This window comes from Manis javanica, chromosome 7, assembly GCF_040802235.1.
Source record: "Manis javanica isolate MJ-LG chromosome 7, MJ_LKY, whole genome shotgun sequence".
NCBI classification, from domain to species: domain Eukaryota; kingdom Metazoa; phylum Chordata; class Mammalia; order Pholidota; family Manidae; genus Manis; species Manis javanica.
In genome coordinates, this window is record NC_133162.1 from 98,032,046 (window position 1) to 98,320,403 (window position 288,358).

General features: G+C 42.4%; 3 protein-coding genes across 4 annotated transcripts; 1 reads left to right on the forward strand and 2 right to left on the reverse strand.

The window, feature by feature from the left end:
* Positions 1–66,429: 66,429 nt before the first annotated feature.
* Positions 66,430–184,380, forward strand: CCDC93 (CCC complex scaffolding subunit CCDC93). The gene is made up of 24 exons (XM_037001067.2): positions 66,430–66,651; positions 70,663–70,776; positions 72,185–72,279; positions 79,754–79,865; positions 83,108–83,206; positions 83,716–83,772; positions 102,066–102,166; positions 124,680–124,716; positions 127,737–127,829; positions 128,102–128,149; positions 129,009–129,095; positions 146,481–146,597; positions 151,606–151,668; positions 154,491–154,564; positions 155,745–155,826; positions 156,723–156,794; positions 158,139–158,192; positions 159,161–159,223; positions 161,979–162,087; positions 165,206–165,288; positions 167,334–167,371; positions 168,805–168,889; positions 173,135–173,248; positions 184,029–184,380. The coding sequence occupies exons 1-24, from the start codon at positions 66,610–66,612 to the stop codon at positions 184,080–184,082; spliced, it is 1,893 nt and encodes a 630-aa protein (XP_036856962.2). The 5' UTR covers positions 66,430–66,609; the 3' UTR covers positions 184,083–184,380.
* Positions 184,381–197,377: 12,997 nt separating this feature from the next.
* On the reverse strand, positions 197,378–209,268 carry LOC108395158 (5-hydroxytryptamine receptor 5B-like). The gene is given in 4 exon segments (XM_017657206.3): positions 197,378–197,762; positions 199,795–199,800; positions 208,497–208,569; positions 208,571–209,268. Coding segments are annotated over 4 exon segments (1,104 nt in total). The 3' UTR covers positions 197,378–197,435.
* Positions 209,269–234,589: 25,321 nt separating this feature from the next.
* On the reverse strand, positions 234,590–250,030 carry DDX18 (DEAD-box helicase 18). 2 transcript variants are annotated; one of them, XM_017657205.3, is made up of 14 exons: positions 249,867–250,029; positions 248,073–248,360; positions 246,346–246,486; positions 244,781–244,916; positions 244,290–244,390; positions 243,978–244,177; positions 243,771–243,885; positions 241,268–241,407; positions 240,273–240,434; positions 239,814–239,966; positions 238,962–239,075; positions 237,602–237,658; positions 237,075–237,252; positions 234,590–236,098 (listed from the first exon to the last, which is right to left on the reverse strand). In XM_017657205.3, exons 1-14 carry the CDS (start codon positions 249,949–249,951, stop codon positions 235,956–235,958), a joined length of 2,013 nt encoding a protein of 670 aa, XP_017512694.1. In that variant the 5' UTR covers positions 249,952–250,029; the 3' UTR covers positions 234,590–235,955. The 2 variants fall into 2 exon arrangements, with proteins under 2 accessions (XP_017512694.1, XP_073097436.1); XM_073241335.1 differs by lacking the exon at positions 237,602–237,658 and having other exon boundaries at positions 249,867–250,030.
* Between the last annotated feature and the right edge of the window lie 38,328 nt (positions 250,031–288,358).

The following is a 288,358-nucleotide window of genomic DNA, read 5'->3' on the forward strand; positions in this document are numbered from 1 at the left end:
CATATTTATTGATCAAATGGTTGTTAACAACAATAAAATTCAGTATAGGGGGGTCAATGCTCAATGTACAATCATTAATCCATCTCAAGCCTAATTCTCGTCAGTCTCCAATCTTCTGAAGCATAACGAACAAGTTCTTACATGGTGAACGAATTCTTACATAGTGAATAAATTCTTACATGGTGAACAGTACAAGGGCATTCATCACAGAAACTTTCGGTTTTGATCACGCATTATGAACTATAAACAATCAGGTCAAATATGAATATTCATTTGATTTTTGTACTTGATTTATATGTTGATCCCACATTTCTCCCTCTATTATTATTATTATTTTTATTTTTAATAAAATGCTGAAGTGGTAGGTAGATGCAAGATAAAGGTAGAAAACATAGTTTAGTGCTGTAAGAGGGCAAATGTAGATGATCAGATGATCAGGTATGTGCCTATGGACTAAGTATTAATCCAAGCTAGACAAGGGCAGCAAGACATCCACGGATGCAGAAGATTTCTCTCAAAGCAGGGGGGGGGTTCTGAGCCTCACCTCTTTTGATGCCCAAATTCTCACCTGATGGCCCCGCTGCGACTGTGCCTACCTTAGGTTGTTCCTCCCTTGAGGAATCTTACCCGTCTCTGGCTAACCAGTTATCTTCCGGGGCCATACAGGGAAATGTAAAGTTGGTAAGTGAGAGAGAAGCCATATTGTTTGAAAAGGTTAGCCTTTTACTTCTTTGCAGATTTGTGCCCTGTGGCTTCTATGCCCAGCACTTGTCTCGAGGTATCTTTACCACCTGGAGGAATTATGATACTCGGTAATTTCGATATGAGGCACAAATTCTATTTAAGGGTTGTAATTAGGAAGGAAGAAGAAAAGCTATAGATGTAGAATATGAAGGAAAGATGGGAGGATTGATTATTTCTTTGACATATCTTCTTGTAGAGTACCTTAAGTATGTATAGGTTTTAAACTACTAACTAATTTGCGCACACATATTAACATAATAGGAATATGGTGACATAAACAAAGCAAATCTATAATTACCATCCATCTTCAGCGAAGCCAAGAAAACCATTTAGGCACCCTAGGCATTTGTGAAAATTTATCTATGATATGATGGATATTGTCCAACTTTACTTGAACCATCAGACAAATTAAAGCAGCCCACTTCTGGGATCTGTTCACATCCCATATGTTCTTTTAACCCTAGATAGTCTATAGTCATAAGATTTTGGAGTGTTACAACTTGCACCCCTCCCAACTCCTGGTTGAGTTCCAACAGTACAGATCCAGTCAAATTCGTTGTCTCACTGTATGCACATGCCAGCCTAGACATCTCCCTCCTCATTCCAATGGCAAGTCCAGGAAACAGTGGAGTGGACGCAGCCACAACCGCAGCATCGCCCGGATCCCTGTGGAGGCTTTTTGATGATCATCCCCCGGCACGAGTCCTCCAGAGAGTGCTGATGCCGGAAGCTCCTCCTCATATCGTATCTTAGTTCATTTTCTGCGTAGCCAAGCTTGCCTTGATCTTCTGCATAGAAACAAACAGACCCTTTGCCCACACTTTGACATGCCCTCTATACCACTGTGCAGAACTCATTGAAGGTCAGCACACAGGGACTGCCTTTTTTTTTTTTTAATTAAGAGAAAGGAATATTATCAGAAAACAGTACCTCCATAGCTGATCATCTGATACCCTTTAAGTGATCAATATTAAGGATATTTAAAGCATGCGTTGATCTTTGATTTACCAATAGTTTTATCCTATCAAGGAGTAATCTCCCTTTTCTTTCTTTCTTTCTTTTTTTTTTTTTTTAATTTTTAATCTACACTTACATGAAGAATACTATGTTTACTATGCTCTCCCCTATATCAGGTTCCCCCTAACAACCACATTACGGTTACTGTCCATCAGTTTAGCAAAATGTTGTAGAGTCACTACTTGTCCTCTCTGTGTTGTGCAGCCCACCCTCCCCTTTCTTCCTCCCCCCCATGCATGCTAATCTTAATACCCTCCTTCTTCTTCCCCCCCCTTACCCCTTCCTGCCCACCCATCCTCCCCAGTTCCTTTCCCTTTGGTACCTGTTAGTCCATTTTTGGGTTCTGTAATTCCGATGCTGTTTTGTTCCTTCAGTTTTTCCTTTGTTCCTATACTCCTCAGATGAGTGAAATCATTTGGTATTTCTCTTTCTCTGCTTGGCTTATTTCACTGAGCATAATATTCTCCAGCTCCATCCATGTTGCTGCAAATGGTTGGATTTTTTCACTTCTTATGGCTGAGTAGTATTCCATTGTGTATATGTACCACATCTTCTCATCTTCTTTATCCATTCATCTACCGATGGACATTTAGGTTGCTTCCAATTCTTGGCTATTGTAAATAGTGCTGCGATAAACATAGGGGTGCATCTGTCTTTCTCAAACTTGATTGCTGCGTTCTTAGGGTAAATTCCTAGGAGTGGAATTCCTGGGTCAAATTGTCTGTTTTGAGCATTTTGATGAACCTCCATACTGCTTTCCACAATGGTTGAACTAATTTACATTCCCACAAGCAGTGTAGGAGGGTTCCTCTTTCTTCACAGCCTCGCCAACATTTGTTGTAGTTTGTCTTTTGGATGGCAGCTATCCTTACTGGTGTGAGGTGATACCTCATTGTAGTTTTAATTTGCATTTCTCTGATAATTAGTGATGTGGAGCATCTTTTCATGTGTCTCTTGGCCATCTGTATTTCTTTTTTAGAGAACTGTCTGTTCAGTTCCTCTGCCCATTTTTTAATTGGGTTATTTGTTTTTTGTTTGTTGAGGCGTGTGAGCTCTTTATATATTCTGGATGTCAAGCCTTTATCGGATCTGTCATTTTCAAATATATTCTCCCATACTGCAGGGTTCCTTTTTGTTCTATTGATGGTGTCTTTTGCTGTACAGAAGCTTTTCAGCTTAATGTAGTCCCACTTGCTCATTTTTGCTGTTGTTTTCCTTGCCCGGGGAGATATGTTCAAGAAGAGGTCACTCATGTTTATGTCTAAGAGGTTTTTGCCTATGTTTTTTTCCAAGAGTTTAATGGTTTCATGACTTACATTCAGGTCTTTGATCCATTTTGAGTTTACCTTTGTATATGGGGTTAGACAATGGTCCAGTTTCATTCTCCTACACGTAGCTGTGCAGTTTTGCCAACACCATCTGTTGAAGAGACTGTCATTTCCGCATTGTATGTCCATGGCTCCTTTATCAAATATTAATTGACCATATTTGTTTGGGTTAATTTCTGGAGTCTCTAATCTGTTCCACTGGTCTGTGGTTCTGTTCTTGTGCCAGTACCAAATTGTCTTGATTACTATGGCTTTGTAGTAGAGCTTGAAGTTGGGGAGTGAGATCCCCCCTACTTTATTCTTCTTTTTCAGGATTGCTTTGGCTATTCGGGGTCTTTGGTGTTTCCATATGAATTTTTGAATTATTAGTTCCAATTCATTGAAGAATGTTGCTGGTAATTTGATAGGGATTGCATGAAATCTGTATATTGCTTTGGGCAGGGTGGCCATTTTGACGATATTAATTCTTCCTAGCCATGAGCATGGGATGAGTTTCCATTTATTAGTGTCCCCTTTAATTTCTCTTAAGAGTGACTTGTAGTTTTCAGAGTATAAGTCTTTCACTTCTTTGGTTAGGTTTATTCCTAGGTATTTTATTCTTTTTGATGCAATGGTGAATGGAATTGTTTTCCTGATTTCTCTTTTTATTGATTCATTGTTAGTGTATAGGAAAGCTACAGATTTCTGTGTGTTACTTTTGTATCCTGCAACTTTGCTGTATTCCAATTACAGTTCTAGTAGTTTTGGAGTGGGGTCTTTAGGGTTTTTGATGTACAGTATCATATCATCTGCAAATAGTGACAGTTTAACTTCTTCTTTACCAATCTGGATTCCTTGTATTTCTTTGTTTTGTCTGATTGCCGTGGCTAGGACCTCCAGTACTATGTTAAATAACAGTGGGGAGAGTGGGCATCCCTGTCTGGTTCCCTATCTCAGAGGAAATGCTTTCAGCTTCTCGCTGTTCAGTATAATGCTGGCTGTCGGTTTATCATATATGGCCTTTATTATGTTGAGGTACTTGCCCTCTATTACCATTTTGCTGAGAGATTTTATCATGAATGGATGTTGAATTTTGTCAAATGCTTTTTCAGCATCTATGGAGATGATCATGTGGTTTTTGTCTTTCTTTTTGTTGATGTGGTGGATGATGTTGATGGATTTTCGAATGTTGTACCATCCTTGCATCCCTGGGATGAACCCCACTTGGTCATGGTGTATGATCCTTTTGATATACTGTTGAATTCTGTTTGCTAATATTTTATTGAGTATTTTTGCATCTACATTCATCAGGGATATTGGTCTGTAATTTTCTTTTTTGGTGGGGTCTTTGCCTGGTTTTGGTAGTAGCGTGATGTTGGCTTCATAGAATGAGTTTGGGAGTATTCCCTCCTCTTCTATTTTTTGGAAAACTTTAAGTAGAATGGGTATAATGTCTTCTCTGTGCGTCTGATAAAATTCCGAGGTAAATCCAGCCAGCCCCGGGGTTTTGTTCTTGGGTAGTTTTTTAATTACCGTTTCAATTTCTTTGCTCGTAATTGGTTTGTTTAACTTTTGTGTTTCTTCCTTGGTCAGTCTTGGGAGGTTGTGTGTTTCTAGGAAGTTGTCCATTTCTTCTAGGTTTTCCAGCTTGTTGGCATATAGGTTTTCATAGTAGTCTTTAATAATTCTTTGTATCTTTGTATTTCTGTGGAGTCTGTCATGATTTTTCCATTCTCATTTCTGTTTCTGTTGATTTGTGTTGATTCTCTTTTTCTCTTAATAAGTTTGGCTAGAGGCTTATCTATTTTGTTTATTTTCTCAAAGAACCAGCTCTCGGTTTCGTTGATTTTTGCTATTGTTTTATTCTTCTCAATTTTGTTTATTTCTTCTCTGATCTTTATTATATCCATCCTTCTGCTAACTTTAGGCCTCATTTGTTCTTCTTTTTCCAGTATTGATAATTGTGATGTTAGACTATTCATTTGGGATTGTTCTTCCTTCTTCAAGTGTGCCTGGATTGCTATATACTTTCCTCTTAAGACTGCTTTTGCTGCGTCCCACAGAAATTGGGGCTTAGTGTTGTTGTTGTCATTTGTTTCTATATATTCCTTGATCTCTATTTTGATTTGTTCATTGATCCATTGATTATTTAGTAGCATGTTGTTACCCCTCCATGTGTTTGTGAGCCTTTTTGTTTTCTTTGTAGAATTTATTTCTACTTTTATACCTTTGTGGTCTGAAAAATTGTTTGGTATAATTTCAATATTTTGGAATTTACTAAGGCTCTTTTTGTGAGCTAGTATGTGGTCTATTCTGGAGAATGTTTCATGTGCCTTCGAGAAGAATGTATATCCTGTTGCTTTTGGATGTAGAGTTCTATAGATATCTATTAGGTCCGTCTGTTCTAGTGTGTTGTTCAGTGCCTGTGTGTCCTTACTTATTTTCTGCCCGGTGGATCTATCCTTTGGGGTGAGTGGTGTGTTGAAGTCTCCTACAATGAATGCATTGCAGTCTATTTCCCTCTTTAGTTCTGTTAGTATTTGCTTCACATATGCTGGTGCTCCTGTATTGGGTGCATATATATTTAGAATGGTTATATCCTCTTGTTGGACTGAGCCCTTTATCATTATGTAGTATCCTTCTTTATCTCTTCTTACTTTCTTTGTTTTGAAGTCTATTTTGTCTGATATTAGTACTGCAACCCCTGCTTTCTTCTCACTGTTGTTTGCCTGAAATATGTTTTTCCATCCCTTGACTTTTAGTCTATGCTTATCTTTGGGTTTAAGGTGAGTTTCTTGTAAGCAGCATATAGATGGGTCTTGCTTTTTTATCCATTCTATTACTCTATGTCTTTTGATTGGTGCATTAAGTCCATTTACATTTAGGGTGACTATTGAGAGATATGTACTTATTGCCATTGCAGGCTTTAGATTCGTGGTTACCAAAGGTTCAAGGTTAGCTTCTTTAGTATCTTACTGCCTAACTTAGCTCACTTATTGAGCTGTTATATACACTGTCTGGAGATTCTTTTCTTCTCTCCCTTCTTATTCCTCCTCCTCCATTCTTCATATGTTGTGTGTTTTGTTCTGTGCTCTTTTTAGGGGTGCTCCCATCTAGAACAGTCCCTGTAGAATGCCCTGTAGAGGTGGTTTGTGGGAAGCAAATTCCCTCAGCTTTTGCTTGTCTGGGAATTGTTTAATCCTGCCATCATATTTAAATGATAGTCGTGCTGGATACAGTATCCTTGGTTCAAGGCCCTTCTGTTTCATTGCATTAAGTATATCATGCCATTCTCTTCTGGCCTGTAGGGTTTCTGTTGAGAAGTCTGATGTTAGCCTGATGGGTTTTCCTTTATAGGTGACCTTTTTCTCTCTAGCTGCCTTTAAAACTCTTTCCTTGTCCTTGATCCTTGCCATTTTAATTACTATGTGTCTTGGTGTTGTCCTCCTTGGATCCTTTCTGTTGGGGGTTCTGTGTAATTCCATGGTCTGTTCGATTATTTCCTCCCTCAGTTTGGGGAAGTTTTCAGCAATTATTTCTTCAAAGAGACTTTCTATCCCTTTTCCTCTTTCTTCTTCTTCTGGTATCCCTATAATACGAATATCATTCCTTTTGGCTTGGTCACATAGTTCTCTCAGTGTTGTTTCATTCCTGGAGATCCTTTTATCTCTGTCTATGTCAGCTTCTATACATTCCTGTTCTCTGGCTTCTATTCCTTCAATGGCCTCTTGCATCTTATCCATTCTGCTTATAAATCCTTCCAGGGATTGTTTCACTTCTGTGATCACCTTCCTGACATCTGTGATCTCCTTCCGGACTTCATCCCCCTGCTCTTGCATTTTCCTCTGCATGTCATCCCATTGCTCTTGCATTTTTCTCTGCATCTCTGTCAGCATGCTCATGATTTTTATTTTGAATTCTTTTTCAGGAGGACTGGTTAGGTCTGTCTCCTTCTCAGGTGTTGTCTCTGTGATCTTTGTCTGCCTGTAGTTTTGCCTTTTCATGGTGATAGAGATAGTTTGATAGTTTGCAGAGCTGGTACAAGTGACCGCTGGAAGAGCTTCCCTTCTTGTTGGTTTGTGGCCTTTCTCTCCTGGGAGAATAGCGACTTCTAGTGGCTTGTGCTGGGCAGCTGTGTGCAGACAGGGCTTCAGCTTCCTGCCCGGTTGCTATGGGGTTTATCTTCGCTGTTGCTGTTGGCATGGCCTGGCTGGGGCTGCTCCTCCAAAATGGTGGAGCCCCGTTGCAGGGGGAGCGGCCGGGAGGCTATTTATCACCGTAAGGGGCCTCTGTGCTCCCTGCTGCCCAGGGCGTTAGAGTGCCCAGAGATCCCCAGATTCCCTGCCTCTGGTCTAAGTGACCTGTCCTGCCCCTTTAAGACTTCCAAAAAGCACTCTCCAAACCAAAACAACAACAGCGACAATGAGAGAGGGAACAGAAAAAAAAAAAAAAAAAAAAGGAAAAAACACGCGATTTTTTTTTTGTCCTCAGGCGCCGGTCCCAGGCACCTGCTCACTGGTCCTGCTGCCCTGTCTCCCTAGCACCAGTGTCCCTGTCCCTTCAAGGCTTCCAAGAAGCACCCGCCAACCGTTCCCGCAGGGAAAAACACGCAATATTCTTTGTCCTCAGGCGCCGGTCCCAGGCACCCACTCACCAGTCCCGCCGCCCTGCCTCCCTAGCACTGGGGTCCCTGTCCCTTTAAGGCTTCCAAAAAGCACTCGCCAAAAAGAGAAAAAAAAGGGGGGAAAATGCGCGATTTCCTCCATCCTCAGGCGCCGGTCCCAGGCACCCGCTCACCAGTCCCGCCGCCCTGCCTCCCTAGCACCAGGGTCCCTGTCCCTTTAAGGCTTCCAAAAAGCACTCGCCAAAAAGAGAAAAAAAAAAAAAAGGGGGGGAAACGCGCGATTTCCTCCGTCCTCAGGTGCCGGTCTCAGGCACCCGCCCACCGTTCCCTCAGGGAAAAACGCGGGATATTCTTTGTCCTCAGGCGCTGGTCCCAGGCACCCGCTCACCAGTCCCGCCGCCCTGCCTCCCTAGCAACGGGGTCCTGTCCCTTTAAGGGTTCCAAAAAGCACTCGCCAAAAAAAAAAACCGCTCTGGTGTCTTTCCACTTGCCGGGAGCCGGGGGGAGGGGCGCTCGGGTCCCGCCGGGCCGGGGCTTGTATCTTACCCCTTCGCAAGGCGCTGGGTTCTTGCAGGTGTGGATGTGGTCTGGATGTTGTCCTGTGTCCTGTGGTCTCTATTTTAGAAAGATTTTTCTTTGTTATATTTTCATAGCTCTATGTGTTTTTGGGAGGAGATTTCCACTGCTCTACCCACGCCGCCATCCTGGCTCTGCCTCCTTGGGTGGAGCTCTTTTTATAGAGTCAACAGCCATCTATTGCCCACAGGTGTGCAGTGAGCTAGTCAACCAAGGCCAGGTGAGAATCCTGGCCACAGGAACTCTCATTTTATCCACACTCCACCCCTCCAGGATTCTCTCCTCTCAATCTATGTGCCCTTAGTCCTCTGCGGTGATCCCTGTGCAAGAAAGCTCGAACATTGTTCTCCAGCCTCTCCAGCAAAAAGTCTTGCAGACACACAGGCCGGACTCATGGTGGCTCTGTCTCTGACCTCTGCCTCTTTGGTCTTAATGGCTAGAACTGTTGCTCTGATTTCAGTTGCTGCCATAGTAGGATCCTATTTGGCTTCCCGTATAATTTGCTTCCATCTACTCCTGCCCATATCAGATCAACCCACATCATAACCCTCACGAGGCCTCTCAAATTCCTCCTGTGAGTAACAGGTCTTATTTCTTTCCAGGTTCTTGTTGCTTCAGCTACTGTATGTGTCACCTCGCATTTTGTAAGCGCTGCCTCAAGGCAGGCTGCCCCATCAGGGAAGACATCTTTCCCATCTCTGAGCCCAACAGAACAATTCCATCCACCCCTAAGTCCCACAGCCACTGGCTCAGCCTGAGTATAGGGGTGGACCATAGAGTGATCCACGACATGGGAGGTGGGGGTGCTGCTCCTCTCCTTGGGGAACTTTCAGCTGCTGGGTCTTTATTTTCTTTACAACCACTGGGCATGCTTTCAGTACAGGAGGGGCCAGTGCCTCCGGCACCACCCATTCATCCTTCCCCAGCTCCTCCGTTTCTGGGGCTGATGGCACCTTTCTCTCCACTCCCCAAAGTGCCCCCTCTGCTACAGTGCCTCGCAACAATGCCTGCTCAGTCTTCAGAAGGTCTCTTACCTTCAGCTCAATGCTTTGCGCCTGATGTTCTCGGGCCACCTCCACTTGTGCTTCCCTCAGGAGTTCATCTTTTACCTTGATGACCTCTTCTTCCTTCAGAGCACCTGGCAGCACTGCCATCTCATCTCCAATGGCACCTTGCTGTTGGTGCTCTCATGCTGCCTCCTCCCACATCAAGGCCATCTTGTTCCTCGGGGAACCCACAGAGGTTTGCAGCTCACGTTCTCCTGCCACCTCCTCCCGCATCAATACCATTTCCCTCCTCAGGGCATTCACAGAAGTCTGCAGCTCGCATTCTTTTGCCACCTCTTGCAACAATGCCACTTCCCACCTCAGGGAATCTACTGAAGTCTGCAGCTCGCGTTCTCATGCCACCATTTCTTGGGTCTCCTCTGTAGACCTTTCTAAGACTGTGAGAAGCAGCCAACCCACAGTCCTGGCTGCCTCATGGGCACTCTGTTTCTCAAAGGCTCTGCTTACTATATCAAGAGCCACCCCTACTGCCTCAGGTGTCACCTCCACTTGCCTCCAGTCCTGGGGTGGGGCCCAGTCCTCTAGGAGGCAGGCCACCTCAGACCACATACCCATTGGGGGAAGATCCACTGTCTCCCCATTCACAGGGGCAGCCCACTGCAGTACCCCTCCCATAAGGGCAGCCTGTCTTTTACCTTGGTCAACAGTGAACCTTGCCAACTTTTGCCAATTATCTTGCCAATGGGTTTCAGCCCCGGGCAAATTTGCTATGGATTCAGTGTGACCAAAGAAAATGACAGTAAAATGTTCTTGGGGTGAAAGGGTTATACCCAACTTTATTTCCAGGTGGCATGTCAGTCACTAAAATCCCATTCACTCAGAGCAAGTCTGTATACAGCAAGCCAGTCTCTTCCTCTGGGCCTTTCTGCACAGTCATCCCGCACAGCCGTCCTTTGGGCCTCTATCCTCTGCTCTACTATCCTGCAGCCTCGTGGCCGTGCCACCATATTGTGCCCAGAGCACTGGGCAGAGCTCTTTTTATAGAGTCAACAGCCATGTATTGCCCACAGGTGTGCAGTGAGCTAGTCAACCGGGACCAGGTGAGAATCCTGGTCACAGGAACTCTCATTTTATCCACACATAATATTAACAAATATTGAGCATTTAAGACAAGATGCAGAGAAAAATACTTCCTAGCTTGCATATTATCTAAAAACTCAATTTACAAATCCCATTGATTTTTCTCCAGGAGAGAATTCCTGCACAGTTGCTAAAAAGCACCAGGTTTTAAGATAAAATTAATTGTACAGCATCCATTGTAACTAATTTAAAGGGAAAAATGTCACCAGAAATTTATTTAGTGTACTTTCTACTCTTTTATCTTCAGAAACATGAAACTATAAGGTGAGTGACAACCTTTGACCCTTAACCCCAATTTTCACATTGTCAAAAGTTGCTTATCTCCCCTGGGTTTTTTGAAAAGAGGACTGAGGATTGTCATTAGTGTGTGTGGAGGGCACTGGGCAGAGGCAGCCAGACTGGGAAGAGATGGGTTTTAACAGAAGGGTAGCCCATAGCCTGGTCCTCCATTGGGATGCTTCCAATGCCGTGGAAATAGGATGACTTTGTAGAAATAAATTGATTTGATGCCTTTTGGGTTAAAGTACTTAAAATGTGTCTGCTTTTCTGAGAACTATTCCTTGAGACCACAGGGCTCAGAGCCATGGACCAACTGCTTCATATTTGCAGCGGTTCTCCTGAGCATTAAAATGAATCTGCTCAGCCCCATTTAGACCTCCCTCCTGCCAGCCACGGCTTTTCTTGGCGGGGGTCCAGTGTGAGTGGGAAATGGAAGGAGGAGGAGCCAGATCTCATAGAGGGCCAAAAATATAGATTTTTTATACTTTCTCTAGATCGAATTATATAAACACTATACTTTTTGAGTGGTAAAATACTCATTTTTAAAATGTAACCATTTAGAATCTATCCCATATGTGTACCTTGTCCTGGCATCTGGTATATCTGGATGCTCAAAACTGGGAGTGGGCTGCATTTTCTTCATTTCTCAGAGGTCCTGCCTGGGGATCTTTGACTATAAAGTCCTTACCCTTTCATTACACCATGCTTTACCTACAGCTCTTTCCCCCAAATATTGAAACTTCTCAAATGCAGGGAGCTAGACACATGCTAAACTGAAAAATGGGGGTGATAAGTGAATTTGTGGTGGATAAATGCAGGTTGAGGAAGATGCTAAATTCTGTTCCATTCAGCCCCACTAGAAGGTATATCCCTCAAGAACTGGGGCTCAATCTTTCATCTCTATATCCCTAATTCATAGTACAGTGCTTAAAACACATTAGAAGTTCAATGCATGTGTGTCGAACAGGTGAATGAATAAATGAATGAACAACACTAACCTGGACAGATTATTCTTTATGCAATATATGATACTGTCAAATTCAACTGCCTGCAAGGGAATCATTTGTCTACAGAGTAGGCAAATTTTCAATCTGAAACTGACTTCAAGCCATTGCTCAGACCACGTGCCCAGCTAAAGGAACATAAATGATTCTTAATATCCTACCAAAGAAAGCATGAGTGGGAGAAGAAAATCTTCAGCTGGAATATCAGAGCATATTCTAAAACCAAAAAGAAATTCCTTTTAGAGTGTCAATTATTTGGGATTACCTGTGCCCGGGTCACAGCCCACTGATGTGGATAATCAAGAATTGACTGCACATGTGGATGTTAAGCCTGCTTAGAGGTAGGCATCCCCCAGTGGCCTGGTCATAGCCTCCAGTACTCCCCATCACACAGAGCTCAGGGTGGGAATGGAGGTGCAAATCCACAGCAAAGCCAGAGGAAGGGACCTTCTACTAATACCCCCAAAGATTAGGGTTTCCCCCAGAGGTTCAGGAATGAACTGAGGTTTGTTATCAACTCTCCAACCAGAGCAAAGGTTAGTGGGAGTGAGGACATCATGGAAGAATCAGGAATTATCTATGCCAGTTGCCTTGTCCTAGTTACTACAACTTCAGGATGCCTGCTTAATGCATACATGTATTAAAAGCAGGGCCAACACTGAGCAAAGATGAAGAGTGGGGAACTCTGCTTTGGGGACAGCTGTCCCTTGTCCTCACTGCTTTGTCTCTGGCACTTAGCTTCTACTTGGTTCCAATAGCTGCTCCAGGTGCCCTCCCAGCTTCCCCTGGGAATGATCTGCAGGCTCTCCCCCTCTCCCATAACCAATTTCCTCCTCCCCACTCTGTTTTACCAGGGGGCCTGCCCTCAGCTCACAAAGGTTAAAGCTAGGATAATTTGATAAATTAACCTAGGCTTTCAGATTAATGTGTTAATGGGCACTCTTTGAGTTTTCAGAAGACCTTTCCCTATTTGTGTTGACCCATATAAATGGAATGGTTCAGAAGGAAAGCAGCATCAGGTGGGGTTAGGTGAGGTCAGCCCGAGAAAGAAGATTTTGGAGTCTGTGAACTCTGGCTTTCCAGACACTTCTGGTTTCCCCTGGCTGGATCTGTCAGTAGAGATGGGTGACAATCAGGACCTTCTGTATTGAGGGGTGAGTCTGAGACATCACTTGCTATTTTTCTAGGCATTTTAGAGGTTTCCTACTTTATTATTCTAGTTTCCTAGGAGTGTTTAAGCAAAGACAAAGGAGAACAATTTGAAAATTATGCATAGCATCATAATCAATACAGAGGGAGGGACCTGCCATGAACCAAAGAGTCTGTGACCCTTTCTACTGAGGGAGGGAACATATAGAGAGTCTGCCCCCATGGCTGATATTTCTAAAGGAGTCCTCAGCCTCACCAGAAAGAGTGGGATAATTTATAGGTTAACATTTTCTTTTAATGTGGATAGCGTTTTCCTCATTTATAGTTAATTAGGTTAAGCATGCATGGGGAGCGAGGGAGAAAGGCTTTTAGCGATGCTCTAAATGATTAAAAATTTGAATAAAGATCCTCTGAAAGACAGAGCGCTGGCTCAGGTTGAACAGGCTCTCGTCCTAAGTGCTCCAACCAGCCCACTCTAGTTTGGAAGATATTGTGGAAGATAAAGCACTAAGGTAAAAAAGATACAGAATGGGCTAAATATTTTAAACAAGTTTTAAGCCTTATGGGAGTGTGATATAAGTGACATTGAGACAAATGGCTGAAGGCTGAACAAATTGGATATTTGCTATCCTGAGAGTCACCACATTGAGCTTTGGCCCTTGAGTCACTCCAACTTGCCAGGACCAGGATGAAGTGGCAACAATGAGTGTGGATAAAGTGAAGGTTCCTATGGCCAGGATTTACACTTGGCCCTGGTCGGCTAGCTCACTACACCTGTGTGGGTAATACGTTGCTATTGACTGTATATAAAGAGCTCTGCCCAGTATTCTGGGCGACATGGTGGCATGGCTGCAAGGCTGCAGGAGAGCAGAGGACAGAGACTGGGATGGCTACAGGGACGGAGAGGCCCAGAGGCAGAGTCTGGCTTGCTGCATGCAGACTCGCTCTGAGTGGACAGGATTCTAGTGACTGATCGTCTACTGTGGGAATAAAGTTGGATATAAGCCCTTTTGCCCCAAGAACGTTCCATTGTCATTTTTTGGTCTCATTGAATCCCTGATGAACTTGGCCCGGGGCTGAAACCCGCTGACAAGACAGCAAGAAGCATCCTGTTTTGAGTTCCAGTTCCTCATTTGTAAAATGGAGTAACAGGAGCGCCTCAGCCCAACCTTGGTGTTGTCACTATGATTAGAGAGAATGTTATGTATTTCACTTAGCAACTCGTGGGCACCAATCGGTTAATAACCAATATTGTTAGAAGACCAACACCATCCTTCCTTTGTTTAACTGAATCAAACATGTTGGGCATGTTTTTCTTGTCTTGTTCCTTCAAGCAATCCCGACTTTTAGGTTTGTGGCAACTTTCTCATGCAAACAAGGTGAAACACTTTATGTACACAGTTTTCCCTAACACTAATCCAACTGGAAGAGTTCCAAGCTCTGCTTCCTTAATAAAAATTTTCAACAAACAAAAATATAAGCAACAGAAAGTCTTTACCACAGTCTGCAGGACATCATTTGTTTCTATCACACTGCATCAGCTTCAGACATTCCTAGCATGTCAAGGAGCCATCTCTGCGCAGATAGGCCAGTTTGTGGTGTCATGCAGATGGAGCCCAGGAAATCTCGGTCTGACCCTGCTTGATCACCCCCTACCTGAGTGGCCCATGGCTGGTTTCCAGACTCTCTTGAGCTCTATATCGCTCTCCAGAAAATGAGGACTGTCTTCGTGAAGTAAATACAATAATTTACGTGAAAGGATTAGAAGTCTCACTCGCGATGCAAAGTTTTAATGGCCTAAAAGGACTGCTGGCCACCCACATTCCTGTGGCTGGCTTCTCACTCAGCTCACTCTCCTTTACCAGCCTTCTGATGAGGGGAACAATGGGATTTTCAGTGGAAAGAGTGGGCTTTGGAGCCAGGTAATGTAAGTTAAATAAGGATCAAGAGGGCCTAGCACGTAAAGAATATGGAACAAGTTTTAGTTCCTCTCCTTCCAACAATCAAATAGGAAGTGGTGGACTTTCAAGACCCCCTTGCTCCACTCCATGAATTCTCATGTAGGCCCTTGAAATAGGAAAAATATTTTTAACTCTCTCTTACAGACACACATGCACATACCCAAACACACACACACCATGCCTAGACTGCATCTCCCTTCTCCCATCTTCTCCACTTTCCCTAGAAATGAAGCCTACAAGACTGAGGCCCTGACAAGAGGAAGCCATTTAGAGGCAGTGCTCAGACCCAAGTGGGGAGAGGTCAATGCCTTCCAGGTTGTTACCCATCCCATTCCCATCAGGCAGCCAGCCTGCCGAGGAGGTGATTCATTTTTCCATTGTTTTAATTGAATTCTAATTGAATGTATGGCTGGAGATGCCTTAAATGGGCTCTTTTTTTCTGGTTAAATTTCCTCAGGGAGTGTACCCCAAGACCTCTCTCTTTGTGATAACTTATTCTGGACAGCAGAGCCAGTGTCTATTTATTACATCTCCCAACCAACCCACTCCAAAGCCCAAGCAGGAGGGGCCCCACCACAGTTGCTTATGACTTGAGAATTACTCAAGTGTGAACTGTTTCACTGTCTGTCACTCTGCTCATTAGGCAAGTGAGAAAATGTATCTACTCTCTCACGGTCCTCATTAGCTTTAGCTGCACATTTTTACTTCCCTTATTAGTTTTAAAGATGAATGCGTAAGAAACAGTTTTCAGTTGGTGTTCCTCAGTATAATTTTAAGAAGCAAAAGCCTGGATAATCTTATTATCTTCCCAATAATTGTGTTGTTCATATGATAGGAATAGGGTAATTGCCTCTACTGCATTTCCAGCCAGGGTATGGGGGTATAACTGTTGTAGTTGTAGCAAGGATTGAAGTCTTCAGCACTGGGATGAGACCACGGGGTTTTCAGAAAGATAGTAAACAGGTACACCAATAAGAACAGCTAAATAAACTAATGAGCCTGGACCCTGAGAATGTCATTTTATTTCCTTCCAATACTCTAGCCCCTGTAGGTGGAAAAGAGTATATTATTATCACTCCTTTATGTTAAATGTAATTCTATTTCCACCTGACATTTAGCAAAAGGTTCATTTTTCTGAGGGGGGCAGTGATATGGGAGGGATATGAAGGGTACATTTAAGATTTGATTTTTTACAGAGTATTCTTTACAGGTGTTTATGGTTGTTTATCATCTCTAGATTTATTTACTGAGATGATAAAACAGCTGAGATCACCCAATATCATTCAAGAGTTTGACATTCTGGTTGCTTTCCTGATAGAAATGTGTCAGCCGATTCCTTGTTTGCTGTGCTGGACTTGGGGTATTTAGGATCCATTTTTTGTTCAGCCACATAAATGTTGTTTCAAATTCATTAGAATCTGTGTGGAGTCCCAGCCACAGATACCCTGCGGCTGATGATTTAAGTGGGGGAATGTCTGCCCCACAGGGCCAAAGGACAAAAAAGTACTATGTTCTTTTCTTTACCTAAAGTTCTAACACACATCTAGTGTGTTAGAGTTGGCACTAGTTGTTAGCATCAGTTCACACAGAGGTCTGCATAACAGGACAAACAGATGATCAGGATTGGCAGACACACAGAGAATGTCTCTCTTTATTTGCATTTTCAGAACTATAGTCAAAACCTGAGAAGTGTGGAGAAAGAAAGAGCCTTCTCTTATTTTTTTAAAACTTGGTCCTTCTAGTAACAATGCCAGCTTAAATGCCTGATTTTCATCTCCCTCAACCATTTTCTTCATTCAGAGGAATGAGAGTGCAAGAAACCCATTCAAAGGAAGTATAATGCATTATTGTAATATGACTTGGCCTAAGTAGCTAATCACTTTTTATTAACACTTTTGGCCCAGGGAGTTGGGATTTCTCCAAGCTGACTGTCAGGGCAGGGATTCTGGGAGTCTATATTAGTAATTAGCATTACAAGCTCTTGACTCCTGGGGTGATTCAAATTAATACAAAATAAAAGTGCAAATTTCCAAATAGCTTTCAAAGCCTTATCTATTATTAAATTTAAGTTATTAAAGCCCTTTCCAGCCAGGAGTCCAAGGCAGAAGCTTTCCTTAAATATCTGCACAACTCGTCTTAGACTCTTTAAAATTAAATAAAAGAGCATACAGTGAAAGATCAAAAGAATTTTCTGTACAATTGAGGTTTGCCTTGGCAGTAAAGTTCTCCACCAAACCAAATCCCTACAAAGCAATATCAGTTCATGGTCACAGTTACTTTTGGACTTTCCTTGATACATTTGGCAGCTATCTTGAGAACATCCAAAGAACCCCTGGCAACATCACTCATTTCATAAGCAGGCACTAAGAGGTGACAGGAGGGTGCTTGGCACATTACCATCTCTCCACCAGGAGCCCCTCCCCGGCAGGAAATCAGCAACTGTGTGGCATAGAGATATTACGGGGCACTCGTCTTCGAATGAGGTTCCACTAATGTGTAAATAACCTGCTTTCTCTAACCATGTCTTTAGCAGACTAAGTGGTTAATTGTTATTGATCAGTTCTGCCCACTGTTCCAATATCAGTCATTATTGAAGATAATCTCAGTATCCTTCATTAAGCATGCATCTGTTTCCATGGGAATGCATTTTAAACACAGAGAGCTCCTTGAGCGTTATTAGTTTCACTGGTTATGCTGGTACTGAGGGCTGTGGTTGCCCAATCTGTCGTAGTTAATCAGCTCTCATCTCTTAACACTGGCTGCAGTTATCAATGAGGTAAGGATTAATATTCTGGGTGAAGCAGATGATAAATCATTTGTATATAATTAGTGTACAGCAAGGTTACAGCTGACATGAATTTTTATCTTAATTATGAGAGAAATTTGTTCCATTAATTTAATTTAGTTTGCATGAGTGGCTAGACACCTAACAAAGTTAATCTTACACCTGTCATTACAACATTAAGGCAGAGAGCCTCATGGTGAGGCACTAGGCCTGGGCCCTCCCTTGATGAGGATAATGTTGTTCATCCTGATGTGAAAATAGATGATCATAGACGAAGATGTGAAGTCCACTCTTTTAAAGTCATCCCCTGGGGATTTATGGGAGAATATTGAAGCGACTCAGCTGACACCGCTACACTTTGGATACCCTAGTCCCCTTTCAAAATCATCTCTCCTACTCTGTAAATCAGTTGGGAGACACCAGACACAAGAAGAGATGTGTTCTGTTTATAATGTATATATGTTAACTTCAGAGTTTTTGGCCAAAGAAAGCTTTGCCTCGTGACAAGCTATTGCATTTGTACCACATGCAATGCATTAAGAAATGTGTGTCTATTTTAGGATGCCTCATGTTTATGTTACAATTGAATAATTATATAACAATTCACATAACTATGTACTGTAAAGTGGTAATTATGCAGGCATCCTCAAGGCTTCAGAATACTGCACAAACCTAAACCCTATACTAATTATCCAAGTAATTACTAAATCTGATCAATCATATTTGGTTGATAGATTAGGTGGGGCTGTTTGTGCCACAGAATATGGTATTCTTTATTTTTCTAATGATTAGCTACACATTTAAGATTAAAAAAAAAAGACCTGCTAACATGGCTTATTTTAAATGGTTTGCTTAAAGACTTACCTCTATGATAATTATTTTGCACTGCATGTCTGACTGGGTACACAGGAAATCTTTCAGAGACACAGGGTGGGAAAGTCACAATGTAAAATTTGTCTACAATATGACTGAGGAAAGAATCCAGATATACTGAAACAACTAAAAATGGGATCATGGAAGAACCCATTTTTGAAACTACAAGTTTGTAATGTAAGTTCAAGCATTCTGAGGAGTGGACTTTGCATTTAGGAAACCCAAAATCAGCTTGCAATTGAAACGCTAATTGCACAGTAACTCAGATTAATGTATTGTAATATTAGTCCACAATTATTACTTGGAGATAGGGTCAAGAAGTGTACAGTTGGTTATTCACAAGAAATGACTGATTTAAAAACAAAGAGCTCTAATGGAATTCAATAGTGCTTTTCAGTCATTCTGCTTGGCATCTCTATTACCTGAGATGATTCACAGTCCATTATGGGAGCTTCCATGCTAATAGAATGTCTATCTTCTGTAATACAGACACATCAGAGCACTAACTGGGAATCTGTCACAATGAATTTCATCTAGATTTCACTTCATCTCTTCATGGACTGTAAAATTTGCTCTTGTACAATGCCTAAATTTACTGTGGGTAATTGAGAGAGATCTATAGATGCAGCAGCACTCCGTAAAAAGCAGTTTTCCAAAGATCTATTGTAAATTGTGCAGCTTTGCCTCAGCTGGAGAAAGATTATGGTGAGCTGAATCTTGCCTTTACTAATGAGATGCTTGGTGGGTTCAAAAAGGGCGGGGGTAGATGCTTTAGGGGATTCTGCCACATGGAAAAAAGAAAAACAAGGAAAGCACCTATCTTTCATTCCCAGGAAAGCTTTGCAAAAGGGACAAAAATAAGTTTGGACACAGGCTTCATTACCTTCCATGGGAAGTATAAATCAGGGCTGCAATAGACATAATATTTTCCAAATCTGCCTGCATTTACTTGGCAGAAAAAGAATGTCTCCTGCACAGCCCAGCCTTCCAGGAGTTACATTTGCCTCCTCTTGCAGCTGTAGGAAGAACAAATTCCATCTCTCATTTCCTAAACCTTCTGTTTCACAGATTGTTAATCCTAGCTAAAATATTTGGTATTAAGCTATCTGCATGAATTGTTGATAAAGCATTAAGATAACATTTGAGCTATTAAATATAATGTGTGCTCATATTTTTTCAATGGATACTTGGGTTACTGCTCATAAAGTATACATGGTAACCTTTTTTTCCCCTCCAAATCGTTTCCCTTTCTTTATTTTACTTATCCCCATCAAAAGCTAAACAGAATCACTGGGTGCCCTTATAACAATCGTAGGGTTTAATATTTGTTAGCCAATTAGAATTGTGATATATTCTATAGCTTTTTTCCTAAGCCAAGAACTGAATAATAGCATCATGCTTCACTGGCAGTGAAGTGAGCTGAGCCTTTACATTAGGAGAAAATCAGAATGGTATGACTGCAGTTCATTACTGAAATAGGTAACTGATGAACTGAAAAGACAAAGGGCATTGTTAAATGAAATGTCATTATTAGAGGTGCTCATGTTTAACAAATGTACTGTAAGTTAATTCAGTAGTGTTTTCTATAAAGTTCTTCACTGAATGTTCACTGCTCATTTTTACTGCCTCTGCATACCTAACATCTCCTTAAAAATGTTTTAAAGGAAACAATATCAACTCCCAATCATGGGGAGTAATTAAACCTAGGTCAGAACCATCTTCTGAGCTCAGGAACATCTATCACTTTCATTGGAGACCCTGATCAGATGCAACTATGTTTCTGTCTCTAGATTTATATGAAGTATGCTAGGATGTAAATAATGTCAAAAAAAAAAAAAGGAAATGAACAAGGAAGAAAGAAAAAGCACAATCATTTTGCAGAAGACCTGAGAAAAATGTTTTCAGCTTAAAGAGGAAAAGAAAGCAATGAAACCCCTTTGGCATCTGTGCAAAACTGTTTGCTTGGCTCTAGAGGTGATAAAAATAATTTATGAAGCTCTACATTTTTAGCAAGAGGAAATGACCTCAGCTTTTGGCAATCCAATGCAGTTAGTGAAGCCTCTTTCTACTACTTTTATGGATTTCCTTGAGCTGCATATTCTGTGACCTGTATTTCAGATTTATTGGCAGATACATAAGCCACATTAAGTAATATAAAATGCAGTGAATGCATCAAACAACTCAGCAGGGACCAACTGACAGCGGGTGAGAGGCTGCCTCGTCGAAGAAGTCACTCCGAATGGGATACCTGTTTATGCATTTGTCTAACCAGGCTCTGAATTTTTGTTTTAAATAAAGATGTTATTTCAAAACAAAAGAGTCTCCAGTCAGACACATAATATATTGGGTAGCAGGAAGAGGGTATACAGCAAACTTTAAAATCTAATCGACTCCTCAGGATTTTGAGTGTGAACACTCTTTGCTTCCAGTTTTGGAAGAAGCATGACTTCTCAGTAGGAGAAAGGGGGCCTCCAGCACATTGTGTTTTGTTCCAAGCAAGACAATAGAGTGGCATTTTGATGAAGGACATGCAGACTGACCAATAATATCTTTTGGTACATACTTGCTGCCCTGATTAAGAGAAGAAAAGTATCTGTATATTAAAGAGCCATACACTATGCATTCAAAACAAGTCTGGAAGAATTTTTGTAAAACCTGTATCCCTGTCCCTCATGCCATAATGGCAGGGGCCTGATGTGCCAAAGCAGAAAGAGGAGCAGAGCAGTAGTCAGGAGGCCTGATTTCTTGATAGACCAACTGTATCGCTGTATCATCTTGGGCAACTCGCACCTTCTCTCCAGAGCTCACAATGGGACTCTGGGCATCCCTTCCAGCACAGGAATCCCTTGATTCTTTAAACAATGAAGTCCAAATGATTGATATAAGAGAAATGAGATCACAAGATTCAGGGGACACCTTGACCAGCAGTGAATTACTTAGGAAGATTCAGGCCCTGGCTGGGGAATTTCTAATTCACTTTCTTGTTACTACATTTTACTGTTAAATATTACCTGAGAGACTCAGATAAAAGCACTCCCCTCCAAAAAGTCCTCTGGATGACTTCTACCCTATGATCGCCTCCCCATTCTCTAAAAGTGGACTGCCCTTTGTACTACTGCCCATATGAACAAGTAAGCAGAGTGGCTAAAGGCACAAGTTCTGGAGTCAATGGCCTGAGTTTAAGTCCTGGTACTACCTCTCTTAGCTGTGTGGCCTTGACCTCGGGCAAGTCTCATAACCCCTCTGAGTCCCATTTTCTCTTCTGTGAAATAGAGATGACAATAATAGTGTTTGTTTAATGGATTATTATGTTGATGAAGTGAGATCTGATTTGTAAAGCATTTAACACAAAGCATGACAGAGTAAAATTCTCAATCTATATTAGGTATTATTATTATGGTGGCTATTACTATGTTTTATGTCTTTTCTTAACAAGAGAGTAGTTCATTAAAGGCAGACTCACAAAACACATGTCATTTGTGTTCCCTACAGTGTTGGGCTTACATTAAGATTTTAGAAAATAAATACTAGTGGGTAAAGTCTGGTTAAGGTAGAGAAAGGAGAACGAAGCATAATAGTAATAGACAAAAGTATCTGTGCTCCTGTTGCATGAAGAGAAGTTCTAAAAATGTCTACCATTATTAAACACTCACCTCATGCCAGACAATATATATAAGTTATTTCTAATCACTACTCTGCAAGATCTATATTATTATCATCCCTGTTTCACAGGAAAAAAAACTGAAGTTCGGGAAAGGTAAGATATATTCACAGGGATACATCACTGAGTGAAAGAATGAGATTCAAACCCTGGTCCATCAGCTGCCAATGTTCATTTCTATCATATGGGCCTTCCACCCACCCACAAATTACTGTCCAATGAGACAGATGCTCAACCTCTGAATATGCACATAGTTCTGTCCTAATGGTGAATAGAGAGACTAAATTAGAGATTAGGTAGCCATAGGAGCCTGCAGTGCTGTTACAGAGCAAACATGTGGCAGGCAATGGTGAAAGCTAGAAATTGAGAGTCAGTCTTCAAGAATACAAGAATATACACCATAGCAATTAACATCACCAGGTTCTCAACACTGGCTTGAAGACAAAAGATGCTAAATTATTAAGACATTGAATATGAATGTTAAATAACATTAATATAATACCTTGTTACTTGGAAATAACAATCATGCCCTTATACTTACAAAATTCCTCTATCTCCCTAGAATACTCTTCAGTGCTAAGAAGTTAGGAATAATAAAAGAGGGAATTTACACTGGCAAAGTTGAGACATGGCCTGAGAAGATGGGATTAGTAGAGGCAGCCAAGACCAACCATAAAATCCCAAATGGAAGTGCTAGTACAGGCTGTGGCTTGAACTGGGGCCAGTGTGGAAACATGTGATCCATGGAGGACAATATTGGGGGCATATTGTCAGGAAGGACATGTTTTTGTCTGACTGAAAATATCTGGTCTCTCCAAGCAACCATTTCCCGATCTGAATGTCTGCACTCCAGAAATGGTTCATCCTAGACCTCAGCTATTTCCATTGTTTATCCGAATGCCAGGTAGACATGCTTGCAATGATAAAACAGAGAGCACAGGAGTACATCTGCCTTGGGTACAGGTTCTTAAAAGTACTTCACACCAAAGGAGTCCAAAGTTCGGCTGGCATATTTAATAAGAAAATTGAGGCAAGCACAACCTTTAATATTCAAAACTAGTATTAGATATTCACTTGAAAAAATCAGGTAACCAAAACAAAAATGAAGGAGACTTTGTTTATTTAAATTATGAGGATAATTGCCTCAATTCTCCAATTCCCCTCACTCGGGTAGACTTGGCTTGAGTGTACCAGTATCCATGGTGACTCCTCTAATAAGTAAACTGCATTAGCTCTGCGACCAGCATAGGAAAGGAAAAGGTCTTGAAATCTGTCTTTCGTGGCTTCCTTCCAGAGCAAGGGATTTCATATCCTGAAAACATGAGGCAGTTCAAAGAGATTTGAAATATGGAATGAGTAGGAGGAAGAAGAGAAGTTAGAGCTTATATACTTGCTTTTTAGTTCTGTTTTTATATATGAGAATCAGACACTGGGAACAGAGACTCTCGGGGGAGGCTTTATTTCTCTGGTCCAGGATTTTGGTTTGGTTTGTTCTATGGTTGATATCTTTCCAAAGATTTCCCCCACACGAGGAAGCTTTCAAATTTACCCTCATGTACATAATAATTTCAAGCAAGTATGACAGGGGCTCCCTTAAAAATATATACATGCATATATTATTTTATTTTCCAAGGCTGGAATGAAACTTGATGGAACAAATTAATGGCACCTGTTTAATAAATCCAGACAGTGTGGAATGATAACAGAAATTATCCCCAAAGAGGTACTGCAATATTCCTGCAACAGCAAAACAATGACTTGCTTTGTATCCATCTACTTGTGAAAACCATTTTATGATTACAAGCATGTAAGCTATTCTAATTATTACTGTAAATAATTAATCATTTCCTTTACAATCACTTATTAATTAGCTGTCATAACACTGTTGTGAGTTAGGTAGAAGACAAGGATTCAATATTCAGTTATTAACACCTAATTAAAATAGTCATTGTTTTCCATATGTTGTTTATGGCTTTGCTTCCTCTCATTGGGTCGCAGAATTTGCCTAGCAAGGAACAACCTCCTCCATTTGCTTAGCGACATCGCCATCTGTTGTTCGGAAGAAGAAAATGTCCCTTTCTATTTCTTTACATAAACAATAGCTTGCTTAACCCTTACTTCTCAGCTTTTACTTGGAATTGAAAAAGTTTGATCCACAATCTTTTCTTCCTGAAGTATTTTTCTCGACTTACTTGTCCTGCACTGATTACATGAAGTATTCTGCTAATTTCAGTGATATCTTCTAAGTGGTAAATTAAGTAAGCCCATTAACAAAGTCCAGTGAAATAGTCAAACTATGCCAACATAGGTAAAGTGATGAGAGGGAATTACCTAACTACTTTGTTTTACATAAAATTATAAATTAGGGAAATTAAAAGTGGTCACAAAATGACCTCCATATTTACTCTCTACTAACTCATTTGTATAATAAAAGCTCACATTTGTGACTGACTGCCACATGCTGTTTATTCTTAAGGCAATCCAATGAGGAGACACTGTTCTTGTGTTCATTTTACAAATAAGGAAACCACAGCACCAAGAATTAATTTGCTGATATAGCTACATAATTTGCAGAATCCAATGTAAAATGAAAATGTGGGGTATTTTGTTCCAAAAGTAGGAGAACAATGTTAAAGGTATTAAAATACAAAGTTTTTCCCTTTCTTCCCCAATCTTTCCCTCATCTGTTATGATTTTATAATTTGTTATTCAATGTTATCTTAAGCCAAAAATAGTTATTAGCATGAATTTTAACATTCATTTTTATATTGTGCAATTACCAGTTTTAAATGTAAATATAAGACCACTTAATTCATATTTGAAATAACATAAATCGCACAATTCATTACTCTGTAGCTTATACAAATATATGCATATACATTTTGCTTTTACTGGAGCAGTGGGAAATGCTATACAAAATTAACTCAACTGTTTTTACTTCACTTCATATGTACACTTCTACTAACACTCTCTGCTGTGGCTGAACGACTGGTAAGGAAAGACTGAAGTGAAAAGGAATTATAATTCTTTTTCCTTCTGTATCATCATTTGCAGCATAAATGATCAGCTAGTTCAGAGATATAATGTAAGAGAAGATGTAATAGGGTTCTGTGTCATTGCAGTTTCTTAGAATGCCACTGTCTTCTTTGTGTTCAAAACAAGTCCTGGTTCAAAGGGAAAGTCAATCGTAAACAAAACTCACTTTCCCTGTGTGCATTTTGACTCTCACTGCACCCCCATATATGGTGTCTCCAGCAGAACTCTGTGCTCAGGGGGTATTGTGAACTCTGTAAGGGAATGAGCTGGCAAGGAGAGCAGACACCCATCCCAGTGCTTATCCTCTCTACTCACGTGCATGCCCCAGTGTCTTGTCAGACTTCACTTAACAAAACGTAAATTCAAAGATAAAACTATCAAGAATTTCAAGATGGTGACAGAAGAGCATTACACCAAGTGTGAGGCTTTCTGCACATGGGGCCTGCAAGACTGCAAGGTCACACACCCACCAAGTGGTCCCTGAGATGATGGGCATACACAGAATTCAAGCCATCTGAATCCAGAATGCATGCTCTTAAGTGCCATGGTCTACTGCCTCAGACTGTGCCCAGATGCACCTTCAAAAGGCTCTATTTAAATGTCCATCATTCCTAGAATTAAAATAAAGATTATGTACCTGGAGGGCCTTTAAAGTGCAGCCTCCTCATTTTACAGACAAGGGACAAGAAGCCTGAAGAGCCAGTATGATAGCCTTGGTGTCCTGAATCCAGACCTCCTCAGCAAAGTTGTCAAATGAATGCAGTATCTCCTCCTCTCTACCCCTTCCCCAGCCCACACTTCCTTTGGTGACCCACTTCTCCTTTCCATAAGGCTATGCCATAGCTATCCCATTCAGTCCCTGTGGTTCAGGTGATATGGACCCCCACGCCCTCCAGCCACACCCAGAGAAGGGGACACAGGCAGACCTGGAGAAGCCACACACTCCTCAAGAACCTTGCTACAGCTCTGGGAAAAGAGACACCCTCTTCCTCTGGGACCTTGTGAATGACAACCATGAAATCATGGAGCATCTAGCAGCCAGCTTGTCACCATGTAGAGAAGGACTGTGTAGGCATGAGGACAACGTCGAGGAAACTAGAGCTGAGGAATGATGAGAGAAACAAATCTGAGTGCAGCTTTTGAGCATCTTTGTTGAATCCTCAGTTACAAAACTGAGTTAATAAATCCCTCTTTTATTGTTCAGCAAATTTGAATCAGGATCCTGCTTTTGCAACAAGGAGTCCTGACCTAACACAAGTGAAGGCAGAGATCTGAGAATAGTTCATATAAGTATAGCAATTGAAGCCATGGTGAGTGTAGTGTAAAGAGATCCAAAACACAGCTCTAAGGAATTTCATTTAAGGAGAGAGCAAAGGGAGCCAGGGAGGGAGACTGAGGGAACAACCAGGAAGTTTTCAGGACACCCAGCACAGGAAATAATATTCACCCAACAGGAGTTGGAAACAGGTGTAGGTAATGCTCAGTAATACAGAAAATTTTAGCAAGATGAGGACTGAAAAGAGTCTACTGACCTAGCTGAGGCCCTTGGGTGGTGGAAAACAAGGACAAAGGGCCTGGATATGAAAGAGAGAATGGAGAAATCCAGTGTGTAAATGGTAGATTAAGTACATATACTGATCAGTACTTCCTGAGACACAACCTTAATAGGAAGAAAAGAAAAAATTTCAACATACAAGGACAATGAAAACAAGATTGGCTCCCTTCCTTTGCTCTCTCCTTAAATGAAATTGGGAGAAAATTGGCAACTGCAAATGAAAAATGTCAACGAATTTTGGGGAGTGGAAAAACAAATGGAGGGCTAATATCTGGGAGGAAAAGGAAGGGAGAGAGACAGCTCAGAGCCCACTTGGGATAATGGTGGGGAGTGAAGAGCTCAGGGCTGAGGACACAGGTGCCTTGGGCAGCAGGACTAAGGCTCCAGGATGCCAACAGGGAGATTGTCTGCAGCCCCTGTTAAAGGAATTGGCTATGTCCCTAATCTCTTCCATCATTCACAGTTGAGTCATTAACCCCTGACTCCCACAGTAAACCAGAGAATTATTCCCCAGTGACTCTGAAAGGACCAGAATCCCCACCCTGGAACCTCTATCAGAGTGGAGTCATTTCTGTGCTGTAAACTGAGGTATTAGAGAATGGCTCGGGGCTCCTGGCTAGAGCCTCCTCTGGTCTCCTGCCTGTTACCAGGACACCAATAGTCAATTGTGTATGCCTCAAGCAAGACACTGAAAGAACTTCTCCACAGAAAAAGTGCAGAGCACTAACAATGGTGGTTTGTACATTGGCACTTAAGTGAAATGGGAACTACATTTAGCGGACCCCATCTCTGTGTGGTTCTGGGCTGGAATGACAAGAGTACTCTGTGTGAGGTTTGGAAAGGGAAAAAGAGAATCAACCTCCATTGTGTTCTGTATGTTGGCATAGGACACCATGCCACAGCAGCCCTGCACATTGTTACTGACCCACTGGCTCACCCTGGTGGTGTAAGGCTGTTCCTCTACACCCAAGGAGCTCCTCCATGCCCCCCAGAGCACTTCCAGACCCAGGGAGCTCCTCCATCCCTCAGGTAGCTCCACCATCCCTCAGGTAGCTCCTCCATCCCTCAGGTAGCTCCTCCTGACCCAGAGAGCTCCTCCATCCCCCAGAGAGCTCCCCCATCACCAAGTGAGACCCTCCATCCCCAGGGAGCTTCTTCACCCCCAGGGAGCTCCTCCAGACCCAGGGAACTCCTCCATCTCCCTGGGAGCACCTAAAGACCCAGGGGGCTCCTCCAGACCCAGGGAGCTCCTCCAACCCCCAGGGAGCTCCTCCATGACCCAAGGAGCTCCTCCATCTCCCTGGGAGCACCTAAAAACCCAGGGGGCTCCTCCAGACCCAGGGAGCTCCTCCAACCCCCAGGGAGCTCCTCCATGACCCAGGGAGCTCCTCCATCTCTCTGGGAGCACCTAAAGACCCAGGGGGCTCCTCCAGACCCAGGGAGCTCCTCCAACCCCCAGGGAGCTCCTCCAGACCCAGGGAGCTCCTCCATCTCCCTGGGAGCACCTAAAGACCCAGGGGGCTCCTCCAGACCCAGGGAGCTCCTCCAACCCCCAGGGAGCTCCTCCATGACCCAGGGAGCTCCTCCATCTCCCTGGGAGCACCTAAAAACCCAGGGGGCTCCTCCAGACCCAGGGAGCTCCTCCAACCCCCAGGGAGCTCCTCCGTGACCCAGGGAGCTCCTCCATCCCCCATGAAGTGCCTTCATCCCCCCAGGAAGCTCCTCCAAACTCCAGGGAGCTCCTCTGTACCTCAGAGAGCTCCTCCATCCTCCATCCCCCAGGAAGTGCCTCCATCCCCCCAGGAAGTTCCTCCAAACCCCAGGGAGCTCCTGCAGACCCAGGGAACTCCTCTATCCCCAGGGAGCTCCTCCATCGCCGTGGGAGCATTTCCATACCCAGGGAGCTCCTCCACCCCCAGAGAGCTCCTCCATCCCCCAGTGAGCTCCTCCAGACCCAGAGAACTCCTCCATCCCCCTGGGAGCACCTCCAGACCCAAGAAGCTCCTCCAGACCCAGGGAGATCCTCCATTCCCCAGGAAGCTCCTCCATCACCCAGAAAGCCCGTCTGTCCCCCACGGAGCTCCTCCAGACCCAAGAAGCTCCTCCATCTTCCAGGAATCTCTTCCATTCCTCAGTGAGCTCTTCCATCCCTAGGGAGCTCCTCCAGACCCAGAGAGCTCCTCCATTCCCCAGGGAGCTCCTCTGTGCCCTAGGGAGTTCCTCCATTCCCCAGGGAGATTCTCCATACCCCCAGGGAGCTTCTCCACCCCCCAGGGAACTCCTCTGTGCCCCGGGGAGCTTGTCCATCCCCCAGGAAGCTCCTCCAAGCCCCAGGGAGCTCCTCCATCCCCCAGGGAGCTCCTCTATGCCCCAGAGGCTCCTCCATCTCCCAGGGAGCTCATCCATCACCAGGGAACTCCTCCATCCCCCGGGAGCTAATCCAGACCCAAGAACCTACTCCATCCCCCAGGAGCTCCTCCAGACCCAGGGAGCTCCTCTATCCCCCAGGGAGCTCCTCCATGCCCCAGGGAGCTCCTCCATGCTCCAGGAACCTCCTCCATCCCCAGGGAGCTCCTCTATCCCCCAGAAAGCTCCTCCACCCCCCCAGGCAGCTCCTCCAGACCCAGAGAGGTCCTCCATCCCCCTAGGAGCTCCTCCAGCCTCTCTGCATTGTGGTCAACCATGCATGTGGCTCAATAGTGAAATGCCCCAGCTTTCTTGGTAGGTCACCTGAATCATTGAAGTTGTGGCTGTGAGAGCACCTGTGGTGGCCACACCACCACTTTCCCAGCTCATCCACTGCTTTCCCAGCTCCCTAATTGGAGCTGAAGGAAGAAGTCCTCACATCAAAGTTGCCCATAAGAGTCCGAAGTATCCCTCCTGTGCCCATCACTGGAACATGCGACTCATGGCCCTGATGCAAATGCAATGATGGATCAGAGCATAGCACTTGGGGCCTAAGGCCAATTGCACTCTCTGCAGTGGGAGATCTGAGAGACCTAGTCTCAAGGGCACCACAAAGGTGTCATCAGCTGATAGGATAGTCAGGAGAACTATACAGTTTTCCTTCTTCCTGCCTTCTGTGGTTCCCTAGGGCTGCTATAACAGTACAATAAGCTAGGTGGCTTTAAACAACATAAATGCATTGTCTCACAGTTCTAAGGAATAGAAGTCCAAGATCAAGGAGTCAGCAGGGTCATGGTCCCTTGGAGACCTGTAGGGGAATCCTCCCCTGCCTCTTTCTAGCTTCTGGTGATTTGCTAACAATCTAGGATTTCCTGGCATTACAGCCGCATAACCGTATATGGCTGAATTTATGGATTTGCTTTAACATTAGCTTCACTACTTTCTGTTTCAGGTCTTGAATCTTCATCCATAAAGTGAGAAGATTGTGTTAGCTTATAAAAAGGAAGAACACCAACACCAATAACATAAATTAAAAAGCTCCATTTATCAACAAAAAGTCTGGGTTCCTTCTCTTTGCCAGGCACTATAAAAGGCCCAAAGACAATTCAGTGAGCCTCATGAAGTTTACAGAGGGGGTGAGAGTCACATACATTCAGAATAAATAAATTGTGGTACATTCATAGTATGGAACTCTAGAGCAATAAAATAAAACACTGCTACATGCAGCAATCTGGGTCCATCTCACAGCCACAATGGTGAGCATCTGTAAAAAGTTAATGAGCAGGAAAATTAGCCTATGGTGATAAAATTTAGGAAAGAGAAACATTTATGAGGGAGGGATGTTGATCTGGGTGGTGGTTCCTTGGATTTATACACATGTAAACATTCAAGATTAGGCACTTTGCTGGATGTATGCTATGCATCACTACAATGGATATATATATACCTACATATAAGTAACCATTTGCAATAAATGCTACCAAAAAAACTACAGTGCCCCCCAAGAAGAACTGTTCTAATCTGGGAGGTCCAGGACAGCTGCCCCAGGGCAGTAAGAAGAAGTTGCAAAGAAAGGGTCACAGAGACAAGCCTGCAGGAGGCTAGCTTGACCTCTGGAAGATCTGCAAGGACACCAGGAAACATGGGGCCCAGGGAGCAAGAGAGTGCTGTGTGAGACAAGCACAAACAGGTGGGCTTGGGCCTGAACGGCCAGCCACTTAGAGCCCATGTGAAGGACATTGCACTCAGCTCTGGGTCCAGCATATGGAGAAGACACATCATGGTTTACTTACAAAAGAATGGGTGTTCACTTTAGGTACTTTTCTACTGGCTGAGTTGGCAACTGAGAATCTCTCTGTAACAGTACTTTGTTTTCCAATTTGCATTTAGGGGATCTACTTGTTTATTACAGAACATGACGTCTCTCCTGACTTTTCCAGCCTATTCTTCAAAAAACAGCAGTGCCACTGAGTCTTGCACAGGAGTGTCCATGTCCACTGCTCCTAGCATTAACTCCTGGGAATGGACTACATCTAAATGTACAGACCAAGACCCTTCTGCATAGCACAGTCCTCTTGTGCACCACTGCTCAGACGGGCTTCCATGGGAACACCAGTGCTATATGCTTGTGAAATATTTGGTCAACATTATACAGCTTTTCTATTGCAGGACTTCTAAAGGAATTTCCTGTATTACTATCCATTTTCGAACTTATTTGAACCGTGGAGTTCTATGGTGGGGTGAACAATATTAGCAAGGCAAGGTGTCAGTGATGCACACTGGTAAATGGTAATCTGAAGTCTGATGGCACAGTGCTTAGGGACTTTTTACCGTAGGGACACAGCATTTCAACAAGCAATAACCTCCTCTATCTTAATTCATTTTTACAATAAATGTAAATAGGTGACAGAAAGCTGAAGCTGTTATTTTATTTTTGTCTTCCACCAAGTTTTATTTCTGCCCTCTCAGTTATCTGCTCATCTTCTCATTTGTTCTTTGGAAATTCATTCATCTTCATTGGCTGTAGACTATACTTTTCCCAGTAACTTTAAATACCTAGAAAAACTTCCACTAACTCCTTAGGGAAATTGAAAGAAGCTTTGTTTCTTTTCATACCATTTCAGAAAAATCCTTCAAGCTAATTTGACTTAGATCCCCATCCTAATTATCATGTTGACATACAAAACAGTATTTTTCACATCTCAAGTCCAAAATCATGTTATCTGTTACAGATAATTTTAGTGGAACAGACTGCAAAGAACTCTAGAAATGTGAATTCTCTACATCTTGACATATGGAGAATTTTTGGTATTCAACCCAAGCTTTGCATTTTCATTGCAATTTTCAAAATGCACAGCCTCACATTCCCTTTCAAAGGCTCCAGTATTAATCCAGAAGCAATTACAAAGAAAAAGGAAATTACCTTTTGTTATTCTATCTATTCAGGGCCTTGGAAATGCAGACTGACAATGAGCTGACAATTATTTGCAATCCACTTTCAGTTAATTTCACTATAAATTGAGCCTGAGGGCTGCTGACAAATAAAATATATTATTCATCTGAAAACATTCTCTTTGGGGCTCCAGACTTCCAATCTATTTCATTAGTGATCACGATCAAACTAAGTTGAGAATTGATTTATGCACTAGTTATCCCTCTGCAATAATTAATTAGGAAAATAATAGTTTGGTAGAGCTTTGAAAAAGAGCAGTTTCTAAGGCTCTTTGATAAAATAGAAAACTTTTAAAATAATTACAAGGCAGGGTCCCCGAGGGAGGAGATATGATTGCCCTTGCCTACTTCCACCAGTGCCTGGGCTTAAATCACAGTCAGCGTTAGCACTTGAATATCAATTCAGTTATTCTAACATTGTTTTCGTATGTGTTCCATGCCAGGCACTGTGTACTAAGCCTGTGAGTATTGCAGAAATGGAGTAATCTCTCTAAGTGGACCTGGGCAGGTAACCATGTATGTATGTATGTATACTGTTAACTGGCCTCATAAATGCTGTAACAGACATAATAGCAAAGTTTGAAGTCATCAAAGCTCCAGGGATGAATTCTGCTTGATTCACTGAGGAACTTCCTGAGTGAAAATGGCATTGGAACTTCTTCTAGAACAATGGGTATATTTTCAGTTGGCTGAGATGAAGGACTGTGGGCTGGAAGGAATGCAAGTGCAATTTCAGGGAAAGAGAATAGTATAAACAATGCAAAGAACTAGACAAATTGCAGGTGGGTTTGAGAAGAGGTGAGAAATTTGGAGTGGCAGTGGGAGGTTAGGAGAGGAAGACGTATTAGAACTCGGTTGTATGAGGGAAATGAAGTCCACAGACAATTTTAAATAAGTTTGTTTTTAAATCAGGAGTCTGTGCTGTTCAGGTAATAAATCTGGTGGCAGTGTCATGGGATGAAGGAATACTGGAAATTATTGTAATTGTTCTGGTGAGAGGCAATAGAGAATTGTGGGTGAGGAAAATACAGATGCAAGAAGGAACAGAACTTAGGAATCATGTAGTTTAGCCCTTTAGAAGTCAAGGTACATTAAAGTCAGAGGTTGGAGGGATCTTGTGGGTGTTAAAGTCATGGAAGTTTTAAGCAAGAGATGGTGAGGAAAATAAAGCATAAATTAAGTGCTAAAGTCTTGCAGAGTATCTTGGATGGTGATAGAGAAGGAGGATGTTTCTTCATTCTTTGGCTCATTTATTTGAAACCTGTAATTGTAACCTACTCCACTGGGCACTGGGAATACAGACTCCAATAAGACACATTAAATCAGCAAATTTGGTTAAGGGAGAATTTATTGTCTTTGGGCAGGAAACGGTTTCAAGGTTAGTTAACAGGACTAGAAGTTGGGAAGTCATGGAATTCAGAATTATGAATACAGATCAACAAAACCTTGTAAAGGAATGGGAATAAAATTTTCCAACTCCAGCTTCATGTTAGTTTTTCAGGCAGGAAGATAAGAATGGAAAAGGGCAAATAATGTGTATGCTGTGTCTTATCCACTTTGAAGATATTTCCTAGAATGCATCCATTTACATTCTATTTCTCAGAAGTGGGTCATATGTGTAAGGTTGAAGGCACTGGGGGGAGGGGTGAGAATGTCAGACACTGATGATGTACCAAAGTCCCTGGCTGCTGCCCCCTCCCAACCTAAAAAATGTGCCTTAGGCTAGCCAATCCTTGCACCGCTGTAAATCTAAGCTCTCCCTCGCCCTACCTTCTTTAATAACTCGCTGCCTGCCCTGCTGAGTGTGACTTCCCCGGCCTGTGATAGCCAGACCATGGAACATCACCCGGGAATTTGCATTCAAATGAACTACCTGACCCTTTGTTGCCTCTCTTCACTTGATTATTTTGGCTAGAATTTATCTTACATTTGGTGCCAAAATCCTGGGAAGGAGCGTGAGCGCGGAGCCCCGACTGGCCACCAGTGGCCCCGCCCCATCCTTCCCTAACCCAGGACCTCAGCCTGCTCTCTGCTGCATGAACTATTTTCCGGTGAGTCCCTCAGTTTCCCCTGGTCTGTTTTCTTTCCTAACTCCATTTCACCTGGCCCATCCAAAATCGTATATACATCCAGGTCTGGGCATCCAGCCCATCCACTGCGGGCATCCGGCATACCCACCCCTGGCCCTGCGGTGTGGGAGACGTCCCTCACCCAGGCTCCTAGGCCATCTCCCCTGACTTGGCGCACTTGGGACGCTGGGCGCTCCTCTCAGCGGGATTAGTTGGGAAGTGGTGCAGACATGGGGAACCAGCCCTCAAAAGCAGAGGCTCAGACCCTGTCGCGTTGTCTCATTTCTAATTTGGCTACTCTATATTTGTCCCAGGAAGTTCACAAACAGAAGCTAGTCTTTCTTTGTTCTGAGGCTGGGCCTCAGTATCCCTTGAACAATCAATCTTGCTGGCCCCTTGAGGGAACTTTCCATTTTAGCCTCCTCACAACTTGATTAATTATTGCCACTGGAGCAGAGAGTAGAGTGAAATCCCATATGTGCAGGCTTTTTGGACTTTGCGCTCCTGCCCAGATCTTTATGTTAAGTGTTCAATGACCCAGGTTCTCCTAGCCCCATCTCCAGTTAAAGATTGTCAGCCTCTTACTCTGACCAGTCAGTCTTCCTTTTCAGATCTGTCAGAAGACCTCAGTTGCCTGCCTCCCTCAGCTCGCAATCCCCTCCCCCTCTCTCCACCACCATCTTTAAGCCCTTTCTCTTCACACGTGTTGCCGCCATCTCAAAGTCCTACATTCTCAACCATGCTGTCATCCTGCTCTCCTCTTCCGGTGGCTGCACCACCCCCTCCCCCTCTCCTTCCACCTTCACTGCCCTCTTCCCCCACCGGAACACGCTCCTCCCACCCTCTGGTTCCAGAAGCCACAGACAGGAAGCTGAAGAGAGGGAAAGCAATTGGATATCAGTGACTCAAGTCTTTATATCGGTTTGTCTGTCTGTGTATATGTTTTTGTGTGGAAGGTGTTACTGACTGTAGTCGTTGTGTCTCAGTTTGTATGTTTGTGTGTCTAGGTGTGTAAATGAATAATATTTTCCTACCTCCAGATGGTATTAATAAAAATTGATTTAAAAACAAGAGCTTGTGAAAATTTAGCATTCTAAAACTTCCAGAAAATCTGATAAAAAATGTTAAGCATTAATGCTAATTTAGGTTTGGCTGAGGCGGGCATGTCATTGTGGTTATCAGCTGCCTAAGTTTACCTAAGGTCATTTAAGTTGATGTTATCTGCTAAATATTTTAAGAATAAAATGCTTAAAGGCTTAGCTTTGTCTAATATTCTGTAAAGGTCTTGTAAGTAATCTAGCATAGTTGTTACAAATGGGTGAACTAAATAAGTGTGGCAATTGAACACATTTTTAATTGTGAGTTACAGTGTGTATACCTATCTACAGCCTAGAAATCTTTGTGGTAACCTAAAACCTTAAAATTTTGCTAAGTTAAAAAGATATACTTTGTGCTTAGTGAGAGATTGTGTTGTAAAGCTCATAGTTAACAGAAATTATAAAATGTTCATAAATTTGTCAATCCAAACAATGCTAGTGTAACAGTTTACAATAGCCTGCCTTTCAGTGTTCACTAAAAATTAAGGTATCTAATAGTTTTAAGTTCTAATTAAAACTACTTAAAGTAATAAGGAAAACATTTCTGCATACTGAAGAATGTGCCTTGATAAAGAAAGTAACTTTGTTCTAAAGTACAGCTGTTTATATAGAGAGAACCCTAAATATAGAAGGAAAGTTGTAGAAAGTTTGTAGAAGAATTTAATATGGTCATGCTATATAAAATTAAAGCAAATGAATCTCGGTATCAAGTACACAGCAAAATTAGAATTTTGTTTTCAGTTAAAAAGACAAAGTTTTCTTAACTCTTAGTCTGCTCTTAATATTGAAAAATTGCAAAAAGTTCTCTAACTGTTTTATCAAAGCAGTTTCTCTCGCTTAAAGTCTCAATGAGTTGTCAGAGTATTTAAGAAAATGAGATCTTAATATTAAAAGGACTAAAAGCTAAAGTTTGCTAACAACTGTGTAACCTTCTTTATTTGCCATTGAAGTATTTTGTTGTCATTCTGGTTAAATAGATAAGTATTGCTTCATAGCAACCTATAATCCCATTTAAGCAAGTGCCTTAAAACTTTTAACAGCTTCCCAAAATCAAATTCAAAAAAGTACTTTTACCTCTAACTCTGATATTTCCCAGAGGGCCCCTGGAACATGTCAGAAGAAGTTTTTCTCATTGGATAAAGTATCTAGCTGATATAGCTTATTTATTTGATATATAATTACCTGCTTTATTAGCTAGAAAGCACTGTCAAAGGGAATGATGCTAAACTTTGTTACTGAATGTTTTGTGTTACAGAAATATCAGAATTTCCTTATGTCAACTGTCTTACAGTAAGCTCTCCTGAGATCTTTAGCCATTGTCATTTAAGTCTTTTGTCATTTATAGCCACTGTTTTATTACTCTTAAGCTAGTAAAGAACTAGATTTCAGCAGAACAAGTATTAGTTACATAAGATTAAGTAAACTAAAGAAGATGATTTTGTGGCTTTTTGTTTCAAATATTGCTGATAAAGTGTTTAAAGCTTTTTCTCTTAAGCTGACAACAGTTTACTAAATGACTGCCTTTATAAGCAGAATTGAAACTGTATCTTTCTCTCTACCTGATCCCTCCAGAATTTAAAAACCCTCAGTGACTATTTTTATATTTCATGGCAGTATGTTTATTTGCATAAGTTCAATAAGAACCTGCTTTCCTTGTAAGAGGACCAGTTAAAAATACAGGTTATACTACCAAGGCTTTGACTGGAATGTCATACCTGAGAAACACATGCATAAACTCAGATGTGAACAGCTTTAAGGAACTAAGATTGACTTTATAAAGCCAACAAAGCCCCTTAGAAGAACCTACCTGGTACCTTGCTTACAGAGTTCCCAGCAGCCTTACCAGGTGAGTAAGGAAGGTCACTTCCTGGCAGGTACAGGAACTTCAGGAATGTCTTGAGAACCTCAAGAAGAGAGGAATTCACCCAAATCTCCAGGTTCTGCAGGCAAAGCCTGATGGCAAGTCTGGCTTGGCTGTCTGGCTTCAAGAGGCCTTTAAAAGTTCAATCTGAAATTCCTTATAAAAATTCCAGCAAAGCATATTTAAAAGAGCCTATGTAATCAATTGCTCTTCTTGCTGCACTTATGCAAATAATCAAGCCAACTGTTAATTATTTTCTTAATCTAGCTACTTCTAATAAAAATAAGGGTGATTTTAGAGAAAAGTACTATTTCAATAATGCAGTTTTATCTATACTAAATCCTAATACTAGTCATTAAGATGTAAACTCAATCCAGAATTTTAATTTCCCCATAATACCTGGCTATGATTCTCAATTAGACTCTTCATATTTCTAGTTCTCATATTCAGCCATGCATTCTTAATCTCATCAAGTTTGTCCTTCCAGAATAGAAGTGCCAACCTTCCGAGGCCCCCTCAACTGACCAGTGATAGAAACCTAGCTGCACACTTTACTGCACCCCCTCTCAGCATGAAGCAGCTGGAGCAGTCATCACCTCTTTTCCCTAGCAGCAGCTTGAGTCTCTATCTATAGAAGGGAAAATGAGACAGAGACCATAAGCTTAGACAGAATAAGGTGAAAATCTCTAGAGAAAGCAAGGCAAGCTTTTTGCAGTCAGAGCAATGTAACTACATGCTACAACCCCCTCCCACCCCCCGCCAATGCCCCTTGTCAGCCAGAAGTAGCCAGATCAAGTCCTTGCCCATTATGACCAAAAAGCTGGAACATAAGGTTGGAGGCACTAGGGGGAGGGGTGAGCATGTCAGACACTGATGACATGCCAAAGTCCCTGGCTGCTGCCCCCTACCAACCTAAAAAATGTGCCTTAGGCTAGCCAATCCTCGCACCGCTGTAAATCTAAGCTCTCCCTCGCCCTACCTTCTTTAATAACTCACTGCCTGCCCTGCTGAGTGTGACTTCCCTGGCCTGTGATAGCCAGACCATGGAACATCACCCGGGAATTTGCGTTCAAATAAACTACCTGGCCCTTTGTTGCCTCTCTTCGCCTGCTTATTTCATCTAGAATTTATCTTACAATATGTTGACTCTGCATGGAAGACTGAGGAATGTAGGATTTAACTAACACATCTTTATGCCCAACAGTTTCTCTTGAAAAGGGAACAAGGATGAATGGACATTGCATAGCTAGCTAGCAAGTACCTTTTGCATGTTTAAATATATTTTTATTCTATCCTCCTAGTTGATTAAAATATTACTAGAGTATGGAATTCTAGGTTAAAAACAGTTTTTCTTTAGGATTTTGAATGCATTGCTCCATTGTGTCCTAGCTTCCATAGTTATTGTTGAGAAATCATGCCATTATCATTCTCATTTCTTTGTTATGTGACCTGGTGTTTTCTCTCTGCAAAATCTTAGCATCTTCTCTTTATCACTGGTGTTTTGAATTATCATTATAATGTGCTTTGATGTGGATGAGTTTTCCCTTTGTTATGCAAAGAATTTGGAGGAGCTCCTCAGTCTAGAAACTCCTTTATTGGATCTTTGAAAATCCCCTCCCCTATCATATTCTATTAGGATGTCTGACCTTCTGGACATTTCCTTGGCTGTAAATTCCAACACTTATATTGCATTTTTAATTTTAGCTATCAATTTTTTTATTTCCAAGAGCTCCTTTTTTATATTCTAATTATTAATAATTATAATCAATAATTAACTGTAATTATATAATTGTAATATAAAAACTGTTAAGTGAAATATTTAAAAATATATTTGGAATTTTGGCTGAGTCTCAAAGCCCAGACTATAATGTAACCCCATATTCCAAAGGGAGATGCTAGACCATTCGATAACAATATGGTTTCACTATGATACAGTAAAACAAGTCTTGTGCCCTTAGCCCACCTTCAATCTCTAGGCCATATATGAAGATAAATGAGTGAATGAGTGTATGAAGAAATACATACATGCATACATATATAAACACAGCTAGAGAACCTTCAGAGCAAATAGGCTTTTTTTGTTTTTGGAGCGTTACATGTAGGAGTGTGAATATTTAAAATGGATGCTTTTCTCTACCCCTTGGGTCAAGCAAGGGGAGGCTTCATGACACACACTCAAGACCCTGGGATTATCTGGCATGGATGGAGACTAACATCTTAGTCCCCAGCCAGCTTCTGTTGAGTTGCAAAAGGTTAGGGGCCTCCTCTGAGCTATAACCTGGACAGTGTGGGGAGTGTTCTTAGAGGAACTAAATGCATGTTCTCTGGGTTTAGGGGGTCGAAGGGGTGGGGGCAGAAAGATTAGTGCCTTCCAGTCAGCTGAGGCTGCCTGGAGATGCTTGACCCAAAAAAGGGCCCAGAGTGGAATGGTCTGAACTTCTCGAGTTAGTGGGCTTGAGAGGACCCCAACCCAAGGATTCTGCCCCAGCAGAATGAATCTTGCATCAGGAGTGTGGGGAAGGAGAATTCAGGGAACACCGTGAGATCCAGCTGCATAGTGCTTCACCCAGTGAAGTGTGGGGAGAACAGTGCAAGGTCAGATAGCACACGAGGCAGTAGGCAAAAAGTCCTGCAAAAGCACCCATCAGAAAAAAGCCAGCTTTGGGGTACTTTGGGGCACACAGAGGCATCAATACCAGGTAAAATAGCCCAAATACAATTTTCCTCTTTGCTTCTAGTGGGGATGGGGCAGAAGCATCAGTTGGTGAATGGAGTAAGAAATGGGGTGAGAAAGAATAAAATGGGGTAAAAGAATGAAACACAAACTCCTACTCCCATTTTGTAGAATCCAGTCCGATCAAAGCTAGGAAGGGGGAAAGGTGTAAACTGGATGAAAGATTAGAGGTTAGATTAGACTGGACTTTGTAATATCTGAAAGGAGACTATTCTATTCTACAAGAGGGCCCAGAAAAGCCTTAGAATATGTACAAGATATCATCCAGGTGTTGAGAGAGGAAACCTAGCAAAGCAGCTTTAAAGAAGATGGATGGGAAGAAAGGTTGTTTCCTGCTTGCACCTTATCAAGTATAACCCATATGATAAACTGGTTAAATAGGATTTTTGTTTCCTTTTCCATTATCTTTGCCATTTAGAATCATGAATTTGCCCTCATTTTACACAGATTTCAGGGCAAGAAAAGATAGACATATGTTCAGTCCCTGTTCACCACAAATCAATGCAATGGTACTTTTTTTGCACAAAGAGCTCCTTTTCCAGGAAAGACTAGGTTGACCTACTGATATTCAAAACAAGAAATCGGCAGATGAAAGGATAGTCTAACGTTTCTACTTAAATATTGAGCATACTCCACCTACATATGCTTAAGAGAAAATATAACTTGTAGCTATCACGTGAACTCCTTTCTCTGAAGAGTAATCAGACTGTCCCATCTGGCATCTGGTGGCTACTCTGATTCACACATCATGCAAATATTACCACATTACACCTTCGCCCACCCATCACCTGTCATCCAGCCAGCACCCTCCACCCCACCCAGCCCCCACCAGCCCTCCGTGCTGCACTTGCTTGAGGCAGGCTCTGGGCAGTCAAACAGAGCACACACAGCCCTGCCATTCCATGAGAAGCTGACAAGCTATGGAGAGAAAAACATCTTTTTTTAAATTCATTTTATTATCATTAATCTACAATTATATGAAGAACATTATGGTTACTAGACTCCCCCTTCACCAAGTCCCTCCCCACAAACCCCATTCCAGTCACTGTCCATCAGTGTAGTAAGATGCTGTAGACTCACTACTTGTCTTCTCTGTGTCTCCCTATGTCCCCCCCACAATATACATGCTAATTGTAAGACCCCTTTCTTTTTCCCATCCCTTATCCCTCCCTTCCCACCTCTGCTGCCCAGTCCCATTCTCTTTGGTCCATTCTTGGGTTCTGTGATTTTCCTGCTGTTTTATTCCTTCAGTTTTTCTTTGTTCTTATACTCCACATATGAGTGAAATCATTTGGTACTTGTCTTTCTCCGCCTGGCTTATTTCACTGAGCATAACACCCTCTAGTTCCATCCATGTTGTTGCAAATGGTAGGATTTGTTTTCTTCTTATGGCTGAGTAATATACCATTGTGTATATGTACCACATCTTCTTTATCCATTCATCTATTGATGGACACTTAGGTTGCTTCCATTTCTTGGCTATTGTAAATCATGCTGCATCTGTCTTTTTCAAACTGGGCTGCTGCATTCTTAGGGTAAATTCCTAGAAGTGGAATTCCTGGGTCAAATGGTATTTCCATTTTGAGCTTTTTGAGGAACCTCCATACTGCTTTCCACAATGGTTGAACTAATTTGCATTCCCACCAGCAGTGAAGGAGGGTTCCCCTTTCTCCGCAACCTCGCCAACATTTGTTGTCTTTTGGATGGTGGCGATCCTTACTGGTGTGAGGTGATATCTTATTGTGGTTTTAATTTGCATTTCTCTGATAACAAGCAATGTGGAGCATCTCTTCATGTGTCTGTTGGCCAACTAAATTTCCTCTTTGGAGAACTGTCTGTTCAGCTCCTCTGACCAATTTTAATTGGATTCTTCACTTTTTGTTTGTTGAGGTGTGTGAGCTCTTCATATATTTTGGATCTCAACACTTTATTGGATCTGTCATTTATGAATATATTCTCCCATACTGTAGGGTGCCTTTTTGTTCTATTGATAGTATCCTTTGCTGTACAGAAGCTTTTCAGCTTGATATAGTCCCACTTGTTCATTTTTGCTTTTGTTTGCCTTGCCCAGAGAGATAAGTTCATGAAGAAGTCGCTCATGTTTATGTTCAAGTGATTTTTGCCTATGTTTTTTTCTAAGAGTTTTATGGTTTCATGACTTACATTCAAGTCTTTAATCTATTTTGAATTTACTTATATGTATGGGGTTAGACAGTGATCCAGTTTCATTCTCTTACATGTAGCTGTCCAGTTTTGCCAACACCATCTGTTGAAGAGACTGTCATTTCCCCATTGTATGTCCATGGCTCCTTTGTCATATATTAATTGACCATATATGTTTGGGTTAATATCTGGGGTCTCTATTCTGTTCCACTGGTCTGTGGCTCTGTTCTTGTGCCAGTACCAAACTGTCTTGATTACTGTGGCTTTGTAGTAGAGCTTGAAGTTGGGGAGCAAGATCCCCCCCCATTTTGTTCTTCCTTCTCAGGATTGCTTTGGCTATTCGTGGTCTTTGGTGTTTCCATATGAATTTTTTACCTATTTGCTCTAGTTTGTTGAAGAATATTGTTGGTAATTTAATAGGGATTGCATTGAATCTGTATATTGCTTTGGGCAGGATGGCCACTTTGATGATATTAATTCTTCCTAGCCAAGAGCATGGGATGAGTTTCCATTTATTAGTGTCCTCTTTAATTTTTCTTAACAGTGTCTTATAGTTTTCAGGGTATAGGTCTTTCACTTCCTTGGTAAGGTTTATTCCTAAGTATTTTATTCTTTTTGATGTAATTGTGAATGGAGTTGTTTTCCTGATTTCTCTTCTATTAGTTCATTGCTAGTGTATAGGAAAGCCACAGATTTCTGTGTGTTAATTTTGTATCCTGCAACTTTGCTGTATTCCCATATCTAGTAGTTCTAGTAGTTTTGGAGTGGAGTCTTTAGGGTTTTTGATGTACAATATCATGTCATCTGCAAATAGTGACAGTTTAACTTCTTCTTTACCAATCTGGATTCCTTGTATTTCTTTGTTTTGTCTGATTGCCATGGCTAGGACATCGAGTACTATGTTAAATAACAGTGGGGAGAGTGGGCATCCCTGTCTGGTTCCCGATCTCAGAGGAAATGCTTTCAGCTTTTCATTGTTCAGTATGATGTTGGCTGGGGGTTTATCATATATGGCCTTTATTATGTTGACGTACCTGCCCTCTATACCCATTTTGTTGAGAGTATTTATCATGAATGGATGTTGAATTTTGTCAAATGCTTTTCCAGCATCTATGGAGATGATCATGTGGTTTTTGTCCTTCTTTTTGTTGATGTGGTGGATGATGTTGATGGATTTTCGAATGCTGTACCATCCTTGCATCCCTGGGATGAATCCCACTTAGTCATGGTGTATGATCCTTTTGATGTATTTTTGAATTCGGTTTGCTAATATTTTGTTGAGTATTTTTGCATCTATGTTCATCAGGGATATTGGTCTGTAATTTTCTTTTTTGATGGGGTCTTTGCCTGGTTTTGGTAGTAGGGTGATGTTGGCTTCATAGAATGAGTTTGGGAGTATTCCCTCCTCTTCTATTTTTTGGAAAACTTTAAGGAGAATGGGTATTATATCTTCTCTGTATGTCTGATAAAATTCTGAGGTAAATCCATCTGGCCCAGGGGTTTTGTTCTTGCGTAGTTTTTTGATTACTGCTTCAATTTCTTTGCTGGTAATTGGTTTGTTTAGATTTTGTTTCTTCCATGGTCAGTCTTGGAAGGTTGTATTTTTTTAGAAAGTTGTCCATTTCCTCTAGGTTTTCCAGCTTTTTAGCATATAGGTTTTCATAGTATTCTCTAAGAATTATTTGTATTTCTGTTGGGTCCGTTGTGATGTTTCCTTCTCATTTCTGATTCTGTTGATGTGTGTTGATTCTCTTTTTCTCTTAATAAGTCTGGCTAGAGACTTACCTATTTTGTTTATTTTCTCAAAGAATCAGCCCTTGGTTTCATTGATTTTTTCTATTGTTTTATTCTTCTCAATTTTGTTTATTTCTTCTCTGATCTTTATTATGTCTGTCCATCTGCTGACTTTAGGCCTCATTTTTTCTTCTTGTTCCAATTTTGATAATTGTGATGTTAGACTATTCATTTGGGTTTATTCTTCCTTCTTTAAATATGTCTGGATTGCTATATACTTTCCTCTTAAGACTGCTTTTGCTGCGTCCCACAGAAGTTGGGGCTTGTGTTGTTGTTGTCATTTATTTCCGTATATTGCTGGATCTCCATTTTAATTTGGTCATTGATCCACTGACTATTTAGGAGTGTGTTGTTAAGTCTCCATCTGTTTGTGAGCCTTTTTGTTTTCTTTGTACACTTTACTTCTTGTTTTATACCTTTGTGGTCTGAAAAGTTGGTTGGTAGGATTTCAATATTTTTGAATTTACTGAGGCTCTTTTTGTGGCCTGGTACGTGGTTTATTCTGGAGAATGTTCCATGTGCACTTGAGAAGAATGTGTATCCTGTTGCTTTTGGGTGTAGAGTTCTAAGATGTCTATTAAGTCCATCTGTTCTAGTGTGTTGTTCAGTGCCTCTGTGTCCTTACTTATTTTCTGTCTGGTGGATCTGTCCTTTGGAGTAAATGGTGTGTTGATGTCTCCTAAAATGAATGCATTGCATTCTATTTCCTCCTTTAGTTATGTTAGTATTTGTTTCACATATGCTGGTGCTCTTGTGTTGGGTGCATATATATTTATAACGGTTATATCCTCTTGTTGGACTGATCCCTTTATCATTATGTAATGTCCTTCTTTATCTCTTGTTACTTTCTTTGTTTTGAAGTCTATTTTGCATGATGCTAGTACTGCAACACCTGCTTTTTTCTCCCTATTGTTTGCATGAAATATCTTTTTTCATCCCTTGACTTTTAGTCTGTGCATGTCTTTGGGTTTGAGGTGAGTCTCTTGTAAGCAGCATATAGATGGGTCTTGTTTTTTAATCCATTCATTGACTCTATGTCTTTTTATTGGTGCATTCAGTCCATTTACATTTAGGGTGATTATCGATATGTATGTTTTTATTGCCATTTCAGGCTTTAGATTCATGGTTACAAACGTTCCAGGTTACTTTCCTTACTATCTAAGAGTCTAACTTAACTCACTTAGTATGCTGTTACAAACAGAATCTAATGGTTCTTTTCTATTTCTCCTCCTTTTTCTTCCTCCTTCATTCTTTATATATTAGGTATCAAATTCTGTACTTTTTGTCTATCCCTTGATTGACTTTGGGGATAGTCCATTTAATTTTGCATTTGCCTCACAATCAGCTGCTCCACCCTCCCTACTGTGATTTCACTACCTTTGTTGATAGCTATCCAACCCTAGGAACACTTCCATCTATAGCAGTCCCTCCAAAATAGACTCCAGAGATGGTTTGTGTGAGGTAAACTCTCTCAGCTTTTGCTTATCTGGAAATTGTTTAATCCCTCCTTCATATTTAAATGATAATCTTGCCGGATAAAGTAATCTTGGTTCCAGGCCCTTCTGCTTCATGGCATTAAATACATCATGCCACTCCCTTTTGGCCTGTAAGGTTTCTGCTGAGAAGTCTGATGTTAGCCTGATGGGCTTTCCTTTGTATGTGATCTTATTTCTGTCTGTGGCTGCTTTTAACATTCTGTCCTTATCCCTTATCTTTTCCATTTTAATTACTATGTGTCTTGGTGTTGTCTTCCTTGGGTCCCTTGTGTTGTATCTGTGGATCTCCATGGCCTGAGAGACTATCTCCTTCCCCAGATTGGGGAAGTTTTCAGCAACTACCTCCTCAAAGACACTTTCTATCCCTTTCTCTCTCTCTTCTCCTTCTGGTATCCTTATAATATGAATATTGTTCCGCTTGGATTGGTCACACAGTTCTCTCAATATTCTTTCATTTTTAGATATCCTTTTTTCTCTCTGTATCTCAGCTTCTTTGTATTCCTCTTCTCTAGTTTCTATTTCATTTATTGTCTCCTCCACCATATACAACCTGCTTTTAATACCCTCCATCGTGCTCGTGCTCTTCAATGATTGGATCTCTGACCTGAATTCATTCCTGAGTTCTTGGATGTCTTTCTGTACCTCCATTAGAATGTTGATGATTTTTATTTTGAACTCCATTTCAGGAAGAATATTGAGTTCCATATCATTTAAATCTTTCTCAGGAGTTGTATTAATAATTTTACTCTGGACAAGGTTCCTTTGGCGTTTCATGTTTGTATATGGTGCCCTCTAGTGTCCAGAAGCTCTATTTTGGAGGTGCTCAGCCCCTGAAGCAATTTCAGGGGTCACAGGGGATCCATACAGGGGTGCCTGGGGGAAGGAAAGAGCTGTTCCCTGCCTCCCAGCTGCTGTGTGTGTCTCCACTGCCTGAGCCAGTGGGCTGGTCACAACAGGTATAAGCTTTTGTCCCAGAGCAGCCAGATATTTATCCCTGCTTTCCACAAGCGGCCAGAATCCCTGTCTCCCCAGGAACTCTGCCTGTATTAACTTTCCAACCCAGTAGTCATGCGAGTCTCATGAAAGCACAATTAAATGTGGGTTTGTGCTCCCAGCTCCGGAGCTAGGTATTCAGCAGTCCCAAGCCTTCCACTCCCTCCCTGCTCTGTTTCTCTTCCTCCTGCCAGTGAGCTCGGGTGGGGGAAGGGCTTGGGTCCCGCAGAGCCACAGCTCTGGTATGTTACCCAGTTCAGTGAGGTCTGCTCTTTTCTCCCGGCGTGTGCAGTCTGATGCCATCCTCTTTCCTGTTGCTCTCTCAGGATTAGTTGCGCCAATTAAATTTTCTAATTGTATCCACTTTTAGAAGGAAGCCTCTGTCTCTCCTCTCTCACCTCCATCTTTAATACTCGACATGTTTTGTTTTTTTTTAAGGGAAATTTGCAAGAGCCAAGGCTCTAAGGTTCAAGTGTGTGTTTTTAACCTTTTCTTTTCTTAACTGCTTCTTCTTTGTAATTAAATAAAAGATACTTACTATTTTGTTATCTTAAAAAAACAGGTCAAAGAAATAAACTCTTCTTCTTTCCCGAACCATATATTCTTATTTCTTCCCTTTGCTTCATAGTCAAGCTATTCCATAAACATTAATAACACTACTTTGAATGTTTGTAAGCTTAGCAAATCACATGAATATTGCTTTTCTTAAAAACCCAACTTTATGTTTTACATATTTATCCATATTCAAACCTGTAACTAGATGAATTTCACCACTGTATGTTAATCCACTATGTAAAGATGTCACAGATTGGATATCCATTCTCTTGATGACTATATCAGGCATATTTAGTATTTTTCTAATTCAAACAAGGCTTTTCCTGAAGAGTCACATGTGCAGTTCCTGAGAAGAGGACCCTCTGTCATTTCCCCCATTCTGGAGAGTGATGAAGAGTCTCCCCAGGAACCCTCTCCACTGAGGATCTATATTGGCCCATCACATCCTCCACTGCCAGAAAGAAATATTGCTACTTCAAGAACTGGATTCAGTCTTTTGTCCACATAATCTGAAAATGAAGAGATTCACCTTCCACAATGATCCCATCTTCTAACAAGTATACTTCTGAACACCCAGGACCACAACAAGATGAGTTTTTCTCTCTAGTAATGTAATTCTGATTTCATTTTGTCTTACTTTTATTGCTATGAAGTGGTAATACAGAGATTCAGAAAGAAGCTTGTTAGAACTGTGATTTTTTAGGATGATCTTCTATAATTTTAGATTATTTAAAAGCCAATCATAAATTAATGACTTCCATGTTCTTCTCTTTGTATGTAAGAGTAATTAGAATATTTTTGTTGTGGTTAACCAATTTCATTAAAATAATCCAGAGATGTGGCAGTAAATTTTTGTCTTTACCAAGAAATGTGAAGGTTCTTAGTTAATATTTTTAAAATCTATGATACATGTGTGAATCTTATTAGTAAGTTACTTCCCTCTTATTTGATTTCAATAAAATGAAAGTACAATGTGTCTTTATTACTATTTAAGAAGTCTTTCCCACTGTTTCAGAAAAGCAGCAGTTTTTCTTCTCTCTTCTAAAGTAATTTTGGATTTTCTCTCATGAATTTCACAGAGAACCTTGATGGAACTATAACTCCTAGGATTAGAAGTTAATTTCTGAGTCAATTCTTTCCTTTCCTTCCATTTCCAGACATTTTACGTGAATAGTCTTGCCCCTGGGGACACTTGAAACTCAAAGTACCTTTCTATACAGACAAAGGGTGAATTGACTCTAGTGACAGGACTAACATGTTTACCAAATCATTTTTCTTTATGCTGTCTGATTGCTCTCACTGTGCTTGGTGAAATCCAAACCCCTTTCAAATGGTTCACAAAGTCCTACCTGGTCTGGGCCACCACCATGCCAACCACCTGGTGTTCTCCGTGCTCCAGCCCCTTGTGCACACAGAGTTCCTCCTGTGCCACCACACCAGGCAGGTCCATCAGCCTGAAATGCTTGCCCTACTCTAATGTTAACTCAACCCCACGTCTTAAACATTATGTCCTCCAGAAACTTTTACTGACGTCCCATTCTCTCCTTCCATCTTTCAACTTGCCATTAATTGCATTTATTTCAATGTGCATCCTACAATTTTTGATGTGATTATTTGTTGACTATGTATGTTCATTCCAAGCTCCATGTTGTTCATTTTCTGTATCAACTGCTTTTCAGCTGGAAGGGCTTATGGTGTTTAGAAGGACAAGTCATCTTTGTACGGTGTGTCAGTCAGGTAATGCCATGATGACAATGCCTAGCAAGCAACCTCCAAATCTCTGGGCTCAACAACCCTTATACCCTGCTTGCAGGTCTGGCTGGGCTGGGCTCAGCTGGATGGGGTCTCAGGTCTTCTCCTTTCTTGCAGTCTTTTTTTCATTCAGGGACCAAGGTGGAGGGAGCAGTGGCTGCCTGGGTGAGTTCTCATGATGGGTGGAATGAGAATAACAGAGTGAAGGAAATACAGAAAGGTTTTTAACATCTTCACCCAGAGTTGACACTACCCTGTATCTTCCCACATTCCTCTGGCCAAAGTAATTCTTGTGACCAAAAGTCAATGCAGGGCACTTGACATCCTTACAGCTAAGTACTAAATGTCACTGTGAAAACTCGAAATGCCCCTTGGGTGCTAAATCACTCTCCCGGGTCTGTTGAGGACCTTTCAGCGTATCTGACAGGCATTCAATGGATATTCAGGCATTCAATAGATATTGGATATTTGCCAAACTGTCCTCCAGAAACCTTGTAAATACTGACTCAAGGGCCATGGTGGGCTATGACATTAATTTAATGTCCTTAAAACATCAATTATTTCTTCCGTGCAAAGGTGCCTCACTTTAACTTTTTTTTTTTTTTTTTTGAGAGGGCATCTCTCATATTTATTGATCAAATGGTTGTTAACAACAATAAAATTCAGTATAGGGGGGTCAACGCTCAATGTACAATCATTAATCCATCTCAAGCCTAATTCTCATCAGTCTCCAATCTTCTGAAGCATAACGAACAAGTTCTTACATGGTGAACGAATTCTTACATAGTGAATAAATTCTTACATGGTGAACAGTACAAGGGCATTCATCACAGAAACTTTCGGTTTTGATCATGCAATATGACCTATAAACAATCAGGTCAAATATGAATATTCGTTTGATTTTTGTACTTGATTTATATGTTGATCCCACATTTCTCCTATTGTTATTATTATTTTTATTTTTAATAAAATGCTGAAGTGGTAGGTAGATACAAGATAAAGGTAGAAAACATAGTTTAGTGCTGTAAGAAGGCAAATGTAGATGATCAGATGATCAGGTGTGTGCCTATGGACTAAGTATTAATCCAGGCTAGACAAGGGCAGCAAGACATCCACGGATGCAGAAGATTTCTCTCAAAGCAGGGGGGGTGAGGTTCTCAGCCTCACCTCCGTTGATCCCCAAATTCTCACCTGATGGCCCCCCTGCGACTGTGCCTGTCTTAGGTTGTTCCTCCCTTGAGGAATCTTACCCGTCTCTGGCTAACCAGTCATCTTCCGGGGCCATACAGGGAAATGTAAAGTTGGTAAGTGAGAGAGAAGCCATATTGTTTGCAAAGGTTAGCTTTTTACTTCCTTGCAGATTTATGCCTTGTGGCTTCTATGCCCAGCACTGGTCTCGAGGTATCTTTACCACCTGGAGGATTTATGATACTCGGTAAATTCGATATGAGGCACGAATTCTATTTAAGGGTTGTAATTAGGAAGGAAGAAGAAAAGCTATAGATGTAGCATATGAAGGAAACATGGGAGGATTGATTATTTCTTTGACATATCTTCTTGTATAGTACCTTAAGTATGTATAGGTTTTAAACTACTAACTAATTTGCACACACATATTAACATAATAGGAATACGGTGACATAAACAAAGCAAATCTATAATTACCATCCATCCCCAGTGAAGCCAAGAAAACCATTTAGGCACCCTAGGCATTTGTGAAAATTTATCTATGATATGATGGATATTGTCCAACTGTACTTAAACCATCAGACAAATTAAAGCAGCCCATTTCTGGGATCTGTTCACATCCCATATGTTCTTTTAACCATAGATAGTCTATAGTCATGAGATTTTGGAGTGCTACAACTTACACCCCTCCCAACTCCTGGTTGAGTTCCAACAGTACAGATCCGGTCAAATTCGTTGTCTCACTGTATGCACATGCCAGCCTAGACATCTCCCTCCTCATTCCTATGGCAAGTCCAGGAGACGGTGGGCTGGATGCAGCCACAACCGCAGCATCGTCCGGATCCCTGTAGAGGCTTTTTGATGATCATCCCCCGGCACAAGTCCTCCAGAGAGTGCTGATGCCGGAAGCTCCTCCTCATATCGTATCTTAGTTCATTTGCTGGGTATCCAAGCTAGGCCTTGATCTTCTGCGTAGAAACAAACAGACCCTTTGCCCACACTTTGACATGCCCTGTATACCACTGTGCAGAACTCATTGGAGGTCAGCACACAGTAACTGCTTTTTTTTTTTTTAATTAAGAGAAAGGAATATTATCAGAAAAGAGTACCTCCATAGCTGATCATCTGACACCCTTTAAGTGATCAACATTAAGGATATTTAAAGCATGCGTTGATCTTTGATTTACCAATAGTTTTATCCTGTTAAGGAGTAATCCCCTTTTTCTTTCTTTCTTTCTTTTTTTTTTTTTTGTAATTTTTAATCTACACTTAGATGAAGAATACTATGTTTACTATGCTCTCCCCTATATCAGGTCCCCCCTAACAACCACATAACCACATTACGGTTACTGTCCATCAGCTTAGCAAAATGTTGTAGAGTCACTACTTGTCCTCTCTGTGCTGTGCAGCCCACCCTCCCCTTTCTCCCTCCCCCCATGCATGCTAATCTTAATACCCCCCTTCTTCTTCCCCCCACCCCTTATCCCTCCCTGCCCACCCACCCTCCCCAGTTCCTTTCCCTTTGGTACCTGTTAGTCCATTTTTGGGTTCTGTAATTCTGTTGCTGTTTTGTTCCTTCAGTTTTTCCTTTGTTCCTATACTCCTCAGATGAGTGAAATCATTTGGTATTTCTCTTTCTCTGCTTGGCTTATTTCACTGAGCATAATACTCTCCAGCTCCATCCATGTTGCTGCAAATGGTTGGATTTTTCCACTTCTTATGGCTGAGTAGTATTCCATTGTGTATATGTACCCCATCTTCTTTATCCATTCATCTACCGATGGACATTTAGGTTGCTTCCAATTCTTGGCTATTGTAAATAGTGCTGCGATAAACATAGGAATCCATCTGTCTTTCTCAAACTTGATTGCTGCGTTCTAAGGGTAAATTCCTAGGAGTGGAATTCCTGGGTCAAATGGTAGGTCTGTTTGGAGCATTTTGATGCACCTCCATACTGCTTTCCACAATGGTTGAACTAATTTACATTCCCACCAGCAGTGTAGGAGGGTTCCCCTTTCTCCACAGCCTCGCCAACATTTGTTGTTGTTTGTCTTTTGGATGGCAGCTATCCTTACTGGTGTGAGGTGATACCTCATTGTAGTTTTAATTTGCATTTCTCTGATAATTAGCGATGTGGAGCATCTTTTCATGTGTCTCTTGGCCATCTGTATTTCTTTTTTGGAGAACTGTCTGTTCAGTTCCTCTGCCCATTTTTTAATTGGGTTATTTGATTTTTGTTTGTTGAGGCGTGTGAGCTCTTTATATATTCTGGACGTCAAGCCTTTATCGGATCTGTCATTTTCAAATATATTCTCCCATACTGTAGGGTTCCTTTTTGTTCTATTGATGGTGTCTTTCGCTGTACAGAAGCTTTTCAGCTTAATGTAGTCCCACTTGCTCATTTTTGCTGTTGTTTTCCTTGCCCGGGGAGATATGTTCAAGAAGAGATCACTCATGTTTATGTCTAAGAGGTTTTTGCCTATGTTTTTTTCCAAGAGTTTAATGGTTTCATGACTTACATTCAGGTCTTTGATCCATTTTGAGTTTACCTTTGTATATGGGGTTAGACAATGGTCCAGTTTCATTCTCCTACATGTAGCTGTCCAGTTTTGCCAGCACCATCTGTTGAAGAGACTGTCATTTTGCCATTGTATGTCCATGGCTCCTTTATCAAATATTAATTGACCATATATGTTTGGGTTAATTTCTGGGGTCTCTAATCTGTTCCACTGGTCTGTGGCTCTGTTCTTGTGCCAGTACCAAATTGTCTTGATTACTATGGCTTTGTAGTAGAGCTTGAAGTTGGGGAGTGAGATCCCCCCTACTTTATTCTTCTTTTTCAGGATTGCTTTGGCTATTCGGGGTCTTTGGTGTTTCCATATGAATTTTTGAATTATTTGTTCCAATTCATTGAAGAATGTTGCTAGGAATTTGAGAGGGATTGCATCAAATCTGTATATTGCTTTGGGCAGGGTGGCCATTTTGACGATATTAATTCTTCCTAGCCATGAGCATGGGATGAGTTTCCATTTATTAGTGTCCCCTTTAATTTCTCTTAAGAGTGACTTGTAGTTTTCAGAGTATAAGTCTTTCACTTCTTTGGTTAGGTTTATTCCTAGGTATTTTATTCTTTTTGATGCAATGGTGAATGGAATTGTTTTCCTGATTTCTCTTTCTATTGATTCATTGTTAGTGTATAGGAAAGCTACAGATTTCTGTGTGTTAATTTTGTATCCTGCAACTTTACTGTATTCCGATATCAGTTCTAGTAGTTTTGGAATGGAGTCTTTAGGGTTTTTTATGTACAGTATCATATCATCTGCAAATAGTGACAGTTTAACTTCTTCTTTACCAATCTGGATTCCTTGTATTTCTTTGTTTTGTCTGATTGCCGTGGCTAGGACCTCCAGTACTATGTTAAATAACAGCGGGGAGAGTGGGCATCCCTGTCTGGTTCCCGATCTCAGTGGAAATGCTTTCAGCTTCTCGCTGTTCAGTATAATGCTGGCTGTGGGTTTATCATATATGGCCTTTATTATGTTGAGGTACTTGCCCTCTATTCTCATTTTGCTGAGAGTTTTTATCATGAATGGATGTTGAATTTTGTCAAATGCTTTTTCAGCATCTATGGAGATGATCATGTGGTTTTTGTCTTTCTTTTTGTTGATGTGGTGGATGATGTTGATGGATTTTCGAATGTTGTACCATCCTTGCATCCCTGGGATGAACCCCACTTGGTCATGGTGTATGATCCTTTTGATATACTGTTGAATTCTGTTTGCTAATATTTTATTGAGTATTTTTGCATCTACATTCATCAGGGATATTGGTCTGTAATTTTCTCTTTTGGTGGGGTCTTTGCCTGGTTTTGGTATTAGGGTGATGTTGGCCTCATAGAATGAGTTTGGGAGTATTCCCTCTTCTTCTATTTTGTGGAACACTTTAAGGAGAATGGGTATTATGTCTTTTCTGTGTGTCTGATAAAATTCCGAGGTAAATCCGTCCGGCCCCGGGGTTTTGTTCTTGGGTAGTTTTTTGATTCCGTTTCAATTTCTTTGCTTGTAATTGGTTTGTTTAACTTTTGTGTTTCTTCCTTGGTCAGTCTTGGGAGGTTGTATTTTTCTAGGAAGTTGTCCATTTCTTCTAGGTTTTCCAGCTTGTTGGCATATAGGTTTTCATAGTAGTCTTTAATAATTCTTTGTATTTCTGTGGAGTCTGTCGTGATTTTTCCATTCTCATTTCTGATTATGTTGATTTGTGTTGACTCTCTTTTTCTCTTAATAAGTTGGGCTAGAGGCTTATCTATTTTGTTTATTTTCTCAAAGAACCAGCTCTTGGTTTCGTTGATTTTTGCTATTGTTATATTCTTCTCAATTTTGTTTATTTCTTCTCTGATCTTTATTATGTCCCTCCTTCTGCTGACTTTAGGCCTCCTTTGTTCTTCTTTTTCCAGTTTTAATAATTGTGATGTTAGACTATTCATTTGGGATTGTTCTTCCTTCTTCAACTGTGCCTGGATTGCTATATACTTTCCTCTTAAGACTGCTTTCGCTGCATCCCACAGAAGTTGGGGCTTAGTGTTGTTGTTGTCATTTGTTTCTATATATTCCTTGATCTCTATTTTGATTTGTTCATTGATCCATTGATTATTTAGTAGCATGTTGTTAAGCCTCCATGTGTTTGTGAGCCTTTTTGTTTTCTTTGTAGAATTTATTTCTACTTTCATACCTTTGTGGTCTGAAAAATTGGTTGGTAGAATTTCAATATTGTGGAATTTACTGAGGCTCTTTTTGTGAGCTAGTATGTGGTCTATTCTGGAGAATGTTCCATGTGCACTTGAGAAGAATGTATATCCTGTTGCTTTTGGATGTAGAGTTCTATAGATGTCTATTAGGTCCATCTGTTCTAGTGTGTTGTTCAGTGCCTGTGTGTCTTTACTTATTTTCTGCCCGGTGGATCTATCCTTTGGGGTGAGTGGTGTGTTGAAGTCTCCTACAATGAATGCATTGCAGTCTATTTCCCTCTTTAGTTCTGTTAGTATTTGCTTCACATATGCTGGTGCTCCTGTATTGGGTGCATATATATTTAAAATGGTTATATCCTCTTGTTGGACTGAGCCCTTTATCATTATGTAGTGGCCTTCTTTATCTCTTGTTACTTTCTTTGTTTTAACGTCTATTTTGTCTGATATTAGTACTGTAACCCCTGCTTTCTTCTCACTGTTGTTTGCCTGAAATATGTTTTTCCATCCCTTGACTTTTAGTCTATGCTTATCTTTGGGTTTAAGGTGAGTTTCTTGTAAGCAGCATATAGATGGGTCTTGCTTTTTTATCCATTCTATTACTCTGTGTCTTTTGATTGGTGCATTAAGTCCATTTACATTTAGGGTGACTATTGAGAGATATGTACTTATTGCCATTTCAGGCTTTAGATTCGTGGTTACCAAAGGTTCAAGGTTAGCTTGTTTAGTATCTTACTGCCTAACTTAGCTCGCTTATTGAGCTGTTATATACACTGTCTGGAGATTCTTTTCTTCTCTCCCTTCTTATTCCTCCTCCTCCCTTCTTCATATGTTGTGTGTTTTGTTCTGTGCTTTTTTTAGGAGTGCTCCCATCTAGAGCAGTCCCTGTAGGATGCCCTGTAGAGGTGGTTTGTGGGAAGCAAATTCCCTCAGCTTTTGCTTGTCTGGGAATTGTTTAATCCCACCATCATATTTAAATGATAGTCGTGCTGGATACAGTATCCTTGGTTCAAGGCCCTTCTGTTTCATTGCATTAAGTATATCATGCCATTCTCTTCTGGCCTGTAGGGTTTCTGTTGAGAAGTCTGATGTTAGCCTGATTGGTTTTCCTTTATAGGTGACCTTTTTCTCTCTAGCTGCCTTTAAAACTCTTTCCTTGTCCTTGATCCTTGCCATTTTAATTACTATGTGTCTTGGTGTTGTCCTCCTTGGATCCTTTCTGTTGGGGGTTCTGTGTAATTCCATGGTCTGTTCGATTATTTCCTCCCCCAGTTTGGGGAAGTTTTCAGCAATTATTTCTTCAAAGACACTTTCTATCCCTTTTCCTCTTTCTTCCTCTTCTGGTATCCCTATAATACGAATGTTATTCCTTTTGTATTGGTCACATATTTCTCTTAGTGTTGTTTCATTCCTGGAGATACTTTTATCTCTGTCTATGTCAGCTTCTATATGTTCCTGTTCTCTGGCTTCTATTCCTTCAATGGCCTCTTGCATCTTATCCATTCTGCTTATAAATCCTTCCAGGGATTGTTTCACTTCTGTGATCTCTTTCCTGACATCTGTGATCTCCTTCCGGACTTCATCCCACTGCTCTTGCATTTTTCTCTGCATCTCATCCCACTGCTCTTGCATTTTTCTCTGCATCTCATCCCATTGCTCTTGCATTTTTCTCTGCACCTCTGTCAGCATGTTCATGATTTTTATTTTGAATTCTTTTTCAGGAGGACTAGTTAGGTCTGTCTCCTTCTCAGGTGTTGTCTCTGTGATCTTTGTCTGCCTGTAGTTTTGCCTTTTCATGGTGATAGAGATAGTGTGCAGAGCTGGTACAAGTGACCGCTGGAAGAGCTTCCCTTCTTGTTGGTTTGTAGCCTTTTCCTGGGAGAATAGCGACCTCTAGTTGCTTGTGCTGGGCAGCTGTGCACAGCAGGGCTTCTGCTTCCTGCCCAGTTGCTTTGGGGTTTATCTCCGCTGTTGCTGTGGGGTTGGCCTGGCTGGGGCTGTTCCTCCAAAATGGTGGAGCCCCGTTGGAGGGGGAGCGGCCAGGAGGCTATTTATCTCCGTAAGGGGTCTCTGTGCTCCCTGCTTCCCAGGGGGTTAGAGTGCCCAGAGATCCCCAGATTCCCTGCCTCTGGTCTAAGTGACCTGTCCTGCCCCTTTAAGACTTCCAAAAAGCACTCTCCAAACCAAAACAACAACAGCAACAATGAGAGAGGGAAGAGAAAGAAAGAAAAAAAAAAAAGGAAAAAACAAGCGATTTTTTTTTCTTTTTTTGTCCTCAGGTGCCGGTCCCAGGCACCCGCTCACTGGTCCTGCTGCCCTGTCTCCCTAGCACCAGGGTCCCTGTCCTTTCAAGGCTTCCAAAAAGCACCCACCCACCAGTCCCGCAGGGAAGGAATGCTCGATATTCTTTGTCCTCAGGCACTGGTCCCAGGCACCCGCTCACCAGTCCCACTGCCCTGCCTCCCTAGCACCGGGGTCCCTGTCCCTTTTAGGCTTCCAAAAAGCACTCGCAGAAAAGAGAAAAAAAAAGGGGAAAAACGCGCGATTTCCTCTGTCCTCAGGCACCGGTCTCAGGCACCTGCCCGCCGGTCCCTCAGGGAGAAATGCGGGATATTCTTTGTCCTCAGGCGCCGGTCCCAGGCACTTGCTCACCGGTCCCGCCACCCTGCCTCCCTAGCAACGGGGGCCCGTCCCTTTAAGGCTTCCAAAAAGCGCTCGCCAAAAAAAAAAAAAACGCTCTGGTTTCTTTCCACCCGCTGGGAGCCGGGGGGAGGGGCGCTCAGGTCCCGCCGGGCCGGGGCTTGTATCTTACCCCCTTCGCAAGGCGCTGGGTTCTTGCAGGTGTGGATGTGGTCTGGATGTTGTCCTGTGTCCTGTGGTCTCTATTTTAGGAAGATTTTTCTTTGTTATATTTTCATAGCTCTATGTGTTTTTGGGAGGAGATTTCCACTGCTCTACTCACGCCGCCATCCTGGCTCCCCTCACTTTAACTTTTTAAAGTGAGGCTAAGAATACTGTTTTCATAGATTGACATTTTCTTTTAGGAATTCTCTATTCAAGTCTTTTGCTCATTTTTCTAATAAACTTTTCTTCCTAATTTGTAAGAACTCTCATCACAGGTAATGAATATTTTTCCAGTTTGCCTTTTAACTATTTTAGCAATTCTTTTGACAGGCAGGTTTTGCTAACATTACATAGCCTTCTCTTGCATGGCCCTCTCCATGGACATTTTTATTAGTGACCTGCTACACCAAATGGACATACTACATTGTATTTAACCATTCCATTTTATGGGCTATTCACACAGTTGTCAGGTTTTCCTCTCATAAATAGTATTGTGATTAAGATCTTTATATGTAAGTCCTGTAAGTGGAAATATCATGTCCAAGGGTATTTAAAAAAATTTTTCTTTTTTTTTCTTTCATGGCTGAAGGGAATCCCTTGCTTTTATTTATTTACTTTTTTGGTATAATTAATCTACAATTACATGAAGAACATTATGTTTACTAGACTTCCCCCTTCACCAAGTTCCCCCAACATACCCCTTCACAGTCACTGTCCATCAGCCTAGTAAGATGCTGTAAAATGACTACTTGTCTTATCTGTGTTGCATAGCCCTCCCCGTGCCCCCCCCACTATACATGCTAATTGTAATGCCCCCTCTCTTTTTCCTGCCCTTGTCCCTCCCTTCCCACCCATCCTCCCAGTCCCTTTCCCTTTGGTAACCATTAGTCCATTCTTGGGTTCTGTGATTCTGCTGCTGTTTTGTTCCACCAGTTTTCTGTTGTTACTATACTCCACATATGAGTGAAATCATTTGGTATTTGCCTTTCTCTCCCTGGCTTATTTCACTAAGCATAATACCCTCTAACTCCATCCATTTTGTTGCAAATGGTAGGATCTGTTTTTTTCTTATGGCTGAGTAATATTCCATTGTGTATATGTACCACATCTTCTTTATCCATTCATCTACTGATGGACATTTAGGTCGCTTCCATATCTTGGCTATTGTAAATAGTGCAGCGATGAACATAGGGGTGCATCTATCTTTTTCAAACTGGAGTGCTACATTCTTAGGGTAAATTCCTAGAAGTGGAATTCCTGGGTCAAATGGTATTTCTATTTTGAGCTTTTTGAGGAACCTCCATACTGCTTTCCACAATGGTTGAACTAGTTTACATTCCCACCAGCAGTGTAGGAGGGTTCCCCTTTCTCCACAACCTCACCAACATTAGTTGTTGTTTGTCTTTTTGTTGATGGTGATCCTTACTGGTGTGAGGTGATGTCTCATTGTGGTTTTAATTTGCATTTCTCTGATGACAAGCGATGTGGAGCATCTTTTCATGTGTCTGTTGGCCATCCGAATTTCTTCTTTAGAGAACTGTCCATTCAGCTCCTCTGCCCATTTTTTAATTGGATTATTTGCTTTTTGTTTGTTGAGGTCTGTGAGCTCTTTATATATTTTCGATGTCAACACTTTATCAGATCTGTTATTTATGAATATATTCTCCTATACTGTAGGGTACCTTTTTGTTCTATTGATGGTGTCCTTTGCTGTACAGAAGCTTTTTAGCTTGATATAGTCCCACCTTTTCATTTTTGCTTTTGTTTCCCTTGCCCAGGTAGATATGTTCATGAAGAAGTCACTCATGTTTATGTTCATGAGATTTTTGCCTGTTTTTTTCTAAGAGTTTTATGTTTTCATGACTTACATTCAGGTCTTTGACCCATTTCGAATTTACTTTTGTGTATGGGGTTAGACAGTGATCCAGTTTCATTCTCTTACATGTAGCTGTCCAGTTTTGCCAACACCATCTGTTAAAGAGACTGTCATTTCCCCATTGTATGTCCGTGGCTCCTTTATCGTATATTAATTGGCCATATATGTTTGGGTTAATGTTTGGAGTCTCTGTTCTGTTCCACTGGTATGTGGCTCTGTTCTTGTGCCAGTACCAAATTGTCTTGATTAATGTGGCTTTGTAGTAGAGCTTGAAGTTGGGGAGCGAGATCACCCCCTTTATTCTTCCTTGTCAGGATTGCTTTGGCTATTTGGGGTCTTTGGTGGTTCCAAATGAATTTTTGAACTATTTGTTCCAGTTAATTGAAGAATGCTGTTGGTAATTTGATAGGGATTGCATCAAATCTGTATATTGCTTTGGGCAGGATGGCCATTTTGACGATATTAATTCTTCCTAGCCAAGTGCATGGGATGAGTTTCCATTTGTTCGTGTCCTCTTTAATTTCTCTTTAGAGTGTCTTGTAGTTTTCAGGGTACAGGTCTTTCATTTCCTTGGTTAAGTTTATTCCTAGGTATTTTATTCTTTTTGATGCAATTGTGAATGGAATTGTTTTCCTGAGTTCTCTTTCTATTAGTTTATTGTTAGTGTATAGGAAAGCCACAGATTTCTGTGTGTTAATTTTGTATCCTGCCACTTTGCTGTATTCTAATATTAGTTCCAGTAGTTTTGCAGTGGAGTCTTAAGGGTTTTTTATGTACAATAACATGTCATCTGAAAATAGTGACAGTTTGACTTCTTTTTTACCAATCTGGATTCCTTCTATTTCTTTCTTTTGTCCAATAGCAGTGGCTAGGACCTCCAGTACTATGTTGAATAACAGTTGGGAGAGTGGGCATCCCTGTCTTGTTCCTGATCTCAGAGGAAAAGCTTTCAGCCTCTCGCTGTTCAGTATGATGTTAGCTGTGGGTTTATCATATATGGCCTTTATTATGTTGAGGTACTTCCCCTCTATTCCCATTTTGTTGAGAGTTTTTATCATGAACGGATATTGAATTTTGTCGAATGCTTTTTCAGCATCTATGGAGATGATCATGTGGTTTTTGTCCTTTTTGTTGATGTGGTGGATGATGTTGATGGATTTTCGAATGTTGTACCATCCTTGCATCCCTGGGATGAATTCCACTTGGTCATGATGTATGATCCTTTTGATGTATTTTTGAATTCGGTTTGCTAATATTTTGTTGAGTATTTTTGCATCTAAATTCATCAGGGATATTGGTCTGTAGTTTTCTTTTTTGGTGGGTCTTTGCCTGGTTTGGATATTAGGGTGATGTTGGCTTCATAGAATGAGTTTGGGAGTATTCCCTTCCTGTCTAATTTTTGGAAAACTTTAAGGAGAATGGGTATTATGTCTTCTCTGTAGGTCTGATAAAATTCCAAGGTAAATCCATCTTTCCCAAGGGTTTTGTTCTTGTGTAGTTTTTTTATTACTGCTTCAATTTCATTGCTGATAACTGTTCTCTTTAGATTTTCTGTTTCTTTCTGGGTCAGTCTTGGAAAGTTGTATTTTTCTAGGGAATTGTCCACTTCTCCTAGGTTTTCCAGCTTGTTAGTATATAGGTTTTCATAGTATTCTCAAATAATTCTTTGTATTTCTGTGGGGTCCATCATGATTTTTCCTTTCTCATTTCTGATTTTGTTGATGTGTGTTGACTCTCTTTTTCTCTTAGTAAGTCTGGCTAGGGATTTATCTATTTTGTTTATTTTCTTGAAGAACCAGCTCTTAGTTTCATTGATTTTTTTCTATTGTTTTATTCTTCTCAATTTTATTTATTTCTTCTCTGATCTTTATTATGTCCCTCCATCTGCTGACCTTAGGCCTCATTTGTTCTTCTTTTTCCAATTTCGATAATTGTGACATTAGACCATTCATTTGGGATTGTTCTTCCTTCTTTAAATATGCCTGGATTGCTATATACTTTCCTCTTAAGACTGCTTTTGCTGCGTCCCACAGAAGTTGGGGCTTTTTGTTATTGTTGTCATTTGTTTCCATATATTGATGGATCTCCATTTTAATTTGGTCATTGATCCATTGATTATTTAGGAGCATGTTGTTAAGCCTCCATGTGTTTGTGAGCCTTTTTTCTTTCTTTGTGCAATTTATTTCTAATTTCATACCTTTGTGGTCTGAAAAGTTGGTTGGTAGGGTTTCAATCTTTTGGAATTTACTGAGGCTCTTTTTGTGGCCTAGTATGTGGTCTCCTCTGAAGAATGTTTTATGTGCACTTGAGAAGAATGTGTATCGTGTTGCTTTTGGATGTAGAGTTCTATAGATATCTATTAGTTCCACCAGTTCTAGTGTGTTGTTCAGTGCCTCTGTGTCTTTACTTATTTTCTGTCTTGTGGATCTGTCCGTTGGGGTGAGTGGTGTGTTAAAGTCTACAAAATGAATGCATTGCATTCTATTTGCTCCTTTAATTCTGTTAGTATTTGTTTCACATGTATTGGTGCTCCTGTATTGGGTGCATATATGCTTATAATGATTATATCCTCTTGTTGGACTGAGCCCTTCATCATTATGTAATGTCCTTCTTTATCTCTTGTTACTTTCTTTATTTTGAGGTCTATTTTGTCTGATACTAGTATTGCAATACCTGCTTTTTTCTCTCTGTTGTTTGCATGAAATATCTTTCTCCAACCCTTGACTTTTAATCTGTGCATGTCTTTGGGTTTGAGGTGAGTCTCTTGTAAGCAGCATATAGATGGGTCTTGTTTTTTTATCCATTCTATTACTCTGTGTCTTTTGATTGGTGCATTCAGTCCATTTACATTTAGGGTGATTATTGAGAGATATGTACTTATTGCCATTGCAGGTTTTAGATTTGTGGTTACCAAAGGTTCAAGGTTAGCTTGTTTACTACCTTACTGTCTGACCTCACTCGCTTATTGAGCTGTTATAAACACAGTCTGATGATTATTTATTTCCGTTCTTTTTCCTCCTCCTCCATTCTTCATATGTTGGTTGTTTTGTGCTGTGCTCTTTTTAGGAATGCTCCCATCTAGAGCAGTGCCTCTAAGATACCCTGTAGAGGTGGTTTGTGGGAGGCAAATTCCCTCAACTTTTGCTTATCTGGGAATTGTTTAATCCCTCCTTCATATTTAAATGATAATCATGCTGGATACAGTATCCTTGGTTCAAGGCCCTTCTGTTTCATTGCATTAAATATATCATGCCATTCTCTTCTGGCCTGTCAGGTTTCTGTTGAGAAGTCTGATTATAGCCTGATGGGTTTTCCTTTGTAGGTGACCTTTTCACTCTCTCTGGCTGCCTATAATACTCTGTCCCTGTCCTTGATCTTTGCCATTTTAATTATTATGTGTCTTGGTGTTGACCTCTTTGGATCCCGTCTCTCGGGAGTACTGTGTGCCTCCATAGTCTGAGCAACTATTTCCTCCCCCAGTTTGGGGAAGTTCTCAGCAATTATTTCTTCAAAGACACTTTCTATCCCTTTTTCTCTGACTTCTTCTTCTGGTACCCCTATAATGTGGATATTGTTCCTTTTGGATTGGTCACACAGTTCTCTTAATATTGTTTCATTCCTGGACATCCTTTTATCTCTCTCTGTGTCAGCTTCTATGTGTTCCTGTTCTCTGGTTTCTGTTCCATCAATGGCCTCTTGCATCTTATCCATCCTGCTTATAAATCCTTCCAGAGAGTGTTTCATTTGTGTAATCTCCCTCCGGACATTATCCCTTAGCTCTTGTGTATTTCTCTGAAGCTCTGTCAGCATGGTTATGACCTTTATTTTGAATTCTTTTTCAGGAAGACTGGTTAGGTCTATCTCCTTTTCAGGGCTTGTGATTTTGGTCTGTATCAAATTCTTTTGCCTTTTCATGGTCGATAGAGATAGTTTGCGGAGCTGGCACAAGTGATGGCTGGGTAAACATCCCTTCTTGTTGGTTTGTGGCCTTCCTCTCCTGGGAGAACAGCGACCTCTAGCGGCTTGTGCTGGGCAGCTCTGCACAGACGGGGCTTCTGATTCTTGCCCCGCCACTTTGGAGTTTAGCTCCATGGTTGCTGAGGGTGCGGCCTGCCTCAGGCTGCTACTCCTATATGGCGGAGCCAGTTCTGAGGGGAAATGGCCGTGAGGCTGTTTATCTCAGTGAGGGGCCTCTGAGCTGCGCTGCTGCCCAGGGGGTTAGGGTGCCCAGAGTTCCCCGGGATTCCCAGCTGCTAGGCTAAGTGTCCTGGGATGCTTCCGTCCAGCTGTGGGGTTCTCAGATTGGCTGCTCAGTAGAAATCCCTGTGAAATTTTAAAAATCCACCTGCTCTCCCCACAAAAAATAAATGTTTAGCCTTTAAATCACTTTACCAAGAAAATGTTAAATATCACTGTCTACAGGAAATATAAAATGTAACAGACATTCTCAAGCATGTTTATTCATTGCCATGTAGCTGGATACTTGTCAAATCCTTCCTAAGGTAGCTAACAGATTATGGTTATGAAAATTATGGAGATGGTTGGGATTTTTTGAAATAAAAACTACCATTTGTTTGGGAAAATGCACTAGAAGAACTCACCCCCTGTGTGTGCATGTGTTGGGTTGTGTATAGAAACAGAGGGGGTTTAGGTTTGTTTGTAGCACCTATGTTCCCATTTTTTACTATAGAAATGTGCTAACTATAGGATGGTGTGTTATAAAATTTCACTGCTTGAGAATAGATCAGTGTACAGCTAAGAATTTTCAGGAAGAACCTGTTTAACTTAAAGACTTAGTTTATTTATGTATCTTAAATTTTGTATGCCACTGTTATCTATAGAGAAACATAATAATTATGAAGTCACTGTTCACTACTGTGTTGCATACAAAACAGTCTTTTTCAAGAAAAAAAAAAACCCAGTAGTCATATCTGTCCCCAGACCAGTTAAATAAGACTCTCCAGGCTAGGTGGACCCCAGGCATTGATAGCTTTTAGAACTCTTTAGGTGATCCCAGTATGCATCCAAGTTTTGCTAGAAGGAACTCAGTAAAATTCATTGGGAATGGATGGATGATGGCTGAATAAGGGACACTGTTAATCAGAACTTGGAGTCCTGGTGCCAGCACTGCTTGCTACTAGCATGCTGTGTGACCTAAACTGTGTCATTCTAACTTTCTAAACATTTTCAGTTGCACTAGATGCCTTCTAAGGTTCCTTCCTGCTTCAAGACTTCAGGGTCACAGCAAAAGCCCAGGGTGGAAGAGTGAAACATGAAGACAGAATGATTGAGGCTTTATAGAACACTTACCTAGGATAAAGTTGATCCTAACAAGAGGCTCTTCACTATGGCATTCTTATACACAGGAAAGGAAAGTATTTGCAAGGTTCCCAATAATCTTGCACTTAGACCATCGTGCAACTCTGTACTGAATGTGCAGAGGAGAGACATTATGATCTCTAGTCCCCAAATATACCACTGGGGAGACCAAACGTGTATATGGGCATCCTGAGCAAGGACTCTATCCAAAAGAGTCCTCACAAACCTCCTTCTCTGACATTGTCTGTTCAAGGTCTCTAAGGCTGTGCAGGGGCTCTTCTCTCAAACATGGTCTGCTTGAGCTTTCCTGACTGGGCCACGGCTGTTTTGCTGGACTTAAAAAAAAAAATCATGTTGTTAACCCAACTCTGCTACTGTCATCCTACACAAACAGGACAGTTTCTCACTAGAAAGTTAGCTGCTCATGTTTACTTAAAACACTGCAAAGGGGGCTTGTGTGTGGCCCACATGAGTCCTATTATTCTCCAGGCCCTATTCCCTGGGCTGCTTTTATATACAGTTATTTAGGTTTGCCTGCTATGTGAGAGTTTGCTACCTGTCCCTAGCCACCCAACAGTGGACACTATCACCTCATCCTATACCATCTCAGGGAAGGACAGTTTTAAAATTACAAAAATAACACATTTGGGAGATCATGAGAGTGTGCGCCTTAGAAATTGTTTCGCTGGCTTCACAGTGGGTGAAAGCAAGTTGTCACACAACTCAGGCGACAGAGTTCCCATCCCGAGGACACCTTAATTTGCATATTCAAATTTATCAAATTATTGGAGACTGTGGGGGAGGGATGGCAGTTTTGTTAGCCGTATTTTTAAAATACATTTAAGAAGGAAATGGCCACTCTTAGGGTACTTCCAAACACTTGCCTACTCTGGTTCCAGAGACATCTCTGTTCTATCAGGATGAACTCCAGGAGTACAAAAGGCGCAGAGAATTTCTTCAAGGACATTTCCTGAGTACCTTGTTTTTAAGATGCTAGGGATGCGGAGAGGAAACAAACACAAAACTACCTTACTCTCATATTGCTCACAGCCTCACGCTGCCCCTTCCCCACCCTCCCCAGGGAAAGATCGCCTCCATAGCAAAAGTTGTCACTTGCCACCTTTCTTCATCGTTAAAAACAAAACAAAATAAAAAACTAGCTGATTAAGCCATTACGGAGCGACGGAGGTAGGTGGGTGGTAGCCCGGGAGACAACTCTTTGTGTAGCTTTCGTTCTCAGGGACAGACAAAGGGGTGCATCATGTAAGTGATGTGGCAGCTCAGATGACGTCAACAGCAGAGTCGCTTTCTCTGAGATGACCTTTCCCCAAGGAAGAACTAAAAACGGGCAATGCCGGGGTTGGGGTGGGGGACATTATCAAAATTAAGTTTCCTGGGGAACAAGATGCACGGGCTCGAACCCTGGGGATACAGCGGGAGTGGAGACTCCTTTCTCCCGGGCTCTGATCCCTGGTCTGTCTATGAAGAAATTTGCCCAAGGGCGCGTTTATCAGGGTACACCGGATTCTGCTAGAACTGGGCCGGCGTCTGGAATCCCCAACTTATTCATGTTCAGACTTCCAACCCAGAGCGCAGGAGCTTTCAAAGTCCGGCTCACGGAGAAAACAGAACCCACTTGGGACATCTGATGCCCTTGAAAAGCAGAGAGGGGATCCAGATTGCAAAATTTTCCCGATTTGAGGGAAAATTCCCTTCTATTAAGCACCTCCGAGAACGCAGAATTCCGGGGCGCTGCTCCGGCATGACCTCCGCAGGCGCACCCCGAGGGACAGCTGCACCCGGGCCTCTGCTCCTCCAGAGGGCGCCAGTGGGGGTCCTTCGCGCAGGCGCACTGGTACCGCGCTCCCGCCCCAGTGCGCATGCTCAGTTAGGCCGCAGCGTTCCGGGCGGGAGGCGGCGGCGGCGGCGGCGGCAACCGAGGTGGAACTTTCCGCTTTGCCTCCACCCCGGTAGCAGCTTCGCGGTCGGGGACAGCTTCCTCCGGACGCTCCGTGGGTTTCGCTGCCATCGCACGTCAGTCCGGCAAGATCATGGGGTTGCCCAAGGGTCCGGAGGGCCAGAGTCTCCCGGAGGTAAGGACCCCTTTGTCCCTGACACGTCCGGGTTCCTGAAAGAGAGCCGATCCCGCGGGCGAGGGGCAGAGGGTCCCGGGCGGCGTTTGAGGAGTCCCGCCCGATTTCTCAGGTGTGTCCACTGCGCGGAGCACCGGCCCTGCTCGCTGGGGCCGCGCGGGTTCCCCTAGCTTCAGCGGCTCGGGGGGTCCTGGGACAGAGGTGTCCTTGCCAGCCCAGTACCTGCTCTGACGCGGGCCCCGGCGCGGCGGCCCCGGGGTCCCGCCTCTCCAGTTCCCCGGGGCCAGGGTTCCCCTGTAGGGCCGGGGCTGCTGTGCCCAGAAGTCACGAGACTCGCGCTGGGACTGTCCGGCTCAGGCTGTGCAAAGGGCGGTAACCTTGTAGCGCCTGCCGCGGCCTCGCGGGGCCCCTCGGGGTCCGGGCGGCCAGTGCCACCTGCGCGGGTTTCTGGAGGGAATGCCGCCCAACATTTGTGCCCACGCCGACTGAGGCGGTGGAGGAAGTTGGGGAGCCTTGCACGCGCAGGTTGTGTCCGGGGTGGGGACGCGCTGTCCAGTGGTGCTTTGTGGCTGGGACCGAGCGCGGGCGGAAACGTTCCAGCTTCTTCCGAAGATAGCGGGTGCCTTTCTTTCCATAGGTGTTGTTAAGTACTCACTGGGTCCTGAGGGACAGGATAAGCAGTGGTTTCCCGATTCCCAAATTGGTTGGGAATAAGGTAAAGTGCATTTCCTTTTGGCTGCAAATATCACTCAGCTAGGTGGTTTGCATCTATCTTCTCCAGTTGATTTACTCACAAACTTGTCTAGGTTATTGGATTCTTGACAAAAATAGTATCCACACTGCATCTTTATCCCTCTCCTAAGGCTCTGAAGTAGACATTTGGCAGGGGAACTGATTCCTTGACATGGTGAGTGGTCCCTTCACACTAAGCTGCCTATGGCCAATCTTATTTTGCTATGCTCCCCACCCCCAAGTCTCAATTCTTTCCACCCACAAGTATCCACTGAGGGGATCACTGTTCTGTGCATAAAAGCTGGGGATAGAGTGATGGAAGGACAAACTTTTTTGTCAGCATGTTAGAATGCAAGTCTGTTTTGTTATTTCAAGAAGACCTAAGAAGTGTAATATTGTGATAATCCTTGTATTAGGTAGCACCTTACATGAAAGCTGCTTTGGCTGGGACAAGGTTTTGTGAAGGCTGTGTTCTCTAATGATACTTGATTTGATATTTTTTGCCCTTTCTTTATTATAGTTGCTCATAAAGTTTTTGCTGGGCCTTTGCTGTAGATGCATCACTGGCCTCCCATATTCTACCTTAAATTCCCCCAGTTCAGTTTCCACAGAGTATCAATGGGGATCTTTCTAAAATGAAAAGCAACCTGCTCTTGTGTATTCCTGCTTAATCCTTCTCTGACCGCTAGGAAGATAGATCTGACTTGTCACTTTTCCCAAACTCTAAGATGATTCTTGGCAATTAGGAGGCAGTGTGACTATAATCAAGTTACTTTCATTTAGTTCCAAAACCAGTACATATGAATATGAATAGTCATTAAACTGTCACTAATTCAGTTAATTCCTTAAATTCAGTTTTTTAAACCCTTTACTCTATGTATGTGAAAGCTACAAAGATAGCTAGACCTGGCTGTGCCTTCCAGCTTGTATGAACTATAGGGCAGGGCAATTGAAAATTTAGTGTGCTGGTTTAAAAGCTCACAGCTATTTATCAGGATTTTAGTTTTTTAACAATTGGATGTATTACCCAGCCTGGAGACTTTTTATACCCTGAGAAGAGAACATTTCTTTCATCCCTTATATATTAACCAGTGGCCCTTTTGCATTTTGTGTCCATGTTAATCTTCAAGTGAATTTGGGGTCTACAGCCAATGTTTTGTGCTAAAAAGTTATTTCATAGATTAGAGTCCACTTCATCATTCTGACTGAGTGAACAAGAAGCATGGGCCATGCTTCTGCCATGGGGTGGCCAGCGAGTGCACTTTAGGTGCAAATTGAGGCAGGAGTGATCCTCCCATGATGTATTGCCCTATTCTTGGAAGTGTTTTCTTGATAAGTGACGAGTGAACAAATGAAGGTTTCCTGTTCTACATCCCAGTTTTAAAAATACTTGGATCATCCCATTTTTCTTTTCTGCTGTATCTTTGTGAACCATGCTGCTCTGTCTTCTCTTTCCTTTGAGTCTCTCCACTTGTAGATGTTTCTCAACCATTCCAGATCTTTTGTGAAGAAATAGAAGGTGTGAATAATTAATACCACTTTATTTTTCTATGTCCACTAAGAACTAGTAAATGCTAACCTTCAGAGTCTTCGATAGGCTGGACCAGAGTCATTTGAGAGAGAAGTGAAATGAGCAATGGTTGAAGGCTGTCACCTCTACTGTTGCCACTGCAAGAGATTGTCAGTCACTTCAGTAATTCCATGTTCAATTATATGTTAATGTGTACGCTCCCTCTCCTGGTGATTTGCTTCAGAGTAAACTTGAATTTCCATCATCTGTGTCATGACTATGAAAACAATCGATTTTGTTAATCCATTAGTTCATGCACTTTATGTAACAATTGAGTGTGTTATTCCATATTTAATTGTGTCCTTTGAGCCTACTGCTGTCCAGAACAGAGGAGTAAATATGAGTGAATAGTATATGGGTTCTCTCCTGAACTAGCTAATAGCCCATTTGGAAAGACAGGTATGTACATTAACACCAGACATGTCACTAAGAAGAGGTCTATACTATATGAATGACATGGACTATAAATAGAAGAGAAATGTAGAGGAATGACCATTTCAGGCTGTGTTTGTCAGTGTTGCATCAAATAGGCTCTAAATTTGAAGACAGTTCCTGGGTGGTTAGAGGATATCAGGAGAAGAGGATGGGGATGAACAGTGAAGAAATGGGAATGAGCAATGCTTGAGGTTGGCCTTAACCATGTCTGGATTGTTTCGGAGGGAGGTGAAGATATGAATACCAAACCAAGACATTTGAAGTTGATCTTCTAGACAGTGAATTATGATGAGCGTTGGCAGATGAACTAAAGAGGGATGGAGGTGAATGCTATGATTTAGGAGACAAATTACCAGAAGAAAGATTAAGACACAATTGCAGTCATCCTGGCATGAAGTGTAAATAAAAGGAGAGGATAAATGTGAGATGCATAGTAAAGGAAGATCTAACAGACAAGGCTAGGTGAGGGAGTAGTCAGAGGTGCTTACAGTTGGAACCAGCTGTGCCTTGGTGGTGATTTATACAGAGTAGTTTTTTAATATTCTGTAGTAATAGAAGAGAGGAAAGGTACAGTTCATAAAAGTAAATGAAGACAAAAGTAGTAGAATATTTTATACAAATTTAAGTTGTAGGTAAACACCTGGAAGTGAAAGTAGGCCTTAAATGAAAAATTTTCAATTAAATCCCTATTTAAAGGTATTAGGTGAGTTTATTATTTTTAAGCCAATCTTATTAAGTGGCAATAATAACCCTTTAATATATCCAGGTTGAAAACTTTCCTTACGTTTTCCTTAGAGAACAAAAGAGGAATGCAGAGAGGGATATGTATTTGAATTTGCTACTTAGTTCTTGGCCCCCTTGGCAGCCATGTCTGGGACCAAGATGAGTAAAATTTTAAAAAACAAACAAGCCACCTGTTCCTGTCTATAAATTGATTATAATCTAGTCCAGAAACTTGTTAAGGAAACCATGTGTTAGATAATGGGCTATAATCTTTCTTGCCTTGATAAACACCCTTTAGCACCTGATGAATGGTCTGTGCTACCTGTGTGTTTCTTCTCCTCCCACCTCTGATGGTTAACAGCTTGTTGAGGCCTGAGGGCCCTGTTCTTTGTGACTCTGGCAGCGCTGTGTCCCCATGCTCCTGCATGAACACAGTGATTTGGCTAATGTCACCTGCTCCTTGGCAATGAGATTGTGACTTTACGGGATATAACTGGTGTTTCTTTATTCAAGGTTGGTTTTACCAGCCTAACATTTACCTTTTGCCTCAGGTCGAAACAAGAGAAGATGAAGAACAAAACGTCAAGTTGGCTGAAATTCTGGAGCTCTTGGTTGCAGCTGGATATTTCAGGGCAAGAATTAAAGGCTTGTCACCTTTTGACAAGGTAAGAGGAAATCATTACACTATTTTTTGGCAGTATGAGATGATTAACTATGGCAGAGGAATTCTCCCTAATTCATTGTGAAAGTATTTAAATTTCCTATTTAAAGAAAATAGTAATGTATTTATAGTTACACCTTACATTCCTTTTCTGTGTATGAAGCTTTGGGAAATGCAAAGAAGCAAAAGAAATATTTCTTCCTTTTAAGGAACTTACAGTTTGGGTGAGGAGGTAAAGCTTATGGGAGATAAAATATAATCTGAGTTAATGAGGGACTCTCCCAGGTCTGTGTGCTCACAGGCAATTGCCAAATGCTGAGTTTGGAGGAGGGAGAAGTCACTATGGAATGAAGTCTCTTCCTTCAGCAGAACCTTTAACAATTATTATGCACAAGACATAGTAATAGGTGTTCAGAGCCCAGAGATGGGACCAAGGCCCTGTACTCAGAGAGCTTGACCTTTGTAGAATAAGAATGAAGAGAGACAAAGCAACACATAGAATAAATGGCATGATGTAGTAAGTGCTACAGTGAACTGTGCATGGACATGAAGCATCCAGATCATACAGAGCAGGCCAGGAAAGCTTTCTGGTGAAAGAAAGTGTTGAGTGCTCTAGTGGGCCACAGTCCTGGGTGTACATAACAGAGTCACTGTAGTTTGTTTTATAATACAGAGGTCCAGGCTTTAGCCATCGACGTTCTGGTTAGTTGGGTGTGGGCTGCGGCCGGAATTTGTATTTTCTTAGGCATCTCACATGAGTCCAAAACACAGCCAAAAATGGGGTTCTCTGTCTTCTCTAATATCAAACTGTGTCTGAAAGGGATTTTCTTTCAAAATCGAATTTTAGCCTTAGTCTTATTTGCATCTCAGAGAAATCCTGTGAGAAAAGCACAGCAGAAATTCCCATCTCTGTTAGGTAGATGAAAAAAAAATGTATGGAAATTAAGTAATAAGCCACAAAATGCCAGCCTTGCTGCTCACATGTCTGGCCTATAAAACTCTTAATTCCTCTGGAATCTCGCACATTCCTGAAACTGGATTAAGACTTCTCTTAACTGAGAATTGATGTGTGTCCTCTCCAGTATAAAGAGTACCTATAAATGATATGTTCATTTGGTAATAAAAGTCAGTTTCTCAGCCACACTTGCCATATTTCAAGCACAAACCACACGTGGCCAGTAGCTACTGTATTGGACATGCAGATACAGAACCGTTCTATCATTGCAGAAAGTTTTACTCAGTTGTGTTATTTTAGGTGAATTGTAGTTTATAAGAGTCAGAAGGACACATGTAACTCTCTAAAGATACATAATTTTTTAAGTTCACTGAGCCTGTAAAAATGACTTACATTTTTTTCTGTCTTTTTCCACTCTCCTCATACTAGAAAGATAAATATTGTCTTTGTTTTGCAGGTAGTGGGAGGAATGACTTGGTGCATTACCACTTGCAACTTTGACATAGATGTGGATTTGCTCTTTCAGGAAAACTCTACAATAGGCCAAAAAATGTAAGTTATCAGGGTTTTCCATGGAAGAGCCTATAGGTGGAGAAGAGGTAATTTGAGTTATGCTGTGTGCCAGAAATTGTGCTGAATACTTTACATGTTTTTAATTTTCACTGTAGTGGACTGAGGCTGACAGAAGCTGAGGCCACGCAGCTAGCATATGATTCATTTAACACTGACATGTTTTCCAATGTCTCTCTTTTTTTTATTTTAACTTTTACCTGTTTTATTGATACCTAATTTTCATATAACATTGTATCACTATAGGGTGTACAGCATAATGATTTGATACACCTATATATTGTGAAATGATGACCACAGTACGTTAACATCCATCACCTCAGAACTTTAAAGATCTACTCTTAGCAACTTTTAAATGAATAATACAGCATTGTTAACTATAGTCACAATACTGTATATTTCACCCCCAGAACTTATTTATTTTGTCACTGGCAGTTTTTTCCTTTGAACAACTTCACCCAATTCCTCTATCCTTAACAACCACCAATCTGTTTTCTGTTTCTATAAGTTCAGTTATTTTAGATCCCACATAAAAGTTATATCCTACAGTGTTTGTCTTAGTCTGACTTATTTCACTTAGCCAAATGTTCTCATGGTCCATAAATACTGTCACAAATGGCAGGATGTCCTTTTTTATGGTTGACTAATATTCCATTGTTGGGCACGTGTGTGGCACATGTTTGTGTTTGTGTATGTGTATGTGTGTGTACACATTTTCTTTATCCACTTATCCATCAGTGGATACTTGGTTGATTCCATATCTTGGCTATTGTGAATGGTAATGCAGTGAATATGAGGGTGGAGTTACCTCTTCAAGGTAGTGATTTTGCTTCCTTCTGATAAATCCCCAGAAGAGTAATTGTTATATCATATAATTCTATTTTTAATTTTCTGTGGAACTTTCATACTGTTCCATAGTAGCTGCACCAGTTTACATGTCCACCAACAGTGTACAAGAGTTCTCTTTTTTCCACATCTTGGCTGTATTTGTTATCCCTTGTCTTTTTGATAATAGTCATGCTGACAGGTGCAGTTGGGTTAGTGATATCTCATTGTGGTTTTGATTTGCATTTCCTTATTGATTAGTAATGTTGAACAGCTCTAACACTTTTTCTTATTCAAACTTTGTGTACCTCTTCCCAAAGGCAGCTCATTTGGAATTTGAATAGAGAAGAAAAGGAGAATCTTTCCTTCCTTGTTGCCTCTGTGAAAGGCAGAGCCTCACTTCGCCTGCCTCAAAGAGAAGGTGGCATGGACTCCTTGCTAGAGATTTCACTTGAGTATATCTTGCCCAGTCTTCACAGCTCAACAGGGGCTTAGTCATTTCATTAGACCATTTAGGATCTGCAGTTTTGCCCCGCTCTGCCAGTGGGCAGCTGTGTGACCTTGGGCAAGCCTCAGTTCTCTATTAAGAAGAGATCTGTGCTCTGTGTCTGTGACTTATTTATTAATTTTTCCAAAGCCTTCTCCTCCCCCAAGAAAAAAATGCTTCCAAATGGATTAAAAGTAGTTTACAATTACTCATATGGAGCAGAAATAGAAAGGTGAAGGCAAAGCAAAAGGAGAAAAATGGAGTTGGGGATTAGGCTACTGCTCTTTGTTGGTCCATGAAAGTGCCGTTTTTTTCCTAAGGGTGGGCCACAGATTTGGCTCTAAACTTTCTGGCTGCCAACAAAGAAAAAAACGTGATAAACTATCCATTCACAGTTTCCATACAGTAGAATAACAGTTAGTCTCACAGAATCACCAAAATTCTTAATACTAAGACTGAAGGACATCTCTCCTCATTAAAGAGGACATCCTGTTCTCTGTGATGCTGTGCTCAGCAGTGCCCAGCCATGGGTAACAGGTCTCTATGTGTCTAACACCTGCCGTCCTGGGACTGTGGTTTCACATATAGTGACCTGTAGTGCCTTCACTGGGAGGCAGTGTGGTGGAGTCCAGGCTCTGATCTCTGCTGGTCAGGCTAAATCCAAAGGTAGATTTTTATTCTTGGTTTGTTTGTTTGGTTTATTATGTAGGTGTTGCATCTGTGAAGTTTTAAAAAATATTTAAGTACTACCAAAGAGAACAAAATATACAGCTAATGTCTCTCCCCCTTCTCATTCTACACCCCAGTTTTTTCCTTGGAAAGAATCATCTTTGTTCAGGTTTTAGATTCTTTAGAGAGGTCATTTTTGTATCTCCAGCTGTGTATACACTCTGTTTTATTCATGTCTAATGAGGAGAGGAAATGAGCTCATTACTACTCACTATAGCCCCTTTGTCTTACATCTTCCAGTCTTTTAATTATTATGTTTTTCTATGATTACTTCTGTTTCTTGACATATGAACATAAGAGAGTTTCTCTTGGTTCCTAACTACATGGGGTAAATGTTTGAGGAGCTCTGTTTTTCCTTCTACCTTTCAGCCTCCATCTACCATCATAACATTACTTTTATAATGCTCAGGTTATAATTGCTTATAGTCTGATCTTTAATAGCAATTAAATTGTCCATGCTTTACCTATAAGTAGATTCTGATAGTAAATGTAGAAACAGAATCTACATATGTGATATATTCTAGATCATAATGGTTCCATTTAAAGGAGATTGTTTGAAGTCACATAGTCAAAAGGAATCTCTCTTTATTTATTCATTGACTCAAGGAAATATTTATTGAGACCCTACCTGGTGGTCAGGTGCTGTTCTGGGTACTTTGGATACATTAATGAAAAATGTCCTGACCCCAGAAAACTTATTGGAGGAGACAGTTAATTAATAATTAGCAATTAATAAACAATTAATTTATTAGGTAAGTAAATTATATATAGAAGTATAACATGTGCTATGGAAAAAACTAAAGCTGGGAAGGAGTATGAGGAGGGATGTGGAGGAGGAGGCAGTTGTAGTTTTAAGTCAATGTAGCCCTCATTGAGAAGGTGATATTCAGGCTAAGACTTGAGGCAAGAGGGTTTCAGGCAGAGGGAACTGCCAATATGAATGCCCCATGCAGAAGCCTGCCTGGAGTGGAGTGAGTAGGGGAGCAATAGGAGGTAAGTGGACAAAATCATGGGGGCCAGGTCAGGTAGGAACTTGTGGGTCAGAGCAAGGACTTTGGGTTTGCTCTGAGTGAGATGGGAAATTCTTAAGAGGGTTTTGAGCAGAGGAGGAGCATAATCTGTTCTATATTTTAGAAGGAATTCTCTGATGACTGAATTAAGGGGGTAAAGGTGGAGCAGGGGGACTCTTTAGCATATTGTAGTAAATCTCATATGGGACTGGGGGGGCCTGGACAGTGGGCTAGCAGTGGCAGGAGTCTGGATCTACAGTCAAGATAGAATCATCATGATTTCATGATAGATAGGAGTTGGGGTATGAGCACGAGGAGTCAAGGATAATTCTGAGCCTCTTTCTGTTCTAATTCAACCTGGTTGCTTCATACACAGTGGCATCCCTGATGTGCTGGGATTTCTTTCCGTTGAGTACTTTCTGGACTGTCTTACCATTTATTAGATTCTACATATCCTTCCTTCCTAAATTCCTGTAGAGTTTTACAGTGGTTCTAAGCCCCCTTTCACCTTGGTGTTCTTGAGGATTATGATACATTCCTATCAGTGATGGCACTCTTGATAGATAGTGGAACATAGTGTTTTTATATGGATTCTCAATCCCTTATCCATATTAATGAAATCTAAAAACACTGAAAACATTTTTTTTCTTTTTAAATATGGATACAAAACTGATTTGGAAGCAAAGTGTGAACTGAAAGTTATTTCTAGTCTTTATTGATCCCACTTATATGAATATTAATAAGTTTTGCTGTAGAAATATTAATTTTTTTATTATAGGGTATTGCTTTAGATATCATTGGGGTCCTACATAATGCATAGTATACATAGGTATAATAAGGTAAAAACATACAAAAATTTCTGAATTCTGAAAAACATCTGGCCCCAAAGGGTTTGGATAAAGGGTTGAGGATATATTATGTTCTCTGGTAAGTACTTGTTTGTAGCTTTTAAATGCAGAGCCGTGAGCTGTAACTGGCAAAGCTGGGAATGGGGGTTTGCATGGCTCAAGACTCCTAGCAGTGCATCAGGCAGTTGGTTCTCGTCAAGAGAAATGTCATAGCCACAGAGCACTGAATTATCCAGAGTCTTTCTGTTTGGTTTTGGAATGTGTTCTGTGTTTGGGGTTCCTCCCCATGAAGTTTCTTTTGAGGTGTGGTTTGGACTAATACTGCCTTATGTCTGCAGTGCCTCAGTGCATCTCAGCTGATGGTATCGGTCGCCAGGCAGCTGTCTGAGGAGCTCACTTGCCTGTCAATGGCCTGTCATCTATACATGTTCTTTATGTTCCCAGTGGGGGCCTTATGCATCTTCTTGATCCTTCTTCCTTGAGGGTTCCATCGGCTTCTACCCTCCATCCCCAGCTTGTCCTAAGCTCCATTACTGCAGGATCCTATGCTCAGAGGTCCATAAAGGAGATATTTAGGCTTATTACTCAGTTTATTTCAGCAACCTGGATTTATTGGGCACCTGTGTGCAGAAGACTTGTACATACATTTTATTATTTAACCTTCCCAACACTCTGTAAATAGTCAGGATAGGGATTATCCCTTGTTTTATGATGGGCGTATTGGACCAGAGGGACCAGGTGACCTGCCAAAAGCCCCAGAGTAGGTGATGGAGGTGGAATTTAGACCCTAGTTTAATTTACTCTTTTTCCAACTGCAGTGGAGGAGGAAACAGTGCCCTGAATACTCTTAAAGGAACCAAACTGATCTCCTGTAATGACAAGTGGGCGTATTAAAGTCTTAGGCTAGGAAACCTGCCTGGTGACTTCTGCAGTTGTCATTGTCCCTGCTTTTCAGAAAGATTGGCTCCACCCAGAGCTGCAGGGAGAAGTTGAATGGGAATTAGGAGGTTTCTGCAAGAAGTCTTCTTGAATTTTGCCCCCTACCCTCAGCCTGTTTGCGTTTCCCCCACATGCACACACTCTGGCAGTGTGCATGCCTTCAGCTGATTCCATACATTTGCCCAGACTTGTAGTAGTTCTGGGAGATGGTTTTAAGGGGGTTGTAGAGCCTGAGGTGACCCATAGCATCCTTCCTCAGGGCCTGTATGAACTAGGAGAGTAGTCTGTCTATAAGGAGTGGTGGGGAAAACCTTGTATGAAGGTAGAGGATTGAGCAGGATGATAATTGGGGGTCCCAGCCTCTTGTTTTTAAGCTTACTGAGTGGCTCTAGGAATCAGTAACCCTGTGCAGATCCATAGATCTGTAACCACTAGAGGGAGCTTTCCTCCTGCTGAACCAAAATGTACCAGAGGAAAGGGCCCTGAGTGTATAAATAGTTAAGACCTGCCCTCATCAAGGACCTAAAGCCAGGGGTTAGTAATCATCTTTATTTGCTAAGCTTGGGGTTTGGGGAACAGAGCCAATTAAGCACCCATCTCTTCCCTTCACAAGTTTCAAAGAAGTTAAGAAACAAGGCATAGAAGTCTGATGGAGATCAAAATAAAAAATAAAGCTTATTGGAGAGAGAGCCTTAGGTATGTTGCCAAATGGGTCTGTTAATTCTTCCCTACCAAACTGTCCCATTCAAGCTCTGAGGAGAGCTGGGCAAGGATAGGCTTTCCCCTTCTCATGGCAAAAGAGACCCATGTGTCCTGAAGACAGGTTGCTCAGAAAGGAGGGACTGCAGGGGAGGCACATGACAGCTTCCTCCCACATCTCAGACCTTTTGGATAAATCACAGCCCTGCTTCTGTTGTGGGTGAAAATGTTCTCCTGTACGCTTCCTTCCTGGGAGGTGGATTTTTACAGTCTTCTGCCTCTTTGTATCTTTCTGTCTTAACATATTGGACATGATATTGGAGCTAGGGATGTAGGTGTTTCCATCAGCAGTTTTAACTTTGGTCACACCTTGTAAAGCTACGTTACAGATATAAACATTGTTGTGTAGTGAGTTCTCCAGGGACCATTCCCTGGGAAGCTGTTGGGCTTTTGTCCTTAGATTACTTAGTTCCTGCCAAGATGGGGGAATGAAACCTATTTAGGGGGAATATAGTAAGACAATAATTGCTCTCACCCAGGCCTGGGTATGTTGGTCTTAAGGATGTCCGTCTCCTGGGAAGAATAATGAAGTAGCAGAAAGATAAAGGTGTAAAATATTTCTTTGGACAAGGAATACTTCTCTTAGACCCAAAGCTTGCTGAATTTGAAGCATCTAGTGAGACCTGGTGACCTTGCTCTCCAAGGCCTTTATGTATTAGAAAATAGTCCTCCACTTGTAAACAAGGCTGTAGAGCTACTGTAACTGGAAGGACTTTTTTTTTTTATAGGATCTTAGATGGGGATATAACCTAAACTGTCTTTGTAGACTGCAGCCAGAAACTCTCATTTATCCAAATGGCCCCATAAGGCCATGCCCTGTGACCATTTCTCAAGGTTCCAAATCTGTGTACCATGGCTTGGGGCTTAGCACACTCACTAAATAACCCTTCTTCTCTTCCCTTGACTCTGATTCATTTAAGATAGAAGAAATGGGAACCAGGCAAATGGAGATCAAGTATCAGCTGATTAGAGGAGGCAGCTTAAATTTGGGGTAAATGGCCTTGCACACAAATCTCTTTATATGCCATGAAATCCTCCTGCCATGAAAATGTCCCACCCAGGCTGAGAAGGGGGAGGATGATTTCCTCCAGGCTGGGGTGAAAGGACGCTCTGGGTCTCTGGGGGCCTGGGTCTCCCCTCCTGCTCCCAGCTCTTTCATAGAGGCGGATTGAAGCAGGGTGTTGGAGAGAGATCAGTGGCCCTCATGAGAAGTGAGAAGTTGTCCCTCTCTGGAAAAAAGAGTGACAACACATGGTTCCCCCAAATCTAGGATTAATTTTAGAGTATGAGACAAACTAAAGGATATTTTTTATCTTAAAAATACTTTGTCCTAGAAGAGCAAACTGCAAATTTTTTTCTAAGCATGTTGCTCATGTTTTGTCTTAACATTCTGTGCACCTGGCACAGGGTCTAGTAATTATTTCTTGCCTGAATGATACTTAGAACATTTTTTTAAAAATGTGTAACATAGTGGTTCCCAGACTTTTGGAAAAAGTAGGTCAGTAGAATGAAATGTAAAAGAATATGGGGCACTGGTAACTTTAATTTACCATCTAAGGATGTTAAAAAATAATAGCTACTACCTCAAACATCACAATAATTTCATAAACAAAATATTTTATAATAAAGAGGAAGAATGCAATCTTAAAGAATGAAGGCAGTTTTGTGGCCTTGCATGCATGAATACATATCTCCAAATTATACTTATTTTTCTCATTTTGCAGTCAGCCAGGAGAAACCTGGTCATGGTCTGGCATTGAGAAGCCTCAGATTCTTCTGGGAAGCTGCCTAGATTTGAGAGATATCTTAAGGGCCACTCAGTGAGTTCTTACTCTTTGCCTGTTGTCTTTTATGAACAGAGCTCTATCAGAAAAAATTGTCTCAGTCCTGCCAAGGATGAAATGTCCACACCAGCTGGAGCCCCACCAGATCCAGGGAATGGATTTTATTCACATATTTCCTGTCATTCAGGTGAGAGTCTCTGTGTGGTTTCTTGCCTTCTGAGCCCTCCTGGGCTGGCTGGCCCAGAGCCTGGATCTACCGGGTGTAGTGTGGGTTTGGTGGCAGCAGAACATGATGACACTTCTTGTCCTCAAAAGGTTGCCTGCCGGTACTCCATCTACCCTGGTTTCACACTGTCGCCTTTTGGGATCTTTGAGTGTTCCTATGAGCTGCTTTTCATTGCCCTTTTGGTAAAGTTGGAACTCCAGAGTCCCCTCACTCTGGTCCCTTCTGACCTCTCCAGCCTCATTTTATTCCATGCTTTTCTATGTTCTTTCTCTTCTGACCTCTTGAACGTTCTTTCAGATTTCCTCGTACATATTAGCTTCCTCCTGTCACAGGGTCTTTACCTCAGGCTAGAAAGTTCTTCCCTTCTTTCCTTACCTACTTAGTTTCATATTCATCCTTCAGAGCTCAGTTCCTCGAGGAAGCTTCCCATGACCCCTAATATAGAACAGATTCCTCTGCTGTGTCCACTCATGTGGCCTATTCCCTTCCTACACAGGAATCATCCTTACCACAGTTTGTAACCATGTACAAAGGTCTTTGTGCTTTGACATTTCAAGTGTCTGGTTATTTGTTCCTCCTGTCAGACTGTAAGCTTTGTAGGGTGGGCGTGCTGACTGTCTTACTTATTATAGTGTCTCCTGCCCCTTGCAGAATGTCAGGCACTTTGTAGGCATTCAGTCTTTATTTGATAACTGGATGTCTAATGGATTTATCTCCACTGTGGCTTTACCCTAAGGCTCTGTCATTAAGTGGTTTGTGCTATATATAGCTTCCATGCAGTTCTTGTGTCTCAGCCTCCCTCCAGGCATCTCAAAAAGAGGAGGAGCAAAGGGACTCACCTTTGTTGCCTTTTGTGTAAACATACTTTGCACATGATCCTAATAGAGTTCTTGACCATATCTTTTGTAATCCCAGTCTTACATCTGGGGAAAGTGAGACTCAAAGAGGGTAGCTGACTTGCTTAAGGGCAGAGAGCCTTGGCTGCTACACTTTGCTTTTGGTGGTTACCAGATTTCTCAATTTTATTGGACCTGTAAAATTTTAAAGCAAAGATGGAAAATGACCTATGGTTGCCACCTGTATTTTGCCAGGCAAGGTTATTTAAAAGTAGCAACATTTTGCTTTTTCTATCATTTCCTTAAAGAAAGGCTGTTTAACCCAATCTCAGAATAAAGGACAGTTCCTCAAATTGACTGCATTTAATATTATGAATTATTACCGAAAAAACTCACCACATGCCTGTAGATTTTTCCTGCTTTGCTGGGACCAACAAAAGAAGTGATGGACCATCAATTGGGAATCATTGAACTGTAATTCAGGAGGCCATTACCCATGCCCACACCATTTAACAAAGCTGTAGTAACACTGAATGCCAGCCAAGAGAAAAACAGATCTCACTTCCAGCCAGTGGTAGTTCTAGGTCACATCTTTCTCTCCCCTGCTGGGCATTTGAACCCTGTGCGGTGGGTATTTTCTCTAATGCTAGGGACCTCTGCAGGCCTTGGCTGACCAGCAGGTTTCGTCGGCAGCCCTTCATGCTGCGAACTCCTAAGGGATTCCTATCACTCAGCAGGCTTTGCCTTCCTTACCTGATCATACTTTGCAGGATTCAGCCAAGTAATACCTCGATGTAGATCTTGTTAGGAGATCTATTAGATCTTACAGATCCATTAGAAGGCAGATCTGAAAAGGAAACAACTGTGAAGGGCCAGAAGCTGAAACTTCCCATTTAAAGGAAAGCAGTGCAAAATTGGGTTGGACAGAGTTAGCCTCCCTAGTTTTCCTGGGCTGTGGTGCTGGGGAGAGGGTTGGGGTGAGGGGCTAGAGTAGTTTGGAAGCCAGTCTGATCTTCTGCCCTGCTTCAGAATTATAGTCGGTGCCTGAGGTCATTGTTTGAAGATGAGGTGGAGTGGACTGATGGAAATTAATGGAAGATAGTAGGAGCAAAAGGAAATTCTTCATGTCATTATTGGCAGCCACCTCATCCTGGGTAGCTACTTCCTCTACACACCCTTTACTTTGGCTGGCCTGGCTCCATGGCAGGCGGTCTCGCCATCCCTGTGGGAGGGAACTCTGTGCTGTGTGCCATGTGTCTAGTCTCCTGGGTAGCTAAGCCTTGCCAGGTGTGGCTGTGCTCTTGAGGAAACACTGCTATTGTCCAAAAACTGCTTTTGAGAAGTGGTAGCTCTCTGGGGAGGGCAAGGCAGTTCTGAGAGAACCTCCATAGGGTCTTCAGTGCTGAAGGAGCTGACAGCAGAGCTGGGAGGAGAGCAGAGCTCCTCTTGTACTTTACATTCTTACCCTTAGATCACCTGGCTCTCTTGCAGGTTATGGACTGCAGGTATGTGTATGTGTATGTTTTAGTTACCTGGAGTTTTTAAGTTGAGAGAAATGAAGAGTGGCTATTTCTGCATATCAGCCCATTAAAGCTGGGAAACACTTAATAAAACCCATATGTCCAGTGTCCTGGTGTGGAAGACCCTTGGAGTTGTGACTCATAGCTGTGTAGCTTGCTAGCCATGGATCAGTGGGCAGATTATCTAGTCTCTCCAAGCATCAGGTTCTGTAAAACACTGCCAGACCAATTACCTTATAATGTCATATGAATAAGAGAGTAGATATTGGAGCACCAATCTAACCTGAACCCTAGGACTGTGTGCCCAGTACATGCTGTTTTCAAATGGGAATATGTGGGGCATTTTTTTATCTATCAAACAAGGGGTATAGTAAACGTTCTCTAGTTCTCTTTCATTTCTCTGATGTGTGGCATGAGCAACACAGAAAAGAGAGTCATGTTAAGATTTGCCACTAACATCAGGTGGTCGTGGAGTTGGTTGTGCTTCGGACATTACAGAGCGCTCTGGTCCTTGCGATTTCATTTGCTTCCGCAGTAGCTCTGTGAGATGAAAAGAACTGATACTCTCATGTCCCCTGTATACAGAGAGGGAAATTGAGGCCTGAGGCTCTGAAGTGAGGCTCTAAAAGCTCCTGCACAGCTACTTGGCTCCAGGTCCCCCTGGATCTTAGCATCTCAGATGTACAGCCAGATGCTTTGCCTGTAGGACAGTCTGTGATAGGTTCTCATCACCTGCTCAGTTCAACTATAGGGATTTGGGTTCATGAGTTGTGCCATCTCTGCGTTGACCTTTATTGCAGTGGTATTTCATCCCTATCAACTCAAATTTCCTAACTTTCTTTCCTAGTGGTTGGTGAAGCGAGCTATAGAAACAAAAGAAGAGATGGGTGACTATATCCGCTCCTACTCTATATCCCAGTTCCAGAAAACCTACAGTCTCCCTGAGGTCAGTATTCTACTTCTCTTTCCCTGTCCAGCTGAGAACATGAGTGCATGCTTAGACTCCCTGGGAAGGAGCCGAGTAAGCTCAGGCTCCCCTACATTCCCACCCACTGGTGTGGCTTGTCTGCCGCTGCCTGCTCAGCATTGAAACCAGGTCCCCTGGTTCATTAGAACTACCTCCTTAAATGGGCACTGAATGTAAAGCCCTAAATTTTGTCCTTTTCTCTTAATTTTGGTACTTGATCCAGAACTTTTATTAGGTTACAAGAGCATGAGTATTTTTTATATAGTCCTATAAAAGATTTTTGAAGGACCACCTGCAAAGAACATTTGTATAGTAACAGTTTAATAATAATCACAATAATACTAATATCTGATAACTCTCACTACCTTCCAGTCCTAGCACATCACATGCCTTCCACTCTTTAATCCTCATGACTGCTCCCAGAGATCATCCAGCTGAGTTGCAGTCTTCACACAGGATTTATTTAATCCCTGTGTTTTGTCTTACAGGATGAAGACTTCATAAAGAGAAAAGAAAAAGCCATTAAGACAGTTGTCGACCTTTCAGTAAGTGCCCCTGCCTGTGTTCTTCTGTAGGAGAAGAATGTAGGTACATAGCCTCCAGATAGCTCTTTGAGGGTATCACAAAACACCCGCTCCTGGTTCCCATCTGCAGGGTTGCCCAGGAGCAGACTTCAGGTGGTGTGTGAGGGAAGCCCTGCCTGCCTCAATGCCCAGTTTCTGGACACCAGCATTTACTGGTGTAGAAGTTGCCATAGCCACTGCACTCTCTTTTTCTTAGTTCCACTTTTAAGGGAGAAATTTTACAAACCCAAAGTCTTCCTCATTTGTACTAGTGGCAGGTATAAATTCTGAAGAGCACCAGAGGGCAGATGATGACCGGAGATGGTAAGTTGAAGTTACCACCCCCATGAGGGCTTTGGAGTGGCAGAGTAGCCCCTGACCTTTGTGTGGGAAACCCTGAGATGGCCTTTGTCACCTCACACAGAATATCTTAACCAGGGGCTCTGCACCCATGTTGCCACTGCAGGCCTTTTCCAAACACTGCGGGCCAGAGCCCAGCAGGACCTGTCAGTGTCAGGTCCTTCCCATTCCAGCCTTTTTACCTGGGTGGATGAAGGTGAAACCACAATGCCTAGGTGTGAATTCCCTCTTTCAAAGATAATGTATAGGGGTTATTTTGCTTTTCTTTTTACTTTAAGAATAAGTGTGTGGTCTTCCAAGGTGATTATACCGAAAAACAAAAGTGATTTTGATGATGAAAGACATGAAGTGCTCATGTAGAACAATAAAAGCCTTGTCATTGTATAGTTGTAATTTGTAATTTTCCATAAATCCATTTTGGAAATAGGAGGAGTAGAAAACCTTTAAGATAAATGCACTCTGAAGCCAGGTACTGTTTTCAGATTGTGTGGCAGTATTAAATAATAGTACATGACATGGCAGTAGCATAATTTTTTCCTACTTATAAGATAGGTGTTCAGTTTAGGTTATCCTTAAAGTCTTTTTTAAAAAGGTTGATAAAGAAGGAAAAAAAGCAGCTTTATTCTCACAATACAGAGGCAACCACTATTGATACTTGAGCATATATCTTCCATGTTTTTAATATGTATTTTTATACTTAATTGGAATCGTACTTTAAATATAATAAGTGGGGTTTTTTTTTCACTTACCGGTACAGTCTTTTGTATACTGTTAAGGATTCTGCCTAACAGAATTTGTCATGACAAATAATAACCAGTTCATTGGATATGCTGTTGTTTTACCTTGTTTTAATGGTGCTTCATTTCTGGAAGATACAAGGGCCAGGTGACAACATAATCTCTGAGAGAGAAAACTGGGAAGCAAGGGGCAGGAAAGGAAGGGAAATTTTCCCTGTAAACCCTGTACTGTCTAGATTTTATACCAAGTCTGTACATTACCTATTCAAAGCAATAAATGAAAGTTAAATTTTTAAATGGTTAATTGAATATCTTCATGTGTAAATCTCATCTGAGCCCTGGGTAGAGAGTGAGAAACATTACAGTTTTGGGGAATATCATGAGAATAAAAGGCCAGCATAGCTGTGATTATCCTGTCAATGAAACTGGGCCTGGAATCTCTATACCCATGACACATTTCAGGCCTCTAGGGACACATTACTTTTTGTTTTCATTTACTATCTATTCTGTTTTGTTGTTGCTCATTTTGCTCAACAGTATAATTGAGAATATCTTTCCATGCCAATAAATATAGGCATACCTCATTTTATTGTACTTCACAGATAACTGTGTTTTTTGTTTTTTTTTTTTACAAATTGAGAATTTGTGACAACCTGTAGCAAACCAGTTTGCACCATTTTTCCAGTGTTTGCTCAATTTGTTTCTTTATCATATTTTCGTAATTCTTAGAATATTTCAGACTTTTCATTATTATTTTATTTGTTATGCTCTGTGATCATTGATCTTCAATGTTACTACTGTAATTGTTTTGGGGCACCACAAACTGTGCCCATATACTAGACAGTGAATGTAACTGATAAAGAGTTATATGTTCTGGCTGCTCCACCAACCACTGCTCTCCCCCTCCCCCCCACCAATCTCTCTCCCTCTGATTGGGCCTTCCTGTTCCCTAAGACACAGCAGTGTTGAAGTCAGGCCAATTAATCCTACAGTGGCCTGTAAGTATTCAAGTGAAAGAAAGTGTCACGCATCACTCACTTTAAATCAAAAGCTAGAAGTGATTAAGCTTAGTAAGGAGGGTATGTGAAAAGCTGAGATAGGCCAAAAGCTAGGCTTCTTGCACCATGCAATTAGCCAGGTTGTGAATGTAAAGAACACATTCTTGAAAGAAAAGAGCTACCTCAGTGAACACACAGATGATGAGTGAAGCAGACTAACTGCTTATGCAGAAAGGGCATTAGAGGTCTGCTTGGAAGATTGGACCAGCTACAGCATTCCCGTAAGCCAAAGCCTAATCCAGAGCATGGCCCTGACTTTCCTCACTTTTGTGAAGGCTAAGAGAGGTGATGAAGAGAAGAAAAATTGGAAGCTAGCAGACATTTGTTCATAAATCTTCAGGAAAGAAGCCATCTTCATAACAGACAAGTGCAAGGTGAAGCCACAGCAAGTGATGTGGAAGCTGCAGCCAGGTTATCCAGATCTGTTAAGCTCACTGATGAAGATGGCTACACTGAACAGCAGACTTCCACTGTAGATGTAAAAATATTGGAAGACAATGCCATCCAGGACTTTCATAACTAGAGAGGAATAGTTAATGTCCGGTTTCAAAGCTTTAGAGGACAGGCTGACTCTCTTATTAGGTGTTAATGCAGCTAGTGCTTTGTAAGTTGAAGCCAATGCTCAATGACCATTCTGAAAATCCTAGGGCCCTTCAGAATTATGCTAAATCTACTCTGCCTGTGCTCTGTAAATGAAACAGCAAATCCTGGATGACAGCACATATGTTTACAGCATGGTTTACTGAGTATTTTAAGTCCACTGTTGAAACCTACTGCTCAGAAAAAAAATATTCTTTTCAAAATATTATTGCTCACTCACAGTGTACCTGGTCACCCAAGAGCTCTGATGGCTCAATTAATGTTGATTCCATGCCTGCTGACAACATCCAGTCTGCAGTCCATAGATCAATAATTTTGACTTTCAGTTCTTATTGAAATATTTTCATAAGGCTGTAGCTGCTATAGATAGTGATTCATCTGATGGATCTAGGCCAAGAAAATTGAAACGCTTGAAAGGATTCATCATTCTAGATGCCACTAAGGTTCTTGATTCATTGGAAGAGTATCAACATTAACAGAAGTTGGGAAGAAGTTGATTCTAGCCTTAACGGATGCTTTGATGGTTCAAGACGTCAGTGGAGGAAGTCACTGCATATGTGGTATGAACAGGAAGAGAACTGGAATTAGAAGTGGAGCCTGAAGATGTGATTGAGTTGCTGCATCTCATGATCAAACTTGAACAGATGAAGAGTTGCTTCTTATGAATGAGCAAAGAAAGTAGTTTATTGAGATGGACTCTACCTCTGGTGAAGATTGTAGAAATGACAAAGGATTTAGAATATTACATAAACTTAGCTGATAAAGCAGCAGCAGGGTTTCAGAGGATTGACTCCAATTTTGAAAGGAGTTCTGCTATGAGTTAAGTGCTATCACACAGCATTACATCCTACAGAGGAATCATTTGTGAAATGAAGAGTCCATTGATGAGGTAAACTTCATTGTTGTCTTATTTTAAGGAATTACCATGGCCACCCCAACCTTCAGGAAACACCACCCTGATCAGCTGTTAACATCAAGGCAAGACCATCCCCCAGCTTAAAAATATTTATGACTCGGCGGAGCCAGGATGGCGGTGTGAGTAGAGCAGTGGAAATCTCCTCCCAAAAACACAAAGAGCTATGAAAATATAACAAAGAAAACTCTTCCTAAAATAGAGACCAGACGACACAGGACAACATCCAGACCACATCCACACCTGCAAGAACCCAGCGCCTTGCGAAAGGGGTAAGATACAAGCCCCGGCCCGGCGGGACCCGAGCGCCCCTGCCCCTGGCTCCCGGCGGGTGGAAAGAAACCAGAACGTTTTTTTTTTTTTGGCAAGTGCTTTTTGGAAGCCTTAAAGGGACAGAGACCCCGTTGCTAGGGAGGCAGGGCGGCAGGACCGGTGAGCGGGTGCATGTGACCGGCGCATGAAGACAAATATTATCGCGCGTTTTTCCCTACGGGACTGGAGGGCGGGTGCCTGAGACCGGTGCCTGAGGATGGAGGAAATCGCGCGTTTTTCCCCTTTTTTTTTTCTCTTTTTGGCGAGTGCTTTTTGGAAGCCTTAAAGGGACAGGGACCCCATTGCTAGGGAGGTAGGGCGGCAGGACCAGTGAGCGGGTGCCTGGGACCGGTGCCTGAGGACAAAGATTATCGCACGTTTTTCCCTATGGGACCTGGGGGCGGGTGCCTGAGACCAGCGCCTGAGGACGGAGGAAATCGTGCGTTTTTCCCCTTTTTTTTTCTCTTTTTGGCAAGTGCCTTTAGGAAGCCTTAAAGGGACAGGGACCCCGGTGCTAGGGAGGGAGAGCAGCAGGACTGGTGAGCGGGTGCCTGGGACCAGCGCCTGAGGACAAAGAATATAGCGCGTTTTTCCCTGCAGGACCGGTGGGCGGGTGCCTGAGACCGGCGCCTGAGGAGGGAGGAAATCGTGCATTTTTCCCCCTTTTTTTTTTTTCTCTCTTTTTGGTGAGTACTTTTTGGAAGCCTTAAAGGGACAGGGACCCCGGTGCTAGGGAGGCAGAGCAGCAGGACTGGTGAGCGGGTGCCTGGGACCGGCGCCTGAAGACAAAGAATATCGCGTGTTTTTCCCTGTGGGACCGGTGGGCAGGTGCTTTTTGGAAGCCTTGAAGGGACAGGGACCCCGGTGCTAGGGAGGCAGGGCAGCAGGACCACTGAGCAGGTAGGTGCCTGGGACCGGCGCCTGAGGAAAAAAAAAAAAAATTGCATGTTTTTTCCTTTTTTTTTTTTTTTTTTTCTGTTTCCTCTCACATTGTTGCTGTTGTTGTTTTGGTTTGGAGAGTGCTTTTTGGAAGTCTTAAAGGGGCAGGACAGGACACTTAGACAAGAGGCAGGGAATCTGGGGATCTCTGGGCACTCTAACCCCCTGGGCAACAGGGAGCACACAGGCCCCTTACGGAGATAAATAGCCTCCCGGCCGCTCCCCCTCCAATGGGGCTCCACCACTTTGGAGGAGCAGCCCCAGCTAGGCCACGCCCACAGCAACAGCGGAGATAAACTCCATAGCAAACGGGCAGGTAGCAGAAGCCCTGCCTGCGCACAGTTGACAAGCATAAGCCACTAGAGGTCGCTATTCTCCCAGGAGAGGAAGGCCACAAACCAACAAGAAGGGAAGCTCTTCCAGTGGTCACTTGTACCAGCTCTGCAAACTATCTCTATCACCATGAAAAGGCAAAACTACAGGCAGACAAAGATCACAGAGACAACACGTGAGAAGGAGACAGACCTAACCAGTCCTCCTGAAAAAGAATTCAAAATACAAATCATGAACATGCTGACAGAGATGCAGAGAAAAATGCAAGAGCAATGGGATGAGATGCAGAGAAAAATGCAAGAGCAATGGGATGAAGTCCGAAGGGATATCACAGATGTCAGGAAGGAGATCACAGAAGTGAAACAATGCCTGGAAGGATTTATAAGCAGAATGGATAAGATGCAAGAGGCCATTGAAGGAATAGAAGCCAGAGAACAGGAACGTATAGAAGCTGACATAGACAGAGATAAAAGGATCTCCAGGAATGAAACAACACTGAGAGAACTATGTGACCAAGCCAAAAGGAATGATATTCGTATTATAGGCGTACCAGAAGAAGAAGAAAGAGGAAAAGTGATAGAAAGTTTCTTTGAAGAAATAATTGCTGAAAACTTCCCCAAACTGGAGGAGGAAATAATCGAACAGACTATGGAATTACACAGAACCCCCAACAGAAAGGATCCAAGGAGGACAACACCAAGACACATAGTAATTAAAATGGCAAGGATCAAGGACAAGGAAACAGTTTTAAAGGCAGCTAGAGAGAAAAAGGTCACCTATAAAGGAAAACCCATCAGGCTAACATCAGACTTCTCGACAGAAACCCTACAGGCCAGAAGAGAATGGCATGATATACTTAATGCAATGAAACAGAAGGGCCTTGAACCAAGGACACTGTATCCAGCACGACTATCATTTAAATATGATGGCAGGATTAAACAATTCCCAGACAAGCAAAAGCTGAGGGAATTTGCTTCCCACAAACCACCTCTACAGGGCATCCTACAGGGACTGCTCTAGATGGGAGCACTCCTAAAAAAAGCACAGAACAAAACACACAACATATGAAGAAGGGAGGAGGAGGAATAAGAAGGGAGAGAAGAAAAGAATCTCCAGACAGTGTATATAACAGCTCAATAAGCGAGCTAAGTTAGGCAGTAAGATACTAAACAAGCTAACCTTGAACCTTTGGTAACTATGAATCTAAATCCTGCAATGGCAATAAGTACATATCTCTCAATAGTCACCCTAAATGTAAATGGACTTAATGCACCAATCAAAAGACACAGAGTAATAGAATGGATAAAAAAGCAAGACCCATCTATATGCTGCTTACAAGAAACTCACCTTAAACTCAAAGACAAGCATAGACTAAAAGTCAAGGGATGGAAAAACATATTTCAGGCAAACAACAGTGAGAAGAAAGCAGGGGTTGCAGTACTAATATCAGACAAAATAGACTTCAAAACAAAGAAAGTAACAAGAGATAAAGAAGGATACTACATAATGATAAAGGGCTCAGTCCAACAAGAGGAAATAACCATTCTAAATATATGCACCCAATACAGGAGCACCAGCATATGTGAAGCAAATACTAACAGAACTAAAGAGGGAAATAGACTGCAATGCATTCATTGTAGGAGACTTCAACACACCACTCACCCCAAAGGATAGATCCACCGGGCAGAAAATAAGTAAGGACACAGAGGCACTGAACAACACACTAGAACAGATGGACCTAATAGACATCTATAGAACTCTACATCCAAAAGCAACAGGATATACATTCTTCTCAAGTGCACATGGAACATTCTCCAGAGTAGACCACATACTAGCTCACAAAAAGAGCCTCAGTAAATTCCAAAATATTGAAATTCTACCAACCAATTTTTCAGACCACAAAGGTATAAAAGTAGAAATAAATTCTACAAAGAAAACAAAAAGGCTCACAAACACATGGAGGCTTAACAACATGCTACTAAATAATCAATGGATCAATGAACAAATCAAAATAGAGATCAAGGAATATATAGAAACAAATGACAACAACAACACTAAGGCCCAACTTTTGTGGGACGCAGCGAAAGCAGTCTTAAGAGGAAAGTATATAGCAATCCAGGCACACTTGAAGAAGGAAGAACAATCCCAAATGAATAGTCTAACATCACAATTATCGAAACTGGAAAAAGAACAAATGAGGCCTGAAGTCAGCAGAAGGAGGGACATAATAAAGATCAGAGAAGAAATAAACAAAATTGAGAAGAATAAAACAATAGCAAAAATCAACGAAACCAAGAGCTGTTTCTTTGAAAAAACAAACAAAATAGATAAGCCTCTAGCCCAACTTATTAAGAGAAAAAGAGAATCAACCCAAATCAACATAATCAGAAATGAGAATGTAAAAATCACGACAGACTCCACAGAAATACAAAGAATTATTAAAGATTACTATGAAAACCTATATGCCAACAAGCTGGAAAACCTAGAAGAAATGGACAACTTCCCAGAAAAATACAACCTCCCAAGACTGACTAAGGAAGAAACACAAAAGTTAAACAAACCAATAATGAGCAAAGAAATTGAAACGGAATCAAAAAACTACCCAAGAACAAAACCCCGGGGCTGGCCGGATTTACCTCGGAATTTTATCAGACACACAGAGAAGACATAATACCCATTCTCCTTAAAGTGTTCCAAAAAATAGAAGAAGAGGGAATACTCCCAAACTCATTCTATGAAGCCAACATCAGCCTAATACCAAAACCAGGCAAAGACCCCACCAAAAAAGAAAATTACAGACCAATATCCCTGATGAATGTAGATGCAAGAATACTCAATAAAATATTAGCAAACAGAATTCAACAGTATATCAAAAGGATCATACACCATGACCAAGTGGGGTTCATCCCAGGGATGCAAGGATGGTACAACATTCGAAAATCCATCAACATCATCCACCACATCAACAAAAAGAAAGACAAAAACCACATGATCATCTCCATAGATGCTGAAAAAGCATTTGACAAAATTCAACATCCATTCATGATAAAAACTCTCAGCAAAATGGGAATAGAGGGCAAGTACCTCAACATAATAAAGGCCATATATGATAAACCCACAGCCAGCATTATACTGAACAGTGAGAAGCTGAAAGCATTTCCTCTGAGATCGGGAACCAGACAGGGATGCTCAGTCTCCCCACTGTTATTTAACATAGTACTGGAGGTCCTAGCCACAGCAATCAGACAAAACAAAGAAATACAAGGAATCCAGATTGGTAAAGAAGAAGTTAAACTGTCACTATTTGCAGATGATATGATACTGTACATCAAAAACCCTAAAGACTCCACTCCAAAACTACTAGAACTGACATCGGAATACAGCAAAGTTGCAGGATACAAAATTAGCACACAGAAATCTGTAGCTTTCCTATACACTAACAATAAATCAATAAAAAGAGAAATCAGGAAAACAATTCCATTCACCATTGCATCAAAAAGAATAAAATACCTAGGAATAAACCTAACCAAGGAAGTGAAAGACTTATACTCTGAAAACTACAAGTCACTCTTAAGAGAAATTAAAGGGGACACTAATAAATGGAAACTCATCCCATGCTCATGGCTAGGAAGAATTAATATAGTCAAAATGTCCATCCTGCCCAAAGCAATATACAGATTTGATGCAATCCCTATCAAATTACCAGCAACATTCTTCAATGAATTGGAACAAATAATTCAAAAATTCATATGGAAACACCAAAGACCCTCAATAGCCAAAGCAATCCTGAAAAAGAAGAATAAAGTAGGGGGGATCTCACTCCCCAACTTCAAGCTCTACTACAAAGCCATAGTAATCAAGACAATTTGGTACTGGCACAAGAACAGAGCCACAGACCAGTGGAATAGTTTAGAGACTCCAGAAATTAACCCAAACAAATATGGTCAATTAATATTTGATAAAGGAGCCATGGACATACAATGCGGAAATGACAGTCTCTTCAACAGATGGTGTTGGCAAAACTGCACAGCTACGTGTAGGAGAATGAAACTGGACCATTGTCTAACCCCATATACAAAGGTAAACTCAAAATGGATCAAAGACCTGAATGTAAGTCATGAAACCATTAAACTCTTGGAAAAAAACATAGGCAAAAACCTCTTAGACATAAACATGAGTGACCTCTTCTTGAACATATCTCCCCGGGCAAGGAAAACAACAGCAAAAATGAGCAAGTGGGACTACATTAAGCTGAAAAGCTTCTGTACAGCGAAAGACACCATCAATAGAACAAAAAGGAACCCTAGAGTATGGGAGAATATATTTGAAAATGATAGATCCGATAAAGGCTTGACGTCCAGAATATATAAAGAGCTCACATGCCTCAACAAACAAAAAACAAATAACCCAATTAAAAAATGGGCAGAGGAACTGAGAGACAGTTCTCTAAAAAAGAAATACAGATGGCCAAGAGACACATGAAAAGATGCTCCACATCGCTAATTATCAGAGAAATGCAAATTAAAACTACAATGAGGTATCACCTCACACCAGTAAGGATAGCTGCCATCCAAAAGACAAACAACAACAAATGTTGGCGAGGCTGTGGAGAAAGGGGGACCCTCCTACACTGCTGGTGGGAATGTATATTAGTTCAACCATTGTGGAAAGCAGTTTGGAGGTTCATCAAAATGCTCAAAACAGACCTTGCATTTGACCCAGGAATTCCACTCCTCGGAATTTACCCTAAGAATGCAGCAATCAAGTTTGAGAAAGACAGATGCACCCCTATGTTTATCGCAGCACTATTTACAATAGCCAGGAATTGGAAGCAACCTAAATTTCCATCGGTAGATGAATGGATAAAGAAGATGTGGTACATATACACAATGGAATACTACTCAGCCATAAGAAGTGGAAAAATCCAACCATTTGCAGCAACATGGATGGAGCTGGAGAATATTATGCTCAGTGAAATAAGCCAAGCGGAGAAAGAGAAATACCAAATGATTTCACTCATCTGAGGAGTATAGGAACAAAGGAAAAACTGAAGGAACAAAACAGCAGTGGAATTACAGAACCCAAAAATGGACTAACAGGTACCAAAGGGAAAGGAACTGGGGAGGATGGGTGGACAGGGAGGTATAAGGGGGGGGAAGAAGAAGGGGGGTATTAAGATTAGCATGCATGGGGGGGAGGGAGAAAGGGGAGGGTGGGCTGCACAACACAGAGAGGACAAGTAGGGATTCTACAACATTTTGCTAAGCTGATGGACAGTAACCGTAATGTGGTTGTTAGGGGGGACCTGATATAGGAGAGAGCATAGTAAACATAGTACTCTTCATGTAAGTGTAGATTAAAGATTAAAAAAAAAATTAAAAAATAGAAAGAAAGAAAGAAAGAAAAAGAAAAGGGGGATTACTCCTTGATAGGATAAAACTATTGGTAAATCAAAGATCAACGCATGCTTTAAATATCCTTAATGTTGATCACTTAAAGGGTGTCAGATGATCAGCTATGGAGGTACTGTTTTCTGATAATATTCCTTTCTCTTAATTAAAAAAAAAAAAAAGGCAGTCCCTGTGTGCTGACCTTCAATGAGTTCTGCACAGTGGTATAGAGGGCATGTCAAAGTGTGGGCAAAGGGTCTGTTTGTTTCTATGCAGAAGATCAAGGCCTAGCTTGGATACCCAGAAAATGAACTAAGATACGATATGAGGAGGAGCTTCCGGCATCAGCACTCTCTGGAGGACTCGTGCCGGGGGATGATCATCAAAAAGCCTCCACAGGGATCCGGGCGATGCTGCGGTTGTGGCTGTGTTCACCCCACCATTTCCTGGACTTGCCATTGGAATGAGGAGTGAGATGTCTAGGCTGGCATGTGTATACAGTGAGACAACGAATTTGACCGGATCTGTACTGTTGGAACTCAACCAGGATTTGGGAGGGGTGCAAGTTGTAGCACTCCAAAATCTTATGACTATAGACTATCTACGGTTAAAAGAACATAAGGGATGTGAACAGATCCCAGAAATGGGTTGCTTTAATTTGTCTGATTTCTCTCAGACTGTTCAAGTACAGTTGGACAATATCCATCATATCATAGACAAATTTTCACAAATGCCTAGGGTGCCTAAATGGTTTTCTTAGCTTCACAGGAGATGGATGGTAATTATAGATTTGCTTTGTTTATGTCACCATATTCCTATTATGTTAATATGTGAGCGCAAGTTAGTTAGTAGTTTAAAACCTATACATGCTTAAGGTACTCTACAAGAAGGTATGTCAAAGAAATAGTCAATCTTCCCATGTTTTCTTACATCTGCTACTTCTATAGCTTTTCTTCTTCCTTCCTAATTACAACCCTTAAATAGAATTCGTGCCTCATATCGAATTTACCGAGTATCATAATTTCTCCAGGTGGTAAAGATACCTCGAGACAAGTGCTGGGCATATAAGCCACAGGGCACAAATCTGCAAAGAAGTAAAAAGCTAACCTTTTCAAACAATATGGCTTCTCTCTCACTTACCAACTTTACAGTTCCCTGTTTGGCCCCGGAAGATGACTGGTTAGCCAGAGACGGGTAAGATTCCTCAAGGGAGGAACAACCTAAGACAGGCACAGTCGCAGGGGGGCCATCAGGTGAGTAATTGGGGATCAACAGAGGTGAGGCTCAGAACCTCATCCCCCCTGCTTTGAGAGAAATCTTCTGCATCCGTGGATGTTTTGCTGCCCTTGTCTAGCTTGGATTAATACTTAGTCCATAGGCACACACCTGATCATCTACATTTGCCCTCTTACAGCACTAAACTATGTTTTCTACCTTTATCTTGCATCTACCTACCACTTCAGCATTTTATTAAAAATAGAAATAATAATAATAATAAAGGGAGAAATGTGGGATCAACATATAAATCAAGTATAAAAAATCAAACGAATATTCATATTTGACCTGATTGTTTATAGTTCATAATGCGTGATCAAAACCGAAAGTTTCTGTGATGAATGCCCTTGTACTGTTCACCATGTAAGAATTTATTCACTATGTAAGAATTCGTTCACCATGTAAGAACTTGTTCGTTATGCTTCAGAAGATTGGAGACTGACGAGAATTAGGTTTGAGATGGATTAATGATTGTACATTGAACATTGACCGCCCTATACTGAATTTTATTGTTGTTAACAACCATTTGATCAATAAATATGAGATATGCCCTCTCAAAAAAAAAAAATTTATGACTCACTGGAAGTTCAGATGGTTACATTTTTTAGAATGAAATATTTTTAAACTAATATTGCATTTTTAGACATAATGCTATTGCATACTTAACAGACTACAGTATAGTGTAAACATAACTTTTTTATGCACTGGGAAGCCAAAAAATTCATTTAATTTGCTTTATTATAATAATGTGGACTAGAACCTGCAGTATCTCCAAGTTATGCCTGTATCCTACCTCCATGGCATTTTTAGTGGCTGTAGATCATTGTGTGATAGCAACTTAACTAGCTTAGATTGTATCTTTTCTTGTTTCTTTTGGCCATTATTTAGGACATCCTCCTAGCTAATTCTGTTTTATCCTTAATTATTTACTTAGCATACATTACATGAGTGGAATTGGATTGAAGGGTATGTCTGAGGCTGTTAGTGCCTCTTGCCAGATTGCCAGGCAGAAAAGCTATTGTGAACTTGAATTTCTGAGCTCATCACTTGGGTACTCTCTCTGTCTTAGCCTCACTTTCCTTCCTCCTGGAGATTATTCCCAGCATTTCTGTGTTACTTTCTTGACTCCTCCATACCTCTTTTCTACAGAATAGCTCGCTGCTTCCTAGAAGGCGTGCTTGATGGGAAGTGTATTTTCAAAAGACATGAGAAAATGAAACTTGCCACCCTGCAGGCCTCCCCTCACCATCTCCCACTGTCTCATCAGGCAGTCGCTTATTTGTCTCACTTTGGGTGCTGTTGTATAGCTTACTTCCTCCTTGTCAGCCTTCCATACTCTGCAGTGTGTGTGCTGTACAGGGAGATCTGTTCCTCCCTCTTAACCTTGAGTAAAGAGTACCTGTGAAGTTCTACACAAAGTCCCCCCAAAATGTTCATTTACTATTTATTGAGCATTTTTTAGTAATGTTTAGAATTTTGTGTGAGAATAGAGGGGACAGGAAAAAAAAATGACTTCATAGAGCTTCTGGTCTATTTGAAAGAAAATACTTTGCTGAACTTACTGGATCGCCTTAACAGACCATGTCATTTAAAATTACTAGTCTGGTGTGTCTTCCATAGGGAAGGCTTTGAGGAAGGTCTTTTCATCCATCACATAAAATGCAAACATGGCAAAATATAATATACTAGTATATTTGTTAATATATATACATACATATGTTTCAAATGTATATCTTAGTCCTTACTGTATGTCAGATGCTCTTAAGTAATTTAGCCTCACAACACTCTATGTTTCATATGGAAAACCAGAGAGGCTAAAGTAACTTGCCCATACATCAAATAGGTAGTAAGTTATGGGTCAGAACTACAACCCTATTGTCTTGCTCCACGTATCATTCAGTAATAATCACGGAGCACTCAGTGTGTGCCAGGCTATGTTCTAGGAGGAGACAAAAGCAGTGACATTCCAGCTGCGAGGGACTCAGGGATCTGGGGCACATCAAGGAAGATGTGACCATGAGTTGCAGTAGTGCTCACAGCCTCGTTTGGTTGATGCTTTGGCCAGTTGTGTGTGGGGTCAGGGAGTTCCTCACAGTATGAACCAGCCAGAGGCTCAGCTGCCCCCAGAAAGGGAGGAAAGCAAGGCACCCCTGGAAGGATCATAGGAGGTGCTCAGGTGTCTAGGTGCTATAGCTCAGCAGGGATCTCTGGGTCACAGATCTCTGAAGGCAGCAGCATGGGGCTTTATAGCCCCAGGGCTTATTTTATCTAAAGTCTGCAAACACTGGGTGCAGTGTGTGGACTGTGCAAAGTAGACAGATGTAAATGGCTAAAGATCAGCTTATTTGGGCTATATTTAAAACAACTGGATGTGTGAAAATTGTAGTTTGGCACTGGTAGACTCCTAAGCCAGTGGGTCTCAGCCTGCTGTGAAGAGATAAACCTAGGAGCCAACATGCAGAAGCTGTCTTTGGCTCATTTATTTAATACAGCGGCCTTATTCTTACCCACCAAATTATACTGTTTGGTGCAGACTCCAGGAGACCTAAGGTGGGACTTGTGCTGGATCTGAGAGAGCAGAAGGCATGTCTGCAGAGCAGAGTGCAGGTGAAAGAGTGGGGAAGGAACAAAGTTCACAGGTGCCTCTGGAGAAAACTCTACCGCCCAGCTAACTTCCTTCCTGGAGATATGGTCCTCTCCATCCATCTCTTATTTCAATCTCTTAGTACCCAGGGACTTTATTATCGCAGTTGCTGTGATTTTATTTATATGATAATGAAACGAACTTATTTGTCTTAATTATAGTAACTTTTTCTTAGGGGATCTTTCACAACATGGCTCTTGATGGTGGAAGCATCTGTGGGCCCTTTTGGTGGCAGGCAGGGTTCTGCTCTGAGGTATGTCTGGTAGGTCAGGTTTGGGCTGTTGAGCTGTGAAGAATGAGCTGTGAAGGTCGGTGCAGGTAACCAGGGGGAATGCTGCCTCCTGCTGAGTGGGATGCTGTCTGCCCACAGGAGCATTTGACCATAGAATGTCAAGTTGGTAGTGGCTGTTTTGCTGCCTACTTGTTATTTCATAAAGGAGCACCTGCCATTGTCATGGGGGCAGTGATCAGGGCTCCGCTGCAGACACTCCCATGGTGCTGTGACTCCCTTCCCTGCCATTTGGTGTGACTCAGAGGAATTTCTCCAACAGGAGCCTGACTTGCAGCTAGACCATGATGTAGAGATCTGTGACTTGAACAGTGCAAGAGCTCTCTGCTTTACAAAAGGGTCATCTTAATTTTTTAACCCTGCTCATGTGTCCTTCAGCATCTGCTGAAACAAATGATCAGAACCCATGAAGGGTGATCAGAGTTGAGGTATAAAATATCTTGCTGACCTCTTAAGAGTCCCAGTTCTGGAGGCATCCTGTAACTTACTGCCTTTGTAACTGTGGGTGAGTTCCCTAAACTCTCTGTGCCTGAACTTCATCATCTATACACAGAAAACAAGGATAACTATGACAGGTGTGAGGATCAGATTGGCAATAAATATAGAACAGTGCATGCCTGGCACAGACCTAGCTTTCAGTAAATGATAGCCATTATTATTGCCTTCACTACTAATAAAATAAGCTGAGTTTGCATACTTTTTAAAAGTACAATTTTATATAAAGCATGAGGTGTTTCTTTCTTTTTTTAAAAATTAACCCCAGACATTAAATTATTGACTGAGTCATGAAACCAAGTCAGTATGTTTGCAGGATTAAAAACACTGCAAACAGGAAACTGTTAAGATCTATTAGTATAATCCTCATTTTGAAGATAAGGAATAGGCCCATTGAGGAGAACTGCCTTCCCCAAGGTTGTGCAGCTAGTTGGTGGCAGAGATGGGATGAGACATCAGTGTTGCTGACTCCTTCTGCTTTACAGGGTGACTTAGCAATACCACTTTATAGTTGGCCTAGAAACCTCTGACATTTAGGTCCTAGAAACCTCTGACAGCATCAATTCAGCAAACCATCGTAATGATCCATGTGGCAGTTTCAGGTATATAGTGAGTCTCTTGAGAGGGAGAGGGCTCATTTACAATGAGTGGTGGGTAGCTATAATGCCCTCCAGAAACAAGTTAGTGTGGAAAAACCTTGGGACTAGCAGCCAGGAGTACCTAAGGCCAGGCATAAGACTATCCTAGAGATCCTGAATGTATTATTTAATCTGCTTCTTCAGCAGTAAAGTGGGGGTAATAGCATCTGCCTTGCCTCTCTACCTCATGGTGTAGTTATAAAATGCAAATGGTGAGATGTATACAAGACACTTCAAAGTATAAGGAGTAATTATGCAAAGGCCAACATTGTCATTGTTTGGCAGGATAAAAGGTTCTTGGAGTTGTTGGTTTAGGTATGCTATTGTTTTGGAGTCAGTCCTTTTTTTAGAAGAATCCAATTTCCTGTCTTGAGTCACTGACTCTATCAATGGTAACTAAGGAAGATAGCAGTTAAGCTCAACTATATAGTGCTGCTATAATAGTAGAGCTCAGTGGAAATTAAATCTTATGCAGTAACTGACATCATATGGATTCATTATATTTCTCATTTCCCCTTAGATCTGTTTTATGTTATTTATAGCCTCCCACTCATATAGACACCCAGCAGCAAATTGGAATAACAACCCTTCAGTATCATCCCAGGCCCTGTTTGTTCCATTCCTTTTCAATAAAACTGTTGAGATTATATAGTATGTATTAGAAAAGCAATGCTTTTCTTTATGTTTGAAACTTCACAATAAAAAGTAAAACAGGTAAAGGGGGTAAAAGAGCAAGAAAAAAAGTAAATAAAGTTAACCAGAAGTATCAAGGTGGAGAACAGTTCTAATTCGAATAAAAATGCCTCTGTCTGGAGAAATGTGATAGTGGTGCTTGTCATGGTTGAGATTAGATATGGTGAACTCTCATAGTAGCAAAAAAAGATCTGGGGACAAAAAGCTAGAATACCTTGCATAAGCAGCTATCTACTTGCACCCAGAGCCTGAGCAGATTTTTCTAAGATATTCAAGAAAAACATTAATTTGCGTAACATGACAAACCAGGTCATTGGGGGGGGGGGGGTGAAGACCTATATTAGTTGAGCACCTACTATATGCCATTTACTTTGTTTAAGGGATTTATATATATTGTTTCAACATGTGTCCTATACATTTGCTCTCTACATTTATAACTAAATCACACTCTAATAATTTAAAAAGTCAGATGGAAGTTTATAGTGCATGCTATGTTTTCATAAATTTTTTTGAGGGTAAACCTCACTTTTGTGAAAAAGATTCGCATCACTGAAGGGTTTGTATCTCCTTTTCTGGTATTAAAGTCAAGAACTGATATCTTCATTGCCATTTAAGGAAGTTTTTTAAAGGATTCTGTGGTTGTTGAACTAGTTTATGGACCTGGGTGGAAGAAAGGTCTGAATATATAGTAACTAGAAGATTTTAATTTTTTCTGCAAATTTATAAGGAATAAAAAACAATTTGAGTAGAGTGATAAACCTTGCTTCTCAAGGCAATATTCAGTACTACAAAGATGTCACTTCTTCCCAAAGTAATCTGTAAATTTGGTATGATTCTAATCAAAACTCAACATTTTTTCATAATGAACTTGAGAAACTGATAAAAGAATTTATTTGGAAAAGAAAATATATAAGAATGGCCAAGAAATTTAACAAAAAACAGTGGCGACAGGACAAAGACCCATAAAGCATGAGTAATTGAAAAGGGTAATGCTGGTACATTTTACATATATATATATGTATGTATATATATGTATGTATATATATATCTATATATATGTGTGTATATATGTGTGTGTGTGTGTGTATATATATATATGTACATTACCATTTCACATCAGGGGAAGGATGGATTACTAAATTGATGATGTTGGGATTCTTAATTTTCCACTCAGAAAGGAAAAAGCTAGATCCCTACCCTTCATTATACCCCCCTCTGAATAGATTAAAAGGCTAAATATAAACTATGCAAGTAACATACAAGAACCTTTTTTTCACAGTCCCCAGTATAGGGATATGAAATGATAAGTTTGACTACATAAAATATTAAAATGTCATAGGACCCTCCCCCTAAAACATCCAAACCCCAACCTAGTTAAAACCAAGTTGACAAGCAGCAGAAATATTTGTTACCTGTATAAAACCCAAAGGAGCAGACCCTGGGAAGGCAGCCGCCTGGGGCCCACTGCCCTTCTCCAGGAGAGCTTAGACTCGCCAGCATGCGGAGGACTCTCTTACGTGACAGCTGACCTATCCAGCAGTCAGTTCAGGAGAAGCGCCTTCTCACCCTCAGTAAGCATCTGTCTCCCCTACTTCTTAGGATGTTTACAAGCCCCGTCGGAAATACAAACGCCAGCAGGGAGCAGAGGAGCTGCCCGATGAAGAATCTAGAGTCCATGCTACACTTTTGGAATATGGCAGGTAAAGACTGGGGCCCAGTCCAAAGTGTACATTTTATAAAACCATTAAAAAAGAAAAGTTAATTCGAACTGCTTCATTGGGATTAACCAGGTTAGTTTTTACCTGATGGAGTTTACTGGTTTTGGCCCAAAGATTCCCAGCTTCAGGATGTTTTCTGTGGTATTGAATTACCCAGGTTCCAGTGCGTAGCTTCCCTGGTGGTGGTAGAGGTCTGACCTTGAATATTCTCTCTGCAGTGTGTGTGTAACTGTGTACTCTGGCTCTGCCCTCCTCCGGAAGCTGGGGTGTTAGGGATTTGCAAAGATGGGTGGTGTGCCTTTCAGGTCTCTGCCATTTGTTAAAAACTTCAAGTAAACTAATGAATTAAAAGTAGTTGTTAAGTTTACTTTTTTAAGTTTACTTGCTTTAAATAAATTTAGAATAATAGTTTTGGTTTCCTGTGAAATTCTTCCTGATCAGGGAAATGGAGAATTTTGTCACTTCTTAAAAGCATATCTAATTTAAAAAAAAGAAAAATTTTGTATCTTCAGTTTTTTTGTAAAAACACATGCACTTGGAAGTGCTTCTCCTCATTGAATTGTTTGCTTGACCTGGATATTAACCTTCATTTATGTCCTGCTTTTTCACTTAGGGTAACTGATTCCTTGATGTGAGTATGTTTCCCATGTTTCCTCTCTTTAAGCTGGGAATGGTTGCTGTGTGCTGCTCTGCCCCAGTGCCAACCCTCCTGGGGTGGCTGGAACTAACAGCATTGCCACTAGCATCTCCTGAGTGAGCACCTAATGGCTTCTCCTTCTAGGTCACTGGAGAGAAGGAAAAGGAAATTAGGCTTAATTCACTTAAATATTCCATCTTTCTAATGGAATTGCAGTTGCCATGTTGTTTTTGTTTTCGAGGGTTTATGTAGTTTGGGCTCAGGTCCCTCCTTCCTAGGAATGAAAACTCCTCTGTTTCATACAAAGGAAGTTGTCAGTTCTGGCCCAAAGCCGGGCAGTTGGTGCTTAGATTGAACTCCTTTTCTGAGTCAGGCACCTCCAGACCAGCGACATAATTTGGGGGTCCCAGTATAAAATGAAAATGCAGAGCCCCTTGCTGAGAATGATTAATTATGGTAAGTTCAGGAATTTCAAGGCAGCAACAAGTGTAGGACCCTTGTGCAGCTGGGTGGGTTGCATGCCATAGGCCCTGTGATGGTTTCTTTCTAGCCAGGCCCAGGTGCACATGGGTGAGTGAGCCTGTACTGCTCAGGGCAAGCCAGAGCTGGGAGACCTCTGTGATTATCACATGTTCCTGAGCCAAAGTGTATTTAGTGTGGTTAAGAATGGTATGGTTTCTCTTAGTTTGTACGGTTCATGTCTCCATTTTTTCTGTTATCATGGATACTTAAACATTCCTGGTGGTAAAAAGGAATCAGACATTCAGTGAAGCTATCTCACCATGACCATGCTGATGAAATTTCAGTATTTTTTTTTTGCACTTTTCTGCATGCATTTTTTAAATTCATTTTGTTATCATTAATCTACAATTACATGAAGAACATTATGTTTACTAGACTCCCCCCTTCACCAAGTCCCCCTACAGTCACTGTCCATCAGCGTAGTAAGATGCTGTAGAGTCACTACTTGTCTTCTCTGTTTTGCACATCCCTCTCTATGTCCCCCCCCACATTATACATGCTAATCATAAGGCCCCCTTTCTTTTCCCCACCCTTATCTCTCTCTTCCCACCCATCCTCCCCAGTCCCTTTGCCTTTGGTAACTGTTAGTCCATTCTTGGGTTCTGTGATTCTGCTGCTGTTTTGTTCCTTCAGTTTTTCTTTGCTCCTTTGCTCTTATGCTCCACAGATGAGTGAAATCATTTGGTACTTGTCTTTCTCTGCCTGGCTTATTTCACTGAGCATAATACCCTCTAGCTCCATCCATGGCGTTGCAAATGGTAGAATTTATTTTTTTCTTATGGCTGAATAATATTCCATTATGTATATGTACCACATCTTCTTTATCCATTCATCTACTGATGGACACTTAGGTTGCTTCCATTTCTTGGCTATTCTAAATAGCGCTGTGATAAACATAGGGGTGCATCTGTCTTTTTCAAACTGGGCTGTTGCATTTTTAAGATAAATTCCTAGAAGTGGAATTCCTGGGTCAAATGGTATTTCTATTTTGAGCTTTTTGAGGAATCTCCATACTGCTTTCCACAATGGTTGAGCTAATTTACATTCACACCAGCAGTGTAGGAGGGTTCCCCTTTCTCTACAACCTCGCCAACATTTGTTGTTGTTTGTCGTTTGGATGGTGGCAATCCTTCCTGGTGTGAGGTGATATCTCATTGTGGTTTTAATTTGCATTTCTCTAATGACTAGCGATGTGGAGCATCTTTTCATGTCTGTTGGCCATCTGAATTTCTTTTTTGGAGAACTGTTCAGCTCCTCTGACCATTTTTTAATTGGATTATTTGCTTTTTGTTTGTTGAGGTGCATGAGCTCTTTATATATTTTGGATGTCAACCCTTTATTGGATCTGTCATTTATGAATATATTCTCTTATACTGTAGGGTACCTTTTTGTTCTATTGATGGTGTCCTTTGCTGTACAGAAGCTTTTCAGCTTGATATATTCCCACTTGTTCATTTTTGCTTTTGTTTCCCTTACTTGGGGAGATATGTTCATGAAAAAGTCACTCATGTTTATGTCCAAGAGATTTTTGCCTGTTTTTTTCTAAGAGTTTTATGGTTTCATGACTTATATTCAGGTCTTTGATCCACTTCGAATTTACTTCTGTGTATGGGGTTAGACAGTGATCCAGTTTCATTCTTTTACATGTAGCTGTCCAGTTTTGCCAGCACCATCTGTTGAAGAGACTGTCATTTCCCCATTGTATGTCCATGGCTCCTTTATCATATATTAATTGACCATATATATTTGGCTTAATGTCTGGAGTCTCTATTCTGTTCTACTGGTCTGTGGCTCTGTTCTTATGCCAGTACCAAACTGTCTTGATTACTGTGGCTTTGTAGTAGAGTTTGAAGTTGGGGAGCGAGATCCCCCCCACTTCATTCTTCCTTCTCAGGATTGCTTTGGCTATTTGGGGTCCTTGGTGTTTTCATATGAATTTTTGAACCATTTCTTCTAGTTCATTGAAGAATGCTGTTGGTAATTTGATAGGGATTGCATCAAATCTGTATATTGCTTTGGGCAGGATGGCCATTTTGATGATATTAAGTCTTTCTAGCCAAGAGCATGGGATGAGTATCCATTTGTTAGTGACCTCTTTAATTTCTCTTAAGAGTGTCTTATAGTTTTCAGGGTATAGGTCTTTCATTTCCTTGGTTAGGTTTATTCCAAAGTATTTTATTCTTTTTGATACAATTGTGAATGGAATTGTTTTCCTGATTTCTCTTTCTATTAGTTCATTGTTAGTGTATAGGAGAGCCACAGATTTCTGTGTGTTAATTTTGTATCCTGAAATTTTGCTGTATTCCAATATCAGTTCTAGTAGTTTTGGAGTGGAGTCTTTAGGGTTTTTTATGTACAGTATCATGTCATCTGCAAATAGTGACAGTTTAACTTCTTCTTTACCAATCTGGATTCCTTGTATTTCTTTGTTTTGTCTCATTGCCATTGCTAGGACCTCCAGTACTATGTTGCATAACAGTTGGGAGAGTGGGCATCCCTGTCTTGTTCCCAATCTCAGAGGAAAAGCTTTCAGGTTCTCACTGTTCAGTATGATCTTGGCTGTGGGTTTATCATATATGGCCTTTATTATGTTGAGGTACTTGCCCTCTATACCCATTTTGTTGAGAGTTTTTATCATGAATGGATGTTGAATTTTGTTGAATGCTTTTTCAGCATCTATGGAGATGATCATGTGGTTTTTGTCCTTTTTGTTGATGTGGTGGATGATGTTGATGGATTTTCGAATGTTGTACCATCCTTGCATCCCTGGGATGAATCCCACTTGGTCATGGTGTATGATCCTTTTGATGTATTTTTGAATTCGGTTGCTAATATTTTGTTGAGTATTTTTGCATCTACGTTCATCAGGGATATTGGTCTGTAATTTTCTTTTTTGCTGGGGTCTTTGCCTGGTTTTGGTATTAGGGTGATGTTGGCTTCATAGAATGAGTTTGGGAGTATTCCCTCCTCTTCTATTTTTTGGAATACTTTAAGGCGAATGGGTATTATATCTTTGTATGTCTGATAAAATTCCCAGGTAAATCTGTCTGGCCCGGGGGTTTTGTTCTTGGGCTGTTTTTTGATTACCGCTTCAATTTCTTTGCTGGTAATTGGTTTGTTTAGATTTTGTGTGTCTTCCTTGGTCAGTCTTGGAAGGTTGTATTTTTCTAGGACGTCCATTTCTTCTAGGTTTCCCAGCTTCTTAGCATATAGGTTTTCATAGTATTCTCTAATAATTCTTTGTATTCCTGTGGGGTCCGTCGTGATGTTTCCTTTCTCGTTTCTGATTCTGTTGATGTATGTTGATTCTCTTTTTCTCTTAATAAGTCTGGCTAGAGGCTTATCTATTTTGTTTATTTTCTCAAAGAACCAGTTCTTGGTTTCATTGATTTTTTTCTATTGTTTTATTCTTCTCAATTTTATTTTGTGTATTTTGTTTTGAAACTGTTTTAAATTGGATCTTCTGCATGTGTGGTATATCGTAGTCATCACTAGGCAATGGCTGGGTTAATTCAGGATATCCAGGACCTTCTCAGGAGTGGCTTTTGCAATTGAAGTCCAGAGGCTGGCTTGGCTTTCTTTAGGGAGGGAAGCGAGGCACAGGTTTGTTTGTGACCCCTATGAAATCTGGAGTGTAAGAAAGAACAATACCAATCTTAGTTCCTATTGAGAGGGTCATGTGACTTCTGCTGATGTGTAAGCTAACAGTAGGTACTTGATGAAGGATATTTTTGTTTCTGTTTTTTGGGAGAGGAGGTGTTTTGCTTTATTTAAAAAAAATTTTTTAAATTTGGTATCATTAATATACAATTACATGAACATCATTGTGGTAACTAGATTCCCTCCCATTATCAAGTCTCTACCACATACCCAATTACAGTCACTATCCATCAGCATAGTAAGGTGCTATAGAGTCACTACTTGTCTTCTCTGTGCTATACTGCCTTCCCTCTGTGCCCCCGCCCTGACATTATGTGTGCTAATCGTAATACCCCTTATTCCCCTTATCCCTCCCTTCCGTCCCATCCTCCCCAGTCCCTTTCCCTTTGGTAACAGTCCATTCTTGGGTTCTGTGAGTCTGCTGCTGTCTTGTTCCTTCAGTTTTTTCTTTGTTCTTACACTCTGGAGATTAGTGAAGTCATTTGATACTTGTCTTTCTCCGCCTGGCTTATTTCACTGAGCATAATACCCTCTGGCTCCATTCATGTTGTCGCAAATGGTAGGATTTGTTTTCTTCTTTTGACTGAATAATATTCCATTGTGTATATGTACCACATCTTCTTTATCCATTCATCTACTGATGGACACTTAGGTTGCTTCCATTTCTTGGCTATTGTAAATAGTGCTGCGATAAACATAGGGGTGCATATATCTTTTTCAAACTGGGCTGCTGCATTCTTAGAGTAAATTCCTAGGAGTGAAATTCATGGGTCAAATGGTATTTCTATTTTGAGCTATTTGAGGAACCTCCATACTGCTTTCCGCGATGGTTGAACTAACTTACACCAGTAGTGTAGGAGGGTTCCCTTTTCTCCACATCCTCACCGACATTTGTTGTTGTTTGTATTTTGGATAGTGGCCATCCTTACTGGTGTGAGGTGATATCTCATTGTGGTTTAAATTTGCATTTCTCTGATGATTAGGAATGTGGAGAATCTTTTCATTTGCTGTTGGCCATCTGAATTTCTTCTTTGGAGAAGTGTCTGTTGAGATCCTCTGCCCATTTTTTTTTATAAGTAGTTTTTTTTTTATTTTGGTATCATTAATCTACAATTACAGAAAGTACATTATGTTTAGTAGGTTCCCCCCTTCACCAGGTTCCCCCCACATACCCCTTCACAGTCACTGTCCCTCTGCGTAGTAAGATGCTGTAAAATCACTACTTGTTTTCTCTGTGTTGCGCAGCCCTCCCCATGCCCCCCATGCACTATACATGCTAATCATAATGCCCTCTTTCTTTTTCCCCGCCCTTATCCCTCCCTTCCCACCCATCATCGCCAGTCCCTTTCTCTTTGGTAACTATTAGTTCATTCTTGGGTTCTGTGATTCTGCTCCTGTTTTGTTCCTTCAGTTTTCCTTTGTTCTTATACTCCACATATGAGTGAAATCATTTGGTATTTGTCCTTCTCCACTTGGCTTATTTCACTGAGCATAATACCCTCAAGCTCCATCCATGTTGTTGCGAATGTTAGGATCTGTTTTTTTCTTATGGCTGCGTAATATTCCATTTTGTATATGTACCACATCTTCTTTATCCATTCATCTACTGATGGACATTTAGGTTGCTTCCATGTCTTGGCTATTGTAAACAGTGCAGCGATAATCATAGGGGTACATCTGTCTTTTTCAAACTGGTGCGCTGCATTCTTAGACTAAATTCCTAGAAGTGGAATTCCTGGGTCAAATTGTATTTCTATTTTGAGCATTCTGAGGAACCTCCATACTGCTTTCCACAATGGTTGAACTAGTTCACATTCCCACCAGCAGTGTAGGAGGGTTCCCCTTTCTCCACAACCTCTCCAACATTTGTTGTTGTTTGTCTTTTGGATGGCAGCTATCCTTACTGGTGTGAGGTGATACCTCATTGTTGTTTTAATTTGCATTTCTCTGATGATTAGCGATGTGGAGCATCTTTTCATGTGCCTGTGGCCATCTGGATTTCTTCTTTAGAGAACTGTCTATTCAGCTCCTCTGACCATTTTTTAATTGGATTATTTGCTTTTTGTTTGTTGAGGTGCATGAGCTCTTGTATATTTTGGGTGTCAACCCCTTATTGGATATGTCATTTATGAATGTGGTCTCCCGTACTAATGGATGCCTTTTTGTTCTACTGATGGTGTCCTGTGCTGTACAGTAGCTTTTCAGTTTAATATAGTCCCACTTGTTCATTTTTGCTTTTGTTTCCCTTGCCCGTGGATATATGTTCATGAAGAAGTTGTTCATGTTTAAATTCAAGAGAGTTATGCCTATGTTTTCTTCTAAGAGTTTTATGGTTTTATGACTTAGATTCTGGTCTTTGATCCTTTTTAAGTTTACTTTTATGTATGGAGTTAGACAGTAATCCAGTTTCATTCCCTTACATGTAGCTGGCCAGTTTTACCAACACCAGCTGTTGAAGAGGCTGTCATTTCCTCATTGTGTATCCATGGCTCCTTTATTGTGTATTAATTGACAATATATGCTTGGGTTAATATCTGGACTCTCTAGTCTGTTCAACTGGTGTATTGGTCTGTTCTTGTGCCAGTACCAAATTGTCTTGATTACTGTGGCTTTGTAGTAGAGCTTGAAGTTGTGAAGTGAGATCCTCCCTGCTTTATTCCTTCTCAGGCTTGTTTTGGCTATTTGGGGTCTTTGTTGCTTCCATATGGATTTTGGGACTATTTGTTCTAGTTCATTGAAGAATGCTGTTGGTATTTTGATGGGGATTGCATTGAATCTGTAGTTTGCTTTAGGCAGGATGACCATTTTGATCATATTAATTCTTCCTCCCACACCATGAATGAGTTTCCATTTATTCAGGTCCTCTTTAATTTCTCTCAAGAGTGTCCTGTAGTTTTCAACAGGTCTTCCACTTCCTTGGTTAGGTTTATTTCTAGGTATTTTGTTCTTTTTGATGCAATTGTGAATGAAGTGTTTCCTGATTTCTCTTTCTGCTAGTTCATCAGTAGTATACAGGAATGAAACAGATTTCTGTGTATTAATTTTGTATACTGCAATTTTACTGAATTCAGATAGCAGTTCTGGTAGTTTTGAAGTGGATTCTTTAGGGTTTTTTATGTACAGTATCATGTCATCTGCATACAGGGACAGTTTGAATTCTTCCTTCCCAATCCGGGTGCCTTTTATGTCTTTGTGTTGCCTGTTTGCCATGGCTAGGACCTCCAGTACTACATTGAATAAAAGCAGGCAGAGTGGGCATCCTTGGCTTGTTCCCGATCTTAGAGGGACAGCTTTCAGCTTCTTGTTGTTAAGTATGATGTTGGCTGTGGGTTTGTTACATATGGCCTCTATTATGTTGAGGTAGGTACTTGCCCTCTATACCCATTTTATTGAGAGTTTTTATCATGAATGGATGTTGAATTTTGTCAAATGCTTTTTCAGCATCTATGGTGATGATTGTGTGGTTTTGGTCCTTTTTGTTGATGTGGTGGATGATGTTAATGGATTTTCAAATATTGTACCATCCTTGCATCCCTGGGATGAATCTCACTTGATCATGGTGTATGATCCTCTTGTATTTTTGAATTCAGTTTGTTAATATTTTGTTGAGTATTTTTGTATCTATGTTCATCAGAGATATTGGTCTGAAGTTTTCTTTTTTTATGGTGTCTTTGCCTGGTTTTGCTATTAGAGTGATGCTGGCTTCATAGAATAACTTTGGAAGTATTTGCTCCTTCTATTTTTTGGAAAACTTAAGGAGAATGAGTATTTTGTCTTCTCTTAATGTCTGATAAAATTCAGTGGTGAATCCATCTGGTCAAGGAATTTTATTCTTGGGTAGTTTTTAAATTATTTATTCAATTTTAATTTCTGGTAATTAGTCTGTTTGGATTTTCTGTTTCTTCCTGGGTCAGTTTTGGAAGGTTGTATTTTTCCAGAAAGTTGTCCATTTCTTCTAGGTTATCCAGTTTGTTAGCATGTAGTTTTCCATAGTATTCTCTAATAATTCTTTGTATTTCTGTGGTGTCCGTCCTGATTTTTCTTTTCCTATTTCTGATTCTGTTTATATGTGCAGATTCTTTTTTTCTTAATAAGTCTGGCTAGGGGTTTATCTATTTTGTTTATTTTCCCAAAGAACCATTTCCTGGTTTCATTAATTTTTCTTTATTGTTTTGTTCTTCTCAATTTTATTTATTTCGTCTCTCATCTTTGTTATGTCCCTCCTGGTGACTTTGGGCCCCATTTGTTCTTCTTTTTCCAGTTTCAGTAATTGTGAACTTAGACTATTCTTTTGGGATTGTTCTTCAGTGTTTAAATAGGCCTGGATTGGTATGTACTTTCCTCTTAGAACTGCCTTCACTGCATCCCAAAGAAGTTGGGGCATTTTGCTGTTGTTTTCATTTGTCTCCATATATTGCTTGATCTCTGTTTTAATTTTGACATTGAACCATTGATTATTTAGGATCATGTTGTTAAGCCTCCATGTATTTGTGAGCGTTTTTGTTTTCTTTGTACAGTTTCTTTCTAGTTTTATACCTTTGTGATCACTAAAGTTGTTTGGTACAATTTCCGTCTTTTTGAATTTACTGAGGCTCTTTTTGTGGCCTAGTGTGTGGTCTATTCTGTAAAATGTTCCATGTGCACTTGAGAAGAATGTGTATCCTGCTGCTTTTGGGTGGAATGTTCTATAGATGACTGTTAGGTCCATCAGTTCTAATGTGTTGTTCAGTGCCTCTGTGTCCTTACTTATTTTCTGCCTGGTTGATCTGTCCTTTGGAGTGAGTGGTGTGTTGAAGTCTCCTAAAAGGAATGCATTGCATTCTATTTCCTCCTTTAATTCTGTTAGTATTTGTTTCACATATGTAGTGTTCCTGTATGTTGGGTGCATAGATATTTGTAATGGTTATATCCTCTTGTTGGAGTGACCCCTTTATCATTATGTAATGCCCTTCTTTGTCTTTTGTTGCTTTCTTTGTTTCAGAGTCCATTTTGTCTGATACAAGTACTGCAACACCTGCTTTTTCTCCCTTTTGTTTGCATGAAATACCTGTTTCCATCCCTTCACTTTTAGTCTTTGTATGTCTTTGGGTTTGAAGTAAGTCTTCTGTAGGCAGCATATAGATGGGTCTTGCTTTTTTATCCATTCAGTGACTCTGTGTCTTTTGATTGGTGCATTCAGTCCATTTACATTTGGGGTGATTATCAATAGATACATACTTATTGCCATTGCAGGCTTTGGCTTCATGCCTATTAAAGGTTCATGGGCAGCTTCTTTACTATCTAACCATCTAAATTAACTCACTTATTATACTATTATAAACACTGTCTGATTTATTACTCTCCCTTCTTTTTTTTCCTCCTCCACTCTTTATATGTTAGGTGTTTTATTCTGTACTCTCTATGTTTCCTTTGACTGGTTTTGTGGATAGTTGATTTTATTTTGCATTTAGTTAGTATTTGGTTGGTCTACTTTCTTTGCTGTGGTTTTATTTTCTCTGGTGACAGCTATCTAGCCTTAGGCATAGTTCGACCTAGAGCAGTCCCTTTAAAATACATTGAAGATGATTTGTGGGTGGTAAATTCCTATAACTTTTTCTTATCTGGAAATTGTTTAGTCCCTCCTTCAAATTTACATGATCATCTTGCTGGATACAGTATTCTTGGTTCAAGTCCCTTCTGTTTCATTGCATTGAATATATTGTGCCACTCCCTTCTGTCCTACAAGGTTTCTGCTGAGAAGTCTGATGACAGCCTGATGGGTTTTCCTTTGTAGGTGATCTTTTTTCTCTCTCTGTCTACTTTTAATGCTCTGTCCTTGTCTTTGAGCTTTGCCATTTTAATTGTTATGTGTCTTGGTGTTTTCCTCCTTGGTTCCCTTACAAATCTGTGGACTTCCATGGCCTGAGAGACTATTTCCTTCCCCAGCTTGGGGAAGTTTTCAGCAATTATTTCTTCAAAGTCACTTTCTATACATTTTTATTTCTCTTCTTCTTCTGGTACCCATATACTGCAAATATTTTTCCATTTGGATTAGTTATACAGTTCTCTTAATATTCTTTCATTCCTAGAGATGCTTTTATATCTCTCTGCCTCAGCTTCTCTGTATTATTGTTCTCTGATTTCTGTTTTGTTAACAGTCTCTTCTACCTCATCCAGTCTGCTCTTAAAACCTTCCATTGATTGTTTCATTTCTGTTATCTCCCTTCTAAATTCATCCCTTAGCTCTTGAATGTTTCTCTCTAGCTCCATCAGCATGCTTATGACTTTTATTTTGAATTCTTTTTCAGGAAGATTGGTGATTTCAGTCTCACCAAGCCTTCTGTCTGGTGTTTGTGGGATTTTGAAGTGAACAAGGTTCTTCTGTCTTTTCATGGTGATGGCAGTGGTGACCGGCAAGTGTGTGTGTGTCAGCTGGGAAAACAAAGTCCCTTCCTGCTTGCCGGTTACCTTGCCTGTCTCCACTTTCTGTGCCAGTTAACCACACACAGGGAGCAGCCTCTGGGTTAATCCCCTAGGCTGCTGTGGGTGGGGCAGCCATCAGGATGGCCTGGGGTGCTGTCAGGGGGTTGCGGGCTAGTACTGCATGTGTCTGCTGCAAGTACAAGGCCCCTTCATGCCTCCCGGTCTCCGCATCCATCTCCTCTGTCTGTGCCAGTTAACCACACAGGAAGCAGCCTCTGGGTGAATCCCCTAAGCTGCCATGTGCGGGGCATCCCTCAGGAGGGCCTAGGGCACTGGCGCTGGTTGCAGGCGAGCCACGCATGTTCTTCCATGAGAACAGAGCATCTTCATGTCTTCCAGACCCTGCGCCCATCTCCACTGTCTGTGCCGGTCAACCGCACACACAGAGCAGCCTCTGGGTCTGGGCCGGTTAGCCATGTGCAGGGAGAAGCCTCTCTGTTGAGCTGTGTGGTTGCTGTAGCAATGGCGGATCAGCCAGTTTGTTTGCAGGTGCCAGAAGGGAAGAAGGAATGGCAGGCTGCTTATCACCATGAGGGGCCTCCTGGCTGTGTTGCCAACCAAGGCATTAGGGCACCTGAAGTTCCTTAAAGTTCCCAGCCTGCTGGGCTGAGTGTGCCAGGAAGATTTTGTCCACCTGTTAAACCCTTATCCCTTTAAAACTTTTAAAGTGCCTGCTTTCTTTTCTTTTGTCCCAGGGCTGCTGACTGTGGGAACTTGTTTGCAGTGTTAGTCTCAGATTTTGTTTTTCTGCTCCCTTAATATCCAGAGCACCATGCAATGTGTGTTTGTGCTCCCAGGGCAGGTTACTAAGGGCTGGTTATTCAGCATTCCTGTGCTTCCACTCCCTCCTCACTCTGATTCTCTTCCTCCCGCCGGTGTGCTGGGGTCGGGGGAGTGCTCGGGTTCCACCTGGTCATGGCTTTGTATCTTACCCTTTTCTGTGAGATGTTGAATTCTCGCAGATATAGCCTGGCTGGTGTACTGTATCTTCTGTTCACTCTTTTAGGAATAGTTGTGTTTACTGTATTTTCAAAATATATATGGTCTAGGGAGGACATTTCTGTCACCCTATTCATTCCACCATCTTTTCCTCCTGATGAAATTGTTTTGCTTTATTTTTAGCTTTCCTGGTGAGACTGTGAGAAGTGGGGGGATGGATACTTAAGACATTCTAACAGTTTCTTTAGCTCATTCTCCCTTTGAGAATGATAAAGACAGCATTAAGAAAAGCAAAAAGTAACTTGCCCAAAGTCAACTATTAGTTTTTAAGAATCATTAAGACCCTCATCCTGGGACTTGAACTCAGGGTTGTTGACTCCAAAAGCATGTCGTTTTCATCTACAGATATTATTTGAGCTACCAGTGAGAGTCTGGCTCTTGGTTTTAGAAAGACAGGTCCAGTCTTTGTTATTCGGTCTGAGACTGAACAAGAAGAGAGTAGGCATTAGAACTAACAGAGCAAATTGGATTAAACTTAAAGCCCAGAAGTGTGTTTTATTCCCCCTCCTTGGAAAGGCCTCTCCCCTCCTTGCTGGCATCACTCTTTCCTCAGGGTTCTATCAGTAGTCTCACTGCATAGAAAGCTTTCCCAGTAAATGAGAATTACCAAACAGAGTTCATGTAAAGAACTTTGAACAGTTTGTCCATAGAAAACAGTAAACAGCTATTAGGTGCTGTCATCACCATCATTACCATGCTCATGATCATTAGCAGCAGCAGCAGCTTTCAGTTCCCAAATTCCCTTAAATGTGGCCTTTAGGTTCAAATGAAGTCCCTCTCCTGAGCCTCCCTTTCAGTCCTTCTTGTCCCTATATATTCATTACCCTAGCACCACCCCTCCCTCCAGCCCCTTTGTGAGGAATCTTACCACTCTTCCCTTCCTTACCCAGTCAACAAGGCTGGCCCTCTGCAGCTCTGGGATTCACTCTCCTCCATCCTGCCCTCTGCACACCATTGTGGTACCCTGTTGCTCATCCCCACCTAGGAATCCTCATCCCCCATCTATTGTCAGTGTTTTTATTTTCCTCTTTATCTCACCTCTTGATAAGAGGGAAAGTATTTTGACTCCTAGAGTAAGAAGGTCTGAAAACAGTGTTTTGTCTGTGGGATTAAAGGTCCCTCAGCATAGACTCACAGTACATCTGGCTCTGAGTCAACGTTCCAGCTTCTTCCACCTTTTTGACTTTCAGTTGCTCAAATAAGGCTGGCCTTGGAGCCTGATCAGGCATGCTGAAGGCCTTAAGGACTCTGTGTGTGTAAAAAACATGTTTGGATGTATTTGTTTAGATGTTATGGGGTTGGAAAAAAGGAAAGACTCTTACTTTTGCTTTAGATTTAAATAAAATTGCAACTCTGTAATATTTCAGTTTTATTATGGGTCCAATCGAATTTTAGAACCTTACCTGAACACCTAACCACACTATAAAACTGCCACCGTGAAGAAATGCATTATGTTCAGTATATTTGACTTGCAAGTGAAATTTTGAAGCACAACCACTAGAATGTTGGAATTAGCCTATTTGACAATATTTAAGGCTTAATTTTGAATTGCCTTGAAGTCATTTTGTACTCAGTAAATGAAATATGACATGTATCTCAACCTGTTTGTGTCTGCTATGATGGAAGGGTCTAGGACATACTCATAAAAGGTTGTTGAGGGAAAAAACAAAGTTCACTGTCCTTGGTATTTAGGGCTTTGTTATGCCCCTATTTTGTTCCAGATTACGGATAGTTTGCTACCTGTCTTAATTTGTCCTAAGGCAGTTGTACTTAAAGGTTAGTTGTTTTCTAGAATCATAATGTCCAATATGGTAGCCATTAGCCACATGTGGCTACTGAGCACTTGGAGTGGCTCAGTAACAGAATCTTGATTTTAATTAACTTAAATTTAAATTTTAAAACTCATATTTGCCTTAGTTTTTAGAAAATGTTTAAGTATGTGCAGAATAACTTGAGTATGTGAATCTACTAGTTTGAAGTTACGTATGTGGCTTTCATTTTCATGTTTGTTGGACTATGCTGTTCTAGAAGATGTACATTCTTGATGTCAAAGACCAAGTACAAGGTCTGGGGTATGAGGAAGTAAACAAGGTGGTAAGAGGGTGGAAATTCTGTTGGTGCTGACAGTATAGGACATCTGCAGGGTTGGTGAGTCAGAGGTAATGAAGGAAAAGGTGGGAGTAGATCGAAGCATATAGCACTGCATTATCACCTGGGCACTTCTCAGGAAAGGGTAGGGCAGACAGAGCAAGAGGAAAGGGAGGTTGGAGCTGGCAGCAGGATGTTGCTCTGCTGGCCATATCCTGGCTTCAATAACTCCTCTTTGGTTTGCACATACAGTTATATAGGAGAGGCAGCAATGTGTGTCAGCGTGTCCACAGGGCTCAAGGCTCCTTCTCAGGGCTTCTCATTCAAATGCTGTAGCACTGTCCATAAACAAACTGACCATCTCTGTTGACTATTGGTGTCTGACTTCAGGCCAGATTTCAACAAACCGTTGTACCTCTCTAACATGCCTGTCCCAGTAGGGTTATATGGTGCACGATACTTCCACTTTATTCCTAACTGCTGCACCCTTTCTTGTAACACATGTCCAGTAAAGTGGGTTCCTTGATTGCTCTCAGTCACCTTTGGCCCGCCATAGGCTGCAAAGAGATGCTCTAGGCCCCTCTTGGTGATTTGCTGATCTGCATGACATGCAGGAAAGGCAACCAACAGGCTAATATAGCTATGTCCCCACAAGTTATGGTATCTATATCCTTCTGATATGGGCAAAGGTCCAATATAATCTATCTGCCACCCAATATAGTCTTTTGGCCCCTTTACTACTGTCCCATGTTGCTGTGGTATAAGTCCCTCTTAGAGCATACAAGGCACTCCTTCTAAGCTCCGCTGACTTCTTCAGAGGTCAATGGCAAGCCCCACTGATGGGCTACAGCCCACATTGTCTTTTGCACTGCATGCAACAAACGTTGTAACCATTGAACTACATGAGAGGCAGGCTTTCCTTCTAGCCAGTGCACCTGGGCAAGTGTGTCTGCTTCTTCATTTCCTGGGATGCCAAAGGCAAATGGCCAGTCATATGATATACAGTAACAGTCTTAGTCTCACACAAGGCCCATAGATCTTGCCAAAATTCTTGTCCCCAAAGGGGCCAGTGACCAACTATCCAGTTGGCATGGTACCATGTCAGTAGCCAAAGGGTCAGGCCCAGATAGACATCCCAGCTGTCAGTGCAGACAACTATAGGGAAGAGTTCCTGAGAGATCATGAGCCATACTGCCCACAACTCAGCCCATTGACTGCTCTTCCTCCCTCTATATTCTCCATCCTTATTGTCTCAGTCTTAGGATGGAAAGCCACAGCCCTCTACTTTGGGGTTTGCCCATGACTGGAGCCATCTGTATACCAAGCATCCTTAGGTATAGGGGCTTTTCCCTCCTGATAAGGACTCTCTGCTACCAATGGCACAAAAGCAAGGTCTTCCTGCTTTCCACTGGTATACATCACTGGCTCCAGTAAGCGTTGGAATTTTCCACTTAAGGGGCTAGTAGAGAGGGCACTACGCTGCTGTGAATATGCACCCCATTTGCCAGTGTCGGCATCTGTAGCATGCCACTGTGGCCTTTAGGTCCTGTCTCGCACCCACCCCACAATGGGATTGGTGGTTTTACCTTGGTTGTAGCTGTTCCAATGATGGGCTTTATAGCCAGCAAGGCGTGGTACACAGCAGCCAGTTGCTTTTCTATCAAGTTGTACCGGACCTCTGCTCTTTCCCATAGTTGTGACCAGAATCCAATAGGTTAGTATTTCTATTCAAGCCTCTGCCAAAGACCCCATCCATAACCATCTTCAGTTACATGAACATCTAGCTCACAGGGCCTTGATGAGCCTTTAATGCTCGCTTAGCAGCATTAAAGCAGCACATTTCATCCCAGTCCCACCTGATGTCCTTTCCTACCAACCAGTATAAGGACTTCAGAATTTGTGCCAAATGCTTGATAAACATTCATAGCCCAAAAGACCTAAAAACTCTTGTAATACTGCCACAGTGGCAGGGGTAGGGAAAGCCATGGATCTTGTCTGTGGCTGCTTCAGGAATAACTTTAGTTTTACCCAATGAGACAACCCCCAAGAACTTTACAGACAAACCAGTTCCTGAACCTTGTGCTGTTCACAGCCCATCCTTTCTCCTGTAGATGTGGCAACAGTCTAGGCACTGCCCTTTCTAAATCTGCAAGAGTATCAGACATGAATGTAATATCATCAATGTAGTGATAAAGCTGCACCATTTGCAGTTCCTTCCATGTGACCAACTCCTGGGCTACAAGTCCATGACAAATGGTGGGACTGTGGAGGGGTATCCCTGTGGAAGGAGAGTGAATGTCCACTGCTGGGTTTCCCATGTGAAGGCAAACTGTTCCTGACTTTCCTGTTGTATGTCAGTAGAGAAGAAAGCATTAGCAAGGTTCACAACATAATGATATGTCCCTAATTCATGACTGTCTCCGTAAGGGTTGCTATAGAGGGAACAGCAGCATGCAAAGGGGGTGTGACTTTATTCAGTTCCCTGTAGTCTATGGTCAAATGCCAGGAGCCATCTGGCTTTTTCACTAGCCATACTGGGGATTTAAAGGGACTATGAGTGGGCTTTATGATGCCCACCTTCTCCAACTCCTGTAGTTTCTCCAATTGCCTTGTGGCCCCCAGGCAGTTTATACTGCATATTGTTTGTCACCTGCCGACATACAGACAGCTACAGGTGGGTGCTTAGCATGTCCCCTCAGAACTACCTTTACCACACATACCCTCTGTCTGAACTTAGCTGCAGTGGTCTGTAGCCACAGGCCCTGCAGGATATCTACCCCAAAAATATATTCAGGGATGGGAGAAATGTACACAGTATGCTCCTTTGAGGGTAAACGCCCTATCCCCAATGGGATTTGGGCTTTCTTCACTCTAATTGCCTTATCCCATAGCCATCTATCACAGCAGGGGTCCTGGGAAAATGTTCAGGGTTGCCATAAACCAGAGAACACTCAACTCCTGTGTCCTTCAGTGCCAGGACACATTATACATTAACAGGGGACTAATGAATTGCTATTTGTACATGTGGCCTCTGGTCCCCACCACATCCCCCTTGGTGGGGGACTTGACCCTCCCCTCAGTTGAACCACAATCCCCAGTCATCATCCTGTGGGATTGAGGGCCCAGGCGGAGCCTGAGTACTGTCTCCAAGGAAGTCTTGTAGGCCAGATATAGGGCTATGCTTCCGGCTTCCATGTCCTGGACCTCAGCAGCTGGAACTGCTGCTCTGGCTTTAAGTGGTGCCACAGTTCTAACAAGATCATATTGAGCTGCCCATCAAGTTTTTCTTTCACTGACCCGATTTCACTGATTTATCAAATCAACACACATCTGGGTCCTTGAGACCTTCATAGGGCCCTTTGCACCTTTTCTTTCAGTCATAGCTCATACTTCCTTCTGGGCTCTTACTGTTTCAACCTCCCCCAGATCTGCCTCACTTGTGGGTTGCCTTATGTGGCGGGCAGGAATAGTCACTAGGGACCCAAAGAGAGATGGGGGAGCTGTATGCAGCACCAAATTTCTCATTCCTAAAGTGAACAACTCCTCATTGGGACCCTGGGGGTCCATATTGTAGATAATATTTTTCATGCCTAGCTCCCACAACACCTGCTGGAGCTCTGCATGTTTTCCAGCTAGTGGGTAAGAATGGTAAATCACCCTGATTAGGCCAAACCGCACTGATGGCTGTTGTCAGCCAATCCAGAAGCACCTAATTCCCTGAGGTGTGATGGGAACTTTGCAACTGCTGCCAGAGGGAAGGGTGAATCATCAGGGAAGCCAGTCTACTCATTTCAGAATCCAACATAACAATGTTTTCCACCCCCATATCCCAGAGATGCAGAAGCCGCATTGGCAGAGACACCAACAATTTTGCCGATACTGAACACTCATGTCCACCAGCTATCATTCTGGGTTTAGGGGTGGAGCATGGAGTGTTCCACAACCTGGAGAGGGGGCGGCTCCTCCCCCTGAGGAGTCCGCAGTTGTTGCATTTTTACTTTCTTAATTACAACTAGGTGGGCCTTTACTACAAGAGAGGCTGGTGCCTCCGGCAGTGGCCTCGGCAACAGATCAACCCTTGCCCACACACCTTCATCCCTTACCAGTATCTCCTCTACCATCTCCGGGGCTGAAGTCACTGCCTTTTCCTCCCCCTCCCCCACGGCCTCCTGCAATGCAGATTCTCTGGCTGCCTCCTCCCTTGCTGCTAACGTATTTCCAGGAGTGTGACCCGTCTTCTCAATAACTGTCTCTCTTCCTTAAGGGCATCCCGTAGGTCATTGCCCAGCTTCTCCAAGTGATGCTGATGTGTCTCTCCTGCCGAAGTCTCTCTCTCTCCTCAATAACCCCCTCTCTCTCTCCTCGATAACATTTTCCACTATCTTGAGGAAAAGAAATCCTATAATGCCAGTTGCTACTTGACCACTCAGGGCCTCTAAGCAGTCTTCTATCTCACAGAGGGCTAATTCTGCAGGTTCCAGCCTCTCCATCCTCCCCCAATTCTGGGGAAGGCCCCACCCCTCTAGGAGGTGCTTTACCCTAGACCAGTTCCCCAATAGAGGCTCCCCAATTGGAAGCCCCAAGCCCCACAGATAGGGGGCTCCCAGGTGAAACTGCACCCTCTACCGCTGCAGCCACTGGGGCCTCCCCACCATCCACAGGGGGGTTTCTGGGCATCTCTCTACCATCTCTAGAGGCAGCCTGCCCAATGGTTGCACCCATGTAGACAGATTTCGGATTCAGAGGCCCTACCAACTACCGCCAGATGTAAGTCTGAGGGGAAAATCCCAGGGCAAAATACCTTTGAAACCAAAATCAGTCAAAGGGAGAAATAAAGTGGGAGAAACCTGTTTATTTCTTACAAGTAGTTTTCCTATGCCTCTCTTGACCCAGCTGCAGAAGAAGAGACCGCACCCAACCTCTCTGGTCCAGATATGACCTCGCTGGCCCTTGTAATTACCTATTGATATGGAGATAGATTACTTCTCTCCACCCTTTGGAAACACCTATTGATATGGAGGTGCACTAAAGCCAGGCAAGAGATTCTGGAAATACTGCAATTTTACCCACATCTCCATAAAGCTCAAACAACATGGAAGAGTCCCTCAGAGATGCAGCGGCCAGTGAACACAATGAGGCAGGCATTAATAGGCAGCTGAGGACAGCTCTGCTTCACAATGGGAACATTGCTACCATGTCACATGGAGAAGGAGGCCTTTAGAAAAATCAGCTGGACTCTTTATTAATTCAGCAAACATTTTTTGAGTACTACTATGTGCCAGGCACTGTATTAGGTGCTACAGATACAAAAGTGAATGAAGTTGAACATGAATATTCATATCAGTACTATCCCCAATCACTAAAAAGTCGTGACAACACAAATGTCCATCTACTGAGGAATGGATAAATAATGTTTATTTTTTTCCATACAGTAGGGTATTATTTAGTTACAAAAAGAATTAAATGCTGATTTGTGCTACAATATGGATGAACCTCAAAAACATGCTAAGTGGAGAAGCCAGTCACAAAAGATCACATATGATCTATTTGTATGAAATATCCAGAATAGTCAAGTCTGTAGAGAGAGAAGGTAGATTATTACTAGCTGAGGGATGGAGATGGGAATTTGGGACTAGCTGCTAATAGGTATGGAGTTTATTTTGGGGGTGATGGAACTATTCTGGAATTAGATAGTGGTGATGAATAGAATAATGAATATATTAAAAACCTCTGAAGTATATACTTTAAAATGGTGAGCTTTGTTATATGAATCATATGTCAATTTTCAATACCTTAAAAAAAACGAATGATGCAAATTCCCTCCCCTCTAAGAGTTCAGCAGACAAAGGATAACATATAGCACATAATTGTACATTGTAGAATGAAGGCATGGGGGTATAAATACAGAAGCGCACAGTTGTGGGGGGCCTAACCTATTTTTTTTCTTAGGTGGTTAGAAAAGTCTTCCTAGAAGCCTGTCTTTAAGAAGGAGTAGATGAGACCCGGGAATTGAACACTCAGTTGTTTACTCCTTCATTTGGGAAATCTGTAAAGTTGCAGGGCCTTAGGTAAGGATTTTCTGCCTGAAGGTATGTCTTCTCCCCTAAGGGTTCCCATAGACTGAAGGCCTGGAAAACAAATGTGCAAAGACACTTCTAGATGTGGGAAACTTTGGTGAGACCTGCTATTGATCAAGGTCCCCTCACTGAGAATACAAAACCCTCTCACCAGTTTCAGCAGAAGAGACTGAGGACAGGGATCCACAGGAAGGCATAAGAGATGGAATCTAGGCTGAGCAGGGTCATTTTCCAAGCATCACTGTAGAACTGGGTCTCCAAGGATGTTGTTCTGCCTCCACCAACAGGAAGGTAGCTAGTGGCCAATGGGGGTGGGAAGCTGGTGCGACAACTACTCACGAAGAAACCACACCACATCAGAACAGATGAGGAAGTCATTGTGGCAGCTGCTGGCCCCAGAACCAGATTACTTCTCCTGTGATTCACACCAGCACTGTGAATCCTTTATGTCCTTTCTTCTCATCTAACTGGTGCACATTCAAAATCCAGTAGATGCATCTGATTGGTGGAATCTAAATAGCATTCAGAACCCTAGGTTCAGGGGAGGATAGAAAGGTTTTTTGTTTTTCAGCCTCTGCAGTATAGGGAAATGCATTGGTAGTGATTAAAATACTTTACAGAATTTGTTGTAAGTTACTTGACAGAACGTGTATGGATACTTAAAATTTGACTCCTGTTTTCCGCACTTTGGGCCTGTAGATTTATGCCTAATGCATGGGCACACTGTTCCCAGCACTGACTCTTTGGTTGCTGCAGTTATATGACAGCCTGTTGCAAGGTCAGGTGATACTTTGGCTTCTTAGTTCCTGGGTTGTCCTTCACTTATGTTTAGTTTATTAGTTCAATGTACATTGGAAATACAAAATGTAAATGTAGCATCAGTGCCCCCAAGAGAAGGATGCAGACATACAAACAGGCAATTGGCCATGACTGCCATCTGGGAGGGGGCAGGACTGTGTACAGCCCTGTGTGCCAGGGATGGACCAGCCAGGGCAGAGCTCTGGGCATGGGGGATGCTTCTGAGAGGAGATGGCTGTGGAGCTGAGGGGTGAGGAGGGATTGGGAAGGTAGGAGAGGAGACAACAGTACAGCGTGCACACAGCTTTCTGTCCAGGCAGCAGAAGTATGTAAGGTGAGCTGCTGGTGGTGAGGTTGACTGGGCCAGGCAGAGCCAGGGAAGAGTGGCCTTGGTGAGAGTGCTGAGAGTCCTATTGCTCCTGAGGAAAGAGACCTGACATTTAATGGGAAGTTGGACAAGGAATGGGGAGGCAGAGTGGGGACGGAGTGAGGCTGGAGGTCCAAGAGCAGGTAAGAAGCCAGTGCACCTGGCATGGCATGAGTGAAGGTAGAGCACAAGTTCTTCATGTGTTTTTCTTAAATGGTTGCCTGTAACTTTATTTCTTTATAAACTATATGAAGGTAAGTGGGTTTGGGTGTTTTGCATTAGCACTCTGTTTTAGTTTTGAATGGTTTTCTCATTGTTGTACTGGCTTTAAAAAAAAAAAGCACAGATATTAATTAGAACCTGAAAATAAACTAATTTAAACTAAAGTGCATTTGTGGGTTTCTTTGAATGTAAGCTTGTGTGAAGTGAACGTACATTATTGGCATCCTACCTGGGTCATGTTTGAGAAAGAAAAATGGGCTGGACTGGACTTGAGGTTATGAAAGGAGGCATTAAAATACATGTTTAGTCTGAGTAAAAACATTCATGATTGTTCATACAGATATTTTTTAAGGTTTTTAGCTTAACCTGTGGATCTGAAATGCAGTTCCTGATTCAAAGAGTAATGATGGCACTTGAGTGTTGCTCTCTGCACTCTCTGGGAGTTCCTGTTGATATATTCACATGTCACACAGAATGGCTGGCTCTTTATTCAAAAACAGTAGAGTATGTTTGTGGTTTAGGCACTTAAAACATTTTCTCCAGCTGCCAAATAGACTCAGTTCTTTTTGGTACTTTTCATGTAAAAATCCAACCAAACTGCATTTGACCAAATTTATGTGAATTTTGAATAGTAATTGAGCTCCCCTTTTTTGTGACCTGCAGGAGATACGGATTTAGCCGCCAGAGCAAAACAGAGAAGGTAAGAAAAGCATAGCAATGGGAGAGAGTATCGGGAAGATGGAGGTTCTCCTCCTCTTTGCCTCTGTCTGACTGACAGGCTGCCCAGCAGGGTGGGAGGCAGTGCTGCTGCCCTCCAGGCTCTCTGCTCCTTGGACAGCCCAGTAAGCAGGGGTGTGCCAGCTGCCTTGGCCACCACATCTCCTTCCTGGTATCTCCAGCCTGCTGCCTCTACAGGTGGGAAGCTGAAGCAGCATCCTCATCACAAGGCAGGAAAGGAAGGGTGCTTGAGGGTCATGGCCTCAGGGCCAACTGTATGGTCTGCTAGCACAGAGTGTGGAGATGAAGTCCAATCCCAGGGCCCTGAGCACTCCTCACTGATGAGAGAGACCCTAGACAGGAGTGAACCGGACGCTGGTAGTGAAATGGAGCACAGCTATAAATTATACAGGCCTGTCCTGTACTGAGACAGATCAATGTGGAAAAATAGGTAAGTCAAGATGGGGTTTTCTGACTTCACAAAGGAGTCTCAAAGATTTCTTTTAATATATGCATTTATTAGTGATCCTTAATTGTCAGTAGCAGGGAGGCATATAAATCTAAAAGGCCAAATTCCAGGCCCTTGTTCAGGGCTCTGCATGTTTTGTGTTTTGTTTTGTTTTGATTTTTTCCTACTCCTCTAAAAAACTCTATAAGGAAGATACTTATGACTGTTTTCCAGGTCACAAAGCTGAGGCTCAGAGAGGCTCAGTGATTTGTCCAAGACCACATAGCTCCTAAAGTGCCATATTAAGAATCTGAACCCAGGTCTGCGTGACATCAAAGTCTGTGCTCTTAACCTCTGCCTTTTAAATGGTAAAGTACTAACTAAAGTGGTCAGTGACCTCTTAAAAAGTAGAGTTCAGCAGCTTGAGATCTATTCGTAACCTTTCTCTCATTCCCCAATGACCCCCAGATTTTGTTGAGTGAGACACGGCTTCTCTTGCTTTTCTGCTGCCCTTCCCTCTGCCCAGATTCCCATCCTTGAGGCCGCCTTCCAGGAAGCCTTCCCCGACTCCCAGCCTCCCTCTGCTTCCTGTGGTAATTGTCTCAGTCATCAGAGACATCGACAGTGACTAGGAGCATATGTTCTAAAGCCAGACTGGCTGGCTTGAAATCCTAGCTCCTCTTCTTCACTGTGTGACTCTGGACAGTGTACTTTGTTCACAGCCTCTGTACATCAGGGGCAGTGATTTACTGCCTTCTAGCACTTTTGTGAAGATTAAAATGTCAAGGACATAGAATGATCCAGCACATAGGAAACATCTTATAAGTGTTAACTCTGATTATCATTAGTAGTAATAGTTCATTAACAGTCAGTCACACACACATATGGTATCTTCTTTTTTGGTCTTCTTGTTGTTTTTACTACATTTGGGTTTTCACTCAGCTAAATAGTCATTTCTCCAAAGCAAGGTGTTTTCTGGATTTGAATGTATCTGGTATATACATGTCATCTGGTATATAATAATAATTTGATGTGTACATTTTATTTAATATGTAGTGAAAAGAATCTCTATGTATATGACTGTTTTCTGAAGTAAGGCAGTTTGATTGTGATTGGAACACTCATGAGATGCATATAAAATACTCTTCACTTTGGGTTTTTGTCATGTTCCTTATAGATACAGGTTTCTCCTGCTACAGAAACTAGAGCATTCCTGTGTTTAAAACCTTTCATAAGCTGGAATGGCTTGAATGGAAGAAGCAATTACCATTAATTTATATGGAAAAAATTTTGAGCAATAATATCTTAACAGGGTTTTCTGATACCTTAGGACACATGTTGCTGACAAATGCACAAGATAAATCAAGATGAAGCACAGGTGCTCACAGACAATTGAAAGCTATGGCAGCTTGATGCTGAGAGGCTGAGTGTGGTCCCAGGGAAAGAGCCGGGTGGGCCACTGTCACTGCTCAGCGTGTGCCACCTCTGTATACTGCAGAACAAACACTGAATGCCATTTTTGTTTTCCACCTTTTCATAAAAACAAAATCCTCTTCAGATTTATTCTGGTTATCAAAAACAGGTACTAATGTAGGGCTTTTGTAAAAACAAAGTGGCATAGCACAAACTTCTGAAAAGCAGGGAATGGCAATATACCAGCAGTTAGGCGTTTCCCGTATTCCCTTGAGTCAGTTGTCAGCTTGTTATAGAAAAGCATCCTAGAATTGGGATGGTCTAAGAATGGTTTCTGAGACTGTTCCTCTTTTTCAACCCTGCAAGATCCCAAAGTCCAGAGAAGGTAAGCCTGAGTTCACCCAGTGGTGGATGACAGAGATGGAATTAAAACCAAGAACTCTAGACTTGCAGCTCATGTTTAAGGAACAGCAGTTAATCCAGGTGTCTTGAGCATGGTCTGATACTTTTAGAGCCCGAGGCTGGAACTTCATAACCAAGCAAAGCAGTTCAGATTTTATACTTCAGACCAGAGGTTTTCAAACTTTCTTGGCCACTCTTGTGAATAAGAATTCTGGTTTTCATCATGATTCAGTATGCACACTCAAAAGCAAAAGTTTCACAAAGCAGTACTTAACCCTTTACAACATGCAGAGCCCTCTAAAACACTCTGATATGTTCTGCTCTATTAATTTTTATTTATATGCTGGTCATACCTGCTAAACTACTTTCATGTCCCATCACTGGGTCTCAACTGGCAGCTGAAAAAACATTCCTTCAAGCAGTGATTTGTTCTTGGAGACATTAAAGTAGGAGAAATATCCCACCAAAGTGTAAGGATAAGGCTGGTAAATATGTATGACCTAATGACTTTAGCAAACAGTTCAGAAATGGAGACAGGCATTGACCATGGCCTGAAGCTCAGCCTGCTCAGTCTATAGTTGGAATGGAAGCTTAGGTCTCTGGATCTTCCATTCTTTCTCAGGGACTGGCTCAACTTTCCACATTTGTCTGTTTTCTTTCACAGACTCTTGCCTCTTTGCAATGTGGTCCTTTCTCTGCTGAGTCTCCAAGCTCAGCTATTTTTGCATCTTCCCTTCCAGACTGAGGACGAGACAACAGCACTTCTCACAGGGCTCTCAGCTGCAGAAAAAGCAGATACCCATGAGGAAGATGAGCTTCAGGCTGCTGAAGAGGTATGTGGCCCATCTGGCCCCTGGGGTTTCTGTTTGAATCGTTTGGTGAGAAATTTCAATTCCATCCCTAGCTTTCCACAATGGCCAGCTGCCCCCCACAGTCTGCTGGCCTATACCCTTTCTAGCTTCCATTTATCACTTCTCATGAAGCTCACCCTAAAATGAGATCAAGTAAATGACCTTTGGATTCCACCACAGAGATCTGGTTAAACATACTGTGGATGTCTCCTGTCATCAGCTCTGCTCATGGCCTTCTCCTGTTCCTCTTTTAGCAGCGTATTCAGTCCCTGATGACCAAGATGACAGCCATGGCAAATGAGGTGAGGTGGGGCTGGTCTCGGGAGAGGGTGTGTGTGGAATTCCCCTGCTCTGCTCTGCAGGGCCCCTCCCAGAAGGCCCACCTTTAGAGCTCTGGCTTTTCATCACTTGGTGTGTCCTGTTTCCTTGGAATCCTTCTTTTAGGAAGCTTTTTATAAATATAGTGTTGCTGTCTGTGGGAACCTCTCGAAGGTAGGACCCTGGTGAAAGCAGGATGTCCCTGCTGGGACAGCTTCATGCAGGCTTCTGCAGCAGAGCCATGATGCAGCCCTGCCTCTCGTAAACCTAAGTTATGCCCCATGCCAAAGGGGTCCTTGTGTTGCCCTCCTACGCCATCTACCTAGAAAATAGAATTCTGAATTTACAGTTGGTCTTCCCAGAGCTCAAGCCCTGTCCTGTTCAACCAAGGACTTGCAAGTATCACCCTTTTTAGGGCAGGAAAGGCCTGTGGCAGTAGAGAGATATGTTAGGAGTTCTGAGATTCTGTTTCCTCTGCCATTTGTACTATTTTTTTTCTCTCAGTCCTAAGCCCTCCAGGTTCCCTGCAGGCTCTATTTTGTGTCCCTCAGGAAGAGAATTGAGATGGGGAAAATGGGGTGAAAAACAATTTTCCAGAGGGGCCCAGGGTCCAAGGAGAATCTAGTGTGGACAGCTAAGTGACTCAGGAGGTAGAGAGGTGGCTTAACATTCTTCCTGAGGCTTGTTTACTCCTCTCCTTTTTGATGAATATATGAACAAAAGCCAAATTATTTTTCCTCTTGGGAATATTATCAGTTTTGCTGTAACACATAGAACATTCAGGTTTTCCAGTTCTGTGAAAGACAAGCCATGGCCTTAAAACACACCCTCCTGTGATTGCAGACCCGTCTCACCGCAAGCTCCGTGGGCCAGATTGTGGGACTCTGCTCAGCTGAGATCAAGCAGATTGTGTCTGAGTATGCGGAAAAGGTATATGGGGGCCTGGCTCAGTCTTTGCCTCAGATGATGTCCGAGGGTTTGTTCTGTTTCCCTACACCCTCCCCAGCAGCGATGGAGTCAGGTTGTAATACATCAGCCACGTTCGTCAAGAACACATACACCACACAAAGCCATCAGCATTTGCCCATTAGCTACATTAATTTTCTTCTGCAGTGCCTATTTTTCTACAAATATAAAGAGAAAACCTGTCTGTCACAGCAATTATCGCATCTGATAAATCTATGCCTGAGTTATAGCACAGGCATTTTTCCTTCTCTGCCAGGCTTCTTATAACTTGGCCTCAGTGTGGTGATTGGACTGAGGAATGAAGCTTTGCCACTTAGGAGATAAACCCCATAACTCAGCCAAGCCCAAGGCAAAATTTTTTGTTCCACTTTATTAAAAGGATATAGAATGAACAAATGTCTGAAAGTCATATTTCAGCATTAGATATTTTCCATCCTAAGAACAGTCAGCAGGACCTTGAATATTTCAGGGAGACAGTGATTAATCATTTTGCACATAACTGATTCTGGTCTGGCTGAGATGTAGTATCCGGAAAATCAGATTTACAGGGCATTGTTTCACATCCTTCCTTCCCCAGCCATACTTAGTCTGCCCCGCTAAAACACTGATGTCTCTTAAAGCATCCAGCTTTGCTTTATCTGTCTTAGAAGACTTGACAACAAATGAACTGTGCTCTGACCCTCTGTGCAATATTCTTCTGAAGTGATTGCACAGTTGATATAGTTGGGGAAGGGATGTCACCTGTAATCTGGGAGTTATAATCTGCTATACACACAGCAGGTGGCCATCTCCCACCCCATAAGAGCCTTCTAAGGGAGACAGTGAGTGAGTAAACGGCTTAGAATGTCTGCAGGTGGGGATCTCTTGTCACTCTCCTCCTCAAGTCAGTGTTCTTAACATGGATCTTCTAATCTGACTTTCATAGTATCCAGAGTACCCTCTGTTTCAACTTATTACCTAGGGAGGGAGATAGTGGTCAAAGTGTCATTGAGGTTTGACCAGAAAAGGATTAGGTTAACCTAAAAGTACAAATAAACTCAAAAGAAAATATAGTTGTGGAAAGAGTGGTTAATTCACTACAGTGAGAAGCAAGTATCTTGGTTTGCTGTCAGCACACACATGTGGGTGGCAAGAGTCTGAGTCTGTACCTGCCCTTATGTTGAAACATAGCATTGCTGAAAATTTTTTTAAAAAAGACAACTGGATGGGACACCCACTGGTCTTTCTACAGGTTCTCTGAATTTTATTTTCCTATTTGCCCACTGCAAGCAGATAGAAGCTCAAATTATTTTAAGAGGGCAAACAGGGAGGTAAGACCCTCCCTTGGTTGGTAGCACACCTCCTTTCTCCCCAGTCAACTCTGCATTTCCCTATTTCCTTTGGGTCTCTCACCTCCTCAGCTCTCTTCCATACCCTTGTACAGCAATCTGTACCCAACAACGATGGCTGCATTTCAGTATTTATCCTGGACTACACCTACAAGCCATTCTGCCAAAAAAGAGTGAAATTAGAAGTAGTTTTGGACATGTCTCTTTCCAAGGACATGTATAATTAAGCTTTTCATGGAGAATTGGAGGTCAGGAGTTCATTGCTTAATTGTCTGCATTGTTTGCATTGAGTAGATCATATAGCATTAAAGATGATTTTTAAAAATTAAGTTGTCTTTAATCCTATTCCCATATCACAGTTATTTCACATTTGCATCTTATCTTCCAGTGTTTGTCCTAGATATCCATGGTTGCACCTAGTTGTAATAATCATGTATGTCTAATGTAGAACATGATAATTAAAACCATAGCATTTAGAGTCATTGTGGTTCACATCTGTCTCCTCTACTTTCCATTTGTGTGGTCTTGGCCAATTTAGGTCTTTGCCCTAGTATCTCCATCTATAAAAATGGAAATAATACTACTTTACTGGCAGGATGTCATGAAGATTAAATGAAGTGTGACCAAAATGCCTAAAACAGCACCTGGCACATTCTTGTTATTCATCTAAAGGTTAATTTGCATTTTTATAGTCTGTATTTTTTGTTTCCACTTTAAATCCTAAACATTTTTTGTGTTTCTAGCCTTCACAATTACTTAAATACTAGATAAATCTATGTGTTAATACAGCAAATTCATTAAACATTTCCCTACTAGTAGACTTTCAGGTTGTTTCTGTTTGCCATTGTAGGTAACACTATTATAAAATCTGAACAGATATTTTCTTCTGAAAGGTTTCCCAGGAGTTGGTGATTGAGTCATGACTCCTCTGTGTTGCTTTTCAAAAAAGTTGTAATAATAGAAAATTCTATCCGTGATGAGGGGGCTTCCTAGCATGGCTCAACACTTCCAGCTTTGATTATTCATTGTCTAATTACTACTTCCTTGCTATAAAATGGCACCTCTTTGGAGCACTGAGAGTGTTGGAGGTTGCTCTTCCTATTTTCTGCTTGTGAATTATCTGTAATAGCCTTTACTTATTATCTTTCAGATATGTGACGCTTTTCTTAGAAATGTAAATGAAGTTTCTTTTGTAGATTTAAATATTTTGTCACTGTGATGCAGGTATTTCCCAGGCTGTTCTTTTATTTTTGTATTGCTTTTTATTATACACAAGGAATTTCTACCTGAATTGGGCAGTCTTTTTCTTTGTCATTCTTTCCGAATGACAGAGTCATTGTTTTCCCATGGATCTCTTTATTAATTATGTTTAATTCTTTCATTTATGTAGAGTTCATTTTTATTTGTCTAAAATGTGGGTGTATCCTCGTTTTCCTACTCTTGGCTACTTATCCTAATACCATTTATGAAATAATTCCTTTATACTCATTTGGAGATAGTTTATTGTATTTGTGTTTTAAATCTAAACTGTGTATGGACTATTCTACTTTTATGCAAGTTCCATAAAGTCGTGTTTGATTTTTTTTTGTTTATTTGATTTGCTTACTGTTACTCAGTGCCCTTGAGCCAGACACCACTAGGAACACTATTGTTCCTAGTGTATGGACTATTCTACTTTTATGCAAGTTCCATAAAGTCATGTTTGATTTTTTTTTTGTTTATTTGATTTGCTTACTGTTACTCAATGCCCTTGAGCCAGACACCACTAGGAACACACCTGTAGCTGAGCAACTTGGGTTTATTGCTGGCTGTACTGGGGAGACCACACCCTGAAGGGGAACCATCCAACATCTCAGTAAGGGGGCACTAGAGAAGATTTATTATGGGATTCAGGCTTGTTTTATATGATTTGGGGGAAGGTTCAAGAAAGCAGGGCTTTGCTCTGTTTGTCAGATGCTCTAAGGAGGGGCAATCCAGTGCATGGGTATCTAAATAAATCTTATCTGTGAGACGGGGAATGAATCAAGGTCAAAGTTGTATACTCGTATTAGCCAGTATAGGGGGTGTTTGATCATTTTTGTGGTTTGATCAGTGTTCAGGATTGGTCATATTTTTGCCTCAGTCTGTATGAGCTAGTCTTATTTTGGTGTTCTTTGGAATTGTTTTACATTTAACACCAAAGCTGAGTATGAGTGCAGACCAGCACCCAGCAATTTCAAGGCTTTGCTGAGAGTACCAGCTTAGCTCTCAGAATTAAGGGGCTACTTTTCTCTCTGTTTGTGTACTTCGTTATCTATTGCTGTATAGCAGCACCACAAATGTAGTGATATAAAACAACATACATTTATTATCTCACAGTGTCTTCAGGTCTGCAGCTTAGCAGCATTCTTTGTTTCAGATTCTCACAAGACTACAGTGGAGATGCTGCCCAGAGTTGCTGTTTCATCTGAAGCTCAACTGGGAAAGGTTTCCAAGTTCATGATTGTTGGCAGCAGCTTGGAAGTCAGTTGCCTGGGGTCAACAGTCCTTGCTAGGCCATCACCTGAAAGCTCCTCTTGGGTCCTTGCCTTGTGGGCCTCCCCAGCATTGCCACTTATTTCATTAAAGCGACCTCATCAAAGGGGAAGTGCCTCCTCACAAGATAGACATTACAGTTTTATGTAACATAATGATGTATGTCACGTACATCTCATCACCTTTACTGTATTCTTTTGGTTAGAAGCAGGTCACAGTCCCCCCCACCCCCATTCCTTTCATGCAGAGGAGATTACACAAAGGCCTGTCTCCCAGAGGCTGAGGTCTTGAGACTCTCTTAGGATAGTCCACACATGTGTTTGTTTTTCTCTTTAATCCTACTGCCATAAATTGGGCTGAAATCAGTCACTGGCAATTTATCTAAAATCCATGCCCCTACCTTCAGGGTCTCAGTAATGAAACCCTTAGAAGTAGAGATGGAATTAGAGAATGCCCAGGAGAGAGAGTACTTGAAAGAAATCCAAGTTCGGCTGAGATCAGGATGGATTTCTGCTTAATGAAGAAAAGGGACAGCAGTTTTAGGAGGATGGAAGTGTGAAAATGATTTTATGACCAAGGAGTGAATCAAACAGCCTGCCTGGTGCAAGTGTTTGGAAAGTTGACAGGCAATGGGTTATAAAAATGAGGTAAAAAACATGTGCAGACTTCTCTCTTCATTTGTAAAGTTCACAGGTTCTTATAACAGTATAAAATGATAAATAATCCAGGTGTTTCAAAGCAAGTTTCTGAGATAAGTAACTCAATTTAATATGGTTCCTGTAAAATAGCAGGGAAGAGGAGTGTGAAGAGGCTTCCAGATTCATAATTTTTGAGTGTCAGTAGGCTCTGGGCTATGGAGAACCATCTCCCTTTGTTTCCAGAGATAACAGCCTTCCCCAGATGTGCAAGATGAGGCACCACTGTACTTGTGGCATTGATGTCCAGTATGCTTACTGCATCTCGGTGTTCGTTTTCACAGGCGAGGAGAGTCGATTACTGTGATTTGCAGAAAACCAAAATGCCTGATGTTCCAAAACACGTCTACTTTACTATCCCCACTAACCTCAGCCAGAAAAAAGGAAGGGAACTGAGCCGGAGATGGCTGGGCCAGGGAAGGCACAAGGTCTCTAGAATACCACTAATGCCACATCCTAACCAACCATATACTATCTGTCAATTTTAATATGTGTCTGCTGGCTAATCATTCCTTGGGAGACATCTCCATGTGACAGAATCTTAGAATATTTTGTATTTCTAGAGGTGCAGATCTGTCTTGGGGAATCAGAAGACTCTTCCCTGAGTGCCTTCTCTGTGCTCATGGAGGCTCACCCCTCATGGGAGGCGTGCTTCAGTAGGCTGCCCTTACGACTGGGTAAATAGTTATGGAAGGAATCCTTTATGGAGGAGGAGGAATTTAGGTGTCCCTTAGTAGGCATGTGAACCAGGTGGCTTCCTAAATGTTATACTTTGTATAACATTATCTTATTTAATTCTAAAACTGCTGCTTCCTTGCTTGTAATCCTTTACCTCCTCCATCATTATTCCTATGCAATTGAAACTATCTGTGAGGTGCTGTGGAGGAGGAAAAATATTTGTTGGAGAATGAGAAGGCATCACTGCAAAGCACTGACGAAAAGATAAAGGCCATGAAGGAGGAGGATGTGCTCCTGCAGGAAGCACAAGAAGAGGCAACTTGGGAACAGCAACTGTGAGGTACTGAGGAGAAGGTAAGAGAACTGTTGAAGACTGAGATACCGTTGCTGTGAGGCACCGTGAGAAGGTAAAGGATGTAGCAGAGGAAGTGCTCGGTGGACCGGCGAGAGAGCTGCAGTCAGCTTCGGAGCTGGTAGGAAAGGGTTGTGGTGGTGCCAGAGGCATCAACCCCTTCTCTATTGAAAGCCTGCCTAGGTGTAGTCAAGAAAATAAAGATGAAGCAACTTTGGGTTCCCCCAGGAGAGGTGCAGCCCCCTCCATGGTCGTGGAGTACTCATGCTCTGCCCCTATACACAGGCAGAGCTGGTGGATATGGGCTCCTGTTTTTGGCAAAAACCCTCAGGGTCCGTATCAGCCTGGCTCTTGTGCCTTTGGGATGTAGGGGTGGATGGGATTATTCTGTCAGGGTTAGAAATAGGAAAGCTGGCTTTCTAACAACTCATCCTGCCTTGTGGCATTGATTACAAAGTGGATACCAGACCCCAGGCAACCACTTCCTCCTGGAATGGCTTATGGCCGCACTTTGTACTATATGGCCCAATCAGGGTGATTTACCAGCTTCCCCCGCTGGATGGCAGATGTATGCCAAACTCCAACAGATGTTAAGGGGGTTAAGCATGAAAAATGCCATTTTTGACCAGTAAAGTATGGCCCAGACAAGGAGTTATTCACTGTGGGGATGAGGAATATGGTGCTACAAAGGGCCCCCCCATCCCTCTTTGGATCCATAGTGGCCATTCTGGCCTATCACTTAGGACAACCCATAGTGCTTACCAATAATATGGCAGATTTGCAAAAGGCTGAAGCAATACAGGCCCAGAAGAGAATGCAGTTCACTATTCAGAGGAAGTTTAAAAGGGCCCTGTGAAGGAAGGTCACAAAGACCGAGATGTGGGCTGATTTGATAAAGGCAGGGGCAGTCAGAGAGATATTGGATGGGAAGTCAAATAAAATCTTTGTGGAGCTATGGCAACAACTGAAGCCAGAGCAGCAGTTTCAGCTGTTGGCTAAGACAAAGACCAAGAAATGGAAGCCAGAGTTAAAGCCACAAGTTCAGCCTGTGTGACTGCAAGACTTCTGCTAGAGAGTGAGCCAACCCCACCTGGACCCTCACAGGAAGATAACTGGGCAATAAGGTTTGACTGACAGGAAGGCTGAGATAACGCACCCTGAGTGACCAGGCGGGAGCCAGAGATCACATGTTGAAATATCAATTCATTGGTCCCTAGTGAATGTATAACATGTCCTGGCTTTGGTAGACACAAGAGCAGAATGCTCACTGATTTATGGCAACCCTGAGCAGTTTCCCAGGACCCCCACTGTTATAGATGGATATGGGGATAAGGATCTCAGAGTAAAACAAGCTGAAATCCTACTGGGAATGGGGCATCTAATACTTTGATGTTATGCTTATGCTTACTTCTGATTCTCTTATGGCTAACACTACTGCAAGAGTTTTTGGGTCTTTTAGGCTATTGGAGAGTATATTTATCCTGTCCTTGGCCCAAATTCTGAAGCCCTTATACTGTTTGGTACAAAGGGGTGTCAGTGGGACTGGGATGAGATGTACGTTTGCCTTTGCCACTGCAAAATGGGAAGTCAAGGCCATTCCAACCTTGAGGGTGATAGACCCATCAAGATCCTGTGAGCTGGATTTCCATGTGACTGAAGATGTTTGTTTCTGGGGCCTCTGGTAGTGACTTGAATGAACTCACCCATCTGTTGGGTTCTGGTCACAACACTGGAAAGGAGCAGAGGACCAGTACACCTTAATAGAAAAACAATTGGCTTCCATGTACCATGTCTTGCTGACTACAGAGCCTATCACTGGAATAACCCTGATAAAAATAAGAACCATCTATCCCATCATAGGGTGGGTAAAGACTGGACCCAAAAGCCATGGAGTGGCATGGCACAGACACCTACACTGGCCAAATGGGGCACATATCTACAGCAGCATAGCTCCCTGTCTATAGGCCCCTTGAGTGGAGAACTCCAATGCTTACTGGGGCCAGTGATATATGCCATGTGAAAGGCATAAGCAAGTAAAAGGCATGAAGAATTTGCCATATAGCCATTAGTAGCCGAGAGCCCTTAATGGGAGGGAAGAGCCCCTGTATCTGAAGATGCATGGTACACAGATCCAGCCATGGACAGTCCCCGAAATGGAGGGCTATCTCCTTTTGTCCTAAGACTGAGACAATATGGTGGAAGATGGTGAGGGGAAGAGCAGTCACTGGGCAGAGTTGCAGACATTATGGTTCATAATCACACAGGAGCCCTCCTTACTAGTTGTTTGCACTGACAGCTGGGCTGTTTATCGAGGCTTGACCATGTGGCTGCTGACATGGTACCATGCTAACTGGATAGTTGGTCACCAACCCCTTTGGGGGCAAGATGTAGCAAAACTTGTGGGCCTCTGGTTAGACTAAAACGGTTACAGTATACCATATGACAGGCCATTTGCTGTTGGCATCCCCAGAAAATGATAAAGTGGATAAATTGGCCCAGGTACATTGGCTAGAAGAAAAGCCTGCCTCTGATGTGGCCCAATGGTTACATCAGCATTTGTTGCATGCAGGGCAAAAGACAATATGGGCTGTAGCCCATCAGTGAGGCCTGCCTTTAATCTTTGAAAAAGTCAGCAGAGCCTGGCAGGAGTGCATTGTGTTCTCTAAAAAGGAGTTATGCTAAGTGCCACAGCAACCTGAGACAATTGCTAAGGGGCCAGTACTCCTCGTATTGGGCTTCTGCCCATATCAGAAGGGTACAAATATTCTATGACTTGTGTGGACACTGCTACTGGACTCCTAGTTGCTTTTCCTGTACATTGTGCAGACCAGCAAACAACTAAAAGAGGCCTAGAGCATCTCTGTGGCCTATGGCTGACTGCAGGTAATTGAGAGTGATCAAGGCACCCACTTTACTGGACATACACTACAAGAATGGGTACAACAATTAGAAATCAAATGCAAGTTTCATGTACCTTATAATCCTACCAGGGCAGACATGATTGATAGAGAGGAACAATGGTGTGTTAAAATCTGGCCTGAAGTCAGACACCAATAGTCTATGAGGATGATCAGTCTGCTTATGGGCAGTGCTATAGCGTTTGAATAAGAAGCCCGAGAAGGGGTTATTGAGCCCCATGGACATGCTGACACACATTGCTGCCTCCCCTATACAGTTGCAAATACAAACTAAGGAGGAATTGTTGAAGCCAGGGTTTGACCACCAGAATAATATCTTGCTGCCAGCACCAACTACAGTAAATCCCGGAGACTCTGTTCAGTGGATGTGGCCTTGGACATTTTGACATGGATCAGCAATGGTTGGCCCACCCAGCACCTTGGAGGCAAGGCCTGGAGGCTGGCCTCTTATATATTCCTGGAGTAATGGCAGAGTGGCCCTCATGAATCATGGTAGTGTACCCTAAATGGTCTGAAGGTAAAAGCATCTTTTTGGGTAGTTTTGTTTTTATGACCAGTGCATGTACCTCCAGTAGCAATATACTTAGACCCCTCAATAACCCCCACAGGGAGAAGGGTAAAAGTATGGTATATCAGACCCGAATGGGACCCCTGTCTTGCCACAGTTCTATCAAAGTGCAACTCTCTTGCATGCATCCTACCTGATGAACAAGATCTGCCTATGTTGGTGTCATTAAAATGTGTCTTATCACCCTTAAGGCTATATTAAGGTTATGGATAAGATTTGTATATGTTGGTGTCATTAAAGTTAATTTTGCCCTTAAGGTTAATCTCCTCTGAAGTTTTTGTAGATTTGGTACACATCTGGGCAAAAACTGCTGCTTGCTCAGTATGCACTAAACTCCTTATCAGTTTTGCTACTGGCCTCCTTTGGAAAGTGTGAGTCATGGACTCATCTAAATAGAACTGGTTTGAATATGGCTGGAATGACCACTTAGTGGCCACTGATCTCCTCAGGCTTGAGGAGATAATCATAATTTTGTTATCTGTATGTTGTTATAGCCTCTATTGCTGTTATGGAATCTGGTTACAATGTTTCAGCTTTCTCGCACAGGGACCATCACAGAAGATTGTGGTCATGTAGATTGTGAGGTGAGAATCCTGCCAGGGATGGACTGTAGGGAAAATGGAAATTACCATGGTCAGGATCCTCACCTGATCCTAATCCCACCCACTGTGCACATGCAATGTAATATTTAGCCTGCTGTGCAGGTGCATGCTTGCACATGTGTTGGTAATAAGCCATTATTACCTGTATTGCTATAAAAAGAGCTGCACTCAGTGCTCGGGTCAGATGCTGGAGCTGAGGCAGAGACACAGACAGATTTGCAGACTGCCAGATGCAGATGTGGTTCTAGCACTCAATCTACCACCATGAGAATAAAGCTTGGTATAAGCCCCTTTTTACCCTCAATGTTCTGTTGTCATTTTTTGGTCTCATTGAATCCAAAGTGAACTTGCCTAGAGCTGGAAACCTCCTCTAGCCTGGAGCTACACCCCAGCTGTGTCATTCTTGCAGACCATCCCAATATCTGTGCATAAAAAACTAAGAAGGACTGTTTGGCATGGCTCATGTCACATGTTCTAATGTGGGCCAATTGTTTTGTTTAGGAAGTGGCCAGCCTCCTGCTTGGCACCCCCTCTGGAATGAGAGAGAAAGGGAGAGGAGATAATTATCCCCCAAAGGAAGGGATTGCTGTTATTAACAAAGGGTGTTGGGCACACATGATGGCTAGTGCCTCTGTAAATCTTTGCTCACAGTAGGCCCTCAGGAAATCTATCTAACTAAACTGGAATGGATTGACTCAAAAGAATTGTTAATATATTGTCTTCCCTCTTGAGATAGCCACCTAATGTTATTTCTCTACCCTGGTCTTGTGTTTCCAGTTAATATTATTCTAATTAGCCTCTCAAACATTTATAAAGTCAAGTAGTATAATTTTCAAAATATTTTAAGTCTTCAGCTTGATTTCTTTTCTTCCAGAGAAATGAGAGAATTGGTCCCAAGATGGGATGATTTCCTCTTTCAGCAAACATCAACTGAGCACATCCCATGTCCTAGACAGTGTCTGGTCAGGGGCAGACACAGAGGTACTAGTAGGACATGGAGGAGCTCCCAGTTAGGACTCAGTCAACCCAAAAGAGGATGAATTGCAGAATAATATAACTTGTGTGATCTCTAGTGGATGCCGGTTGCTGCTTGGTTTGTGTTGCCATTTGCAGTGTCAGTGTTGCCCAAAGTAGTTGGTGTAGTAGATCATGAACTCTCTTTTCTGTTAATAATTAGCCAGAATGGGTGACTTAAAAATTGTACCCAGTTGAGGTGAAATAGGAAAGAATAGTTTAAGAGGGTGGGGGACTGAGTAAAGATAGTACCCCTCAGGGACCTTGCCTAGATCAGAAGGTCACAGGTAGCTTAGCAGCTAGGCAACCCAGCTACTTTGTTAGAGAACCAGGCCTGAGCTGGAACCAGGTTTCTAATAAGCTTAGATAGGAGTGTTTATAACCCCATCATATGGCTGCAAGCCAAAACATTTTCACCATTTTCTAGCAGCATTGGTGTGTGGAGTCAGGGAAGAAGTGTGTATAACAGAGGAGTTGCCCTCTTGGGAACCTCCTGCTGTGGCCACAGATAGAAAAACCGAGGTTAGGATCAGGAGGGATGAGGGCAGGAGTGGACTTTTATTCCCTGTCCCTCCCAACTTCATTTCTTCACATAAGGTCACAGGTGTTAGACAAGTCATATCCTAACTCTAAGCCTCTGGAAGGCTAAGATTTCATCTTCCACCTCTCTATCTCTGCAGCCCAACACTTAATAAATACTCAGTAGAAGCTGATGGATGACTGGAAGACTCAGCAAAGACTCATACAGTGGCCGTGAGGGTGATGTCCATTCCTAGGATAGGCCCTTCTGTGACCTTGTGTGATCAACTCCCTGTTGTCTCCTTCAGAGCCCTGCTGGCAGTGCACTATTTCATTTGTCTGTGCCTGCCTGTCTCCCAGGACTAGAATGTTTGCTGTAAACAGGGGCCAGAATCATTGTATATCCCCAGTGCTTAACATAATGGAGTTTTCGTAAACCTTTGTTGAAGGAAGGAAAGAAAGGAAGGGAGAGAGAAGGAACAAGAAGAGCATTCAAAACTGTTCCTCTGTGGCACAATTTCAGCTTGGGAGAATGTGGAGGATATGACACCTGTATTAATGAGTTAGTTATACCTGACTAGACTGTGAAAGCCCAGGGGTAAGATACACTGGGTCTTTCCAGGTCCCCAGTGCCTACCACTGTGTCTTATACAGAACAAGGTTTGAGCAAAGGTCAATAGAACTAAACAAAGGAAGATGGGGAGAGAGATTTAAAACTAATCAGAATTTAGAGAATAAGGAACCCTATAAATCTAGAGAAAATGCTAAATATGTTTGCATGTCCAAACTGCTCCAAGGTTTCCAAAATTCTGAATGACCAGTGCAATACATAATGACAGCAAAGAACTTGGTATTGGCTACTGAATTGCCAACCTGGTGGGAATGTCTTGAACTACACAGCGTAGGCTATACCTTGCAGGGTCTTTATCAATTTGGGTAAAGACATAGGAGTCTGCTTTGTCAGATTGGAGCTTCATTTAAAGCTGTGGGGGAAAAAAAGGTGGATAGTATATGGGAGGATAGAATCAACATCAAAAATACTTTACATTGAAATTATGAGACCAAATGAATTCATTCTTTAAAGAAGGCTAAAGTGAACTATTTTACTTAATTTCAGAAAAAAAACAGTCATGCTGATTCAGGATTTGGTGAAGATGCCATCTAACATGACAGTAGCTCATGGGAATAAAGTGGGAGGCTTTGGATTTTGTTCACACCTGCTAAATGTTAAGTACCTTCTAGGCAGAGATACTATACGTTGGGACCCAGAACTGTGCTTAGACCCAGCAAGGCTACGTGAATATGAGTATTTGAAATTCATGGCGTTTCATTAGTGGGAGTCAAGAATATTGAAAAGAACATTTGTATATCCAATTTAATTAATGGGAGTAGAGTGTAGATCAGGGAAAGTGATCCCATCAGACTCCATCAGGAGTACTTGAAAAAGTCCCTTAGGAGCTAGAGTTTGTCCAGAGGATAGCAGCCAAGGTGAAAGGTACTGGCATCTTGTAGAAAGGAGAGGGGAAGGACATGGATGCTTCTAGATAAGGTAAATTGATTTGTTGTGTGAAAGAGTGATTACCTTTAATCACTGTTGTTTCAGGGAGGAAAGGCCATACAGGTGGTAGAGTCTGATTCTGCTGGCTGTTTCCACTCGCCATGCTCATACTTTGACATTGTGTTTGCTTTGGATTTTTGACTATGAGTTCATATTCATTGGAAATTTATCTGTAGAAATGCTTTGCAGCCTAGAGTTGAAGCTGTGTTTTTCCAGAGAGGATCTGCTTTTGCTTCTGGGGGACTGAAGACACCTAGATCCAAGTCCATCATGCACAGTCTTGGCTTGTGTGTTTTTTGGACCATCCAGGTTGTATGTGAATTTAGGTTTCAGAACAACATGAGGGCAGATCTATCATTACAAAATCTCAGTGCAGATTTTTCTCCTTGTACAACTGTGTCAAAGTTTATGCAAAGCAATCATTAAATTATAAAATTCAGAGCGTGAGACCACGTGGTTTTCACAAATATTCTCAAGAAAAAAGCCAACCTTAGTGAGTACACATACCTTCCTGGATTCCAACTTTCACTAACTTTTTAGACTTCCAGGATTCCTACATTCTATTAGCTAACAAACATTTTTAAAAAATTAATAATTATGTTATCTGTTTACTTGTTTTACTTGGCAGGATTCATCAAGTTGCCAAAAACTGAAGTCCTGTTCAGTATAGAGAGCCATACTTTTGTGGGAGAGGGACTGATGGGGCGAGATTCCTGCATTAGGAAGAAGGTTGATATGTAGATAACCTTTTGGGTCTCTTTCATTATGAAAGTATATAGTTTTAGCTAAAGTAATCATTTTTTGTTTCTCTTAGGAATTTACTTTTTTGAACCAGACTAATATTACTGACTGGCATTTAAGTCTGATTCCCCTAAGAATGAAAGTTGCAAATATCTGTCAATTACTGGAAAACTGAATCTGTGCTGGAAGTCATCTTAATCCACCCTGTGGTTTTGAAGGCATGTTCTTAACCTGAAATTGTTGAACAAAATTATATTCTAGGCTCTTTAGCCCTGGCTCCAATGTAAACACAAATGGAATCTTTATAGGTGGTTGGCATTCTTTGAGAGGTGTAAGAGGTGTGTACTGCACAGGTGTGATACCTGAAGGACTTAAGTGTTTTCTGTCAAGGATTTCCTATAAAGCCCCTCTCTATTCTCTCTCTGTTCAACTTTGTCTCATTCTTCAGGATCCGACTTTGTCCTCTTTGGTTTCTTCTCACTGTGACTGTCAGTGCACAAAAGGTCAGATGAGCCACACTGCTTTAGAGACCTATTTCTGCCTTCATCGGTCTAGCTATTCTGACTTTAAGGAGGGTATTTGAAAGAAATGAAAAACTCAACTGACTTAATGAAAAGTAGGTTTGAAAATGAAGCAATCAGCTGTCCATTACTAGGTTAGGATCTCTTTTTTAGTTAATCTCTGGTATGCCAAACAATTATATCTATACAGAAATAACTTCCCATTAAACAAAGCAATTCACATAGCACCATACCTAGACTCAAAGCCAAATGGAGGAACTTACAAATTTATGTGTACTGTGGGCCTATTCATGTGCATATTATTCATTTTAATTGGGCTAGAGAAATGTCAGGTATGGAAACAGCACTTAATATCCTGATATTAGAGTATGTTAATGCTTTGCAGATGCAAATTTAAGGGACTCCACAGAACAAAGAGAACTGCTGCCTCAAAATAAGAGAAAGGATTTTGAAAGCCCAAGTTTGCTTAGATCATATAGTATAGCAGAGTTACAATAATAAGTTTGTATAGAAACTTCAGTTCTTTCTCTGTATTGCAAGTATTTTCATTCTGTTCTCTGGATCACCTGTCCAGTGACAGAGTGAAATCAGAATGAACTTTCCCCTCTCAGTGTTACATACATGATGGGTGGGCTCATGCTAATTGTTGGAATTCAGGGCTATGAGGCTGTTGCAATCAGTGATTGAAACCAATATATGATTCCCAAGTTAGCAGACCACTTAGATTAAAGTAGTGGTTCTGCAAATATTTAGTTTCAGGACCCTTTAAGAACTCTTAAAAATTACCAAGGCCCTAATAGCTTATGCATTAATTCATTTTCCAGTAACAATAATAAATGCATTACATATTAACATCAAAGCAATGATAAATGTCATGTAACATTTGGAAAAGTTCACTGTATAATCATGAGAGAATGTTTGTGGAAAAAAAGACATCATAGTAGTATTATAAAAGAGATTGTGACCTCAAAGACTCCCTGAAAGGGTCTTGAGGGACCATGTGGTTAAAAACAATCTAGATAGAGAAATAGTAAGAGAGAGAGAGAGAGAGAGAGAGAGAGGGAGAGAGAGGGAGAGGGAGAGGAAGAAGGAGGGAAAGAGAGAAAGAGGAAGAAAGAGAGAAAGTCAACCAGCCTGTAAGTATTCTTTCCAGATTCCAAGGTAGCTTACTGGTTTTGCTCCAAGAAGAGTTCTTGAAAGTGATGTCAAAGGTCATGGTCTTAAAAGTGTGTGTGTGCTAGGTACTCTGATAAGAGGGTGTGGAATTTGGGTGGGAAATGCAATTTTCATTCTCACATGACCTTGACCATAAAAGCAGTTAACAGGAAAACCTGCGAAGAGTTGGAGACATCATCCAAACCATGCCAGAGGTGCAGAACAGCACTGAACCAGTGTGCATTCACTTGCTCAGATTGGAGGAAGTCTGGGAGGCGAGCACCGATCCCTTGGAGTCTACCAACCCACAGGGGGTCTAGTCCAAAGCCAGACAGGCAGCTGGAGGAGGTCAGGGAACTCAAGATAATCCTGACTTCAGACTAGAGACATACTATGCAGGGTAGTTCCAGTGACTGGGGATTTAATTCCATGTCATGTGTCAATAAATTGTGAGATAGAATGCATGTGTAATTTCACTAGTGAAGTGAAAAGCTCTACAAATATGCCAGTGACACTTTGCAAATCAGTAGGAAGGAATCTAAGTTGGTTGGTAAAACCCAAATCTGAAATTAAGTATAAGAAAAAAGCTATTAAATATATGGCAGACAAAAGTGACCAAATTAATAACTCAGTTCATGGTTGATGCCATCCAAGTAGAGGGTATAAAATTAGGTAATTATAATTCTGACAGTTAATTTGGAAATTGACAGGGGGTGGTCTTTCCTCTCCTTCCTTTTTTTATACTCTCAAATAATTTTAAGAAACAATCCACCCTCCCTAGACTATAGGTTGTGAATATTTCGATGTGACCAAAATTAATTTACATTTTTAAAAATTGACTCTAGTTCCAAGAAATCCAGGAAGTATGTTAGTTGACATTTTCCAAAATCCCAAGTTTCAAGGCTGGTTATGTTGCAATAACCAAATGCTTAGTTTTTCTATTTCCTTTATGGGCATCCAGCCCACACATAAAAAATGATGTTCCTTACCATTTTATGTAGCTGTATCCCTCTGGTTGTTTCCCACCTCGAGAGTTGTTAAGCAGCAAAAAACTCACCATCTGTTAATAATGCTACTGAACTATTCAGGGAAATCCTTAACCAAAGTAAATGGTGACTTTACCATCCAATTTCTCCTCCCCCTCACTTTCCTATCTCTTTTCCCCATGGGTAAATCTAGATTTCCAAGCCCATGATTGCTGTTATAACATGCAGGGAAAATCAAATACCCAAATAGTTTTGCTGCACTTGGGCTTAAAGTCAATGGTTAACTTAGAATTGGGAAGCTTCCAGTAAAAAATGCAATGTGGTTGAAATGGGTATTTGTTTAATAAAGTTATTTATGATCATCTAAGAAGTATTCTAAGGACATCTATTACAACTGCGTGGACCTTTTTGTTTCCTTTTTCTGGGGCTTCTCACTAGGGTCTTGAGGCAAGTGCCCTATACAGCATCCATACCAAGCTTCTTCCCTCTTTGCATGGATTCTCAGTAATACTACATTCACCGCATCACCCCATCCAGAAATCTCTGCCTTCTCACTTGCAGTCCTGAAATTCTCTACAACCTGTACCCCTTTTTCTTCTTCCCCTCCTCACACAGTTTCAGGAATTTCCAACTGGCCTCTCTCAACAACTTTCATCCCTTTCAAATCTATTCTCTGTGAGCACCAGAAGAAGAGAAATAAGAAATGGTTAGAAGAAAGTGGGCCCATGGATGGGGAGAAATAGGTTGGGAGGCTTTTGCTTTTCATTGTAAATGCTTCTGAATGTTAAACTTTTTAACATATATTTACAATACTTCAATGAAAGTGAATCACTTCATCATTCTTGATAACTTCAGAGTGGTTTTATGAAGATATTAATATGACCATATTACTCCTCTCTTTAAAAGCCTTTGATGGTACCGTATTACCTGTATAATCTCAACATAACCACAGTTATATATCCCTGTGCTTCTGCATATTCTGTTCCCTCTGCCAGGAATGCAAGTTCTGTTGATAAGGATTTTGATCATTGTGTCACAGTGTTCTCTAGACCTGTGTTTCATGCAGGACCCTGTGGCTGCATTGGCTTGGTTGTGAATGACTGCCCAGTGGAGCTCTCTAGGCTGAGCAGGGATGGATCTGTCGTACTGAACTGAGGGACTAATGAAATCCTTTGGGTTTGCCCTCCCTGTTTCCCACAGCAGTCTGAGCTATCAGCTGAAGAAAGTCCAGAAAAATTAGGAGCCTCACAACTATATCATCGAAAAGTCGTTTCCTTAAACAAGCAGATTCTACAGAAGACCAAACATCTAGAAGAGGTTGGTGTTTTCTTTTTATAATTTCATTCAAGTAACATGAAGCTATTCTTCAAGAAGGAAGAAATTGGGATTCGGGAAGAACTCAAGATCTTCCTGGTAGACTGGTCAAAGGAAGTTCTAAAACAGGAATTGGCGTACTATGGCCTGTAGGCCAAGCCAGCCACCACTTATTTTTGTAAATAAAGTTTTATTGGCACATGCATACTTATTGCCTACATATTTTCTGTGTTTTCCTTCAAGCCCCTGCAGCAGAATTGAGTAATTGCAGCAGAGACCATATGTCCTACAAAGCCTATAACATTTACTGTTTAGCCCTTTACAGAAAATGTTTGTCTAACCTCTGTTCTGTAAGATGATTACAGGGCAAGAGCAGCATTTATTAATTCCTAAGTAATTACTGAACATTGCCATGTGTTAGGTGTTAAAGTAGGCTGTGAGGATGTATGAAGAGCAAATTGTGATCCCTGCTTTTAGGTAGTAATGGGGAGATGCACACTAAACAAATAGATCACACACGTCATCATGTAATTACGGCTGTGTAAGAGCTTGAAGATGTCTGGGGAGTTGAGAGAGTGACTGATGGTGACCCCTGACCTAGCCTGGGGTCATGGAGGACTGCAACTAGAAAGATGAGTAGCATTGCTGGGCAGGAATTCTGCATGGGGGTTGTGGGACTTGGGTGGAAACTTATGGAGCATCATCATGAAGACCTGGGAGAGGAAGGTGCTTGGCCAGTTTCTCTTATGTGGCTAGAGAGTCATGAATGAGGCAGTTGGTTGGTAGCATCTAATCAGATACGACCTTCCAGGTCAATGGTAGGACATTGGAAGCCATTGGAGGGTTTATATAAGGGGAGTGGCATGATCGGATGCACATGCTTCAAAGACTGTTCTGTGTGCAAATGGTAGCATGAATTAATTGAACTTAGGTAAGAAGGGATTCAGGGAGAACCAATAGGAGGCTGACAGGAACTACTAGTCCAGACAGGAGCTATTGATGGCTTTGACTAGTGATGGTCAGGGAAATGAAGGAAACCAGATCATTTTTAAAAGAGCTTTAGGAGACAGCATTCTGTGATACTTGGTAATGGATGGAAATATTTTGGAAAAAGCTTTAATATATTCACTCCGCAAAGTAGATGTAAGAAGCTGTGGAGTTTGACTCAGGAACAGTCATTAGAAAATAAAAGTTGTTATGTGCTTCATTTGCATTGGTAATAAGATTTCATGAATTAGAAAAATGCATGCAGCAGAAGATTATGGGAATGAATATCACTTTCTAAAAAACAGTTCACCAGTAGTTCCTATAACAATTGATATAAGAATAATTATTTCCATAAATAGGTGCTAGTTGGCCTTTTGAACTTGTACATTTTTTATCATTTCAAGTCCCACATATTCAAAAGATATTAATATATCATATGCTCTTGCTCAATTATTTATTTGTTTGAATTTGTTCTGTTAGGATTTATTACACCATAGCTGAATAAACAGTAGGCTGATTTTACCAAAATGCTCTGGATCATAAAGGAACAGGGATGTAAAGATTGACTGTGATTTGGTTTCTGTTTGATAATTTGTTTAGATACTTTAATTCTTAGCTCAGAAAATATCATCTCTGCTCCTGACCCTTGCCAGTGATAAGAACCTGAAAGTGATCGGTTCCAAAAGAACTGATGACAGAATCAAGATGAGTAGGAATCAAGGATGAGGCTTCTTCGTCATGATGTCTTTATCCTCTGAGGGAGGATAGTTTTAGGAATATTGCAGACCCCACAAGTCAGAGTATCTCAGCATAAGTAGAAATTTGTTTTTATCTCCCCTCTAAACTAGGGGAGAAGGAATGTTAAACCTTTTTCCAGTGGCAGTCCAGGAACATTCTTAGTCCAGCTGAAAGGGCAATTATTTCTGACTCTTGGGTCTATTTTGCATTGGTTCAGAACCTGTGTTTACCAAGGGCCTATTATTTTACAAGCCTAATATATAGCAGGCTGTCAGTAAAGGACAGCAGTCATTATTGTTGTAGTTATTGTTGTTCAGGGTGACCAGCATGTGCAGTTATCCCTGGCCATGTGGCCAGACCAACTGGATGAGGAAAATGAGGTAGGGAGGGAGAGATTTGCTCAGGTTCATACCACATACAAGTTAGGGGTCTCAGATGGTGACAAAAATGTGCTAGAGAGAGCTTCAGGATGAAATGAAAATATAAACAGGAAAAACCCATTTTAATTCAGATTTTTTTTTTTATAGATCTTCAGCCACTAAACTTTGTTACTGTCCCTAAATTTGCTCTTCTATAGAAGGTTGCTCACCTCTACTCTAACTGGCATACAGAATTCCTTCATTTTCTAGTAGTCTCTGATTCTATCTGCCAGAAGTCACAGGGGCAGCAAAACCAGCCTACTGGGTGAGAATCCAGGTGTCTGGAACTTCAGTCCCATCTCCTTCCACACTCCTGGACTGACTCCCTAGACCTGTCCTGGCCTTAGGCATCCACCTCACACTCCCATCTTCGTGGACTCTGAGTAGCAAGTCTTAAGGAGAGAGTGTGTGCTCTGTGTGTGTGCTAAACACATTTTTTTGTCTCAGTTTTAAAATGCTTCAACCACTTTTTAAAAAAAATTATAGGTATAATACAAGCTTCACTGTAAATTGTCTAAATAGAATGGAACTATGTAAATATAAAAATGAAAGTCCCCTTTGACCCTGACACAGTCCCTCTCAGAGCAAGCCACTGTTTTCAAGGCCTTTGCAAACACTTATACATGTCCACTGCCCATTCATAGTGGGTTGTCTGGTTGCAAAACTGAGTTCATTTTTCACTTACTCTATCACAGGCATCTCTTTGTCAGTAATAATAATAGCTGATATGGACCTTTTTTACTGAGTAATTTGTAGAGTCCTTTCCAAAATTAACTCATTGTGTTCATGCAACATCCTTATGAAGGATGTACTATTATTATCCTCATTTTACAAATAAGGATATGGAGACATAAAGAAGCTACATGGTTTTACTTGTGGTCACACATCTTATTAACAGTATTTGAATATGTAGATCTACCTCATTCTTTCTAATGACTGCATAACACAACATAGTTTGTATGTACATAATTTATTTAACAGTCCCCTATTCATGTGTATGTAGTTTTTTGCAGATTTTTTTCCTCAATTGCAAATTTCTGCTACCATGAACATCTTTGTACAGTCATATTTGTGCAAATGTGTAAGTATAAAAAGATTTTAGAAAGTGAAATTGATGGATCAAAAATATATGAATTTCCAGTTTTGCTAAGAACTATCAAACTATTCACCAATTCTTTTACCAATTTACACTTCTACCAGTGGCATATGAGAGAATCCAAATTCTTAAAATCCAAGAACCTCTCCCACAGGGAGGTTTCCCATGCAGAGAAAAAGCAACCAAGACGTACACATGGCCTTAGTGATAAGAACCCTGGAGAGAGTCTTTCCTAACAGAGAAATGGGAGGAGGGGTGAAAGCAAGAGAAGGAACAGGAACATCGCATGGTCCAGCCGGGGAACATGCTGGAGGCGCGGAACTGGAATGCAGCTAGTAGATCGCTGGGGGAGAGCTGGGCTTGAGGAAAGAAAGGAATCCAGGAAGGAAGTGTTAACCTGTGGCTGAAATTTGGGATAAGTCTAGGACTTAATGATGAAGAAGGAAATGGAGGTAGGAGAATCACGGAGAGTTCCAGCAAGGTGAAAACTAAGCTCAGCGACTGGAACATTCCATGTTTGAGAAAACATGGTCAGATAAGAAGATGAAAAGTGCTCTTATTAGCTTAACTAATCAAAGAGAAGGTGGGTGGGTGGGTTGAGTGCAGGATGAGAGGTAGGCAAAAAGGTGCATGAAGCAGGTGGGGAAATGCCCTGAAAGAGCTTCAAGAGTTCGACTAGGATTTCAGGAGAAAAACAAACTTTATCCAGAGATGCTTTTCTCTACCAAGTGCACAAACAGGTTAATGGAAGTTCTCATCACATACATGGCTCCCTTTGAAAAGGGAGAATCCAGCACCCACCTACCTCCCTCCTTTATTATTACCTTTGCTCTCTGCTTAGTTGGCTTCCTGATAAGTTCTGTTGGAAATGTAACCATTTGTCAGTCATGGAGACTGGAAACTAGAAGAACAATTTAGGAGTCATGATTTCTGAAGGTGACATACTTCTTAAATTGTGCTTACAGGTTCAAGATGGGGCCAGTTATTTTGAAATAATCTTTGAGATAAAGGATAAAATTTCTCATTGTTCATTGTATGCAGGTAACAACCAAAGAGTCTGATGTGGTTTCCTGCCACTTCCCCTTTTCAAAAATAAAAATGTACCCTTTGACCTTTCAATGGAATGTTTTCAGATTTCTAAAATTTCATAGCACAAGGATAAACCTTTTTAGTAAGGTAAAGAGAAATGACATTTTCTAGATGCAAGTTTATAATTATGAACTTTGAAAACAGTAAAGGTAATTCATTTTCTTTCTCTTAGTATTGAGATCCTGAATTATTTCTTCTATCTGGCATTTTTTTGCCAACCAGTCATAATTTATGCTATATTCCTGAGTGCTGAAATGTAATTTGTATTCCGTGAATGAGTCAAGTTGGTTAACAGAACAGATTGTAGCCACATAGAAAAGGCAGACTGGAATTTGAATGCTGACCTTATGTTATCAGCTACAAAACTTTAGTCAAGTAATTTAGCCCTTCTGAGTCCTTATTTCCTCATCTATAAAATAATAATAATGTCATATTTATTGAATGTGAGAATTCAGTGATAGGATTTATGCAGAACACCTTATGTATCATCTAAAATGTAGTTGGTGCTAATTATGTGTATGTTTTTTTCTTGATTTTTCATTTGCAACCCTTCTAAAATTCCCACATTACTCAGTTTAAAACCTTCTGAGCTCCATTTTTAGCATCCATGAAATGGGGATATCACCCCATCTGTGTTGTTGTAAGGATTAAATAAGAGCAGATGTCTTTTATCTTTTTACAGCTGCAGGCAAGTCACACCAACTTACAAACCAGATATGATGAAACAAAGAAAACACTGACAGAGGTGAGCAGAATTTCCTTCTTCCAGGTGCCTTTGTTAATAATCATCTTTTACTACCTGCTCTACTAATGGAATGCCTTGTATCTTCAGTCTGTGGGGAGGAGTCACAATGCCCTTCTGAGGACTCAGGGCCATCTGGGGACACAGGACAGTCACATGGTGGTTGTGACCCATGGCCTGAGTTTGTCCACACTGCCATGTCCTAAACCATCAGTGATCTTAGTGGGGGAGACACTGTGAGCTGCAGGGTCAGGAGAGGCTTCCTGAGGAAGGTGGGCCGTATAGGCAGGAGGCAGGTCACACAGAACAGCATGAAGAGTTGCTCACGCTAAATGGCCCTACTGCTCAAGAAGGCTGTAGAAGAGCTCCAGAACAATGAGTCCCTTCAGTGTGAGAAGGCTTTTTTTTTTTTAAATCAGAGAAGTACTGAGTAGCATAATTTGTTCAAAATTGCTGCTTATCTCCTGGGTGGAATAAGGGAGCAGGTCTCAGGACGAGGAGGGAGTTGTGTATATTGTGAACCCTATGATTGATTTTCTAATCTAGGCTGTGAATGCACCATCTCATATCAGCATGGTAGTGTTGCTTTCTTCCCACTTCTGATTGCCTAGGAAACCAGGCGAGCAAAACAAACACTTGGGATGCCAGCTCTGTCTTTAGGGGAGTTGAGCTATTTCTGTCACTTGCGTTTCCACATCCACATCTGAAAAGCTCTCCTCATTGTGACTTGGTGCTTGCACTCCAGCTGCTCTCTACAAGGGCCTCACTGCAGGGGCCCCACCCGTCCTTTCTGGACCATGTGGGAGAACAACTGATCTTCAAAGACACTCGGAAACCAAGACATGCCCTGTGCTTTTAAATTACACATGAAGTTTGCCCACTTGAAGTTCTGATTTCTGTAGCAATATGTGGCACTTGGGCTCACTGCCTTGCCCTGCTCTTGACACAGCTTTTCAGTGCTGACTCGGTCTAATCTCTTCAGTTATTGCCAGAATATTTGAAAAGGAAGGCCCAAGAATGACAGGTATTTTTCATTTTTTCTAAAGATGCCTGTGTTGCATTTCAGATAGCTTTCCTAACACTATTCTGTGACCACATCTTTTATGAATTAGATGTCAAATTCCTGGGGTGGGATCCCTGCTGCTCTCTTACTTTTAATGCTATGGAGGCATCAAGTCATGGATAAGTCTTTAGGTAATGGTCTAGAAGATATTAAAGGCAACACATCTTGATATTAATTTCCTAAGATACTTATGTTCCTTATGATAGAAATCCTAAATGACTGTAAAGTTGTTTTTGTACTAAACACTTAATCAAATTTTTGCTGATCCCCTTGCATGGGCTAGAAAAGTGGAAGGTGTGATTTAAGTTAATAATAAGAGGGTGGCCTTCTTATCCTCAAATAATAATAGCAGCCCAGATTACTATGTGCTTGTGTGCTCTGGGCACATCACTTGTATTAGCCAACTGAATCTTCATAGCAACCTTAGCGACCCATTGTTACCATTGTGCTCTGCAGCTGGGCAAACGAAGGCAGAGAAGCCTTGCAGAAGGGTGCCCGAATTAAACTGCTGGCAATCTGCCACCAAAGGCCTCTCAGTGAGCCTAATATCTAATAGGGCAGTCTAACTAATTCCCATCCAGAAAGTGGGAAGCTATATAAAACCTAGTGCTGAATCACTTATGAAGAAGCCTGATGTGGATGGAATACTGAAGACCAGGCCCCTGAATAAGTAATGAATATCATCTTTGGGCCTCAGTCTCCTTATGTATTCAAGGCAAGTATTGGGCAAAATGAGCACTCTGAACCCCTCCACACCAGTGTGCCCAGCTTTTTAACTATTCAGCAAAACCTGCCCTTCCAGCATAACACAGTGGCATTAAAAAACAGGCAAGTTCTGTCTTTCCAGTACATTTAGGAAGAGTGAAGTAGGGCATGGAAGGTAGAGAACAGATGGTCGCACATGATACCTGTGGGGAGGCCACACACCCTGCATTGGCGGGGCCACCGGAATTCTAGCCTATCCACTTCATAACTTCAGCAATCACAGTTTTCATTTTCTGTGTGTGAGGTTGATTCCTTTTAATATATGCAGTATCCTCTCCTGTCTCTTTAAGGGTATTAATTATGTCTTAAGTTCTTCTTGAACTATAAACTATTTCTTCAGATCAAGATTCATTTGTTGACTTGACACATCTTTTTCATGGTTTTATCTTTCTTCAAATGTTTGATAATTCTTGGTGGTATGCTTATCTTTGATTCTGAAGTTTCCTGTTACCAACTGTGTGGATTCTGCATCCATTTTATGCAGCCTGCTCCATGTGATTATTCTGGAGGTGTGGGTCCTACTGTTTGATGGGATCAGCCAGGAACAACTATATATAACTCTTTGGTGTCAGGGCGCTCCCCCTTTCTGCTTGGATATTGCCAACTATCCGGAAGCCTACTCTGCCCCTGGGACTCTAGCACCAGCTCTTGGGTGAAGGGAGCTAGGCTTCCCTGCTTAGCTCAGCTGGCTGTTCCTAATTCAGATCCCAGCCCTACAGATCAGTTCTTCCTATGTCTGCTCACTCCACACAGAAGTCCTTCTCAGTTCTCTTCTCTCTCTAGGCCCTTTCTTGTCACCAAGGTACCCACTCCAGTGTTGCAACAAAATCATCCTATTCCTCTTTTGCTCCTGTTTTCTCAATGTGCAACCAAGTCTATTGGCCTGGCCGCCTCCCAGGAGTGGGGTACAGGTGTGAGCCAGGGGCAGGAGAGTGAGAGCACTCACAGTTGTGCACCAGCATGTCTTCAGCAACGATGCCTCCATTCTGTCTTGCAGTTAAGGAGTTATGGTGAGAAACTGGACAAAGATCAAGCAGCCCTGGAGCAGATAGAATCCAAAGCTGATCCAAGGTAAGAAGTTTCAGCATGTTTTTTTTTCTCTTTGAAGAAAGTAACTCTGCCAGTACCTGAAGACTTACTTTGTTCAGGACTAAGGAGCCCAGGGTCCTTGCTCCCAGCCCCGCCGTCAGCTCATGTCACATGGTGAGCCAGCACGAGATTACTCTCTCAGAGTTCAGCACCTGCCATGTGTGCTTCGGCTGCACTGAGCTAGTCTCCTCTTTCTCCTGAGTTCTCTGGGGAGCAGAACAGCCTGTTTTCAGTTTTTGTTTGGTTTTTCTGTTTTTAAAGACCAAGTAATATATTCATAGTCCCAAAAGGCACGTAGTGTAAAGGCTGCCTCCCACCTCCATCCCCCAGCCACCCAGTTCTCTCCCCTTGGAGTCAACCATCATTTCCTGCACTTTAACAGCACACATTTTAGCCCCATATCTTTGAGTAAAGGTTCCATCTTTTTTTGCCAAGAAACAGCTGTGGGGTTTGGTTTTGGTTTTGGTTTTTGGTTTTCCATTTAAATTAATTGTTTTTAAGATAATTTAAATTAACTATAAGAAGCACTTAACATCTGATCTTTTTAACGCCAAACCAGCCCAGTGGCAAAGGCTCCTGTATGTCACTCATTTGAATGATGCTATGAAATCATAAAGAGCTTCAGGCACAGATTGGATGGTTCTGGGTTTGATGGACATTTTTAGCAAAAAAGTACCCATAGATTACTTGGCTTTATAATTAGAAAGCCTTCTTTCATGATATAGAGCAATAGACTATCAGGTACTTGACATTTTAATTTTCAAATTAATGCTTTTAATGACCTTAAGCAACTTGTTTCCTTTTGAGAATGGAAATTAAAAATGATTTGTAATACTGTCTAGGCTCTGAGTACTATTGAGTAATTGGTATCATTAACTATATTTAGTACTCTTGAAACTCATTGATGTTTCTGCAATTGACATTTTAATTCTGGATTATGTTACGTTTGTTTGGATATGGCCTGATGGACTTGGGCATCTTAAATGAATAATAATATCAATTAAATGGTGGTCATTATCATTTGTGGAGAACCCATTAGACACCTTTGGGAGAGACAGGAAATTAAAAAAGGAGTCCCCTTTAGCTGGGGACTTGGTTTGAGTTGTGATTTGTAAAATTGTAATGGCTTGCTCTGTGTCATTTTTTGGTCTTTTCTCTTCAGTATCCTGCAGAACTTGAGAGCACTTGTAGCCATGAATGAAAATCTTAAAAGTCAGGAACAGGAGTTTAAAGCACATTGTCGTGTAAGTGTTGCTTGGTACAAGTAGGCATTAATCCCAGACTCCTGTAAATCTCTTGTTACCTCCCCTTATCCTGTTGTGGTTTCCTCCCCAGGTACATTCAAGAAAAATAAATTCACGGAGCAGTTATGTGTCATTTGTGTAAGAGAACATAGTACTATGTTCTCTATATGGTATAGTAGGTACCTTCTGAGGATACCAAAAGTCACTTAGAACTGTGTGTGCTGAACCCCAAAACTGAAAGCACAGTCTAATGATGTTTTCCAAGTAACAAATGTGTTTAAAAGAAAAGTCTTACAAAGTGTGAGAAGAATGCCTCCATGTGAAGCCAGGGCTGTCCTGAAAACCTGGGCTGTCTGTGTGTCGTGTGTGTAAGCCCTAGTCCCTGCCATCCAGGAACTCATGGCCTAGTGGGGGTGGAGTGTGCACAGGTGACCTCAGTGGGGGGCAGGAATGAGGCCTATGTGAGCTCAGGGCAGGTGCGGAAGGCTGCTGTGACACAAGAGCCATCTGGAACCTGGGTCTTACTTAAGGGTTAGGTGAGGATGGCAGATGGAGGAGGGGCTTGGTAAGCTCCAGGTAGGAGGCTCCCAGGAAGGGTGGAAAGGTCTGTTAAGAAGAGGAAGCAAAAAGGCCAGTGGAACTAGACTATAACCACTCACTGGTTTCATGTCCCATGATTACTGTGTGCCTCACCTGCCCTTCAAAAAGAAGTGACTTTTTGACTGAAGTACAGCTGCCTATATCCTCCTGAAAAAAAAAAAAACTTTCCCAGGCAAAACCTTGTCCTAGCATGAATTAACAAACTGTGAAAATAAGACTCTGCACCAAATATTTAAATAATTGCATCCAGGTACTGGCTTGTCCAAGGGTTGTAAATATTCCTATCATTTTTAAAGGAGGAGATGGCACGGCTGCAGCAGGAAATTGAAACCCTGAAAGCCGAGAGAGCACCATGTGATGATGGAAAGGTAAAGACCCTGAAGGAGTCCTCAAGCCCATTAGAATTAGGTGCTCCTACAGTTTACATGGTCAAAGGATTTCTAGAGGATTAACCAGCAGAGTCTGATGCCAAAAAGAACCGGCCAGTCTCCTTAACCTAGTTCTCTGCACTGACGTTTCTCAACTGTTTTCATCAAGTAATTTGCTTAGATCTCCATCCCTCTTTCTTTTCCTCTGATTGGTAAAAAGCAGCAGCCAGTATGGACGGCAGCAGCCCCAGGCAGGAATGACCAGATTTCAATCACCATTTAGTTAAGAGGTGTTTCCAGGAACCTTCTGAGTTCTGTTTGCCACATTCTCTAAATTTTATACCACTTTACTCATTTTACCTTCCACTCCTGCCTGAGATCATGCACACCCCTAAAAGGCAGTAACCAGAAAGAAACAGGAGAGCAGAGTGGAATTTACTGTTAGGGCCCCACCAGTGCAGGAGCATTCTGGACTTAAGGGACACGTCCAACCAGCTGGCTGTTAGGACAAAGGACTTGGTCTTCCTAGGAGCTAGGGTGGATTTCCTTTAAGCATTAACTTAAAACATAAGGACTGAAAAGAGTCTGTTTCTCTCACCAAATAAGACTGTAAGGATCACAATGTTCTTGTTTTCCCTTCTCATACTTCATTCAAGTCTTGTTTCCTGAGAGCCCGTGTGCTTAGGATGTGAGTGTGGGACGTGGCCTCAGAACACATTGACTGCACCCTGTCCCTTACAGAAACAGGGAACTTGGGGCTCAGGAAGGGGAAGAGGCTTGTCCCAGGTAACCAGCCCAAATCCATGTGCCTGCTGCTCAGGTACTGTGCCCTTGGCTGTACGGGCACTGCCATACCTGGCAAGGGTACAGGCCTTAGAGCTGCCCTTTCCTTGGTGTGATGGACCCCACAATTTTCTTCCCACCTATGAGGGGCACAGGGGAGTAGCAGAGGCTGGCTCTGCAGTGCACTGGTGTCCCTCAGCACATAGCCTGCCTTTCCAGTTGTTTCTAAAACTTTGAACCTTTGAGGCTCAAATTTTCAAGCTTAGTCAGCCTCCGAGTGTGCACAAATCACAGATTCCCAGGCTCACATTTCTCTTCTTAGCAGTCATATCTTGTTAGAGGCATTACTATTCACATTCACAGACAGTTACAGTTTATCTAATATTATGTAACTGACAGACTTTTAAGAACAGTTTAAAATTTGGGGCTCATTATGGGCTGTTCCCTTTTCAGACATGTTTGGTGAACTGTCCCCTATCCCACACTTCCTGCATCTAGACCCTTAGCTTCTGTCCCATCCTCCTTACTCAGAAAAGGTGTTAATACTTTTCCTCATTTCAGACCCTTTCCAGTGGGGAGCCGCATGGTGCCCTAACTTCTGTGATGATGCATAATGTAAGTGCCTGGCCTACTGTCCTCCTCAGGGTTGGCATCCAGCTTTGTACTTTCCTGTGGCTGTTTCTCATGTCTACTTTTATTTTTTCTTTGGCCACCTCCTCGTCTGTGGGCCTTCAGGGCTACTGCCCATTTTATACACGACCCCCGGATGGGGGCAGGATCTAACCAGGGCCAGCACTAAAGCCCACCATTCCAGTGGGTGTTCCCCAAGCAAGTCTCCTGTCTTCACTCAGGCATGTCCGCTGAGAAGGGGAGAGGCAGCATTGATTGCACATGCTGGTCACATCCCATAGGCTCTGAAGGGCAGGGCAGTGCAGAGGGAAACAACTCCTCCCTCTGTTGTACTACATTCCAAGGCCAATGGTAAAGGGCCAGAGAGTAAAAATTTTCAGCTTTGTGGGCCAACTCTGCTGTAGGTGCCTTAGTTAATATGTAAATCAAAGGATATGATGATGTCCCAGGAAAACTATTTATAAAAACAGGCAAAAAGGTAAATTTAGGCCAAGGGCTGTAGGATTTAGCTCATGGGGTGTAGTTTGCTGACCCCTGTCTTAAGTTAACCCAGTGCGCTGAGCCCTGCAGCACTGCAGCAAACCTCCAGGGGAAAGAAGAGGAGGAAGAACGAAGCAGGAGACCCCTGAGCATTTGCCTCCTCTAAGGGCCCCTCTTCCCTGCCATGGTGGACAGCACAGCCTGAGCAGAAAGCAGACCTGTGTCACCTGTGAACGCAGAGGCCTAGAGGAACACATTTTTAAGTCACGATTTCCTCCTCCTCCTCACTGTTTTTTGGTGGGAGGGAGAAAGGGCATGTAGATTTGGGGCATACTTCATTGAAGAACCATTTGAGAAAAGCAATTTGGAGTGTCAGGATTGCAGAGATAAGATAAAAATATTTCACTTCAAAAAACTTCATGAAAGAATAAACATTCCCTATTCCCAGATAAGTGTCTTTTTCCAATTTTTAGGAAGACCTAGACAGACGGTATAATATGGAGAAAGAGAAACTTTACAAGATCCGTTTACTACAGGTGAGTAAGAGCAAAAACAAAAAAAATACATAAATACATCTAAGCAAGAATGAATATCCTTTAGCAAAACTAGTACCTAAGAATATTCATCTCATTATCTTAGAACTAGAGGCTTGGCACTGAGACTACTCTTTGCCAGTTTCCTATCTGGACTGCAACTCAGTGACTTAAGACACGGATAATAATATTACTTTTATGATCATCTCCTTCGATTTGATCTTCACCCCGGGGGTAGAGTAGGTATTAGCCTCATTTTCTATATGACCAAATTGGCTCAAATCAATTAGTACTCATCCCAAGTCAAGCAGCTGCTATGTGCCAGAGCCAGGATTCAAGTATTGTTGTTCTTGCCTTTTCCTCCAAAACTAGGCTGTTAGCTGTCTTATTTGCTGATCTTGGGGTTTTGTGAGAAGGCCATCGGATACAGGGGAGGAAGGTTTTAGAGTTGGCTGTAAAACTAAATTTACAGAGTCAATTTAAAAGCCCCTTCTGGTGCAGGCTGTGGCTCAGGGGAGCCCAGAGTGGGAGTGATGTGGTGTCGCACTTTGCCTTGTGCCTTCTTCCTCTTCTCGGCGGGAAGGCCAGGCTCTGATGGGAATGGCTGAAGGGCTGCAGGAGCTCGTGGACTCTACTTCTTTTATCTCTGGTTCTTGCTTACTTTGCTGAGCTGTTTGGTTAGATTTGGGTATTTCAGAGTTGTACTTGATAAAAGGACACTGTACTAATCTTTAAAGAGACAGAATTAAATAAAATCAGGGCAGCAGAGCTGCATACCTGGAAACTTTTTGACTGTGTGCTTACTGTATATTCAGCATTGCATTGCTGGCTGGCTGTTTGAGAACCAAGGTATGTCCATATACATCAGAGTACAAACGAACCTATATGCAAAGTACATACCACAGGCAGCTTCAGACTGACTAAAGGGCAGCTGCAGTAAAACCATAAGTCTTCTGAGGGCCAGGGCCAGGCCAGGGGCAGTGGGGATGGGGGAAATGAGCTGGCACAGGAGACACTGAGAAGCTGTGTCTGATAGAACTTAGCATCAGTTGGCTGAGAGAAAAGGAAGAGTTAAAGATGATGCTCAAATATTTGACTTAGGCAGTAGGATGGATACCTGTGTTATTCATTAACAAAAAGTATGAAGTAGAAAGAACAGGACTAAAGGGGGTAGGACTATGAATAGGATTATTAATGATATCTGTTCTGGGCTTTTAAAAACTGGGGTACCCAGCTAAGTAGAAATGCCCAAGAAGTGGTTGGGTGTCAGGTCTGATGCTCAGAATAGTTTAGGCTGGAGATTAGGGGGTATCAGCAGTGGGTAGGGGCTAACCGAAGTTGTGAAGATAGAGGTTGAGAATGGACCCCGGGACTAAGCCCTGTGCAAGGACCGGCAGAAGCAAAGGAGGAGCCCACCAGTGAGGGTGACCCTGAACAGGCAGCTGAGGCATGGGGAGAATGGGAGCCTGAGGTCTCCTAGAAGCTGAGCAGAGGGTTCAGTAGAGAGAATGGTAGATGTTGCTAGAAATCAAAAAGCTAAAAAGCTAGAAGCTGAGAGTTGTCTGTAAGCTGTGACCCAGAGAAGGTCTGCAGTGACCTTGGCAGGATCAGTGCAGTGGGTGTTGGGAAAGGCCAACCACAGTGGGTTGAAGGATGATGGGAGGGAGAGTTAGAGGCACGGAGGGTACAAGACTCTCAGGAAGTTTGGCTGTTAAAGGAGGAGGCAGAGGCTGGTATCTGGGAGGTGATTAGGTTTAAGGAAGGTCTTTTTTAAGGAGTGGGGGAATAGAGCAGTTAAATGCTGGTGAGAAGGAGCCAGCATTAACCTTTTCTAGCTAGGGAAAGATTAAAGATACAGTAAGAAGAGTGAATGATTGTTTTAAGTTTTCCATAAAAAAAAAAAGTATAGGATTCAGAGCCTGAGCACCCATGGGCAGAGTAGCCTCAGCCAAAAGGAGAAATATGTCTTTCCCTCTAGCCAGAGTTGCAGAGCCCCTATTTTGGGTTTGGTTGCCCAAGCTGACGGTGGGTTTCTCACCTGAAGGCTTGTGTCTCCCTAGGAATTAGCGATCCGCATCTGCTGTTCTGAGTTAAGCAGGTGGGCAGAGTGGGGGTAGCAGGGAAGCACAGAAGAAAGGCAGCACTCAGAGCCCTCTCAGCTCTAGACCAAAGCATGTAGTGGGAGCAGGTGTGAGCTGAGTGGCTCCTCCCAGCCGCTATCCTGCTGGTCGCCCAGAGCCTGCGCTCTCTCTGAGCCACACCACACTGGAGCAGTTTGGCTAAGCCACACCCAGCTCCGTAGGGAGAAAATGCTGCAAGGGCATTTTAGAAGTGAATTGTAGGAGCTTTTCAACCAGGCTAAGGATTTTGGAATCCATACAGAGGCAGCAAGGTGGCATCAGTTCCTGGGAGGCATGCCTTCCATTGCCTGTTCCCACCTGACATTTGTGGGGTCTGGTGGGCTGGCCGGGCACTCCACAAAAGCCCTCCCCATTCAGATTCCTTCCCGTCCATTAACTGGATGCCTTCTGTGGTTCCAGTTCACAGCCACAGCTTCTCCATGTGCTGTAAAATCAGAGAAGAGTCAGTCAGAATCTGATGTGGAACTGCAAGCCAATAGCAGAATTTTGTGCCTGCATTCCAGGGCATGTGGTTGTGCTCAGGTGGGGAGTTGGGGGGGGGGAATATTTTGGCTCCCCAGAGAACACTTAAGGCCTTTTACCAAACTGTTGTTTCCCCCCACCCTTTTTGCATTTAGGCTCGAAGAAATCGAGAAATAGCAATTTTACATCGCAAGATTGATGAAGTGCCCAGCCGAGCCGAGCTAATACAGTATCAGAAGAGATTTATTGAACTCTACCGCCAGAGTAGGTGCACCAACCACAGACAAGCTCTAGAGGCTGATCCTGGGAGGGACAGAAGACAGGAGTCTCTGTCCCAGGATAGTGTCCCCTTTCCAACTTCACACGGACACCAGGACCCCAGCATCTTTATTTCAATCCTCACTCAGTTAGTGTTCTTCCTCCACAAACTTTCTTGCTAATGTGGTCCTTGACTTTAACAGCATCACATTCACACGATATTCCAGGACTGGATCTCCCTTAGTCTGAATCAGGGACCACATCTCGTCAGGCCCAGAGTTGCCCTCAGAGTCTTTATTGCCTATCTGTTCCCACTATTACTGCCATAGCTGTTGTTACTTGCATCCTAGCTCAGCTGAATGACCAACAGCTGATCTGCAGCCCCTTCTCCAAATCGCTCACTCATACATTTGAGTGTCACTGCTCTCTCTGCTAACACATCTTCAGGAGCTCTCCAGGGTCTACTGAAAAGAGCCTCCTTATTCACCTTGTATGAGTGGCCTTTCTGCTGCAATGTAAGCCACACTGTGGCCTGGCCAGCCAACACGCTGCCTCTGAACACACTTTGACACCTGAGACTTGACTCCTTCTGCTACCTGTGCCTCAGATCCCTTTGCCTCTATCAGTCAGAATCCTTCAAGACCCCCCTCAGATACCCCTGTACATAGGTCTGGACTGTCACGACTTGTAGGCTCCCCACTCTTGCACGTCCCCTGGACACCTCAAACTCAACAGGTAAAAACTGAATCCAGCCTCCCTATCCCAGTTTGCCTCTTGGTCACTGGGATCAGTGTCTAGCAATGCTGAACCCACCTTGGCCTTCTTTGACCCCTGCTGTACTGCCAGTTCTGTTTGTGAGTTATGATCCAGTCCATTTCTCCTGGGCGGCTGCTATCGCCACCTTCTCATCACTGCCCAGAGTCTACCCCTTCTCTGCACCCTTGCCTGAGAGATCTTTCTCGAACATAAATTTGATCATTTTATACTCTTGCTTTAACAGCTTTAATATTTAATAGCTCTCCATAACTTATAGAATCTTCAGAATATAAATACACTGATCAGAGTCCTGCACTGTCTGGACCAGCTTCACTGGCCAGCCTCCCCCGCCATCCCTCGGTGCCTCACCCCCTCGTGAAAGCATCTGCATCTTGGCCTGTGAGCTGGTCCCCAAGCACACAATGTACTGCCCTGAAATTCCCATGGGGCCAGCTCTCACTCTGCTTCTAAAACCTACCTCATATTTTGCCTTGAGGTCTTAGCCTCTCAGGTATCTTCCTGGTAAGGACTGTCCTTGCTCATATTACCTTTCACATGTCTCCCCGCCATCCTGAGCTTTCCTATAGTACTTGTGTTTGATTCAGATGGTCAGGGGCAGATATCAAACAATGGCAGTTTCTCAGCAGAAAATAGTTGCTGTCTTGAGTTTCTACCCCTTCCCACTTTAAAGCATTTAAATAATAAGTAATGCCTTGATATATATATTTCATAGTAATTTCACACATTAATTTCATTTTGGTAGGACATTTTTACAACAAAGACATTTTCAAGCAGTTGTACCAATATATGTTTATTATTTTTCTAAATTATTATCATCCGCAAATATCTGTAACCCCCACCTAGTCCTTCAGCTGGATGGCTAAGGGTCACAGACACATTCCTGGGCTATAAAGATAAAAGTTGATGGGTTATTTATGGCAGTGATTTTCAGCCTTGGCTACACATTGTAATCACCCAGGTTCTACCTCCTGAAAATCTCATTTAATTGGTCATGAGACTAAAAATTCCCTAGTTGATTCTGTTTTTTAGCCGCGATTGAGTACTGCTGTTCTAAAGCTCTTAGCAATACTAATGAGTAGATCATGAGGTGATTTTCATACAAATTAGACATTTTGATGTTGGGAACATTTTTAACCGTGGCATCAAAATACTTGTAGCAGATTATTAACTTCTGCTACCACATATGTACAATATTCCTAGTCCCAACTCATCTTTAAGCTGCACAGCTGGAGGGAGACACAGCTATTAATGTGTAATGAAGTTAAAAGTTGACTGAGTGGTTTAAAAAATCAGGTTTAAATGTTAATGTCAATTTCCCAAAGAAACCAGATGCCATGGCCGGCTCTGCTTCTCTCTCCTCCCCAACTTGTGATGCTCCAGAGGGAACCTGTGTTCAGGGAGAAGGGCTGCTGGGCAACCAGGACTGCTATAGTCTTAGCCAGTGGCTGATAACCGTTAGGCCCCAGGATCTTTACAGCAGCTAAACTGGAGCACTTGGCTTAGGTTCAATGCCTGATTGTGAACCTTGGTCCTCGGATTTTATCTCCCTCTGGGTAGTTGTACATTATAGGAATTCAGAGCAGGGAAGAAGTCACATAGGTTCAGAGCCACATAGTAGCTGCCTAGCTATTTAGCCACAAAGCAGAAGGGATGTGTTGGGATAGGAATCCTTCATCCCAGTGACCAAGCTCTCCAGTAAGCAAGGCCCACTCGTGGTTTGGAATTTGGCCCTTGGTCATAAGTCACTCTTCTGTAGGGAAGAGTGAAGAAGAGGAGGTAGACAGAGATGCAGAGTAATTTTATAGGGAAAGATGTTGTGATCCTGGCCTTAGTTGTATGTACAGGGATGGGAAGAGAATTCACATTTATTAGGCATTATTCTGCCCTGGGATAGGCATGTCATTCATCCAGTAGATATTGTGAAGGGCCTGCCTCATAGGCCTGTGCTAAGCATAGGGGTTAGAAAAAGAAACAGTTGTAGCTCCTGCTCCAGAGGAGTGTGGGAAGGGAGGAAACCACACGAACAGGAAGAGGTGGCATGGCAGCTTCATTGTCCCTGCCACCGTCCACCCAGGACACCTCACCTGAAGAACTTCTGAGAAGCCCACCTGTCCCACAGCCTGACAGGGAGGTTTGAGCCCCTTGTGTTGGCTGGGCCAGTCACCACTGGTCATGAACCGCCTGCCTGCAGCAGCTGTGCAGGGACTCTGCCCTGTGGGACTCCTGTACTGAGCCAGTGTCAGCCCTGAGTGGGCCCTGGCCTGCGGGTGTGCCTCTGGGGTAGAGGCTGCTGAGGGCCGTTTTGACACATTTTCTTATTCATGTGCTGATTTTTTTGCTTTTACAGTTTCAGCAGTACACAAAGAAACCAAGCAGTTCTTCACTTTATATAATACCCTGGATGATAAAAAGGTGTATTTGGAAAAAGAGGTAAGAGCCTTTATAAAAAGAAAATAGTTCAATCTGCTGAGCTATTCACCTGAGGAAGCTCAAATGAACTTGATGTCTGGGATGGTTTCATTTAAGTGGGAAAAGTGGAGTGCCTTTTGTAGTGCTGGGTGACCAGGTCAGAAAGTGCAAGGTTCCTTAGGAGCCACATTGTAGGGCTGAAGCGGGACTGGCTGACAGCTGTTGTGTAGGATCATGTGAGAAATGCCATCGGTAAAAGAAACACAGTGCAAGCTCAAGAGGTGCCTGTGGAGGGGTCCTGGAGTTGGTGCAACTTTAAGTTTTGAAGGAAGGAAGGAAGGAAGGAACCAGCTAAATGCATTGAGTGTGGTGGGCCATATTGGTTCACAAGAAATGTGCTATTTAATCATCAGAGGCAGACACAGGCATGAACTGAAAGAACAGTAAAATTCAAGGCAGAAATGAAAAGGGTTTCTCTCCAAATCACTTGGACTCACTCACGGCAAATCTGTTCATGATTCGGGGCTGTAGGGACGGAGGGTGTGACCGTGCTTTCGTAAAAGAACAAAACTGGACTTCACGGTAGCCACACAGTGTAGCAGAGAGAGTGTGAGCTTTGAAGTCAGACAAACAGGTCTGAGTTTAGTCTGGCCCTATTTTCCTCACCTGAAAAATGGGGATAACACCTGCTTCATAAGCTTATGATGGAGATGGAATTAGAAAATAACTGAAGTTCCCTGCACAGGGTAGTTCTCAAGACATTCCTGCCTACCCCTCACCTCGACATTAGCAGAATTCATTTTCATTTTATCATCACCTTGCACCCTGCACTAATTACCACTTTAATAAGAAAAATACTGCAGTTGTGACTTTTACCTGAACATAAATGGAGGCATCTGTAATTGTCACCATTTTTGCCTATTATCAATGAGACCAAATAAATCTCTCTCCTCCTAGAGGGTACTCCTTGAGGAGTTCTATCTTTCTGTATCCAGGGTCTTACACAGTGGGGGCACATAGCAGGCATTTGATAAATGCTTGAACAGATGAGTGCATTTGGTGGTCTTCACGTCAGACCTGGGAATGGCTCTGCTGCACCCCCTGGCCTTGAGGTCTTACCTGGCTAGGGAAGACTTGCCAGCCCTACTTAAGGACAGGCTAGCCCCTTCCAAGAAAACCTTGAACCCCAATGACCTTTCATCAGCAGTGTTTAAACTTGTTGCATTCTTTTTAAAAACTTAGAGTATAGGGCAGGGTGGGAGCTTTTGAATTCTAAGCCATATTAACACAGAACTTTGCATTTGAAAAAATTATGTGTATTATTCCAAGTCCATTTGTGCCTGTGATGCTTTAACTTCCAAACATCCCTGCAGAGTTTCAAGAATATCATTTCCTTGCTAGTGACTGTGAACCTGAGGTCTAAGTATAGTGAATGGTTAGTCCTGAGCTCACAAGTTGAGTTAGTAACATAGCCAGGAAGAGGACCTAGACTTCTGGGCTGTGGACTCAGATCCCTGCCCTGGACAGTATCATTGGGGCAGAGAGATGGTCATACTGTGTGGGCTAAGGCAGTAAGCAGCCCTGGGAATGGGGCCCTCAGATTGTGCATTCCCATGGAGGTGCTCAGAGCCGCCCAGCCGCTAGCCCCACTGGCAGAAAGATTCTGTGGGAAGGAATAGGTTGGGTACAGTGTTCTTGCTCTCTACTCCTACTGCCCCTCTGCTAAGCTGACAGCCCTGAATGTTAACTCCAGAATAGAAAGGGCTGTGGTGGCAGTTTGCCCGGAGAGCCCTAAGCGTAGCTTAGTGTCTTCTCAGCTGGGATTTGGTCTCTTTAGGGAGCTCCCTTCCTACATTCCTGTGGTCATGGGTTGTCAGAAGGTAGATGCTCTGGGGAGAACTATGGGGCTAAGAACATGTGGCTCTTTTTTCTCATGTTCCTTTTGTCTGCATGAACAGGATGTGCTTCTTTGAGAGGCAGCATCCAGAGACAAGACAAGCCCTCCATGGTGTGGGAGCCCAGGGATCTTACAGCCTTTTGCTTATCCTTTTCTCTTTGTTACCCAGATTAGCCTGCTGAACTCTATTCACGAGAACTTCTCACAGTGAGTACTGTGTCCCTCCTCCCTGTCAGCGCCTCCGTGTGCCTCCTGTGCTGTGTGTTGGCTCCTTTGCATTGCAGTGTGTGACTGAACAAGACTCGGTGCTCGGCGTGTGATTCCTACACCTGGGCCCCTACTGCTAAGTGCCTTGTTTTATGTGTCTTGGTTTACACAGTCCTTGAGTTCTTGCAAAAACATGATGATATTAGAGTGATTTAAAAAACACCAAGGAATATCTTAGGGAAAAAGTTAACTTTCAAATAATTTGACTATACCTAACAACTATAAGCTCTTTTTTTATATATGACTTTTGTCTTGCTGAGATTAGATTAATGTCCTTGTTTTTGAGTGCACAGAGATACTTTACAATTTAGGTAATGAAACAATCCATAAGATCTTTTTGAAGATTTTTTAAAATCTTGTGGTAGATTTTGTTTTTAAGTTGATGTGTATCTTCTAAACTACTTTATTCATATGTGAATTTTTTTCTTCCAAAATTGTCTGGCAAGGCCGATTGGTACCCAAAGAGTACCAGCCCTCAAGCATGCCCACTGGCCCACCCAGCACCTGGGCAGCCCCAGGCCTTGCTTTCCATGCACCGGGCTCCCTTTCCTTCCAGCACCAGTCTCTACTGTCCCCTGGCAGGGAACCAGTGATTAAGATCTTAATGGATTGCCAGCTCTAGATTTTAAACTTAATTTCTAATTAAAAACAAAATTCCCACAGCTCCCTGATAAGATTCAGATTCAATTAGGGACTTAGAGCCTTGTGACATTTCTAAAAATGGTAACTTCATCTCATTTCCTGACAGTTGAGAGAAGATGCACTCTGTGTGTTTATGTGATAATTTCTGCTCCTGTTCAGTCTGTCCTTTGGAAGAATTCTCAGTCCTTATATCTGTGTGCTTTGATCCTTCTTGTGTTATGCCCTCAGCAGAACTGGAGGTGAAGGGGAATGTTTTAGGACATCAGGAAATCCACGTGATTGGCTGTTGTTTCTGAATGGAAGACCAGGTTTCCCAGTCCTGGTTTGAGAAAAATCTCAAAATATGTTTACCAATATTGAGTAGTGCCTCCAAATCCTCAGATTTTTAAAAACTAAATGGAATACATTTCTTAATCAGTGCCTTCCATCATTCAAAGCAAAAAATATTTTTGTTAATTTTAGTCACATTTTATTCTAAGAAAATACATATTATTAAGAGAATTTTAGAAAGAGTGGGAGAAATAATTCAGTTACAAGACCAGGCTAATTTTCATGCCTTCCTCAGAGTTGCAAAGCCTTAATTGCTTGGCTTTAGGCACCCATGGTTCCATCATGCGTTGCAAAGGCCTTATTGGTTCTTGAGGCATTATCTGGGTTTGGGGCTGACTCCTCAGCACCTCCCTCTTCAGAGTCCTGTGTGTTGGTCATACCTCTGCTGGTGTTTCTTTCAGAGCGATGGCCTCCCCTGCTTCCCGGGACCAATTTTTACGTCAGATGGAACAGATCGTAGAAGGAATTAAGCAAAGTAGAATGAAGGTCAGATGGCTTCTTTTCTGTTCGCGGCCCAGGTCTCATACTGGTGGTGGAGAAGGCCTTGGGAAGAGCAGGCTTCTTCTGGTTGTTCTGGAAATGTGCTCTCAGTCCTGCAGACACATCCTCAGTGTCTCTGCAGAGGGTCCCCTGTGCCTCTGGCCTTGTGGTGAGCAGGGCCAGCTCCAGGGGCTGCTGGTTCAAAGGCAGCTCTTAGCAATAGCGCCAATGGATTGAACTCCTTCTGTGTGCAAACACTGTACTAATCCTCCTAAAAGCCCTCAAGTGAATAGCGTGACCCCTGTTTCACAGATGAGGAAACTGACTCACCAGCAGGCTTCCTCTCCTACCCAGAATCACTTCCCTGGATCATTAGTTCCTGACATTCTGCCATTAAAAATTCATTTCTTAGCATCTCAAGAGCATTTTAGTTTTCAGGAGCCCCCCTGTAAAAACTGCAAATTGCTGAACCGAATTCTGCTAAGGTGAGAGGATATTCAGCCCCAGAAGTCAGGAAAGAGAAGAACCAGAAAGGAGTAGGGGATCCCAAAGAGAATCATCCAGTCGGGGAAAGCATGAGGGTTTCCTCACTTTGTGGCTCAGCACATGGGCACTTTGTCAGCAGTAAAGTAGTCGCGATGGCTGCCTGGAAGCCAGACCCAGCTCCAGTGTCCTAGTACCAGAACCAGATGAACCCTTGTTAATACTTAACACATGACTCTTTCCTCCAGTCCTGTTTGAAAGATGTATCACAGCAGAAGGGTCCTCAGGCATTAAAACCTTCTGAGGACTTAGGGTATCTCCTCTCTCGGTCTTGGGGCAAAGTGGTCCAGTGAGTGATGCCAGAAGGTGAAGACATGGAAAGATTCCCTTTAGGGCCTGCTGTCATGAAAACCCACTCACAAAAGACACATTGCATAAAGACTCAAGCTGCCTGTCATCTCACCTCACAAGAGGTGAACTAAGGGCAGAAGCTTTCGAATGCCTTTTGCTATAGAAAAATATGAATCTCCCCATTTTATGACTTCAATAAAATTATGTCAAAGGAGAAATAAAAAAACTACCAAGCCACAAAAATGGGAGCAAATGCAATGGCAGCCCTTGCCTGTACACATCCCCCTGCCCACAGCAGAAAGCACGTGGAGTCAGTTCTTGATGAACTAGGGTGTGAGGAAGTGGAGAACAGAGAATCTGGCTAACCACAAGCCTATAACAAGGTAGCAAGCCTTTCACCCACCTGCCATGCTCCTCCTCTGAGGGTGCCCTTGCTAATAGTAAAGAACAACAGGAGTTTATTGGGGTTTTTCTCTTTGGTTTCCCCTTCCTGTTCACCAGGGGATGCAGTCCTGGGGAAGGAGGTGGGCCTGACCCCTGCATTCTCTCCATGCCCCCCAAGGCTTCATGCTGCTGGCCTCTTACTGTGGCCAGTGAAGGAGGCTCCGTCTGTGTCTGTCTCCCCTGCTAGATGGTGGGGCACTAGGTGGGTGGTCAGGACCCTGGGCAGAGAGGGCTCTCTTTCTCATGTCTGCATTGCCAGTGGCTACACAGTGCCTGACTCATGATGGGCACTCAGAATATTCCCTGAAGAAGTGAATATATTCAGTTGACTCCAAAAGCAGTTCTCAAAGAGGGTTCAAATAATGTTGGCTATTAAGTGGCACCCTTGAGTGGAATGAGTCTGTCTGCTTTTCAGGACAGCACTCACTTGGATTGACGTCTTTTATTGTGTTTGTTAAAATTAAAAAAAAAACTTTCTTGTGTAGGTGCCACAATGGGTCCTGCTCAGAGTAGCTGTGGCAATGGTGTCTGCGTCCCCCAAAAGCACAGATGCCCCAGAACTGGCAGGTGTAGGGTGTATGCAGAATAGACCAGCAGTGAGTGCAAGCAATAGAAGAGGTGTCATGGTCCATGGAAGTGTTCTTGGGTAGAGAAAATCCACATCCTAGTAAACATTTGACCTCATCCTGAGGAGGTCAGGTCTCTGTGTCTCCAGAATACAGAGCAAGTGCTCAGCCAGAGAACCTGGAGTTCCTGACCTAGAGTGTGAAGGGGTGATCAGCACAAAATAGGAATGGTGCCTGCGTTGGGGTCGGCTGAGCACAGTGTGAAAATGAACCTAAGACCTAAGAGTTAGCTCCTGATTCTGAGAGTGGGGGCCCTTACCACACATGTTCTAGGATGTTTGTTAGCATGAAGTGCTGTCTTCCTGAGTAGCCACTGTGAACCAAATGATGCATCATTCACTTAACATTTAACATGTATTCCTCATAACAAAACCTGTGATCTAGGTAGTATTACCCTTATTTTATAGCTAAATGAGCTGTCATTCAAAAATGTCAAGGAACCTGTCCAAGGATACACAGTGAATGGCAGAGCTAGGACTGGATTTGAACCCAGGCCTTTCTGGCCCCAAGCTCAGACCCTGTCAGGGTTGCCATACTAATGCCCATAGTGGGTCCTCGATACATTCAAATTAAATTGATTAAAATATATTTTTTACATCACTAGGACATAATCAGTCATGGCCAAACCTTCTGCTAGAGTACAAAGCAGAACAGAAATGGCCTGCATTCCATCTGCCTGCTAAATAAGAGGTAGGCACCTAGCTGTGAGCTTCCCCCACTCACTGCCTGCGCCCAGCAGAAAAAGTGTCTGGCAACTTTGGTAAGTGAGTCCAAGAAGTAACAGCAGTGGGAGTTGTGGCAGGAACCATGATAGATTCACCTGGGCACCATGAGGAGGTCAGCCGGAAGGAGCAAGGCTAACTAATGAGCCACAGCTCTGAGTGTAGGAGCGCTCTGGCCAGAGTTCTCAGAGGGGGCCACCCACTCTGGGGAAGACCTGGGCACAAAGCAGGCCACCAAACTCGAGGTCAAGGTACAAGTATGCAGCAGGGGTCCTTGTAGAGACGTGTGGAAAGAGGAAAGCACAGAGTCTCAGAATTAGGTCACCAGAGGACCTGGATACGTGGACAGGACCAGGCAAATAAGTGCCTATGTAGGCTCAATCCTTCTCTGAACAAGGCTGGTATAGGACTTGGGGGCATCACATTGCAGGAACTCTATATGATCACGAGAGGCCCATGGTGTGGAGAGAAGGGAGACAGCTGCTGAATAAAGAACAGCCCATTCAGCTTCAACTTTAATTGTAGAACTCCTTCCAAAGCATAACTGAGAACTAACATTCAGGCATCAAAGGACCAGAGAAGCCAGGGCAAAGCACAAGTCGTGCTTTCATCCAGCGTGACCTTGAGCACCTACCCTGGGCCAGCCACCAACTCGGCACCTTACCTCTTTCTGCCTTCATGTCCTGGCTGGGCAATGCTCCAGGTTATCTTCTCAAAATAAAGAGCATCCACTGCCACCTCTGCCTGAATGTCACCTCCTCACAGGGCCCTCCCTGACCACCCAATCTGGAGAGGCCATCACCCCCTCCTCTATCACCTAACACAGTTCATTTCTTCACATACAGATCACTTCACTGCTGGGAATTTGGATGCATAGCTCTGTGTGGGGGTTGGATAGTTAGAGTCAGTCCCTCTAGAAGGTGCCACTGTCCCTGTTGTGTACCCTCAAGGTGCCCACTCAACATCTGTTGAATGAGTAAGCTTTTAGTCACCTTAGGAAAGTCTCTTTAATCAAAGTCTAGCCTTTGTTAGATCAAAATCCTGGAAAACAACTAAATTGTCCACCACTAGAAAAATGGGTAAGTAAACAATGATAATCAGGGATATTGGATAGTTTTTTAGGTTATGATTGTAGATAGTTTATGTTAAATGAAAAGAGGGTACATAATTTTATAGTATCTCAGTTATTTAAATCAGTTTTTTCATCCTCAACACAGTCCATATTGGACCAGATAATTCCTTGTGTGTGTGTGGCGGGAGGGTGGGCGGCTGCATGGTAGAGTGTTTAGCAGCGTCCCTGGTTTCTACCACTAGATACCAGTAGCACCCTCCTCACAGCTGTGCCAATCTAACCTGTCTCCAGAAAAATAACTCCTGCTTGAGAACCATCACCATGTTTGTTATGAAATTTGTAGTCAGAAAAAAAAAAACTACATAGAACCTAGTGATAGAATTGCTGAATAAATTATAGAGCCTCTGTGCAACATCATGCAACTAAATAAACCAACCTCAAAAATGACATCTAGAAGGAAAACACTGGAAGGAGATCCATGAATATCTTAGCTGCCAGCAGCCCATGGTCAGAACATGCTTTTTCGTCACCACTTCCCAAAATGTTTCAACAGATGGAAAAAAAGAAGCAAGAGAACAAGATGCGAAGAGACCAGTTGAACGACCAGTACTTGGAATTACTGGAAAAACAGAGGCTATACTTCAAGACTGTGAAAGAGTTCAAGGAGGTAAGAGGAGGGCTGGGCTGGACAGGTAAGGCTGATGTGAGATTTACCAACATCAAGATGATTCTTTAAAAACCAGAGCGGTTGGGTTTTCCACTGGTCTGCAGTAGAAGTGTATCTGACAGGACAGTGTGGCATCTGGGTAGTTCAAGATTGCATTGGCCCATCTTGAGGCTGTAATTAAAAGTTCTAAGAGACATATTTGTTTTCCTTTTCCTGGTGCTTTCTAAGTGCATTAAACTCACAAGTAAAATGGTACCATCAGCCCACATCAGGGACTTTTCTCCCTGGAAACAGCATTTGTTAAAGATACAGATGTAGTATAGGGAAGGAACTAGAGAAGCCACACTGGAGGGAGTGAACCTCTGAGCGCATCAGGCTGGGCTTCAGCCTCGCCTTCCCCTCCCGCCAGCTGTGCCCCTGATTCCTCCCAGTTCCTTCCTCAGTGGTGGGCTGTTGGATCAGTGAGGGATGAAAACGCCCACCGCTGTGTTGGCACCTATAACACCTAACACTCAACTGGATTTTGTTTGTTCCTGCCTTTTTTCCCTGCATTTGGGTAGGGTTATACTCCACTCTTCCAGAAAGAATAGTATTTACCCTTAAGAGATGTTTCCAAAAAGGAGACTTCATTTTGTCACTTGCTAGGATCTCAGCAGTTTCATTTTTAGAAATTCCTTCCCCTTTTCTAATAAGTCTATGTGGTTTTAGTTTAGAGATGGAGAGGAGCTAAAGGTAGGCTGCATCCTGGTGTTTGATCTATGGAGTAAAACATAAAATCTTTCCATTCCAATAATGTTGTTCTTTTATATTTTTTAAGACTTTTCTCCCTGCCTTCATCCCTCCCTTCCCTGTCTATCTGTTCTTTCTCTACATTTCCTTCCCTCTTTTGTAATTTAACTTTTGGGAACCACAGCCCATGGGCATTTTACCATCTCTCATCTTCCAGTTAGATGTTCTTTCAGCTCCTCTCATGCCCCTGGGGCTGAAAACAGGCCTGGTCCCTGGGTCAAGGAGCTTAACGCTGTGGTGGGAAGACAGATAACAAGCTAGGGAACAGAACCCTAGTAAACAAGTAATAAAAGAAAAGAAATAATTTCAGTCTTTGCCATGAGGGGCATGTAGATAGTGAAGTCAGGGAAGGGCTTCCTCAGGTGAAAGGACTTGGCCATGGCCAGAGCAGGACTTGAGCCCTGGAGCAGCCCAGCAGCCCCGGAGGCCTAGGCCTGAGCCACATGGGAAGTGACTGGGCCAGGCGCTCAGGCCTCCGAGCCCCTCATAGGCAGCAGGGGCTGGAGCTGAAGTTTGGGAAGGGCCGGGTAGTGAGCTGAAAGAGAACAAGTAGAGACCTGCTGCTCCCCACCAGAGCTCTTTTTTCCCTTTAATCCAAGTAATTTACAAAGAGAAAAGGCCTAGGGAGAAGAATTACATTTCAAATGTTGCTTGGATGTGCCAGCACTGCCCTTTTGACTACAGAAAAAAAGAGCAAGGAAGCTTGTCCAAATCAAAATAAATAGAAGCAAAATGGGAAGATTCATTTTGAACTACAGACTCTCAGGGCTGAAAGCCTAGAATGACTTCCAAAGGTAGCAGTCCCTTCGGATTTGTTAAGCACCAAGATTCCTGTGTTCCTGCCTCCTCAGGCCTAGTTCCTCACATCAGAGCCCGAGCGAGCGTGGGTCCTTCAGACCCAGCTGAGCTTATTTATTTATTTATTTATTTTATTTTGGTATCATTAATCTACAATTACAGAAAGAACATTATGTTTACTAGGTTCCCCACTTCACCAAGTCCCCCCCATATACCCCTTCACAGTCACTGTCCATCTGCGTAGTAAGATGCTGTAAAATCACTACTTGTCTTCTCTGTGTTGCGCAGTCCTCCCCGTGTCCCCCACGCACTATACATGCTAATCATAATGCCCCATTTCTTTTCCCCCGCCCTTATCCCTCCCTTCCCACCCTTCATACCCAGTCCCTTTCCCTTTGGTAACTATTAGTCCATTCTTGGGTTCTGTGATTCTGCTGCTGTTTTGTTCCTTCAGTTCTCGTTTGTTCTTATACTCCACATATGAGTGAAATCATTTGGTACTTGTCCTCCGCTTGGCTTATTTGACTGAGCATAATACCCTCTAGCTCCATCCATGTTGTTGCGAATGGTAGGATCTGTTTTTTTCTTATGGCTGCGTAATATTCCATTGTGTATATGTACCACATCTTCTTTATCCATTCATCTATTGATGGACATTGAGGTTGCTTCCATATCTTGGCTATTGTAAACAGTGCAGCGACAAACATAGGGGTGCATCTGTCTTTTTCAAACTGGAGTGCTGCATTCTTAGGGTAAATTCCTAGAAGTGGAATTCCTGGGTCAAATGGTATTTCTATTTTGAGCATTCTGAGGAACCACCATACTGTCTCCACAATGGTTGAACTAGTTTACATTCCCACCAGCAGTGTAGGAGGGTTCCCCTTTCTCCACAACCTTGCCAACATTTGTTGTTTGTCTTTTCGATGATGGTGATCCTTACTCGTGTGAGGTGATATCTCATTGTAGTTTTAATTTGCATTTCTCTGATGATTAGCGATGTGGAGCGTCTTTTCATGTGCCTGTTGGCCATCTGGATTTCTTCTTTAGAGAACTGTCTATTCAGCTTCTCTGCCCATTTTTTAATTGGATTATTTGCTTTTTGTTTGTTGAGGTGTGTGCTCTTTATATATTTTGAATGTCAACCCTTTATTGGATCTGTCATTTACAAATATATTCTCCTATACTGTAGGATACCTTTTTGTTCTATTGATGGTGTCCTCTGCTGTAAAGAAGCTTTTCAGCTTGATATAGTCCCATTTGTTCATTTCTGCATTTGTTTCCCTTGCCCGGGGAGATATGTTCAAAAAGAGGTCATTCGTGTTTATGTCTAAGAGATTTTCACCTATGTTTTTTTCTAAGAGTTTTATGGTTGCATGACTTACATTCAAGTCTTTGATCTGTTTCAAATTTACTTTTGTGTATGGGGTTAGACAGTGATGCAGTTTCATTCTCTTACATGTAGCCGTCCAGTTTTGCCAGCACCATCTGTTGAAGAGACTGTCATTTCCCCATTGTATGTCCATGACTCCTTTATCAAATATTAATTGACCATATATGTTTGGGTTAATGTCTGGAGTCTCTAATCTGTTCCACTGGTCTGTGGCTCTGTTCTTGTGCTGGAACCAAACTGTCTTGATTACTATGGCTTTTTAGTAGATCTTGAATTTGGGGAGTGAGATCTCCCCCACTTTATTCTTCTTTCTCAGAATTACTTTGGCTATTCGGGGTCTTTGGTGTTTCCATATGAATTTTTGAACTATTTGTTCCAGTTCATTGAAGAATGTTGCTGGTAATTTGGTAGGGATTGCATCAACTCTGTATATTGCTTTGGGCAGGATGGCCATTTTGACGATATTAATTCTTCCTAGCCAAGATCATGGGATGAGTTTCCATTTGTTAGTGACCTCTTTAGTTTCTCTTAAGAATGTCTTATAGTTTTTAGGGTATAGGTCTTTCACTTCCTTGGTTAGGTTTATTCCTAGGTATTTTATTCTTTTTGATGCTATTGTGAATGGAATTGTCTTCCTGATTTCTCTTTCTATTAGTTTATTGTTAGTGTATAGGAGAGCCACAGATTTCTGTGTGTTAATTTTGTATCCTGCAACTTTGCTGAATTTTGATATTAGCTCTAGTAGTTACAGAGTAGAGTCCTTAGGGTATTTTATGTACAATATCATGTCATCTGCAAATAGTGACAGTTTCACTTCTTCTTTACCAGTCTGGATTTGTTGTATTTCTTTGTTGTGTCCAATTGCCATAGCTAGGACCTCCAGTACTATGTTGAATAACAGTGGGGAGAGTGGGCATCCCTGTCTTGTTCCCGATCGCAGAGGAAAAGCTTTCAGCTTTTCACTGTTCAGTATGATGTTGGCTGTGGGTTTATCATATATGGCCTTTATTATGTTGAGGTACTTGCCCTCTATACCCATTTTGTTGAGAGTTTTTATCATGAATGGATGTTGAATTTTGTTGAATGCTTTTTCAGCATCTATGGAGATGATCATGTGGTTTTTGTCCTTCTTTTTGTTGATGTGGTGGATGATGTTGATGGATTTTCGAATGTTGTACCATCCTTGCATCCCTGGGATGAATCCCACTTGGTCATGGTGTACGATCCTTTTGATGTATTTTTGAATTCGGTTTGCTAATATTTTGTTGAGTATTTTTGCATCTACATTCATCAGGGATATTGGTCAGTAGTTTTCTTTTTTGCTGGGGTCTTTGCCTGGTTTTGGTATTACAGTGATGTTGGCTTCATAGAATGAGTTTGGGAGTATTCCCTCCTCTTCTATTTTTTGGAAAACTTTAAGGAGAATGGGTATTATGTCTTCTCTGTATGTCTGATAAAATTCCGAGGTAAATCCATCTGGCCTGGGGGTTTTGTTCTTTAGTAGTTTTTTGATTACCGCTTCAATTTCATTGCTGGTAATTGGTCTGTTTAGATTTTCAGTTTCTTTCTGGGTCAGTCTCAGAAGGTTGTATTTTTCTAGGAAGTTGTCCATTTCTCCTAGGTTTCCCAGCTTGTTAGCATATATGTTTTCATAGTACTCTCTAATAATTCTTTGTATTCCTGTAGGGTCCGTCCTGATTTTTCCTTTCTTGTTCTGATTCTGTTCATTGTGTTGACTCTCTTTTCCTCTTAATAAGTCTGGCTAGAGGCTTATCTATTTTGTTTATTTTCTCGGAGAACCAGCTCTTGGTTTCATTGATTTTTTCTATTGTTTTATTCTTCTCAATTTTATTTATTTCTTCTCTGATCTTTATTATGTCCCTCCTTCTGCTGACCTTAGGCCTCATTTGTTCTTCTTTTTCCAATTTCGATAATTGTAACATTAGACCATTCATTTGGGATTGTTCTTCCTTCTTTAAATATGCCTGGATTGCTATATACTTTCCTCTTACGACTGCTTTTGCTGCGTCCCACAGAAGTTGGGGCTTTGTGTTATTGTTGTCATTTGTTTCCATATATTGCTGGATCTCCATTTTAATTTGGTCATTGATCCATTGATTATTTAGGAGCATGTTGTTAAGCCTCCATGTGTTTGTGAGCCTTTTTGCTTTCTTTGCACAATTTCTAGTTTTATACCTTTGTGGTCTGAAAAGTTGGTTGGTAGGGTTTCAATCTTTTGGAATTTACTGAGGTTCTTTTTGTGGCCTAGTATGTGTTCTATTCTGGAGAATGTTCCGTGTGCACTTGAGAAGAATGTGTATCCTGCTGCTTTTGGATGTAGAGTTCTATAGATATCTATTAGTTCCATCAGTTCTACTGTGTTGTTCAGTGCCTCCATGTCCTTCCTTATTTTCTGCCCAGTGAATCTATCCTTTGGGGTGAGTGGCGTTTTGAAATCTCCTAAAATGAAGGTATTGCATTCTATTTCCCCTTTTAGTTCTGTTAGTATTTGTTTCACATATATTGGTGCTCCTGTACTGGGTGCATATATGCTTATAATGATTATATCCTCTTGTTGGACTGAGCCCTTCATCATTATGTAATGTCCTTCTTTATCTCTTGTTACTTTCTTTATTTTGAGGTCTATTTTGTCTGATACTAGTATTGCAATACCTGCTTTTTTCTCTCTGTTGTTTGCATGAAATATCTTTCTCCAACCCTTGACTTTTAATCTGTGCATGTCTTTGGGTTTGAGGTGAGTCTCTTGTAAGCAGCATATAGATGGGTCTTGTTTTTTTATCTATTCTATTACTCTGTGTCTTTTGATTGGTGCATTCAGTCCATTTACATTTAGGGTGATTATTGAGAGATATGTACCTATTGCCATTGCAGGTTTTAGATTTGTGTTTACCAAAGGTTCAAGGTTAGCTTGTTTACTACCTTACTGTCTGACGTCACTCGCTTATTGAGCTGTTATAAACACAGTCTGATGATTATTTATTTCCGTTCTTTTTCCTCCTCCTCCATTCTTCGTATGTTGGGTGTTTTGTTCTGTGCTCTTTTTAGGAATGCTCCCATCTAGAGCAGTGCCTCTAAGATACCCTGTAGAGGTGGTTTGTGGGAGGCAAATTCCCTCAACTTTTGCTTATCTGGGAATTGTTTAATCCCTCCTTCATATTTAAATGATAATCATGCTGGATACAGTATCCTTGGTTCAAGGCCCTTCTGTTTCATTGCATTAAATATATCATGCCATTCTCTTCTGGCCTGTCAGGTTTCTGTTGAGAAGTCTGATTATAGCCTGATGGGTTTTCCTTTGTAGGTGACCTTTTTACTCTCTCTGGCTGCCTATAATACTCTGTCCCTGTCCTTGATCTTTGCCATTTTAATTATTATGTGTCTTGGTGTTGACCCCTTTGGATCCCGTCTCTTGGGAGTTCTGTGTGCCTCCGTAGTCTGAGCAACTATTTCCTCCCCCAGTTTGGGGAAGTTCTCAGCAATTATTTCTTCAAAGACACTTTCTATCCCTTTTTCTCTCTCTTGTTCCTCTGGTACCCCTATAATGTGGATATTGTTCCTTTTGGATTGGTCACACAGTTCTCTTAATATTGTTTCATTCCTGGAGATCCTTTTATCTCTCTCTGCATCAGCTTCTATGCGTTCCTGTTCTCTGGTTTCTATTCCATCAGTGGCCTCTTGCATCTTATCCATTCTGCTTATAAATCCTTCCAGAGTTTGTTTCACTTCTGTAATCTCCTTCCGGATGTCTGTAATCTCCTTCCGGACTTCATCCCTTAGTTCTTGCATATTTCTCTGCAGCTCTGTTAGCATGTTTATGATTTTATTTTGAATTCTTTTTCAGGGAGACTGGTTAGGTCTGCCTCTGCAGATCCTTTCTCAGGTGTAACTGTCTTGGTCTTGACCAGATTTTTTTGCCTTTTCATGGTGATTGCAGTGGCTGTAGGCAGGTTGTAGGTGTGTCAGCTGGGAGAAGAAAGTCCTTTCCTGCTTGCTGGGTGCCTTGCCCTTCTCCGCTGCCTGTGATGGCTACCTGCACTCCTGGAGCAGCCACCGGGTTAATCCCCTAAGCTGCTGTGGACGGGGTCTCCATCAGAACAGCGCAGAGCCCTGTGGGGAGTGGCAGGCACGCCAGGTTCGCTCCTCTGTGCTAGTGGCGACCCTGCCAGGCAGCTATGTGGCAGCAGCGGCCTTTGGGTCTGGCCCGGGCAGCTGTACGTTGGGCTGGGATTCCAGTCGGCTCCTGGGAGCACGCCTGCTCCCTTTGGCTCTGCTGCCAGTGTGCGTGGGGCTTTTCCGCACAGGCTTCTACCAGGCTCTGGCTTCACTGCTGCCGGTGCGCGCGAGCCGCACCCGGGCTGTTCGGCTGTGCCACTGCGGACTAGCTCTGCGGGACACAGATCTGCTCTCAGTTCCTTATAGCGCTTCCGCCCCCAGTGTGCGCTCCCACTCTCCTGCTACTGGGCCCATGTGTCGGTGTCTGTGCCAGTTGGAGGAATGACTGGCAGGCTGCCTAGTCCTGTGAGGGGCTTCAGAGCTGCACTGCCTCCGTTTAGGGCGCCTAAATTTCCCAGGTGTTCCCAGCTGCTGGGACAACTTCGTCCAGCTATGGGGTCACTGTCTCTTTAAGACTTGCACAAAGCACATGCTTTTCTTTTGTCTCAGGGGCGCCAGTTGCAGGGACCTCCCCACAGGTTTTGCTTTTCTGTTTCTCTAACATCCAGCATCTCATGTACCTTGTGTCTGCGTTCCGGGTGCGGATTTCTAGAGCTGGTTGTTTAGCAGTCCTGGGCTTTCACTCCCCCCCTTTTCTGACTCCTTTCTTCCTGCCGGGTTTTGGGGTGGGGGAGCGTTCGGGTCCCACCTGGCCACAGCTTGTATCTTACCCCCTTCGTGTGATGCTGAGTTCTCACAGATGTAGATGTATCCTTGCTGTTGTACTGCATCCACTGGTGTCTCTTTTAGGAATAGTTGTATTTATTGTATTTTCATAAATATATATGTTTTGGGGAGGAGATTTCCTCTGAACTACTCATGCCGCCATCTTCCCGTGATCCTTAGAAAAACAACTTTATTTTTTATGTTGAATTTGATAGTATGTATTCCTTTTATTGAACATTATACTTGGCAAAAATTTTAAATTGGCAACCATGTCAGCATTTCTAAACCTTAAGCATTTTTCCACAAGCTCCTCCAAGGTAACTTGGCACCTTTCAAGGCCAGTGCAGGAGTTGAGGTGGCCATGGGGACTGCATGCCACTGCCCCATCTTCACCCCATTGCTTCAGTCAGAGTAATTCTGCTATTTTACATATTGCAGTTCCAGGGAAGATCTCATTTGTGGTGGCAAAAGATTTTGAAAAGGCAGGCTTTCAGCCCAGAGGCATCTGGAAGTCTTTTCCCAGAACCCTCTCTCTGCCCTCTTTTTTTCTGTGTTCTTTTTTTTTAATTGTTCTTTCCACAGGGATGACTGCCTCGGCCTTGCGTCATCCCTGGCTGCCTCACTGTCCACCACCCCAAGTGCTTCCACGCCTTTTGTTCTGCCTTTACCTGCCTCTCCCCAACCTGCTTGGTCTCCTACCCCTGAGTTCTGAATTCTCACCACATCCAGGTCCCTAGCACCTGTGTTGGGCAGTAATTATCCTTCACGCAGAGCACATCATCATTGTCCAGAACATGGTCTTTGGCCACCTCGTAGTTCCCTTTATGGGTGTGGTTCACTCCACATTGAGCAGTCATGCCCCATGGGATCCATGCAGGCACCTCATTCCCTCATCCTGACCCCCAGCCTCTCCAGTATTGAGACCTTTTTGATTAGAGACATCGGATTATCTGTAAAATTCCAGTGGCTTGCTCACCCTGGGAGAGTTTGTTAATAATAAGTCTTTCATGTAATAACATACTCTGAAATCACTTTAATAGCAGTATTACATTAATTAATTGTATCTCTAAATCACAGCCTTTCTCAAGGTCACTGAACCAAGATTTAAATTCTAGCATAGCACTGTTGAAGGCAAACTGTACATTTTCATGAAGTTGGCTTGGGTACATAATCTCAGGTGATCAGAAGTGCTATGTCTTTCTCACAGCGGTCCCCATATGAGCTTTAGCAGGAGAGAAACAGGCAAGGAGACATTTTTTCTTTTCCTCTAGAAAGAAATGCCAAAGGACCCTTCCTGTATTTGCCTTGAACAGACAGACAGTATCATTCTCTAGTCTCCCAAAAGGCTTCTAGCCTGCATGGAATTTAATCAGTGCTCACACACACCAGGTGACAGGTGACAGCCTAAGATATCATTACTGAAAGATTCAAGCATCATCTCAGGACAGCTGGATATACAGAATTACCCCTAGTGGGGACTTGTTACCACAGGGGTGTTTTAATGCTTCTGAGTTGTTTTTGCCTCAGTTATAGAGTGAGGTAGATGACAATCAAAGCTGTTTATTCATTGTACTGTTTGATCTCATTATACAATTTAAAAATATACAGAAGCAGAAAAAATAGTATAACAATACAATAGTTTGATTATCTGTGTGTTCTCGTTCTCTTTACCCACCCCCCATCCCCACTGGATATTGCTCAAGTTCACCTTCTTTCTCTTCCCACCCCCAGGAAAAATGAACTGACTCCTCCAAAAACACATGCTCAAAAAGTGTCAGAGCACTTTGCTTCTAACAGAATAATTCAGTCTTACCCCTGGCCCAGAGCCTAGCTATTCCCTAGCTCCAAGTGGCAGATTAAGTATAAACCCTATAGGGCAAACCAGTACTTGTCTTAGTAAAACCAGGGCCACTGCAGCCAGAAAGAGCACAGGGCCTCCAAAGAGAGGGGTACCCTGCTGTTCCAGGGGGATGGAAACCTGGACTTCAGGGGTCTTGAACAGAGAGTTCAAGAGTGAAAGAAGGTTTTTCTTTCACACTAAGTGGATCTCCCCAGAGGCCTGGCCATACTGCCAGAAGTTTGACCTCTCCGGGCCCTTCGCACTACCACATTCACCTCCCAGCGTAGACGGGGTTCCTGTGCTCCGGCCCAGGAAAGGAGTGGAGACTGCTAGTGGGTGGAGATATCCCGAGCTGCCCAGGCCAGGGGCAATGGGAGAAGTAGCATGCACAGTGAGAGCTCCATCAGACTTCTGAGGGAGGGAGCACAAAGTGATGCAGGGGTGACCTTGCACCACTGGATGTGGGACTCCTATGTGGGGGCTGGGACCGGGCCCTCCCCCAGGGATGTCCCTCAGCACACACAGGAACGGATTTCACAGCACTGGTGTTTCAGGGGGAGGTGTTTGTCTCCCATGATGCTTATCTCTCACCCCATCTTCTGTGAGTTTCTTTCTTCCTTAAAGCTAAAGATGTTCTGAACCTTCACTGCTGTCAGAGTAAGAACTCTTCTAGGTGCTCTGCTTGTGCCATGTGGACTGGGGCTGCTGCTGTCACTCCTTAGGCCGCCATCTCCGAGGACCTTCCCCTCTTTTTCCCTGTAGTGGTCCAGGGTTGGCACAGAAGTATGCTTTCTGCTTCTGTGCCCTTGAGGATTTTAGATGCTTCAGAAAGTCTTTCGTAATGATAGTGCCTAATCCTCTGGTCCTGTTCTCAGTCTGACAGTCCAGACACCAATTGTCATTGTAGCCACTTTGGCATTGAAGGTCAGTCTGTCAGCAGGAAGTCACCACGTCGGCACAGCATGCTAGGACCCCAATAGGTGTCCCTGTGGGACTTGGGGAAGAATGGAGAGGGCGCTGCTGTAGTCGCTTGTCTGTACACCCTCTCTCTCTTTCTCCTCCAGGAGGGCCGCAAGAACGAGTTGCTGCTGTCCAAGGTGAAAGCCGAAGCCTCCTGAACATTCCATCATGGGACGTCATTGGTTTTTTTTAATGACATAAATCAACACAAGACCATGAAATAGTTCTGGACACTCTAGTAGAAAGAGGCAGTAATGAGCCCAACACCCTGGATATTTTCTTTCCCTCCTGTGCACTTCCATTTCATCTCTGTGTTGGAGGTTGTTGATGGACTCAGGCAGTGCAGACATGGTGGCCTAGATAACACCCACCATCCTATGAAGAAATGTCGATGGTTTTTATCCTCTGTGTCAACTCAACTTTTATTTCTCCAGTAGAATTAAACATATGAATGTACCTATATTTGTATGGACTCTGAATAAAGAGGAATTCATTTGTCCAGCAAATGTTAATTGCACATCCACTGGACTGGCACTGAGGGAGACAGAGCAGTATTAAACACAGGCCCTGCACCTCGTACCCAGAAAGTGGCCTGGGGAGCAGATATTAACCCACTCAACCCCAGGATATGGCCACCTGGGATTTTTTTTTTTTTTTAGTAAGGAAGGGATTTTAGCTGAATGAGCCACCCACATGAGTGCTGGTCGCTTGGCCCTTTGCTTGTCATGGTGCCTTTTGCCCCTCACCCCTCCAGGTGTTAGCCAGCACAGGCTTCACGGTGTAGCCACTAGATCAGTAACTCAGTGTCTACTGTTGGTTTAATCCTTACACACTACTCAAGTTCATTCCACCAAAAATTAAAAACAGACCTCATATTGAGGACACTTGAGTAAGAATGACACCTTATGCCCTACTTCCCATTTGAGTGACAGGCAACATGGGGCTGGTCATGTACATCCCCTCATCAAGAGCACATTCCATGTGCTGTAAACTCAACAGGTCATGGTCAAGGATGGAGAGGAGACACCCACCATTCACTGTGGTCCAGGGCAGTGTGTGATGAATCCCAGGGTGACAGGCCATGAGCAGGAACCAGTGGGCACAAGAGGAGGACGAGCAGCGAGGTGTGCAGAGACCCAGCAGACTTCATTGGAGGAAGCAGGATTTGGGTGAGATCTGAAGGGAGAATCACATAGTAATAGAGATAGGTGCAAAGACCATTGGGATATAATACAACTGTGAAGAAAAACTTCAGAGGTTGCAGGGAGAATACAAGGCATGCTTGTGCAGAGAGGACTGGATGGACCGGGCTCTGCAGGAGGCTTCTGAGACCAGTCCAGGAAAAGGGCTGCAGCCAGCCTCTGGAGGGCCTTGAGGGAAGGCACAGGAGTTGCCTTTACCCTCTGAAAATGAGCAGTCCAAGCCAAACACAGGGCCCCTCCACCTTTGCCCTCAGCCATCTGGCAGCTCAGTCATGTTCAGCCAACCCCAGTGTGAGGTTTGTGCTTTGCTCAGCATACACTTTGCACAAATACCAATCAGTAGGTTTGGGCCATAAAACTTAAAAGCTTGACATGTCAGGCATATAGGTCATTCAGTGCAGTCACAAGAATATCACATGCATTTTTAGTTGCCTAATGCATGCATTAAGCAGGCCTGGTATGTACAAGCTTGAACAGTCTCATGCTGGATTAACAGCCGCTGCATTTTGAGCCACGGTGGTGAGGTCTGCCTGGTAAGGATAGCTGCTCCTGGGGTGGAGTGGGAGCGGCAGTATTTGAAATGACCCTCCCATGTGCTAAGTGTGCTTTTCTTGGGCTGTGTATATTTCCACTTAGGCTGGCCTCTAGGCCATGGTCATTTGTGGATCTTGAAATGGCTCAAGGAAGTTGGAGCAAGTGGTTGCCGGAGAGCTGGTCACACTCCGAGGACAAGGGAAGGAGACAGCAGTTTGTAAATTATTTCAACTCAGGGAAACATCTGTGTTACCTTATTGATGCTCAGAGACCCACTCCCTATCCAGCAGCTTGTTGAGAGTTAGGAGATTATTTGTGTATTTGTCCAAAGGTGTTAGAGAGGAAAGTGGATCATGTTCTAAGGTCACAGTAGCTCGCTTCCCTATGTATCTGGGAAAGTATGGCTTGACTAGGCAAAGGCAACCAATAACTTTTTAAAAGTGGGGCCATTTATTTTGGGCTACATTTCTAAAGAGTTTCATTTAGTTTGGTTTTGGTATAAGGAGGTATCAATAGATATCTTTGCCTTTCTTTAATCCACAAGGCCTAATACAGATAATAATTTAGTTTCCATTCCTGAATTAGACCACAGAAGCCAGTCTTGAGAAGTACGTGTTTGCCGCAGATATCCCACAAAGCAGATGGTGCCTTTGTGAGTAATTAGGGTAATAACTGTGCTTTATAGTCAGGCCTTAGTCAAGCATCATTTCAGAAGCCACTGGGGACATGGTCAGGTGGCAGGGGTTGGGGGTTCCTCCCAGGACTGTGTCCTTCTGTGTGCCCACAGTAAACCCGCGTGTTCTGCTAAGTCCACAGGCTTTCCAGAATTAACAAAGAATGGGAGAAACAACCTTAAGTTACTTTTTGAAATGTGTGCTTCAGGAGGCAAGAGGTCCTCCGGGAGTGTTCAGTTGTCCCTGCTCAGATCTGGGAGCTTGCCTGGGGGGTGGACTACCCATCTCTGGCCTCGGGGTCGGGGCTGCCCTTCCTGCCCTCCATCTCAGGGAGTACATGGGGGCTGCTTTGGTCTAAACCAAAATCAGAGGTGCAGTGAGCGGCACGGACCAGATGATCACAAGGTGTCTGGGGAGACATGAGGAACATGCTTCCTGTTGTCCTTGGCATAGCTTCAGTCTCATGCATCCCTGGGTCAGCCGACTGTGCTGACAGGAGGTGCCACAGGTTAGCACACAGCTGCCAAAGGACACGGCAAAGGCCGCTTCCTTCCTTAACAGAAAGCGCAAAGCCCGTGTTTGTTGGGCCCAGGCTCTGGTTAGAGTCTCAAGCTGTGGTTCTAACTGGCTTCTGGCTCATTGCCCATCTGTGGATAGCCAGGTCCTGCCCCGTCTACTGTGTCTGGTGGTAGAGCCAGCAGGCTGAGGGGCTGGTGCACACAGAAGGCTTTCCCAGGCTGAGGGAATGCTCCCTGGCAGACACTGCAGTTCTTGGCACCTCCTGAGACCAGGAGCCGGGATGGGCAAGGCCTCTGGCAGCCGCCTTCTCCCTCCCAAAGTGCTATCCTATGCCCCCCGACTATACCAGCAATGGCCCCACCACCCCAACAACGGCTGCGTCAGTCCTAGTGACTGAAGCAAACCTGCCTGGAAGGCCCCTTGGGGGATAAGTGGGGGCCTGTACCCCTGTGCCGCCTTGATTTCTGCCTTGTGTTGCCCACTCTGTGGGGACCAGTGATCAGTAGAAGGAAGCAGGCATTCTAGCAATAAGTTTTAACAGCTACCTCGGTGGAGGCTGAGATGCACAGGGTTGACTTGAAGCATGCTGTGAGGAAGGCCACTTTGACGGCGATTTATCATGGCCAGTGTTGGCTTCGAGGCCAAAGCAAATCTGACTGCAGAGCAGAACAGTGAGGACTCTGCTGGGAGAGGCCCGTTGTCCAGCTTGCGGCTGGGGACTAGCAGGGGATGTGCCCTGTGTGACATAGCTTCAGAGTCTAGTCTGGATCCTTTTACCCCCGTCCAGAGCATTCCTTCGTACAGCACATCGCGATAGGCTGAAAACACTACATAAAAATATAACGTTCTATGATCTCCCATCTTGTCATAGTAAGTATGTAAAAATGTTACTGGGGATTTGATACCTGGTCTGTGGCCTGTTTGACAACGAGGGGAATATTAGGCATTCTCCACAGTCACCTTAATGTCAGTTCCTCAGACGTGCTGAGCTCACACCTTGCTCTTGCTGGACAGCACTCCCTCCAGGACCATGGACAGTGACTTGCCCAACCTCCTGATGCTCCTGCAAACCCGTTCAGCATCGACTTGCAGCTCTGATCACATTCTGCCCTTTCCCCTGCTCTCTTGTCTTGATGGCACACATCACTGTTAGAATCTCAGAGTTCTTTGCAAAGTCTGATGTCTGGAGTAAGTGTTGGCCGCAGTGGGCCTTGCAGTCTCCCGGAAATTACAGTTAGATAAAAGAGCTCCAAATTGCAACTTGCTATCCCTGTATTATCAAAGATTAGATTGAACTTTTCATCTAATTCATGCTTAGTTTGAGAACAGGTAGACTATTTTATTTAGCAGCTCTAGAGGATCTCAGAGTATGTTAAACATTAACCTTAAAGGTTAGAATGAGAAAGGTACCAGAAGTTGCAAACCTTTTGAAGGGACTCCTTTTACAGCTGTTGTTTCTCCACATGTGGAGATCAAAGAGAGCACGGTAAAGTCAGAGGTTAGACTAGGAGTATGTTTTGACTCAAAGTATGTCATGAATCTAAAGGTAACATGAGTGGTTGAAATGACACAGCCACACGAAACCAGGAAGTGGCCAGCAGCACTGGGATAGGATTGGCAACAGCATGGCCCTCTGAGAAGGGCAAGTGGCCATTATCTATTGAAAGTACAGCTGCACAAACCTTTCAAGCTAGCAATGCTACTTCTAAGAATTTTTCCTCTACAAAGATTTCCACTGTAGCATTATTTGTAATAGCAAAAAGTTAGAATCTACCATTCTAATTAAGTAAATTATGGCAAATACATACAACGGAATATTAAAAGAGATTTTGAAAGAATGGAGCCACTCTGTATGTGCTGCCATGGAGTGATCCCTAAGGTGCATGGTTAGGGGGTTGAAGGGGAGAGGCTCTTAAAAAGAGGAAGGAGACAGAGGAAAAGTGTGGGGGGAGGGTGTATATGCATGCGTGTGTGTATGCACATGCCTAGAGTATCTCCATGAGGATACACAGAACCCGACAACCTTGGTTGCCTCTGGGAAGAGGGGTGGGAATTACTTTTCACCTTATACCTTTTATACCTTTTGAATTTTATATATCATGTACATGTATGATTTATTCAAAAAATAGAATTTCTAAATTTTAATTTTGTGTACTTTCTAAAAAATACAAACAAGACAAAAGGTTCTCGTTCCATAAATCTGCTTTCTTTAGGAATTCAGATTCCTCAGTCAAAAGTAAACTCCTTTTCTTAGGACTTTGGGGAAATCAGGAAGTAAAAAGGGGTCATTCTCTTGTGGTGGCAGAGTTCTGGGGAGGAGAAACAATGAGGGTGGTTCTGCCCTCATTGTGTCAGTGTGTGGGGGTGACAGCGAGGGGATGGGTGAGGAAGCGGTCTGCCAAGCGACCACATCCTGAGAACAGACTTGGGCTGAGGTGCGGGGCAGCCTTCGCCTCCTGAGGAGCACAGCACAGCCCCTGTTCCTCTGGCTGTTGGGGTGCAAAAAAATGGACAAGGCACCCCTGGGCCATGGTCTGCTTTGCACAAAGCAGGCAAAACTCTGTGTGGAAGCCTGCTGTTAGTGGCCCTTCGCCAACCCTCCTCCCATAGAAACAGAACTGACCTGTCTGGCTCTTGGATGGCCATGTGTCTGGCCTCAGGAAAGGAACTGTGATAGCTGTTCTAAAACAGTCATGGAAATCCTATTTGTTTGCCAGAATTGGTTTACAGATGCGTATCCATCCCAGTTATGGCCTGTAGGGAGGCATTCCTGCTGATAATCAGCACAAGATGCATTGGGAAAGCTTCTGTCCTTGCAAGTTATGGGGGAAGAATAAGTAGGAGCATCCCTAGCCATTTTGGGACGATGAAAAGAGACATCCCAACACTGAGCTTGGCAAAGTAAAGACTTGATGAACTGCTGGACCAGCCTGGAGATCACTTGCCTCTGTGTTTCTTGTTCCATGAGAAAAATAAATCCCAGACAACTCACCCATTCAACCAACAAATATTTGAGCTTCTACTGTGGGTCAGGCTGTGGGAATAACAGCAGTGCACAAAACAGGCAAAACAATCTGCCTGCTCAGTGCTCCACTCCAGTAGGGAAAACATACAAATGAGGTGAATGTGTAAGCTATCCTACATGTTGCTTCGATGTGCTGCTTAAGCAAGGAGGAAGGATCAGGAGTGTATGGCTTAGTGGTGTTGGTTGCAATTTTATGAGTAATTAGCAACTATAATTTCACATTCTTTACCAAAAACTACCTTGGCTTTAATTCTGGAAATCACTCCAGAGCAGCAGTTAATTTGCTGGCTATTAGAGAGATTGCACTTGGTCTCTCCCTCAGTGACAGCTCAGCGCTCAGAGCATCTTGCTGGACAAAATGTCTCCAACCCTTATTGCCTTTCTTTTCCCTGACTTTGGATCACCCTGATTTTCTTTGAATTCTGTAAATGGCACATTACATGCCTTTGTTGTATTTTTGCCATGTATATACCAGGTATTGGTTTTATGGTTAATACACTATGAGTACAGTTTCTTTGCACTAATTTAATATTGGTGTCTCTGAAAGACAATGTGTAGGTGTTCTCAGGCTAATTCAGGTAAGAGATAAAATATGTTTTGCATTTTTCTAGATTCATGTGCTTTTCTGTTTTAGAAGTTTGGATCACTAGTATTTTTATGATCAAAATGCTCTTTAGAAAAAACTAAAAACAATTGTGTGTTCTTTAGCATATCTTTTCTTAGCAGTAAAGAAATATAAACAAACAAATTTCACGACTAGTGAGGAAGTTAGTCACATAGTACCTGTGAGGGAAGTTCCAGCCAGAGGGAGTCCTAGTGTAAAGGCCTGGAGGTGGGAGGATGCCCAGCAGGTGACAGACAACCCTGTGTGGGACACTGTTGGGGGTCTGCAGGGGATTTCAGTACAGATCCCTCTGGCCGCTGTGCTGACTACAGACCACAGGGGAGGCAAGGGCGAAAGCAGGGAGCCCAAAAGATGACCAGTCATCCAGGTGAAAATATACTTGAAACAAAAGTTTTAAGAAACAATGCTTACCCTTTTTATACCATACTCTGATTTCCCATGTTCTACTTAACTTTTTTAAAATGCTGAGCATTGAATGATTGGTTTCCACTCTTCACCTGAGGAGAGGAGACCCTTTGTCTTGGCATCCTGGCAGGTGGAATGTACTTCCCCACCCCTGGACTTTGGGCTTCTGTGTGGTCTATGCATTGGTAGCAGACTTGATGTGAGCAAAGGTTTGAAAATCTGCTTGTGTGCTTGGGCTTGCTCTCCTGCACACCTGTCTTGAGAAGAACATACCTTGGTGGCCCAAGGAAGTTGAGAGACATATGGAGCAGACATTGACCCACTCTGCTGCTTAAAGCTGAGCCCAGAAGAGCATATGTGAAACAAATACTAACAGAACTAAAAGGGGAAATAGAATGCAATACATTCATTTTAGGAGACTTCAAAATGCCACTCACCCCAAAGGATAGATTCACTGGGCAGAAAATAAGGAAGGACATGGAGACACAGAACAACACACTAGAACAGATGGACCTAATAGACATCTATAGAACTCTACATCCAAAAGCAACAGGATACACATTCTTCTCAAGTGCACATGGAACATTCTCCAGAATAGAACACATACTAGGCCACAAAAAGAACCTCAGTAAATTCCAAAAGATTGAAACCCTACCAACCAACTTTTCAGACCACAAAGGTATAAAACTAGAAATTGTGCAAAGAAAGCAAAAAGGCTCACAAACACATGGAGGCTTAACAACATGCTCCTAAATAATCAATGGATCAATGACCAAATTAAAATGGAGATCCAGCAATATATGGAAACAAATGACAACAATAACACAAAGCCCCAACTTCTGTGGGACGCAGCAAAAGCAGTCTTAAGAGGAAAGTATATAGCAATCCAGGCATATTTAAAGAAGGAAGAACAATCCCAAATGAATGGTCTAATGTCACAATTATCAAAATTAGAAAAAGAAGAACAAATGAGGCCTAAGGTCAGCAGACGGAGGGACATAATAAAGATCAGAGAAGAAATAAATAAAATTGAGAAGAATAAAACAATAGAAAAAATCAATGAAACCAAGAGCTGGTTCTCTGAGAAAATAAACAAAATAGATAAGTCTCTAGCCAGACTTATTAAGAGGAAAAGAGAGTCAACACAAATGAACAGAATCAGAAACAAGAAAGGAAAAATCAGGACGGACCCTACAGGAATACAAAGAATTATTAGAGAGTACTATGAAAACCTATATGCCAACAAGCTGGGAAACCTAGGAGAAATGGACAACTTCCTAGAAAAATACAACCTTCCAAGACTGACCCAGAAAGAAACTGAAAATCTAAACAGACCAATTACCAGCAATGAAATTGAAGCGGTAATCAAAAAACTACTAAAGAACAAAACCCCCGGGTCAGATGGATTTACCTCGGAATTTTATCAGACATACAGAGAAGACATAATACCCATTCTCCTTAAAGTTTTCCAAAAAATAGAAGAGGAGGGAATACTCCCAAACTCATTCTATGAAGCCAACATCACCATAATACCAAAACCAGGCAAAGACCCCAGCAAAAAAGAAAACTACTGACCAATATCCCTGATGAATGTAGATGCAAAAATACTCAACAAAATATTAGCAAACTGAATTCTAAAATACATCAAAAGGATCGTACACCATGACCAAGTGGGATTCATCCCAGGGATGCAAGGATGGTACAACATTTGAAAATCTATCAACATCATCCACCACAGCAACAAAAAGAAAGACAAAAACCACATGATCATCTCCATAGATGCTGAAAAAGCATTCTATAAAATTCAACATCCATTCATGATAAAAACTCTCAACAAAATGCATATAGAGGGCAAGTACCTCAACATAATAAAGGCCATATATGATAAACCCACAGCCAGCATCATACTGAACAGCGAAAAGCTGAAAGCTTTTCCTCTGCGATCGGGAACAAGACAGGGATGCCCACTCTCCCCACTGTTATTCAACATAGTACTGGAGGTCCTAGCTATGGCAATTAGACAAAACAAAGAAATACAAGAAATCCAGATTGGTAAAGAAGAAGTTAAACTGTCACTATTTGCAGATGACATGATATTGTACATAAAAAACCCTAAAGACTCCACTCCGTGGATATTACTAGAGCTTATGTCAAAATTCAGCAAAGTTGCAGGATACAAAATTAACACACAGAAATCTGTGGCTTTCCTATACACTAACAATGAACCAATAAAAAGAGTAATCAGGAAAACAATTCCATTCACAATTGTATCAAAAAGCATAAAATACTTTGGAATAAACCTAACCAAGGAAGTGAAAGACCTATACCTTAAAAAGTATAAGACACTCTTAAGAGAAATTAAAGAGGTCACTAACAAATGGATACTCATCCCATGCTCTTGGCTAGGAAGACTTAATATCATCAAAATGGCCATCCTGCCCAAAGCAATATACAGATTTCATGCAATCCCTATCAAATTACCAATAGCATTCTTCAATGAACTAGAAGAAATGGCTCAAAAATTCATATGGAAACACCAAAGACCCTGAATAGCCAAAGTAATCCTGAGAAAGAAGAATAAAGTGGGGGAGATCTCACTCCCCAACTTCAAGCTCTACTAAAAAGCCATAGTAATCAAGACAATTTGGTTCCGGCACAAGAACAGAGCCACAGACCAGTGGAACAGATTAGAGACTCCAGACATTAAGCCAAACATATATGGTCAATTAATATTTGATAAAGGAGCCATGGACATACAATGGGGAAATGACAGTCTCTTCAACAGATGGTGCTGGCGAAACTGGACAGCTACGTGTAAGAGAATGAAACTTTATCACTGTCTAACCCCATACACTAAAGTAAATTCGAAACAGATCAAAGACTTGAATGTAAGTCATGAAACCATAAAACTCTTAGAAAAAAACATAGGCGAAAATCTCTTAGACATAAACACGAATGACCTCTTTTTGAACATATTTCCCCGGGCAAGGGAAACAAATGCAAAAATGAACAAATGGGACTATATCAAGCTGAAAAGCTTCTTTACAGCAAAGGACACCATCAATAGAACAAAAAGGTATCCTACAGTATAAGAGAATATATTTGTAAATGACAGATCCAATAAAGGGTTGACAATCAAAATATATAAAGAGCTCACACACCTCTTGAACAAAAAAGCAAATAATCCAATTAAAACATGGGCAGAGGAACTGAACAGACAGTTCTCCAAAGAAAAAATTCAGATGGCCAAAAGACACATGAAATGATGCTCCACATCGCTAGTTATCAGAGAAATGCAAATTAAAACCACAATGAGACATCACCTCACACCAGTAAGGATGGCTACCATCCAAAAGACAAACAACAACAAATGTTGGTGAGGTTGTGAAGGAAGGGGAACCCTCCTACACTGCTGGTGGGAATGTAAATTATTTCAACCATTGTGGAAAGCAGTATGGAGGTTCCTCAAAATGCTCAAAATAGACTTACCATTTGACCCAGGAATTCCACTCCTAGGAATGTACCCTAAGAATGCAGCACTCCAGTTTGAAAAAGACAGATGCACCCCTATGTTTATCGCAGCACTATTTACAATAGCCAAGAATTGGAAGCAACCTAAGTGTCCATCAGTAGATGAATGGATAAAGAAGATGTGGTATATATACACAATGGAATATTATTCAGCCATAAGAAGAAATCAAATCCTGCCATTTGCAACAACATGGATGGAGCTAGACGGTATTATGCTCAGTGAAATAAGCCAAGCAGAGAAAGAGAAATACCAAATGATTTTGCTCATCTGTGGTGTATAAGAACAAAGGAAAAACTGAAGGAAAAAAACAGCAGCAGAATCACAGAACCCAAGAATGGACTAACAGGTACCAAAGGGAAAGGGACTGGGGAGGATGGGTGGGTAGGGAGGGATAAGGGGGGGGGAGAAGAAAGGGGGTATTATGATTAGCATGCATAATGTGGGGGGTGGGAGAAAGGGGAGGGCTGTGCAACACAGAAGACAAGTAGTGATTCTACAGCATTTTGCTATGCTGTTGGACAGTGACTGTAATGGGGTTTGTGGGGGGGACTTGGTATAGGGGAGAGCCTAGTAAACATAATATTCTTCATGTAATTGTAGATTAATGATAACAAAAAAGAGTAAGATAAGGGGGATTACTCCCTGATAGGATAAAACTAACTGCAAATCAATGATTAATGCATGCTTTTCATATCCTTAATTTTAATCTTTTAAAGGGTCTCAGATGATCAGCTATGGAAGTACATTTTTCTGATAATATTTGTTTCTCTTTAAAAAAAAAAGCAGTTCCTGTGTGGTGATCTCCAATAGGTTCTTCACAGTGGTATAAAGGTCATACCAAAGTGTGGGCAAAGGGTTTGTTTGTGTTTATACAGAGGATCAAAGCCTAATTTGGCTACACAGAAAACGAATTAAGATACGATATGAAGAACAACTTCCAACATCAACATCCTCTGGAAGAGTCATTCCAGAAGATGAACATCAAAAAACTTCAACAAAGATCCTGGCGCTGCTGCAGTTATAGCTGCATTCATCCCACCGGTTCCTGGACTTGCCATTGGTATGAAGGAGATATCTAAGCTGGCCTGTGCATACAGTAAAACAACAAATTTGACTGGATCTATACTGTCGGAACTCAACCAAGAATTAGGAGAAGTGCAAGTTGCAGTGCTCCAAAATCATGCAACTATAGACTATCTACTGTTAAAAGAACATATGGGATATGAACAGTTCCCAGGAATGTGTTGTTTTAATTTGTCTGATTTTTCTCAAACTATTCAAATTCAGTTAGACAATATCCATCATATCATTGATAAGTTTTCACAAATGCCTAGGGTGCCTAACTGGTTTTCTTGGTTTCACTGGATATGGCTGGTAATTGTAGGTCTGCTTTTGTTATGTAGCTGCATTCCTATTATGTTAATGTGTGTGCTCAATTTAATTAGTAGTTTAAAACCTATACATGCTTATGTTACTCTACAAGAAGATATGTCAAGGAAATAATCAATCTTCCCATGTTTTCTTCCATCTGCTACTTCTATAGCTTTTCTTCTTCCTTCCTAATTACAACCCTTAAGTAGAATTCGTGCCTCATATTGAAAATTACTGAGTATCATAATTCTTCCAAGTGGTAAAGATACCTCAAGACAAATACTGGGCATAGAAGCCACAGGGCATAAATCTGCAAAGAAGTAAATATCTAACCTTTTCAAACAATATTGCTTCTCGCTCACTTACCAACTTTACATTTCCCTGTATGGCCCTGGAAGATGACTGGTTAGCCAGAGATGGGTAAGATTCCTCAAGGGAGGAACAACCTAAGATAGGCACAGTCGCAGGGCGGCCATCAGGAGAGAAATTGGGGATCAACAGAGGGGAGGCTTAGAAACTCACCCACCCTCCCCGTTTTGAGAGAAATCTTCTGCATCTGTGAATGTTTTGTTGCCCTTGTCTAGCTTGGATTAATACTTAGTCTATAGGCACAGACCTGATCATCTACATTTGCCCTCCTACAGCACTAAATTATTTTTTCTACCTTTATCTTGCATCTACCTACCACTTCAGCATTTTATTAATAATAATAAGGGAGAAATGTGGGATTCACATATAAATCAAGTATAAAAATCAAACGAATAATCATATCTGACTTGATTGTTTATAGTTCATGATGCGTGATCAAAACCAAAGGTTTCTGTGATATGACTGCCCTTGCACTGTTCACCAGGTAAGAACTTATTCACTATGTAAGAACTTGTTCATCATGTAAGAACTTGTTCGTTATGCTTCAGAAGATTGGAGACTGTTGAGAAATAGGCTTGGGGTTGATTAATGACTGTGCATTGAGTCCCCTGTACCCAACTTTATTGTTGTTAACAACCATTTGATCAATAAATATGAGAGATGCCCTCTCAAAAAAAAAATCACCTAGAAAATTGAATAATATATAAATTACCAGACCTCTTCTCTCAGAGGCTGACTCAGTGATATGGGTTGCACTGGACACTTTTCTTAAAAATCAAAAGTTCAGATGATCCTCATCTCCCAAATGGGCCACACCACCTTGGAGATTGGGGAAGGTAAGCTGGATGGGGAAGGGTGGGGGAAGGCTGTCTGATGGAGATAGTCACCCAGGTGGGCCCCAGTCAGACTTCTCTGAGGAATAGGGTATTAGATAAAGAAAGGCAGCTCCAAGTTGTGCCAATTTGGACCAATTAGCAGTAACTGCCTCAAGTGCAGTCTGAAAAGGATTCTGCGGCAGAGGTCCTACTCATGGGGAAACAGGCCATAAGCAATCAGCAGTGTCTGCCCCACACAGGGAAGCACACAGAGCCATACACGTGCCACACGTTGGCTGTGTCTCTGGAGAGCCTGTGGTGCTGCAGCTCCTACAGTCCAGGCCCTTTAGCTGTGGGGGGAGGTGGGCAGATGACAGGTACAGGGAGAAATCCAAGCTCCCTGCGCCTGCCCTTACCCAGTATCTCTCCAAGCCCTGTGTTCATCTCTGCTTGGTGAACAGGTTCTTGAAGGTGTTGTTGTAGTTCTTGTTAAAGGCTGTGTAGATCAGGGGGTTGAAGAAAGAACTGGAGTAGCCCAGCCACAGGAATGTGCTTTTCCAAATGGGGGGCAGGCCACAGGCACAGAGAGGGCTGATGAGCTCTGTCAGCAAGAAGGGGATCCAGCAGAGCATGAACACGCCAATGAGGATGCCCACCATCACAGCTACCTGCTTCTCCTGCTGCTGCCGCCACGATTCCCCACTCACCTGGAAGGCCCCTGCTGGCTGCCATGCCATGAACACCATTGCAGCCTCGTGAGGTGCCTCCTTCACCGTGGAACAAAGGAAGCGTAGAATTAAACCATAAATCATAACACTGGGTGATAAGGTAACAGGAGGCTACCCCAGTCTTAGCCACACCTCCCCTGCAGCCCCATCTTGAGATGCATTCATACCATAATCCACTGAAAAATATTAGATGACAAGGATTCTGAAACTGTCGGTTTCTTCAGGGAGTGAGAGTGGCAGTCCCCACAATGCCAAATAATACAATATAAAAAGGAATGGAGTCACTTAAGAACAAGGGCCCTGGTGTCAGGCCCAGGCTGAGTCCCAGCTCCGCTGATGGAACCCTTTCCCCATCTGTGCAGCCAGGAAGCTGGGTGACTGAGGTCTGCTCCCACCATATTAGGGCATTGTGGAAGTGAACTGGGTGCCAGCACAGGCGCTGACCCATTCACTACTCATGGAGGGAGCCACGGCCCAGGGCTGGGGGCCCCAGACAGGGACCCAGGGCAGACCCAGGCCTGCCCCTCACAGAGTGTGCAGCTGGAGAGGCAGCCTGTAAACATCAATACTGCAAGAAATTATACAACTGCTATATAACTGTGATTATTTTTAGGGATCTGGTTTAAATTGGAGGATAATTCTGTATTGCCTAGCTTAAAAATGAACTGTAATGCCTTCCTGGCACTAATTAGCTGCCATTCAAGGAGCCTCCTGCACAGTCTCCTCCCTCTCACCCCCACCCTTTGGCCGACTCCTCCTCACCTCTCAACTCTCAGCTGAATGCCACCATCCCTCTCAGAGTGGCCTTCCTGACCTTTAAACTCAGTCACATCTCCCTGTTGATACCATGTTCCCCTGTTTTGCAGTGATTTGTGTGTGGGTGAGTCTGACTCCCCTCCTGTCCAGATTCTATGAGGGCAGGGACTGTCTTCCTTGTACACCACCTGCCTGGCAGCACTGCCTGGTGCCTGGCAGGAAAGAGCTGCTGATGAATGGTTGGGCATTACGATAGAGAGGCCCACTGCATGGCTCTTCCTTCCTGGAACTCTGCCAGGCACAGCCATATACACCACCTGCTGCGCACATGGGGCAAGAGGCTCTCAGGCAAGGACTGTGTCTGGTTTTTCTCCTGGACACAGCTGGAAGCCCCTATCAGGAAAGCCACACAACCGAGGGGCACTTTACAGGGTCCACAGCACGTTCCCTTGTCCCCTCTCACTTGGGCCAGGACAGCCAAAGCCAGGCAGGCAGTGGGGTTCCCTGGGGTCAGACTCCTCACTCAGTGCCACTTTCAGATTCTGTGTCTTCTGCGGCTTCCCCTCATTGCCTCTGGCCCTATTTAATTTGGAAATTCTCTGAATCAACCTGTAAACAGATCGTGGAGATGTGGACAGCCTTTCATTTGGGAGTGCACAGCCAGCACCCTGTTCCTGTCACCCAGAGAGAGAGAATGCAAAGACAAGAGGTCCCAGCGAGAGAACAAACTGCGCTTGCTCCTCCCGCCCCTGGGCCCCTCACAAAGGCCTGGCTTGGCAAGTGAGCCCCTCTGGGGACCAGCCAGAGCCCCTCTCCTGAGCCACTCCAAGGCTCCCAGGCCTCTCACAAGCCAGAGCAGGCTGCCTGCCACCTTTCTTCTTTACGAGGAAAAATTCAACCAACTCCCTCCTAGCGGACCATCACTGAGTGACCAGTGGAGGTCTGCGCGTAAGCCATGGCATCCTGAAAACTATCATGTTGCCAGGAGGGAAAAATATCAGATCAGGAGAGGAAGGGGAAGGTGTTTTACTCCCACTAAGCTTGTTAAAGGTCATTTTTCAGCCCTTTGTCTGCTGACCGAAATGACCCCCGTGGCACTTAAGTTCCTCCTCTGGGTAAAGTGATTCCAAACCCTTGTTTTGCTACTGAACTAAAAAACACGGCAAATTCAGTTCAAAGGGATCATTGGAGGAGAGAAACCTTAGAAAAGAAGTCCACTCACTCAATAGGTTCAAGCCCCGCCTCCTCTACTGCTGCGCACTGCAGAGTCCTCCAGGCTGCCTACACGCCAGAACCTGAGCTCACAGCCGCTCACCTGAGCCTGCTGTGCCCCATGCAGTGACGAGGGAAGACAGTGGAATCTCTCCAGAAACAGCCTCAGAGAAAATGAATCAGTCAGGGAGGATCCTGTTTTGCTAGGAGACTGGCTAGTTTGAAACATAATAGCCAACAGAAAACCAAGACAGTAAGAAAAACTCCAGAGAAGCTACTCTAAGTGGGCTTTAATTCATCTTCACACTAAACCTTTGAGGTATTATCTTCATTTGACAGTTGAGAACACACGCTGAGAGGTTAAATACTTTGTCCAAGGTCACAGAGTTGCCTATTATTAGAGTTGGAAGTCAAACTTGAATATTTTGAACCAGACACCATGCTCTTCATAACTTCCAGGGCCCTAAACACTACCTGGGGCCGTCCCTGAGTGGTCCTCTCTCCTCTTTGGTCTTCTCTCTCTTCAGCCTCTCAGCCCTGACTTCTTTTGGCACACCCGTGTGGAAGCCAACCATTCAGGTTTAAGAGGCCTCTGGCCTGAGGTTAGAAGCCACTGATCTGAAGGCATGCATATAGACTACGGAATGCCTACAACCTGTAGAACCTGGCACTTTGTGGTCCTGATGTAAAAGGAAAGGTGCTCTGAATACACAGAAGTTTGGAGACACCAAATGCCACCGCCAAGGCCATGTAAGCAGGGAAGAGAAGGACCCAGGTGCCTGCCCAGTCTGTCTGGTTCCAGGCCTGATGGTTTTCTGCCGTGCTGAGAAGTGACCTAAAAGATGAGTTTACCTAAATGTCTCCATAGAATCTGGGGCTTTTCCATTTAAATTAATTAAAGACAAAATCTGCCAGGCAATATATGCTCAGTTATTAATCACCTCCTGTGGGCATAGGGACAATGTGCTGGAATTTCCCATAACCTCCCAATGTCAAATATTCTATCCCACTATTCCCATAAGTACTGTGTTATCAGGGCATGACGGCTGAGTCATTATTCAGAATAGTGGATCATGACTGACACTCCAGGAGTGCAGGAACATGAGTGTCCTGTCCACTGAAGGATCCCCAGCACCTCGGACACTGTCGGGCATAGGGTAAAGCTCAATCACTATTTATTGAATAAACAGATGTTTGGTGGAGACAATTCTCTTGCAATGTTCTCTTGCAAATTTCCTTGTATGTCCACACATTTTGCCAGCAAAGACACTGACAGCCCTTGTTTTTGGACTACCTTGACAAGGATGTTTGTACAGCAAACGTCTATGGAAGATAAGGATCATATTTCCCAGTGGAAAAGAGGGCAGATTTGCCTGCAACCCAGTATAAAAGATTTAGGTTTCCAAAGAGTAGAGGGAATGTTTATTTATTGTTCAGCACTTGACAATACAAACCTGAGTTCCCTAACCTTGCAATTTCTTTACCATGACACAGATCCATCTGGGTCACTCTGTGTCACTCCCATGGCACTTTGAAGGAAAGGGATTACAGTGAGACAGCAGTACATAGCGGGACCTCTTAAATACCTGCTTCATGTCCCTTCCCTCTTCACTAATAAAAAAAAATCCAGTGCAAACATGAAGCTCACGCTGCCCGTGTGCCATGAGCATACAGTTCTTTGACTCTGACCCAGGAGTCTCATGTCTTCTGCCTTCATTCTGTAAACTGCGGCAGCCTGACTTGCTAGCTTGCAAGCAGGGTAAACTCTCAGACCTTCACAGTTCTTTGCAGTTGTCTAGTACTGGGCTAGATAGTTCCACACATGATCTTACACAGTTATAATAGCAACCAGTAAGGAAGGGAAGAAGAAACTAAGGCTCAGAGCACGTTAGTGATTGGATATGACTCTAAGCTCCCATTTGTCTATCTCTAGCCATGGAGAACCTTATCTGTACAGTAGGCTTACTATGAGGATTACAGTGAGGCAGCAGTACATAGCGGGACCTCTTAAATACCTGCTTCATGTCCCTTCCCTCTTCACTAATAAAAAAAAATCCAGTTACCACAGAAACAGCCCTTTTTTAATCTTCTAATGTAAAGAAAGAAAAGGAAATATGAAAGAAGAAATGGTTCTTGATCATTTACCAGTTTGGCTGCACCCACACAGGTCAGGCATCCAGTACGGTGAGATGACTTTACAAGCCTGGTGTTGGGGCAACCACACGAATTTCAGGGACCAGTCAAGCCCTACTACATCTGCAAGAGGAGAGAGGACATTGGAAAATTCCCAGTATTGGTTGAAAGCAATCTGGATTATATCTGGAATTCCCCATTGCTAACTAGAGCTTCTCAAGTCACGACTTGAAAGACCTGGGGCTCCATTCTCTGTTCCCAAGGTTTGCCGAGATAACCAAGCTCCAAGCTGCATTTCTCAAAAGCGATTTAAAGAGATAAATAACCAAAATAGCCTCTCAGAGTAAACAGAAGCTGTCTAGCTTTATAGCTTGTCTGACAAACTAGAACAGGAAATTTTCTCAGCTGCTTTGTCTTGTGCAAAAGAAACCAAGAAAATAAATTAAGGAAGTTTCCTTGTAAAAATCAAAAGCACAGCACTGTTGGGCTTGACAGATATGAACTTAACTTTCATTGTAATTATATTCACAACAGCATATAGTATTGCTATTGCTAAACTCTTAGGTATGATCACAACATGAGGAACAATTGCTCTTATTCTTGAATTAGAAAACATGGATTCTTGCCAGGAGTTTAGTCACCCTGGAATAGCTGAGGGTCCACTGGGGTCAAGTGCTAAGAAGGAAAAAATGCAATCAGGTATGTTAAAGTTAGGCTAAAAAATTTTGTTGCTGTTGTTGAAGTTAATGCTTTATTAACAGTTGGAAACAAACCCAGTGAACTGGAGGTGATGACATCCCAGAAGCCCAAGAGGTGAGGGAAATAGGTTTGCATTTTGTCCCTTTTTTTTTTATTAAGTGCATCTTAGCAAAAGTAGATTAAAGAAGAAAGGGTCAAAGCCTCAGATATCAAGAGGGATTAGGAGGGGACCCAGAGGAAGAGCGGGCCCCTGCACCACAGTTTTCCTGGGACTAGTTCACACACATGCATCTCTTGAGCAACCAGAGCCCTCCTCAAGGCCTCAAGGCCTCCCTGCAGGCGCCCTTAAGTCTCCTAAGCTCCCTTTTCTCCAAGTGCAGCTCTGGGCCAGGCCCTAAGAGTGTCATTCTCTCTCTTCATGGGCATGGGAGGCTAAGAGAAGAACAAAGAGGGTGAAGTATCCTTGAACCAGAGAATCAGAGCGTCCAAGGATGGGGGCCACTGAACAGTTTGGTTGCCCACCACTGAGAAGGGAGCAGGGGTACAATGTGTGCTTAGAGCTTCCAGCCAGCATTTGCCCATATGGCTTGATAAATATCAAAATAACCTTGCAGTCAGGCATAGGAATGAGTCTGAACCCACAGTTCTTTTAATAAATGGAGTCAGAAGAATGGTGATTGCCCATCGTCCTCTTCACCTATTTGAGCTCTGAATGAACCCAGTCCCACATGCAGTTCCATCCACAGGCTCACCAGTTGCTTAGTCTTTGGGCTAGTCCAGATGACAACTAACCATTGAATAAGTGACACAAACATGAAGGGCTCTGTACAGATTTCAGGTCACTCAGGGCTTATGTGCCAAATGCTTACAATACACAAACTTGTTAAACGTTCATATAGAGGGTTAGCTTAGAGTGGCAAATATTTTGTACTATAACACTATCTAAAACTCCAAGGTCCAAGTTGTGATAAGCCCCCTAGCTCAATACCACACACTTCGTTTGCCCTTTACAGTTCACACAGTACTTCCCTGTATACTATTCAGTCTTTCAGGACCATTATACTCTGGACAAACTTCTAGCAAAGTACCTATAAGACTTCATTGCACTTTAAATTCTTAAACGGTGGTCTTCTAAAATTAATACCTTGAGAGAGAGACCTTGCCTGCTTACTCACTGAAACCTTGGAGGCTACCACATTGCCTGACACATAGGTCAGTTAAAGTCAATAAAGTAATTTTGAACACCATTTGAGGGTCTTATTGTGTCCACAAGTTTGTTGTGGAACCAACCTGACTCCACTTCCCTGACTGTGGGCTGGAGTTAGTAACTTAATTTTAATGAACAGAACATAGGGGAAATGATCATGTGTAACTTCCAAGACTAGCTCATAAAAGACAGGGTGGTTTCCTGCTTGTTTTACTCTCCTGGACTAGGGGCAGCCAGCTGCACCATGCTGTGAGGACACTCAAGCAGCCCTGTGGAGACCTCCTGCTAATAGCCGTGGGGGTGGACCATGTGGGAAGCAGTCTCTGGTCCCAGTTCAACCTGCGAATGCCTGCTGCCCCATCCAGTGTCTCAGCTACAACCTCAAGAGACTTGAGGCCAGACTTACCCCACTAAGCCGTTCCCAAGGCCTGAACAAAGAGTTAATAAATGTTGTTTTAAGTTACTAAGCTTTGTGATAATTTGTTACACAAGCAGTAAATACCTAATCCACCTATGATAGTGAGTAATAGCAGTGAGAGGAATGAACAATAATTTATAATTGATAATTTATGAGAATCTTAAAAAATAATGAAAATAATATATCAGCTATCATTTATGGTTTACTATTTGAGATACTCCATATGCACTATTTTCTCATTTACTCTTCACAAGAATATTATGAAACAGATGGCAATATTTCCATTTTACCTGTGGGGAAATGCATACTTAGATTAAGTCACCTGGCTAAAGTTTAATAAGAGGCATAAAAAGAATTGAAATCCAGGTGTCCTTGTTTCCAAACCCCACGCTCTTAACCACTGTGCACACTGTCTCTCAATGCATGTTTACTGATTGAGCGATTGAGTGAAGGGGGCCAGCCAGGGCTACATTATGACATTTGGGAGCCCTGGGAAGCTTGCCTCTGTGGGCCCCTTCCTCTATTAAAAAATATTAAGAATTATATTTTATGACTATATTATTATAAAGACTAATATAATTGAGGCTGAGTCCATTATTATATATTCATTACTATTATATTCATTTATCCTCTGATTTAAAAAAAAAATTAAAATAAACCTTTTCCATGGGGCCCAAAAAGTATTGTGGCTCTCAATCATGTAATCATGTGCCTAAAGTGCCTAATGAATAAGCAGTTCCTGATATCAACTTGTGCACAGCAGCAAGCAAACCATTGAAAAGGAAAAAAAATGTAGAGGCAAATAATCTCCATTGACTTTGCTTTCTTCTTCCAGTAAAGTGCACGGGGCAGTCAGAAAAAATTACCCATGAAGGAGGTTGCTTCGGGGGAAGCAAAATACATTGTCCATGTGGTGCTCTATCTGTGAGGTTAAAAAAGGATGGCAGGGTAAAAATTAAGCCTGCCTCCTGAGAGAAGCTGGCAGTGCCCCTGTGCTCCACTGTGTTCAGCTCTCCCGAAAAGGAGAGTTTGCTTGCATGGTTTTAGACCCCACTCCAATGACCCACCCTGACTGGGGTATGACTGCCTCCTTCTTGTGAACAGTGGCACCAGGCTCAGCAGTTAAGCTCCCGGACACAGCATGGAGTCATGAAAAAATAATGGAAAGGATAGTGACTTTAGACCTGGAACCAGCTTCAGCTTCTCCCCCTGATGACTGTCTGGTCTTGGATGAATTAACTGTGTGGTGCCTTAGTTTCATCACCTGTAAAATGAGGGCTGTGTGGCAAAGAGTTAGTGCCCACTAAAAATCCACAGGCTCCCCTAGATGTCCCAGCCAGAGGCTGGCCAATTGACCGTGCACAGAAGTGACATGTGTCCATGTCAAGGTAAGACGTAACAGCTGCTATATCTCCAGGTGTCTCTTCCCTTTCCACAGCAACCCTGGAAGCCACTTGTTCAAGACAGTATTGCTGAAAGATGGCAAGTGGCCCAATTCATGAGTTACTACCTGGGGAGAGTTTGACAGGAGGGCTGCCAGACCCACAGCGAACCTTGAGTGAGAGTGAAATTAACTGTTTGCTGGGGTGTGGTATGTTACTGAGCATGTCTTAGCTGATCCTTACTAAAAGACACTGTAAGGTCAACGTGGCTGGATCATGAGGACTAACATGAGGATGAATGTAAAGCATCAAAATCAGTGTCTGGAAGAGGGAACTCACTCAGTAAACATTTGTTTCCACCTCTACTTTCAAAAATTGCATTTTGTCCCCAAAGAATTCATCACTGTCCAGAAACTGATGTGAATCCCTTCCTGATAATATTTAGTGTTGGGATCCAGCCACAGAATTCTGAAAAAAATGAAGGATGTACACAGCCTCATCACCAGAGGCCTTTAGACTTCAAAGCGTTTCTTTCACCCACAGAAAGCAGTACTGACACTTTGCAAGACCCAGATTTAACTCAGTTCATTTCCCCTAGCATGCTGCAAAAAGCAGGTGGGGAGAGGTAGACAGTATTCCTGGAATATTATTTTAAATTTCTGTTTGGGTATCTTGTGGTCAGAAAGCTTACAGATGCTGATTCGGGACCATTACCCAGCATTTGTGTGAGGGCTTGTTGGAGCCTAAAGAAGCAGACACTCTCGAACATTATCTCATCTACAATCTTAGCATCGATTCAACTCTTAGCCAGGACTTAGGCCAATACTGAGTATCAGAGAAGAGAACTTGCAGCCCAAAGTGGGGAAGGGGTTTGGTCCACTGCTGGCCAGTGGCTTGTCAGTGCGGGCCCTGCCTACTAGAGCGCTTTCTCCCTACCTACGGCCACCCCAGACAGGCCAGGCTCCCAGCCAGTCATATCTTTGTATCACCTGCCTGAATTGGGTCTGTCAAAAATGGACACTAACCTCAGGCATGGCGAGCCTTCCTGGCATGCATTTCACTGTGACTTCTCTGGCTGCCACCGGCTTGATGCAGCTATTGAAAGTCAGCCCTCCCTTGGCAAGCTGGAAGAAAAGCTGTGATCACTCCAGGTATTGCCAAGGGACCTTTCAAAGAATGTCATTAATTCTGAACAAAGCTGTCCCCTACCAACACTTTCCAATTATAGCCTTGATATTCCTATATTATGCTACAAAATTGCTCTGCCATTTAATGAAGGAAAAAAGCCTACTTTTTAAAATATGTATTTGAGCAGCCTAAGTATCTGAGGTAACTTCCCCAAACTAAAACAAAACTAACAAGAAACTTAACTTGTCTCTTTCTTCCTCCCTCCTCTTTCTCAGTCCATGTACAGCAACCCCTCTTTGCTTTCGAGGGTTTCAGTTACCCATGGGCCAGGGCGGTCTGGAAACAGATGACGCTCCTTCTAATGTATTATCAGAAAGTCAGCAGTAGCCTAACAGTATGTCACAATGCCTACATCACTGACCTCGCTTCGTCTCATCACGCAGACATTTGATCATCTCATGACACCCCAAGAAAGGGTAGGACAGCACAACAGGATACTCTGAGAGAGCACACATTCACGTAACATTGCAGCATATTATTATGGTTGTTCTATTCTATTAGTAGTTATTGTTAATCTCTTGCTGTAGCAATTTATAAATTAAACTCTATCATAGGTATGTATGTATAGGAAAAAACAGTAAATCTAGGATTTGGTTCTATCCCCTATTTCAGGCATCCACTGGGGAGTCTTGGAACAATGGCCACATGGATAAGGATAAGGGGGAACTACTGTATTGCATTTGGAAAGAAGCAGTAAGTCCTGTTTTACTCCGTGCCTCAAAAAAGGGAAAGTTGGGGTTTTTCAGGGTTAGGAGAGAGCTGACATCTAGTAGAGCCTGGTGGAAAGCTCTGATTCAAAATACAATCCAGAGAAGTGGTGCAAAATACAGGTTCCACCATCTCATTCATTCCCAGGGTTCAGTTCAGGCCCCCTGGAGACAGCCAGGCTAATACGCTCTGTCGCCCTCCTTACTCCAGCCTGCTCTGCCAGGAAGCCAGGCACTGTGCCAGCTGCTTCCCATTCTTATTCTCAGTTCCCTTCACCAAGAGCCCTCTGAAGCAGGAATTCACTTGTTTAGAGATGGGGAAGTGAGGCCCACAGAGATTAAGCAACTGCCCTAATGTCCCAAGTGGGGATTCGAACCAACAGTTCCATCTCGTTCAGTGTCACTGGAGGAGAGCACTAAGGCTGGGATAGTGAAAGGAATGCAATGCTTGGATTACTCTTGATCTTCACTTACTCTGGGCAGGAAGCTGGCTGATAAGAGTCAGGGCATTTAGCCTCTGGACTGCAGTGATGGACTAAGGTGTGGTGGGGAGAGAAAATGAGTAAATGGTCATCGGAATTTGTTCGTCTGTAGGATGAAATCCCAGCCCACTGCAAGTCCAGCCGGGACCAGGCAGTTGGCAGCAGCAGACTCATTCCAGGGGAAAAGCAGCAGAGGGGGCAGCTGATGGACGTGTCCTCACCACTACCAAGAAAGCTGCCCCTGAAAGCCCCCTTCAGCTGCGTCCTGCGCAGCGCCAGCTCCAGCTCCAGCCCTAGCGTGCAGGTGATGGAGCCTCTTCCCCCCACCACCACCCCCGCACACCACGCACGCAGGTGCCAACCCTTCGCGTGCACGCTCGTGCAGGTGGTGAGCACCCAACCTCCACCCAGCCCGTGCACGCTTCAGGAGAGTGAAGGGCAAACCAGATGTGCTCCAGATGCACGGGGGGAGAACCTATTGCATGCGCCCTAAGTGTGCAAGCTTCCGCCACTGACTCTTCCTTTCGTCAGGTTTCCCTCCCGCAGCGACCTCTTTCCCCAGGCCCGCAATCTGCGGCCTGCAGCTCACCTGCACGGTGGCGGGCACCGGCAGCATAGCCCTGCGGCGGCGGCTGAAACGAAACTTGGCTGCCTTGTAGATGGACAAACAGGACCACACCAAGCGGCAAGTAGAAGGCACCGCAGGTGGAGAAGACAGAGTAGGAGGGCTCCTAGCTCACCTGGCAGCGCTTGAGCCGAGCGTCGTAAGCCTCGCCCCAGCCGAAGAGCAGTGGCACCAGGGCGATGAGCGCAGAGAACGCCCAGGTGAGCACGATCATGAGTGCTGAGGAGCGGCGGCGGGTGCGCAGTGTGTACTGCAGGTGGCGCCTGATGGTCCAGTAGCGGTCCAGGGCGATGGCCGCCACGTTCCAGGTGCTGGCGGTGCAGCACAGCACGTCGAAGGAGATCCACACGTGGCACAATCTCCGGCCCAGGCGCCAACGTCTCCCGGCTGACAGCTCGCTCACCGGGCTCAGTGGCATCACCAGCGCTGCCATTGGCAAGTACAACACGGCCGTCAAGGCCACCAAATTGTGCAGCACGCGATGGAAAGCGCGGACGCGCAGGATGGTGACTAGAACCAGTAGGTTCCACAGGAAAGTGGCCACAATCAGCAGGACCAGTAGCGTCACCACCAGCACTGTGAAGGCGGAGAAGGGTCACCCTCCTCCGGGCAGGGCTGCGCCACCAGGGGTCGACCGGATGACCCCACCGGGGCTTGGGCTGCTGCCGCTGCAGACCTCAGGTCCCAGGGAAAGGGCGACGGCGGTGGTCGCCACCAAGAGGTTAGCTGCTTCCATGGCGTGTGGCGCGCGGGACCCCGGTCCAACAGCAGGGAACGTATGCGCTCCCCGGTGCTTGGTGGGCTCGGGGTGCGTGCGACGTGGAGGTGGCGCGGCGTGTCCCGGGAGGGCAGAGAGGGATCTAGGTCGCCCTACCCTAGTCCTTCTGCTTGGAATCCTCGTGGATCTCTTTTTCGGTGGAGGAAAAATCGACAGCGCGCCCCTCTGGAGTCAGCTCGGTTCTGCGTGCCGGTACCCCCAGCTTTCTTGGTCGTCCCCGCAGCAGCGGGCTGTCATAGAGCTGGGATCTGCGAGCGCCGGCGAAGCCGCGCGCGGGGAGAAGGTTCCCCGCCCCAAGGCAGCGGTGGGAGGCGGACCTGGAGCCCCTGTAACGGCCCGGGGCTTGCGGGCCGCCCCCCCGGGTCTCCGGGCGGGCCTCCGCCTGCGGACAGCCCCCGACCGTGCTGGGCTCCCGGGACCGAACACAGTCGCTTGGCGATTCTTTGGCCGCCCCCTTTGAAGATCCTTCGGCCCGCCTGGTGGCACGTTTGTCCTCTGCTGGGCAGAAGGGTTCTGGTTTCCTGATTCTCAATTCTTCGTCTCCTGAAATAGGAGCCTCGAGTACTGAAGCATAGAAAACGGGAGGCGAAGTTCCCACCCCCATCCGGTCGCTTCACCCGCAGCACTTCTCCCTGGCCGGACGTTCATGGTACCCTGCGAAACTGTTTATGGCTGCAAGAGGGGGCGATTACACCTTTTCGCCATCCCGAACCCTGCCCATCACATCCCTATCGCACTTCCCACGCAGCCCCCGTCCAGGGCTCACATTCCTAAGCACGTTACAGGTCCTCCAGGGCTTCCTTCCCAGGTTAAAGCAGCAGCTATGTTTTTCTGTTGACCCTTGAGCAAAAGGAAGAAACCAATTAGAAATATGAAATTTCCCTAACTCTCCAACGGCCCCCCTTATCAGTCTCACACTCTTAAAAAATAGTTCAATTATAATTAAATCAGCCTAAAGCTTTAGTACTTCTGTTCCTGGTAGAATAGAGATGCAACACAGCCCAAACTGTCCCTTCCCTTGTCACCACAGCTGAAGGGCAGTCATCCTCTGCCCTCTTACACTCTAGGAACAGCTTCAGGCTAAGCAGGGTCCTGGGGCCACAGCGGCCCTGCACTCAGGGTCAGCTCTCCAGAGACCCTTTCTGGAGGGGCCTCCTAGGCTGCAGCAAGGGGAGGGGTGTCGTCCCTGGAGCAGTCCCACCCCAGGGGCAATCTCTGGGGATCTGGACCCTGCAGGGAGAACACTCCAAGAATGTCTTCCTCCTCCCCTCCTTTCGGTGGAGGAAAAATCGACAGCGCGCCCCTCTGGAGTCAGCTGGGTTCTGCGTGCAGGTCCCCCCAGCTTTCTTGGTCATCCCCGCGGCGGTAACAATTTTCTTTTTTTTTTTTTTTTGATACTGTACCTTTTACTTGAGAACCTCCAAGCAACTTAGGCTTTTGAGACTGTTTCCCCATTTTGAAAATGAGGATAAATATGCCTGTCAGGGTAGTACTTGCCTCTCCTCCCCTCCTTTCCCCTCCCCTCCCCTCCCCTCCCCTTCTCATTTATTCACTTTGTTTTCTGCATACTGTGTATGACAGTTCTTACTTATACACACTGACTTGGTCACACACTCAAGGGGCACGAAGCTCTATGCAAAGAAGTCAGAATAAAAATATTCACAGGCTTAAATGTCAAGTGGTTGATAGAAATCTCAGAAATGGTGGGCCGTTCAAGGATCACAGAGACTGGGAAGTTGTGGTCAGAGAAGACCTCACACTTACTGACCTGCAGGGAAGGAGTTTAGTTATGGAACAAGATGAGTGGTGGGTTGGACCTGGGAGGAGGGTGAATGGCTGGGACAAGCCTACAAGAGGCCATCGTGCAGGAGCAGGGTTTGAACTTGATCATGGAAAAAGCTGGATTCTGGATGGTTTTGGAAAAATTGACATGATGCAGACAATCCCTTTAGAAGAAAATGGTTACTAGCCTTTGATGTAGTTTCACAACAATTTTCTGCCCATTTTATTGAACAAACATTATAACAAGAGCAAAGAATATAAAAAATGTAATAGCCTTCATATGGTGCCACCCAGATGCATAGCTTGCTTGTATTCTCCTGTCTTTGCTCCTCTTTATGTGCATACCTAATATCAATTTGTTACTTTGCAGAACTCTCTGAACAATATATTATTGCTATATATTCTCTTCATGGTAACAATTTTCATATTTTTATTTTGATATTGTACCTTTTACTTGAGAAACTCCAAGCAACTTAGGCTTTTGAGACTGTATCCCCATTTTGAAAATGAGGATAAATATGCCTGTCAGGGTAGTACTATAAAACTGTGGTTGGCTAAAGCCCAGCACAGGGTTGAGTAAGTGTCCCATAAATGATGACTGTTGCTACTATTTTTAACTTCTAGTTTAACCTTCTATTCAGTTCTCTTGGGATCTTTTGATGTAGATCATGTTTTTACAGTTTTAATCTCTCAAATATTTGTAGCAAGAAAACACTTCCCCACGTTTTATTTCACTTGATTTTACGCCTCCTTCTAAGGCATCATTCCCATTTGCAGATGAAGACACAGGACAGACTTGTTGACTTGCCCTGTGATTGACAGCTGGGACTCTGCTCTTCTGATCCCCACTCCCCATTTGTCCATGATGCCAAGCTGCCCTCTTACACTTGCCTGCGGCTTCAGTCTTATTGAGAAGCACTGATTCAACTCTTCAATATCAATTGTTTTATATAAAAAGTCTGTTTGCCATTTTAGAAAACTATATTGTCTCAATTACAGGTCTTCGTGGGCTTCTCTACCCGATCTCAGACCACTCTCCCCTGGTCACTGCACTCCACCACCTTGGCCCCCTGTGTCCTCGCACATATTACAAGTACATTCCATCTTTGGAGCTTAGGTGCTGTTCCCTCAGATGCACATGGCTCATTCATACTTCATTCAAGTCTCAGCCCCAGGGTCACCACCTTACATCTCCCCTGACATCAATCTAAGTGGCCTCTATCCCACTATGCTGCTTTGTCTTCACAGCACTTCACAGAAGTGACATCCTATCATTTGTTTAACTCCTTGTTATACCATCCCCACTAAAATATAAGCTCTTCTTAGGCAGGAAATGTATTTTCTGCTGTATCTGTAACATCTAGTCCTGTGCCAGGCACATGGAATGTGACTCAATACATTTGAGTGGGTATATTGAATGAATAAATGAGGCATTGTTGGGAGAAGTGATCCATGGGCCCTGGGTACCTGCATGTTCATATAGGTCATGCCAAGGACCCAAGGCCTGACTGCTCATTACCCAGGCCATTTTTCAGAGTTGTGTTTGCAGCAAGTGACCTTAAAAGATGAAATCACCTCTCCCCCTGGCAAAAGGCAAGCTTGACAAGTTCAGAAGTGTTAAGTCCCCAGACCAGTGTGATTCTGCTGTGACATAGCTCACTCCCCAAGCAAGCAAGCGTCTGTCCATCACAGGCCCTTTCTGAAACCCCTATGGGCTTGGGAAGCATGGGGAGCCAGCACAAATGAAACACGGAGCCCTGGTTACAGCTTTTGCCCAGAGGAATTAAGTGCTTTGCCACTAACCCAGGAGTCTCATGTCTTCTGAGGGCATCTGTGAAATTCTTACGGGGTAGTCTGTCGGCTTGCTCAGGATGTAAAATCCCAGCTCTGTACAGTGCTTGACAGGCATTTGGTTGCTGGCTTTAAATTACAACTGGAAGAACTCTTCTGCCCTTTTGGGATTATTTTCTTGATACATTTTCTCCCAAATTTAATAACTGAGTTAGAATGTAGGAACAGTGTGATTCGTTTTTTTTACATATTTCCAAACTGTACCTCTGAGAAATTTAATGGATTCACTATTCTCTTGGCCTTAGCTTTGGGGAAACAAGAGAGGGACTGACAACCTTGCCAAATTAAATTTTTATCATTAGAAAAAAAGTTTAATTGGTATAGAATGATGTATTTTAATTGTTTTAGCTTGCATTTCTTCAATGGCTAAAAGCCCTGCATTTACCCACATAGTGATTTATTATCTCTTTATCCTTACGTAGAAGCTGCCCTCCCTGTTTAACTACTTTATGCGGGAATCTGGGTACTGACCTTATGAATACTGATCAATTTCAGTGTAATTAGCAAGCAGATTTTCCTCAGTGTTGTTGCTGGGTACCTTTTTCTCTGTCATTCCTCTCCACGTTTATTCTATTTGGTTAGATACATTTCTCTTTTATATAGTAGAACACATTGATTTTGTTTCCATCAGTGTCCTTAATTTACTCCAGAATCATAAACTACTTTCTTGCATTATTAACCATTGTGAATCAATTTAGATAGTGAACTGATTGCTCCAGAGTCCCTGCTGTGTGGACAGAGCCAGAGATGGGGAGGCAGCAATTGTCTTCTCATCCCCAAGCTGTGTGTAATCCCACCCTGTGGGGCCCAGCCCTGGTTACTGAGGGCAAGACAAGTAGAGTGGCAGGTGAGCTTGTCCTAATCCTAGAGAACCTCTCAGCTCCCCAAGAACATCATCTGCCAATGACAGGGATGCAGCAGGATGTGCCCAAGCTGGTTAGAAGTATTAACAAAGGCTTCTGGTCTTGCTAGGGGAGAGAAATCGTCTCCAGCGAGGAGGAGCAGAGAAGGCCTCTTGAGGGGTCAGGTATTGACCTGGACATTAAAGGTGGAAGATTTTCACTGATAGAGGTGGGGGAAGAAGAGGAGGGAGGTGGACTCGGAGGAAGAGGGAGGGCAAAGGCCACAGAATAAAGACACCAGCAGAGAATGATTAGGAAATGCCCACGGTTGCTAAATGACCATGCTAAATGACCATTCATTCACTTGCCGTTTGTTAGGTTTTGCTTTTAAAGATAAAGTAGGTAGACCATTTCCATGGTCTTTAGTCAACTGATGCTTCTATTTCTCTTACTTACATATGGCTCCCATGATTATCTCTTTTGCTGTTATTAAAAAGCATTCATTCTTGGATATCAATGCTTTGTGTTCTTCCAGGTGATTTTTAGTATCATTTTTATCAGGCTTCTTTCTTATTCTTTCATCAAATCTCAGACCAAGTATCACCTCATTCCAGAAGCTGTTTCTGAACCCCACCTCTTTCCCACTTTCAGACTCAGCTGGTGTCCTTGCTGGCTGGGCCGTGAAGCCAGTCCTGGGACAGGGACACGGTTCTATCTGTCCACCAGGTGGCCTGGTCCCTGAGGATATGGCTGGGCCTCTCTCTGCTCTTCCTCACAGCATCCACATGGTCCTGGTGTGGTCTTCAGACCTGCATGAATGAGTCAGTGAATGAGTGAATGAATGAATGAAGGCAGCTCTGAAGACAGCAGAACTAGCACATTGGAAATGGAAGACAGCTAAAGGTGTTTAGTGATTCTAGGGACAATAACTGATCATAGAAGGCAAGAGGACCTGTGAAGTATGAAGCCAGGTAAAGAAACAGCAAAAGGGAAGAGAGGAAATATAAAGAATTTCAAAAAACTTTTAAAAAAAACACCATGTTTGTCATCAGGAAGGAAGTTAGGACAAGGTTGAGAAGAATTTCTATGTCATAGCTCGAACATCACTATCTCAGAAGCATCTGAGTCATTAGTTCTCAAACTTTATACATCAGAGTCACCTGGAGAGCTTGTTACACATGGATTGCTGGGGCCCACGTGCCCAGTTAGGTCTGAGCTGCAGACCAAGAGTTTACATTTCTAATAAGCTCCCTAGTGATGTCGAGGTTGCTGATCCAGAGACCACACTTTGAAGACCTGGTCTGAAGTAGGTTTTCAATCATTCTCTATCCACTTTCATTTTCCTTCTGTAACTTATTAGCCCTCTCTCTATGCCAAGCACTATATATAAATTAACACATTTAATTTTCACAAAAAACTTACGAGATAATTTATTGCCTCTGTTGTATACATGAAGGAAGGAGCAAGAGAAATTATGGTACCAAAATCATGTGACTGGTTCAGCTCTAAAGTCTGTTTGACTATAAGAGCAATTTAAATGCTACAAAGAAGCCAGATTGGGTCTGTCAGCTGTGGGACACCTCTATATGCCTGTGTCTTATAAAATGGGGCACATCTCCTTGGGTGGTTGGAAGGATTAAGTGAGTTAATTCACAGGAGTTGTTATTATAATTATGATCTGGGATGTACACAACTCTTATCTTCCTACCCTCCCAACTAGAACAAAAGTTCCATGGGACAAGGAGTTTGTCCTGTTGGTGCTGGGACCCCAGTACCCAAACACCTGACAATAGACTCTCAGTCAATACATTTTATTGTATGGTCTTTTGCCAGACAACCCTTTCTTTAAAAGTCAACATTATTAATTAATATTAATTATTAATCAATTAATAATAACCAACATTATTAGTATCTTTGAGATTCAGCTTTTATTACATTTGCATATGAACATTTAAAGGCATTTATTACCTCCACCTAGGCCAGGGTTTCTCAACCTAAGCACTGTTGACATTTGGGGCTCAATAATTCTTTGCTGGGGGGTCTGTTGCTATAGGGTACTTATTAGCATCTTTGACCTCTACCCACTAGATGCCAGCAGCACCTTCCCAACTGTGGCAACCAGAAACATCTCCAGACATTGCCAGATGTCCCCTGGGGAGTAAACTGCTACAGCCCAGAACCATGACTTAGGTGATGCAGGAGTCGCCTAGCTGGCACCTCCCCTCTCAGAGGTCCTGCTTGGCCACAGGAAGTCTTAGTCCTACTAGGTGTCCCTCCTGCAGACCAAGTCCTCAGCACTGCATAGCCCCTGCCTTAATTCCCACCTGATAACCTATATTCTGCACAAGGACTCAACTGAGAGAACCACCAGGCCCGGCATGGCTGTGCTGTCACCTTGTTGCAGGGTGTCTTGCCAATGGGTTTCAGCCCTGGACAAGTTCACTATGGACTCAATGTGACCAAAGAAATGACAGTAGAACGTTCTTTGGGGTGAAAAGTTATATCCAACTTTATTTCTATGGTGGCAGGTCAATCACTAAAATCCCATACACTCACAGCAAGTCTGCATGCAGCAAGCTGGTCTCTGCCTCTGGGCTGCTCTGTCCGCACAGCCATCTGAGTCTCTGTCCTTGGTGCTGTCACCACTCCAGCCTCTGCTCTGCTCTCCTGCAGCCTTGCAGCTGTGCCACCATGTCACTGTGTCTCCCAGAGCACTGGGAAGAGCTCTTTATGTACAGTCAATATGTAGAGTCTCTTTATATAGAGTCAATAAGAACGTACTGCCCACACGTGTGTAGTAAGCTAGCCAACCAGGGCCAGGTGACAATCTGGCCACAGGAACCTTCACACAGAGCTAGCTGCCTGTCTCTGTGAGAGGGCCCTTTTCTACTTCCTGGAGTTCCAGCCTCCATCCCACAGTCTCCGTCAGCCTGTTCATGGGGTATCTGGCTCTCAGAATTTCAACTCCTATCAGAAACAAATGTTTCTCCTAAGGCCTTACCTTAGTGGTTCCCATCACTGAGACAGTATCAAAACCCCCAAAAGTACCTTCCCTGAAATCAGTTACTCAGTCTGCAGTAACACCTGATATGAAGCTTTAAAAAGAAAACATGAAACAAAGACCTGTCACTGCATCCATCCACTCCCATCTCAGCTCCCTTTTGCAGAGAAAGAACAGGTTTAAACACAGATTAAATTCTTGAACCAGAAAGCTGCATGCACACAACCTCCTTAAGTTCAAATATTTTTTAAGGACAGCATAGTCTAAATCCACACTTGGAGGATTTTTTTTTCCTTAAAGGGAACATAGTCAGCAGAGAAGCTTTGTGCACCAATGAAAATGCTCTTTCATGGGCCATGCAGACCAGTTTCCCTCCCTGTGGTTCCTGAATCATTCTGTTCCACAAAGGATTGCTCCTCTGCCTCAGCCTAACCAGAAACACTGAAAGGAAATGCCTGCCAGCAAAGGTGAAATGCGGGGCTCCACCTCCAGAAAAACCAAAAAACCAACTTGCAGCTTTAAAATAGCTGTCTCTCCTCCTCATACCCAATGCTTATCTTTATTAAAGTTGAGAAAGTATGTGAGCTAAGAGGATTAAAGATGGTGGCTTGAGAGGTGAGACAGAGGCTTCCTCCTAAAACCGCATATAATATGAAAATATAATTAATACAGCTAATCCTGAAAGAGCAACAGGAAAGAGGACTGCACCAAACTGCATACATCTGGAGAAAAGAATAAACCTCCCAGAACAGGGTAATCTACCAAAGCCCTGCCCTGGTGGGACCCTAGCCCTTCCCCTGCCCCAGCTCACCTGTGGGAGGAAGAGAAACAGAGTGGCAAGGGAGTGGAGGCCTGGGACTGCTGAATACCTCACTCCAGAAATCTGCTCTGGAGCACAAACCTACATTTGATGGTGGTTGCATGGTACTCTTGTGACTAGGGTGTTGGAAAGCTAAGACAGAATTCCTGGAGAGACTGAGATTCCAGCCACTTGTCGGAAGCAGGGATCCATATCCAGCTGCTCTGGGAGAAAAGAATGGCAGGCAGTCTGAGAGACCTCCTAATAGCAAGAGGGCTGCTAAAGGGGCAAGGATTGCATAGAGCTTACTGTTCAGGAGAAAGGACAGGTAGACAAAATTGTCCAGGTGCACTCTGCCCAGCAGGTTGGGAGCTTTCACAGTCTTCAGGCACTCCAGCTCCCTGGCTGGCTACACAGCTCCAAGGAGCCCCTCCGTGATATGCAGCCTTCTGCGCCTTGCTCCTGGCCAGCCCCATCTGGTTGGCAAACTGGCAAACCCTACCCTGGCATTAGGCCAGCCAGAGGGAAGACCTGTCTACAGCAACTACAAACACAAAGCATAGAGGCTTATACCTGTGTGCTCCGCCCACTGGTTCAGGCAGTGGAGACAGGCATAGCAGCTGGGAAGCAGGAAACAGCTCTTTCCTCCACCTAGGCAACAATACCACTCCACTGTGACCCCTGACATTGCTTCAGGGGCTGAGCAGCTCCAGAAAGTAGAGCTTCTGGACACTAGAGGCCATCATATACAAATACAAAATGCCAAAGGAACCTGGTTCAAAGTAAAATTATGAATACAACTCCTGAGAAAGATTGAAATGACATCAATCTCATAAATCTTTCTGAAAGGGACTTCAAAATAAAAATCATTAACAAGCTCATGGAGGTAGAGAAAAATATTTAAGAACTCAGTAATGAATTCTGGTCAGAGATCTAACTGTTGAAGAGCACAATGGAGGGTATTAAAAGCAGATTAGATATAGTGGAGGAGACGATAAATGAAATAGAAACTAGAGAAGAGGAATACAAAGAAGCTGAGGCACAGAGAGGAAAAAGGATCTCTAAGAATGAAAGAATATTGAAAGAACTGTGTGACCAATCCAAGCAGAACAATATTCGCATCATAGGGATACCAGAAGAAGAGAGAGAGAAAGGGATAGAAAGTGTCCTTGAGGAGGTAGTTGCTGAAAACCTCCCCAATCTGGGGAAGGACATAGTGTCTCAGGCCATGGAGATCCACAGATTGTCCAACACAAGGGACCCAAGAAAGACAACACCAAGACACATAGTAATTAAAATGGGAAAGAAAAAGGATAAGACAGACTGCTAAAAGCAGCCAGAGAGAGAAATAAGATCATATACAAAGGAAAGCCCACCAGGCTAACATCAGACTTCTCAGCAGAAACCTTACAGGCCAGAAGGGAGTGGCATGATGTATTTAATGCCATGAAGCAGAAGGGCCTGGAACCAAGATTACTTTATCTGGCAAGATTATCATTTAAATTTGAAGGAGGGATTAAAAAATTTCCAGATAAGCAAAAGCTGAGTGAATTTACCTCCCACAAACCATCTCTACAGTCTATTTTGGAGGAACTTCTATGGATGGAAGTGTTCTTAAGGTTCAATAGCTGTAACCAGAGGTAATAAAACCACAGTGAAGAAAGTAGAACAGCTAATTATGAAGCAAATGCGAAGTTAAATTAACTATCCTCAAAGTCAATCCAGAGATATACAAAAAGTACAGAATTTGACACCTAATATATAAAGAATGAAGGAGGAAGAAAAAGGAGGAGAAATAGGTAAGAACCTTTAGATTGAGTTTGTAACAGCATACTAAGTGAGTTAAGTTAGACTCTTAGATAGTAATGAAAGTAACCTGGAACCTTTGGTAACCACGAATCTAAAGCCTGAAACGGCAATAAGTACATACCTATCGATAATCACCCTAAATGTAAATGGACTGAATGCACCAATCAAAAGACATAGAGTCACTGAATGGATAAAAAAAACAAGACCCATCTATATGCTGCTTACAAGAGACTCACCTTAAACCCAAAGACATGCACAGACTAAAAGTCAAGGGATGGAAAAAGATATTTCATGCAAATAATAGGGAGAAAAAAGCAGGAGTTGCAGTACCAGTATCAGACAAAATAAACTTCAAAACAAAGAAAGTAACAAGAGATAAAGAAGGACATTACATAATGATAAAGGGCTCAGTCCAACAAGAGGATATAACCATTATAAATATATATGCACCCAACACAGGAGCAGCAGCATATGTGAAACAAATACTAACAGAACTAAAGGAGGAAATAGAATGCAATGCATTCATTTTAGGAGACTTCAACACACCACCCACTCCAAAGAACAGATCCACCATACAGAAAACAAGTAAGGACACAGAGACACTGAACAACACAATAGAACAGATGGACCTAATAGACATCTATAGAACTCTACATCCAAAAGCAACAGGATATACATTCTTCTCAAGTGCACATGGGACATTCTCCAGAATAGACCACATACTAGGCCACAAAAAGAGCCTCAGTAAATTCAAAAACATTGAAATTCTACCAACCAACTTTTCAGACCACAAAGGTATAAAACTGGAAATAAATTGTACAAAGAAAGCAAAAAGGCTCACAAACACATGGAGGCTTAACAACACGCTCTTAAATAGTCAATGGATCAATGACCAAATTAAAATGGAGATCCAGCAATATATGGAAATAAATGACAACAACAACACAAAGCCCCAACTTCTGTAGAATGCAGGGAAAGAAGTCTTAAGAGGCAAGTATATAGAAATCCAGGCATATTTAAAGAAGAATAAACCCAAATGAAAAGTCTAATGTCACAATAATCAAAATTGGAAAAAGAAGAACAAATGAGGAATAAAGTCAGCAGAAGGAGGGACATAATAAAGATCAGAGAATAAATAAATAAAATTGAGAAGAATAAAACAATAGAAAAAAATCAATGAAACCAAGAGCTGGTTCTCCGAGAAAATAAACAAAATAGATAAGCCTCTAGCCAGACTTATTAAGAGAAAAAGAGAATCAAGACACATCAACAGAATCAGAAACGAGAAAGGAAACATCATGACGGACCCAACAGAAATACAAAGAATTATTAGAGACTACTATGAAAACCTATATGCGAAGAAGCTGGAGAACCTAGAAGAAATGGACAATTTCCTAGAAAAATACAACCTTCCAAGACTGACCAAGGAAGAAACACAAAATCTAAACAAACCAATTACCAGCAAAGAAATTGAAGTGATAATCAAAAAACTACCCAAGAACAAAACCCCTGGGCCAGATGGATTTACCTCGGAATTTTATCAGACATACAGAGAAGACATAATACCCATTCTCCTTAAAGTTTTCCAAAAAATAGAAGAGGAGGGAATACTCCCAAACTCATTCTATGAAGCCAACATCACCGTAATACCAAAACCAGGCAAAGACCCCAACAAAAAAGAAAATTACAGACCAATATTCCTGATGAACGTAGATGCAAAAATACTCAATAAAATATTAGCAAACCGAATTCAAAAATACATCAAAAGGATCCTATACCATGACCAAGTGGGATTCATCTCAGGGATGCAAGGATGGTACAACATTCGAAAATCCATCAACATCATCCACCACATCAACAAAAAGAAGGACAAAAACCACACGATCATCTCCATAGATGCTGAAAAAGCATTCGACAAAATTCAACATCCATTCATGATAAAAACTCTCAACAAAGTGGGTATAGAGGGCAGGTATGTCAACATAATAAAGGCCATATATGATAAACCCACAGCCAACATCATATTGAACAGCGAAAAGCTGAAAGCTTTTCCTCTGAGATCGGGAACAAGACAGGGATGCCCACTCTCCCCACTGTTATTCAACATAGTACTGTAGGTCCTAGCCATGGCAATTAGACAAAACAAAGAAATACAAGGAATCCAAATTGGTAAAGAAGAAGTCAAACTGTCATTATTTGCAGATGATATGATATTGTACACAAAAACCCCTAAAGACTCCACTCCAAAACTACTAGAACTGATATGGGAATAGAGCAAAGTTGCAGGATACAAAATTAAGACACAGAAATCTGGGGCTTTCCTATACACTAACAATGAACTAATAGAAAGAGAAATCAGGAAAACAATTGCATTCACAATAGCATCCAAAAAGAATAAAACACTTAGGAATAAACCTTACCAAGGAAGTGAAAGACCTATACCCTGAAAACTATAAGACAATCTTAAGAGAAAATAAAGAGGACATTAACAAATGGAAACTCATCCAATGCTCTTGGCTAGGAAGAATTAATATTGTCAAAGTGGCCATCCTGCCCAAAGCAATATACAGATTTGATGCAATCCCTATCAAATTACCAACAACATTCTTCAATGAACTAGAACAAATAGTTCAAAAATTCATATGGAAACACCAAAGACCCCGAATAGCCAAAGCAATCCTGAGAAGGAAGAATGAAGTTGGGGGGATCTCGCACCCACGTTTAAGCTCTACTACAAAGCCATAGTAATCAAGACAGTTTGGTACTGGCACAAGAACAGAGCCACAGACCAGTGGAACAGAATAGAGACCCCAGATATTAACCAAAACATTTATGGTCAATTAATATCTGATAAAGGAGCCATGGACATACAATGGGGAAATGACAGTCTCTTCAACAGATGGTGCTGGCAAAACTGGACAGCTACATGTAAGAGAATGAAACTGGATCACTGTCTAACCCCATACACAAAAGTAAATTTGAAATGTATCAAAGACCTGAATGTAAGTCATGAAACCATAAAACTCTTAGAAAAAAACATAGGCAAAAATCTCTTGGACATAAACATGAGTGACTTATTCATGAACATATCTCCCTGGGCAAGGGAAACAAAAGCAAAAATGAACAAGTGGGACTATATCAAGCTGAAAAGCTTCTGTACAGCAAAGGACACTATCAATAGAATAAAAAGGTACCCTACAGTATGGGAGAATATATTCATAAATGACTGATCTGAAAAAGGGTTGACATCCAAAATATATAAAGAGCTCACACATTTCGAGAAACAAAAAGCAAATAATCCAATTACAAAATGGTCAGAGGAGATGAACAGACAGTTCTCCAAAGAAGAAATTCAGATGGCCAACAGACACATGAAAAGATACTCCACATCGCTTGTCATCAGAGAAATGCAAATTAAAACCACAATGACATATCATCTCACACCAGTAAGGATCACTGTCATCCAAAAGACAAACAACAACAAATGTTGGCGAGGTTGTGGAGAAAGGGGAACCCTCCTACACTGCTGGTGGGAATGCAAATTAGTTCAACCATTGTGGAAAGCAGTATGGAGGTTCCTCAAAAAGCTCAAAATAGAAATACCATTTGACCCAGGAATTCCACTTCTAGGAATTTACCCTAAGAATGTAGCACTCCAGTTTGAAAAAGACAGGTGCATCCCTATGTTTATTGCAGCACTATTTACAATAACCAAGAAATGGAAGCAACCTAAATGTCCTTCAGTAGATGAATGGATAAAGAAGATGTGGTACATATACACAATGGAATATTACTCAGCCATAAGAAAAAAATCATATCCTACCATTTGCAACAACATGGATGGAGCTAGAGGGTATTATGCTCAGTGAAATAAGCCAGAAAGAGAAAGACAAGTACCAAATGATTTCACTCATATGTGAAGTATAAGAACAAAGAAAAACTGAAGGAACTAATATGTTCTTCATGAACATATCTCCCCGGGCAAGGAAAACAAAAGCAAAAATGAACAAGGGGGACTACATCAAGCTGAAAAGCTTCTGTACAGCAAAGGACACCATCAATAGAACAAAAAGGCATCCTACAGTATGGGAGAATATATTCATAAATGACAGATCCAATAAAGGGTTGACATCTAAAATATATAAAGAGCTCATGCACCTCAACAAACAAAATGCAAATAATCCAATTAAAAAATGGGCAGAGAAGCTGAACAGACAGTTCTCCAAAGAAGAAATTCAGATGGCCAAATACATGAAAAGATGCTCCACATTGCTAGTCATCAGAGAAATGCAAATTAATACCACAATGAGATATCATCTCACACCAGTAAGGATCACCACCATCCAAAAGACGAACCACAACAAATGTTGGAGAGGGTGTGGAGAAAGGGGAACCCTCCTACACTACTGGTGGGAATGTAAATTAGTTTAACCATTGTGGAAAGCATTATGGAGGTTCCTGAAAAAAACTCAAAATAGAAATACCATTTGACCCGGGAATTCCACTCCTAGAAATTATCCCTAAGAATGGAGCAGCCGGTTTGAAAAAGACATATGCACCCCTATGTTTATCGCAGCACTATTTAGAGTAGCCAAGAAATGGAAGCAACCTAAGTGTCCATCAGTAGATGACTGGATAAAGAAGATGTGGTACATATACACAATGGAGTATTATTCAGCCATAAGAAGAAAACAAATCCTACCATTTGCAACAACATGGATGGAGCTAGAGGGTATTATGCTCAGTGAAATAAGCCAGGTGGAGAAAGACAAGTATCAAATGATTTCACTCATCTGTGGAGTATAAGAGCAAAGAAAAAAACTGAAGGAGCAGAACAGCAGAAGACTCACAGAACCCAAGAATGGACTAACGGTTACCAAAGGGAAAGGGACTGGGGAGGATGGGTTGGAAAGGAGGGATAAGGTGGGGGGAAAGGGGGCATTATGATTAGCATGTATAATGTGTGGGGGGTCACTGGGAGGGCTGTAGAACACAGAGAGGACAAGTAGTAATTCTACAGCATCTTACTACGGTGATGGACACTGACTGTAATGGGGTATGTGCGGGGGACTTGGTGATAGGGGGAGTCTAGTAAACATAGTGTTCCTCATGTAATTGTAGGTTAATGATACAAAAAAAAGATGACAACTGGTCTTCAGTTGCTTTAAAGGAGCTCACATTTTGTGTTATGCTCTCTTTTCAAATTGCTTTTCACTTCCCAGATGATCTTCTCATGGAAGATTTTCTTGCTTTCTCTTTTTTTCTTTTTCAAGTCTTTTATTTGTATAGTCCAGTGGAGATCTTTCTGTTTCCTGTGCAATCTGACAGTTGAGCTCATCTAGTCAAAAGATCCACTAGTCTTTGTTGTCTTTTTTGAGTAACATTTAGATTCTGTTGGTAAGATGTGAAACTCCAGTGTTCTTTATTGAGGGTGAAATGATACAGGACTATGAATTCCCTACAACCAGACCTACCCCTTACCCTGCCATGATTGAATCCATGACAAATTCTGGAAATTCTTAGATTGTCTTTCTTTAAAACTTCCTCAGCCAAATATTAGCTATTATTTCCACTAATGACTTAGGAAGGACTAGTGGCAGTCCATTATAATGGGAAATAAAACTTTATTTTCTGTTTCTTGCATGTTTTGAAAAGGTACAAGATGGCTTCTGGGTGTTGTTTCCAAATCTTTAAAAAAATTATGGCTGCATGTAATAAAAGGCATTTGGCAAATCTAACACCCTTTTAAGATGAAACACTAAGTACACCAGGATTATAATGAAACTTCCTCAACATAATAAAGGATATAAGTGAAAAACCCATAGCTAACATCATGTTCAATGGTGAAAGTGAAAGTTTTCTGCCTAAGATTGGGTACAAGAGAAGCATACCCACTTTTATCACTTCTGTTCATCATAGTTTTATCCATAGCAATTAGGCAAGAAAAATAACTAAAAAGCCATCTCAATTGGAAAGGAAGAAGTAATATATGTCAGATGACATGACCTTATATGTAAAAAACTGTTTTGCTCTACAGAAATACTGTTAGGGCTGCTAATAAACAAAATTATCTAAGTTATAAGTTTCATCTAGGTTATAAGATCAATATGCAAAAATGAGTTATATTTCTATACACAAGCAGTGAGTAATCCCAACAGGAAATTAGGAAAAAATTCCATTTACAATAGCATCAAAGGGAATAAAATACTTAGGAATGAAGTTAACCAAAAGGTGTGAGAATTGTAAAGAAAAACTACAAAACATTGCTGAAAGAAAATTTAAAAGACCTAAATAAATGGAAAGAGAGTCTGTATTTCATGCACTGGAAGACGTTCCTAATTTCAAAACTTAATAAAAAGAAATAGTAGTAAAAGTGGTGTGGTATTGGCATAAGGATAGACATATAGATTAATGGAATACAATTGAGAGTCCAGAAGGAAATCCATATATCTGTGGTCAATTGATTTTTGACAAGGGTGTCAAGGCCATTCCATGGGGGAAAGAACCGTCTTATAAACAAATGCTGCAGAGACAATTGGATATACACACGCAAAAGAATGATACTGAACCCTCTACCTCATGCCATATAAAATAATTAACTCAAATTGGATCAAAAACCAAAGAGATAAAACTATAAAACTCTTAGAACAAAGCATAAAGGTAAATTTTTGTGATCCTGGATTTGATAATGGATTCTTAGATGCACACCAAAGGCACAATCAACAAAAGAAAAAAAGCAGATAAATTGGACTTCATTACAATTTCAAATTTTTGTTTCAGAGGATGTTACCATGGAAATGAAAACAACCAACAGAATGGGAAAAATAAATCTGATAAGTGACTTGTATTTAGAATATAAAATGAACTCTTTAAATTCAATAATAAAAAGATAAGTAAACCACTTAATGGGCAAAATGTCTCAAAAGATATTTTTCTAAAGAAATATACAAATGGCCACAGTTGAACCTTAGAACCATCATACACTGCTGGTGGGAAAGTAAATGGAGCAGTTGCTTTGGCAAACACTATGGCAGTTTCTCACAGAAGTTAAGACATTGAGTTAAGTATTTGGCTCAGCAGTTCTACTAGGTATAGTCCAAAATATGGAAACAATCCAAACATCCACCACTGGACAAATGTATAAGTAAAAGGTGGTATATCCATACAATGGACTATTAGTTGGCTATAAAAAGGAAGGAGTTCTGATTCATGTCACAACATGGATGAACCTTGAAAACATGCTAAGTGAAAGAAGTCAGAAACAGAAGGCTTCATACCATATGACCCCATTTATATGAGATGTCCTGAATGGGTAAATCTATTAGGACAAAGTAGAGAGCTGTCACCAGTGACTGGGTTGGGAGGAAATGGAGAGTGACTGCTAATAGGAACAGGGTTTATCTGAGGTGATAGAAATGCTCTAAAATTGATTGTGGTGATGGATGCACAAATCTGTGAATATTTGAAAGACACTTTTAATGGGTGAATTGTATAGTACATAAATTATATAGTAACGTATCTCAGTAAAGCTACCAGAAGGGGTCAAGGGAAAGGACTCCTCCAGCTCTTCAGACCTTACAGCAGCCCCCGTCCTCCCTTCCTATGGAGTGGGAAACCTCCAGTTCAACTGCTCTTCTCAAAGTGGTTATTCTGGGGACTCTGCTGTTCTCAGGCCCATTTGCTGCTGTCCTACTTCCCATTATTTCCTCCTGCACTTGGCCAAATAACAAGCAGGTCTCTTGACTTGTGCTTTGTTCTACCCATTTGTATTTTGGGATGCAAGGGGGTACTTTGTCACCTACTTTTGTTGTGATTATTGTCTGTTTTCTTAGTTTCGCTCTCTCATTACTCTAATGTGGGGATTCAGAAAAATCCACACATTCTGGCATTGATGCCATCATCTTCCCAGAATTCCTGTAGGAAACCTTTGTAAAATATTTCTTTTTGATATGAATTTCAAATATTTTCAAGTTTACACATTTGCCTTTTGTCATTTGAGCATTTTGGGTGAGTGCCTTGGAGGTGAGAAGTGGGGAATTGGGGGTGATTGGTAGTTTTGCATGAGCTGATGGTCTCACTAATTGATCATTCAGTGAATTCATCTATGCCCCTGTTTTTACAGCCTTGAGGCTTTTATACAATGACTAGATTTTCTCAGGTTATTAACATTTTCTTCTGGGCTTCTTCAATAGTGCAACACAGCTTACCTATTGCTCAGAAAATATTGCTGTGGAAGCCAGTTGGAGTTGTGGAAAATGAAGGTGGACTACCAGTGGAGTTCTCCAGCCATTCAGTCACCATTTATTACTCAAAGGTACTTGGAAGCATAAGGGAAACATACTCTTGAGGTACATGACACATTTTGTCCATTACAGATGAGAATGGGTTTACTCCTGCTAGGACTATCAGAGGACAATTCCCTAAAGCAGGGGATGATGGTGGACTTAATTCCTTGCCACACTGGGTTTACAGAATTGTTGTAATGAGATGGTCAGATGTCTAATTTGGGATCAAAATATAATTTGTTTTAAAGTTCCTTCAATTCCTATGGCCTTCCATTAATATTTAAACCCCAGTTTCTACAGGTGTCAAACACTGTCTCATGGCTGAATGGGAAGACCATCCATTACAGGTTCTCTCTTGCAAATGGTAGGCAAGAATCCTGAAAAAACGTGCACATGCCCAAGTAAGTCCTCCAGCTGGAAATGTGGGAAAGATGCTCTGTTTCCTATTGCCACTGTAACAAATTTAATGGTGGAAAACAACACTGATGTATTATCTTACAATAATCAGAAGCCCCAACTGGGTCTCCCTGAACCAAAGTCAAGGTGTTAGCAAGCCTTTTGGAGGCATGAGGGAAGAATGTTTCCTGGCCTTTTCCAGCTGCTAGAGGCTGTCTGCATTGCTTGGTTCATTGCCGTTCCCTCCATCTTCAAAGCCAGCTGGTGTCTCTTCCAATCTCTTTCTGACTCTCTGATTTCTGCTTCTGTAGTCACATGTTTGACTCTGACCCTCTTGCCTCCCTCTTATAAGGACTATTGTGATCACTTTGGATAATCCCATCCGGATAATCCAGGAAATCTTGCCATCTCAAGGTCATTGTCTTAATCATATCTACAAAGTCCCTTTTATAAGTAAGGCATTATATTTATGGCTTCCAGGGATTAGGATGTGGGCATTATTGAGGGGAAGCATTATTCTGTATACCCAAGACCCCAACAGCTCCCAAGGACGTCTGTCCTAACCAGAACCTGGCTTTTTCATGAGTTTTGTGGAGCTGAGATCTTCAAGACTGATGCCAGGGGCACTAGAATGCTGCCTTACACCTCAAAGTCAAGGATGCTCACAGATGCCCTTATGAAACACACAATTCTTAGTTATTATTTAGCATGGAGAAGAGGTCCAATAGGAAAGTGTCATACTCCAATTCACTCACTCACTCCAGCCTTCTCTGAGACTTCGCTTCATCAAGTACCCTCATTTTCTCCATTTCAGCTTTAATCTCTCTCCCTTTGCCCAAGGATAGCCTGAGTTTCTTCCATCCTAAAAAGAACAAACAACACTACCTTCCCAGAATGCTACCAGCCTGTGACCTAGACAAGGTGGCAGTTCAAGAACCATTTGTAAGCAGTCAGTGCTCGCTGCACAGGACATCACATGACTGCTGTACAAGACTCTTCACCGCCCTTGGTCTTTGTATCAATCACTGCACATTCCAGGCTCTGAATGGGGGTGTCCATGTGGCACAGCCTGGGTCTCAGGCCCATGGCTTGGCCTCCAGGGAACAAAAAAGAGGGGATTTCATTTTTGAATCCTGAGTGGGATTCAGGGAACAACTGTCCCACCAGAAGTAGAAGTCCTCCCGACCTCACCCCCATATCAATTAGGATAAAGTCTGGCTGCTTGTGAGACAGACACACCCACACTATACACACACCTGAGATAACTAGGTTTAAACATGGTAAAACTTTCTTTCTATGTCACATAAATAATGTCTGGAGAAACAGTCTATTGCTGTGATCATCAGGTCTTCCAGTTCCTTCCCTGTTACCATATTTAGCATTCCACCATAGCCCAACATGGCTTCTCACCCTCCAGACATCATTTCTGCTTTCCAGCCTGGATGATGGAAGGGATACAATGGAGGAAACCATACAAAAGGATGTGACCATGTATTTCTAGGCTATTTATCTGAAATTGCACATGATGCACCCTCTGATGTCTTACTGGCCAGAACTTGGTAGCAAAGCCACACTTAGATGCAAGCAAGGCTGGACAAGGTTCTTATTCTGGGCAGCCATGTGCCTAGTTAAAGTCATGGGCTCTGTAACTGAGAAAGGGAAGAATGGACATTGGTGAACAACTAGCACTTTTTGCAACACTTCTAAATAGGAAGGGGGTTGAATATTTATTTTTTATTCTGCATTATTAATGCAGAATTGCTAGGCTTCTCTGCTTAGAGAAGTCTACTGCCACTTCTCTATCAGTTTATTGTCTTGGTTCTCCTACTCTTGGGCTATCTGTCTCATTATCTTGCTCTACTTCTTCTTCCCTGACCGTATCGATTAAGCTATCTTAGTTGCAAGTAACAGAAAGTGACTAACTTAAGGAAAAGGGCTCCTGGAATCAAAGGGAAGGCTGGAGAATTGGGCTTAGTGAAGTTTAAAACCAGGCACCTCTAGGGGTTTGGAGAGCAGGAATTATATGACAGTGTTATTGGGATGCAGATACTAAACGTAATGAGCTTCCTTGATCTTTTCTCAATAATTTTATTGTGACTGTGAAATTTTTAAATGTTTGAGAAAGTCTTGGTACCAATAGTGGTCATGTCTGGAGGACCTCAGTGCCACACTGTACCTCACGTCTGTCCTTTCCCTTTCTGATCCCGCTCCCATCACTGGTTTCACACTGATGCTCTCCAACATGAACACGAGCCGGAACAAACTCTAGCAGAGGGGACATTGCATCTCCATTTTCTTCATTGCAAACCACATTCAAGTACAAGCTTCTTGGCACGGCTGGATAGCCTCGTTTCTCAGGGTTCCACCTTGGTTCTGAGCCCCACCTCTCACTGTCACCTTACAGTGTAAGTCCTGCTCTGGTAACACAGCTAATGTTTCTGAAGTTATTATTATGTTGGTTCACAGACTCCTTACAGCAGCCCAATGAGGTCGAGGGTTCTACTGGCACTTGACCGATGACCCCAGGCTGCCTCCTCTTTGACTTGGTCCTTGCTGTTCTCATGTCGGAACACCTTGAATCTCCCTTCCTTCCCCACTTGTATTAAAACATCCTCTGAGACTCAAGTCTTGACTTCTCACCTCCCCAAACCGACTCTTGGTTACTGAACCCTGGCTGATGGTTTTCTTCTCTTTCTGGCTTGTTGTCCCCCGCCTTCATCTCTTCTCCCTGTCATGGTACACTTCTAGAATGGATTGGGATTGCCCCTGCACCTCTATGGTCTTCCTCTTGGCAGACACTCAAGTATGTATTATCAGAACAAAGTTGAGGTCATTGCTCATACGGTTTCTGACCTTTTTATTTTCTTCAATCAAAGCTGCCCTGGCAGCCTTACCTACTGGAGTGACAGCTGCAAACCGAACCTTGTGTCCCTGTCCAGCACCATGAGCTTGGTATCAAGACAGGTTCTCAGGACTCATGGCTTCTCCCATCTGCATCTGAGGATGCCAGCACCCCCACCGCCGTGGATTTGGTTGGCGGGTTGGGAAGTGCCCTAGCTTCAGGTTGAGCAGAACAGCACTTGCATCTAGGCCTGGCGATTTTACCAGATCTTATGGAACCCTCTTTGGAGCTCCCCTATCCTTGTAACATTAGGATAATTTGTCCTTCCCAGGGCTGCTGTGAGGCTCCAGGGAGTTAGTATATGGAGCGCTCAGCTCAGAGCCTGGTGTCCTCCAAGCCCAAGCCCATGCTGTGAGGGAGACAGAGCCTGGTAAGCTACTGTCCTGGCCACCCCTTCTTCTAGTTGGAGAGGACCTCCCTATATCTCTTCTCTGCCAGCACGAAGACCCATTCCAGGCCCAAGACCCTAGGCAGAGGTCCTGGGGAGTGGGCACCCCATGCAGTGGCTGTGCTCATCCTTGGCCAAGGACCCTCTGCTGGGCAGCCTGGGGAAGCAGAGAAATAAGCGCCATCAGTTTATTGGCCTAAAGCATATGAAAGTGTGCTGTTTGGATGGTGAGCTGAGGGTTTGTGAAAGCAGGTTAAGTCCTAGAAACCATTGGTCTCATTCCTGTCTGCCCCCGTTCCTGCTGCCCTGTATCCTGGGTAGTAATGCCAACAGTGGTCATTTCCAAGAGCTGACTGCCCAATTTTGTCCTAAGTGCTTCTTGTGCATTATTGTATTTAATCCTGTGGATGCTATTGCTTCCTTTCTACAGATGAGAAAACTGAGGCACAGGCAGGGAAGTCACTTGCTCAAAGCCTTGCAGTAAGTGGTGGAGCCGGGATCCACACCAGGTTCTGCCTGGATCCTGAAATGGTGACTGTCAGCTCTGGCCTTTCCCAGCATGAACACTCCCCAGTACTGCTGAAGGTACCACTTGGTCCTGCCTCCAAAAGCTCCAGATCCAGACCAGCTGCTCCATGATCTGTCCCCGGAGGTGGTGAGCTTGCCACTCTGCCTTTGACACATCCTTTCCCTTCATGTTTCATGTCCAGGCCTTGCTCCAAGTCAACCTTTCCCTGTGCTGAGGCTCCAGGCCAGGAGAGCACAGGTGGTAGGGAGCAACCTGGATATTCTGAGGGAGATGTCAACCAAATTTGAGAATCACTCACTATATTAGAGGGGCTGTAGCTTCTTAGTTATGAGCGACAAAGAGCTGTACTGAATGCTTCAAACAGAACAGGAATTTGTCGAAACGATGATAGATGGCTAGAGACCCAGACACGGACAACAGGCAGCAGTAAGGGCAGATAGGAGGAAAATGGGCAGGACCACAGCCAGTCGTGCACACAGCCTGGCAGTATGGACTGTGCTGAGAGTCACAGCAAGAGCCACCTCCTGCTCCCAACACGGCTGCCTCTGGAAGCTGGATGAGGAAGCCATCACTTGTTTCTGCTTCATTTAACTAGTATGTGAGTCAGTCTGGAGCAGGTTATCTGTGGCCCAAACCAGGTTACAGGCCAGACATGGCTACATGGGAGGCTTTGCTGCTTTCCTGATGGGGATGGGATCTTGTTGACTCAAGGCTCGAATGAATTGTCTCCAAATGCAGCCAAGTCAGATGCTGGGCAACCTTTTAAATAATGTCCACAACAGCGGTCATCTAGTTGCAGATTTGTGCATCCCCCTTAAATCACAGGTGAAGATGACAAGTCCTAGAGGGGAGGATGCTCTTTTCAGCCATGGGGCCAAGGCAAACCAGTTTGATCTCCTGTGCTGACACCCATCAATGAATTCCAACTGCATGCTACACTGCCGGGTTATCCTCAGGCTGGTTGGCTGGGGGAGGCCTGGGGGCCATGGTTGTTATGCTGTCCTACAGCTTCTTCCCACATAAGGCATCCAGGCAAAAGCACAGCCATTTCCCTCTGAAAAGCGCAAGCCTATTTGTCTCTTTCAGGCTGACCTAGTTTGCGTATGACTGAACATACTGTCCCGGTTTCGTGTTGGCCATTTTCACTTTTCAAGATGAAAACATTAAGAGATTTCCTTAAGAGATTGCAAATGGATTCTAGACTAATGTTCCCAAATCTAGCAGTGGGTGAGAATCATCTAGAGTCCTCTGTCCCACCACAAAACCTAAATAAGAGTGTCCTGGGCATGGAGCCAGAAAACATTTAAAAATCTTGGTATTTCTTTTGTAGCCAGTCTGTCACGTACAGCATTTGGGAACACACTTCCCAGAACAGAAGCCCGCCTTTTATAGCAGAGAATGTTCTCTAACTACTCATCAACTAATGCCCCCCAGAGCCTAATAATGCAGAATTGCCAGGCTTACAAATAGTTGACATCCTTCTATGTATCTGCATCCATTGCATTGAAGACAATATTGTAATTGTTTATCACACTTTACCTTCTCTAGACTATAAACAGGCGTCTATGAGGGGCCTGCCCACATGCATCTGTGTTCTCTGCAGTTTGGTGGCTAGTAGGCTTTTAATTCCCGATTGAGGGTCATCCAAAGCACAGTTGCTGCCACCTAATACCCAGGACAAATCAGTGGCCTTGAAAACTGCCATTAACTGATGTGACAGTTGTCCTAGGATGTTCTATAGGATTTCAGTGCTTTCAAAACCTGTCTGACCTTCAGAATTTCAGGGAATCCAGACTGTCAGAGCCCCTCAGTGTGTACTTCCAAAGGCCCGAGCTGGCTCAGGACTTGTGGTGAGTCCCTGTACCTGATGCCTTTGGGCAGCAAACCTTTCACGCGAGATGTACCTAAGTAGTAAAGGTAGCCAACAAGGGCAGAGTGCTCTGTACCTGCAGGCTGTCTGTCCTAAAAGCACTTTGTTAGCTCATTCAATTCTTACCACCTTGTACTGTAGGTTTTATTACTCTTATTTTAGTCATTTACCAGGCCCAGAAAATTAAGAGGCACAGCTGGAATTTGAATCCAGAGAATTCATTTTTAACCACTACGGTTTTTGGATAAGCAGGTTTCTTTTTTGGCTGTTTTACATTTAGCTCTTACACTGACCTGGCCACTAAAGACTACATTTAGACACAACAGTGACTTACTCCCTGAAGCCCCGAGGACCAAAATTTGTATCTGCATGGCTCCCTGCCCATGCTGCCTTACCTTCTGTCTGAATCCAGAGTCCCATTTGTCAAGTTCATGACCCCACAGGTGACCCTTTCTTATGCAAATGAGCCCAGCACCATGCTGTCCTGTCCTCATCTGCTAGAGACCTGCTCCTAGCATCTGAATTCTGCCCAGGTTGTCAGGGCTGCTTGTCTGGATGTCCATAGTCTGGATCATCCTGCCAGCAGAATCTCACATAGGACTTTTTTGTAAGAAAACAAGCTTTCAATCTTCTGTTTATAAACTTTTCTCACAAAATCTCTAGACTGACTGACTCATACAAGAGGTCAACAATGGCAAGATGAACAGGAGCACTAGACAGGATAAGGCAAGGAGAGCCAGGTCTGGGACAAGCAGGTATCTTAAGAGTCCAAACCCAGGCAGACCAAGCAAAGGTTAGCAAAATACAGCTAAAAGAAATACAAAATTCATGTAATTATTTAATGACACAGGAAAAAAATTAAACAAGCTGGTTACAAACAGGTATAGGATGACTTCACTTCTGATAAAAAAAAAATTAAAAAGCGTGTATACAAAACACCGGATGGTCATAGACCAAAATATTGATAGTATTTACTTTTGTTTAGTGATTAAATATTCTTCCCTTGACTTTTGTGTATTTTTTGCAACATTATTTCTGAAACAAACAAAAAGTTACCACACAGACAAACACTATTTGCCAGGAGTCCAGTAATAAAAGTCCAGGACAGGTCCAGTTACGGTGACAGTGGTTAAGCCCAGATGCAGAATATCATTGTTTTCTTTTACTACTGGAATGCTACTTACCAGACTGTTTTCTTTACATGTGATGTTCTCAGTGTACTTATTTAAAAGAGTCTATGAATATTAACTGCCACAGTAATATAATATTATCAACTTTGGTTCTGAAATGCTACTAAATACCATAACCATTTTATAGTTGTAACACAGCACATAAAACACATAAAGCACATTAGAGATCAAGAGCTCATACAATAAAGACTATGACTAAACCATTCTTTGTTGCTTTTTCTGACCTCTGTTCATTTTCAATTTTCATGATAAATCTATTTTTGTTTCACAGGTGTGGAAAAGGCAATTTTTCTCAAAAAGATGCTCTGCCTTCTAAGCACTCTACAGAGTTGGAAAGGCTCACCAAAATCCAAACCACTGAAACAAATCTGAATGAGGTGTCACCACTGCTTGTGGTTTTTTTTCTTATAAGGCCTTTGTTTTAAAATCTGATATTCATAAAAATCAATGCCACCTTTAACCTTAGGTGCTTAGATAATTTCCCGAGGTCTCTGCCCTTTTACATGGCAGCATTTTCAGGAGGGCAACAGTCACCTTTAAGGTCTGGAAACCACCAAAACTAAAAAACATGCCGAGACAACTTTCTGCATCACCACCACGAGTACCTGCCCAGTGTGTAAGGTCACTGCCTCTTTCGGCAGGTTAGTACTGCAATTCATGCCTCAGGATTTCAGATGCCAGGAAGAAAAGGTACAAAGACGCATATAAAAACAGTGACAAATATTTGGGTAAAAAGATTTAAACTTAAAATTTTTCTAACCACCATATGAAAGATGAAAAAGATTTCTTGCTTTGCCCATAGGCAATCAAGAAAAACTGAATTCTGTTTGACATCCCCCAAATAAAAGACTTGCTGTAAACAGCAGTGCTCAGTGCTTGCAACCCAAGACAATCAATTTATGGTCAATAGATCAGTCCAAACCTTCAAGCTACATAAATTCCTTTGTTAGAGGAATGGAAAAAAATCCAGGCAAGGCTATTCAAGATGAGAAAGTGTGTCTTCAATGAGAGAACTGCCTGCTGTCGGAGGACTTCTTGCTAATGTGTTTGAAGATTTTGGACTTCTGAACTTTTTTGGCTTTCTGGTAGCCAAATCCACCACCTCCTCCCCTCTTTTTAAGCTTGCCTTCATTGCTGTTCACATCTAAAGGGGATTGTTAAGGAAATCAAGAACACAAGGATAATGAACTCCAATCTAATGTCTACAGAGAACCAGCACGTACATTACTGTCCTTCCACCAAATCTTTCCCTGAACTATGAAAACCTGGTGCTGTGGATGAAATCAGCACAGTGGACTAAAATGGCTTTCAATCCCTGTGTAATAGTCATTATTAAGTATTCTTTCCACACAATGAAACTGAATATACAATTACTTCTAAGTGGTTAGAAGGTAAATCAGCAGATTTATAGGAACACATTAAAAAATACCCCAGTGTTGAAACAAATGACTTTCACCTCTCCTCGGAGCTGATTTGGGAATACTTAACCCAACAGGATTCTACATGTGTTCAATACAACAGACCTTTGCATGATACCCACGACAGGGATGGAGAGACCCAAAATACAGTCCTCTAGTCCCATGGGCAGTTACTGCCACAGTGTTAATGGGCAGGCTTCACTTAAGCTGGTTTAGTTTTTCCAGCTGAAAATGTGATAAAGCACACACTACACATTGCAACAGAAGTAAATGGAGGTATTTCTTTTGCCTTTATATCTTCAGTTGCCTATAAGTTCCTCTGATCTTGCAACTTCCTGGTATGCAATCCTTCAATGTTTCTAGGACGAAGAGAGGCTTGTGAGGCCCACCTTCTCTTTTCAGGATATCCTGCCTGCATGGACCTCAGACAGTGAAGCCTTACCACCACAGGAGCACTGACACTTGATTTTCATCTGCCTCTCCCACAATGCCCAGCAATCTCTGTTTCTCATTGTCTGCCAGTCAAACTCCTTGTCTCTTTCAAGGCCCAAGCTGACAGATGTCTTGTTTCTGAACACTAAGCCCTCCCTACTCCACACGAGCACTGACAAACGGTGACCAGGACAAACACCTGGGGCTCCAGTTCTCAGTCAGGGCACACACCGACCCAGGCACTTCCTCTCATAACAAAGAAAAGGATACTCAGGTCAACAAAAGGAGGCACCTTGAAACCAAATGACAGAGCAACCTGAGGCAAATTTAAGTTGTTAACATTAAAGATCTGTTTCAGAGAATGGGAATCATATGCTCTAATATATGACTTATATGCCTCCTGGGCTGACTTATGAAGGAAGTAGTTCTTTTCAATCAATTTTTCAAGCTGAAATGAAAGAAACATTGGTTTTAATAAAATAGAAAAGCAAATTTCATATATATTAGAACAAAAGCATTCTATAAAAAATATTTGTTGTAATACACTTGTTCCCAGCTTTATATATTTACAAAATCAGGCCGCAGTAAGGTTAAGACCCAAGTCCTGGTAAGATATGAACTGAAACGAGGCAGAGAGTACAGGAATGTGGTAACCAGCACAGCAAGAAACCTAAGCTCACCCACTTCAAATCTCTCACCTTACGGAAAGATCTTGAAGGACAATGACTGCCAGTGACAAACTCCAAGGCAGTACTGAAATGAGGCTACAACTCTTACAGATGTTTAAAGGAGCATACCTGAGACTGGATGTCAGAAATTTTGGACCAGGAAAACTCAAATTCACTTAATGGTACCTAGGAAACAAGCATGAGGATTAGTAAAGCAGGAATGATAAACACTGTCTCTTACGTGAATGAGAAAAGTGACAAAAGGTGTCCTAGGCAAAGCTGAGACACGATGGAGCCAATCAGTGGTCTTAACACCACTGACCAGGCATGAAGAGACAGGAGAATAACCAGGCCTGTGGAACTCCCTCAGGACAGGCATCTGCTCCTTCTTGTCTCCCAATGCCAGTGTTCAAGTCTTATCTTACGTCTGCAAATTTCACATGAATTGTGCTATGGGACCTTCCTGAAAGGAAAGGTAAGAACTGGATAGGGACACGGAGTTAACGAAGCCCCTTCCACTAAGTACGGTTATCCATGGACATGACATACAGCAGCCTGATGCTTCCAGTTAGAAGGACCACTAGCCCCTCTCCACTTCGAGAGAGCTGCCCTAATATCACACTGCCCTGTGACTAGGGTTTCTGACACCAGAAATCACGGTGACCACAAAATCCTAGTCGTCACTTATTATTATATCATCACTTATTATTTCCAGGTAACTGGAAAAGTGCTAGACCTAGTTTCCCCCAGCTAGAGAGAAAAATGGCTGCCCAGGTCATAGCCCTGCCCTTAGGGAGCCTGTGGTCTTGCTGCAGACACAGGGCATATAAGACAGAAGGATGAGCACTTGTGCTGTGGGAACACAAAGGAGGGCAGGAGGGCAGCGACAGCTTCTCAGAAGAGATGCTGGCTAGCTGACCCCAAAGCATTCTAGAGAAAAAGCACAAGAGGCACAGGGCCATTTCCAGGAACCGCACCCAGCTGCAAAGTGGGGAAGAGCCACCTGGCAAGACAGTGCCAGGGAGGCCAGTGAGGAGACAGGGTCCGAGAGGAGGTCTGAGGAATGTTCCCATGTTCTGCAACAAGAAGGCTCCTCACGATTCCAAAGAATTTGGATTTGGTGGGATGGACCGAGGCCAAAGCCAGATCAGGGTGGACTGGAGACCAGGAAGGGTGGAGAGTGAATGTAGAAAACATAAACCATTTTCAAATGGCAGATTGAAGAAAAGGCAATAGGTAGTAGCCATGCTAAAGCAATGACAGAAGAATGGGTTTCAGGATAAAATTATTTTTTTAGTGAAACACTTGAGATGGTAAAGAGCTAACTGCCCAGGGGATTAAAGGTAAAACAGAGTTGACAGTAAAGAGACAAGATGGAGGAAGACGTAGGGAGTGAACGGGGATCCCCACCCCACTGTTCCAGGTGAGCAGGACGACAGAGAGAAGAATCTGTTTCTAACTTAAGATTTTTCCCAGCAAAGACCTTTACCTTGGACTGCTTCAAATAACGAAGGAAACCCAATTCTTCAGGGCGCAAAATGAGCAAGGCATGCCCTCTTCCGTTCAGGCCTCTGGCTGTTCTACCTACACGATGAATATATTCCTTTGGTGGAGAGAGAAAACCTGAGTTAATACACTGACTTCCACAGGAGCCTGGGGCAGTCTGCACATCCAGGCCTTGAGCAGCAATGGACAAAAGTGCCTTGAGCCAGCACTTTTCTAAGAGACTGCAACCCTCCCTGCGGCCTGTGCCACACAGATAACCCTGCACCAGAGCCAGTCCATTATTTCACTCCTGTGCATCCAACTCTCCAAAGAGGTAATAAGGCAATGACTGAGGCTGAAGGAAAGCTGGATGTGACATTCAAATTCTATAAAATGATACCAAACTCTACAAAATGATCTATGAAAATGACTATTATTGGTATGCTTCATCTTCAAAACAGCTTTTGGAAACATGTAAATGCTGGCTGACAATCTGTGTATCTATTGTTGAAAAGACTTAATAAAAATTATATACAGTACAGAATCTTATCCATCTCTAAACAAATTTTATTTCCTTCAGACAACTGCTGTTAATAAATCATTCCAAGCATATTAAGAATCCTACTGATTAAGTCCTCCTGTCTCTGAAATCTCTTTGCACACCCCCTCTGGGCCCTGCAAACGCCTTAAACAGTTATTAGTACCAGAAAAATACTACAATCACTGTACAGTGAAATGTGACTTGAATGCCTAAGAGATGAACCTTGGAATGTGAAATATGGTATTTTTCAGGGACCCTGAGGAGTAACTGCACTCCTAAGAGCCATTCTGGAGAAATCCCAAGGATACCAGTTACCTTGGGGTCATCTGGAGGGTCGTACTGAACAATCCAGTCGACTTCAGGAATATCCAACCCTCTAGCTGCAACATCTGTACACAGTAATATCCCTGAATCTGCGTTGCAGAACTGGAAAAATGTGGTTGTACGCTTATTTTGCTTCTGCCTTCCCTAGAATCAAATCAAAATGTCCATTAGCGTTGGGACATCCACAAAGCTGTTTCTGTGGGGTTTCTGACCTGCTTTATTTGCAGTTTACTTCCTGGCCTACATAACTTCTCCCACAAGTGGGTAGCTTCTCTTACTCCTCTGTAGTCCTGACCCCTCCACACCCAGTAAAGCTCCCTCCACACAGGATCAATGGCCCAGTGTTGAACAAACTACTTAGAACCATGTTGGGAGGAGAGAGCAATACTTCAAACCCCAGAATCTACATAACAAGCATAACCCTGTTTTTAATAAACTCATCATACTTACATGAATAGCCAAGACAGGCAAATCGATGTAATTCAGCAACTCATAGTGGTATTTCACAGACTTACAGGATGAAAAGAAGACCATCAGTTTCTTTTTCCGGTTTTTCTTAAGGAATGTAAAGAGCAGGAGGAATCTCTTTTCAGAGGGACAAACAACATAACCCTAGGAGTGGTTCAAGTAAACAGACACAAAATAATCAAATTGGTATCTTCAGCTTCATGAACCAAAATAATTTGGCAGAGAAAACAGATAAACACCATTCCTTACCTATTGCAAGATTACTGCTTGCATTATAACAAAGCATTCCGAAAGGAAGACTGATTTTAACTCTTTTAATTCCTTTTACTCGTAGCAATTACTGGATACTTTTCATATTTGTGATTATCAGTAGTTCTTGCACCCCATAATATATTAAATACCTCTATTAACTAGAATGCTCAAGGCATATCAATGACTCATTTTTTAAAAAGTCTTTAATAGCCAGATCTCAAAAACCACAGCTTATTTGTACCATTCTAAATAAGGAAACAAGATGGGTAAATACACTTTTTAAAAACTATACAACCAATGAAAAGTTTTTAAGTTAAATCATTACAGTAAACATTTTATTCACCAAACAACTCAATCTTAAAACTGTTTCGAATTCACATGAAGATGGGTCTTTTTTACCTCATTTCCAATTTTCCACAGCTACAGCCTGAAACCAGTCTCTTATAACTCACATCTTACAGCAAGAGATTACTAGACAAAAAAAATTTTCTTTAACTGCACCTACAATTAGTAGTGATTAATGTCTCTCATGTGGCAAGTAAAGTGAGTTGATCAAATTGTATTCAGAGTTCAAGATACTTTATATCAGGAGAGACAGAGACCCAATAGCCAAGTTCAATACCTTTGAATTAAAAGTTCATTAACCCATCTGCTCTGGATGACCCTCCAATTATAAGGAGACACCAAAGAAGAGCCTTATGATTTAAGATATTGACAGAAAGTACCTGCTCAAGACCATCCACTGTTGCATTAGCTTTATCATCATCAACACCAACATACAACGGCTCCTTTTTCAGAGAAATCCTCGCCAGGTCTTCAACTTTTCGAGTTTGTGTGGCAGAAAAGAGCATGGTCTGTCTGCGTGCTGAAACAGAAGCAAATCTTTCAGGGAAATCTATTTAGAATTTCTTCACAATTACTAAGCTCCAAGTAGAACTATCAGGAATGGGAGATGTGATGTCACTACAGATATTAAGGGAATATCATGAAATAACTTTATGGCTATAAATCTGAGAACTTAGCTGAAATGGACAACTGCCTTGAGATAAACTGCTAAAGCTCACTCAAGAAGAAACAGAAAACCTGAATAGCCTTTTATCTACTAAAGAAATTGCAGTTAGAATCTTCAGGTTAAGAAAAAGTCAGCCCTAATGGTCTCCACTGGTGAATTCTATCAAACTTTTAAGAAAAAATACTACTAATTCTTCACAAACACTCCAGGACATGAAGCAAGTTTTATGTTCCAACTTATTCTTTGAAGTCAGCCATTTCCTTGATACCAAGACCCAATGATTCATGAGTGTAGATGCAAAATTTCTAAATAAAACTCTAGCTAAATAAATCCAGTAAGATGTAAAACAGATAATGCATCCTGGCTCAGTGGGCTTTATTCCAGAAATTCAGGGTTCGTTTAACATTTGAAAATTAACTAATATAACCAACCACATTAACAAACAAAAAGAAAAACATTCAACTAAATGTAACATCTATTTAAAAAATCTCAGCAAATTAGGAACAGAAGGGATCATCCTCAATCTGATAAAAGGCATCTAGAAAAACAGCTAACATCATACTTAATGATGAAAGTCTGAATTGCTTTCTCTTCTAAGATCAGGAATAAGACAAAGATGTCTACTCTCAGCACCTCTATTCATTATTGTACTAGAGGTCTGGCCAGTGCAATTAGGCAAGAAAAAAATTAACAATCCTTTTATTTGTAGACAGCATGATTACCCATGTACAAAATCCAATGGCTAGCTTCATCTAGAGGGTCATACTGAGCAATTCAGGTGCATATAGTACTAATTACCTTGCTGGATACAGTTATCAATATACAAAATCAACAGTACTTTATATACATGCAATGAACAATTTCTAACTGAAATTTTAATGAAATACTTAGGGGTAAATCTTAAATCTGACAAAACATGTGAAAAACTTCTACACTGAAACTATAATACTGTTGAGAGAAATTAAGGAGCCAATAAATGGAGATATACCTTATTCACAGTTAAGGACTCAATACTGTCTTCTGCCAATGATCTATATTTAATACAATGACAAACAATAAACCAGCTGTTTTAGGGGGTAGAAATCAACACAATTATTCTAAAACTTAAATAGAAATGCAAAGGACAGGAATAGCCAAAGCAATTTCAATAGAGAACAAAACTGGGGGCTAACAGTATCTAATTTCAAGGCTTTAATACCTGCTGTGCTGATGGTCCTGTAAAATGGTAAAGTTAAACATACACTAGCTATTCTGTAACTAGTTACCCAAGAGAAAAGGAAATATATGCCTATAAAACAGTTGCACATCAGTATCTATAGCCATTTGATTTATAATAGCCAAAATCTATGAACAGCACAATCATTCATCAACCAAATGGATAAACAAGTTGTGGTATATTCATACAATGGAATAGAATGCTGAAGAACTAATGATACACCGACGAATTGCTTAAGAATCTGCTGAACAAAAGAAACTAGACAAGGAGAGTTATACTGTATGATCCTATTCGTAAACACTTCTAAAAAATGCAAATTGATATAAGGGGACGGAATGCCTATCAACAGTCACCAGGGAGAGATCTGTGTGTGAGCAGCTGCTGATGGTAGGTGAGGGTTGTTCCTACTGAGCGTGAGGGATGGGGATTACAAAGGTACAACAAGAAATTGGAGGGTTATGGAGACGTTCTCCACATTGCTTTTGGTGATGGTTTCACAGGTGTAAACATGTCAAAGCTTAGCAAATTATATATTTAAAAAAGGTACAGATTATGTCAAGTATACCTCAACAAAGCATTAAAAGACAAACTGTATAATGAATGGGATCATTGCCTTATTACAGACATTAATTTATAATGCTGCAAGTACTGTAACAAAGGTATGACAAGTCAAATACAACAAAGAAAGGAACAAGTTCACACCTAGGAAGGGCCAGATGAGGTAAGAAAAAGTAAGATGGGTGGAGGGGGTGGATGGGGATGAGACATATATTAGAACCATTTTAACTTCAATTTTAGCCTCTAAAATGCCAAAACCATTATATTAAGTAACTAGTAAGTTTAATGTCTATACTGCAAACTACCTCTAAGGTTGACTGGCACAACTACATCACTTGGCTCTATTAAAATTCTGGTATTAGTAGTTTTCACACAGGAAAAACCCCCACTGACTTTCAACAACTACTTTGCAAAATACCACATGCAGACACAACCTACTTACTTGGCAGAAGTTTAATAATTTGCTTTAATTCTTCTTCAAATCCAACATCCAATATACGATCAGCCTCATCAATAACAAGACACTGTAGGTTTTTATACATAAACCCTGGGGTATTCTAACAAGACAAAGGACAAAGAAGAACTGTTAGCTGTCAAATTTATGTTTCACATGAGACAAGTCAGCAACTACATAATAGCATCCTCCTACCTGCATGTGGTCCAGGAGACGGCCTGGTGTGGCCACAATGATGTTGATCCCATTAGCAAGTTTTTGGGCTTCAGCAGATCTGTTACTGCCACCCATTATCAGCCCATACGTGTGTACGTGGTGTGTCATTAGCTCCTTAAGAACGCCAAAAGTCTGCATGGCAAGTTCCCTAGTAGGTGAGAGAATAAGGACTCCTGTTCCTAAAAAGCAAAACACGATAAAAGTCAAACTGTAGTTATCACCATGGGTCTGTAACAACTACAATTAGCTTTTAGTGAGATACTGGCAGAAACAGTAGGACCGAAGGCTTACCATTCCTGGGCATGAACTTTAACTTAACAATGAGCTCAACTGCAGGGATGAGAAACGCTAGGGTTTTGCCACTGCCTGTTTTTGCAGCTGCTAGAAGATCCCTAGATAGTTAAAGGGAAAGGAGGAGAGAGAAATTTAGTCTACTCATTCAACAAGTATTTACTGAACACCTACCATATACTATCACATATGTTTCACACTAGAACACGAACAAGTCATAGTCTCTGCCTTCTCTATCACTGAAATCTTTCTCTATCACTGAAATCTATCGCTGTATCACCTGGGCTAAATACCTAACTCAGAAATAAGAATCAAGCTATAAAACAGAAATGAACACTTGTCTCCAAACATCAGTAAATTAAAGCCTTTAATGCAGATTGGTAAGTTACCTACACATAGTGCAATATCAGCAGAACATACTGGCATTTCTTTCCAAACTACTAGCACTAAAAACAGAGATATTAATGCCCAAATATCAATGTTAATCATACCTGCCTTCCAGAAGTGGTCTGATACTTTTATGTTGAATTTCAGTCATGTTTGTAAAGCCCATTTCTTTTATTGCCTTCAGAGTGTTCTCATTGACAAGATCAGTTAGAGAAGCAAATGAGGTATCTTCAAAAGCTCCTAAATGGGAGAGTTTGTTGGCAAATTTACCTTCTTTTTTTTTTTAACAGGTGCTACTGCCATAGTAGAGTACATTAGTTTTGATTAAAAGCATTACTGGGTTGGAATCAAACTTAGAAGAGATTTTCCCAGTAAGAAAAGACCAAACCCTAACAATATTAATAAATGGTTATATATATATGATAATACATAAACTACTATACAATGAGAGTCCCTATACTTTTGAAGTTTCTCCACTGCTGATAGCTGTGTGATTTACAGTCCATAGTGTACACTGTAACAAAATAAGGGATGGAGAGAAGGTACAATCAAAGGATTTGTATGTAATGAAAAAGGTAAGGCTGGTGGGGGTGGGGAAATTTGGAGAGAAAAATCTAAAATAAAAAGTAAAAACATTTACATTAACAAAAACTGAGTGTTAAGTCAATCAAGAGCAGTTAGTCTTGCTCCAAAAAGACAATGGAGAAGAATCAGAAATAGCCAGACCATTAGCTGAACCCACAGATAAACTGTGCAGTGCTTTTCCAGCAGGGGAAGGCATCAAGATCACCTGAGGAGCACCCCACCTCACACCACGAGGCCCTGGCTATAACCCAAGTATTATCAGCCTTGACACTACTGACCATTTGGGCTAGATAATTCTTTGCTGTGAGAGGCTGTCCTATGCATCACAGGATGCTTGGCAGCATGCCTGTCATCTCTCCACTAAGGGCCAGTAGCCTGTTACCTGTTCTGACCATTAAAAATGTTGGTGGCCAGCCCTCATGGTTTGCCTGGGAGAGAAAGAGCTTATGGGATGCAGGACTGTGAATGTGAAAACTGGTCAGGTTCAGGCAAACCAGGATAAGGTGGTCACACTACCTGGCAGGAAAAATTGCCCTGGGCTGAGACATATTACCAAAAGCTTTGCAATTCTGATTAAGCAGTTGGGCTTTAATATTTTAACAAACAAAACATCCAAGCCAAACAACTCAAGTAGACATTTCTGGTTAGGAGTAAATGGTTCTAGTACAAACTCTTGACTTTACAGGTAGAGAAACAGAGGCCTAAAGGTGTTCCTATGGTACAAGTCCCACCAGAAGTTAATTCCATCCTTCCTTCCTTATTTGTAAGGGAGCCTGTGTAAACCTCTGGTCTCTAGAGCCCCAGGCCAATGATTTTCCTACAACATGTAATGAGCTTCAGAAACTCCCATACTAAGGAACCAAAGACCCCAGAAGCTGTTTGTGTACATATCAAAACAGTGTTAGGAATGCAGAAAAAGAGAAAGAACAAAGAATTAAGACACTGCATGGAAGATAAAGAGCAGCAGCGTGATATAAAAACATTTGTCAATACTTACTTCCCCAGGTAAATTAAGTCACAACTGAACCCTTCAATCCTATAACCCAGAGAGACATGACATTTTTGAGATCTACCTGGAAGTTACCTGTCAGTCCCAGGGGCAGGCTGGGCCCCTCACTGCCACCTTCCTCTGAGTATGGCTTCCCCACACTGTTTCCTGTTTCTTCAGGGGCCTGGACACCATCTTCAGATTCTTCTTTTTCTTCAGTTTTTGTTTTTTTGGTATCTTTGGTTTTAAAGGACAAAATCCCCCAAATTTTTTTAAAATTACCAAATGAGATTATAAAAGATATGTGATACAGAGGCATATTTCCAAAACATTAACACATTTCCAGCTTTAATTTTCTAAGAATGTCTATTTTGGCTAAGATCTGGTTATACTTAAAAAGTGGGGAACTTGCAGATTTGAGAAAACTTTATCTTTTAGGCTTCTTAATGTATTATACTATCTTAAGTGATCAAGAAAAGTTTAAAAGCCAAACAATTTAAGTATACTAATTAATTACGCCAAGTTCTATACCCTTCAGAGGGGGAAAAAAGCCATGTGCTTTTTAAAAAACTCATAACAAGCACTGATTTTTCCTCCTTTGCCATTAAAGATAAATTTTCTATAAAATCTATTTTTATCCCAAATATGAACAGAAATACCAAAGGCTCTTCATGTTACCAGAGACAGACTACAAAGAGAGTGGCACCACCTACTTAGCGGGATGATGAACCAAGCCTATTTCTTGAGTGTAAGGATTAGGAAGGTAAGGCTGCCTGGCCTTTTCCTTCTACGACCCTGAGTTCTGTAACGTGCTTCCAAAGTACCTTTCCAGTCCTAGCCCATCAAGCTCTCAAATGTTCCACTCTGGGTTAAACGGGTTAACTGCCATGTTGGGCTTTTGTAAGTTCATAGTGGCTAGTGACACTAGTTAGAACAGAACTGACTTAGACCAGAAGTCTCAGAACTCTTTGTGGCATAGGCCTGGCCTCCTCCTTGAACCCAACCACCACCCTTCTGGAAATGCAGGACTTCCATAGTTATCATCACTGGTCTTCAGGGCTTATCAGTTAAAAGAGTTCTTACAGTTTACCAACAGCATTAATACCTGCAGCACTGTGATTCAATGCTTCATTAGAAATAATACTACTTCCCTAGGTATACTCAGAGCAAGAATCCTAAAGCACTGCTAATTTCAAAACAGGATTACAATCACTTTAATCCAAACTGTAATGTCTAATCCTCATGCTCTACTCTATGTCCACTTCTTGTTTAAACAATTTCTCATAAGCTACCAATGTATTACTCTGTAGGCAGCATGCCTGTTTGAAAAAAATTCAAAGCTCCTTTCTAAGTGAAACCTTTATTTCAGGTAAGACAGATGAATAGGATATTCTAACCAGGTGGTAGCAAACTTTTTCTAGAAAGAGTCAGACAAAAAAAACCACTTTAGGCTTTGTAGGCCGTAAGGTTTCTGTGATCGTAAAGACCAAGTAAATACAGGGGTGCCACAGAGTCCCAGTAAAGCTTCACTCACCAACCAGGCAGAAAGCTGAATATTTGCTGACACCTGTTCTAGCCTCCCTTGAAATCTCTGCTTGCTCACATCTCAATTAAAATTCCTATCCTTTCACCTAAACATATTCAAATCTAATCATCTTCCAAAAGAAAGTAGAACATACCTTCCCCACCCACCCAATACTGTTCTGGCCTTTCTACACACTTGAAATTAATGTTCCATTTATTCAAAAGCTTCCTAACTGCTGTTTTAAGTTAAAATGCACTCCACCCCCATGTTTCCTTTAGTGACCAAATGAAGTACCTACCAGGCCCAGCACCATCCACCAGTTTTCTTTTTTTCTTCTTCTTTTTCTTTTTTGATTCTGAATTGGGACACTGCACTGCTGCTTCCCCATTGGTTAATGTGGTGGGTTTCTTGGGGGATTTTTTAAGTTTTACATTTTCCACTGTTTCTTTAGATACATCTCCATACTGGACTTCTGACGAGTCCACATTCATAGACTGTTTCAGGGATTTTTTAACTTTTCCACCTCCCACTCTTCCTTCAGACACATCTCCATTTTGAGTTTCTGATAGGCTCACATCCGAGGCCCCTTTTTAAAAACAGAACACACATTGTGTCAGAGAAAGGGAGGCTTACTTAGAATCACTGGAATCCCAAATAAGAATGAATTAGCTTTTAGTTGTCTTCTATGCACATTATTAAAACTGCTTGTAATTGTATGGTGCTCTACTACAGGAACAGTAAATTTCGTTTAAGGAAAAATGTTGGAAAAGGGAAAACTGCACTGATAAAACTTTGAAAAACTATGTTTGTCCTTAAGGAGTTAAGAGTCTGGGACAGGAAGACTTCAGAGGTTAAATATTTAAATAGATGGGGTCAGATAATGGTAGGTAAAAACAGTAAGTGTTAATATTAGGTATTTGATAAATACATGACTAATTGATGTATTAAAAAAGACATCTTATTTACACAACTACTGCTTCTTATATGTTACTTCAAAACCTTCAACCTCAGCTTTTCTAGATTGCAATTGAAAATTTTGTTGGGGAAATCACTTACTTGTCCCTGTATCTATTATACAGAAATGCCTGAGTGTCTTTACAAAAGTTTCCCTGTTTATATATGGAAAAAGACCACCCCATCTTTTAATTATTACTTTTTAACTACCAGGAAGTGGTAAGGCTATGCTATTCTACTGGAACGGGAAACACAAATGAACTTCAAATACATTATTCCTAAAATCTACAAACTTGTTCTCCCTCCAGCATTTCTCTCAATTACCTGTTGAAAATGAACTGGAGTAAGGCACTATGCCGCCAACATTTCCCTCAGGGGTTTGTCTCTTACACAGGACCCAAAAAGGTTAAGGTAGCTTCAAGATCTCTGGCTCTCACTCAGGAAGGTAAGGATGCAATTGAGTCAGGTAAGAAAGGTGATATTCAGGCAGAATCTTTTTAATGTAAGTATCTGTTAAGGATGCAAATGTGTAGAAGCGCTTAAGTAACCTGTAACCTAAAGTCAGGAGTAATGGGAAGATAGTTCATGAGATTTCGCGTTCGACATTAGGGCTGAAAATGAGAAATCGAGAGGGACAGAGAGGAGGTGGGTAGGCGACGGTAACGATATCAGGAAAGCTCTGATAGGAGTGACACCGAGCGTGTTTAGAAGCCATATAGACATCACACGATGTGAAAGGTAGGTGCGTGGAGAGCAGAAAGCCCCACGTGTTGTCTGACTGGAAATGGGGCTGGGGATGAGGTGGGCCTGAACGTGGCGATGTAGTCAGAAGAGGAACGGTGCGGCGGAAAAGGCTGGTTTAGCCGGGACCAGTGCTGGGGGCCCGGAGAAGGGTCTAAGAGGCCTCCCGCTCTGACTATGTAAGGACTGGGGAAGGCTGGGGCCACGCGGGTAGCCGGCGCGCTGCCCAAGCCTGCCTTCCAGTCGCGGCCAGCACACGGAGCTGCCGGCGCGACCGCGGAGCCGCAGCGCCTCCGGAACAGCGCCGCTTGGCCAGCAGTTGCCGCAGCGCACCCCGGCCCACGCCTGAGCTCCCTCAGCACCCCGCCGCACCACCGCGAGACTCCGCGCCTCTCACCCCGTAGCTTCAGGTTTCGCTGCCGCAGTTTGAGGTTCCGTTTCTCGATCTTCTTGCGCAGCAGTTTCATCGGCAGATGAGACATTTCGTCGGCGAAGCTGCGGCGCCTAAGCCCGGCTACTCCACAGGAGCGTCACTTCCTCTCCGGCCGCACGTGCGCAGCTCAGCCAACAGGAAGTGCGTCATAGGGAGCGATCGCTGTTGGCGGAGTGAAAGTGCTTCCGGGCGCGTGAACCTGGGCGGCCTTGTGCAGCGCCCCCTGGGGCAACGGAGGCTCAGCCCTGCGCCGGGGTCACGTGATGGCCGTGCCGCCTGCTAGAGCAGAGGCTGGGAGTCTGCAGAGGAGGCTGAACCTCTGCAGGAGGCTGACTAGGCAGAGCGGAGGTCCGCAGGGAGCCTCCATTTTTATATTTTTGCCTTCTTTGGATCCCGGACTATTTGAGAAATTCAGTACAACCTAAATTTAACACATATGTATGACCACACTGTGTCCCTAATGTAACATTTTTCAGAGCAATATCCTTACCCTTGTGTTTCACTCTGATGTTTTCCCTTCCATTCATTTAGTCCTAAATTATTCTATTGTTAGTCCATTAAAAATTCTGACTACTATGCATTTAAATTGATTTCACTACAGTATTAATGAATTGGATGAAGTTTGAAAAAGAGGCTTATAAATCCCCCAAATTCACCCATGGACCCTTTAGGAGTCCACAACAGAGGTTACAAGTCTGGCGCACTAATAGGCATCTCTTTTGTTGGTGAGAGGGTGCAGAGTGTTTAATTTTTTTTTGATGTTACCAATGTTAAATTAGGTTAGTTCACACAGGAATTCACATTTTTCTTTACAAACTGATCCCAATGGGCTCGAATTTCCTTTGGCAGTAATCCTTTTGAGATGAACAACAATTGGAAGAGTCAATGAAAACTGGATTAACTTTAGTTGGAGTGGCAGAGCATGAGCCCTTGGGGATTAGATACCTTCATAGGGAAGACGGGAGAGGAAGAAATTTGGGAGGAAATTTGAATAAAATCTGAAAGAATTTACTGAGAGATCATACTGAATTGCACTGGGAAACAGACAAACCACTATATGCTTAAGTTGTTGGTGTTTAAATAGGTTAAGAGAAGAGTCAGAGATTTAAACTGGCATGCACACACAGACACATGCACATACACCTATATATACACATATATACATATATATCTCAGTTTAAATATATATATATCTCAGTTTAAATATATATATATCTCAGTTTAAATATATATATATCTCAGTTTAAATATATATATGTATATATACATTATACTGTTTAAATTTTAAATTTTTTGTGTGTAATGTTTGGACATCTAAAAAACTCTTTTGGACTAAGGAGAGAGTGTTCCTCCAGGCACAGCCGATTCTTAGAGCTAGTAAAGGACATAGCCTACCTTTGATAGGCAAAGTAGCCAGTCCAGAGAGAGGAGTGCCTCTTCTATCTAGCCTGAGTGTCCGAGGAGGCAACAGTCCTGGCTGAGATACTGGTTGCTAAGGCTATCCCAAAGCAGAAGTCTGTTACTGTAGCAAGTTGCAGAGATCTGGGCAGAGACCTTGGGATATTTGGGGTTTGAACCAGTTCAGAAGTTCATGGTTCCACCTGGTGAGGACGTGCATAAGGTCCACCTCCTTTATGGCCTCCCAGTTCCATTTTCAACCCCCTGGATACAAGTGACTCCATTCTATTTCACCTTTCACAGGTGTGTGCTAAGTAAGAACTGTGATTGGAATGGTGGGAAAGAGTGACATGGTCCCCTTCATGGAATTAACCGAGTTTAGTGGAGAAGACAGGAAAATTAATGATCATGGTAAATTCTGTGATAAGGGAAGGTCAAGAAAGGGCAACACTCTGGTCTCAGAATTGGGTCGGGATGGAGCCTCTCACTGGATCCTCACTGTGTGTGGGTACTGAGCCAGCATCAGGCAGGGCAGGGAATGGAGCTGCTGCTTCTTAACCTGCCTACAAGAAACACTTAAACCTAATAGGGACCATGCCTTACCCAACCATTCTTTCAGTTTCACTTGAGGTTCTTAAATCTTAGACAAGTGTTTGTAAAATAAAAAGATTTGCATGTAGTTTTTTTTTTCATTCAAATAAGAAATAAAGGGTCACTTTACTGGGGAAAAAAATCAGTCTCTTTCACAAACTGTTTAGAGTTTGATAAAGAAATAACTGACTCACTCTATCCAACCACTGCCTTAGGACTTTTTATGTGATTCTCTAGGAACTTTTAAATGCTGATTCCTACAAGGGTAACCACTCTATGGTGTGTTGTAACTTAAAAAGTGCTATCGTTATGGGGGTTGAGTTTGTTCTCAGTTCTTATCCCCACTGCAACAAAAAATGGAAGGCCAGAGACCCAGTGGTGAAGCAGAATGAAAGTTTTATTTGAATACTCTCTAAGGGAGGAATGGGCTGGAGTTAAGGTAGATGAAAACATGTTTACTTGAATAAAACAGAGAGGAAGTAAAAACAGAGGGAGAAAAGGAAGCTCATTGAACTGCGCTCAGCATAGGACATAATCCCTTGCCAACTCCTAAAGCCTGTGTCACGTGGTGTCCTCTTGAATCTGCAGTGTGGTAATCAGATCCCTACCAACCCAGGATTTGGGGGAGCCACAGAGCACTGGATGGAGTGAGATTATGTTCCAAGAACTCTTAAAGGCAAAAAAAAAAAAAAAAGATTTTCAGGCAGGGTACTAAGGAGCATGATCATATAGCTGCAGTTGTATCTGGGTCATCCAGGCAATGGGAACTTGCAGGCCCAAATCAGAGCTCTTAGTAGCCCCTCCTTACTTATCTGGAGTAGGACAGAGAGACTGACACACTTGAAGAACAGGTAGTGTGGGCAACCTCAGAGAGGAGGTGCACCTAAAATCTGGGATTCTGTTTTTTAAGGAGTTTCAAGAATGGGATAAATGTAAAGATTTGGGAGTCACTGGCTTGTCAGGCTGTCTCTTGATGTGTATCTCTGGTGAGAGACAGTATGTCATTGTCTGTGGCCAGTCCTCTAGGTAACTCTGTAGAATAAACTTTTTGTTCCTCTCCAAGATAGTGGCTAATCCCAAGTACTAGGAACACATCAGTGAAGACTGCTTGCCTTGCTTTAAGATAAATTGTTGGCTGATCACCAAAGAATATGTAAGGAATCTAACCCCCAAATATTTCCTTTTAGCCTCAAGATGAGTCCTTCTTGTTCCCACTATGCTATTCACATCTCAGCATTTTTAGGAAAATTAATCATAATGCCTGTCTCATGTGTCTGCACTCTCTCACCTACATTAGCTAGAGCAAGTCTCAAGGTCAGCCCAGATTCAGAGCATGTGGACTGAACTCACGTTGCAAAAAGCACTGACTCTCTGAGTCTTTCCTGGCTCTCTGGTTTTATTCAGGTAACACTTTGAGTCCCATTTGGTGGGCTTTACTGGCTTTACTCTCCCTCCACCTACTCATATCTATTTTTCTACTAAAGATCTTATTACTATAAATAAGCAGAGTGTTGTCCCTTCATGTGGCTTGACTCTGGCTCCTGGTATTTCTGCATTGTACTAAAGAGATGGCAGGTGCTTAAGAAATGTCCTCTTCAAAGAATTCATGGATGTGAAAATGAGAGATCATTTTAGGGAACATTGCCACAGTTCTCCAAAGTATTATTGCAGTGGTTCTTGGAACTTGTGAGGGGTACAGAAGAACATAACAAAAACCTTTTTTTCAAGAAGTATATTCATTTATTACTAAAAACAAAAATAAAATAAAACAAAATCACTCTGTGTCAGGTACCATTTTGGGCTGTGGGGCCAGCAATGAATAAGACAGGCAAGGTGCTAGTTTCCAGGGAGGCTGCTGCTCAGAGAGGGGGAGACAGTTATTAAATAGTCCTAATACAAGTAATAAATACAATCAGTAAAAATAAAACAAGTAAGTGAACAAGTAATTTCACATTGAGCTAAAAGCTGGGAAAATATTAAAAGCAAGATGTTGTAATATAATCGAGAAAGATGGGTAGGGGACAAGGCAGTATGCTAGTCAGGGTGGAAGGTATTTTTGTGGAGAGAAAGTCAGCCACACAAAGGTCTGAGGTAGTAGGAAAGGCTGGCAGAGACAAGCCTCTATATATCATTTTAAAGCAATACAGGACATCAAGAGCAGCTGAGGGGAGAAAGGCTGTGGGTGCTGGGTCAAGCTTGGGGAGTGAGGCTTGAATATGGTAGGGGTAGGGGGAATAAGAACTTTACAAAGACAACTTCCTTTGACTACCTTCCCTCTGAGTTCTCCAGCCTGACCATTGATTGACTCACAGATTGACCTTTGTTTATCTCGTATGCTGAGGAAATAAGAGTTCAGAATTGGGATTTATTTTTAGTGCATTTTAAGATTTGGCATGATTTTGATTTACAAAAATGTTATAAAGATCCTACCCTCCACCCAATCTCCCCTACTGTTAATGACTCAGTCATGAAACATTTGTTAAAATAACCAAACTAAAGATTCATTCAGATTTCACCAGTTTTTCCACTAACGTCCTTTTTCTGTCCCAGGATCCAATAAAAAAATACCAAATTGCATGTGGAGAATTTCTGAAATACAGTTTATAACCATTTCCTAAATAACCCATAAAGAGTAATGAAGGGAGTGACTACCAACCAGAAGCTGCTAAGTTCCACATTTTAGTTGTTAACATCATTTTTTCAGATTCCTTATTTTTCATAAGTACAACCCAAGATCTCCCCACTCCCATGCTTTCTTACCCCATATTTCCCAGGGTAGTGTTGGGATCCACATTATAGTCCTTTCATAGGAATTTTAACAACCACCTGTCAACTTATTTTCTTAAATATTTTTGAAAATGGGCTACTTTTGGAGAATGAATTTAGGGAAGCAGCTGCTATTAGCCTCCACAATGGTCCATCTTCCTCCATCTTCCTCCAAGTTTCTTAGATTAGTCATTACAATGGAGCTAATGGTACTAGAAAAGTATACATAGTGGTCGTTTTCCTTTGACTCTGTGTTTTCTTACAATGAAAACTGAGAAGTGTGACTCTTTACCAACTGATTTTATGCAATTTATCAAACTACTTATTGTACTTCCCTGTATTATACTTATTGCCTGGGTTCAGCTGTTTTGCCTTCTTCATTTCTCTTCGGTGACCACCCACACTTAACACTTTCTGTTCTTTTACTCAGTCTTTCATACTAGTATCTATTAACAAGTGGTGATGTGCCAGGTGATGAGCTAGATGTAGGCAACATAAAATAAAATTAGCCAGAGCTCCCACTCTCAGAAGCTCACACTTTTGGTGGAAGTCATAGACATCTTCTTTCCATTTCAGACTTCCATTACCCAGCACAGCACCTGGAGATAAGTAGGCCTGAGATAAATGTTTGACTTCTGTTTTGAGAAGACCTCTCTGACAGTGGTGGAGGGAATCGAGGTGAGGTGATCAATCATGCGGCTGTTCCAATGGGTCATAGGGATATTATGAAGGTCCTGGGGCTAGAACTGTGAGTTTAGATCTGTTTTCTAAGAAAGAATTCATATAACTGGGTGACCCACTGGATGTGAGAATTACAAGAGAGGAAGGAGTAGAGGATGCTTCTGAAACTTCCAGCTTGGGATGTGCTGCATAGAATGAATGAAGAGGAAACAGGTGTCGAGGATGGTGGTGGAGAGGAGGAGTGAGTTTAGTTTGAGAGAAGGAGTGGGTTTAGTTTGAGAAGAATTCATGTAATAGATGATCCACAGTATCTCTTGAATGAGAGAAGGTAGGGATGGAGCTTACTTGAGAAACTATGGACAGAGGAGAGGATGGACCAAATGTGGATAAAGATTTTTCCGTATAATATTCGGAGTTTGTGATGACTGCTACCCAGCAGTTTTGTTGGCTGGAGCAGGTAATGAAAGGCCAAGAACAGGGGGTATATGAGCTGGGTGCTCAGCCTGGATAGAATTTGGTTGTGTAACAGAGGTCTAAGGTAGGGTTGAACCTCCTGTGACCAAGAGTGTAGATTCATTAGAAGTTTTGAGGTGAGTTGGGTAATAGTAAAGATAAGAAATGTGGGGACCAATCACACATACAACCCTTAAATAAGAGGATGCAACTTGGGCATAATTTGATAATTTATGACAATACAGGCTCTTGAAAAGGGTGGAGGGTGATCAAAGTCATGCCTTTAGAAGACTTATTTGTCAGCAGCATTCATGTGGACTTGGTAAGGGAGAGAATTGTTCATCTCTGTCCAGGACACACTGGGATATTTTAAGTATCAGTTATTTATTAATGGTATTAATAAATTACATGTTTTATATCAAGTATTCATTAATGGTATCAGGGCACTTATAATTGCCATTGAATTCACCTCAGACTTGAAGTATTGAACCTAGGATTCTATAAAAGTGTCCCAATTTTGCACTGGGGTAGTTTAAAATATATTGAGATTATCTCTATATTTATTGATGATTTTCTCCCTCATACACCAACTCAGCCTGGAACTGGTCTGACTGACGGATCTCAGGCTCACTGGAAAGCAAAAATTGTAGAGCTTGACTTTTTAACTCTTAGCGGGTCCTGTCAGATTCCTGTGCCTGCTGTGTTGTGAGGTCCCTTAACAATATTTCATTTGATTCTATAGTTTTTCTGTCATCTTTAGTTATTAAAAAATCTAGCCTATTGAACATGTCAATCTCACATCATTTCAAATCTTCCTGCTTTCTTTAGAACAGACTGGGAGCTTCTCTTCAAAGATTTCAAGGGGAGGAATGAGGTATTTGCTCACTTTCTTCCTCCTTCTTTATTGTTCTTGTTCTTGGGCATTGCAGTGAGGAGAAGGGAGAGGAAAACATGTAAAGAGTTCTGATTTTCCATAGTGAGTTGTTTCTCCTTTTCTTTGGTGGCTGAAAGTGCTTCTTCCTTGACAAACAATCACCTCTTGGTGGTCGTGAGGTTATGATCCCTATTTTTCTAGCCACTATCCCTTACTAGCTCCTTGCTTGAGGACCTGGACAGATGGAGTTCCTTGGGCAAGCAACTCACTCCTAAGGAGTTCCCACAGGCATTGTCGTCCTTCTGTGATTTACCTGTGTCTTCTAGCTGACCCCAGGTGGCAGCCTCACTGTATCTTCCTGTCACGCACATGCCTTATGGTCCCATGCTGTAGACATCTCCAACCAGTTGACAGTATCAATCTTATCTATATCTTGTGGGCCATTTAGCCTCCACAATGGCCCATCTTCCTCCAAGTTTCTTAGATTAGGCATTGCAATGGAGCTAAAGGTACTAGAAAAGTATACATAGTTGGTCATTTTCCTTTGACTCTTTAATTCTGCTCAGTCTAATATTAACAAGTCTTATACTTAGTGCTTCATTATCATGGGCTTATTTTTGCAAATAGCTATCTATGAATTCACAAGCATATGACTTCCCAGAGTACACATACAGGTGTAGACAAAGGGAGGCCTGAGATGCACATGGTGTGTGAGCTCAGGACAACTCTAGGCAGCCTTATTGGTGTGTTTTCTCCCTTTATCTTGGGGAATTCACTTCTTTGCCTATGAAACAAGCAGGACTCTTCATTCCCTCTACCTTTTCATTTGCCTTGCCTTATGTCTGTGTGAGAGGAGTAACCAATCAGCATTCCCACTGTCTGCAAAGCCTTGGAGTTGGAATGTAGAAATTTGGGGCTATTTACTCTCATTTTTGTGCTTTGTTTCCTCATCTATAAAACAAGGATGATGTTAAGAACTACCTTGTAGGGTTGTTTAAAGAATGAAATGAGTAAATACATATCAAGTGCTTAGAACAGTCCTGTCACATAAAAGAGCTCAATGAATGTTGGCTAATGTCAACGAGATGTCCCTCTGTCTTGCTGTTTTGTGTCTGTAAAGAAAGCCTTATGCAGAGTGAAAGTAGCTAGAGAGCTTATAAAAAATGTGCTTATTGGGCTCTGGGCTCTTGGTGCCAAGAAAACATATCTTATATCTGCCTCCCAGCATACAGAGCAGTGCCTGGCACATAGTCAGTACTCAGTAGGAAATGATTACATGAATGAACACACTCTCAGCCCTGCTTCAACCCTTGGCATGCCTTCTTTGTAATATACTTGTGAGTCACACAGTACAGCTCCAAGTCCTTGGCTTGAGATTCATAGAAGGGTAGGGGAAGAATGAAGCCTCTTAGAGGTATAGAATTTAAGCCAGAGAATACCAAGGACCCATTTTACTAGATCACCACTCTACAAACCTCACCATTTACTTGGAAAGCTTCAAAAAGTCTTGTTGAGAACTTACTTCTTTGTTTTTCTTCTTGAAGTAACATTAGCACTGCAAATCCTTCTACTGGCTGTCAAAGCTAGCAAGTAGGGTCAACTGAATAATGAGCAGATTAATCAAATCTTCAGATGCTGCCTCTAGCTCATAACTTATAGACTGACAGGTTCATAATCCTTTGAATCATAATTTTCCCTAGGGTACAGGGCTTTTCTCTAATAAGCTATTCTTTTTTAAAAAACATGAATATTCTCAATAAAAGGAATAAAATCTCTATGGCTTCAATAGAATACACTTGGTATAATTTATTTATACCTAATGTTTTAAGAAGTCATGATGAGAGACTGATTCACACACATACACATACAAAGAGAAATGTGAGTTAAACCTGTAAACTTGACTATTGGTCTCAGTTGCCAGAGTAATTTGTGGCCAGGAAGTCATGCAAAAATGTGCAGTTTGGCAATAAGTCATTATGGCTTTGGGCTTCAAGTTTTTAGTTCACACTCTGGTCATAAACCAGTGTTTAAGAAAATGCAGTCATAATTGCTCAAGTCTGTACTGTATATGAGGTCCTGAGAATTTGGACTTTTGTGATTGAATTAATATATTAATTCACACTATTTTTAAGAGGACTCTGAATTGGATAAATACATCCTTTGAAAGTTCATATAGCACATGATTGTGGACCTCAGAAGCTTAAGTACTAGTTATTAAGATAATACCTACATATAATAAACAGAAAAAGTATTGTGACATTTACAAAGAAAAATAAGCCTGCCACTCCAATTTTAATCCCAATGGAGGCTCCTTTTAACTTTCTAAGCTCTTTCCTTCTGTAGATATCATCATATTTTTAAGTAACTTATACATTTCTAGATCTTAATTAAAAAATTTTAGTCTTTTTTGATTTTCCATAATGATAGAAGTCTTTTCCTCTTAAAGTGTCTCCCCTTAATCCTTCCCAGTATAGTTATGTTACTATTCTTAATGATTAATTCATGTTTACCTCATTATACACATGCAAATATTCATGACAGAGGCATCTAGCTTTTTATTGTTCTCAAATATTTTAATAGTCTTGTTTTTCACTTAAATAATTTATTATACACCTATTTAAAATTTTAAAAAGATGTAGTATCATGGACATTTCATAACATGGAATTATCTTTTTTCCCAGCTGCCATCCCTTCTGGAAGTCTCTGTCCTACTGCTTCAGTCATGTCTGTGTGCTCTTTGGACCTGTTACCTGATGCTGACATTTTCAATAAATTGGGTCATATTTAAATAGCGTGATAAATATATCTTTCTAAAGAATAAGAAGTGTATTGGGAGGAAAGACTTAAACATATATCACTTAAAATGAGGAAGCTCTTAAGATCTGATGATGAAAAGTATTTGTCTTTTTTCTCCTGTGTGCCTTGTGCCAGAACCCACCTGCTCTTAGCCCATCTTGGATCCAGTGTCATTTGACCAGTTCTCAATGGGTTTTGTAACTTGGAGTAGCCTCGTCACTCTCTGTTCCTGAAAATCACATGCAAAATAAGGCCATAGAGATCTGAATTCATTTCTGGGTGCCTAATTGCCCCGGCCACTCATATTACTTGTGAATAACCTGAAAGCAGTAAATTGAGCTGGAAGCTCTCTTGTTGCCTCTTCCAGATCAGCTTTTATGGTGAACTTGCATCTGGTCCTTCTACCATACTTGAGGGCTAATTGCAACCTGTGTGTGGCATTGCTGTAATGAGAGGACAAGCTGAACTTGGTAGTTCTTAAGGAAGAAGGAACTGCTTTAAATGTAACAAACGTCATGGACTGAATGTTCATGTCCCCCCCAAATTCATATGTTGAAACTCTAGCCACCGGTGTGGTGATGTTGAGGTGGGGCCTTTGGGATATAGTTGGACTAGATGAGGTCACGAGGGAGGCGTCCTCCATGCATGGCATCAGTGTCCTTATCCCTATCTGAGCTTGCCTCACCTCTCTTCTCTCTGCCATGTGAGGATACAAGGAGAAATCTGTTGTCTGTCTGCAGCCCTCACCATGAAGAGGGCCCTCACCATGCAGGTATGCTGGTCATGGACTTCTAGACTCTAGACTTGTGAGGAATAAATTTCCATTGTGTATAAGCCACCTAGTCTGTGGTATTTTGTTATAGCAACCTTAGCTAAGATGATAAGAAAGATACATAAGAACTCTAAGCAAGGAATTATTCCTTGCACACAAAGCAGAGCTCTGTGCCCAGAGTCCACAGAAAGAATATAAAGAATAACAACAGACAAGGAGGCCACATGCCCCAGTGGCCACTATGGTTAGGAAACACCACCAAGTGGGACCAAGCTGTGGCCACCAAGTAGACAGGGGATTTGGGGATAAGGCTTGTATTTGAGACCTATTATCATCTATTTCCTGGAGCATGGCTTGTATTTTCTGCTGGTGGTCTGGGATGTAAACACAGCACTTAATGTGCAGCAAAGCACAGGTGCCCCCTTGTGCAGCTGTGAGTATATGCAGAGCCATTCTGTTTTGCAAAACTGCCTTCTGCATTTGAGTGACTGCATCTAGCCATAGGGCTAGCAAGGACCTTGTTACATTCAAGGCACAAGCAACATGCTGTGCCAGGGCTTCTATTTGTAATTCTACATCTATACTGCCAGCTCCTGGAAGTAAGATAGCCAGGGAGTAAAACCACAATGCCGTCCATTTTGGGCAATGCCAATGGGAATATACAGCATCCCGATTATGTGTGGGCCACAGCTAGGTTTGTAGTATCTGTCCTGATATGTATTGGTGGCCCCAAGTACAATGGCCTGTCCAGTTCACAAGGAGATAGCACCAGCCATATTCCCCACATATCCAAATGTTTTTACCTGGCAAGGGGTTGGTTGGCACAGTGTCCACTGTCCCACCAGTGCTAAGGGGTGGGATTAACACTGACATTGGCACAAAGTTCTTTGGGTAACCAGCCAACCATATGATTGGGTGTGGAAACCTACCATTTAATGCACAGCGGAGCTATGGTTTGCAAAGGTGCATGTATACTAGACATTTATCCCCATTCATTATACACGGTACCCTCCCCAGACAGAGCATATGCTGATTGTTGGATTAACTGCTCAGTTGCATGGTGTAATGTGTAGCCCATGAGTCAGCCCCTCCTGCATACTTTATATAATGTGACCCATGGATGTCCTTTGAACACCAAGGTCCATGGCCACATCCACTTCTCTGTGGATGTGACCAGGGGACTGTGTATGTGGTGCAGGAAGGAACAATGTTCATTTCAGCAACTGTGGCTGCAACTCACTGGGGCCTTGTTTTAAATAGTTTTAGACATATGGGTGAGCTACCAACAACTTCTTTATGGGACTTTTCCCAGTTTTCCTTGGTTGCTTATTCAGCAAGCATACTGCTACTGGTAAGTGCTTCACCCACTGTGTTCATCCTAAATGTTTCAATTTTTTTTATTTTGGTATCATTAATATACAATTACATGAGCAACATTGTGGTTACTAGATTCCCCCATTATCAAGTCCCCACCACATACCCTATTACAGTCACGCCCATTATAACTTTCTATCATTCCAGCCAATTGGGGTCGATATGGCACATGTAATTACCATATAATGTCTTGTTGTTGAGCCCATTTTTGTATCTCCTGTCCTGTAAAGTGGCTCCCTCAGTCACTGTTAACCATTAATGGATGCCCATAACTGGCACGTAAGTGCTCCAAGGCCTGTTTAGTAGTGTGTTGGGTAGCCTTGGCCACAGGATGGGCAAAACCCAATCCTGTAGCAATGTCCACTGCTGTGGATGTGTATTTACATCCCTGATTATTGGGCAAGGGCCCTATGTAATCTACTTGCCACACCTATAAGGGTTCTGTCCCTCCTGCATGGGTACCCGATGACCATGCAGGTAAAAGTGAGTGCATTGAGCGCATACTTGCACTGTTTGTTTTGCTTCAGCAAACATCAATAGAATGTGCCATCTCTGGGGTACTTTACACATGGCTCTAGGGCCTACATGCCCTTGTTTCTTATGCATCCAGGGCCCCATATCCATAAGGGGGCAGTTCTCAGAGCATAAGAGCCCTGTCCAGGGCGTTGGCTGCATCATTCCCAGGGCTTAATGCTGGATGATATCCTGACATGTGATATGTCAGGGCATCTTCCTTTAACCCACGGGCCCAAAGTTCTTTTTACATTGTTTGTCCCCACAGTGGGCGATGCCCAATTTCCCAGTCCTGTGCTGCCCACCGAGATGACCAAGAAGTTAGGCCATGAAACATAGCCCAATTGTCAGTACAGATGGTTGTCTGACCTGACTTTCTAGTCAAAACAAGCCACACTGCCCATAATTCAGCCCAATGGCTGGATTGCCCTACCCCAGATTCATACCAGAATTCTTCTTGTAAGAGCTGAATGGCGATGGACACCCATGTTGGTGCGTGGCCCTTTGTGAATCCATTTTTATATCAGGCCTCTGTTGGTGGCATCCATGTCTCCTCCTCATAGGGGTTTACTGTTGGCACTTTCATGCTTGGTAGGTGGGTGCGGGTTCAACTTCAAAGGTTAAATGTCTTAGGACTTGGTGCAATTCCTGTGAGAGAGGGCTTTTAAAGAATCCAGCCCATTTTTCAAAATAAGCTCCCTACTTGGCCAGGGTGGGTGTTTGGGCAACTCTAGTCTGGGGAGCTGTGGCCCAGACTTGCATCCACCCCTTAATCAGAAGGGCAGTAATGAACTGTAGTGCTTGTATTCCTGTGATTTTTTCAGTAGCCAGTAAGGTGGCATTCACTGCTGCTAGATGTTTTCCCATCAGTGAATAGTGAATCTCTGCTTCCTTCCACAACTGAGACCAAGAACTTATTGGGACTTCTCAGGCCCCATGTTTCTGCCATAATCCCCACCTATATCTAGCCGTGCTGGCAGACACCGTCAGCAGGGATGGTATGGAGGGGTCAGTGACTTGCAGTGTCTGGGCCTGAGCCACTGCTTTTTTTGTCTTAGCAAAAGCCTTTTCTACCTCTGGAGTCCAGTCCCATGTTTTCCCTCACTTTATAAGGCGAAGAAGCGGCTTTAACAGCATGGCTAAGTGAGGGATAAACATTCCCCAATACCCTAACAAACCCACATATGTTTGTAGCTGCTTAATAGTTTCTGGGTGGGGGTACTGTTGTATTTTATCAATCACTGCTTCAGGTAACACTTTTGTCTCACCTGACCAGACAACACCCAAGAACCTGACAGAATAACCAGGTCCCTGCACCTGTCTTTGTTGACGGCTCATCCCCACCCCTGGAGGGCCTGGTGCAAACTGTGAGCTGCAGCTTCTAGATCTGGAAGAGAATCAGAAGTCAATGTTATATCATCTATATAATGGAACACTTGAACCGAGGGTGGATAGGACCAGGTAGCCAGGTCACTAGTCACCAAGCCGTGAAACAAAGGACTGTGCAAATATCCTTGTGGGAGGACCACAAATGTCCTTTGGCGGCCCTCCCATGTGAAGGCAAATTGATCTTAGCTTTCTGGTGCCATGTCAATGGAAAAGAAGGCATTAGCCAAGTGCAACACAAAGTGATAGGTCCCCAAAGTCACAGTCAGTTTGTCCATCAGGTCAGTAATGTTCGGTACTGTAGCATGCAGTGGGGGAGTCACTTTGTTTAGTTTTTCATAGTCTACTGTCCTTCTCCAAATGCCGTCAGGCTTCTTCACAGGCCACACAGGTGAATTAAAATGTGCTGTTGCTGGGTGGATGATGTATGCTTTCTCCAACCGCAAAATGGTTTGGCCTATTCCCTCCTGTCCACCAGGCAGCCAGTATTGTTTAATGTTTTCTTTGCGCATGGCTTGCAGTGACACCAAAGGTGTGTGGTGGGGATGACCTTGCTACACTGTTTTCACAACAAGCACATGCAACTGAAACTCCCCCAGAGTCGTTTGCATTGTTAGATCCTGCAATACATCCACCCCTAAAATATATTCTGCTATTGGAGATACATAGACCGCATATCACTGTGGGGGCAAGTGCCCAGTTCCCAAAGTCAGAGTCACTCATTGCACCTGCACTGGTTGCCCACCATACCCCTCTATGACTTCAGAGGGGCCTGGACCCTATCCGGGTTGCCATAGAGGAGAGTTGAGTAAGTACCTGTATCCACCAGTGCCAACACCCGCTATGCATTCTGTGGGGACCAGTGAGTGGCAAGTTCAACAAATGGCCTCCAGTCTTCCAGTGTCCCAATATGCTGGGTGACTCAGCCCCACCCCTAGTTGGGGAGGAAATCAGTCAGCGCACAAGACATGAGTTCCTGGTCCGCCACAGTATTTGCCCGCACCTGCTTTGGGGGCAGTGGGTGATAGTGTTGGTCCGGATACAACTGTTTCCATAGCCTCATTAAGACCTCTAAGGGCTGTCCATCAAGCTTTTCATGAGCCAAACCAGCAGCCAAAAGGTCATCCCATACCTGTCGGTTGCTCACTTTCAGCGGTCCTACTGGGTCATCTCTGGCGTTGTTTTTGCTGCTATTATTTTCCCTTTTCCTTTGTGCTGCTTCACCGCAGTAATTTTCACTGTGGTCACTTGAGGTTGCTTTACTTCTACGTTCCCCAAGTAAGCTAACAAAAACACTGCTTGGCCAAATCCTGCAATTCCATGGCTGCGTACGTCATCATGTACGTCGTTTGCCAGGTAGCAATCGGGGGGGCTGCCCAGCTGCCCACCTGCAGCTGTAGGTTTTTGTATTTCCACTAGTTGCCACATGGTGGGGCAAGCATGCAAAACCAATGGTGCTGTGCTGCACTTGGGGCTTTCAGCCCACAATGATGGGGTAGTACTCACTGATCCCCATGACATACGTTCGGTGGCCATCAGCTGTTGCTCCAAGTCTTCTTCCTTCCATTGTAGACTATGCATTTGCTGCTGCAACTCCACAGTTTCATGAGCGGCATGGTGGATGACTATCAGGAACATCCACACCACTCGCCCAGCTGATTCTCGGTGGGCCAGAGAAACTAGGGACTCTAGTATCTCCAATGCTGTCCATGGAGCCTCTGGGGTCAGCTGTATGGACTCCCAATCCTCTGGTGCCACCCAAGTAGTCAAGTATGTTACCACCAGGTACCAAGCAGAGGCTGGGGCTATACCTCCACCCACCCCTCCATAGCCAGGGAAGCCAAAGGACCATTGCTTTTGTGGCCACCTACCTCACCCTGCACTCTGTGCCAAGTGTCAGGGTCCAGGGGTTGCTGTTGAGATCTTGGGGCAAAGCAAAGAGCAAAGAAGGAGGCAGGAGTCATCATGGAGGGTGCTCTAAAGAAGCCACTTTATTCTGCATTAAGCTGTACTTTTTATACTGCTATTGTACTAATTCATGGTTATGTAAGTATTGAAGATGCACATGCATGTGGCCTTCATGGCCAGGTGTCTGGCTTTCAAGGCCTTTATCTAGCTCCTTTCTCACGGGCACAACATGCTGTGTTTTCAAGGTTTCTCAAGGCCAGACATATCTGGGGTGAAGTAGCAGACAGTTGTCCTTATAGAACAGTAGGGAAAGTGGGGGTGAGGAAGGGCTTCCCTATACTGAGTCACTATATAAAGGGCTCTGCCCAGTGCTCTGGGCAGAGGCAGAGACAAAGGAGAATGACAGACCTACAGACTGTTGGATGCAGACATAATTCTAGTGCTCTACCTATCATCATGAGAACAAGCTGGGTAATAAACCCTTTCACCCCAAGAACATTTGATTGTCATTGCTCGGTCCACTGAATCCATAGTGAGCTTGCCTGGCACTAAAACCCATTGACAAGATAATTGGTGACACTGGCAAGATCCACTGTTGACCAAGGAACAGAACAGGCTGCCCTTATGGGAAGGGTGCTTCAGCAGGCTACCCCCATGAATGGGGAGACACTCAAGTGTACCCCCAAGTAGGTATGTGGTCTGATGTAGCTTTCCTTCTTGTGTGCTGGGCCCCACCTCAGGACTAGAGGCAAGTGGAGGTGACACCTGAGGTAGGAGAGGTGGCCTGCAGTATAATTAGGATGTCCTTTGAGAAACAGAATGCCCGTGAGGTGGCTGTTTCTCACAGTATTATAAAAGCCTACAGATGAGAAGAACATGCTCCTGAAAGAGACACAAGAAATGGAAGCACAAGAATGTGAGTTGCAAACTGCTAAGGGTTCACTGAAGAATGAAATGGCGTTGATATCAGAGGAGGCAGCACAAGAATGCCAGCTGCAAGGTGCTGTGGAGGAAGTAAAAGATTTGTTAAGAAATGAAATGCTGTGAGGTACTGTAGAAAAGGTAAAGGCCATGAAGGAGAAGGACAGACCCCTGCAAAAAGCACAAGAAGAGGCAGTACAAGAATGTGAACTGCAAGGTCCAGTGGAGGAGGTAGAAGATCCCTGACAGAATGAGACAGCAGCACTGCCAGGGGCTCTGAGGGAGGCAAAGGCCATGGAGGAGAAGGACGTACTCCTGAGGGAAGCACAGGAAGAGGCAGCATGAGATGCCAGCTGCGAGGTATTGAGGTGAAGGTAAGAGACCTCTGAAGAGTGAGCTGGCATTACTATGAGGCCCTGTAGGAAAGGTAAAGGAGGTAGCAGAGGAGGCACTTGAGGGAGTGGGCAGAAAGGTGCCATGAGCCCCAGAAATGGAGGAGCTGGGGAAGGATGAAGTGTGGTGCCAGAGACACCAGTCCCTCCTCTATGGAAAGTACACACAGTGGTTGTGAAGAAAATAAAGACACATCAACTGAGGGTTCCACCAGGAGAGATGCAGCCCTCTCCCCACATTGTAGAGCATTCTATGCTCCACCCCTGTACTCAGGCTGAACTGCTGGATGCGGGTTCCTGGTTTTGGCAGAAACACTCAGAGTTAATGTCAGCTTGGTTCTTGCATCTGTGGGATTTAGGGGTGGATGGAATTCTTCTGCCTGGATCAGAAATGGGAAGCTGGCTTCCCTGACAGTTCAGCCTGCCTTGAGGCAGTGGTTACAAAGTGCACATCAGACCCCAGGGAATCACTCCCTCCTCGACTGGATTATGACTGCACTTCATGCTGTGTGGCCCAATCAGGGTAATTTACCATCCTTCCCTGCTAGATGGCAGACATATGCTGAGATCCAACAGGTGTCACAGGAGCAAGGCATGAGAAATGCCATCTATATTCCAGATAGTTATGGTCCATGGAGGAACCTTTCACCACAGGGTTGAGAACTGTTGTGCTTCAGAAGGCTCTCACATCCTTCTTCGGGCCTCTAGTGGCCATTCTTGCCCCTTGCTTAGGGCAGCCCATAAGTGAGTTTACCCATACAGTAGCAAATTTAGGAAAGGCTGAAGCAATGAAAGCATGGAAAGAAATAAGGTCTGCTACTCAGAGGAAGAATTTAAAGGGCCCCATGAAGGTTATGAGGACCCAGATGTGGGTTGATTTAATATGGGCAGGAGCAGACAGAAGGAAATTAGATGGGAATCAAGTAGAATCTTACTGGAGCTGTGGCAACAACTGAAACTGGCGCATGAGTTCTCGCCATTAAGAACAAAGAGGCAGAGGCCAGAGACAGAGCCACAAGTCTGGCCTGTGTGTTTGCAAGACTTCCTGCTGGAGAGCGAGCCAACCTCACTTGAGCCCACACAGGAAGATGACTGGGGAACACAGTTCAACTGAGGGGAAGGTCAAGGTACTGGCCCTGAAGGATGGGGGTGAACACAGGCCAGATGCTGAAATAGCCATACATTGGTCCCCAGTGAACATATAACGTGTTCTGACTCTGGTAGACACAGGGGCTGTATGTTCACTGATTTATGGCAATCCTGAGTGGTTTTCTGGAACCCTTGATATTATAGATGGATATGGAGATGAGGCTATCAGAGTAAAACAAGCCCAAATCCCTTTGGCAATAGGGCCTCTACCCCCAAAAGGAGTATACTGTGTATATCTCTCCCATCCCTGAATATATGTTGGAGATGAATATCCTGCAGGGCCTATGGTTGCAGACCACTGGAGGTGAGTTCAGACTAAAGATACATGTGCTGAAGGCATTTCTGAGGGGACATGATAGCTTTGCCTGTGCTTCGACAGATGACTAATACCAAACAATACAAATTGCCTGGAGGGCATTAAGAAAGGTAGGACTGGGATGAGACATGTGCATTTGCCTTTCCTACAGCAAAAAAGAGTATGATAGACCCATCAAGGCCCTGTGAGCTGGATGTTCATGGGACTGAAGATGGTTATGGCTGGGGTCTCTGGCAGTGTCTTGAACAAACTTGCCAATGTATTGGATCCTGGCTGCAACCCTGGAAAGAGCACAGTTAAAATACACCTTGATAGACAAACAATTGGCTGCCATGTATCACACCTTGCTAGCTACAGAACCCATCACTGAAATGGCCCTGATAAAGGTAATAACCACCTATCCCATCATGGGGTGGGTACCAGACTGGATCTAAAAGCCATGGAGTGGTGTGGCACAGACACCTACACTGGTCAAGTGGGGTATATACCTACAGCAGTATAGTACGTTCTCTAGTAGTCCCATGAGTGAAGAATTCCAATGCTTATTGGGATCAGTGACATATGCTAGTGAAAAGCATGAAGAATTTACTTTAGAACCATTGGTAGCAGAGAGTCCTTTTTGGGAGAGAAGAGCCCTTATACCCCAAGATGCGTGGTATGCAGACAGCTCTAGTCATGGGCAGTTCCTGAAATGGAGGGTCATAGCTTTCCATCCTAAGACAGACAATATGAATGGAAGATGGTGAAGGGAAGAGCAGTCAATGGGCAGAGTTTCAGGCAGTATGGCTTGTCATCAGCCAGGTGCCAAGCCTTATAGTTGTCTGCACTGACAGCTGGGCCGTCTATCAGGGTTTGACCCTGTGGCTACCGACATGGTACCCTGCCAGCTGGTTGGTTAGTCACCAACCCCTTTGGGAACAAGAATTGTGACAAGACTTATGGGCCTGTGGTCAGGCTAAAACAGTTACAGCATATCATGTGGCAGGTCATTTGCCACTGGCATCCCCAGGAAACAGTGAAGCAGGTGAATTGGCCCAGGTACATTGGCTAGAAGGAAAGCCTGCCTCTGATGTAATCCAATGGTTGCATCAGTGTTTCTTGCATGTGGGGCAAAAGACAATGTGGGCTATAGCTCATTGGTGGGGATTGCCTTTGACCTTTGAAGCAGTCAGCAGAGCTTGGCAGGCATGCATCACATGCTCTAAAAGAGACTTACAACAAGTTCCACAGCAACATGGGATAATAGTTAAGTTGCTAATACCCCTCATCAGATGGCAGATAGACTATACTGGACCTCTGCCCATGTCAGAAGGGTACCAATAGGCCATGACTTATGTGGACACAGCTACTGGACTTTCAGTTGCTTTTCCTACATGTTGTGCAGACCAATGGACAACCAAAAGAGGCATGGAGCATCTCTTTGCAGCCTATGGCTGACTACAGGTAATTGAGCATGATCCTGGGGAAGGATGAAGGGTGGTGCCAGAGGCAGCACCAATTCCTCCTCTATTGAAAGCACACACAATGGTTATAAAGAAAATAAAGACACATCAACTGAGGGTTCCATCAGGAGAGGTGCAGCCCCCTCCCCACATTGGGGAGCAATCAACACTTTACTGGACATGTACCTCAAGAATGGGTGCAACAGTCGGGAACCAAATGGGAGTTTCATTTTCTGTACAATCCTATTGTGTCAGGCATGATAGAGAGATACAACGGTTTGTTAAAATCTGGACTGAAGTCAGACACCAACAATCTGTAGGGATGGTCAGTCCAGTTATGGACAGTGCCCTGTAGACATGTTAACACATATTGCTGCCTCCCCTATACAACTGCAAGTACAAACAAGGAGGAATTGTTGAAGCCAAGGTTTGGCCACAAGAATAATATCTTGCTACCAGCACCACCTGCACTAAACCCTGAGGAATCCACTGAGTGGATGTGGCCTTGGACATTTTGACACATGGACAATGATGGCTGGCCCTCCTGGCACCTTGGGGACAAGGCCTGGAAGCTAGCCTCCTGTGTATTCCTGGAGTAACAGCAGAATGGCCCCTCAAAATCACAGTAGTATATCCTGAATGGCCAGAAGGTAGGAACATCTTACCAGCAAGTTTTGTTTTATCATTATGGCCAGTGCATGCACCCCCAGTAGCACTATACATAGACCCCTCAGTATGGGGAGAGGGGTTAAGGTATGGTGTACTAGACCTGGATGTGACCCCTTTCCTGCCACAGTCCTTTTACAGGACAACTCTCTTGCATGCATCCTACCTGATGGACAAGATTTGCATATGTTGGTGTCATTAAAACATGTGTCTTATCATCCTTAGGGTCTTTGTGGATTGGGCACACACCCTAGCAAAAAACTGCTACTTGCTGGAGTGTGTGGAGCTCCCTATCAGTACCACCATTAAGTGTGAGTCATGAATTCATCTGAGTAGAACTGGTTTTGAATATAGCTGAAATAACTTCCTCAGGCTTGAGGATTATTATAATTTTTGTTACCTGTATCAAACTTTTGTTGTATCATAATTTTTGTTATTATATCTATGCTGTTATCATCTGTTGCTGTTGCGGGATCTGGTTACAATGTTCCAGCTTTCTCACACAGGGACCATTGTGTAATATTGAGAGTGTGTAGATTGTGAGAGCGTGTAGATTGTGTGGGGAAAATTGAAGTGCCTATGGCCAGGATCTTCACCTGAACCTGAACTACTTGATGATGTAACTGCATTATTGCCAGGCCACTGTTTCCACACCTGTAGGCAATAAGCTATTATTGACTGAGTCACTATATAAAGAGCTTGCCCAGTGCTCTGGGCAGAGGCAGAGATGGAGGAGGATTACAGACCTACAGACTGTTAGATGCAGACATAATTCTAGTGCTTGACTATCGCCAGGAGAACAATCCAGGTAATAAACCCTTTTACCCCAAGAATGCTCCATTGTCATTCCTTGGTTTCACTGAATCCATAGTGAACTTGCTCGGGGCTGATACTCATTGGCAAGACAATAGTGTAGAGAAGGGATTTGTACAGCCTGGTTTGTGGACCCTGGCTGCCTTAGCTTACGTGATTCAGTTATTTTCATTTCATAGCAAATGTCCATAAATAACCACGAGGGGGCCCCAAAAGCATTTCTTTCTGATTTCAAGGACCACAGTCTCTCTTCAGTGAGTACATCTGATAAAACATCCTTAGTGCAAATTGGAGGGTGGTTTGGTCCCTATTTAAAGTCTGGCTTTCTCTCATGAATATTTTCTTCTAGACTGTAGCAGCAGCTGCTGAAATGGCTTTGATGTACTTTGGATTTTATCAATTTTTTTCACTGTACTGTTGAATAATCTTTTATGCCTTGGCTGTTTTTTTGATGAGCTAAGGTTTTGTGTAAATTTGCTTTTCATTGTGTTAAAGAAAAAAAAAGTTAATTTCTTCCTAAAGGCAAAAAGAAAAAAGTTAACTTTGTTTCTCTACCTTTTTACTGAGCTAGAATAACTAGGATTTGCAAAGTCTGTGTTGAGTGGGTGGTGGGTTTCTTAACACCCTATTCTTTGTCCCAGGTCTGTTCTGAATTATCTGTTAGATTTTCTATTTCAAGAACCCTAAATTATTTTCAAGTGAATAATTAATTGTAGTCTGTACAAGGCAACTATTAATTGCTAAAAAGGAAATATGATTTGTAGTCAAAAATATTTTTAATCTCGGCAATTTATTTAAATTGTTAGAAAAATATTTCTTATTTTCAGATAGATACTAATTGATAGTACATAAATTTCAAAATACTGTTATTTTTACTTAAATGACCTCTTGTGGTGGGGAAGGACTCACAATATTTAGAATAAGATATAGGTAATAATGCTTCATTATTTCAAATAAATAAAAGATTATCTGTTCATTCTGTTTATATTTTGAATTGACTTCTGTAGGCTTAACATTATTTATTGAACTATGATTATTCTCAAGTATTAGGAAGAATTTATAGTTTTCTGAAACTTACATTGAATTAAAAATTAAAATTGTACCAAACGCAAGTATTTCCACTATCTACAATAATTCATTCTTATCTTGGTGGTAGAGAATTTCCTTAGTTGTCTAGAGGTCACTTAACTTTTAATATACATTTGGCATTGTGGAAGTTAGACAGAAAAGCAGATGTTTGGCTGTGAAACTAGATCACTTAAAGTCCGGAATGTGAAGCCCATGGTCTTTATTCAAGAAAAAGTCTCTTAAGCCCTCCTAGTTTCTGGACTCTTGATTCAGCCATGCTTCTGTGAAGGCTGGAGACTTTGATTTCTCAGTCAACAGAAACCACAGATTTTGGGGGTTGGGGGGAAGGAGAGAGAAGATACAGGGAGCCACAAAGAGAGGCAGCAAGAAGTGATTGCTGATGTTGAGAAGGACCCTATAAAATACATTCAGATTTTTTAAATGACAGCACTTTTGGATCATAGTTTAAGACCATTGAGTAGGAGCAGTCTTTTCTCTCCCCAGGCCTTGGGGATGTTCCTGTATGGCACCGGTCATTTCTAATGATGATTTCTGGGTTCTTAAGGTTTTGTGTTGTCCCAGAGACACTACGTGGGGAAACGGATTCTGCTGCATTGTTGCTTCTCACTTTGACACTTCTTAAAATCTATTTTGCATGTTAGAATTCTATAAAAGGGCTTTTCAGCTACAATGTATACTTGAAAACCAACATTTTAGAGATAATTTGGTTCCATAATGAGTCACAAAGAAAATATTAAATTATGCTCAGCATTCTTTGTGTAAAAGGCAGGGAAAGATATAAAATATTTCAGAAATATTTGCAATAAAATGGTGAAAATAAAAGTTTTCCATCATAGGCTCTAAGTAAATATTTGTTGAATGAGTGAATCACTAAGTGCAAAGGTAGATACTCAATGTATCAGAAAGGTTGCTTTCCTCCACGTCTAAATGATGTGGCTCCTTTGTTGAACTTTGTTGTTCAATCTTCTAAGAATAACTCAGATAGAGAAGTGACAACACTTGGTAAGGCACTTGTCAAAAGTACCTTCAAGTGTCATCCTCCAATCTTTAAAACATCTTTAAGTAATATATCATCAAGGTATTTGGAATGAAGTTGATCCATTTGCTTATGAATGTGGAAATTGAGACTAAAATCAGCTCTGGAGGAAAATGCAGTAAGAAATTAATATATTTAACTAAAGAAAAGGGTATTTATTTTCTTAAAAGTAATTTATTTGATTATTTTATGCATTAAATGTCTATTGCTGAGAATGAGGCTGAGCTCAACTTGGAATCTACATGTTTTTGTATATATATAAATTGTAAAATACAACATGTATGTGTATAAATACCACATATTTATATGTAGATGCAAAATAGAAATGTACACAAAATAGAAATTAACTATATATATGTAGAGGTATAAAATAGAAATGTACACAAAATAGAAATAGAAGTGATTTATTATAGACATTGGCCAATGTTTTGTGTGAAAGGCCAAATAATAAATATATAAGGCTTTGTGAACTTATGGTCTCTGTCACATTTGCTCAACTTTGCTGTTGGTAATGTTAAAGCAGACATAGATAATATGCAAACTAATGTGTGGCTGTGTATCAATAAAGTTTATTAAAAAAAAACAGGTGGTAGACTAGGTTTAGGCCATAGCTGTGGTTTGCCAATCCCTGGTCTATAACAGTATAGACCCCAGTGTTACTAACACTCAGGACCAGACATACAATATTGCCAGCATTTCAAGAGCGTCCTAGTGTCCCATCTCAATCACCCTAACTACCCTCTTGCTAGTATCTGGACTTTTATGGTATTACATTCCCTCTTTTTCTTTATAGTTTATCAGCCAAACATACATGAGTCATACAATATATATTTTTTTCCCCAGCATTATCTCTATCACATCTCTGGTGCATGAAGAGATAATTGTTCACTTTCGTTGCTCTAAAGAATTTCATTATGTGAATATATTAACATTGATTTTTCTGTCCTAGTGCTGGTGGACATTTGATGGCCATTTTCATGTTTTGACTCCTATTAATTATACTTCCATCAGCATTCTTGCACATGTGTCTGGGTACATATATGAATGCATATCTTTTGGGCACATATTTAGGAATAGAATTGTTGAGTATGCTTTGCACTTGTATTTTAATAGATAATGCCAACAGTTTTCCCAGAATTTAGTAGTTGTACTAAATTCTATTCCTATTTGTAGGGCATAAGAGTTCCCATTGTTCTATATCAGGGGTCAACGAACTATGGTCAAGTGTGGCGTGGTGGAGACTGAACCCCTGTTCCCCTCTGACATTGCTCCTCCGCTGCCAGCAGCCACTGCTCACTGATGCCCAGGCCCTAGCCTGGTCCCCACCTACGTCCTGAGGACTCTGTGGTTGGAAGTTGCTGGGGCACCAAGAGGGGAAATCTCAGCTCAGCCTCTCCTTTGGCCAGTTCTGAAGTTGAAACGGCCAGACTCCTCAGGAGGAAAGAAGGGCAGGTTGGCATCTGAATGCACATGGGACAGAAAGGGAAACTGACCACGGTGGCCACCTTCCAGTTCCCTGACCTGTCCTGTCTCCAGCCAACCACAACTTGGGGCAAAGCCTGCCTGCCACCTGGGACGGCCCACTCTGGTGAAATGTGAAGGCGGGGAGGGTGTGAGGTTGGGGAACAAGAATTTTTTCTTGGTATAGAAGTTCCTGCACAGACAATATCCTCCTCCAATTTGACTCTTCACTGCAAAGCCTAATAAATTTGCTATCTGGTCCTTTACAGGAAAAGTTTGCCAACTTCTGCTCTATTGGCTTACCAGCACTTGGATGTTGCCAGTCTTTTAATTTTAGCTATTCTGATGGGTAATCATATGCATTATAATTTAAATTTTTATTTCTTTAATTTCTAAAGACATTGGGTGCCTCATCATGTTGATTGGTCGTTTGGATAGACAATCTGTTCAGGTCTCTTGCTCATTTTTCTTTGGGCTGTCTTTTTCTTATTGATATTTAGTTTTTATTTGTTTTCTGGAAATAAGCATTGTTACTTATGTGTTGCAAGTTTCTTTCTCCACTGTGTGGTTTGCTTTTTTACTTAGTTCATGGTATCATTTGATGAACATAAGTTCTGTGTTTCTATTTGCCCATCGGTACCTTGACAGTTATGCTTCATTTAGGAAGTCTTCCATTACCTTGATCACGCAAATACTCCCCTAAATTAGCTCCTGAAACTGTGGCTCTCAAGCTTCAGGGTGTGTCAGAATTACGTGGAGGGCCTGTCAGGGGGCAGGTAGCTGCCCCCTCATCCCCTCCTGGGCTGGACTTGCTAACACAGCAGGTCAGAGGTGAGGCTGGAGAATGTGAGTCTCTAGCAGGTTCCCTGGTGTTCCTGACACTGCTGGTTTGGGGATGACATTTTAAGAGCCACTGATCTAGAAGCTTTGTTGTTTTGCCTTTCATGTTGATATGTTTAATCCACCAGAAATTATGAAATGAGGATCAGTTTTCATTTCTTTCATATGGAATCCAAGTATCATCTATTGAAAAGAGTGTCTTCTCTCCCTGGCTCTGTAAACCAAGTTGTCCAGATGCACGTGGGCCTGGTTCTGGGCTCTTCAGTCTATGCCACTGGTCTGTTTGCCTACCTTGGGCCAGTACCACACTGTCTTCATTTTTGTATTCCTGCCATAAGTCTTGATATATGCTAGAGCAACCTCCTATCTTTCCTTTTTCTTCAGTATAGATTTATGACCAGCTTAAATTCACACACAAAGACATGTATCTCATTGGAATTTTGATTAGGAGTGCATTGAATCTATAAGTCATTTTGGAAGAACTGACATATTTACTATATTGAATCTTCTAATCTAGAGCTTCTCAATGTTTTTTCCTTGATACTTCTGTGTTACTTTTAGACTTTTTTTTCTCCCTAGTTACTTCCCACTCCCTTGAAATTTTAATGCCACAGATATACTGTATGTCTGTGCCTTACACATAAAACAGTAAGATTTTTCATCCCCCCCAAGAAACAATTTTTACCCCTTTTGGATGAGAATTTACCCCCATCATGATTATGAATCCCAATCCAGAGTATTTATTTAGATATTCTTTGATCCCTCTTACTCTTCTATCATTTTCTGTGTAGTAGTCATACACATCTATTTTTAGGTTGATTCCCAGGCAATTCATATTATGGATTGTAGGGTTCATGTCCTTCTGGGTTGGCTCTGCAGCTCCCAAGTGGATGTTGGTGAACAGGCGTGGCCACTGCTGTGCAAGGCACCTTGCCTCTTGGCCCCACACCTAAGCTCCTGCCACCTAGCTGCCTCACCTCATCCAGTCTGATGTGTAGGACCCACTTTTCAAGACATATGTTTGAAAGTCCTAGTGTAATTCTAAACCCATTTGTCATTTGTAAAATAATATATATGGTTTTAAGTGCAGAACAGACATTTGGAGAGGAGGGACACATCTTGGAATACATTAATAATCAAGGCATAAACAACAGTAATTACTTTTTTCATGGTTTATAAGAACAGAAAGAATGTACCAGTAGATGGCAGTGTTTCTTAATAGATACAGAAAGCCAGCGGAGTAGGTGTGAGGAAAATATTTTTCTGTTCAGTTGGAATTAGGAATAATATGAATAACACTAGGAGAGGTTCTGTGGAGTCCCTTGTGGTCTACTTCTCTGGTGAGTTTAATTAAAGTCAATGAAGAAGCCAAAGGTCCTTCAGCTCCTCCCTTACTTCAGGTGGGCAGTTGCTCTGTGTCCTTTCTCAGACCAGGTAGAGTAAGTGGCAGTGAGTCTTGCAGTTGGCATGGCTGGAGTGAAATCAGCCAGAGGGACGCCCCTAGGACCTTCCTGTGTGTGGCACTGTGCTCTGCACAGGAGGCAGTGCAGGTTTTCATGGGTAGAACTGTCTGTGTGGGAGACAGCATGGAGCATGAAAGGAATGAAACCAACAGCCTCCCTCAGTCTGCTTTCTGTGCAGTGGAGAGGAAGCTCTTCTTGCGGATCCGGCCTCTACCACATACTGTCTGTTTGATCAAGGCAAACCATTTAGTTCCTCTGACCTTGGTTTCACTACCAGAAAAACGGAGATGATTTCCATACGACACCAGGTGTTGTGGAAGCAAATGAGGCAACATCTGTAGAGCACTTAGCCTGGCACTATGGAGTGACAAAGTGCTATTGTGGTTAGCTATGCTCTTGGGACTTCAAAAGTGGCATAGAAAGTAGACCTTGTGGTAACTCTTGGGTGGTGTTTTGTGTGATAACTTTTAAGTGGGAACTCTTGTGTGCTCAGGTGTCAAACATCATGGAACCTGGCTACCTGCATTACTCTCAGGTTTGAATGCTACAACTCAGGCATATGACCTTAAACAGAAGGACCCAGATCTCTTTGCTTCCTGGTTTCTCTGAGTTGCTTGCAAAAGCCAGCAATGTTTCAGCCCTAGAGATTCCAAATTAATTGGTCCAGGATGGGTCAAGTCCACTGTGATTCCAGCACGCGGTGGTCTTGAGATGCCCTGTCTACAGTGTGCCATCTTTACATGCTGTCACCTGCAGAAGTGAGACCAGGTGTCAAGCTTGGGGTACAGTTGAAGATTAGTATCAAAGTATCCGTTGAGGTGCTGGAGCCGACCCTTTCCTCCTGGGTAGTGTGCAGTCAGCTGCTGTAGGCTGCTGACAAGTATCTTTGACAGCTGATTCTCAGTGGGCAGAAGTGTGGTTAAAATAAAAGGGTCATATTTTCTCCTTAGATGAACTTCCTGAAATAAAGAAATAGAGAAAGCTCTGTAGGCAAATCATAACATCATGAAATACCATATTTTTTTCTCACCTTTTCCTACCTGTCTTTATGTCTGTGTGCCTGTTTATTCTCTTTCTGTCTTGTCTGTTTCTATTTGTTTTTTGTTTTTTTCTATCTGCCTCTATGTGTGTCTCTATTCATATCTGTCTGTCTGTACCTTTTTCTGTCTGTCTCCTGCTCTCTGTGTCTATGCTTGTCTGTCTCTCCCTTGACTCCTTTGTCCTGGTCAGACCTGATCTATGTATGCCAGGGTCTTCAAGTGTGTTAGTCACAGTTATATAGAGAAACAACCAATAGGAGATTCTATCTATCTATCTATCTATCTATCTATCTATCTATCTATCTATCTATCTATCATCTATCATCATCAATTATCTATCTACAGAGAGATTTATTATAAGGAGTTTGCTTGCATAATCATGAAGGATGACAAGTCCCAAAAGCTACAATCAGTAAGATGCAGGCCCTGAAAGCTGAAGGTACAAGTTCTAGTTTGGTCCAAGTCCTCAGGCAGGAGAACACCAGTCAAAGTGAACACAGGTCAAAGACAGTCAGGCAGAGAGCAAATGCTCCCTCACTCAACCCATTTGTTCTATTCAGATAGTCTACTGATTCACACATTCATCTCCAGACACCTTCACAGACACACCCAGACTAATGTTCAATGAAATATCTGGGCAACTTATTCAAGTTAACGCATAAAATTAACCATCACACCATTGAAGTCCATATGTCCAACTTCCAGAACTTCAGGTTGCAGAAGTCTTAGACTGGCTGACTGAGGATCAAATCTGGCTCTCTGGTACTTGCTTATGGTTTCCTGCTCTCCTGCCTATGTTACATCTAGTGATACTATATCCAGTGGGCTTCCCTCTATATACTTCCTGCCTGACCACTTTTTCTGGTCATGACCAGGTATGAGGTCACTGAATTTGTGACCTCTTTTCTATCTGTTCTAATATAGTATAACAGAACTAGGTTAAACACGGTTTACTTATGTCATTGAGAAAATCCAAACCCAACACATTTCTCTCTCTCACTGGTGATATTACTCAGTTGAAAGAACTTAACAATATGACTAGGCAGCTACCTGGCTTCTTCCCAAACCTCTGTCTTGAAAAGAAAACTCGCTTCCTGATTGACTGGGCTGTGGAAAGAAGAGGATTTCAGCCATTTGTATTCAGTTTGCAGAGTGAATCCCTGGACATTTTTGTTATGTTCTTATCCATCAGGAAAGAGAGTTTTCTCTCAATCACTGTCTCCCTATTCTGACTCTTCCTTTTTAGGTCACCTCATGTTCTGCTCCATCCTTGCTGGAATTTTGGCTGATATCCCATGACAGTTAAATCCTTTATCAACTCAGGACACATACCACTGGGCTGCTCTGGCTAGGAACTGTTTTCTGGAAATAGCTTGGAGTTTGAAAATCCAAGCTTATCAGGAAAGAAATTTTATGATGTTTAAAACAGAACTTAAGAGTTTTTAAAACAAACTGTCCTACCCAACAGGAATAAAAAAAAGGCAGGTCCATAGCTATGTAACAGAACTATAACAACCTGAGCTAAAGACTAGGTAATTATGCTAGTGTTTTACTTTTTTTCTAAAAGTCTTTATGATGAATTATTACAGTTTCCTTGTTTTTATGCAGTACATTGAAATGTTTCCAACAGTGCTCTGCTTGGGAAAGTGTGGAGCAAAAAGCAGTCTCAAAATTAAGAATTAGAAAAAAACGTGCAATAGTTTCTGTGGTCTTGCTGCCTGGTAGGTTGGAGGTGGAGGAGAGTGCTTTGGGGTGGGCAGGTTGGACAGCTATGAGAGTCCAGAGCTGGCTGGGAAGAAAGTGGAGAAGGAGAGGCATGCACAACAGGGACCTGCAGGGCCCCTTCCTTCAGCTGTCAGCTGCCTCCTCATGGCAACTCTGGTCAATGCTTAAACCACCCCAGAAGACGGCTGTGTGCCTGGCTCTCTGGAGCAATTTCAGAATGAAAATGAACCATTTCCTGTCAATACAGCAGTATGTATAGCCAGGTCTGCAATGGGCACTGGGATGAATTGTGGTCATCAGTTCTGCTGGAGTTCTTGAAGCCTCCCAATCAATTTAGAGGAAGACTGTTTTTTGTACTTCGAAGGAATCCAGCTTTTAAAATACAAATTGATGCAGGAGGCAAGTGTGGTCCAGTGATGTTCTGTGTTTTAGGGTTGGCTGAGTGCAAATCAGGAATTTGGGTTAGTGGCACCAAGGAAACGGGTGAGAAGAGAAACAAGGGCTGAATCATGAAGAGGTGCCTGTTTGATTTGCTTTGAGTAAACCTGTGTAGGAGTCCTCTAGGGACAACATGCTTGGCCAGGGAAGGGCCAGAATGCATTTGCTTTTTCAGAGTTATTGGTGTCAAAAGTAAAAGAGCCTGATACATGGTTGGATCATTTCTAAGTGCTCCCAGACTCTCTGAAGCATGTCTCACTACCACAGCATTCCTGGCTCAGCTTCAAGGACGGCATCCCAGTTCCTCTTTTCTCTGCCACTTAAAAACCAGAGCATATAGGGGCAAAGAAAGAAATCCTTAGGTGGATCCCACTGCATCACAATTGCTCACTGGAGACTCTCTCCACCTAACTGTAGGATCCCTAGGAACAGGCTGGCAAAGATGCTTAGGCTCTCTTTCTTTATTAGTCCCTGACCATGGGCTCTGTCCTTGGCCCATCTAGTCCAGTTTAATCTGGAATCCTGCTAGATCAGTTTACCAACAATCCCCTGCCCTCAATAACTTATAGTTCTCAGCCTCCAACTTCAATATCTGATATGCCCAGCTGGCCGCTCACCAGAATCCTCTTGAGCTGATCTAGCAGGAATTTTCTTATCCCTAGTAATTTTCAGTCCACTGACCCTCAAGCTGCTCTTTGGATATACCTTGTTGTGTTCAGAGCCTGATTTCTTTCTGTTAAATTGCAATCCCGCCCCCCACCCACCCATTGCAGTAGTTCCTTGAATAAAGTCTTCTTTGCTGTCTTAATGAGAGTCAGAGTAAATTTTTTTATATGAAAAGGGCCAGCTTGACATTCTATCTTTTAGGATCTAACATAGGACCTGAATTATAGTGGGTGCTTGTTTTGCTAATGGGTTTCAGCCCTGGGCAAGTTCACCATGGATTCAATGTGTCCAAAGAAAATGACAGCAAAACGTTCTCGGGGTGAAAGGGTTATACCCAACTTTATTTCCAGGTGGCAGGTCAGCACTAAAATCCTGTTCACTCAGAGTGAGTCTGCATGCAGCAAGCTGGTCTCTGCCTCTGGGCCCCTCTGTCCACACAGCCATCCTCTGGGCCTCTGTCCTTGGTGTGGCCACCACTCCAGCCTCTGCTCTGCTCTCCTGCAGCCTTGCAGCCCTGTCACCATGTCGCACACAGACCACTGGGCAGAGCTCTTTATATAGAGTCAATAGCCATGTAATGCCCACAGGTATACAGTGAGCTAGTTAACCAGGGCCAGGTGAGAATCCTGGCCACAGGAACTCTCATTTTATCCACAGTGCTCAATTAATAATTTTTGAAAGGACAAAAGAATGAAAGAGCATGAAATAGGTAACTTGTTTTAACCTTACAAAACCGATTAACTTGCCCACAGACCAGTGTTCAAATTCCTGTTCTGATACTTACCATCTATGAGATCATGGATAAGCTACTGAACTTTCTTGGTTTCAGCTTCCTCAGCTACAAACAGTGACCATAATATGATCTATTTTATAGAGTCATTTTGAGGAGCAAGAGTGATAATGGGAAGTGTCAGACGCTAGGTATGTGATCGATACATGATTATCATTGTTGCTGTTCTTAGTAGTAATAATGGCAAAATGACCACCTAGCCTGGGGCATGTAGGAAAGGTGCAATTCCATCTAGAACTTCTCTACTTGCTCCAAGGCTTTGCCATTCTGTTATGGACTGAATTGTGTCCCTGCAAATTCATATGTTGAAGACTTAACTCCCAATGTGACTATATTTGGAGTGAGCCCATTAAAGCAGTAATTAGAGTTAATAAGGTCATAAAGATGGGAGGCTAATCTGATAGGAATTATGTCCTTGTAAGAAGAGGAAAAGACACTAGAGATCTTTCCCCATGCTCACCAGGTGAAAGGGAATGTAGTGAGAAGGCAGCTGTCTCCAAGTTACAAAGAGAGGCCTCATCATACACTAACCTTAGTGCCCTGCTTCTGGATTCCCACTTCCCAGAACCATGAGAAAATAAATATCTGTCATTTAAACTTCTAGTCTGTGGTGTTCTGCTATAGCAGCGCCAGCAGACTAATACACACTTAGCTCCCTGCTACAAAAACAACCCCCGTCCTCCTTTTACACTGTAATTTCTCCACCCTTCCTTGTATTCTTACTAATTCAATGTGATTTTTAGCATTTCCATCCAAGCCTTTATATACTCTTTTTCCAGAATTTGGATCTTCAAAGACTATGATTATCTTTTCATCAAACTATCTTCCAAGTGAAAATTGATATTCAATATTTTGAGTTTATAATTTTATGTGATAAAGGCACTAATTCATTTTGTAAACAAGGCCTAGGATGATTAGAAAAATTGCAGAGAAATGACACTGACTGGGAAGGCTTCATGGACAAGTTATACCATGTGTTAAGAAGGGAGCAAAGTCTTATTACTTTGGCTGAAGAGAAGGTGGAAGTCTGCATTTTTTGAGGCACTGAGCCCATTAAGCTTGTAATTCAACTTTAAAAAGGGTAAATTCCTTTCCATGACACCATTTGGGTAAGCAGATGTTCCAGTTATTTATTGCCTAACAAACCACCACATAATTTAATGTCTTAAAATAACAATGATTATTTATTTTGCCCATGATGCTGAATTCCGGCCAGAGCTTGGCAGGGACAGCGCATCTCTCTTCTGCATGATGAGAACTGGGATATGTCTACAGGGTGCTGGAGGAGCCAGTTCCGAAGTGGTGCACTCACCTGCTGGTGAGTCTGGTTGTGCAGCCCGGGTGAATAAATGCTTGATGGGTCAGGGCCTCAGTTTCCCTCCATGTGGGCCACTCCATAGAATGCTTGGGCTTCTTCACAGCATGGTAGCTGGGTTCCAAGAACAATGTCTTCAGAGACAGAAGGGAATGGAATCTGCCAGTCTAGAAGTTGCCAGTTTTCAAGGACTGGACTTGAAAACTGGCACAGTGTCACTTTGCCTTAAAATCCATCAGTCAAGTTGTCATGAAGCCCAGATTCTAGGGGGGCCCTTAGATCCCACCTCTTGATGGGAGGCCTGTCAAAGGATTTTGAACCCATGTTTTGGATCTGGCACAGCAGATGCTATAAATCAGAGGTTCTTCAGCCCTGGCTATATCTCAGAAATATTTTGAAGTTAAAAATAAAATACCACTGCTTCTGGCTACCTCAAGAGATTCTGGTTTAATTGGGCTAGGAAAGTTCCTGGGAATCTGTATTTAAAACAACTTCTAGGCCATTTCAACATGCAAACAGGCCTTTGGGCCAAAGTTCCTGTGTCCAGGAATTGGGAAGAATGAGCCATGAGTCTAAGGGCAATAATGAGGCTCCTTCCACCATCTGGAGACTGATGGATGGAAACACAGCTAAAGAAGTTTGCTCAAAGTTGTCCCAACACCACTGCCTGCAAGATGAATTGCTTCCAAATGAGTGTAAGGGAAAAACTTTCACATAAATGGACCTGCCATCATCACATACACTTTTTCTCATATTCCATTTTACCTGTAGTAGTTTGTAAATATTACAAAGAAAATCAATAATACTGCCAGATTGCCATAATCTAATTTGTCTTTTCTGATTGTATGAAGAATGAGTAGATGTTTGGCATCATATTTCCAGACCTTAGAGAGCAATGTTAAACATTTATAGTGCACTTAATCATCTGTCAGATATGTACAAAGGCATAATGTCTCATTAATAATTATTAAATCATTGAGTCGCACAGAAGGAGATGTTCCCCTCTTTACTTACATAATGACGAGGAGCCAGTGAAACACAGGTCATTTGTGGTGCATGGCCGGCACATCTGACAGTGGAAAGCTGCTTGAGGAAATTAATAAAAAAATCTTATTAAGATTTTGGAAAGGAAGAAAAATACATATGGATTGTTGCAATATTCAGCCCGGGTGAATAAATGCTTCCTCCCCCTTCAGTCAGGTCAAAATTCAGTCAGGTAATTGCTAGGAAAGAAGAGATGTGAAAGGAAATGATCTGATTTGCTTTGGGAGGCTAGATAACTTATTTCAAAATGCCCAGCTTTGGGCTTTTATTCATAAGTATGTGTATCATTTCATGAATAGAAGAAATACATATTTTGATTTGGAATGAGGCTGGTATGGAAGATGCAATCTGAATTTTTCAGGACTACGGTTTTATTTCTAATGCTGCTCATGAGGCTTTTTTATTTTATAAGAACTTTTAATATCAGGCAATGTCATTTTAGCAACATATAATACAAGAATTGAATTACATCTGTTGTAGATTCTATCCTCTCCCCATCACCCAATATTCAGCTGAAAGAATTTAAAGTTTTAGCCTTAAAAACATTTGCAGGCTATATTTGTCTTTAGAGAAGCTGAAATGACATCAACTCTTAGTTTTCATTTTCAACTTTAAACTTTTTTCATTCTGGCTAAAAGTGAAGCTTCCCAATCTATATAAATGACACTTGCATGGTCCAGTTAACCAAGGTGGAGCCCCACATTTGTGTAGAATTGGTATGAGTATAACATGCAGTCAGTTTTGGCCTGGTGTGACTTTCTATGCCACTAACATTCCTTTAGTTAAACTTTGGAGTTTTCACAACATGCTCCTTACTAATGCTTGGGCTGGTCTTTAGCAAAAGTATTAAATACACAGTATTTGCATTTGTTGTTCATCCATCCAGTTCTGGGTCAATAATCAGTAACCACATCCTTTCCTGCTATCAGTTGTCACACTGCATGGTTGTTAAACACAGCCTTGACAATAGAACTTTTAATCATTGTTAGTTAAAGCTCTTGTTAGCTGACACTAATGGGAAAAATCATCCAAACATCATATTTGCCTTATCACATCTCACTTAGGCTTTGGAAGGAGGACCACATTTTAAAAGCCTCTTAAAATTTGGTAAGATTGACTTTTATGTTAATGTGCCTGAAAAAATTAATAAATTTGTGTCCCCCCCTTGTCCACAAATGATTCAAAGCATTTATGAGCATACATTCAATTTTTTAAAACACCATTGAGAAAAGTAAATGAGAAACAGGAAGAAAATTACTGGTGGAAATATGAAAAGGAGCCAGGAAAAAAGCCAAATCAAAAAAACAGACCACAGAGTGTGGTTGCTCTTGTAACAGATGGGTCTCTAATTGCTCTGGAAGTATTCTAGAAACTATATGAGAAGGGACATTTGATTGGTTATGCTATTCAGAGTTCATGAAATTAAAAACAAACCCATCTCTTGGAGATGCACAGTTCATTTTTCTACTATGGTAAGAATAATATTCCTTCTGAGATTCTCCCTAATGAGCACTTTATAATGCAAAAGTGTCTTCGGCCCCCCCAGTGTAGATAGCTGGGGTTCCATGGGGTGTCTCTTCCTGTGTGTCTCAGTGTAGACTGATGACATCATACCATAGCCCAAGTCAGTAAAAGCCTTTCAGTGGGAGGAGAGTAGAGAAGGGAAAAGGAGTCCAAGGTAATCTCAGTTCACAAATTTCTGCTGGTTTAGCTTAATTCACGAGTAAATTTCAGAATATTTGGATGGAAGGATGTAAAGGCTAGATCTCACATACCCTCCAAGACAATTTTCTTTTCTCTAAATTGAGCTTTTGATAAGTACCAAAAAGCAGCTTAGTGTTACACTTCCAGGCAATGCTAGGGTGTGTGCATTTCATGTCACCAATTAAATGTGGAACCAGACACCCCAGCACAGAGTGGTTGGGGGTAAGGCTGACATGCACTGTGAAAGCTGAGGTGCTGGGGGGCACCTACCTGAATTGATGTCTATCTGCTCTGCTAGGAGGACAGCTGAGAATGTCTGTGTTAGGGCATAGGGCTGGATCATATTTTTCAGTTTCTGAACAGTTTGCAATTACTGTCTCAGGAACATGAGACTCAGAGTTGATGGACTGACAATAATAATCAAGGTGAGCTTTTGATAAAAGCAGAGGGAGTAAGATGGTTGATTTGTGCAGATTCCAAGATTCATCTAAATGGAGCATTCTAACAAAGCAATGGATTGACCTGTCCTTTTATTTATGCAGTATGTATTGGGCATGACAGCAGGAAAAAAACCACATGGCTTAGTTCTATTTTTTTCATTCTCATCTTCCACAGACAGACTGATGTTCCTGTGCCTTCCACAGGAAGGTTTTGGAGCTCATAATTTGTTTTCCAGATCTCAGCATCAGTGATCTTCAGAGAATAGAGGGCCAAGCCTACTCATATAACCATATAAAGACTTTGATTCTATGTTCTGTTAATGGCAGGGCTCCTAATGTCAGGAAGAGCATTGTTTTCATTTTCTTGTTTTAAAATCAACTATTAGCAATTACTGTTAGCAAGGCAGATATGATAGGGTCATTCTAATTTTGCCACTATAATTCCCAACTATAATCATTGTTGGGAAGCCATAGTTTTATGCTGAATGATTTGAGACCTAATTACTGAATCTAAAGGGCTGTTTTTTAAATGTCAGTAATGGTAGAAAAAGATCCTTTACTCTTAAGGGCCAGCAGGGAATGAGCAGTACAAAATGTTCTCATTAAAATTTCCCTTCTCTTTTTAAAACAGGTGATCGAAGACATCCCAGTGTTCCCATCATTTTAGGAGATGTGTACATAGATGAAGAACAGCACCTAGGGAGACCCAGATCTTTACAATGACATGGAAGTCCACAGAGCAGGAGAAAATTCAAGTTGGGAGGCAATGTCTAACCCAACCTCCTCATTTTGCTGATGAGGAAATTGTTTAGGATGGGGTATTACTTATAAATATCTCGAAGTTAATGGCAGAGCAAGTACTGAATTAGGTGCGCATCCTTTAGAATCCAGTGCCCTGTTAGTGGTGTCTGGTAGGTTCTGCTTGCCCCATCCCTGCTTGCTCCCTGAATGTCCACTTTGTTGTAGCCATAATGTGCCCAGCCCCAGGGCCATAAATGGGGACTAACGTGGAAATCATGTTTCCCTTCGCTGTGCTCAGCCCCAGGGCCCCGAGTGGTGATTATCATGGGGATCATGCTCCCCTTTGCTAGCAGATCTGCTCTGGATTGTGATACGTAAAAGGAACTTTGCTGGTGTCTTTAAAAGTTTTGTCTCCCTGACAAGAGGAAGGTACTTGAGAATACATCCCCTTTGCTGATACCTCCATTGCTTTCTGCTTTCCACACTGTCAGGGGATGACACAAGGCCTAGAGCTGTGACAGCTACCCTTGTGTTGTAAGAGGATATTGTTGCCATTGCATTGAAGTTGGCAGACTGGAAAGAGAAATGTCTCCTCCTTGTTGATATCCTTGATCTTCTGAGCAAACCTGTGACTGACTACATCTTCCCAGGAGGTTAGCAAATTCTTCTTTGATTTAAGCCAGGCAGCGTGGTGCCTGGTATATTTAACAATAAACAAGGGGCCATGTAATTGGAGAGCAGTGAATGAGAGGGAGTATAGGAGGAGATGAAGTTGGGTGAGAAGGGAAGACCAGCTCAGGCAGGGTTTGTGGTATGGTAAGGACTTGTATCTTTTACTCTGTGAACAGGAAGCAATTGCAGAGTTGTGAGCAAAGCATGATGTGCCCAGGCTTATGTGTAACTTAATCACCATGTTAAGAATAGACTGTAGGAAGTCAAAGATAGAACCAGGGAGATCTGCTGGGACTCTGGTGCCACAATCCAGGGGAAGGATGGTAACAGCTCAGACCAGGTAGTAGTGGCAAAACTGGAAAAAAAATAATCAGACTCTGGATACAGCCTAAAGGTAAAGCACATTTCCCTTCCTTTCCCTTGCCTTCTCTTCCCTTCCCTTACCTCCCCTCCCCTCTTCTCTCTTCTTTCCTTTCCTTTTTCTTTTTTCCTTCAGGAAAGGCTGACTGCCACATGCAGCACTCTGGAGTCTTGGAAACTTGAGTGCCTTACGTTCTCCTACAAATGGACCTTGAGAGCTTGTTTGGAAGTCTTAGCCGGGGAGCACAGCTGCTCATATATACATGCCTAACCAAAGAATGGTCCTCCTCCTTTGGGGAAGGCTGTCCTCTTGAACTGAGTGTGCAGCTTTGGAGGGAGGCTCATGGAGCTGCAAAGAAGGAAGGGAGCACTTAGCCAGCCAGACCAGCCGAACCGACCCTGGAGACCAATGGGAGACAGA

Excerpts from the sequence above, each read along its gene's own strand:
- CCDC93 (XM_037001067.2), top strand. The coding sequence starts at position 66,610 with ATGGGGTTGCCCAAGGGTCCGGAGGGCCAGAGTCTCCCGGAG. Across the intron at positions 70,777-72,184 it reads GCTTGTCACCTTTTGACAAG|GTAGTGGGAGGAATGACTTG; the intron begins GTAAGAGGAAAT and ends TTTGTTTTGCAG. Across the intron at positions 151,669-154,490 it reads CAAAGAAAACACTGACAGAG|TTAAGGAGTTATGGTGAGAA; the intron begins GTGAGCAGAATT and ends TCTGTCTTGCAG.
- DDX18 (XM_017657205.3), bottom strand. The coding sequence starts at position 249,951 with ATGTCTCATCTGCCGATGAAACTGCTGCGCAAGAAGATCGAGAAACGG. Across the intron at positions 244,391-244,780 it reads AGACCACTTCTGGAAGGCAG|GGATCTTCTAGCAGCTGCAA; the intron begins GTATGATTAACA and ends TTAACTATCTAG. Across the intron at positions 236,099-237,074 it reads GCCTCCTTTTGTTGACCTGA|ATGTGAACAGCAATGAAGGC; the intron begins GTATCCTTTTCT and ends AATCCCCTTTAG.